Raw genomic sequence first — 281462 nt, forward strand, 5'->3', positions numbered from 1 at the left:
ACCCTATATCCTGCTCTTCCCCACACCCAACCCCTTACAGCCCACTCCTTCAGAGAAACAGCAGAACTTGGTGCCACAGCTGCCTGCTGTCGCATCACAGTCTCATTCACCTCTCACATCATCCACAGCAAAGACAGGCAGGATAAGAGGAAGTGGGGCAGATAAATGCCATCTACACCCAGGGCCATGCCTGCAGGGCCACTTCGTACCTGCTAAACAATTCCACTGCAACTTCCAGATCATGTCTCCAAAACACAGACATATATGGGCTTAGGCTTTGTACGTAAATCCAAATACCAAGAACCCAGGGTCATCAGCTCACACTTCCTCTAGCTATGCACACACTGTGTGATCTCTCCCTGCTTCACAGCTTTACACCCAATTTTGCTCCCTCAGCTCTGTCCCCTTCACCCTCCTGTGTAAAAGAGCCTCCACTTTTGCATGACCCCATCCTCAACCCTTCCACAGGTTTCAGACCCATGTGTTAGCTGCTCACAAGATGTTTCCACATGGTCTTTGTAACTGATAAAAGTGTAAACTAAAAGAACTTTTTGATATTCCCAAAGGGAATTAACCTACCTCCATCATCTCCAGCCCAGTTGATGGAACCTGTACTGCTTTACCTGCTAGGACCAAAAACATTGGGGTGCTTTGGAAACCTTTCCTTCTTCCTGTAACTGCAAAAACCGAAACTATGCTTGCCCTTCTTAAAAAATATAAAGCGGAAGAGGGTGGATGGAGGTGGAAGAAGATACAAGGAAGATAAGAGGTAATGGAAAAAATATTCAATAAAATAATAAAAGATGGACCAAGAATCCAACCTTTTCTCCTATCTCTGAGGCCCAGCTTGGTGCCATCACCTCGCCTATGGATAATAAGTCCCAGGATCCAGAGCTTCTGGCCTCTTCCATTAACCCCCATAATCTGTCTCCATAATCTGTAACAGGCAGCCAGATGGATCCTGTTACACCCAGGAGAGTCCAACTCCTTTCTTTTACGCAAACACCCCATTATCTCCCTAATAGATGCCCAAATTATCATTTGGCTACTTTGCAAGTCTGATTCTCCACCCCCTTGCACCTTGTTTTTAACACAAACAAAGGAGACTGAGGGACCTATTCCCAGCTCTGTGGCATCTCCAAGCATTTGGAGGTGCAGGTGTCCCTTCCCAGACAACCAGCCACCAATGCTTACACTGGCTGGCTCTGTGGACCAGCGTAAAAGAAAAAAAGGGACGAGAGCACGTACTAAACCTGACCAGTTTGCGGCGGGGGTGGGGGTGGGGGTGAGGGGTGGTGTTGGTGCAGGGGCAGGGGCGGGGATCTCTGAGATGGCCTTAGGAACTGAGAGACTGAAAAGACCCTTCCCTACGTGTGGTCTGAAATTAAAGCTTTCCAACTAAAAGAGAGTTATGGCAAGTAGTCGAGTCCTAGGTCTGTATCTTCCTGAGAAAAGTCAATTATTTTTTTTAAAGATTTTATTTATTTATTTTTAGAGAGAGGGAAAGGATGGAGAAAGAGAGGGAGAATTCACATCAATGTGTGGTAGCCACTTGCGCGCCCCCAAGTGGGGGCCTGGCCCACAACACAGGCGTGTGTCTGACTGGGAATTGAACCACGGACCCTTTGGTTCACAGGCTGGCACTCAATCCACTGAGCCACACCAGCCAGGGCAGGAAAGTCAATTTTTATCTTACCTGAGCCCATCTTTGTATTTAGCACATTTGTTAACACACCTTTGGAATGTCAGGAGAATTTCCTTTTTTCTCAGGGCACAAACACTGCATGAGGGCAGAGACTAAGAAACTATTCCGTGTTATTATTGTGTTAATTCATTAAATATTAATGATGTTATACCCAGTAATATAAAACAATTGTGTGTCCATTCATCTTTAATTTTTATTTAATATCAGGGATTTTCCTGCTTTGTTTTCTCCCACCTCCGTGACCTATCACCAGTGGATTTCAAGTTCCCAACTTATACGTCTTCCTTTTCGACTCTGATGTATAAAATAAGTGGTAAAAAAGTAATAATAAAATAAAATAAGTGGTAAAACTGCCATTTCCAAAGAATTTTCACACTCCGTAGAGATTTTGTGTCCTGAAATCGTCCTCACTTCGGCACAAATGAACATTTTAAAAAGTCTCTACGGTTTGAATATTTCTTACGCTGACACCAGAAATGCCAGCACCTTGATATTTCCTGAGACCTGCACTCAGGATTGGGGTACCCCCAGGGTCTCTGTATTTAAAAGCTGGAAAATTACCAAGGGAGGAGTCTTTAGACCCTATACGGTAGTGTCACCACCAGGTAGGGACAGCGACACCCTGTCCTTCTGTGTCTAGTTTGATAATGATTTTCAACTTCAAAACCTGTGGGAAGACGCAATCGACCACCCTCAGCCCCTGGTCAGCTGGTCTCAGCTGTACCCCCGCCCAGCCCTGGAGTCCGGTGACCTCTGGCCAAGTGTCTCCTCAGTGCTGCCTCTTATCAACTCTGTGACCTTGGACAAAGGCCCTTCTTCCCCGTCCTCACTGTCCACGTCACCACACTCCAGTCGGTTTTCTATCTCAGCAGGATCTTAAAGGCTTTCAAAACCACGACACAGCCTGTGTCTCTCTCGGTTCACGACCATCCCGGGCTCCCGGGACCCTCAGAGAAAAAGTGCAACCCCTCCGCCTCCCAGTCAGGACGTGATTCCGCCTCAGACTGTTTACAGCAGATGTGAGGCCGGGGCCAAGTGTGCGGGCCTTTCGGGGTCCACGACACCTGCACGTGTTTAGAAGGGGGCACCCCGGCCGGTCAGCCACGACAGCCGGTAACACCGTGTGTCACCCATGAGCGCCTAAGATTCCAGACGCCGCCGGGGCTGGGGCTGCTGGGCTCGGTGGGCTGAGGGCGGAGGCCCCGGTGTTGCACACTCACCTCAGCGCTGCGCCTCAGGGCGGTGGCCGCCATCGGACTCTGTGGCCGGAGGGTGTTCGGGACCCGCGGGCGAACAGGGTGTCCCTGGTGTTGGGGTTGCTGTCCCAACGCTGATGCCGGACACCCGGGCCTCGAACTCGGCCTCACGGCTTCTGTGCGGAGCGGCGCACTGGCGCCTTCTCCACCCAGACTGTGATCACCAGAGCCTGACCCGGGAATGTGGAAACTGAGAGGAGAGGAAATACCCGCACGAGACCGGCGGAAGTCCCGCCCTAGAGTGGGGGCCCCCAGGGAAACGCCTTTTCTGAGTATTGACTCGGTCTGGTGATATTCCACGCCTGCCTTCCAGACAGTGTAGGTTGTACAGTCTATGGCCGGGGTCCTGGATTTCCTTCCCCTCCTGACTCCAGGGGTGGATTTGGCGGTTTATACCTCAACGATACCGTGAGAGAACAGAATCTGCTCCATAGCCACCCGGGTGGACCTTATTTCTTGGGCGAGTTAGTGTCTGGATTGCCTGCCGGACCTTTGCTTCAGGCCGTGGGGCCTGTGCCTCCCTCAGGCCGAATGTGGTTGGCGGACGTTGCCCTAGTCTTCAATAATATCTATTCTGTATCAGTAGGCCGCACAATGCAAATTAAATGTAATAAATAATACACTAATACTCAAGTGCATCTGTAGCTAATGTAGCCAGAAGTCATAGCTCTGCCCGGGCCACATTGTGACTGGATTCCTCACTGATACGATCGGATGCCTCTTACTTAAATTCACATTTTTTCGCACACAATGGAGTGTATGTTGAAGACATCAAAGACGTGCAATTACATGAATTTAGCCCAGAAAGTTCATGTAAATTTCCAGACCAACCAAATGAATATGCTCGTAAGAATAATCACATTAATGTCTTTGTTCTGAAGTGCACATTGTTGTCTATTAAATGTGCAATAACAATAGGTGACCAATAACAATATATATACCTTAATTTGTTTTTAAAAGATTTTATTAATTTATTTTTAGAGATAGGAGCAGGGAGGGAGAAAGAGACGGAGAGAAACATCATTGTTTCTCTTGTATCACTGTGGTTGCCTCTTATGTGCCCCCTACTGGGGATCTGGCCGGCAACCTGGCTGTGCTGGAACTAGGAATTGATCCTGAGACCCTGTGGTTCCCAGGCCAGCACTGAATTACCTGAGAATTCTTTTACATTACATGAAATATTATAATGAACAAGGTAGTATGGGCCCTGGACAGGTAGTTCATTTCGTTAGAAGGTCGACCCTAACTCCAAGGTTCTAGGTTTGATCCCAGTTTAGGGCATGTACAAGAATTAACCAATGAATGCATAAGTGAGTGGAGCACAAATCTATGTTTCTCTATTCCTTTCTCTCCCTCTTTTTAAAAATAAATAAATTAAAATTTTAAATACTATGTGTATGCCTACATGCAATAAAAATTTAAAAACCAATAGATACTCTGTAGGAGGTCTTTTCCTATTTAAATATTTAAAGTACATTTTTTGCTTTTTAAAAAAAGATTTAATTTATTTATTTTTAGACCGAGGGGAAGGGAGGGAGAAAGAGAAGGAGAGAAATATCAATGTGTGGTTACTTCTGGCATGACCTGGCCCACAATCCTGGCATGTGCCCTGACTAGGAATCAAACCAGCTACGCTTTCGTTCGCAGGCCATCACTCAATCCACTGAGCTAGGGCCCAAAGTTGTTTTATGTGCTGCTTCCTTGGGGACTGTGGATCTGTCCCACCTTCCAGGCCTTGGGATGAATATACAGTTTCAAAGTCTTTCTTTCCCAGATAGTGGAAACAATGCATAGAATTTCGAGGACATCCCTCCTCCTGTGCTAATATAGTGTTTCTTGTGACGTTGGAACACCTGGCAGTATTACTAGACCAGGCTCAGGACTACTGAGTTAGCATGTGAGACATGTCTCCCTCCTCCTTCCTGTCTTGGTTTGCTATTCATTCTACCTAAGTGCTAAAAGGTGTTTCCTGGCAACCAGGATGCTAGACGCTGGCCAGTAACAGCAGCGATGTCTCAGGGCTCTTCCTATGCTGTCTCCTGCCTGATCTGCCCCTGAGAGACATGGTTATAAAAAATTGATTTTGAGGTTACTGAGGAGTGAAGGTCCATCTTCTGTAGCTGCTTCAGGCTTGGATGGGACAGCAGTCCCTGCCTCTTGAGAACCACGAAACTCACCCTTTTCTCTCTGGGAGTTGGTAAAGAATTTCTGAGTGCCGGTGATGCTGTATGTCGGCCAGAGGAGGCGGAGGGACGTGTCCTTTCATCGGGCCACAACAGATGCCTGGAGTCTCCAGTCCCTGAGGTTGATAGTTTTTCATGACAATTATCTGCAGCTATATAGCCTCTATTCTAGAAGAGATAAATGTAGTTAGTAAGTTGATTATCATGGGTCCAAATAATAGTGTCACTAGTATAATTAATTCTGGTGCTGCAAAAAGCAGAAGTAAAAACAGGGGCCATGAATTTGAATCCCAAAATAGGTTGAACTCTTGGTTCTAGATGGAGAGTCAAGGATGCTTTGGATGTTTTGCTGGACCTGCCCTGACTTGTTAACATAGAGGCAACATTCTTCCTTGAAGTACAAACATGTTCCTCCCGCTGAGGCTGGGAGGAGGTCTACTGCCCTTTGATTTTGGAGGGCGACTCCAGCTAATGAGTCCAGTTGCTCTTGGACTGCTGCAGGTGTTTCCCCTGTTTTGGTTAATGACTCAGCTGTTTTCTGTGACAGGTGGTGGTGGATTCCTAACAAAGTATCCCCTCCCACTGCTCCCATGACAGAGAGAATCCCAATAAGTGCTATTAAAGGAGTAAGGGGACCAGCCCTCTTGGAAAGATGTCCTTGTCCTCGTAATGGGAATGGGAGGGAGGCATTTTCACACCCTAAGGAAACGTCAGGAAGAACAAACCCTAGGGAGCAGATTCCCTTCCACTGTGGGGGGAGGGTCCAGTATGCCCGGGACCCACAAATCCAATAGACTCCTGTCAAAAGGGGTACTTCTGCCATCAGAGCAATTTCTGCCAGCTGAACTGGCTGGGTTTCTACAGAGACGTGTCTGCCTTTGACTAGCTGCTTGGTTCTTGGGTATTTAGTAGCCCACCATTGTAATCCTTGTGCTGCCCGTGAGGCTGTGACCAGGGATCTATTATAGGATTGCAGAAACTTGTGCTATTTATGAATTCAGTACATTAGAGCCCCTCTTTGTTCCAAAATGTATGGCAACCCAAGAGCTGTGGCACAGAGTGATACAGTCTTCTCTTTTTTGTGGGAGGAATTCATTAACTTTATAGGATGGCCTGCCTTGGCAGTAAGCTGTTTTTGGTGAGTTTTTGTCTACAGGCAGACTAGGAACAGCTGGCTTTGCAAAGCAGGTATACATGAAATTTGTCCCGTCCCCTGGGTTAGGAATTCCCCCAGAGATACAGGGTATTGAGGTGAGGAGAATTCTACAAGCAGTGTTTGTGGGAGGGGCTCTGAGATTAGAAACTTTTGTTGGCACTGGCTATTAGCGAGCCTTCTCACAGGCATGCCTCCTGGAGCTCTACCAGCAATGCAGAGGGGGTAGTCGACCAGTAGATGGTTTAGTAAATGAAAAAAATAGAGGCCCTCTAGGGGAGCGTTGACTGCTAGTGGGTAATAGTTATCAAGGTTTTGAGTAGCTATGATGCCCCATGGGCTGGAATGTAGTCTTTTTTTCCAGGGTAACAGAGACATTTCCCCATTGTTCTGACGCCAGTGGCTGAGCATACCCCTAGGTATGGGTGGAAAGACAAACAGGAAGAACTTAATTTTAAAGATTGGGCCATATGATTGGCTAATTCATAGGCAGTTTTAGGTGGAGATTTAGCATAAGTAAAAAGGGTTAAGGGGTAAAATAGAAAGCTACTTATCCGACTCAAGAGTAGTCCTGTGCAAAAGGAGCTTGAGGTCCTCCGTCGGCTCACAGGAGTATGTAGTATCATCCTGCTGTCTGAGTCCTCTTCTTCTTGAACAGGGATTTGAGGTCCTTTACCGGCTCACAGGTGTAAGTGGAGTCTGGATTCCTCTGCTGGTCTGGGGAGTGAACCGGATCAACAGGAGTCGGCTCTACCCTGGAAATACGAACCCAACTATCGACCCCCAGTGGCTTCACAGCCATGGGGGTACTCAGGACAACCTGGTAGGGTCCCTTCCATTTAGGGCTAAGTTGATCTACAGGGGATCCTTCTCTCCAAGTTTTGAGAAGTACTCAGTCTCCTGGAGAGAGAGTGACTAGGAGTTCTCCTTTGGGAGAAGGCAAGACTTCATTCTCATATTCCTGCTTTTTGTACCTGCCCCAAGTTTACTATATGCTTCACGGCTTGGTGGGTCGTGGTATCAAATATTAAATCCATAGTTAGGAATGGCCTGCCATATAGCATTTCAAAATGGCTGAGCCTAGAGTTAGCCTTAGGGGGCCCCTTGTTCCCATGGGAGCTATAGGCAGTAATTTACCCCAGTTCTCAGGAGTCTCTTGAAAGAACTTTGCTAATGTTCTTTTTAAAGTTTGGTTCACCCCCTCTACCTTCCCAGAGGACTGAGGTCTCCAAGCAGAGTGGAGGTAAGATTTTATGCCGAGGGCCTCAGAGACTGATCGAATGATCTTAGAGGTGAAGGAAGGCCTGTCATCACTTTGTGGGGAGTGTGGGGCACCAAGTCAGGGTATTGTTGTTTTTAGGAGCACCTTTGCTACTTCTGTGGCTTTCTCCACCTTGGTCGGAAAGGCTTCAATCCACCCAGTTTCTACATTGTCCAGCTTTCTAGAGAAATATACAACAGATTGGGGTTTACTTCCCAGTTGCTAGACTAAGACTCCTAATGCTATTCCCGGTTTCTCTGCTATGTGTAAAGAGAAAGGTTTAAGTCAGGGATGCCTAGGGCTGGCACCTTGACAAGTACCTGCCTGATTTTATTAAAAGCCTGATCATATTCCTTTCCTCATATAACGGGTTCGATGTTTGGCCTCTTAATAGCCTCACACAAAGGCTTTGCAAGTAGTCCAAAGCTTGGGATCCAAATCCTACAAAACCCAGCCATTCCCAGGAAAGAGCGGACCTGCCGTTTGGTAGCAGGTGGTGTTAGCTCAGCGATTGCCTTTATTGTCTCTGGTGACAGCTGCCTAGATCCTGGAGTTAGGATATAGCCTAAATAGTTTCCTATGGAAATGTGGGCCTTTTTCTTAGAGACTCGATATCCCCAGCCCCCAAGGAAGTTCAGAGTTAGGATAGTGTTGCAATCTGAGGCTTCCTTCGATGAGCTGCAGATTACGATATCACCTACATATTGTAAGACTGCTCCTTCTCATAGCTGTAAATCTCTTAGATCCTTTTCTAATAGGAATAGATGGGGGCTCACTCTCAAGAATAGACGGGGACTGTCTCTAAACCCTTGTGGTAGAAGCCTCCAGGTATACTGTTGATGGGTCATTGTTTTTGGGTCTGCCACTCAAATGTAAATAGGTATTGGGAATCTGGGTGGACAGGGATGCAAACGAAGGCATCTTTTAAGTCTAAGACAGTACACTATTGAGTATATTCTGGTACCTGGGTGAGGATAGTATAAGCTTTCACCACAAAGGGATGTAAGGGGACTACAGCCTCATTAATTAATCTTAAGTCTTGGACCAACTGGTCCTCACCTGTGGGCTTAGGAACAGGGAGTATTAGAGTATTGCAGGGGGACTGACAGGGCATCAGCTGCCCGTGTGTAATAAACTTCTCTGTGATGGGCTGCAGACCCTCTAGGGCCTCCTGCTTGATAGGATATTATTTCTTGTGGGGATAAGCTACCCCAGGCTTTAGGTGGATTTGGACTGGTTAGGCCGTGCTGGCCATGCCAGGAACTGCAGAGTCCCAAACTAGGGAGTCAACTCCTTATAAAATCTGCTCTGGGATGTTATTTTCCTTCTTGTCTTCACAGGCTAACATAATTATAAGGACCTTATTTGGTACCTCCTGAAACTTCAGAATAGCTCCTAATCTGGCTAAGAGGTCTCGTCCTAGCAATGGTATGGGGCATTGTGGAGTAATTAGGGAAGAATGCTTTAAAATTTGGCTTTCAAACTGACAAGTGATAGGGGGCGTGTAAAAACAAGTCCTAGATTATCCTTCAACCCCTATGATACTACTTGAGTTAGAGGAGAGGCCCAGTGTATGAACTGAGGACAAAGTGGCCCCAGTATCAACAAGAAAATTAATTTTCTTACCTGTCACATTAAGAGTCACCCGGGGTTCTTCGGTAGAGATTGACATGCTGGTATAGGCCGGGGCCACACTGCCCCACAGGCACCCTCAGTCCTCAAGCGCAGCCATGGCCATAGGAGATGACCCCTTTCTGCTCTGGGAACGGGGGCAGTCTGCCTTCCAGTGCCAGGCTAGGGTTTGTTCCTCTGCGCTTGGGACATGGCCCCGGCAGTGGCCTACTGCATTCCTTTGCCTAGTGTCAGGGCATTTGCACCTAACACACATTTGATCCCTGTGCCCTCCATGTTTTTGTGACTTTCCTGGGTCACCTTGAGGTGGCTGTCCATGGCCATTGTTGCCACTAAGAGCTAATGCAAGTAGCTTGGCCTGTCTTTCCTCTAAGTCTCAATTGATGAAGACAGAGAAGGCAATATCCATCAGTTGTGCCAAAGGGATTTGGGGCCCCCTTTGTAATTTCTGAAGCTTTTTACAGATATTAGGGGCTGACTGGGCAATAAGTTTTCCCTACTAACACTTGGCCCTCTGGAGAGGGTGGGTCTCTATGAGTGTACTTCTGAAAGGCCTCTGCCAGTCTGTGATGGAAGAGAGCAGTGTTCCCTTCCCTTCCTTCTGTTATTTCCTTAACCTTATCATAACTCACTGGCCTTTTGATACAGGCCCTAGTTCCAGCCAGCAAGCACTGTGTCATGACGGATTTACTTCTGTCCCTCCCGGTGTGTCACAGTCCCAGCCGGGCTCACAATCTGGGACAGCCTCTGCTGCAGGCCTCGCACTGCCGGGGTCTTCAGTGTGTAATTGATCTGCGTGTTTGCAGGCCCCTTCCCAAATTAGTTGCTTGTGTCCTGGAGAGCGACATGTAGTCATAACTATATAAAGGTCCCTCCAGGCCATATCAAAGGCAAGGGTTCAGGTATGGAAGTAATTAATGAAGTGTGAGGGATGCTCACAAAATTCCCAGCCTTTCCTCGCACTACTGTAGGTCAGCTATTGAGAAAGGCGCGTGTACCTGAGTAGGGCCTTCTGCGCCCGCTACTTCTCTCAGGGGTAGGAGGCCGGAAGGGGGAGGGAGATATGAGGCTCCACTCCTACTATGCCCCACTGGACTGGGTTTCTCCTCCTTTGGTAACTTTGGGTATATGGGTGAGTAGGATGGAGGAGAAGTTATAGTTGTCACTCAGGGGTTGAGGTCTCGGGGCTCTGAGGCCTGCTAGATTCCCCCTGAGAGGCAGATGTGCTAACGTCCTCTTCTTCCCCCTGGGAGGCGGGTGCGGAACTTACGAGTGGGTCATCTAAAATGTCATCAGTAAACCCCAAAGTAGATGTTTCCTTTGGCCCAGAACAAAGAGATGGAGTGTGAGGTAACACAAAACCCCTTGTACGTACGGGAGCTCCGACCACTCTCCTAGCCTACAGAACAGATGTCATCGGAGTACGGTGTTGTAATTGCTGCTCCCATTTTCGGGCCACATCTCCCTCTCTCCCAACTCATACTGAGGCCAAGCTGTGTTACACAAGAAAATGAGTCTCTTTGCCTTGAGACACTCAAGGTCAAACTTGTCCCAGTTTCTAAGGACACATCCTAATGGGGGTCCTGGGGGGATAGAGGGCGTATTTTCCTCTATTCCCCATTTGGTCCATGGTGCACCTAGGAAAAGAAAACAAAGAGTAGAACTCTTGGGTTGGGAGAGGCGTCCCCCGTCTTTTCTCCCAGAGCCAACTAGTGGGATGCATGGCGTCTCCTGCTTTTCCCACCGCAAAGCTACCAGGCATCTCTGGTGTCTCAAGAGAATGGAGACTGTAACTCCTTGGCTCCCAAAAGGCATCCGCCTTGAATACCCAAGGAGCCGACTAGTGGCTTACAGGGCGTTCCCCATCTCCCCACCACAAAGCTACCAGATGTCTCTGGCAACACGAAGGAAGCACGATGCACTGGCCAGCGAAAGACTGAGAGCTCAGCTTGCCAGACTGTTTGTATCCCCTTTGCTACTGGCGAAGTCAACAGCTCTGATTGAACTGGGCCCCTTCTGCACATCTCAAGGCTTTTGTAAGTTTGACTCCTTGCCAGCGAGGAGTCAGAGAGAGAGAATTGTCACAGGTGGGCACAGGTAACCAGGTGCTTGGTGATCGCAGACAAAGAATTGAACCAAACACACAGAGTTTATAGCAGAAAGAGACAGAGCAGATTTATTAAGCAATAGCACACTCCACAGAACATGGGAGCGGGCCAACTCCGAGCAGAGATTGACCTCAGGGGCTGGAGGGATTCTATTCTTGCAGGGCAGATATTTCCTGGCTGGTTTTGGCAGGCTTTTATTGCACATGCACAAGTAGTTATATTACTTTAAAGCTACTGTGCATGTGGTCTCCCATGATTTTTCTTGATTGCCCACTGGGGAAGGAGGTCCCACAGTGTTAACGTATTTCAGTGCTATTATATGAAGCAAGGGTCAGGTAGCATTTTCTGTGCAGGTACATTCATGATTCATCATAATTCAGCGTTTTTCCAGAAAGGGAAAGAACAGCCAGTCTCAGAACAGGAGCTGTCTTATATCAATATCCTTTATCTTAGTCCTGGGGAATCTCCGGAATTTCCTCCCTCCTGTTTAACTCCTGCCTCAGAACAGCACTAGTCATATGGTATATTTTCTGCAAGGACAGGAGGCCAATACAATACTGTTCAATCCAGTAACAGAGCCCCCTACTGTGGCAAAATATTTGCCACCTATGTGGCCCTGGGTCGCTCCCATCTCAGGGGTCTACTGGACTAAAACACAGAAGGTGCCTAAGAAGAAAAGGCAAGCCCATCTCTGTGAAAATCCCAGGGGATGGGGGGGTAGGGGGAGTGGGGATGTGGGGGGCTTGGGAGATAAAGGGGGGTGGGTTGGGAGGCAGTGAGCTGGCAAGTAGGCCGAGATCATAGGCTCAGGCCTCAGGCGCAGCTGAAAAAATGCCTGAATTTCAAATTGTCACTTTTTTCCCCTGGCTGGTGTGGCTCATGGGATTGAGTACAGGCCTGCGAACCAAAGGGTCGCCAGTTCAATTGCCAGTCAGGGCGCATGCCTGCATTGCAGGCCAGGACCCCACGAAGGGCCACTCAAGGATGGTTACCAAACATTGATGTTTCCCTCTCTCCCTCCCTTCCCCTCTCCAAAAATAAATAAATAAAATCATTAAAAGAAATAAAAGTGTCACTTTTTTCCTACAGTGTTGGAAAGGCAGGCACCCTGCTGTTTCTGAGTAGCGAGTTAATTACCCTATTGTTCTCAGGACCTAGGAACTCCTAGGTCTAGAATTTTATGGTGTTTTAAAGATGTATCTCCTTACTTTCCTTATTTCTTTTTCACTTCGACTATCCTTCCTTCCCATGCCACACATGGATGTGGCGTATGTCTCTTTCCTTTATTCCTTCTTACCCTTCTCCCTTCTTCACTTCCTTTGCCCTACGCCATCCTTCTTCCACTTGCACAGACCATCTACGACTTACTTGAACCTTCTGCAATATGCATACCTAACATTATAAAATAATTATAATAAGCCTCTTAAAACTTAAGCCTGGTTAAGTTGCCAAACGTTTGACCTAAGGAGTATATTATGAAATAAAGGGGAGGGGGGTAACTTATAAATGAAGCAAATTTGAGTGAAGAAAAGGCATCGTTAGGAGAAAAGAACCTGGGAAAGCCAGCACTTTCCACTGCGGGCTAAAATCTTGTGTTCTCCTCTAAAGGGCCAAACCTAAGTAGGAAATGTGCTGCAGGGATGGGGTCGTGATTGCTTTTATAACGTGCCTCTCCTTGTGTGAACTTTCCTGTGTGGCTGGCGGGAAACCTACTGTTCTGTCCCGGTCCTGTCCCAGCTTGTCCTCTCACGTGAGTATCTGTTGTAGCGAATGCCCTTGTGGCTTTTAAATGCTGGACCTGCGCCCACTGGGTGTGGCAACTTCTTGAGTAGGGGAGAAAGCAAGACTTTTACCCAGGACACCTAACATTGCCCCTCCTTACCCTTCCTGCAAGGGGCATTCAAATGCAAATTGAGTTGCTAGAAGTCACACGGCCTGGAGAGAGCTGCTGCAGCTCACAGCAGGCCAACGATTTAAGTTGACTTTTCTCCTGGCCAGGTTTGGAGATGGAAAAGGCTAAGGAATCCGAAGTGGGCTGTCTATGAATAGGGCTCCCAAAGGCCGTTACCCCTTTGGTCACTCCTCACGCTCTTATGTGCCTCATTTTCTCCCATAATTGTCTAAAACAGCCAGGGGGGCTCAGAGTGCTGGGTGACCAGCCCTTATTTTGCACACCCCCAGAGGAGCCAAAGTTACATTAAAGTGATAGGAGTTCTCTGTGAGGCCCCTGGATGTCTTAGGTATTGACCCCAGACATCTCTGCAAGGCTCCCCTCACCTAGGGACGCCCAAGAACATGGGCTGGAGAAAGGACGTGCCTCTATATTCTTCAGAGCCTGTGCAGAACCCGAGCACTCATTTCAGATTTCCTTGTTTCTACCTCCAAACGTAGGCCTGGCATGTTTTACACCCCACACCCACAGCGCAGCGTCTCCTTTATCCCAAAGGTGAGAAAGGCAGGACAACCTTGCTGGTGGGACCCTACTCACTGCGTCCCAAATGACTGGGGACAAATGGTGGGATCCATGTCACCTTCCCGGGTTTTGTCACTTGAGAGAAAGATCTGGTTCTTCTTGCTGGCACCTATAAAGAATTATAGATCAGAGCTGCAGCCAAGATGGAGGCGTAGGTAGAAACCCTTCGCTTCCCCACACAACCGAAAGGAGAATAGCAACTGATCTAAAATCAATAAACAACCACAAGAGCCAGAAAATCAAACTGCATGGAACTCCGACAACCAAGGGATTAAAAAATCAACCAGAACAACCAGACCTGTAAGAACCAGCGGTGGACTGCACAGGCAGGGCTGGCTGAGAAAAACCTCAGCGAGGATGCAGACCACATGGGCCCGGCTTCCTAAACGTGAAACTGACACTCAGTGCTGACTGTGGACTATGGTGGATGCTGCGGCGGGAGAAACTCCCAGTCTCACATGAGAGTTCGTTTGGAAAGTGGGCTAGAGACCAGCAGGTGAACTGCATTGTTCCCGCTCTGGCCCCTCCCCCACAGGCAGCACCACAGCGCAGAAAGCAGGGTTGCTCTGCCGGGGTGAATACTTAAGGCCCCAACTTATCAGCTGCGCCAAGACAAAGAACTATGGCCCAAATGAAAGAACAGAGCAAAACTTCAGAAAAAGAGCTAAGCGATGAGCACATAGCCAACCTGTCTGATGGAGAACTCAAAGCCCTGGTGATCAAAATGCTCACAGAACTGATTGAGCTTGGTCAAAAAATGAAAGAACAAATGAAGGGTACCCAAAATGAAATAAAGCAAAATATTCAGGGAACCAACAGTGACAGGAAGGAAACCAGGACTCAAAGCAACGATTTGGAACAAAAGGAAGAAATAAACATCTAACCGGAACAAAAGGAAGAAACAACAAGAATTCAAAAAAGTGAAGAGAGACTTAACGAAGCTCTGGGACAACCTGCAACTTTCCAATATCCGAATCATAGGGGTGCCAGAAAGAGAAGAGGAAGACCAAGAAATTTAAAACTTATTTGCACAACTAATAAAGGAAAACTTCCCCAATCTGGCAAAGCAAACAGACTTCCAGGAAGCCCAGGAAGCCCAGAGAATCTTAAAGAAGTTGGGCCCAAAGAGGAACACACCAAGGCACATCATCATTAGGTTATTCAAGATTAAAGATAAGGAGAAAATCTTAAAAGCAGCAAGAGAAAAGGAGACAGTTACCTACAAGGGAGTGTCCATAAGACTATTAGTTGATTTCTCAAAAGAAACCTTACAGGCAAGAAGGGGCTGGAAAGAAGTGTTTAAAATCATGAAAGGCCAAGATTCCTCTATCCAGTAAAGCTATCATTGAGAATGAAAGGGCAGATAAAGTGCTTCCCAGATAAGGTCAAGTTAAAGGAGTTCACCATCACCAAGCCCTTATTATATGAAATGTTAAAGGGACTTATCTAAGAAAAAGAAGGTAAAAACTATGAACAGTAAAATGACAACAAACTCACAACTATCAACAAATGAATCTAAAAAAAGAAAAACAATGAAAACAAAAACTAAGCAAACAACTAGAACAGGAACAGAATCAGAGAAATGGACATCACATGGCAAGTTTTCAGTGGGGAGGGGGAAGGGAGGAAGGAAAGGGGGGGAAAGGTACAGGGAAAAAGAAGCATAATTGGCAGGCATAAAATAGATGGGGAGAGATAAAAAATGGTATAGGAAACAGAGAACTCAAAGAACTTATATGTACAACCCATGGACATGAACTGAGGAGGGGATAATGCTGGAGGGTTGGGGTGCAGGGAGGAGGGAGGATAAAGGGGGGAAATTGAGAAAACTGTAATAACATAATTGATAAAAATACTTTAAAAATTAAAAAAAAGGATAGTATAAGAAGTCTCGAAGACATCTCCAAATGTGCCAACATCTGAATAATATGGTGCCAGAAGGAGAAGAGGAAAAGCACAAAATTGAAAACCTATTTGAGCTCTTCCACAGGAGGTGTACAAACTGCTGCAGCTGTATCTCTAGTGATTCCTGAGAAATTCCAGTACAATTTGCGAGTATGCAACACCAGCACCGATGCGCGAAGGAACTTAGCCTTTGCCATCCCTGCAATTAAGGGTGTGGGGCGAGGACATGCTCATGTGGTGCTGAGGGAAGCACACACCGACCTCAACAAGACAGCAAGAGAGCTCGCAGAGGATGAGGTGGAGGGGCGATTACCATTATGCAGAAGCCACACCAATAAAGATTCCAGACTGTTTCTTCAACAGAAGGATGTGAAGAATGGAAAATGCAGCAAGATCCAGGCCAGTGTTCTGGACAACAACCCCTTCCTCTTGTCGATCCTATTTTCCCCAGAAATATAATAACAGTTACTAATTTCCAGGGTACTGTTAGGATTGACAAAGTAATAGTGGTCAAAAAGCAAGCCCAGGAAAATTTTCACTCAGGGATGAAAGCTGCTCTTTCTTAAATGTATTTTATTCTCTGATTTTTAGAGAGGATAAGGAAGGGAAAGAGAGGTACAGAAATATCGAAGTATAAAAACATTAATTGTTTGCCTCTCCCACTCCCCTAACTGGGGAACTGGACCAAAACACAGGTGTACGCCCACACTAGGAATTGAACATGCAGCCTTTTGGTTTATTGGACAACAATCAACCTAATGTGCCACTCAATCCAGGGCAAGGTTGGTTTTTATCCTTATTTTATACAGGAAAATACTGAGGCTTATAGGGCGAATCACTTTCCTGTAGCCTTATCTATGATTAGTAATCTAAGATTTACACCCAGTTGCATGGCCAAGATATGTGGGGTCTAATCACTGTTTTCCTGTCTTTGGCTTCCGGGAGGGCTTTCAGGCTCAACACACACGCATTTATCCTCACACCACCTGGTGCACGTTCAAGTCCTGCCCCAGCCCAGCAACCCCAGAGGAAAGACCACAGAAAGGGCTGAAAACTAAAAATCAAAATTATTATATTTCTTAATGTTTTAATTTATAAAAGTGATGCAGTGTGTTAATAATGCAGATTATTCTTTAAAGTGTATGATGAATACCTACTATATCCAGCACAGGGGAAAAAAAACCATCCAAAAAATTGGGATATGATTTCCACTACTAAAATCAATTTTTCCATAAAAACAAGTTCCATGAAACAGAAATTATTTATTATTCTAGGAGTGCAAATGGGTGACACCACAACATAGACCTTTGTTGTTTCATTCTCCTTTTATTTAAAGGAGACTAGCCCTAAACTATAAAACAATAGGTAAAGTATGAGAGCACATAATATACTAGAAACATATCCCCACTTCAAACACTCCGGAAAAACGCTCGGTATAAAGTCCTCACAGAAATGCAGCTAGAGCAGCAGAAGGAGCGTGACCCGTGTATGAATGCTAAAGGCACAAGTAGTTTAGATCATACTTTGTGAGTTACTTCAAAATTTAACACTGAACTTCTGAGACCTGTCCACACTGTGAGCATATAAAATTAAACTCAGACATTTTCAGTTTCCTACAATCTAACCTTTTACACAGTGAGACCTCGCCGACATCAAAGGGTAAGACGTATGGGTAAAGATTTCCCACGTTCACTTCACGCGTCAATCCTTTCACCAGTGTGAGCTGTGATTAAGGTGGCCGTGGAAACGAGGTGAAAGATTTTCCACATTTTATGTCATCAGAAAGCCTGTTCCCTGTGTAAACTCTCTGATAAGAAAGGAGAAACAATCAAAAACATTTGCCCACGTTCTTTGTACTCTTAAGGCCTTTCACCAGAGGGGAGTGTTTATCGGGAATATAATGGAGGACTGTCTAAAAAAAAAAAAAAAAAAAAATTCTCCCATTGCCTGTATATAAAAATGTTTCCCCCATGTCAATTCTCAGAAGATAACAAAGACAACGGATAGATAATAAAAGATTTCCCAAATTTCCTTAAGTTATAAGAACTTAGACATTGTGAATTCTCTAACGACAATGAAGGGAATGGCGACAGTTCAAACATTTCTCCTACTCACATCACTCAAATTGCATTTCTGCACCATAAACTCCATCATACTAGTGGAAGTCACTGATACAAGAAAAACACTTCCCAAATCACTGCAGGCGTGAGGCCACTCTCCAGGGTGACTCTGATGACAACCGAGGGAACCGCTACCGAAAAAGGACTCCCACTTTCACTGCACTCGTGAGGCTTTTCTCCTATGTGAAGTCTCAAGGATAAGGAAGGCTACTGATAAAACGGTATTTCTCACATTCCCTGCAGACATAAAACTTTGCTCATGTGTATAGCATTTGATAAAAATGATAGTTACTGCAACAGATAAAAGATATCCCTCATTCACCACACTATTAACAGTTTCTTTGGTATAAACTCTTTTTTGGTAATGGAGGTAACTGATACACAAAAAGGATTTCCCCATTTAGTGCACTCATAAGGCCTTTCCCCAGTGTGAACTCTCTGATGAACACGGACGGCAGAAATTCTGGTAAAAGACTTGCCACATTCACAACACACCCAACACTGACTTCCAGTAAGGAAGCTCTGGGCCTCAGCAAGGGTGTCATTACAGCCAATGGCTTTCTTGCATTCTCTTGGGATGTAATATTTTGTCGTTTGAAAAGTCATTCCAGACTTAGAGATTTCGTTTCCCCAGGCGTGGAATAAGCAGCCAATTGCTCCTGATCCGCAGAGCAGATGAGGAAGCATTTTCCAACCTGACTAGAGGGACGAGACTTCCATGATACATGGGAATTGCAGCTGTTTTCAAGTGAGACCCTGGCCACACTGCTGATGAAAGAGCTTTTTGTTGTGCCCCGCTGCTACTGGTGGTGACTCCGTGCACTGAAATATGGTTTTGCACGTGCCCCACACCTCAGCAGTGTTGCGTCCTGTTGGGTTCCCTGCTGGTCAACCAAGAAGAAAATGTGTCTCAAGACACACCCACACCTCTCACACAGTGGCCCTTCTGGGAAGACATGTCAGATGCACAGCCTTTGAGACTCTTACACTAACATTCTCTTCGATGGGTGCCTCCCCATGCTCTGCTCCACAGCAGCAACCTAAAGAAAAACAAACGCTGGTGAAGTCCATACTGACCTAGAGGGAGCAGGTTTCTCATCACTAATTTGCCTCTGTAACATGTGGCGTTATTCTGTGAGATGATTTCCAAAACAAAAGAGGGTAAAAAAAAAAACCCCAAAACCCCTCAGGGCTGTAATAATGGGCAACACATTCGTCAAAGGATACCAGGGCTCCACTGGACAAAAGGAAGAGAGGCTGGCTTTACAAGTTATTCCTGTATTAGGGGCTGCCTACGAACCCTCCCACTGGTGATGTCAGGCTGTGTACAGGATGTAAATGAGCCCCAAACCATGAAATTCAACCACAGCAGAGCAGACGCTGTGCTAAGTTTGTGTAGAAATATGAGCACACTTCGAGGTGCAACAGGCATTGATCACAATGGGAGAGCACACGAAAGACTCCTCAGAGAAAGGGTTGCGGTGTAGAGGCCAAAGAGGCAGAGATGACCCATGGCCGGATGTCAACAGTGTGAAGGAAATTTATTAAAAGAAACAAACTGACAAGGTGCCAACACTGGGAAAGGACAAGTATATTAAATTGTGGCCACTGGCAATGGTGACAAAATACAGTTGAAGAGAACAGGTTCCTCCACATGTTTTAACCAAGCCTTGGAATCAAATTCTCCCCACATGCCACTCACCAATGCCAGGCCCCATGTGAGCCCAACCTGTCGTGGCTGGATGCCTGTCCCTCTTGTGATACACAAAGAAGTGTTCCCGTCCCTTTCCTTAGAGCACTTATGTGGAACACTGATGAGGCAACCCCAAAGAGAAAGCAGAGGGGGTGAATAACCAACACTGTCGTAGACCGACTCTGCACAAAAAAGAAAACAAAAGAAAAGAAAAGGATTTACGTCAGTGACCACAGCAAGATGGCAGAAGAAAAATACAAATAACCGATCTCCTTCAAGAATAACTAGGCAATTATCCATACAAACAGCACCCTTCAGGATCCGGGAAGAGGCTAAAGACACCAGTTATTTCAAAGAGCTACAAGTGGGAGCACAATAGAAAGAGCGACACAGAGGGATGGCAGGAAAGACCGGCTCAGCAAACAGGGTCGGATTCAAAAGACAGAGGAAGAACTTCTTGGGACAATGAGCTTGTGCTACCATTGACTCTAGTGGCTGTTTCTGGCCACCAAAGACTGTAACATTCACTAAATATTTGGAAGACCGCAGCCCTGGCGTATGAAGACCCCTTCAATCTTCACTAGGCCACCTTGGTCATGGGGAGCAAGAAGGAGTGAAGCTTCTCATCAGCCCAAAACACAACACACCGCATAAGAAGCACCTCTGAATGCATATGCAGATTAAACTACTCCTCTAAAAGGAATTGGTTCCTGAATTACAAGAAAGAAACTGCTTCATCAAGTATCAGACATCGACAGTAAGACTAATGGAAATATGGGGAAAAAAATCACAAAAGGAACATCACGATGTTAAAGTGATATAACTAAAATATGGAGGTATATAAATTGCCAAAAAAAATTCAAATAATAATTTCTAGAAACCATGAGGTACAAGCTAATACACATGGAACTCAACAAATGAAAGAACAAATGTAAGAACACAACACGGGGATCAGAGACAGAGAAATCATAAAAAGGAATGAAGCAGAAATTTGAAGTTGAAGAATACAATGAAAAATGCAAAAGACTTTCAAAAGCAGACAAGATGAAGGACTAAAATGAACACATCACTCAGAGGCAGGGGATTTAAAATCCTGCATGTAAAATAGAATGTGAAGACAACCGATGTGAATTTTAGAGCATCATAGAGATACCCTATATTTGCATCACAGGAGTCCCAGAGGAGGGGGAAGGAGAGAAAATTAGAGCTAGATGAACGGGAGGGGAAGGAGAAGCATAAAAATTTTATTTTTTAAAAATGAGCTAAACATTGACTTAAATATGAAAAAGAAATGTAAATAGCCATGTTCAACATCTTCCCAGGTGCCTGTACACATTCCATGCAAACAGGATTGCAGCACAACATATTATGATGCAAATGTCAAACATCAAAAGCAATAAAATGTTTGAAGCACCGAAGACAATAGAAACCCCTCGTGGAAGGACAACCCTCCCAGGAGGCCAGCAACAGATCTCTCTGGAGAGACCTGGCAGGCTCGGCGAGTAGCAAGTGATGTATGCTGAACACTAAGGGAAAATACGGGCAAAGCACAATACTTCTTCCAAATTCCAAAACCTCCTCCTCAGAAACAACAGGAAAAGAACTTTCTCAGAGACGCAAAAATTGAAGAAGTTAATTTCCACTCATCCTGACTTACTACAAATGCCACCCCCCCCCCAAAAAAAACCAACGCAACCCAGATCTCTGAGCTGAAATGAAGGCATGCTACATAAAAAGAGGGAACTATGGGAAGGTGTAAGACTCTGTGGTAAGGCTGGGGTAGCATCAGGTTTACAACAGTAAGAGTTTATGGGTGGAGTATACTTTTTTTTACCTCTATTGTATAGGAGAAAAATAAAGTGTATTAAGACTAACACCCCTGGCTGGTGTGGCTCAGTGGATTGAGCAAGAGCGTGTGAACCAAAGGGTCTCCAGTTCAATTCCCAATTAGGGCTCGGGCCTGCGTTGTGGCCCAGGTCCCTAGCAGGGGTGTGAAAGAGGCAGCCACTCCACAGTTTCTCTCCCTCTGTCTCTCTCCTTCCCCCTCTGTCTAAAAATAAATAAATGAAATCTTTTGAAAAAATGATAAATGTGACAATTCTTGTGAATAGATACATAATATAGAAAGCTATGAATGGGACATCGATACAAATAAAGGGCTGGTGTGGCAGAGAGTCAAAGGGTAGCATTTTTGCACGCAGTGAAGCTGTTTCAGGTTACAACAAACTGGTAAGAGTATGAGTTTCATGTAAGTCTAATAAAAAACAAACCACAAGCACAGTAACGGATGCACAGAAGAGAAGGAATCAAATCACAGACACGCACACAAAGACAGCAAGAGGGGAAGACAAAAGGAACTACAAAAAAAAGGTGGAAAACACGACAAGGTGGCAACAGCAGGTTCTTCAAGCAATTCTCCAGTCAAAGACATAGGGTGGGGCAAGGGATAAAAAACACGAGACACAAAAGCATTCGAGATCTTGCGTCCTGGTTGTCATCAGTTTGGCTCAATAAACACTGATAAAAACTTTCATGATGGGTGAAAAAGGCGAAGGGATTAAACAGCACAAACTGGCAGTTACAGAATAGTCACGGGGATGTAAAGGACAGCTTAGGAAATAGAGTGAATAACATTCTACTGATTATAAATGGTGTCAACAAATACCATATGATCTCGCCTTTAACTGGAAAATAATCAACAGAAGAAAAAAGCAAACAAAATATAAGCAGAGACATTGAAGTTAAGAACAATCTAACAATAGCCAGGGGGGAGTGGGGAGGGGACAGTGGGGAGAGGGGATTATAGGAACTACTATAAAGGACACATGGACAAAATCAAGGGGGAGGGTGGAGCAGGGGGAGGGAGGGGGCTCGGGCTGGGGTGGGGTGGAGGGATGGGGAGAAAAGGCATACAACTGTAACTGAATAACAATAAAAATTTTAAAAAATGATGTCAGATGGTGTGATATTTATAGCGATGATCACTTAGTAAGTCACAAAATGTCTAATCATGAAACTAATGCCATGATATATGTCAACCGTATTTAAAAATAAAAAAATTTATACAAGTAAATAAAGAAAGAAATAGGCTTGGTTGGGCTTCACTTGTGTTCAAAAAAGAAAATCCCCAATACACAGCATACGCTGCTTCAAGAGACTCACTAAAACCTTACGGACACAAACACGCTGAATATAAAGAGATGTAAAAAACATCCTATGCAAATAATACCATAGAGAGCAGGAGGATAACAATCGCAATTACTGCATCCCCAAATACCGAGCACCTAAGTGAAAAGGCAAATAATATGAGATCCGAAAGTGGAAATCACAATGCAACACAACTAGACAACTTGAATATTCTCCTTGTGATATTTAGATGATCTATTTCAAAGCAGTAAGGAATTGTTGAAGTCTGAAAACACTACTAGAAAACAGAGCTGATAAGTCCATGTGCAGTGGCCAAGCGGTGCTCTTAGTTAGAGCAATGTCACATGACCCAAAAGGCTGCAGGTTTGATTCCTGGTCCGGACTCAAACCTAGATTATGGGTTCGATTCCCTGTTATAGACACGTGTGGGAGAAAACCAACTGATGCTTCTATCTCACAATATTTCTCCTTCTCCCTCCCTTCTGTCCCTAACAATCAAAAAATATTTTGCAGTAAGGACAAAAAATACAAATACTTGTAGAAATGTTGGAGAATATAAAAGATGCTTTTTCTCATTAGTCAATGTGCATTCTCTTTGGCTTCTAACAACACTACTGAGGTCAGACCCTTCCCTATGAGGGTTCTGTACAGCAGGTGTGGGGCAGCAGGGAGAGAAGGGGGCAGGGCAAGCAAACCAGCGCTGCCAAGTCCAGGATCCACCCGCAACACTGGGGAAGTACATAGTGCTTCACAGGCCACATGGGAGCACAGAGCAACCCCTGAGGAATGAAGGGCACAGGGGACATGCAAAACCTAGTCCAGGTCACAGGTAAGACACAGGATTTTTTTTGAAACTGTGAGTTAGTTTATTAAAATTGGGGGTAATGAAACAAACAAACAAAATGGATCCTTGCAGACATGATGAGGGGCAAGCCGGAGACCAGCGCTGCTGCCCATTTCCCTGGGAACAAGCCTGGTCAGGACCCATAGAGCTTACGGTAGAAGCAGCAAACTGCCACCCGGAGGAAGGGGGCTACAGGCGAGGCACAGAAGAGCGCTCAGGGAGAGTCGGTGTCGCACCCAGTGATGATATGAGAGCATAGTTCTCCAGCATGACATGGAGGTACATCTGAGCCTCATCACAGAGGAGCCATTCTTTCCTGGACAAATACTCGGCGACATCCTCAAAGGTCACAACAACCTGTCAGAATTAATGCAAATGAATTTGGAACAGTCAGTCTGAGACCCTGTACCCTACTCTTCCCCACGCCCAACCCCTTGCAGGGCCCCTGTTCAGAGAAGACACCAGCACTTGGTGCCACAGCTGCCTGCCATCTCTATACAGTCCCATTAATTACTCCCATCGCCCTCAGCAAAGGCAGAGAGAAGAGGAAGTGGGGCAGGTGAATGCCATCTAAACTCGGGGCCGTGCCTACAGCGCCCCATTCTTCCTACTAAACAATCCCACTGCAACTCCCAGATCACGTCTCCAACACACAGCCACATATGGGCTCAGGCTTCACCCTTAAATCCAAACACCAAGAACCCAGGGCCATCAGCTCACACTTCCTCTAGCTGCGCACACACCGAGTGATCTCTACCTGCTTCACAGGTTCACACCCCAGGTGCACTCCCTCAGCTCTGCCCCCTTCACCCTCCTGCATAAAAGAGCTGCCACTTTTGCGTGACCCCATCCTCCACTCTTCCACAGATTTCCAGACACATGTGTTAGCTGCTCACAAGATGTTTCTGTTACAAATGCACAAGAAATAGAGGCGGGAGGAACCAGATGATCTGATCCAAGTGCCTTTATTTGGTGCTGTGCTTAGGGTGGTCTGAGTTGGGATTGACTGCAGCCCTGGGGAAAGGCAAGAGTGGGGTTTGTAGAAGAAAAAGCACAGGCTTTGTGAGCTGATAGGGTAGGGTTTAGTTTCTTGTTCTTCCAAGCAGGTACCTCAGGGTTCCAGCATGTGAGCTGAGACAACAGGTTAGGTGAAGGGCCAGGCTGTTCCCAGGCACAGCAGGGCCAGTGTGAGCACCGGCCACTTTGCCTGGCACCAGATGCCTATTGATTGCACAAGTTGGGATGGTTTGATGGAGCCGCAGGCTGTCAGCTGAGTCGGGATAACTGCGTCATGAGCAGTCCAGCAGGTCGGAAAACTGGCCTGACCGGGTCATGAGCACTCTGGAGGGCTGGAACTGGCCTGGCCATATCAGTTTCTGCTTACTTCTCCTTGTGACAAATGAAAGTGCGAACCAAATGAACCTTTTGACATTTCCAAAGAGAATTAATCCACTACCATCTGCCCCAGCCCAGCTGATGGAGCCTCCACCTTCAGCTGCTAGGACCAAAAATGCTGGGGTGGTTTTGAACCCTTTCCTTTCTTCCTGTACCCGAAAACCTGAAACTATGCTTGCCCTTCTTAAAAAATATAAAAAGGAGGGGAGTGGATGGAAGTGGAAGAATGTATGAGGGAGATAAATGGTAAAAGGAAAAATTCAATAAAAAATAAATAAAAATGGACCAAGAATCCAAACTTTTCTCCTACCTCTGAGGCCCAGCTCGGGTCCATCAGCTCTCCTCTGGGTCATTGAGCTCGCCTGGTGCAAGGCTCCCTGCCTCCTCCATTAACCCCCACAATCTGTTTTCCACTATGCAGTCCGATGTAGGCTGTTAAACCCAGGAGACACCAACTCCTGTTTCTTATGCAAATGCCCTATTATCCCCCTAATACATACCCAAATTATCATTTGGCCTCTTTCAAGTCTGATTTTTGAATCCCTTGTGCCTTGTTTTTAACATAAGGAAAGAGACCTGAGGGACGCACTCCCAGCTCTGTGGCATCTCCAAGCAGATGCGGGTGTCCCTTCCCAGACAACCTGCCTTAACTGCTTACACTGGCTGCCAGTGGATCCCCCCAAAAATGGTAGGGTTCACATACTAACCCTGACTAGCCTAGGGGAGTCCTCCCAGATGGCCTTACAAACTAAGAGACTGAAAATACCCCTGTATATGGTCTCAAATGAAAAGTTCCTAACTTAAAGCAAGTCTTGGTAAATAGTCATGTCCTAGGCCTCTACCTTCCCTGAGGAAGGTCAATGTTAACCTTGACGGAGCCCATCTTTGTATTATGCACCTTTGTTAACACACCTTTGGAACCTCCGGATGATTTCCTTTGTTCTTATCCCTCTGGGCACAAACTCTGCATGAGAGCAGAGACCAAGGCACTGCTTCGTGTTATTACTGTGCTAATTAACTAAATATTAACTACTTTATGCCCAGTAATGTAAAAGAATTCTGTGTCCACTCATCTTTACCTTTTATTTAATATCAGGGATTTTCCTGCTTTGTTCTCTCCCACCTCTGTGACCCATCGCCAATGGATTTCAATTTCCCAACTTACACATCTTCCCTTTTGATTCTCAAGTATAAAATAAGTGGTAAAGCTGCCATTTTCCGAAGCATTTTTGTACTCCACTGAGATTTTATTTTCCTGGAAATCTTCCTCAGTTCAGCTCAAATAAACATTTAAAAAAGTCTCTACTGTTTGAATGTTTCTTAAGTTCACACCACAGATGGGAGCACCTTGATATCGCCTGTGACCTACACTCAGGATTGGGGTACCCCCAGGGTCTCCTCACTTGAAAGCTTGAAAATTACCAAGGGAAGAGTCTTTACACACTATAAGGTAATGTCACCACCAGGTAGGGTTGGGACACCCTGTCCTTCCTTGTCTAGTTTGATAATAATTTTCAACTTCAGAACCTGTGGGAAGACGCAATCAACCACCCTCAGCCCCTGGTCAGCAGGTCTCAGCTGTATCTCAGCTCAGCCCTGGAGTCCGGTGACCTCCGGCCAAGTTTCTCGTCAGTGAGGCCTCTTATCAACCCTGCGACCTTGGACAAGGACTCCTGTTCCTGTATCTCAATGTTTTCATCACCACACTTCAGTTGGTTTTCTATCTGAGAAGTATCTAAACAGCTTTGAAAACTATGACACAGCCTGTGTCTCCCTCGGTTCACAACCATCCTGGGACCCCAGTACCATGAAAATGAAGGTGCAGCCCCTCTGTCTCCCAGTCAGGACGTGACTCCCCCTCAGACTGTTTCGGGGCAGAGGCCAGGTGTGCGGGTTTATCCGGGTCAACGACCCCTTCACGTATTTTGAAGGCAGCATCTAGGCTGGTCATCCTCACCCACTCTGTCACACCCTGTGTCACCCATGAGCACCTACGATCCTGGATGTCAGGGCCTGGGCTGTAGGGCTCGGTGGGCTGAGGGTGGAGGGCCCAGGGCCGCTCACTCACCTCAGCTGGGGACCTCACTGCAGTCACTGCCATCTGACTCTGTGTCAGGAGAGGGGTGGGTGCAGTGGGCAAGGAGGCTGTTTCTGGTATTGGCATCACTGTCCCAACCCTGACGCCAGACACGCGGGCAGTGTTCTTGGCCTCACAGCTTCTGTGGGGAGCAGCACACTAGGGCCTTCTCCTTTCCTCCCTGACCACTACACCCCAGCCAGGTAATAAGGAAACAGAGAAGAGGAAATGCTGGCCAGGAGACGGAGGGACGTGCATTTTCTGAGTCTTTATTGACTCAGCCTTGTCATATTCCACACCTGCCTTCTGGGTAATGTAAGAGTGGGATCCTGTATTTCCCTAGCTGACTCCAGGAGTGGATTTGCGGGTGTACACCCAATGAATACCCTGAGAATACTAAATCTGCACTGTAGCTGTCCTGGTGGACATCACTTCTTGGGCAAGGAAGTATTTGGTATGCCTGCTAGGCCTTTCATTCAGGCCATGGGGCTTGTGCCTCCTTCAGGCCAAATGGGGTTGGGAACTTCGCTCCAGTCCCTAATGGTCTCTATCCTGCATCAGGAGGACCCACAAGGCGAATTAAATGTAATAAATAAACACTAACACTTAAGCATGTCTGTGCCTTAGTGCAGCCAGAAGCTAAGCTCTGCCTGGGCAGCACTGTGACTACATTCCTTGCTGATTCAATCTGCGGATGCCTCGAACTGAAATTACACATTCCTTTTTCAAACAGTGGAGTACGGGTTGAAGACATCAAAGACATGCCATTAAAGGAATTGGGCGCAGAATGTTCCTGTAAAGACTGCACTGGTTGTCAAGGTGGCGTCAAGGTGGCGGTCTCGAACCATCTTTCAAATCTGGACTGCCAATGTCACGGCAGGTTTTAAAGCATTTCAAAGTTTAAGACACCCTTTACCCAAGACGTCATTCCCTCAGGCTACTTGCAGTCCCTTTGTAAATGCTAACCAAGCAAGCACATTCCCAATACGCCCCACCTGCCATTCAACTAAGGAGACCTCCTCTAACAAAGGCTACAGGCTGGGTGGGTGCCACCTACCAAGTCATGCATCAGTACCCCTCTCAGTTTGGTGGTGAAGTCAGTGAGCTTATGTCCACGAGGAGGAGGAACTGTATCCAGGTAGTGGACACAGTGGGCACACAGAAGACGGCCTACCAATTGATTTAGATGAAATTTTCACATGAGAACCTCAGCCCAGACAAAGATACAAAAAACATAGTAGTTGAACCTTCAGGTGCTGCCTAAAAGCACCAAGGGTAGAGAGAGTGAACGCATGTGCTTGTGGAAAAAATTCCAGAGACAAGTTATTTTTCTTCATAGACCTTATTACTTCTTTTTAAATGTTTTATATTTTATTGATTATGCTATTACAGTTGTCCTAACTTTTCTCCTTCTGCCCTCCTCCACCTAGCGTCACTCACTCCCTCAGGCAGTCCCCCAACCATTGTTTATGTCCATGGGTCACACATATAAGTTCTTTGGCTACTTCATTTTCTGTACTGTACTTTATGTCCCCATGGCTATTCTGTAACTACCCATGTGTGCTTGTTAATCCCCTCACCTCTTCAGCCATTCCCCCACACCACCTCCCCCACGTGGCAACCATCAACATGCTCTCCATATCCATGACTGGTTCTTCTTGTTCCTTAGTTTGTTTTTTAGATTCAATTGTTTGTTTGTTTGGGGGGGGGTTGTATCCAAAATATGTTTTGGGGATGGTGCCACTCATCTTGACTCAGGTACTTTAGTGATGTGTCCTTCTGAAGGAGCATCCTTCTGTCAGCCTTGCTTTTCAAAACTACTGTAGGCTGACAGAGGGCAGTGGAGAAGACAGCGCACGAAACTACCGCTTGTGCACGGCTAACGACAGCGGTGATTTTACAGCATCCAGGGCATTTCACATCCATGAAGAAGGAACTGGGGCTCTGCACCAGGCACTTCTTGTGTTTCCTCTTCTCTTCTTCTGGAGAGGGATCAATGAGGTACTTTGTGAGTGGCATGTTGACTTGGGGAGCTCCTCACCTCCAGAAAGGCTACATTCAATGGTTGATAGATTGTCTTCTTTGCCATTTTATTGTTCTTTTTATTTGCCATAGTTTTGATGTTCTTCTTTTTCTTAAATAAATCCCTTTAATGTTTCACATAATAATGGTTTGGTCATGATGAACTCCTTTCCTATTTTTCTAGTCTGGGTAGCTCTTTATCTGCCCTTGGATTCTAAATGGTATCTTCGCTGGGTAGAGCAATCTTGGCTGTAGGTCCCTGCTTCTCATGACTTTCAATATTTCTTGCCAGTCCCTTCCAGCCTGCAAAGTTTCTTCTGAGAAACTGACAGCTGACAGTCTTACGGGAATTCTCCTGTAGATAACTAACTGCTTTTCTTATGCTGCTTTTAAGACTCTCTCTTTATCTTTCACCTTTGGCATTTAATTTTTTCTTCTTGACCTTCATGTGCCTCTTTTGTGAGGTGATCTGCATTCTTTTTTTTTTTACTTTATTTATTTATTTTTAGAGAGAGGGGAAGGGAAGGAGAAAGAGAGGGAGAGAAACATCAATGTGCGGTTACCTGTCATGTGCCCACAAATAGGGATCCAGCCTGCAGTCCAGGCATGCGCCCCGACCTGGAATCAAACCAGCGACCCTCTGGTTCACAGGCCTGCGCTCAACCCACTGAGCCACACCAACCAGGGCTGATCTGCATTCTTCACTGTGAAGTATGGAACATAATAAAAACTGAATGACCTAATACATTGTTGCCTGCATCTTAAATTTCCATTCCACCCCACCTTTTTTGAAATATTTTATTTATTTATTTTTAAAGAGAGGGTAAGGAAAAGAGAAAGAGAGGGAAAGAAACAACAGTGCGGGAAGTTGCCTCTTGCTGTCCCAAATTGGGGACCTGGCCCACAACCAAGGCATGTGCCCTGACTGGGAATTGAACTTGTGACCTTGCAGTTTGCAGGCTGGCACTCAATCTACTAAGCTATACTAGGCAGGGCTAACCTTTGGCATTTTAATTATGATGTTTTGCCCTCCCTGGTGTGGTTCAGTGGATTGAGTACCGGCCTGAGAACCAAAAAGTCACTGGTCCAATTCCAGGTCAGGGCAAATACCTGAGTTTCGGGTAGGTCCCCAGTGGGGTGACCTCGAGGGGTAACCACCCACTGATGTTTCTCTCCTCTTTCTTCCTCCCTTTCCCACTGTCTAAGAGTAAACAAATAAAGTCTTTTTAAAAAGTTATGATGTGCCGTGCAGTGGGCCTCTTTCCATCTGTCTTGAACGTCTGTGCTTCCTGGACCTGCATGTCTATTTACCTCACAAAATTAGTGAAGTTATCTTTTCACGCTTTTTAAAAATAGATTTCCAAATTCTGTTCTTTCTCTTTTCCTTTTGGCACCCCCATGATGCGAATGTTGGATCTCTTGAAGTTGTCCCATAGGCTGCTTATACTTTCCTCCATTTCTTGGATTCTGTTTTCTTCTGGTTGTTCTGATTGGCTGTTGTTTGCTTCCCTCTGATCCATATCATTGATTTGATTCTCAGCTTTATCAACACTACTGTTGTCTCCATGCAAAATTGCTCTCTGTTTATATTATGGCATCCTTCACTTCTTACTAGATTTTATTATGCTGTGGAGGTCCTCACTAACTTTGTAGAGCATCTGAATAAACAGACTTTTGAAGCCTGTATCTGATTGATTGCTAACCTCCATTTCGTTTTGCTCTTTTTCTGGAGACTTGATCTGTTCTTTTTGGGGCCATGTTTCTTTGTCCCCTCATTGTGGCAGCCTCCCTGTGTTTGTTGCTATGTATTAGGTAGAGCTGCTGTGACTCCATTTCTTGATAGTGTGGCCTAGTGTAGTAAGTGTCCTGTAGGGTCCAGGGGCACAACTTCTCCTATCACCCAAGCTGGGTACTCAAGGTGTGCCCTTCATATAGTCTGAGTAAACTCTTCTCTTACAGTTGAGCCTTGGTTGCTGTCAGCAGATTAATGGGAGGGATTTACCCAGGCCAGTCAGAAGCAAGGATTGCCTGTCATCACTGACCACCAACTTCTGCCATCCATGGTGGATCAACTATGCAGGGGCAGGGTGGTGGTGCTCTGACCTGGTCTGTAGCTGTCCACTGGGTGCTCTGTCCCTTGGGATTCCCAGGTGGTACAGATAAAGGTCAGCTCCCACCTGTCCTTTGCCCTCAACCACCCTGCCTGATCTATAAAACATCATGAGATGGCTGCTACTTGTACTGGGCTTGTAGATCCCCATGCAAAGACATGCTATGAGCCTAGGCAGGCTGCAGCAGCTGCTGGGTCTGAGGCTCACTGAAGCCAGCTATTTTTTGATGGAATTTAAGAAGTTGTGAAGCCTGAGGGAAGACCAGACATTCCTATGGAAAAGCAGTTTGGGTGGGCCCATAAGTTGGGTGGGGCAGAGTATCTAGGGATCTGTAAGGCAGGTCACCCACTGTTAACCAGGTGGATGGTGGCAGATACATCACCAGCTTGCCGTCTCTGGGATGTGGGTGGCAGATTTAGAAAAGGGATGATGGCCACTGCTCACCTTGATGCCAGACACATGGGGTTCTCCATGTATACCAACGGTGCTTTTCAAGCTGCTATGCTCTTCTGGAGCTCAGAGGGAGTGACTCTGTGTGGAGGACTTTAAAAGAAACTGCTTGGAACTGCAGAGAGTCTTCCACCAATGAAATCCCCACTTGTTTTTGCAGACAGATATTATGGGGACTTGTCTTCCAGGCACTAGAACCCTGGGGAGGGGCTGGGTGTGGGGCTGGACTCCTTGCTCCCCAGATATCCCTCCCAAATTTTATTCCACCACACATATGTGAGGGACAAGGCTATTCCTCATCTGTGCCCCTCCTATCAGTCTGGATGGATGAGGTTTCTTTAATTCCCTTGTTCTTAGACTTACATTCAACCCAGTATCTGATGGTCTGAGAGCTGGTTGTTCTATATTTTAGTTGTAATTTGGATGTAGTTGTGCAAAGAGGAGCCATGTCTGCCTATACCACAATGTTGACCAGAAGTCTAGAAACAATTTAGATATAGGCAAAAAAGGGAGCAATCAAAACAGAAACCATGAGCCTCTGAAATTCTTTGGGGCTGGGAAGAAAAACAAATGGACTCTCCTTAGTTAATGAAGTTTCTCTACTGGAAGTGTCGGAACCACAGGACATTGAGTGATGTGTGGCCCTAGAATATTATGATACAGTCTTGAGGTCATCCTCAGAAAAGCGACAAGCTCCTGTGGAGCTCCAAGAGTATCTTCCACACACTCAACACAACAGATGACCCTGTTATCTGAAAGCTGGTGAACATCTAGAGCAATATGTTGGTCATCAACAGCAATCTGGCCCCACTGATGAGCTGCATGCACACTGAGTATTCCTGGAACATTGCCATCCAGAGGCAAGTCTGCCCTATTCTTTGAGAAAAGGCACAATTATGACATGCACCTCCGGACACTGAGTTGGAGGACAATGAGTCCTACTGGATGAAGGTAATTTCTGCAATTTGTCCTGCAACCTGGCCACGGAGTCAAACTACATCAGGCAGAGCTTCCCTGAGACCTGGGCCTCTGAAACAGGTCAGATAATTACTTCATGATTATTGAGCAAGTGAAACATGATGTCATGGCTTTCGTTTAACTCTTCTAAATGTCTCGGCTCACACCTTACCCTATCTTTCCACCTCACTATTTTTCTTCAAGTTTTCCAGAATGAAAAAGACCCAAGATGGTAGAGAAAAGATATTCAGGGTGGCCACATTTCCAGCAGAGCCATAGTTCAATTTAGCTCTTTCATTCTCAGAACAAAGTTCCTGTAACGTCCAACCCTTTAGGACTTACCTGTTCTTGGGCTTTGTAGAGTGTTTTCTCATATTTCTATTTAGGAATTGATCACTGTATATCCATTCATCAACATTCATAACTTTCCATAGTTTGCTCACTCCATAACTTTTTATAAATTTAACTTAATTTCATTTTTTAAAACATTATTTTATTTATTTTTAGAGAGAAGGGAAGGGAAGGAAAAAGGGAGACAAACATGAATGTGTGGTTGCCTCATAAATACCCCTTCCTGGGGACCTGGCCCACAAGGCCGGCCTGTGACCTGACGGGGAATCCAACCAGCAACCTTTTGGTTTGCACGCCAGCACTCAGTCCACTGAGCCACACCAGTCACGGCTCTATAACTCTTTAACAGAAATAATCTCCAGTCCCCATACAGAAAATGTCACAGCATTGACAAGTGAAATGATGATCATTTCCCTGCAAGGTGGAGAAATACAATCCAAAACGTCTTTCTCACGTTCACACGCCCACTTTACAAACCTTCACAGATGGCGGTATCACAGCCGTTCTGGTACAAAATATAATATTTGTACATACCAACTATTTCCAGGTACATGTTAAATTTCACAGAAATTAAAAATACTTCCTATCTCAGAAAATTCAGTGAGACAGTTCATGTGCAGAAACAATTATTTTTGGCCCTGACCAGTACCAGGCTATGAGATGAAAGGTCACCAGTTTGATTCCCAGTCAGGGAGTACACCTGGGTCGCAGGCCAGGTCCCCAGTTGTAAGGGTACAAGAGTCAATTGATAGATGTTTCTCTCCAACATGGATGTCTCCCTTCTTCCCTTTCTTCCTCCCTTCCAATCTCTCTAAAGTAAAAAATAAATAAAATTTTAAATCACATAATTGTTTTCAACAGTTAAAAGACCAGCATTCTTTGTGCCAGTGGACGCTGCAGAGTAGCATTGTTGAATTCTCCCTCCTGCAGTTGTCACCTGTCAGAGTCTCCTAAAGAGCCTAAAAGGCTAAAGAAGCTGTTTATTGGAGGTTTGAAATTTGAAGCATGTGATGAGGGTCTCAGCAGCCATGTTGAGCAATGGGGACACTCACAGATGGTGTCATGAGAGATTCAAATCCAAAGTGCTCCAGAGGCTGGGGGGTTGTTACCCGTGCCACTGTGGAGGTAGATGCAGCCATGAACTAATGGCCTTAGGAAGTGGGTGGAAGAGCTGCGGCACCAAAGAGACTTTGTGAAGACGGAATTCCCTAGGCAGCTTAGGTGTGTCTCAGTGGATTGAGCTGAGGCCCGGGAATCCAAATGTTGCTGGTTTGGCCCTGGCTGTTGTTGCTCAGTAGATTGAGCACCAGGACTGGAAAGCAAGAGGTCGCTGGTTGGATTCCCAGTCTAGGGCACATGCCTGGGTTTCAGGCTGGGTCCCCAGTTGGGGGCATGTGAGAGGCAAGCACATATAGATGTTTCTCTCCTTCTCTGTCTCCCTGCCTTCCCCCTCTCTAGAGGTAAATAAGTAAATAAATAAATAATCTTAAAAAAAAAAAAGACTGGCCCTGGCTGGTGTGGCTCAGTGGATTGAGTGCAGCCTGTGAACCAAAGGGTCTCCGGTTCATTCCCAGTCAGGGCACATGCCTGGATTGTGGGTCAGGTCCCCAGTGGGAGCCATGTGAGAGGTAAGCACACATTGATGTTTCTTTCCCTTTCTTTCTCCCTCCCTTCCCCTCTCTTGAAAAATAGGTGAACAAAATCTTTTTTAAAAATTGTGCAAAAAAAAAAAAGTGTTTATAGGAAAGATGTTTAAAAAAATGTTGCTGGTTTGATTCCTGTCAGGACACATCTGGCTGTGGGCCAGGTCCCCAGCTGGGGGCATGTTGGGGCAACAGATCCATGTTTGTCTCCCTCTCTCCATACCTGACCCTCTCTCCAAAAACAAATAAGTGAAACCCTTTTAAAAAATGATTTTCACAGACTTAGTGCCCCCTAAATTGTGAAGACATTTGTCAATAGTGTAAAAGAAGACACTGAAAAACTTCACCCAACAGATTACTTTTGAAGAACGTGGAAAAATTGAAGTGATTGAAGTTGTGACTGTCCGAGGTGGTGGCAATGAGAGGATTTGCTTTTGTAACCTTTGATGACCATACCTGTGTAGACAAGGTTGTCATTTAGAAGTCCCATATCGTGAATTGTCACAACTGCGAACTGATAAAAGCCCTATCTAAGCAAGAGATGGCTACTGCTTTCTCCAGCCCCAGATGTAGAAGTGGTTCTAGAACCTTCAGAGGTGGTCATGGAGGTGGTTTATGTGTAAATGACAACATTGGTCATGGAGGAAATTTTAGTGGTCGAGGTGGCTTTGGTGGCTGCTGTGGTGGTGATGGTGAATTGGTGGCAGTGGGGATGGCTATAATGGATTTGGTAATGATGGAAGGAAGTTGGGAGGTGGTGGAAGATACAATGATTTTGGCAATTACAACAATCAGTCTTTGAATTTTGGACCCATGAAAGGAGGAACCTTTGGAGGCAGAAGCTCTTGCTCCTCTGGTGATGGAGGCCAACATTTGGCCAATCCAGGAATCCAAGGAGGCTGTGGTGGTTCCAGCAGCAGCAGCAGCAGCGAAGGCCGTGGCAGAGGTTGTAAACACTGCCTGGAAACAAAGCTTAGCAGGATGGGAGAGCCAGGGAAGCTACAGGTCCCAGGAGATGTGTGACCTCAGCCACGCACAGTGGTGGCAGAGTCAGGCTGCTACAAGAAGACATGTTTTAGACAAATGTCATGTGAATGGGCAAGAAACCTGAGGGGCAGATTTGTGAGAATTTTCATTCCTCTTCTGTGGAAAGTGTTGAGCACTCCACGCAAGTGTGTTATTGTCATTGTTGGTGTGCGCGTGCTATTGAATGCCAAATGAAATGATCTGACACTGACACTGATAAATGTGTTTTTAAAAATTATTTATTTTTTATTTGCTTATTTACTTCTAGAGAGAAGGGAAAGGGAGGGAGGAAGAGAGGGAGAGAGCCTTGGCCAGTGTGGATCAGTGAGAGGAGCATCATCCAGTAACCAAAGGGACGCGAATTTGATTCCGGGTCAGGGCACATACCTAGGTTACAGGTCACCCCAGTCCAGGTGGAGGTGCATGGAACAAATGATTTCCCAAATATTCTCAACTTGTAAGAAATTAATCCTTGTGAATTGTCTCATAAAATGAAAATTGTAGTTACCGATAAGAGATTTCCCATACGCACAGCACTCAAAAGACATTTCTACACTTTGAACTCTCTCATAATAATGGAAATTATTGACGCAGGAAAAAAGACTTCCCATACTCACTGCAGGTATAAGGGCATTCTCTTTGGGTGAACTCTATGATGACAAAGGAGGTGACTGCAATGGAAAAGAGACTTCCAACATTAACTACACTCACAAAGCTTATCTCTTGGTGAACTCTCTGATAATAACAGAGAGCAGAGCTCATTGTAAAAAATTTCCCAATATCACTGCACTCAAAAGGCCTACATCCATCGTGGCCCTTCTGGGAGGACAAGGCCAAGTCGGGAGTCTTACTCTGTGAGACTCTTACAGAAACGCACTGCTCAGCGGGTCCCACCACATCCTTGCTCCACAGCAGCAACCTGAGTGAAAACAAGTGCTGGTGAAATGCACAGTGACTCAGGGTGAGTTTTTAAAACAGGATTTTATTTATTTATTTTTAGAGAGAGGGATAGGTCGGGACAGAAACATCAGTGTGCAAGAGAAACATCAATCAGATGTCTCTCCGACACCCCCAGCTGGAAAGTCAGACCACAACACAGGCATGTGCCCCGACAGGGAAGTGAACCTGTGGTGTTTTGGTTCCCAGGCCTCCATTCAGCCCACTGAGTTGCACCAGCCAGTGCAGGGGTTTTCTCATCACGTACCTTGCTGTGATGATCTGTCACATCAAGGTATGATTCTAGGTTACGATTTTCAAGAAACTGAGATAGACTCTGAAAAAGTGGAGGTTGTATATTGCTAGACCACTAAAAACTGTAAAAAATGGGCCCCTCATTAAACAAAGTCCACTAGGATAGGACAGGACAGAAGGAAGACAGGCAGGGTTCTGAAGCTGTCCCTCTGCTGATGGCTGCCTGCAAAAGCCTTCCTGCTGGTTATGTCATCCCGTGTGGACGAATGTGAACGTGCCCCAAATCATGGAAATCAACTGCAGCAGATCAGATGTGGTGCAAGGTTCATATAGAAACATGAGCACACTTCAAGGTGAAACAGGCCAAAACAGGTCAATAAAATTGACCAAAGTTGGAGAGCACAGCAAAGAGACTCCTCAGAGAAATGGTTGTGGTGTAGAGGTCAGAGAGGCAGAGTTCAGCCCTGGCTGCATGTCAGCTTAGATATGATACCTATTAAAACTAATAATTGGCAAAGGGCCTACACTGGGAAGGGACCAACACATTAAGGTGTGGTCAATGGCAATGGTGACAAAAAATAAAAGTTAAAGAGAATATGGTCCTCATTATGCTTTAAAAAGCCTTGACATCAAATGCCCCCTGATGCCATTCAGAAACGCCAGACCTTCTGTGAGCCCATCCTGTCACGGCTGGACTCAGGTCTCTCTTTGATACACACAGGACTGTTCTGCTTCCTTCCCAGTTAAGCAATGACATGAAATTTTGATGATTCCACTCCTAAGAGAAAACAGAAGGGATAAAAAAGCAGCACTGTTGTAGAATAGCTCAGCACAGAGAGACGAAAGGAAAACAATCTATATGAGTGATGATAGAGTGCTGGCAGAATAAAAAAAATTGAATTTTCCACCCCCTTCCAAAATAATTGGACAATTATCCATGATAAAAACCATCCCTTGAGGAAGGGGGGAAATGCTTAGGAGACCAGTGTTTCGGAAGAGCCGTAAGCGCCGTGTAAGAGAACTACACGGAAAGCACGGCAGGAGGGACTGGCGTAGCAAAGATGGCTAGATTCAAAAAGATGAGAGTTTCCACACCAAGCCACTGCGCATGTGCTACCCTGGACTCTAGCAGCCTGTTTTGTGAATGACCATGGTGGCCATTGTCTCTGAGACCTTCAGGATTCTCAGTAATGTCTGCAACTTCCCACAAGTTGCAACTCAAAGGAACCTGTAGAGTTTGTCAGCATGCTTATCAAGAGGAATTCCCTTGGCCATAACATCACTTAGGAATAACATCAGTATATCCCCAGCAATATTTGCCATCAAAGACTCCAAAGAGATCACTAAATATTTGGACATCAGCTGCCTTGCCTGCTGAGGAACCTACAATCTTCAGCACTCTTACCTCAGTTCATAGGGGAGCAAGAAGAATGGTAATTGAAACTTCTTTTCACCTCAAAACAATTTACCTAACAAGCACTCTTCTATCCACAATGAAATAAAACTAGTTCTCACCATAACTTGTGTGGATCAGTTCGCTGAGCACCAAAACTCAGTCCTGGCACACGCTTTGGTTGCGGGCCACATCACCAGGTGGGGGTGTGCAAGAGGCAACCGATCGATAATTGTCTTGCACATCAGTGTTTCTCTCCTTCTGATTCTCCCTCCCTTACCCTCTCTGTAAAATATCTATAAAAAAGTTTATGGACACAAATAGGTTGAAAATAAAGAGATGTAAACAATATTTCATATGGATAAAAACAAAGAGAGCAGGACTAGCTAAAATTGTGTTAGACAAAAAGAAACCTCATGCACTGTCTCAAGAGAAAAAGGTGATCATAAAATGAAAAAGGAGTCAATTCAGCAAGAGGATGACAAATTTAATTACTATGCATCCAACCACAGACACCTAAGTATTTTTAGCAAACCATATAAGATCTGAAGCCAGAAAATGCAACACAACAATAGTAAAGAACTTAAACATTCCCCTTTCACCAATGGGTAGATGCAACCGATTGAAAGCAGTGAAGAATTAATGAGACATCTGGTCAAGATGGAGGCAAAAGTAGACATGATTCGCTTCTCAGGCAAACACAAAAATAATTACAACTATATCTCAAAAACAAATAAAAACCTCAACTGTCAGAAAATCAAGCTGTAATGAAGTACGACAAGCAAGGATTTAAAGAAGCCACGGTCTTCCTAACAGGTGCCTTTTGCAGGGACTCAAAGCAGTTCCAGCTGATACACAGAAACACACACAGGGAGGCTGCCAAATGGAGGAGACAAAGAAACATGGCCCAAGTGAAAGAACAGAACAAAACCCCAGAAAAAGAACTAAATGAAATGGACATAGTGAATCTGTCAGATGCAGAGTTCAATGCGTTGGCAATCAGGATGCTAAAGAACTCCCTGAGTACAGCAACGACATACAGGAAGAGATGATGGCGACACTAAGTGAAATAAAGAAAAGTCAACAGGGAACCAACAGTGCAGGGAACCAAGCCTGGATTCAAATCAAAGGTTTGGAACACAAGGAAGAGATAAATACCAGAACATGAAGAAGAAACAAGAATTCAAAAAAACAAGGATAGTATTAGAAGTCTCTAAGACATCACCAAATGTGCCAACATCCAAATAATAGGGATGACCTAAGGAGAACAGGAAGAATAAGAATTTGAAAACTTATTTGAGCTTTAGTCCTACAGGAGGCCTATGCAGCACTGCATCCATATCTCTAGGGTTTCCTGAAAAGTTCCAGCACATGTTATGAGTCCTCAACACTAGTATCGATACGTGGTGGAAACAAGCCTTTGCCATCACTGCAATTAAGGGTGTGGGGTTAAGATATGCTCATGTGATGCTGAGGAAAGCAGACATCAACCTCACCAAGAGGGCAGGAGAGCTCACAGAGGACAAGGTGGAATGAGTGGTTATCATTATGCAGATCCCACTCCACTATGTGATTCCTGACTGGTTCTTGAACAGACAGAAGGATGTGAAGGATGGAAAATACAGCCAGGTCCTGGCCAATGGTCTGGACAATAAGGTTTGTAAAGACCTGGAGCTCCTGAGAAAGTTCAGGCCCACGGAGGGTTGTGCTACTTCTGGGGTCTTTGTGTCGAGGCCAGCACACCAAGACCACAGGCCGCTGGGGTCAAACTGTGAGTGTGTCCAGGAAGCAATAAATCTGTAGGCTTTGTCTGTTAATAAATAGTTTATATTCACATATACACATACAAATGAAAATTTATTTGAAATAATAATGAAATAAAACTTCCTTACTTTGGTGAAGGAAATATCTATATACAAATCCAGGAAGCACATAGTGTCCCAAAAATGTTGGACCCACAGAAGACCACACCAAGACAGAGCATAATTAAAATGCCAAAAGCTAAAGAGAGAAATTTAAAAGTAGCAGTACAAAAGCATAGATTACCTACAAAGGAGTACCCATAATACAATCAGCTGATTTCTTAAAACAAACGTTGCAGGCAAGAAGAGACTGGTAAGATGCATTCAACGTGATGAAAAGCAAGGACCTACAACCTAGATTACTCTATCCAGCAAAGCTGTTCCTTAGAATAGAAAGACCAATGAAGTGCTTCCCAGACAGTGTAAAGCTAAAGGAGTTCATCATCACTAAGCCCATATTACATAAAGTGTTAAAGGGACTTATTTAAGAAAAAGAAGATCAAAACTATGAACATTAAAAAGGCAACGAATTCAGAACTATCAACAACTGATTCTAAAACAAAACAAAGCAAAACCAAAAAACCTAAGCAAACAGGAACGGGAATAGAATCATAGGTATGGAGATATTTTGGAGGTTTAGCAGACAGGAAGGGGGAAAATGGACAGAAAGATGCAGGGACTAAAAAGCATAATTGTAGGTAGAAAATAGACAGGGGGAAGTTAAGAATAGTATAGAAAATGGAGAAGCCAAAGAACTTATATGCATGACCCATGGACATGAACTAAGGTGGTGGGCGTTGCTGGATGGGAGGGGTCCTGGATGCAGTGTGTTAAAGTGGAATAATTGGAACACCTGTAATGAAATAATTAATAAAATATATGTAAAAAAAATAAAAACTTGCTGTAGGATTTGGTGACACACCAGGACACACTTGAAAAACATGTCGATAAGAGGCTGTAAAATACAAGCAGCATTATAAACAAGCATGTGAATGAATTTAAGCTGAGGGGCAGGGCTGATCTGAGTTCAGTAGGAGGAGACTCAACTGCACCTGCAGATGACCTGACACCTGAGCTCTGCTTAGGGGATGTAGCTGTGCCCATGGTTACTGTTCCCTTGAACACGACCTACACAATTTTTCTTGTACACAGTACACCCTAAAAAGTGCACCTGTATATCTTCAATAACTAGGAAAATCAATTTTACTTATGACAAGTGATAGGTTACCATGGAAATGCAATGACAGCAAATTAATTCTCAAGTCCTAGGTAACTTACAAGGGCTGCTGCTCCATGTGGAAAATGGATAATTGGTAGCACTTAGAGGGGCTTTAGAGATTCAGCACTAATCCAAGGCATTCTACTGACAGCAGGGAGGGCGAAATAAGGAGAAAGAGGTCAATTTTCAGTGTCCACGCATGCCACCAGGTCACTTCAGATGGATTGTGTTGTTAGGAGCATATCATAAGATCAGATTGCAAACATCACCAAGGATGCTGCACACTCATCCTGTTCTCAGTAAAAGCAATCAGCCATAACAATGCTAATACGGCCATGCAGACAGACCCAACCTGATTTGGCTGACTGGCCTGTCTTGAGCAACCAGGAAAGGAATCTCACTTTGTCCAGGACTTGTGCCTAAATAAATATCTCTGGTGCAGACACGGGGAGGGTGGAAAGGGGAATGTGGTGGCTGAACACGGTCAGGGCTGCGGGGAACACATGCAGAGCCTCAATTCCTCATCCAGTCAGTACTTAACAGAGTAGCTGGGGCGTCAAACTTTTTGGTGGCCCTGGTCTAAACTAGAAGAAGAGTTGTCTTGGGCCACATATTAAAAACATTGTGACATGTAATCACAAAAAATTCTCGTTTTAAGTAAATCTATGATTTTGTGTTGGCCCGCATTCATAGCCATCCTGGGCTGCATGCGGCCTGCGGGCCACAAGCTGGACACCCACGGAGTACAGGATCAACAGGAACATTTGCTGTGTGAAGAAGTGAACACTCCACTAAGTAGATAACAATACAGTAGGTCTCCAGTATCACTTCTGAATAGATGCCAGGTATCATATCCAGCTGTTCCCAATACTGCAGGGAGGATGTCAGTGATAAGTAAAAATATACTTGAAGTGTCAAAAGGAGTGGATAATATTCACCACAGTGCATAATATTCTAGCCTTTCATGCAAAAGTTCAATGAATGTGCAGAAAAAAACAGCCGTGAGTCACTGGGGTCTCATTAGTCTGAGGTGTGTGCTCAGCTCAAAAAGGAAGTAGGCAAAATGCAGCTAAGGCTGAAAGTAGTTTCCCCTGAGGAGACAACTGGAAACTACAGATAGGGTTCCCATGAAGAGTGTGAGGCAGATGCTAAGCATCCTAAGACATCAGAAAAATGTAGGAAAGTCATGTTAATTAAAACCATGAAAACAGCAGCTAGCTTAGTTTCTCATGTCTCTGGCCTTCGCTGTCCTCCTGCCTTGTGCTGAGGGCCTCGTGTGCTATGGTGGAGATTGTCCCCAGCTCTGGAGCCAGACTCACATGCTTGAATCCGGCCACTTCAATCTGACAACTGTCTGCCCTGTGACCTTGGAAAAACCCCTTCCCCCTCTTCATCTTATTTTCCCCAGAAATATACCAGTTACTAATTCCTGGTGCTGTTAGGATTGAAAAAATAATAATGGTCAAAAACAGGCCCTGGAAAACTTACATTCAGGTATAAAGGCTTCTCTTTCTTAAAAACGTTTTATTCTCTGTTTTTTAGAGAGGGTACAGAAGGGAAAAAGAGAGGGAGAGAAATACTGAAGTGCAAAACCATTAATTGTTTGCGTCTCCCACTCCCCTAACTTGGAGACTGGACCAAAACACAGGCTTGTGCCCTGACCAGGAATTGAACACATGACCTTTCAGTTTGCAGGACCACATTCCATCCACTGTGCCACACAACCCAGGAAAGGTGGCTTTGTAACTTCATTTACATATGAAAATACTGAGGTTTATATGGTGATTCAATTTCCTGTAACAATATCTATGGTCAATAATCTAAGATTTAAACTCAGGTTGCATGGCCAAGATATGGGGAGGCTAATCACTGTTTTCTTGCCTTTGGCTTCCGGGAGGGCTTTCGGACTCAACAAACACCCATTGACCCTCATACCACCTGGTGCACCTTCAGGTCTGGCTGCAGCCCAGCAACCCCACATGCTAGGCACAGAAAGAGCTAAAAACTAAAAAGCAAAAATTATTATATTATTTAATGTTTGAATTTACAGAATTATCAAGTGTATTAATAATGCAGATTATTCTTTAAAGTGTATATGTTCCTATTACATTGTATACAGCAAAAGAAAAAAAAATCCAAATGATTTGGATATGATTTCCACTACTAAAAACAATGTTTCATCATTCAATGAAACAAAACTTACTTGTTATTCAAGGAGTGAAAGTGGGTGACACGACAACACAGATCTTTCTTGTTTCACTCTCCTTTTCTTTAAAGGCCAGTAGCCCAAAATTATAAAAAATACGTAAAGTATGTGAGCACAGAATACACTAAAAACAAATCCTCATAACATACCCTTCTGAAAATGCTCTTCATAAATCTTTACAGAAAATGCAATGAGAGCAAAAAGAACATGAAATGTATATGAAAAAAGCTAAAATTATAAAAATTAAACCAGTCAAGATTTTGTTAGAGTGGGAGGATGCAACCCTCGTACACTATAACTATGAATGCGTAAAGGCACGATTAGTTTAGATCATAATTTGTTAGTTACTTCAAAATGTAAATATTAAACTTATGAGACATCTTCACACTGTGAACATATAAAATTAAACCCAGACATTTTCAGAAAGTTTCCTTCAGTGTCATTGCACTGAAAAAGAAAAAAAACACATTTCCTACAGTCTAACATTTTATAAAGAGAACCATCCAACGTCAGAAGGGTAAAGTCTCATGGCTAAAGATGTCCCATGTTCACTTCATGCTGGAAGCCTTTCCCCAGTGTGACTACGATGAACACGCCTAAGGAAATGAGGTGAAAGATCTCTCACGTTTCTTGTCATCATACAACCTATCTCCTGTGTAAATTCTCTGATAAGAAAGGAAAAACAATCAAAACACATTTTCCCACACTCCCTGTACTGAGTGAAACTGGGAATATAATGGGGGATTGTGCCATAAAAAAAATTCTCACATTGCCTGTATATAAAAACATTTCTCCTGTGTGACTTCTCAGAAGATAACAAAGGCAACAGATAGATAATAAAACATTTCCCAATTTTCCTTAAGTTATAAGAACTTGGACATTGTGAATTCTCTAATGACAATGAAGGGAATGGCGACAGTTCAAATATGTCTCATGTTCACATCACCCAAATTGCATTTCTGCACCATAAACTCTATCATACTAATGGAAATCAGTGATACAAGAAAAACATTTCCCAAATCACTGCAGGCATGAGGCTATTCTCCAGGGTGACTCTCTGATGACAACCGAGGGGACAGCTACAGAAAAAGGACTCCCACTTTCACTGCACTCATGAGGCCTTTCTCCAACGTGAAGTCTCCAAGGAAAAGGAAGGCTACTGGTAAAACATTTCTCACATTCCCTGCAGCCATAAAACTTTGCTCCTGTACATAGTCCCTGATAACATGTTAGTTAATGCAACAGATAAGAGATTTCCCACATTCACCACACCATTAAGTGCTTCTAGGTGTGAACAACTTGATGGGAATTGAGGTGAGCGGTACACAAAAAGGATTTCCCATTCAGTGCGCTCATGAGTACTTTATCCAGTGCGAACACTTTGATGAAAGCGGAGGGCAGAGCTTCACGTACAGGATGGTCCGTGTTCACTGCACTCACGTGGCCTTTCTCCAGTGCGGACTCTGCGATGCAGACGAAGTTCAGAGCTGCTGATAAAAGATTTCTGCATTCATCACATTTTAAGGGTTTACTTGAGTATGAACTTTCTGATGACGACGGAGGCAAAAGCTAAGGGTAAAAGATTTCCCACATTCACCACACTTATAAGGCCTTTCTCCAGTGTGAACTCTCTGATGACGATGGAAGGCAGAGCTATAGCTAAAAGATTTTCCGCACTGACTGCACTCATAAGGCCTTTCTCCAGTGTGGACTCTGTGGTGTAGACGAAGGTCAGAGCTACGAATAAAGGATTTTCCACATTCGCTGCACTTATAAGGCCTTTCTTCTATGTGGACTCTGTGATGGTGATGAAGGGACGAGCTGCGGGTAAAGGATTTCCCACATTCACGGCACCTATAGGGCCTTTCTCCGGTGTGAGCTCTGTGATGTTCACGAAGCTGAAAGCTATTGGTAAAACATTTGCTACAATCGCCACATTTAAAAGGCCTTTCTGTTGAGTGAACTCTCTGATGACGACGGAGGGTTATGGTCTGCATAAAACATTTCCCACATTCATCACACTTAAAAGGCCTTTCTCCTGTGTGAACTCTGTGATGATTCCGGAGGCCCCAGCCACTGGGATAAGACTTCCCACATTCACCACACTTGTAAGGCTTTTTTCCGGTGTGTATTCTCTGATGAGAATTAAAGTTATCTTTAAGCTTGAAAGATTTCCTACATTCATTGCGCTGATAAGGCCTTTCTCCGGGGTGAACTCTCTCATGTATACGCAGGTCAGAACTACTGGTGAAAGATTTCCCACATTCACCACACTTATAAGGCCTTTCTCCAGTGTGAACTCTCTGATGACCATGGAGGGCAGAAATCCTGGTAAAAGATTTCCCACATTCACAACACACAAAACACTGACTTCCAGTAAGGAAGCTCTGGCCCTCAACAAGTGTGTCATCGCAGCCAACGGCTTTCTTGCATTCTCTTGGGATGTAATCTTTTTTAGTTTGAAGAGTCATTCTAGACTTAGAGATTTCATTTTCCCTAGGCATGGAGTAAGCAGCCAGTTGCTCACAATGTCTGGAACTGTTGAGGAAGCATTTTCCAGCCTGACGAGAATTACAAGGATCCCTGGACACATGGAAATTGCAGCTGTTTTCAAGTGAGAACCTGTCCACACTGTTTATGGAGCCATTCTGCGTTGTGTCCTGCTCCTGGAGCTGGTGACTCCGTGCACTAAAATAAAATGGTTTTGCACATGCCCCACACCTCAGCAGTGTTGCGTCCTGTTGGGTTCCCTGCTGGCCAAGCAAGAGGAATATATCTCTCAAGACGTACCCACAACTCTCACACGGGTGGCTCTTCTGGGAAGACACTGCTGACTTCAGATTCTTATCCTCTGAGACTCTTTCAGAAACATTCCATTCAGTGGGTGCCTCCCCATCCTCTGCTCCACAGCAGCAACCTGAGGAAAAACAAAAGCTAGTGAAATCCATACCGACCTACAGGGAGGGGGTTTTCTCCTCACTAATACACACTGGTAACCTCTGGCATGATACTATGGGATGATTTCCAAGAGAAATGAGAGACTCAAAAAAGGCCCCTCAGATCTGTAATAATGGGCAACTCATAAATCGAAGGGTACTAGGATGTGGGGGAACTTAAGGAAGAGAGGCTGGCTTTACAAGTTATTCCTTTCTTAGGAGCTGCCCACAAAACCCTTCCTGCTTGTGTTGGAAGGCTGTGTAGAGGACATGAATGTGCCCCAAAGAAACTACAGCAGAACAGATGCTGTGACAGTTTGTATAGAAATACGTGCACACTCCGAGGTGCAACAGGCACTGATCACAATGGGAGAGCACACCAAAATCACTCCTCAGAGAATGTGCTGTGCTGCAGAGGTTAGAGAGGCAGAGATTACCCATGTCTAGAAGTGGAGAATGTGAAGGAAAATTATTTAAAGTAACACACTGGTAAGGTGCCAACACTGGGAAAGGACAAGTGCATCAAAGTGTGGTCACTGACAATGGTGATAAAACACATTTAAGAGCACATGTTCCTCATTACGTTTCTTTTTTTAAAGATTTTACTTATTTATCTCTAGAGATGGGGGAAGGGAAGGAGAAAGAGAGGGAGAGAAACACTAATGTGTGGTTGCCTCTCCCACGTCCCCCACTGGGGACCCGGAGCAACACAGGCAGGTGCCCTGACTGGGAATAGAACCAGGGACCCCTTGGTTCAAAGGTGGCACTCAATTCACTGAATGAGTTCCTCATTCTGTTTTAACCAAGCCTTGGAGTCAAATACACCCCACCTGCCAGAAGCCCTGTGAGCCCATCCTGTCATGGCTTGGTGCCTGTTCCTCTTGTGACACACAAAGGAGTCTTCCGCGTCCCTCACCACTGAGCAATTACGTGGAGTACTGATGATACAACTCCACAGAGAAAGCAGAAGAGGCGGATAACCACACTGTCATAGAACAACTCTGCACCAAAAAAGCAAAAGTTAAAGATCTACATGAGTGACCATAGCAAGATGGCAGAATAAAAAATACAAGTATTCAAACCCCTTCAAGAATTTAGACATTTATCCATGTTAAACAGCATTCGTTCAGGAAAGGGGAAGAGGCTTAAGAGACCTGTTATTTCAAAGAGCTACAAGTAGGAACATAATACATCGGGCTGTGCAAAAGAATAGCAGGAATGACCGGCTCTGCAAACAGGGATGGATTCAAAACACAAGAGTAAGAATTTCTCGGACAAACTGCGTCTGTGCTACCGTTGACTCTAGTGGCCTGTTTTGTGCCACAAAAAAAGTACAAGAGATCACTAAATATTTGGAAGGCTGCAGCCTTGGCTTACGAAGAGCCCTTCAATCTCCACAATGCTGACCTTGGTCATAGGGAAGCAAGAAGAATGGGAAGGGAAGCTTCTCACCAGCCCAAAACACAACACACCACCTAGCAAGCACCCTTGTGTGCATATGCAGATAAAACTACTCCTCTAAATGGAATTGGTTCCAGAAGTCCAAAAAAGTAACTCTTTTATCAAATATCAGACATCGACACTAACTTAAAGGGAAATATGAAAAAAAAATCACAAAAGGAACATCACAATGTTAAAGTGAATTAAACCAAAATATGGAGGTATATAAATTGCAAAAAAATAATCCAAATAATCATTTATAAAAAAAATCAGTGAAGTACAAGCAAATACACATGGAAGTCAACATAATGAACAAACAAATATGGGAACAAAACATGAGGATTAGAGAGACAGAGTCATAGAAAAGAGTGAAGCAGAGATTTGAAGTTGAAGAATGTAATAAATAAAATGAAAAATGCAAAAGTGTTTCAGAAGCACACATGGTCAAGGAGTGAAATGAATGCATCACCTCAGAGGCAGGTGATTTAAAATCCTCCATGTAAACAAAAATAAATGTGAGGACAGCCTTTGTGCACTTTGGAAAACCACAGAGAATCCACGGGGTCCCAGAGAAGGGAAAAGAGAGAAAATGAGAGAGAGAAAAATGGGCCCTGGCTGGTATGGCTCAATGGATCGAGCACCAGCCTGCGAAAAAGGGGTCGTTGGTTCCATTCCTGGTTAGGGAACGTGCCTGGGTTGCAGGCCAGTCCCCCAGTAGGGGACATGCTAGAGGCAACCACACATTGATGTTTCTCTTCCTCTCTTTCTCTTCCCTTTCCCCATTCTCTAACAATGAATAAATAAAATCTTTTTAAAAATGTAAGCTAAAGATTGATTTCAAAATATGAAAAAAATGTAAATAGCCATGTTCTAGATCCTCCCACATCCCTGTACATATTCAATGCAAATAGGATTTCAGCATGACCATATTATAATAAGAGCGTCGGAAATCAAAAGCAAAAAAATGTTTGAAATACCAAAGACATTAGAAACTCCCCATGAAAGGACTGTACTCCCATAAGGCCAGCAATAGATTTCTCTGAAGAAACCTTGCAGCCTTGGAGATACTCAAATGGTGTCTTCAAGTCACTAAAAGGAAACATCTGCAAAGCATAATACTTTATCCCAAAACCTCTTCCTCAGAAATAACAAGAAAAAACTTTCCCAGAAACAGAAAACGTGAAGAAGTTAATTTCCACTCATCATGACTTCTAGATATGCCAAAAAAAAAAAAAAAAAAAAAAAAAAAAGATCTTGCAGCTGAAATAAAGACAAACTACACAGAAGCAGGAAACCGTGGGAAAGTGTAAAACTCTCCGGTAAGGCCGGGATGCCATCGGTTCACAATACTAAGACAGTTCGTTGGCGGACTGTAGTTTATTTAACTCTACTGTATAGGATAAAAGTAAAGTGTATTAAGAATAACAATGGTGACAATATCTGTGCATGGATACACAATATAAAATGCTGTGAGGTGTGACATCAATACATATAAAGGAGTGGTGGGGCAGAGAGTCAAAGTGTAACATTTTTGCACGCAGTAAAGCTGTTTTCAGGTTACAATGAACTGTTGAGAGCATGAGTTTTATGTAAGTCCAATAAAAAACAAACCACAAGCACAATCTTGTGTAATGGGTACACAAACAAAAAAGGAATCAAATCACACCCCCCCCAAAAAAGACAGTGATATAAGAAGCCAAAAAGGGGGAGTTCCAGCCAAGATGGAAGCATAGGTAGATGTACTTTGCCTCCTCACACAACCGAAAGAAGGACAACAAACTTAACAAAAAACAACCAGAACTGCCAGAAAATCGAACTATATGTAAGTCTGACAACCAAGAAGTTAAAGAAGAAACACTCATCCAGACTGGTAGGAGGGGCAGAGACGGGCAGCTGGGGTGGAGAGGACCTGCAACAAAGCAGGAGGAACCCAGGAGGAACAACTGAGGAGCAAAACATATCATGCAAACCCAGGGTTCCATTGTGGGGAAATAAACCTCAAACCTCTTACTGTAAAAACCTGTGGGAGTTACCACAGCAGGAGAAACTGCCAGCCTCACAGGAGACTTCTTTGGAGAGACCCACGGGGTCCTAGAATGTACACAAACCCACCACCCACCCAGAAATCAGCACCAAAAGGGCCTGATTAGCCTGTGGAAAGTGGGGTAAGTGACTGAAAGCCTCTGAGCTGAGCAAGAGGCATTGTTCCCTCTCTGGCCCCTCCCCAACATGCAGCACCACAAGGCATGGATGTGGGTTGACCCACCCTGGTGAATTCCTAAGACTCCATCCCTTACAATGTAACAAGTGCGTCAAGACAAAGAAATGTGGCCCAGATGAGACAATAGATCAAAAGTCCCAAAATAGAAGTAGAGGATGAAGACACAGCCTGCCTATCAGATGCACGGTTCAAAACACTGGTGATCAGGATGCTCACAGAAATGTTTTGAGTATGGTCACAAAATAGAGGAAGAAGTGAAGGCTATACAAAGTGAAACAAAGAAAAATATACATGGAAGGAACAGTGAAGGGAAGGAACCAGGAATCAAATAAATGATTTGGAGCAGAAGGAAGATATAAACATTCACCCAGAACAGAATAAAGAAGCAAGAATTCAAAAAAATGATAAGAGGCACTTCAAAAAAATGAGGAACTCCAGGACAACTTTAAATGTTCCAAAATCTGAATCATAGGTCTACCAAAAGGGGAAGAGGAACAGCAAGAAACTGAAAACTTATTTGAACAAATAATGAAGGAGAACTTCCCCAATCTGGCAAAGGAAATAGACTTCCAGGAAGTCCAGGAAACTCAGAGAGTCCCAAAGAAGCTAGACCCAAGGAGGCACACACTAAGGCACATCATAATTACATTATCCAAGATCAAAGATAAGGAGAGAATCTTAGAAGCAGTAAGAGAAAAGGAGACAGTTACCTACAAGGGAGTTCCCATAAGACTATCAGTTGATTTCTCAAAAGAAACCTTATAGGTAAGAAGGAGCTGGAAAGAAGTATTCCAAGTCACGAAAGGCAAGGACCTACATCCCAGATTACTCTATCCAGCAAAGCCATCATTTAGAATGGAAGGGCAAATAAAGTGCTTCTCAGATAAGGTCAAGGTAAAGGAATTCATCATCACCAAGTCCTTATTATATGAATTTTTAAAGGGACTTATCTATGAAAAAGAAGAAGATAAAAAATAGGAACAGTAAAATGACAACAAACTCACAACTATCAACAATAGAACCTAAGAAAACAAAAACAAACTAAGCAAACAACTAGAACAGGGACAGAACCACAGAAATGGAGATCATGTGGAGGGTTACATGTGGGGAGAGGGAGGGGGAAGAAGGAGGGAAAGGCACAGGGAATAAGAAGCATAAATGGTAGGTACACAATAGGAAGAGGTTAAGAATAGTACTGGAAATGGAGAAGCCAAAGAACTTATATGTATGGCCCATGGACATGAGCTAAAGTGGGGGAATGCTGGTGGGGCAGGGTTCAGGGCAAAGGGGAATAAAGGGGGGGAAAATGGGACCACTGTGATAGCATAATCAATAAATTTTTTTTTAAAAAATGGAAATACATTCCCACCCACACCCATATAAACACATACCTTGCAATAATGTGGGTTGGGGTGTTACACAACTGACTCCTATCCTCTGTCTGAACCCCATTTTCTGAAACAGGGGTGGGAGCGGTGGGCTGTCTGCCTCACAGGTTAGGGAGGGGTCACCTGGCGATCAGTCTCAGCTCAGTATAAGGTGGGCTGCGCCAGGAAACATTTCGCTATCTTCCTGTTGGTACTTTTTATAGAATTAGACCATATTTTGTTTTTTATTACCCTTGTAACAACATGACTCAATGTTTTATAAGATTGAATTTTATGGACCCCACTTACTGAATTATGGTGGATACACAAGAAATTGCCAATAATGGGACCAGTGAGAATGACCCGGGCATATGGGAGCAAATTTCTTATTCTACAACTTTTTACAATGCTTGAACTTTTTATTACCAGGATTTTGTATTTTTTGTTGTTGTTTTTAATTTTGTAGAGTATATGTGGATGGCACAATAAATGGTTTTTTAAATAGTAAAAAAAAGAAGACGACAAAAAGGAAACTACAAAAGAGGCAGAAAACATGACAAGGCAGCAACAGCAGGTTCTTCGAGAAATTCTCCGATCAAAGATACAAGTAGGTGAAGCGATAAAAAACACAAGACCCAGAAGCATACAAGATCGTGTGTCCTGGCCAAAGGCACCAGTTTGTTTCGAGGGAAAACTTATAAAAATTCAGTCCTGGCTGGTGTGGCTCAGTGGATTGAGCGCGGGCCTACAAATCAAAGAGTTGCCAGCTGGATTCCCAGTCAGGGCACATGTCTTGGTTGCCAGTCAGGTCCCCAGGAGGGGCCGTGTGAGAGGCAACGACACTTTGATGTTTCTCTCCCTCTCTTTCTCCCTCCCTTCCCCTCTCTCTAAAAATAAATAAATAAAAGCTTTAAAAAAATAAAAATAAAAAAGTTCATAGAAATAAATAAATAAAGAACTGCTTGGGCTTATCTTGTGTTCCAAAAATGAAGTCGCAAAGACAAAAAATATGCTGACTCCAAGGGACTCACTAAATCTTTATGGACACAAATATGCTGAAAATAAAGAGACGTAAAAAATATTCCAGGCAAATAACACCAAAGAGAGCAGGACAATAACAACTATAATTACTATGTAACCAGCCACAGAGCACCTAAGTACGTAACCAAACAATGTAAGATCTGAAAGCAGAAAACACAAGGCAACCACTAGAGACCTTGAATATTCACCTTCCAACAAGAATTAAGGTCATCCATTTTGAAAGCAAAAGGAATTACTGAAGTTTGAAAACGCTCTTGAGAAAACAGAACTAATAAATACATGCACAGTATTCTAGCCAGTGCTGGCCGAGGGGCTCCGTTAGTTAGAGCCATGTCCTGTGCACCAAAAGGTTGTGGGTCTGACTCCTGGGCAGGGCACAAGTGCAGGTTGCGGGTTCGATCCCCTCCTACAAACACGTACAGGAGGAGTCTGATCAATGCTCCTCTCTCACATTGGTATTTGTCCTTCTCCTCCCTTCTTTCTCTCACAAACAATAAGAACATTTTGCAGTGAGGATAAAAATTATATACACTTGTAGAAATGTTCGAGAATATAAAAAATGCTTTTTCCCACTAATCGATGCACAATTTAATAGGCTTCTGGCAACACTACTGAGGTCAGATTCTTCCCTGTGAGGGTTCTGTACAGCAGGTGTGGGGGCAGCGGGGAGAGTAGGGGGCAGTGCAAGCAAACCAGCCCTGCCAAGTCCAGGGTCGACCCAGAACACTGGGGAAGTGAAGAGTGCCCGCAGTCCACATGGGAGGATGGAGCATCCCCTGAGGAAAGAAGGGACAGGGCACATGCAAAGCCTTGTCCAGGTTACTGGAGAGATGGATGGTCTATTTTTTTGAAACTGTGAGTTAGCTTATTAAAATTTGGGGCAATGAGCCAAAAAAAAAAAAAAAGTCACCCCTGCAGATATGTTCAGTGGTAAGTCTAAGACCAGCTGCTGCTGTCCATCTCTCCCTGAACACAAGCTGGTCAGGACCCTTAGAGCTTCGGATAGAAGAAGCAAACTGCAACCCTGAGGAAAGACTGGTACAGGCAGGAGAAAGAAGAGTGTGTAGGAGAGTTGGTGTCTTACCCAGCGATGATATGAGAGCATAGTTCTCCAGCATCACACTGAGGTACAGGCGTCTCTGAGCTTCATCCAGGAGAAGCCATTCTGTCCTGGACAGGTACACGGCGACATCCTCAAAGGTCACAATAACCTGTCAGAATTAATACAAATGGATCTAGAACAGTCTGTCTGAGACCCCATACTCTAGTCATCCCCATGCCCAACCCCACGCATGGACCCTACCCATAAGCCCGTACAGAGAAGACACGGCACTTGGTGACAGAGCTGCCTGCTGTCTCGTCACAGTCTCATTCATCTCTCACATCTTCCTCAGCAAAGGCAGGCAGGATGAGAGGAAGTGGGGCAGTTGAATGACATCTAAACTCAGGGCCATAGTCTCTCAGATCATGCCTCAAAAACATAGCCATACATGGGCTTAGGTTTCACCCTTAAATCCAAACACCAAGAACCCAGGCCCATCAGCTCATACTTCCTCTAGCTGTGCACACACCGTGTGATCTCTCCCTGTTTCATAGCTTCCAACCCAGTTCACTCCCTCAGCTCTGCCCCCCCCACCCTCCTGCACAAAAGATCCACCACTTTTGCATGACTCCATCCTCCACCCTTCCACAGATTTCCAGCTGCATGTGTTACCTGCTCAAAAGATGTTTCTACTCACTGCTGTTTGTAACTGATAAAAATGTGAACCAAAAGCACCTTCTGATATTCCCAAAGAATATTAACCTACCACCATCTTCCCCAGCCCAGTGGATGGAGCCTCCACTGCTTCAGCTGCTGGGACCAAAATCACTGAGGTGGTTTTGAACCCTTTCCTTTCTTCCTGCAACTGCAAAATCTGAAACTATACTTGCACTTCTTAAAAAATGTAAAGGGTGGCATATGGATGGAGGTGGAAGATGAGGGAGATAAACGGTAATGGGAAAAAATAAAAAATAAAAAAAAAGATGGACCAAAAATCCAACTTTTTTTCCTACCTCTGAGGCCTAACGCGGGTCCATCAGCTCTCCTCTGGGTCATAGAACTCACCTGGTCCAGGGCCCCCTGCCTCCTCCATTAACCCCCATACTGTTCTCCACTAGGCAACTGGATGGAGACTGTTTAAACCCAGGAGAGACCAACTCTTGTCTCTTATGCAAATGCCTCATTATCTCCCTAATACATACCCAAATTATCATTTGGCCTCTTTCAAGTCTGACTTTTGAATCCCTTGTGCCATGTTTTTAACATAAGGAAAGAGACCTGAGGGACGCACTCCCGGCTCTGTGGCATCTCCAAGCAGATGCAGGTGTCCCTTCCCAGACAACCTGCCTTAAATGCTTGCTTTGGCTGCCTGTGTGGACTAAAAAAACCCCCAAAACAGAAAAATGGCAGGGGGCACAAAATAAATCTGACCTTTATGCTTGGTGGAGTCCTTCCTTATGGCCCTACAAATTAAGACACTGATATTACCCCTATATGCAGTTTGAAATTAAAACGTTCTAACTGAAAGTCAGTCATGATACGGAGTCATGTCCTAGGTCTGTATCTTCCCTGAGGAAGGTCAATTACCACCTTAACTGAAACGACATTTGTACTTTTGCACTATGTGAACACACCTTTGCTACGTCAGGATAATTTCCTTCTTTCCTACCCCCCAGGGCACAAACACTGCATCTGAGCAGAGACCAAAAAAAACCCCTCAGTGCTGTTATTGTGTTAATTAATTAAATATTAACTATCTTATATCCAGTAACATAAAAGAATTCTGTCCACGCATTTTCATCTTTTATTTACTATCAGGAATTTTCCTGCTTTGTTTTCTCTCATCTCCCCACCTTGTCGCCAATGGATATGCAGTTCCGACCTATGAGCCTTCCTTTTGTATTCTGATGTATAAACAAGTGGTAAAACTGCCATCTTCCAAAGCATTTTCGCACTCTGTTGAGATTTTGTTTCCTGGAAATCATCCTCAGTTTGGCTTAAATAAACATTTAAAAATGTCTCTACAGTTTGAATATTTCTTACGCTGACACCAGAAACAGGAGCACCTTGATATTCCCTGGGACCTGCACTCAGGATTGGGGTACCCCCAGGGTCTCCTCATTTGAAAGCTGAAAAATTAACAAGGGATGAGTCTTTGGGCACTGTAAGGTAATGCCACCACCAAGAAGGGACAGGTACATCCTGTCCTTCTTTGTCCAGTATGATAATGATTTTCAACTTCAGCACCTATGGGAAGAAGCAATCCACCACCCTTCAGCTCCTGGTCAGCAGGTCTCAGCTGTATCTCGGCCCAGCCTGGTGACCTTCTCCTCAGTGCGGCCACTTTCTGTTAGAACGTACTGGGACAGGGACCTAAGCAGTCACTTATGCTGAAACAAAGAAGGTATAAGTCACCAGCTCAATACCTGACCTCGAGATTCCCCACATCAGAAGCAACTGAGGCAAAGCCGCTGGCTTCCTGCTGGAAACCGGTTGAATCCTCACTGCCCCTCCCCTTTCCCTCCAATTTTCTACAGAATCAGCCCTGCCTGATCAGATACCCAGGACACCTGGAGCAGATCAGCCGGGTGACTGACCCTCCCCTGGGGAGGTCTGCTACAACTTTAAAAGCCCTTCAACCCTGTCCCTTATGGCTGCGCTCAGTTCAGACCCAGCCTGCCAGATCTGTCTCCCACCTTGAATAAAAGCCCTTAATTGGACTTTTTTGGCTCCAGGTCCTTTCTTAGCCACCTCAGTTACCTAACATTTTGGTGTTGAAACCTGGGACATCACCTCCAGCCTCCTGAGGCTTGGGACTAGAGCAGCAGCAGGGAGCAGAATCTCTTCCCTGGGTAACCTCCTAGCCCCGTCTTGGTGAGGTTTGCAGACCTGGGAGCCAGGTCAATAACTCGGGGAGACCCACTTGTCCGGCCATCACATCAACACCGTGAATATCTCACGGGAAGGAAATAAAACTCTGTTCCTTTCTGGCTCACCCTTTTCTGCACTGTCGTCTGGGAAAGCATTCCAGAAAATCTTGGAGCCAAGTAGGGAGTTGCCTGCGGGTCCGAGCTCAATGTGGGTCTGAGCTCAATGCAGGTCTGGGGCCTGCAAGGAGAATGAGTCAGAGGGACGCCCCCTCAGTGGTCCGTGGTGCAAGGACCACTCATCTTCCTTACCTTTATCTCCAGCATGGGGGCTTCTCTATCCCGCCCTCCACAAGATACTCCCCTAGGATGTCTGCTTCACAACTTTAAGAAATAAAACCTAAAATCCAAAATCTGACCGAAGAGGCTCATTTTCTATTGTAATATTGCCTGGCCTCAATATAAATTAGACAACAGGTCCATTTGGCCTTAAAATGAGTCCTTTGACCCTCAAATTCTTACTTATCTTGACAATCCTGTCATCGCATGGGCAAGGGGAGGGGCAAACCCTATATTCAGGTGTTTTTTGACCTGCGCAGGCGCCCCACCCTTTGTCAACCCTGTTCCACTCACCCAGTCCTACTTCTCCAGCTCCAGACGTCTACCCGAGTCTCACACTCGGACCCTACTGACCCTCCTTTCCATCCTGCTGATCACCCTTACCCTCTGCTCCTGTTGCACCCCCTCCCTGTGGCTCCCCCAGGCCCCTAAACCCGACCCTCTGCCACCTTCCCCCCGTTCCTCTACTCATCTAGGTCCCAGTTATTCCCTTCCTTCACCCCACCAAACACGGTCCCAGGGTGAGCCTCCACCCCCTGGGACGTGCTTCATGTGCCCCCTTGGGGAAGTCGCTAGGCCCCAGGGTCCAATTCGAGTCCATGTCCCTTTCTCCCTCTCCGATCTCTCTCAGGTCGAACAAAAATTAGGATCCTGCTCCTCTGAGCCTACGTGCTTTATTAAGGAATCTGAATACCTTCCTGGTTCTTATGACCTTACTTGGAGGGATCTCTACATTGTTCTCTGCACTTGCCTGTCCCCGGAGGAAAAGGAGGAGAAGGAATGAGCTCAGTTAGTGGCTCAGGCCCATGCAGACACTTTGAACAGACAAAACCATCATAGAGCAGTGCACGCTACTGCCATCCCGCATGAAGCAGCTGACCGGGGGGGAGGGGGGGTGGTATCAGGAGGGGAGACCAGGCAGACGGACTCGGACTTGTAGTCATATGATCACCTGCCTGATCGCTGGAATCCTCGGCACATAAGGCAGTCGATTACGACAAACTGAAGGAAATTACGCAAGGATTGGATGGAAACCCTGCAGCCTTTCTGTTCAGTCTCTGGGACACCATCCAACGGTTCACTGACTTAAACCCAGACTCCCCGGAAGGCAGCCTACTTCTCCGTACGCACTTTGTCTCGCAGTCAGCCCTAGACATAAGGAGAAAGCTTCAAAAGCTTGATGCTAGCCCCCAGACTGGACGAACTGAACTAACGATCCTGGCCTTTAAGGTCTTTAACAAAAGAGACGAGGAACAAGCACAGAAAGAGAGGGGAAAAGAGGAGGCAAAGGCCAAGTCCCACCATCAGGCTCATCAGCTCCTAGCCTGGACACTGAAAGACCCCCGATGGCCGCCCAACAGAAAATGCAAAGGGAAAGGAAAACCTCCCCGGGGGTTTGCTTTAAATTTAGCAAGCCAGGGCCCTGGGCAAGGTGCCACCCACAGCCTTGGCCTCCACCAGGGCCTTGTCCTCTCTGTAAACTAGAGGGCTATTGGAGTCCGACTCTCCCCAGGCTTCTCAAGGCCAGGGGATGTAGGTTACTCACTTGGATCGGACCTCTGGTTTTGAAGGTCTTCTGCTGCTAACTCCAGACCTTCTAGAGTTACCAGCAGAAGACTGAGGGTGCCTGGGAGCTGCCATAGGCCCCACAACCATCTCTGCCACAAAGCAGGTAAGCTAGTATCCTTTCTAATAGACACAGAGGCCAGGTACTCTGCTCTTCCAGAATATTCTGGAAGACCTGTTCGTTCCTCAGTTTCTATTGTTGGGGTCAGTGGTATAATTTCTCACCCCCTGGCCACTTCCCCTCAGACATGTTCTTGGACATTCCTTCACACACTCCTTCTTAATACTCCCTCGCTGCCTGACACCAATTCTAGGGAGAGAATCCTAGCCACATTTAAAGCTCAAATACTCATTCCTTCTTCTCCCAATCCTCAGGGGCTCTTTTTGCTCTCTCTAGCTACTTCCAAATCTCACAAGTCACTACCCCTCTCAGCCACAGAAGTACATCCTATAATTTGGAACACTGATCTGCCCATTATAGCTAAACACCAACCTCTGGTTTGGATCTCCCTCCAAGATCATTCCACTTTCCAGTGTGGCCTCAGTAACCCCTAGCATGAGAGGCCCTACAAGGAATATAGCTCATCACAAGCCACCTCCTTTATGTAGGATGACTGGGACCTACAAACTCCCCATATGACACCCCCATTCTCCCAGTCCAAAAGCCTAATGGAGCTTATCATTTAGTCCAGGACTTACACACCATCATCCAGGCTGTTACTCCCCTCCACGCAGTAGTCCCTAACCTGTACTATTCTTTCTCTTCGTCCTCCAAACTACCTATTACTCTGTCCTCAGCCTCAAAGATGCATTTCCCCCATTCCTTTATACCCTAACTCTCAAAGTCTCTTAGCATTCACTTGAACTGACCCTGATAGCCACATCTCCCAACAACTTATTTAGACAGTGTTACCCCAAGGAGTTTGAGACAGTCCCCACCTTTTTGGGTAAGCCTTGGCTAGGGACCTTAAAGCCACTGATCTCTCCCCATGAACCCTCCTACGACATGTCGATGATCTCCTACTCTGCAGCCCGACCCTGAAAGACTCGCAGACACATGGCCCAACTCCTGAATCACTTAGGACAGTTAGGTTACCGAGTTTCCCCCAATAAGGCCCAACTATCCAAATCATCAGTAATAGATCTAGGATTTACTGTAGTATCCCCTGAACACAGAGCGAGCACCCCTGACTGTAAGACCCTCATTGCCTCCATGCCAATTCCTACAATTAAACAAGACCTCCTTTCCTTCCTTGGATTGGCTGGCTATTTTAGAATCTGGATCCTCAACTTTGGCCTCATAGGTAAAGCACTGTATGATGCTGCCAAGGGCCCACTAAATGAGCCCCTGCCACCAAACAGGTCAGTCCGCTGGACCGGGTTGAGGAGCTGAAGAAAGCCCTAATGGAAGCTCTGGCTCTCACCCTCCGTAACCTAGAAAAGCCTTTTATCCTGTATACAGACGAAAGGCCAGGAGTAGCCTTAGGGTTGTTTGGGACAAAAATCAGGACCTGACCTTAAAGTAATTGCTTACTTATCTCAACAGCTGGACCCTACAGCTCAAGGTCGGCCTACGAGCCTGAGGGCCCCAGCTGCGGCAGCAATACTTGTGACAGGGGCCCAAGAACTTACCTAATCTCAACCTATAATTGCCCACTTCCCCCACACAATAGCAGCTTCATTGCCAAACAGGCAGAAAAATTTCTGCATCCCTCAGGGCTACAGCAATTATTCCTAACTTTACTCCAGGCATCCCAAGTAAAAGGAGCTAGATGCACCACCATAAACCCTGCTACACTTCCCTGCCTTCCAGAAAACACGGGAGAGGAACATTCCTGCACTGAGTTCCTGTCAACCTTCATTTCGACTTTTCCACATATTTCTGAATTGCCTCTCTCTTCCCCAGAAGATACCTGGTTCATACATGGGAGCTCATTCATGAACGTGAGTCAGCACAGGGCTGGATATGCTCTTGTACCCTCCACCCAAGTCGTTGAGACTAGCCTCGATCCACCAGGGATGTCCTCACAAGCTGAGCTCATAGCCTTAATTTGAGCCCTCAGCCTAGCAAAGGACAGAAAAATCAACATATACACTGACTCCAGATATGCCTACCATATCTTACACTCACATGCCTCCATGTGGGCAGAGAGGGGTGTCCTCACATCCAAAGAATCCCTGTCATCTCATCTCTAAATTCCCCTTAGCAGCACAGCAAACTTCTGAAATAGCAAAGTCATTCATTGCAAAGGACACCAGGGTGACACATCTGCCATCTCACTCGGAATGAGTGAGCAGACAAAAATGCTAAATAAGCAGCCACCCTTCTGGCCCCTAAATACCAACTCTTAGCTCTCTCTACTCTAACACCAAGACACACCCTCGAAGAAATTAAACTTGTACACCAAGGGGCAGCCCGGGAAGATGAGTGGCTCACCAATGTGGGGGAGGGCGATTAATACTTCCTCTAAACCAAAGAGAAGAATTCCTCTCTCATTTCCACAAGGCCCTCCATGTAGGATTCCAGCCTCTCTGCATGCCATCAACTTTCCTCCCTTCTCCAAACCTCACTCAGCAATGCCTGATATGCACACAAACTCCTACACGAGGGAGACTTAAACCTCCCCCATCCTTTCCCACCCACTAAGCCGCAGGCCATGTCCGAGGACAGGACTGGCAAATTGACTTTACCCAAATGCCCCCTATTAAAAAATACAAATATCTGCTGACAATGGTAGACACCTTTTTGGGGTGGGTCAAGGCCTACCCCACCACCTTAGAAAAGGCAGCTGAAGTTAGCTGTCCTCGAATCCATCATTTCCCGCTTCACTTTGCCAACTTTACAGTCAGGTGAGGGCCCTGCCTTTATATCTCGAATTGCTCAGGAGACAGCCAGAGCCCTGAACATCCCATGGAAACTCCACATTCCCCACAGCAAGGTTGAAAAGACCAACTCTAGTCTTGAAACACACTTAAACAAACTAGTTCTAGAGCTCTGTATGGACTGGATCTCTCTCCTCCCACAGGCACAAGCCAGAATGAGGGCTATCCTGAGAGCCCTACGTTCCTCAGCCCTTTTGAGTTCATTTTCGGCAGACCTTCCCTACTAGGAAACTTCCCTAGCTCTCCATCTCCCTTGGGAGATTACCTCCCCACCCTTGACCTGACAAGACAGCTTCTGTGGCAGCATGTGTACAGGGTATTACTACCCAAACCAACTAACAACACATTGGCTCTTACTCCCCTAGAGCCTGCGGATTGGGTACTTTTAAAAACTCCCTTGGAATCAATGGAGCCCCTTTCCCCTCCTTGGGAAGGGCTCTATCAGGTCCTCCTCACCACACCCTCGGCTGCCAAATTACAGGGACTATGTCAATGGATTCATTCTTCTAGGCTCAAAAAGTCTTCACCACCTGCTGTGAGTCCAGATACCAGCATCTCTTCAAAGTCCAATCTCCCCCAGTCCCGATCCAGCATCCTAACCCCCATACGCCTTTAATTCACTCAAGGACCAGAGGAAGACCAAAGTGATTAAATACCTATGCACCCCCTGATATTAGAATGTGTTCTTCACTTCCTCCTGACTTGTCATTGTCATAATCCTACAATTTCTAGAAGACTTACATATCCTCTAAAGATTAATGAACCCCACTCCTTCTCTCTCTCCACCGAATTCCCCAACATCTCCATTAAACCCCCAGACACTCTTCTCCCTTGTCCTCGATCTCCTTGCTCAACTCCCCACTCCCATCACGACAGAAGAGGACCTCCTTACCTTTCTGTGGGATGCTTTTCTCCAGGGGGATTTCCAGGATTATTCCCCAAAACAGATTAAAACATGGCTTGAGCTCAATTAGCCCTAATTGACATCTTCCTACTATCCTTTCCCCCATCCTTCTGCCTAGATTTGTCTAAACCCCCCTTGACCTGGTGCCTCACTTTGCCCAATCCCTGAAACTAACTACTCCTGCTGGCTTTGCCTCTCTGCCCACAGTTGGGGGTATGTCCAACACCTATCCGCATCCCACTGGGGAAATATTTCTTGTAACCTCAGAGTCAGCAACAATCACACACACATTTGGGGCCCCTGGATTCTTAATAGATATAAGACCATGTTAGAGCCAGGGCGCCCTGCCCCCAAATGGCATCCTCCCCATGGCCCGGTGTTTTCTTATATCGTTAATTATCTGGGAGCTACCTATCCCTACTGCACCAAGAGTCAAAGGAGCACAGGAACCCCAGTTGGCTTCATCGACCCAAAACAGTGTCAGTATAACTTCTCTGTTCCTTCAGATGTCCCTCTCATAAAATATGGCCCATTCCTACTAGATGATGAGCACACCCAGGCCTACCTCTACATCTGACACCCACTACCTGCTGTTCTCACTGGCACACCCCCAACGCTAGCACTGCTTACTGTATAGGTAGGCCCACCAAAACTACTTCAGAAATGAGTCCCCTCCTCGGCAGAGCAGAATCCCCAAAATGCCCACACTCTACTGAGACCAAAACATAGCTCTTCACTTTGGAAAATATTGGAGATCCATTTTCGCTGAATACATAAAAAAAAAAAATGGTCGTAGGAGATCCTACCCCCATCCTAGACACTTCGCTTATAGTATCTTTAGTGGCTCAAGGGCTAGAATAGTGGGGAATTAGGGTTGCATACAGAGTCAACTCCGAACCCAACACATTTGCAGAGTTATACCCACCCTCAGGAATATTCTGGATTTGCAGATCACATGCCTACTGGACCCTACTACCAAACAGGATAGGGCCATGCTCCCTAGGATACCTACTTCCAGAAGTAAGCCTTGCTTAGGAAAACATTTCACTTCCTTTCCCCCTCAGGGGAAATGGTCTCCTTTTTAAAAGGGGGGGACCTCTATTAACCCCCATAATAGCTTTAATCGGTGCCACTGCCGGGGCTGCAACAGGGGGCACCTCACTAGGCACACAGCCCCAAATTTCCCAAGGCACGGCTGAGTCGCTAACGAAGATGGGGGAAACCCTAGCTGCTCTCCAGGAACAGCTGGACTCCCCAGCAGGGGTAGCTCTACAAAACCAAAGGGCCCTCGAACTCCTCGCTGACTTGGCAGGAGGAACATGCCTGTACCTTAAAGAAGAGTGTGGTTTTTATATAAACAAATCAGAGCAAGTCCAGCAGAACATTCGAAGTATTCTTGAATCTGCATCTAAGATCAGGACCTCCACCCTGTCTTGGGACCCCACCTCATGGCTTCCCAATATGACCCGGTTATTGCCCTTCTTGGGCTCCCTATTCATGATGCTTCTTCCACTCCTACTTGGCCCGTGCCTACTTAGCCCGCTTATGAAGTCTACATCATCCAGTTTAGAGCAGCTCAAAAAACCAGTCAGAACCATCTTCTACTTGCAAGATCAGAACCCTGTACTAGCCCAGGCTCGACTCCTAGATAGGATCTAAAGATGACTCTTCCACCCTTATCAGCGTTGAAGTAGTTACTGAAGAAATTCGGCGACTCCTTTCCCCAAATAATGTAGAAAAAGTCTGGGACGTTAGATCGTACTGGGACAGGGACCTAAGCCACTGTCTTTGCTGGAACAAAGAAGATACTCGTCACCAACTAAATACCTCACCACGAGATTCCCCACAGCAGAAGCAACCGAGGCATAGCCTCTGGCATCCAGCTGGAAACCTGTTGAATCTTCACTGCCCCTCCCCTCTCCCCCCAGCTTTCTACAGAATCAGCCCCCCCCTGTTCAGATACCCAGGCCTCCTGACTCACCCTCTGCACGGAGGTCTGATAGAACCTTAAAAGCCCTTCTACCCTTTCCCTTGTGGCCGCCCTCCGTTTAGACCCAGCCAGCCTGAACTCAGTGTCCGGGCTTGAATAAAACCCCTTAATTGGACTTTTCTGGCTCTGAGTCCTTTCTTAGCCATCTCGGCTACTTAACACTTACCAGTTCTGTGACCTTGGACAGGGGCTTCTCTTCCTGTGCCTCAGAGTCCTCATCACCCCACTCCAGTCCGTTTTCTATTTCAGAAGGATCTAACAGACTTTCAAAACCGTGACACAGCCGGTGTCTCTCTTGGTTCACGACCATCCCGAGCTCCCAGGACCATCAGAAAGAAGGTGCACCCCCTCCGCCTCAGACTGTTTATAGCAGATGGAAGGCCGAGGGCAAGTGTGTGGGCCTTTCGGGGTCCACAAAACCTGCACGTGTTTAAAAGGCGGCACCTCGACCCGTCACCCTTGCTAATCCCCTCACACCACGTGTCACCGACGAACAGACGCAGGGGCCTAAGCTGCGGGCTGTGACAGGCGCCCTGCACTCAGACTGGAAGGCCTGGGGACCTCACACTCACCTCATCCGCGTGCCTCAGCACGGTCGTGGCCATCGGACTCCGTGGCCAGAGAGGGGCGGGAGCGGTGGGCAAACAGGGTGTTGGGGGGTTACTGTCCCAACCCTGACGCCGGACACCGGGGCGGCGCACTTGGTCTCACAGCTTCTGTGGGGAGCAGCACACTAGCGCCTTCTCCTTTCCATCCTGTGACCACGAGACCCTGAGCGGGTAATAAGGGAAATGAGAGGAGAGGAAATGCCCGCTGCGAGACGGATGGAAGTCCCGCCCTACAGTAGGGCCCCAGGGAAACGCCTTTTCTGAGTCTGAATTGACTCAGCCCTGTGATACTCCATGCCTGCCTTCTGGGTAGCGTACGTTGCACACTCCAAGGCCGGGGTCCTGTATTTCCCGAGCTGACTCCAGGTGTGGATTTGCGGGTTTACACCCAAAGAATACCCTGAGAATACTAAATCCGCTCCATAGCCACCTGGGTAGACATCATTTCTTGGGCGAGGAAGGGTCTGATGTGCCTGTTGGACCTTCGATTCAGGCCGTGGAGCCCGTGCCTCCCTCAGGCCAGTTGTGGTTAGGGACCTTGCCCTAGTCCCTAATGCTCTCTATCCTGTATCAGGTGGACCCACGATGCAAATTACATGTAATAAATAATACACTGATACTTAAGTGCACCTGTGCCTAGTGCAGCCAGAAGTCTTATCTCTGCCTGGGCTGCAGTGTGACTGGATTCCTCACTGATGTGATCAGAAGCCTCCAACTCAAATTGCAGCCTAGAAAGGAATTCAGCCCGGAAAGTGCATGTAAAGTTCGAGACCAACCGAGTGAATATGCTAATAAAGCTAGTGACACTAATTAGTTTCTTCTGAACTGTATTTTGTAGTCCTATTAAATATGTAATAACATTAGGTGAAAAATAACAATATACATACCTTAACTTAAAAATATTTAATTGATTAAAAAATGTACACGATTATCTGAGGCTTCGTTGAGTTGCATGCAATCTTTTGCTTGTGGGAGGTCTTGCCTTTCTGTTGATGAAAATATATATTCTCTGAGCTCAATAAAGCACACTGCAATAAATGGGTGTGTGCCCAAGGTAGCGAATCTGGGAAACAGACTAATAACTTGGTTTCCCCATCACACATATGACAAAAGTGTCGCAGGAATATAGGACAAACCTTTGAAAATGAAAAATGATGAGTAATATTTTTCAAATGATGAATAATGGGAATCTACTTGTAATTTCAATATCAATTAAGATAAATTAATTGTTAAGAAACTGGCAGAAGTAAATACAAAGTTGTCGGTATTTTGTTTGGGTGAAAATGGTATTGTAGTTATCATGAAAGAGAGCTGGTGAGTTACAGACATAGATGGGATGATGATTAGTATGGCATTGTCGATTCAGTAAGATTAGGAAATATTCAAGAATTATATTTAGAGTAAATAAAGAAATACATGTTTATGATGAAAGTTGACCTATATTTAGCTGAGAATTCTTTTTCATCACATGAAATATTATAATGAACAGGAAAGTACTGGCCCTGGCCTGGTACTTCTGAAATTGGAAAAGCCAGTATTCAGGCTGCCTGACACCCACCAGACCCAACAGGCAGAGACAGGGGGTGAACCTGTCTTTATTCAGACGGCCAGTGATCTGAGAAGATGGCGGGTTTGTCCCTTAACAAACCATCTTCCCTTTCCTTTCAAGCCAACCTTTTTTATAAGGGGGCAAAATGTAGGTAAGGGATTTGGAATTCAGGAAAGACGTTAGTTAATCAGATAAAATCTGGAGTCTGGCAGTTTCTCCAACATTCTTTCTTCAGCTGACCAGTGATTTTCTTTATCTGTGTCCTGGGCAGTGGGCTGTCTCTCCCTGGAACACAATGGCTTGGATGCCACCTTCATTGCATATGGTGTCTTCTGGAGCACAGAGGCCAATGTCTTGTCTCTGGAGTCAGTTTGGACTGTACCTGCTGTTCCTGAAACAATAGCTTTTTACATGCATCAACGACCAGGCCTATTAACTATTACCTTCAACTAAAATTGTCCGACTCTTGAGTCCCTCATCATTCCCCACTGTTAGTTTTAAACTATCTGATTTCTATGAGATCAGTTTCATATAGAAGTATTCATTTTGCTGTTGAGCATGTATTTTAGCATTAGACTGCATGGTAGGGAGTTTAGGAATACACTTAATTGCAGATCCACATAAGGGGGCACGTTGTATGCAGCAACAATCTATGACAAAGGACATAACAGTTTTTAGCACTGTTGACAAAAGGTGCACACTCTCCAGCTGGGGCTACACTAGGGACTTTCAAGAGTAACATTTCCCTGTCCTTTAAAGTTACCAAAGGTTCCCAATTATAAATATCAGGGTAGGTTATTCCCTTACTGATATGTTTAAACAAAGTATAGTTTCCAAGGCTTCTCGGGGAAGTAAAACACGTAGAAGACACGTAGTGAATGTTTGTTCAACCAAAGTTCCTCCTGCAAGACAAAAGTCAGAAATATTTACAACATTTTTTGCTAAGTATAGCCAAATATTTTCATCTCATTTGAAAGGAATAAGTTGTCTATAACAGGTGGTTAAACAAGAAGTAATGAAAAGAACGTAAGTCATTATTTTAGAAAGATGGCTTTCAGGTCTTCTTGAGATTCGGTGGTCCATGGTTCCTCCAGTGCTTTCCTTACTCTGATGTGATGAATCCAAGATTGTATTCCTGCCAACTTCACTGAGGGGTGGGGGGTGAGGAGTGTGTCCCAAGATCCAGTCCACTTTTCTTCTCGTTGGCTCTCGGGAGACCCTGTCTGACAGGTCTTGAGTAGCAGCAAGTCTCCAGGCTCAAAGGGATGTAGTGAATGACTAGGGGCGAGGTCTCTAATACAACCAAGGTCATTAATTACAGCTAAGGTCTGACTTAAATGTTGTACATATTTATCTCCACTTCTTGATCTGTATACATATCTCCCACCCCAATCATCACCTGAAATGGCCACCTGCACACTATTCCATGAGACCTCAACTGAATCCCACTCTGAGGACCTACCCTTCCTCTGAGCGGGGCAATAGCAGAGCTTGATCCCAGTGGAGATGAGTTTCTTGACACAGCTTGGCTACATGTTTCTTCAAGGTGTGATTCATCTTCCCTACCTTCCCAGAAGCCTGAGCTCTCCATGCCGTGTGGAGTCTCCATTTGATTCCTAAAAACTTACTAACCTCCTGTGTAATTTCTGATATGAAAGCAGGTATGTTATCACTCTGGGTGCTGCCACAGAGGCCAAAGCGAGGGAATATTTCCTTCAGTAAAGCTTTCACTGCCCTTGAGGATTTCTACGTTCTAGTAGGATAGGCTTCTATCCATCCTGAAAAGGTGTCAACAAAGACTAGCAAATATTTCCACTCTTGGACCCTTGGCATCTGGGTAAAGTGTATTTGCCAGTCCTCAAATGTGCTCTGTCCTTGGTATTGTTTCCCTTCTTTCTTTTGATGGGCATCTGTCTTTGGGTTGTTCTTTTGGCACACAACATACCTAGCAATTACTTTTCTTATGGCTTTAGAAATTCCAGGACCTGTGAGCCACGGTCTGACATAGGTGGTTAACATAGGCATCTCTTCCATAGTGTGTGGCCTCATGCAAATGCTTCATGGCTGGCTCTACTAAATGTTCAGGAAGCAGCATAACTCCTTTGTTATTCTTTCTCCACCCACTATCAGTTACTTCTTGATCAAACCTCAGCTCTCAGCTTTCTCTAAGTCTGCAGTCAAATATTCAGGATCAAATTGTGACAAGTCTAGAAGAGGTACCACAGGCATTACTAACACGCCTTTACCAGCTTCTTCCACTGCTCAACCAGCCAGATTTCTTTTTCTCTGGCCACTTCAGTGTCCTCTATCTGACACCCCAGGCAGTGCATAACTGCCACCTGCAAACGTACCTGAACAGCACCTAATAATTTTAAAATTTCTGCTGCATGCTTAATCTCCTGTTTATTGGAGGTTAACGATTCTTTTTCCTTTCATATGGAACCATGTGATTGCAAAATTAGGAAAGCTTACCTTGAGTCAGTGCACACGTTCACTCTCTTTTCGTGCGACAATTCCAGCGCCCTCGTCAATGCAATCGGTTCAGCTTTCTGAGCAGAGGTTCCTGGTGGCAGGGCCTCGCTACTCCTTCAAGAGTCACAACTGCATGCCCAGCCTTTCTGCTTCCTTTCTCCATAAACTGCTTCCCTCTGCATAGAGAGTCCAGTCTGCCTCTTCTAGAGGATGGTCCTGTAAATCAATTCTGCTAGAATACACTTCATCAGTTATCTCAGCCCTATCATGTATTAGTGCAGCCGATCAGGCTCTGGGAGAAGAGAGGCAGGATTTAACTTACTTACAGTTTTGAAGGAGACATTGGGATTGTGGAGAAGAATGGCTTGGTACCTGCCCATTCTTCCAGCAGGGAGCCACGAATTTCCTTTTTGCTCCAGGAGGCTCAACACTTGGTGGGGCGCATGAATGGTGATAGGCTGTCCAAAGGAAAATTTTCAGCTTCCTGTAAGAGCTCACAGGTGGCTGTCACAGCTCTCAAGCAGGCTGGCCACCCCTGGACACTGTGATCTAGTTTCCTTGACAAGCATGTGATGGGCTGCAATATGTCACTAGGCATTAGGGTGAGGAATCCTAGGGCGATTCCCTGCCTTTCTTGACCACGTAACTGAGAGGGCTTGAGTAGGTTTGGAAGCCCCAAGGCTGGTGTAGAAGCCAGGTGCAGCTTCAGGGACTCAAAAAGCCTGAGTGCACTCCTTCATCTGCTCTGCACTCCTTCACCTAGTCCTTTCAGAGTTTTTCCCAGTTTAATAGATCTGATGTAGAAAATGGAGCATGTGCCTAATAATATCCAGCAGGCTGGCCCTGTAGCCCTACTTCCACTGGGAGTTTTCACACGGGGTATTGCCCTGCTCTAGTAGGGGCTTCTCCACCCAGTCTGGTTCCCTGATGGGTTCCCGATGACGACGAGACCAGCTAAGGATCACTTTCCTGGTTCCCTCAGCCAATGAAGGAGGATCTCCCAGGGCTGGAGGGGCCGTGGAAACACTGACTTTACTCACAGGAGCCCTAATATCTAGATCTTCCTGGGCCCTCTCCTCTGAGTTTCTGCCGTCTTTCACAGGCAAATTCCCTTTTCTCTGGACCATTAATCCATTTCCTTTTAATCCTGCATCCTCATTATGTAAACTCACGAAAGTTTCTAGGTAAGGCATTTTGTCCCACTTCCCTGATCTTTGACAAAACAATTCTAGTTACAGTATAATACAATAATTTAAAGACTCACTCAGCCCTGGCTGGTGTGGCTCAGTGGATTGAACGCTGCCCTGAGAACGAAAGGGCCGCTGTTTGGATTTCCAGTCAGAGCACAGGCCTGGGCTACGCGGGCTGGGTCCCCAGTAAGGGGCACACAAGAGGCAACCATACATGGATGTTTCTCTCCTCCCTTCCCCTCTGTCTAAAAATAAGCAAATAAATAATCTTTAAAAAATAAAATAAAATGCTATTAAAAAACAAACAAACAAACCCGGGGAGCGTTGCTGCCTGTGGAGATCCACGGAGGCTGACAGATTTGTTGGCTACTGGCCCCTGTTGCCCGTGCTCTGCGTTAAAAACAACAAGTAACTCCAACCATGAGCGATCAAGTCGCAGCAGTACTAGCCCAAGCGCCCAAGCATCTTCAACGAAGATGTGATTATTAATGGTCATTCTCATGAAGATGACAATCCATTTGCAGAGTACACGTGGATGGAAAGGCAGAGGAATTTAACAGACAAGTCAAGAGCAATCTGAATCCAGATGCAAAGGAGTTTGTTCCTGGGGTGAAGTACTAAATATTTGAGTGGACGGGGCCCTCTGTTGGTGGATGTAGCACAGCTGCCACACTGTGAAGGCAGTATTAGAGGAGACTTCATTGCAAAAGCTCTCTCGTCACTGTGTTACACTTATGCATTGCCAAAATTCTGTTAGTCTTGCATGCTTAATAAAAGTGCTGAGACTGTTAAGTAAAAAGCTGTCAAACATTTACTGAAAAACAGAATTGGCCCAATGGCTTGATGTGAAGACAGCAAGGAAAGAAGCGCCAGTCAAGCTGAGACAAAGCACCAGATTAAATGACCTTTAACTTAGTGAATTCTTTTTTTTTTGAGACTAAACTGGTCCCTTAGGATTAACTAACATTTGTTACTGTCTAAGCTTTTTTTAAGTGAGTAAATTTAAATTAAGTTCTAGTTGCTAAGCAAATTTCTCAGTTCAGACTTAAATTTGTATTTGTCCCAATCAAGAAGAATCTTCTGAGGAAGGCTGTTAATTTGAAATAATTCATTGTAGACACAACTGTCTTTGGTTACTGAGGTAGTGATCAGGTTAGAACTAGTATTGGCTTTGGTGGTATGTTATCCCGTCAGAAATACATCTGAGGAAGTGTGTCATTTGAGAGCTGCGTCTCCTGCAATTCTCATTGTAGCTATGCCTTTGTAAAGTCTCACATTTGACCAAGCCTTAGTGCAATTGAACAAAGAAATTGTAACATAGGATTTCAGTGGTGCTTGTCCTTGCTTTGTTAACCATCACTACAATAGTCTGCAGCACAACTTTTCTTTTAACTAAGCTGGAACGGTTCTGGCTTCTTAAACTTCATATTCGGGTAGGTTAAGCTGCCATACGTGTTCAGTGTGAATAGTGTTTAAGTTGAAAATATCATTAAAAAATTATATTTTTTCAAAAATATTTAAAAAATAATAATAGTAGAACAACAACTACAAAAAGACCCATTCAGTGGCCAGCGCTGACCTGAGTCTAGGTTATGTAATGCATAACCCGAACAGTATTACAATAAAAACCACTTTCTTTTCAGCCATACCTTTATAAGCATAGGTCGACCAATTAGCTAAAAGTTGCCCCAAAGGGCTGCTTCCTGGAACGGAGTCTTTTTCCCCCATTCTGCGAAGAGCTCTATAATGTCACAAAAATCAGAAGGTACCTTAATTAAACCAGAAGGCATCTTTTTACCAGACAGAGCTCTGTAAACCAGAATGTATCTTAATTATGGACAATCTAAGTTGTGACCCGGGATTGTACACTGAACCAGAAAGCGTAGTGATTCGATCAAATGAGAAAATGACAGGAAGTGCTGAGAATCAGAGGAGAGTTCCCAGGTGAAATCACTTGGCAGGTGCTAGTGATATGCACCCTGGGGGCCCCCAGTCCAGGCAGGCAACGGGACTCCCCACCAAATACACAGAGTTATCGGAAAGTCCAAAAGTCTGTCCAAAAGGAGTCCCCAAAATATGAAACCAGAAAAGCCAGTGTTTGGGCTTCCTGTCACCTACAGCACACAGAAGCAGCGACAGGGAGTGAACCTCTAAGGGCGTTTTATTCACAACCAGTGATCTGAGATGATGGTATCCTCATACTGTGACAGAAAGTCTTTCCTTTCCTTTCAAGCCAACCTTTTTTATAAGGGGGCAAAATGTAGGTAAGGGATTTGGAATTCAGGAAAGACATTAATCAGATAAAAGCTGGAGTCTGGCAGTTTCCCTGGCAGTTTCCCTAACATTCTTTCATCAGCTGAGCGGTGATTTTCTTTATCTGTGTCCTGGGCAGTGGGCTGTCTCTCCCTGGAACACAATGGCTTGGACGCCACCTTCATTGCATATGGTGTCTCCTGGAGTCAGTTTGGACTGTACCTGCTGTTCCTGAAACAATAGCTTTTTACATGCATTAACTACCAGGCCTATTAACTATTACCTTCAATTAAAATTGTCCAACCCTTGAGGACCCCATCAGTTCAGCTGGTTAGAGGGTCGACCCTAACGCCAAGGTTTTCAGTTTCATCCCCGATGAGGACACATGTAAGAATTAACCAATGAATGCATACATAAGTAGAACAACAAATGAATGTTTCTGTCTTTCTCCCCTTCTCTCTCTCTTTCTTAAAATAAATTAAATTTTAAAAAATTATAGGTATGCATACATGTCATAAAAATTTTTAAATCAATAGAAATTCTGTAAGAGGTCTTTTCCTTTTTAAAAATGTAATGTGCCTTTTTTCCTGTTTCTCATTGCACTACATGTTGAAGTCTCTGTCTCAAATCATTTTTCAAATCTGGACTGGCTGGTCACTGCAGGTTTTGAAACATTCCAAAGTTTATCACACCCTCGATCCAAGACATCATTCCCTCAGGTTTCGCGGAGTCTCTTTCAAAATGCTGAACACATTCCAGATACGCCCTACCTGCCATTTAACTAAGGTGATCTCAGCTAACAAAGGCTACAGACTGGATGGATGCCACATGTCAACACACACTTATATCCCATGAAGGATGAAACTGTATCCAGGTAGTGGACACAGTGGACTTAGGAAGATGGCCCACCAACAGATATAGATGAAATTTTTACATCAGAATCTCAACCCAGACAAAGAACTAAAAAACTGGTAATAGTTGAACCTGCAGATGCTGCCCAAAAGCACCAAGGATAGAGAGAGTGAATGCAAGTGCCTGTGGAAAAAATTCTAGAGACAAGTTATTTTTCTTCATAGACCTTATTACTTTTTCCTTTTTCTTTTTTATATTTTATTGATCATGCTGTTACAGTTGTCCTAATTTTTCCCCTTTTGCCCCCCTCCACCCAGCACCCACACTTCCCTCAGGCAGTCCCCCAGTCATTTTTCATGTCCATGGGTCATGCATGTAAGCTCTATGGCTACTTCATTCCCTATACTGTACTTTATATTCCCATGGCTATTCTGTAACTACCCATGTGTGCTTGTTAATCCCCTCACCTCTTCAGCCATTCCCGCTCACCCCGCCTTCAACATGACAGCCATCAACACACTCTCCTTATCCATGACTCGGTCTCTATTCTTCCTGTCGCTGAGTTTGTTTTTTAGATTCAATTGTTGATAGACTGTCTTTTTTTTGCCATTTATTGTTCATATTTTTATCTTATTATTTTTCTTAAATAAGTCCCTTTAACATTTTATATAATAATGGTTTGGTCATGATGAACTCCTTTCCTATTTTTCTAGTCTGGGTAGCTCTTTATCTGCCCTTGGATTCTAAATGGTATCTTCGCTGGGTAGAGCAATCTTGGCAGTAGGTCCCTGCTTCTCATGACTTTCAATATTTCTTGCCAATCCCTTCCAGCCTGCAAAGTTTCTTCTGAGAAACTGACAGCTGACAGTCTTACGGGAATTCTCCTGTAGATAACTAACTGCTTTTCTTATGCTGCTTTTAAGACTCTCTCTTTATCTTTCACCTTTGGCATTTTATTTTTTTCTTCTTGACCTTAACATTCCTCTTTTGTGAAGTGATCTGCATTCTTCACTCTGGATTATGGAACATAATAGAAACTGAACAACATAATATATTATTGCCTGCATCTTAAATTTCCATTTCCATCCCCCCCCTTTTTGAAAGATTGTGTTTATTTAAGAGAGGGTAAGGGAAGGAGAAAGAGAGGGAAAGAAACAACAATGTGCAACAGATACACTGATAGGTTGCCTCTTGCTGCCCCAAACTGGGGACCTGGCCCACAACCCAGGCATGTATCCTGACTGGGAATCAAACTCACAACCTTCCAGTTTACAGGCCGGTACTCAATACACTCAGCCATACCAGGCAGGGCTAACCGTTGGCGTTTTAATTATGATGTGTCTTGGAATGGGCCTCTTTGCACCCATCTTGTTTAGGGCTATCTGTGCTCCCTGGACTTGCATGTCTACTTACTTCACAAAATTAGGGAAGTTTTCTTTCACTATGTTTTAACAGATTCCGAACTTCTTGTTCTTTCTATTTTCCTATGATGCGAATGTGGGATCTCCTGAAGTTGTCCCATAGGCTACTCATACTATACTTACTTTCCTGGATTCTTTTTTCTTCTGGTTGTTCTGATTGGTTGTTGTTTGCTTCCTTCTGTTCTGTATCATTGATTTGATTCTCAGCTTTATCAACACTACTGTTGTCTCCATGCGATATTGTTCTCTATTTCAATTACTGTATCCTTCACTTCTGACTGGATCCTTTTTATACTGTGCAGGTCCTCACTAACTTTCTAGACCATCTGAATAAACAAAGTATTGAAATCTGCACATGATTGATTGCTAATCTCCATTTCATTTTGCTTTTTCTTGAGTTTTGATCTGTCTCTCTTTTGGGCCATGTTTCTTTGTCTCCTCATTGTGGCAGCCTCCCTGCGTTTGTTTCTATGTATTAGGTAGAGCTGCTTTGATTCTGTGTCTTGGTAGTGTGGCCCAATGTAGCATTAGTCCTCTAGGGCCCAGGAGCACAATTTCCGCTATCACCCAAGCTGGGATCTCAGGTGAGCCCTTCATATAGGCTGAGTACACCCTCCTCTTGTAGTTGAGTCTTGGTTGCTGTTGGCAGATTGATGGGGGGCATTTACCCAGGCCAGATGGAAGCAAAGATCGCCTGTGAACACTGACCACCACCTTCTGTCATCCGTGGCAGATCAGCTGTGCAGGGGCAGGGTGGTGGTACTCTGATGTGCTCTGTCCCTGTGGTTTCCCAGGTGGTGGAGGCCACAGTCAGCTCCCACATGAGTTTTGCCCTCAGCCTACTTGCCTGAGCTATGAAGCCATCTGAGACGGCTGCTATTTGTGCTGGGTTTGGAGATTCCCAGGCAAAGCCACGCTATAAATCTAGGCAGGCTGCTGCTCCTGCTAGGCGGGGGCTCACTGAAGCCACCTGTTGTTTGTTTGGTACAATTTAGGAATTTGTGGGAAATGAGCTAAGACCAGACCTTTATATGGAAAAGCTGCTTGGGTGGGCCCGTAAATTCGGTGGGACAGTGTCTTTAGGGATCTCCAATGCAGGTCCAACACTGTTAGGTGAATGGAATCTCAGGTATGTCACCATTTTCTGGCTCTGGACGGCAGGAGAAGGGTTTAGAAAAGGGATAATGGCGTCTGCTTGCCTTGAGGCGAGACACCAGTGTCTCCTTGTATTTCAACAGCGCCTTTCAAGTTGCTAGGCCAGTGCAGGAGCTCAGAGGGAATGAGTCTGAGCGTGAGCCTGTGTGGGGGACTTTCAGAGAAACTGCTTGGGACAGCAGGGTTTCTTGCACCTGTGAAAGCCCACTTGTTTTTGCAGACAGAAGTTATGGGAACTTATCCTCCTGCCACTGGAATACTGGGCTGGGGACTGGTGGGGGCTGGACTCCTTGCTCCCCAGATATCCCTCCCAAATGTCCATCCACCACACAGGGGTGAGGGACAAGACTATTCCTCATCTGTGCCCCTCCTATCAGTCTGGATGGATGTGGTTTCTTTAATTCCCTTATTCTCAGACTTCCATTCAACTCCGTATTTGATGGTCAGAGTGCTGTTTGCTCTGTATGTTAGTTGTAATTTGGATGTGCTTGTGCAAAGAGGAGCCATGTCTCCCTCTGCTGCCACCTTGACTAGAAGCCCAGAAACAATTTAGAGTGAGGCCAAAAGGGACCAAACATAACAGAAACTATGAGCCTCTGAAATTCTTAGGGCCTGGGAAGAAAAACAGAAATGAGCTCTCCTCAGTTAATGAAGTCTCTCTATTGGAAGTGTCAGAGACACAGGACAGCGAGTGATGTGTGGCTCTAGAATATTATAAGACCTTTGAGGTCACCCTCAGAAAAGCAACAAACCCTTGTGGAGCTACAAGAGTATCTCAACACACTCAACACAACAGATGACCCTGTCATCTGAAAGCTGGTGAACATCCAGAGCAATAGGTTGGCCATCGACGGCAATCTGGCCCCAAAGATGAGCTGCACATACTCCCTGTATTCCTGAGACGCTTCCATCCAGAATCAGGTTTCACCTCTTCTTTACAAAAGGCACAATTATGACACGGACCTCATGACAGTGAGTGGGAGGACAATGAGCCCTAGTGGACCAAGGTAATTTCTTCAACTTGCCCTGCAACCTGGCCATGGAGTCAAACTACATCAGCCAAAGCTTCCCTGAGACCTAGATGAGCCTCTGAAACAGGCGACATAATTAATAAATTATTGTTGAAGATTGAAACATGAAGTCATGGCCTTCCCTCACTCTTCTAAATTTCTCGGCTTACACCTTCCTATATGTTTCTCACCTCACTGTTTTTCTTCAAGTTCTTAGGAATGAAAATTACTCATACATTGTAGAAAGAAGATATTCAGGGTGGCCACATTTCCAGCAGAGCAATAGCTCAAGTTAGCTCTGTCATTCTTAGAACTAAGTTCCCTTACTGTAAAGCCCATTGGGACTTACCTGTTCTCTGGCTGCACAGAGCATTTTCTCATATTGCTCTTTAAGTAATGAACATTGTATATCCATTGGATTCCATTTAAAATTTTTTCATTTTTTTAAAGATTTTATTTATTTAAAAAAATATTTTAAAGATTTTATTCATGCCCTGGCTAGTGTAGCTCAGTGGATTGAGCACCGGCCTGTGAACCAAAGGGTTGCTGGATTGATTCCAAGTTGGGGCACATGCCTGGGTTGCGGGCCAGGTCCCCAGTAGTGGGGTACACTAGGGGCAGCCACACATTGATGTTTCTCTCCCTCTCTTTAAAAAAAAAAAAAAAAAGCAAACAAATTTGCAAAGTGCCAACACTGGGAAGGGACCAAAAGACTAATATGTGGCCACTGACAATGGTGACAAAATTAAAAGTTAAAGAAAACATGTTCCTTATTATGTTTTAAAAAGCCATTGCATCTAATGCTCCCCAAGCACCATTCACAAACACCAGACCTTCTGTGAGCCCAACCTGTGATGACTGGACAGAAGTCCCTCTCGTCATACACACAGGACTCTTAAAATTTCCTCCCAGTTAAGCAATTACATGAAATACTGATGATTCTACTCCAAAGAGAAATCAGAACAGATGAAAATCCAGCACTGTTGTAGCACAACTTAGCAGAAATAAACCAAAGCAAAAAAATCTATATTCGTGATGAATAATGTTGGCAGAATAAAACATACAAATTTTCAATCACCTTCCAAAATAATTAGAAAATTATCCATCATAAGGAACATCCCTGGAGGAATGGGGAAAATGCTTAGGAAGCCAGTTTTTTCAAACAGCCATAAGTGCAGTATAAAAGAACTACACAGAAGGAATTGCAGAGGAGACCGTCTTAGCAAAGATCGTTTGATTCAAAATCAAGGACGAGTTTCCATTATGACCCACTGCACATGTGTTACCGTGGACTCTAGCGCCTGGTCTGTGAATCACTGTGGAAACCATTCTCTGAGAACTTCAGGATTTTCAGTAATGTCTGCAACTTCCCACAAATTTCATCTCAAAAGAACTTGTAGAGTTTCTCAGCATGGATATCAAGAGAAATCCCCGTGGCTACAACATCATGAATGAAGGGATAACATCAGTATATCCCCAGCAATCTTTGCCATCAAAAACTTCTAAACAGATCTCTAAATACTTGGACATCCGCTGCCCTGCCCACTGAGGACCCTAAAATCTTCAGTAATATGACCTCACCTCATGGAGAGCAAGAAGAATGACAATTAAAATTTGTTTTCAGCTCAAAACACATCACCTACCAGGAACTCTTCTATCCACAATGAGATAAAAGTACTTCTTGTCCTGGCTGGTGTGGATCAGTGCATTGAGCATAAAATCTGAGTCCTGGCACATGCCTGGGTTGTGGGCCAGACTACCAGGTGAGGGTGTGCAAAAGGCAACCAATCGATAATTGTCTTGCACATCATGTTTCTCCCTCCCTTCAACTCTCTCTATAAATATATAAAATATCTTAAAAAACCCTTATAGAAATAGGCTGCAAATAGAAAGATATAAAAATTTTCCATACAGATAAAAACAAAGAGAGCAGGAGTAGCTAAAATTCTATATGACAAAAAGAAACCTCATACACTGTTACAAGAGGAAAATGTGATCATAAAATGAAAAAGGAGTGAATTCAGCAAGGGGATGACAATTTTAATTACTATGCACCCAACCACAGACACCTAAGTATTTTTTAGCAAACCACATAAGATCTGAAGCCAGAAAATGCAACACAACAATATTAAACAACTTAAACATTCCCCTTTCACCAATGGGTAGATGTAACCCAATGAAAGCAATACAGAACTAATGAGACATCTGGGCAAGATGGAGTCATAGGTAGACATGCCTCACTTCTCAGCCAACCACAAAAAGAACCACAGCTATATCTAAAAACAAATAAAAACCTCAACTGTCAGGAAATCGAGCTGTAATGAAGTACGACAAGCAAGGATTTAAAGAAGCCACATTCATCCCGACAGGTGCCTCTTAAAGGGATTCAAAACAGCGCCACCTGATACACAGAAACACACACAGGGAAGCTCCAAAATTGAGGAGACAAAGAATTATGGCCCAAGTGAAAGAACAGAAGAAAACCCCAGAAAAAGAACTAAATGAAACGGAAATAATCAACCTGTCAGATGCAGAGTTCAATGCGTTGGCAATCAGGATGCTAAAGGACTCACTGAGTACAGCAACGACATACAGGAAGAGATGATGGCGACACTAAGTAAAATAAAGAAAAGTCAACAGGGAACCAACAGTGCAGGGAAGAAAGCTCAGATTCAAATTAAGGATTTGGAATGTAAGGAAGAAACAAATATCCAACCAGAACATGGACAAGAAACAAGAATTCAAAAAAACAAGGATACTATAAGAAATCTCTAAGACATTTCCAAACATACCAACATCCAAATAATAGGGATGCCCTAAGAGGAAGAGCAGGAAATGGAAAACTTATTTGAGCTCTTCCACAGGAAGTGTATACACTGCTGCTGCCATGTGTCTAGTGATTCCTGAGAAGTTCCTGCACAATTTGCAAGTACTCAACCCCGTAGCGACACGTGACAGAAATAGCCTTTGCCGTCACTGCAGTTAAGGGTGTGGGGTGAGGATATGCTCATGTGATGTTGAGGGAAGCAGACATCAACCTCACCAAGAGGGCAAGAGATCATAGAGGATGAGGTGGAACCAGTGATTACCATTAGGCAGAAACCACTCCTGTCCAAGATTCTAGACTAGTTCTTGAACAGACAGAAGGATGTGAAGGGTGGAAAATACAGCCAGGTCCTGGTCAATGGTCTGGACAATAAGCTTCATGAAGACGCGGAGCAGCTGAGAAAATTCATACCCACAGAGGGCTGCACCACTTCTGGGGTCTTTGTGTTTGAGACCAGCACACCAAGACCACCAGGGTTGACTGTGGGTGTGTCCAAGAAGAAATAAATCTGTAGGCCTTGTCTGTTAATAAATAATGCACACACACACACACACAATGAAAACTTACTTGAAAAAATGAGAGAAAACTTCCTTAGTTTGGTGAAAGAAATAAACATACAAGCCCAGGAAGCACACAGAGTCCCAGACAAGTTTGACCCACAGAAGACCACACCAAGATATATTATAATTAAAATGCCAAAAGTTAAAGATAAAGAGAGACACTTAAAGGCAACAGAGAAAAGCAAAGCATTACCTACAAAGGAGTACCCAAAAGACAGACAATCAGCTGATTTCTTTGCAGGCAAGAAAAGACTGGCAAGGAGTAGCATTCAAAGTGATAAAAAGCAAGGACCTACAACCTAGATGAGTCTATCTAGCAAAGCTATCATTTAAATAGAAGGACTGATAAAGTGCTTCCCAGACAGAGTAAAGCTAAAGTTCATCATCATTAAGCCCTTATTACATGAAGTGTTAAAGGGACTTATTTAAGAAAAAAGATCAAAACTATGAACATTAAAAGGGCAACAAAATCAGAACTATTAACAACTCAATTGGAAACAACACAAATTAAAAAAAAAACAAAGGAAACAACCAGAGCAGGAACAAAATCACAGGTATGGAAATAATTTGGAGGGTTATCAGATGGGAGGGAGAAGGGGGAAAATATGCAGTGTTTAAGAAGCATAATGGTAGGTACAAAATAGACAGGGAGAGTTTAAGGATAGTATGGAAAATGGGGAAGCCAAAGAACTTATATGCATGACCCATGGACATGAAATGATTGGGTGGGGGAATTGCTGGATGGAAGGGGTACTGGATGCAATGGGGCAAAGGTGGAATAATTGGAACAACTATAATGAAATAATCAATAAAATATATGTAAAAATTTTTTTTTAATTCAAACTTTCTGTAGGATTTAGTGACACACCAGTACACACTTGAAAAACATGTCGATAAAAGGTTGTAAAATACAAGCAGCATTATAAACAAGCATGTGAATAAACTTAAAGCTGAGGGCTGCAGATGATCTCAAGAGTTTAAAAGGAAGAGACTGAACTGTGCCTGCAAATGACCTGACACCTGATCTCTGCTTAGGGGACACAGCTGTGCCCATGGTTACTGTTCCCTTGAACACAACCTACACAATTTTTCTTGTACACAATACACCCTAAAAAGTGTACTTGTATCTCTTCAATAACTGGGAAATCAGTGTGACTTACAACTAGTGATAGGTTACCATGGAAATGCAATGACATCAAAATAATGCTCAAGTCCCAGATAACTTACAAGGGCTGCTGAGGGCTGCTCCATGTGGAAACTGGATAATCAGAAACACTTAGAAGGGCTTTAGAGATTCAGCACTAATCCAAGGCATTCTACTGACAGCAGGGAGGAGGAAACAAGGGGAAAGAGATCAATTTTCAGACACTGTCCATGCATGCCACCTGGCGACTTCAGATGGATTGTGTTGTTAGGAGCATATAAGATCAGATTGCAAACATCACCAAGGATACTGCACACTCATCCTGTTCTCAGTAAAAGCAATCAGCCATAACAATGCTAATATGGCCGTGCAGACAGACCCAACCTGATTTGGCTGACTGGCCTGTCTTGAGCAACCAGGAGAGGAATCTCACTCTGTTCAGAAAGACTTGTGTCTAAATAAATATCTCTGGTGCAGACAAGGGGAGGGTGGAAAGGGGGATGTGGTGGCTGAACACAGTCAGGGCTGCAGGGAACACATGCAGAGCCTCAATTCTTCATCCAGCCAGTACTTAACAGAGTAGCAGGGGCGTCCAACCTTTTGGCGTCTCAGATCCACACTGAAAGAAGAGTTGTCTTGGGCTACATATTAAGTACATTGCAACAGGTAATCACAAAAAATAATCTCATAATTTTTAAGTAAATTTACTATTCTGTGTCGGCCCGCATTCATAGCCATCCTGGGCTACATGTGGCCTGTGGGCCACAAGCTGGACACCCACGGAGTACAGGATCAAGAGGACAGTTTCCTGTAGGAAAAGTAAGTGAACACTCCACTAAGAGGATAAAAACACAACAGGGTCTCCAGCATCACTTCTGAGTATATCCCAGGTATCACATCAACCTGTCCTCAATATTGCACAGTGCCTATCAGCAACACGTACAAAAAATACTTGGAAGTGTCAGAGTGGATAATATTCACCACAGTATATAATATCCTAGCCTGTTATGCAAAAGATAAGTAAATGTGCTGAAAGACCCAGCCGAGAATCACTTGGGTCTCATTAGTGCTGAGCTGTGTGCACTAAGCTCAGAAAGGAGGGAGACAAAATGCAGCTAAGGCTCAAGTAGTTTCCCCTGGAGAGACCACTGGAAACGGTCCACAGGGTTCCCATGAAGACTGTGACACAGATGTTAAGCACACTAAGACATCAGTAAAATGCAGAAAACGTATAATTAAAACAATGACCACAGCAACTAGCTGCGTTTCTCATGTCCCTGACCTTTGTTGTCCTCCTGCCTTGTGCTGAGAGCCTCATGTGCTATGGCAGAGATTGTCCCCAGCTCTGGAGCCAGAGGCACTTGTTTGAATCCGGCCACTTCAATCTGACAACTGTCTGCACTGTGACCTTGGAAAAACCCCTTCCTCTTCTCAATCCTATTTTTCCCAGAAGTACAATAACAGCTACTAATTCCCAGGGTGCTGTAAGGATTTAAAAAACAATAATGATCAACGCAAGGCCTGAAAAATGTCCATTCAGGGATGAAGGCGGCTCTTTCTTACAAATATTTTATTCTCTGGTTTTTATAGAGGGTAAGGAAGGGAGAAAGAGAGGGAGAGAAATATCCATGTGAAAAACATTGTTTGCCTCTCCCAATCAACTGACTTGGGTTCTGGACCAAAACACAGATGTACGTCCACACCAGGAATTGAACACACAACCTTTTGGTTGGTGGGACAACTTTCAAACCCTTGTGCCACTCAACCCAGGGCAAGGGTGCTTTTTATCCCTATTTACACAGGAAAATACTGAGGCCTATAGGGCGAATCACTTTCCTGTAGCCTTATCTATGGTCAGTAATCTAAGATTTAAACTCAGGTTGCATGGCCAAGATACGTGGAGTCTAATCACTGTTTTCCTGTCTTTGGCTTCCGGGAGGGCTTTCAGGCTCAACACACACCCATTGATCCTTACACCACCTGGTGCACCTTCAAGTCCTGCCCCAGCCCAGCAACCCCCAGATGAAAGACCATAGAAAGGGCTGAAAACTAAAAAGCAAAGCATTACCTAAAAAGCAAAAGTTATTATGTTAGTTAATGACTGAATTTACAAAAGTGAAGAAGTGTGTTAATAATGCAGATTATTCTAAAATATATATATGTACCTACACATTCTGTACAGCAAAAAATTCAAATAATCTGATATGTTTTCCACTAAAAATAATTTTTCCATAAAAGTAATTATTCCATGAAACAAAAATTATTTGTTATTCAAGGAGTGAAAATGCGTGACATTACAACATAGATCTTTGTTGTTTCACTGTCCTATTTTCTAAGGAGAGTAGCCCTAAATTATAAAACAATAAGTGAAGTATGTGAGTACAGAATACACTAAAAACAAATCCCCATAACACACACTCCCGAACAGTGCTTATCAATCATTAGAAAACTACAACTAGAATATAAAGAACATGACAAATATATGCAAAGAGCTATAATTATAAAAATTAAACAAATCAACATTTTTTTATAGTGGGGGAACGCAACCCTCATACATATAACTATGAATGCATAAATGCAACATAGGCTTAGATCATATCTTGTTAATTACTTCAAAATTTAAATATTAAATTTCTGAGAATCAACACTGTGAGCATATAAAATTAAACTCAGATATTTTCAGAAAGTTTATTTCAGTATCATTACACTGAAAAAAAAATACATTTCCTACAATCTAACCTTCTACAAAGTGAGACCTCTTCAACTTCAAAAGGTTAAAGACTTATGGCTAAAGATTTCCCATGTTCACTTCATGCTGGAAGCCTTTACCAATATGAATTATGATTAACATGCTTATGGAAATGAGCTGAAAGATCTCCCACATTTCATGTCATCATAAGGCCTATCTCCTCTGTAAACTCTCTGATAAGAAAGGAGTTACAATCAAAAAACATTTTCCCACATTCGCTGTACTTACAAGGACATTCAGCAGAGTGAAACTGGGAATGTAATCGAGGCTTGTGTTACAGAAAAAATTCTCATATTTCTTGTATATAAAAATGTTTCTCTTTACAGGAACTACTATAAAGGACACATGGACAAAATCAAGGGAGAGGGTGGAGGTGGGGGAGGGAGGTGGGTTCAGCTGGGGTGGGGTGGAGGGATGGGGAGAAAAGGCATACAACTGTAATTGAATAACAATAAAAATTAAAAAAAAATGTTTCTCCTGTGTGACTTCTCAGAAGATAACAAAGGCAACGGATAGATAATAAAAGATTTCCCAATTTTCCTTAACTTATAAGAACTTAAGACATTGTGAATTCTCTAATGACAAACGAAGGGAATGGCTACAGTACAAACACGTTTCACACTGACATCACTCAAATTGCATTTCGGCAGTATAAACTCCATCATATTAGTGAAAGTCACTGATACAAGAAAAACACTTCCCAAATTCACTGCAGGCATGAGGCCACTCTCCAGGGTGACTCTGATGACAACCGAGGGAACCGCTACAGAAGAAGTGTTTCCCACTTTCGCTGCACTCATGAGGCCTTTCTCCAATGTGAAGTCTTTCAGGAAAATAAAGGTTACTGATAAAACAATTCCCACATTCCCTGTAGCCATTAAACTTTGATCATGTGTGTCGTTTCTGGTAACATGATAGTTAATGCAACAGATGAAAGATTTCCCACACTCTAATTTAGAGATTCTTTGGTGTGAACTCTGATGACAATTGAGGTAACTGGTACACATACAGGATTTCTCCATTTAGTGCGCTCATAAGTACTTTATCCAGTGTGAACACTTTGATGAAAATGGAGGGCAGACTTACAGGTACAAGATTCCCCATGTTCACTGCACTCATGAGGCCTTTCTCTAGTGTGTACTTTCTGATGATTACGGAGGATACAGCTATGGGTAAAAGATTTCCCACATTCCCCACACACATAAGGCCTTTGTCCAGTGTGAACTATGTAATGATACCGGAGGCCACAGCTACTTATAAAAGATTTCCCACATTCACCACACACATAAGGCCTTTCTCCAGTGTGAACTCTCTGATGTTTACGGAGGTCAGAGCTCCTGGCATGAGATTTCCCACATTCACCACACTTATAAGGCCTTTCTCCAGTGTGAACTCTCTGGTGACCACGGAGGGCAGAGCTAGTGATATAAGATTTCCTACATTCACCACATTTATAAGGCCTTTCTCCAGTGTGAACTCTCTGATGAACACGGAGGGCAGAGCTACTGGTATAAGACCTCCCACATTCACCACACTTATAAGGAAATTCTCCAGTGTGAACTCTCTTATGAACACAGAGGGCAGAGCTACTGGTGTAAGATTTCCCACATTCACCACATTTATAATGTTTTTCTCCAGTGTGAACTCTGTGATGAGAATTAAGTTTATGTTTTTGCTTAAAAGATTTCCCACATTCAGTACACTCATAAGGCCTTTCTCCAGTGTGAACTCTCTGGTGTTCACGGAGGTCAGAGCTACTGGTACAAGATTTCCCACATTCACCACACTTGTAAGTCCTTTCTACACTGTGAAGTTTCTGATGACGACGAAGGATGTTGTTTTGTGTAAAAGATTTTCCACATTCACCACACCTATAAGGTCTTTCTCCAGTATGAACTTTCTGATGATGACGGAGAACAGAGTGACCAGTGAAAGATTTCCCACATTCACTACACTTATAAGGTCTTTCTCCAGTGTGAACTTTTTCGTGATAAAGAAGACCCGACCTACTGTTAAAAGATTTTCCGCATTCACCACACTTATAAAGGCTTTCTTCAGCGTGAACTTTGTGATGACGATGGAGGATAAAGCTATTGGTTAAAGATTTGCCATATTCACGGTGACTATGAGGCCTTTCCCCTGTGTGAACTCTGTGGTGTTTACGAAGGTCAGAGCTACGGGTAAAGGCTTTACTACATTCATCGCATTTATAAGGCCTTTCTCCAGTGTGAACTTTCTGATGACGATGGAGGGTAGAGCTCTGAGTAAAAGATTTCCCACATTCGACACACTCATAAGGCCTTTCTCCAGTGTGAACTTTCTGATGACGACGGAGGGTAGAGCTCTGTGTAAAAGATTTCCCACATTCAACACACTCATAAGGCCTTTCTCCACTGTGAACTCTGTGATGATGTAGGAGACCAGTGCAAGTGGTGAAAGATTTCTCACATTCACCACATTTATAAGGCCTTTCTCCAGTGTGAACTCTCTGATGAACACGGAGGGCAGAAATTTTGGTAAAGGACTTCCCACATTCACAACACAAAACACACTTTCTTCCAGTAAGGAATCTCTGGTCCTCAACAAGTATGTCATTACAGCCAATGGCTTTCTTGCATTCTCTTGGCATGTAATCTTTTGTAGTGCGACAAGTCATTCCAGACTTAGAGATTTTTCCCCCCCTGTTTTTGGTGTAAGCAGCCAGTTGCACAGGATATCTGGAGCTGATGAGGAAGTATTTTCTATCCTGACTAGAGGTATAAAAATTCCACGACATATGGAAATTGCAGCTCTTTGGTAATGAGACCCTGTCCACACTGCTGATGAAACAGTTCTGTGTTGTGTCCTTCTCCTGGTGCTGGTGACGCTGTGCACTGAAATAAAATGCTTTTGCACATGCCCCACACCGCAGCAGTGTTGGGCCCTGTTGTGTTCCCTGCTGGTCAACCGAGAAGAAAATGTGTCTCAAGACACACCCACAACTCTCACATGGGTGGTTTTTCTGGGAAGACAGTGCTGACTTCAGATTCATAGCCCTTGAGACTCTTACAGTCATATTCTGTTCTGTCGGTGCCTCCACGTCGTCTACTCCACAGCAGCAACCTAAACAAAAGCAAACCTAGTGAAGTACATACTGACCTATGGGGAGGTTTTCTTATCACTAATTTGCATGTGTAACATCTGGCATGATCCTATGGGATGATTTCCAAAACAAATGAGACACTCAAAAAAAGCCCCTCCCATCTATAATAATGGGCAACTCCTTAATTGAAGGATATTAGGGTAAGACTGCATACAAGGAAGAGAGACTGGCTTACAAGTTTTTCCTCTCTTAAGGGCTGCCTGCAAAACCCTTCCTGCTTGTCCTGTAAGGCTGTGTAGAGGATATGAATGTGCCCAAACAATGAAAATCAACAACAGGAGAGCAGAGGCTGTGCTAGGATTGTATAGAAATATGTGCACACTTCAAGGTGCAACATACATTGATCAAAATGGTATAGCACACCATCCTGGCTGGTGTGACTCAGTGGATTGAGTGCTGGCCTGAGAACCAAAGGCTCGCTGGTTCTATTTCCAGTCAGGGCACATTTCTGGGTGCAGGTACATCCCCAGTTCTGAGTACACAAAAGGCAACCACACATTGCTGGTTTTCACCCTCTTTTTCTCCCTCCTTTCCCCTCTCTCTAAAAAGAAATAAATAAAATATTAACAAAAAATATAGTAGAGCACACCAAAAGGATTCCTCAGAGAAATGGCTGTGGTGTAGAGGTAAGAGAGGCAGAGATTTTCCCTGGGTGGAAGTTAGGATAGAAACGGAAACCATTCAAAGAAAAAACGGGTAGTGCGACAAGAAAAAGAAAGGGCAAGTTAATTAACATGTGGTCACTAGCAATCGTGACAAAATACAGTTAAAGATAACAGAGCCTTGGAGTGAAATTCTCCTCCTCGGCCAGACCTCCTGTGAGCCCAGTCTGTCACGATTGGACTACTGTCCTTCCCGTGATACACAAACGACTCTTCCAGTTTCCAACCCATTGAGCGAGTATGTGAAATATTGATGATGCACCTCCGAAGAGAATGCAGAAGAGGTGAATAACCAACACCGTCTTAGAATAACTCTGCAACAAAAAATCAAAAGAAAAAGTTTTGTGTGACCACAGCAAGATGGCAGAATAAAAAATACAAGTATTTGACACCCTACAAGGAAATTAGAAAATTATCCACCATAAAAAACATCCCTCAGGAAAGGGGAAGAGGCTTAGACACCAGTTATTTCAAAGAGCTACAAGGTGGAGCATAATACAAAGGGCTATGCAAAACAATAGCAGGAAAGACTGGCTCGGAAAACAGGGTTCCATTAAACACACAAAGGTAAGAACTTCTGGGGGACCCTGAGCTTGTGTCAACATTGACTCTAGTGCCTGTTTTGTGCCACCAAAGCATCCAGAGATCGCTAAGTATTTGGAAAACCGTAGCCCTAGCCACTGAGGACCACTTGAATCTCTACAATGCTGACCTTGGTCATGGGGCAGCAAGAAGAATGGGAAGTGAAGCTTCTCATCAGCCTAAAGTACATCACACCACCTAGCAAGCACCCTTGTGTGCATATGCAGATAAAATGACTCCTCTAAACACAATTTGTTCATGAGGTGCAAAAAAGTAACTTTTTCATCAAATATCAGACATCAAACTAAGACAAAGGGAAATATGGAAAAAATAATCACAAAAGGAACATCACAATGTTAAAGTGAATTAAGCCAACATATAGAGGTATAAAAATTGCTGGAAAATAACTTGAAAAATCAATACTAAAAACTTCAGTGAGGTACAAGTGAATACACAAGTACCCATAACAAACAAACAAATATGAAAACAAAACATGGGGAAAAGAGAAAAAGATATCATAAAAAGAATTAAACAGAAATTTGAAGTTGAAGAATACAATGAATAAAATGAAAAATGCTAGAGTTTCAAAACCAGACAAAATCAAGGAGTAAAATGAATACATCACCTCTGAGGCAGGTGGTTTAAAATACTGTATGTAAAAAAAAAAAAATGTGAGGACACCCTCTGTCAATTTTGGAACACCATAGAGATAATGTACATATGCATTACAGGAGTCTTAGAGGAGGGGAAAAAGAGAGAAAATGAGAGATAGATAAACAAGAGAGTAAGCAGAAGCATAAAAAATTTATTTAAAAAATAAGCTTAAAGATTGACTTCAAAATATGAAAAAGAAATGTAATAGCCATGTTTAAGACCCCGCAGGTCCCTGTACACATTCAATGCAAACAGGATTTTAGTATGACATATTATAATAAAAGGTCAAAAATCAAAAGCAAAAAAATGTTTCAAAGACCGAAGACAATAGAAACTCCCCATGAAAGGACAGCACTCCCATAAGCCAGCAATAGATTTCTCTGAAGGAACCTTGCAGCCTTGGAGAATGTCAAATGATATATGCAAAACACTACAAGAAAACATCTGCAAAGCATAATACTTTATCCCAAAAACCTCCTCCTCAGAAATAACAAGAAAAATAACTTTCCAGAAACATAAAAGGTGAAGAAGTTAATTTCCACTCATCCTGACTTACTAGAAATGCCCCCCCAAAAAAGATCTTTGAGCTGAAATAAAGGCAAACTACATAGAAACAGGAAACTGTGGGAAAGTGAAAAACTCTCTGGTAAGGCCAGGAGGTCATCAGTTCACAATACTAAGACAGGTCATTGGTGGAGTGTACTTTATTTAAACGTACTGTATAGGATAAAAATATAGTGCATTAAGAATAAGAATGGTGGCGATATTTGTGAATAGGTACACAATATAGGAAGATGTGAACTGTGACGTCATATATATAACAGGGTGGTGTGGCAGAGAGTCCGGTAGCATTGTGGCATGCAGTGAAGCTGTTTTCAGGTTACAATGAACTGTTAAGAGTATGAGTTTTATGTAAGTCTAACAAAATTTCTCCTGATGGGTGAGAAAGGTGAAGGGGTTACACAGTACAAACTGGCAGTTACAGAATAGTCACGGGGATGTGAAGTGCAGCCTGTGAGAATCAATAACATTCTACTGGTTGTGAATGGTGTCAGGGGTGTGACACATATGGAGATGACCACTTAGTAAGTTATACAATTTCAAATCATGAAATGAATACCACGATGTATGTGAACTGTATTTAAAAATAAAAATATTTATAGAAGTATATAAATAAGTGAATAAATAAATAAATTGAAGCCTGCTTGGGCTTAATTTGTGTTCCCCAAAAAAAATCTCCAATACACAACATATGCCACTTCCATGAGACTCACTAAATCTTCATGGAAACAAATAAGCTGAAAATAAAGAGATGTAAAAAATATTCTATACAAATAACAACAAAGTACTTGGGAATATAACAGTTTTAATTACTATGTCCCTAAACGCAGAACACCTAAGTACATAAGCAAACAATATGAGATCTGAAAGCGGAAATCGCAACACAACAGTACCAGACAACTTGGATATTCCCCTTCCAACAATGGGTAGATCACTCATTTCCAAGCAATGAGGAATCAATGAAGTTTGAAAACAAGGTTGAGAAAACAAAGCTAATAAATATATGCATAGTATTGTATCCAGCTCTGCCCAAGTGGCTCCGTTAGTTAGAGCATTGTCTCATACACCAAAACATTTCAGGTTTGATTCTTGGTCAGGGAACAAACTGAGGTTATAGGTTCAATTCCCTGTTATGGGCACATATGGGAGAAAACCGATCAATGCTTCTATCTCACAAAGATATTTCTCCTTTTCCCTCCCTTCTATCTCCAACAATCAGAAAATATTTTGCGCTGCGGATAAAAAATATATATAGCTGCAGAAATGTTCAAGAATATAAAAAATGCTTTTTCACACTAATAAATGTGAAATATACTAGGATTCTGGCAATACTACTGGTCAAATTCTTCCCTATGACAGTTCAGTACAGCAGGTATTGGGGCAGCAGGGAGAGTAGGGGGCAATGAAAACACTCCAGCCCTGCCAAGTCCAGAATCTATCCAGAAAATTGGGGAAGCATATATTGTCCACAGTCCACATGGGAGGACAGAGCAATCCCTGAGGAATGAAGTGCACTGGGGAAATGCATAGCCTTGTCCAGATCACTGATAAGCCACAGGGTGTTTTGGGTTTTTTTTTGACACTGTGAGGTAATTTATTAAAATTTGGGGAAATGAACCAAAAAAATGGACCCCAGTAGATATGATGAGGGGCAAGCCTGAGACCAGTTGCTGCTGTCCATGTCTCCCTGGGAACAAGTCTGGTAGGACCCGTAGAGCTTAGGATAGAAAGAAGCAAACTGCAACCCTGAGGAAGGGGTGTGCAGGCAAGGCAAAGAAGAGTAGGCAGAGAGTCAGGGTCTTACCCAACGATGATATAAGAGCATAGTTCTCCAGCATGACATCAAAGTACAGGCATCTCTGAGCCTCATCAAGGAGGAGCCATTCTGTCCTGGACAGGTACACGGCAACATCCTCAAAGGTTGTAACAACCTGTCAGAATTAATACAAATAAATCTGGAACAGTCTGTTTGACACTCCTTTTCCTAGTTTTAGCCACACTGAATCCCTTGCAGCCCCCCTACCGCCCCCAACACCTTCAAAGACACCAGCGCTTGGTGCCAGAGCCGCCTGCTGTCTCATCACAGTCTCATTCATCTCTCACATCACCCTCAGCAAAGGCAGGCAGGATGAGAGAAACTGGGGCAGTTGAATGCCATCTAAATTCAGGGCCACGCCTGCAGGGCCCCTTTCTACCTGCTAAACAATTCCACTGAGTCTCCCAGATAAGGCCTCCAAAACAGCCATATGTGGGCTCAGGCTTCACCCTTAAATCCAAACACCAAAAACCCAGTCCCATCAGCTCAGACTTCCTCTAGTTGTGCACATTGTGTGATCTCTCCCTGCTTCACGGGTTCACACCCAGGTTCACTCCCTCAGCTCTGCCCCCTTCACCCTCCTGCACAAAAGAGCCACCACTTTTGCATGACTCCATCCTCCACCCTTCCACAGATTCAGACCCATGTGAGCTGCTCACAAGGTGTTTCTACTTACTGCTCTTTTTAACTTACAAAAGTTGAACCAAAAGAACCTTCCAATATTCACAAAGAGAATTAACCCACTACTATCTTCCCCAGCCCAGTAGATGGAGCTTCCACTGCTTCAGCTGCTAGGACCAGAAACGCTGGGGTGGTTTTGAACCCTTTTCTTTCTTCCTGCAGTGGAAGAACTTGAAACTATGCTTGCTCTTCTTAAAAAATGTAGAGGGGACAGGTGGAGGGGATGAAGGTGGAAGAAGATATAAGGGAGATAAATGGTAATAGGAAAAAATAGAATAAAAAAAATAAAAGATGGACCAAGAATCCAACTTTTTCTCCTACCTCTGAGGCCCAACTCAGGTCCATAGACTCTCCTCTGAATCATAGAGCTCACCTGGTGATGGGATCCCCACCTTCTCCATTAACCCATGGTCTGTTCTCCACTATGCAGCCAGATGGAGCCAGTTACACCCAAGCGAGACCAACTCCTTTCTCTAATGCAAATGCCCTATTATCTCCCTAAATTATCAATTGGACACTTTAGAAGTCTGATTCTTGACCCCCTTTATGACTTGTTTTTAACACAAAGGGGACTTGGGGTACCTATTCCCAGCTCCGTGGCATCTTCAAGCAGTATTAACTACAGGTGTGCCCTCCCAGGAAACCTGACGTCAATGCTTATACTGGCTGTGTACATGGACCGAAAACAAAAGGGCAGGGGGCAGTTTACATACTAAACCTGACCAGCTTAGGAGATTCCTCCCAGATGGTCTTACAAACTGAGAGACTGAAAATACCCCTATATGCTGTCTGAAATTAAGGCTTTCTAACCAAAAGTGAGTCACAGCAAGTAGCCTTGTCCTGGGCCTCTATCTTCCCTAAAGAAACTCAATTTTTACCCTGAGTCCATCTTAGTATTTTGGCAACTTTGTTAACATACCTTTGGAATGGCAGCATAATTTCCTTTTTTTCTTACCCCTCAGGGCACAAAAACTGCATCAGAGCAGAGACCAAGGTACTCCTCTGTGTTGTTACTGTGTTACTTAATTAAATATCAACTATCTTATACCCAGTAATGTAAGGGAATTGTGTTCATTCATCTTTACCATTTATCTAATACCATGGATTTTCCTGCTTTGTTTTCTCCCATCTCGCTAACTCATTACCAATGGATTTCCAGTTCCCATCTTATACATCTTCCTTTTTTATTCTGATGTATAAAATAAGTAGTAAAACTGCCATTTTCCAGAGCATTTTCACACTCTGGATATTTTTGATATTTTGTTTCCTGAAATCATCCTCAGTTCAGCTCAAATAAACATTTTTTAAAATGTCTACAGATTGAATGTTTCTTAAGTTGACACCAGAAATGGGAGCACCTTATATCACCTGTGACCTGCACTCAGAATTGGGGTATCCCCAGGGTCCCCTCACTTGAAAGCTTGAAAATTACCAAGGGATGAGTCTTTGGACACCATAAGGTAATGTCACCACCAGGTAGGGACGGGGATACCCTGTCCTTCCTTGTCTAGTTTGATAATGATTTTCAACTTCAGAACTTGTGGGAAGACGCAATCAACCACCCTTCAGCTCCAGGTAAGCCGGTCTCAGCTGTATCCCCGCCCAGCCCTGGAGTCCGGTGACCTCCGGCCAAGTGTCTCCTCAGTGTGGCCTCTTACCAGCCCTGTGACCTTGGACAAGGGCTCCTCTTCCTGGGCCTCACTGTCCCCATCACCACACTCCAGTCCGTTTTCTATCTCAGAAGGATCTGAAAGGCTTTTAAAACCACAACACAGCCAATGTCTCTCGGTTCACGACCATCCCGGGCTCCCAGGATCCTCAGAATGAAGGTGCAACCCCTCCGCCTCCCAGTCAGGACGTGACTCCGCCTCAGATGTTGAAACCAGAAGTCACGCCCAGGCCAGGTGTGCGGGTCTTTCAGGGTCAACGACACCGGCACCTGTTTAGGGGGCGGCACCTCCGCCGGTCACCCTCGCCCACCCGTCACACCGTGGGTCACCCACGAGCGCCTCACCGCCCCGGACGCCGGGGTCGGGGCTGCAGGACGTGACTGGAGCCCCGCACCCGCACCCGGGCTGCAGGGCTCGGCGGGCTGAAGGGCGAGGGCCCCGGACGCGCACTCACCTCGGCCGCGCGCCTCAGCGTGGTTGCCGCCATGGGACCCCGAGACACCCGGGCAGCGCACTGGGCCTCACAGCCTCTGCGCGGAGTAGCACCCTGGCGCCTACTCCTTTCGAACGAGTGACCACCAGACCCAGACCGAGTAACAGAAACTGAGAGAAGAGGAAATGCCCGCCACGAAACCGACGGAAGTCCCGCCCTACAGAATGGCCCCAACGGAAACGCCCTTTCGGAGTCTGTATTGACTCAGCCCTGTGATGCTCCACGCCTGCCTTCTGGGTAGTGTAGGTTGCACACTCCAAGGCGGGGGTCTTGTATTTCCCGAGCTGACTCCCGGTGTGGATTTGCGGGTTTACACCCCAAGAATACCCTGAGAATACTCTGTGCTCCATAGCCGCCCGGTGGACATCATTTCTTGGGCGAGGAAGGGCCTGGTTTCTCGCTAGGCCTTTAGTTCAGGCCATGCGGCAAGTAGAATGTTCAGGTGGAATGTGGTTGAGGACCTTGCTCTAGTCCCTAATGCCCTCTATATTCTGCATTAGTACAACCCACAATGCAAATTAAATTTGCTAAATAATACATAAACTATTAAGTGCATATGTGTCTGGTGCAGCCAGAATCTTAGCTCTGCCTGGGCAGCAGTGTGACTGGATTCCTCACTAATTTGACCTGATGAGGCATCTAACTTACATTACACATTTTTTTTCAAACAATGGAGTACATGTTGAAGACATCAAAGACATGCTATTGAGGAATTCGGCCCAGAAAGTCCATATAAAGTTCCAGACCAACCAACTGAATATACTAATAAAGCTAGTCACACTGATTTGTTCTTTCCATTGTACAGATTGTAGTCTATTAAAAATGCAATAATACTAGCTGAAAAATAAAAATATACATAACCTAATTTAAAACTTTTACTGATTAAAAAATGTAAACCATTATATGAGCCTTTGTTGAGTTGCATGCAATATTTTGCTGGTGGGGTTCTTGCCTTCCTGTTGATGAAAATGCATATTCTCTGAAGCTCAATAAAGCACATTGCAGTAAAGGGGGTGTGCCCATGTTAGCAAATCTGGGAAATAGAGTAATAACTTTGTTTCCCCAGCACACATATGAAAAAATGTCACAGGAATATAGGACAAACCACTGAAAATGAAAAAAAATGAATAATATAAATATAAATTACATAAACATTAACCAATGAATGCATAAATAAGTGGAAAAACAAGTAGTTCTCTCTCCCTCTTTCTTAAAATGAATAAATAAAATGTTTAAAAACTATGGGTATGCATACATACTATAAAAATTTAAAAATCAATAGAAATTCTGTAAAAGGCTTTTTCCTTTTAAAAAAATTGACGTACACTTTCTCCTGTTTCTGATTGCAGGAAGTGTTGAGGTTGCTGTATCAAATCATCTTTCAAATCTGGACTGCCTGAGGTCGCTGCAGGTTTTTAAACATTGCAAAGTTAATGACACCCTTGATGCCAGACATCATTCCCTCAGGCTACATGGAGCCCCTTTGGAAATGCTAAGCACATTCCAGATACACTTTACCAGCCATTCAACTAAGGAGACCTCTGCTAACAAAGCATACCGCCTGGATGGGTGCCATCTACCAAGAGATGCATCAGTACCCCTCTCAGATTGGTTGCAAAGTCAGCAAGCTTATGTCCATGAGAAGGATGAACTGTATCCATACAGTGGACACACAGAAAACAGCCTACCAACCGATTTAGATGAAATTTCCACGGCAGAACCTTAGCACAAAGATCCAAAGAACAGATAGTACTTGACCCTGCAGTCCCTGCCTAGAAGCACAAAGATAGAGCAAGTGAATACATGTGACCATAGAAAAATTTCGAGAGACACATTATTTTTCTTCATGGACCTTATTACGTCTTTTTTACTTTTTTATATTTTATTGGTTATGCTGTTACACTTATCCTAATTTTTCTCCTTTCCCCCCCCTCCACCCAGCAACTCCCGTAACAATCCCCCAACCTGTTCATGTCCATGGGTCATACATGTAAGTTCTTTGGCTACTTCATTTCCTATACTGTAATTTACATCCCCATGGCTGTTCTGTAACTACCTATTTGTACTTCTTAATCCACTCACCTCTTCAGCAATTGCCCCTCACCACCCTTCCTATTTGGCAACCATCAACATGCTCTCCATATCCAGGACTTGGGTCTCTGTTCTTGTTGCTTAGTTTGTTTTTTAGATTCATTCGTTTCTCTCTCCCTCTGTCTCTCTGTCTCTCTCTCTCTTATATCCAAAATGTGTTTATTGGGATGGTTCCCCACTCATCTTGATTCAGGTAATTTTAGCGATGTGTCCTTCTGAAGGAGCATCCTTCTGTAAACCTTGCTTTTCCTCCTATAGGCTGACAGAGGACAGTGGAGCAGCCAACACACAAGACTACCATTTGTGCACGGCTAAAGACGGTGGTGGTTTTACAGCATCCTGGCACTTCACAGGATTTCGGGCTCTGCATAAGGTGCTTCTTCTTGTCTTTCCTCCTCTCCTCTTCTGGAGATGGATGAAGGAGATCCTTTGCAAGAGGCATGTTGAAGTGGAGAGTTCCTCACCCTCAGAAAAGCTATATTCAATTACTGATAGATTGTCTTGTTTGCTATTTTATTGTTCATAATTTTGATCTTCCTTTTTATTTAATAATTCCCCTTAATATTACATGAATAATGGTTTGATCATGATGAATCCCTTTCCTGTTTTTTGGTGTGGGTTAGGGCCCTTGGATTTTAAATGATATCTTTGCTGGGTAGAGCAATCTTGGCATAGGTCCCTGCTTTTCATGACCTTCAATATTTCTTGCCAGTCCCTTCCAGCCTGCAAAGTTTCTTTTGAAAAACCAGCTGACAGTCTAATGGGAATTCTCCTGTACATAACTAACTTCATTTCTTATGCTGCTTTTAAGACTCTCTTTATCTTTCACCTTTGGTATTATATTTTTTTTCTTCTTGACTTTAAGGTCCCTCTTTTGTGAGGTGATCTGCATTCTTCACTCTGGATTATGGAATATAATAGAAACTGAATGACAAACTACATTGTTCCTTGCATCTTAAACATTCATTTTCATACCTCTTTTTTTAAAAGATTTTATTTATTTATTTTTAGACAGAGGGTAAGGGAAGGAGAAAGAGAGGGAGAGAAACATCAGTATGTTAGGTTGGAGTCGCTCAAGAAACCAGACGGATGCAATGAGCTAAGGATCAGGGTTTGTTAGCAGGAATAAGAGGGAAAGTGGAGCCAACCTAGGGAGGTTGGGGAGCCAACCGAGAGAGATTAAGACCTGCTCGGTTGTTCTTAGGGCAGGGTTTTTAAGCACAAAACCCCGCGAAGAGTAACTGGTTGGGGTGTCAGAGTCTGACTGGCTAGAGCTGGTTGCTGGGTGCCATTTCTGCTGACCACTGTTCTTGATACAACTTGTCGGGCTCAAGTTAAAGCTGCATCCTGTTATGCTGGATTGGCCGACCCCAGACCCCAGTCTTAGCTGGGCATCTGTTTGTCCTGGGTAGGGTCGGCGGGCATTTTCCCAGGGTACAGTTTCTCACAGTACAGTTTTCCCACCTGGTGATTTTCCATTCCAGCTAGGTCTACCTACGTCTGTCACAGTGTGCCAGAGATATATCTATCGATTGGTTGCCTCTCGCTTCCCCAAACTGGGGACCTGGCCCGCAACACAGGTTTGTGCCCTGACTGGGAATCATACTCATGACCTTCCAGTTCCCAGGCCAGTACTCAATACACTGAGCCATACCACCTAGGGCTAACCTTCGGTGTTTCAATTATGATGTGTCTTGGAATGGGCCTCTTTGTACCCATCTTGTTTGGGACTCTCTGTGCTTCCTGGACTTGCATGTCTATTTACTTCACAAACTTAGGGATGTTTTCTTTCACTATTTTTTAAATAAATTTCGAACTTCTTGTTCTTTCTCTTGTCCTTCTAGCACCCCTATGATGCGAATGTGGGATCTCTTGAAGTTGTCCCATAGGCTGCTTATACTATCCTCAGTTTCTTGGATTCTGTTTTCTTCTGGTTGTTCTGATTGGTTGTGGTTTGCATCCCTGTTCTGTATCATTAATTTCTCAGCTTTATCAACACTACAGTTGTCTGTATGCAAAATTGTTCTCTATTTCAATTATTGTATCCTTCACTTCTGACTGGATTTTTTTATACTGTGGAGGTCCTCCCTAACTTTCTAGACCGTACAAATAAACAGATTGAAATCTGTACATGATTGATTGCTAATTTCCTTTGTTTTGCTCTTTTTTCTTGAGTTTTTATCTCTTTCTTTTGGGCCATGTTTGTCTCCTCATTGTGGCAGCCTCCCTGTGTTTGTTTCTATGTGTGCGTTTGGCAGCCACCCTGTGTTAGGTAGAGCTGTTTTTACTCTATGTCTTGGTAGTGTGGCCTAATGTGGTGTCTGTAGGGTCCAGGGGCACAACTTCTATCACCCAAGCTGGGTACTTGAGGTGTGCCCTTCATATAGGCTAAGTACGCCCTACTCTTGCAGTTGAGACTTTGTGGCTGTTGGCAGATCAATGGAAAGGATTTACCCAGGCCATTCAGAAGCAAGGATTGGCTGTGACCACTGACCACCAACTGCTGCCATCCATGGATGATCAGCTGTGCAGGGGCAGGGTGGTGGTGCTCTGACGTGGTCTGCAGCTGTCTAATGGGTGGTGTCCCTGGGGTTCTCTAGGTATTTCAGGCCAAGGTCAGCCCTCACCTGTCATTTGCTCTCAGCCACCCTGCCTGAGCTACAAAGCAATCTGAGATGGCTGCTACTTGTGCTGGGCTTGGAGATTCCCAAGCAAAGCCTTGCTATGCATCTAGGCAGGCTGCTGTCAGTGCCAGTCTTGGGGCTCACTGAAGACAGCTGTAGTTTTCTTGACAGAACTTAGGAGGTTGTGAAGCATGAGCCAAGACCAGCCATTCACATAAAAATGCAGCATGGGTGGGCCCATAAATTGGGTGGTATAGAGTCTCTAGGGATCTGTAAGGCAGGTCAGTTAGCCTGGTGGATGGTTCCAGATATGGCACCAGCTTGCCAGCTCTGGGGTGGTGGATTTAGAAAAGGGATGATGGCCTCTGCTTACCTTGAAGCCAGACACATCAGGATCTCCGTGTATACCAGTGGTGCCTTTCAAGCTGCTATACAGGTGCTAGAGGTCAGAAGGAATGAGTTTTGAGTATGTGAGTCTGTGTGGGGGACTTTCAGAGAAACTGCTTGGGACTCCAGAGTGTCTTCCACCAATTAAATCCCCACTTGTTTTTGCAGACAGAAGTTATGGGGACTTATCTTCCAGGCACTGGAACCCTGGGGAGGGGCCTGGACTCCTTGCTCCCCAGATATCCCTCCCAAATTTTCTTTCACCACACATGCGTGAGGGACAAGGCTGTTCTTCATCTGTGCCCCTCCTATCAGTCTGGATGGATGAGGTTTCTTTAATTCCCTTGTTCTCAGACTTACATTCAACTCTGTATGATGGTTCTGAGCAATGGTGGTTGTATATTTTAGTTTTAACTTGGATGTGGTTGTGTAGACGTGAACCATGTCTGCCTATACCACAACCTTGACCACAAGTCCAGAAACAATTTGGATATAGGCAAAAAAGGGACCAAACAAAACAGAAACTATGAGCCTCTGAAGTTCTTTGGGGCTGGGAAGAAAAGCAAATGGACTCTCCTTAGTTAATGAGGTTTCTCTATTGGAAGTGTCAGAGCCACAGGACATCGAGTGACGTGTGGCCCTAGAATATTATGATAAAGTCTTGAAGGCATTCTCAGAAAAGAGAAGCCCCCGTGGAGCTTCAAGAGTATCTTCCACACACTCAACACAACAGATGACCCTGTTATCTGACAGCTGGTGAACATCTAGAGCAATATGTTGGCCATCGACGGCAATCTGGTCCCAAATATGAGCTACATGCACACCGAGTATTCCTGAGACGCTTCCATCCAGAATCAGGTCTCACCTCTTCTTTACAAAAGGCACAATTATGACACGGACCTCATGACAATGAGCCCTATTGAATGAAAGTAATTTCTGCAATTTGTCCTGCAACCTGGCCATGTAGTCAAATTACATCAGCCAAAGCTTCCCTGAGACCTGGGTGAGCCTCTGAAACAGGTAATTTATTATTGAAGAATGAAACATGATGGCCTTCATGGCCTTCCCTTACTCTTCTATATTTCTCATCTTAATACCTTCCTATATGTTTGTCACCTCGCTGTTTTTCTTCAGGTTCTTAGGAATGAAAATTACCCATACATTGTAGAAAGAAGATATTCAGGGTGGCCACATTTCCAGCAGAGCAATAGCTCAAGTTAGCTCTGTCATTCTTAGAACTTAGTTCCCTTAATGTAAAGCCCATTGGGACTTACCTGTTCTCTGGCTGCACAGAGCATTTTCTCATATTGCTCTTAAAGTAATGAACATTGTATATCTACTCATCATTAATAACATTCTCTAGTTTGCTCACTCCATAACTTTTTATAAATTTAACTTAATTTCATTTTTTAAAATACTTTGTTTTTCTAGAGAGAGAGGAAGGGAGGAGAGAGAGAGAGAAACATCAATGTGTGGTTGCCTCATAGTGCCCCTTACTGGGGACCTAGCCTGCAAAGCAGGCCTGTGACCTGACTGGGAATCCAACAAGCAACGTTTTGGTTTACATGCCAGCACTCAATCCACTGAGCCACACCAGTCATGGCTCCATAACTCTTTAACAGAAATAATCTTCAGTCCCCATGCAGAAAATGTCACTGCATTAACAAATGAAATTATGATCATTTCCATGCAAGGTGGAGAAATATAATAATCCAAACATCTTTCTCACCTTCAGATGCCCACGTTCCAAAACTTCATGGGTGGTAATCACAGCCATTTTCGTACAAGATGTAAATTTTGTACATAACCACTATTTCCAGGAACATGTTAATATTCACAGAAGTTAAAATACATCTTACTTCAGAAAGTTCAGTCAGAGATTTCATATGAAAAACAATTATTTTTAGCCCTGGCTGATGTGACTCAGTGGATTGAGTGCTAGCCTCCAAACTGAATGGTCACCAGTTCGATTCCCAGTTAGGGAATATGCCTGGGTTACAGGGCCGTTCCCCAGTTGAAAGGTTGTCAGAGGCAATTGATATGTTTCTCTGACACATGGGTGTTCCTCTCCCTCTTTCTGCCTCCCTTCCACTCTCTCTAAAAAAATAAATAAAAATTTAAATAATATAATCGTTTTCAGGCGTTAGAACACAAATACTGACTGCTTCTGCCTGTGGACACTGATGAGTAACCATCCTTGAAGTCTCCTTCCTGCAGTTGCTACGTCTAAGTCCGAGTCTCCCTGAGAGCCCGAACAGCTAAAGAAGCTCTTTATTGCAGGTTTGAGGTTTGAAACGTGTGATGAGGCTCTGAGGAGCCACGTGGAGCAATGGCAAATGCTCACAAGCTGTGCGATGAAAGATCCAAACACCAAGTGCCCCAGAGGCTTGGGGGTTGTGACACGTGCCACACTGGAGGAGGTGGATGTAGTCAAGAACACACAGCCACATGAGGTGGGTGGAAGAGTTGTGGAACCAAAGAGCCTTTGTCAGGAGAAACTTCCCTAGCCCTGCTGGGCTTTGGCTCAGTGGATTGAGCTCTGGCCTGGGAATCGAAATGTTGCTGGTTTGATTCCTGTCAGAACACATCTGGATTGTGGACTAGATCTGCAGTTGGGGGCACGGTCAAGACAACAGATCCATGTTTCTCTCCGTCTCTCCCTACCTTATGCTCCCTCTAAAAATAAATAACTGAAACCTTTTTAAAAAATGATTTTCACAGACCTGGTGCCCCTTAACTGTAAATTCTTTAGTTGATGGTATCAAAAAAGACAGTGAAAAACATCACCGAACAGATTATTTGAATGACGTGGAGAAACTGAAGTGACTGAAGTCATTACTGACCCAGGCAGTGGCAAAAAGAGAGGCTCTGCTTTTGTAACCTTTGATGACCATGCCCGTGTAGACGAGGTTGTCATTTAGAAGTCCCATACTCTGAGTGGATAATATTCACCACAGTGCATAATATCCCAGCCTGTCATGCAAAAGATAAGTGAATGTGCAGAGAGACCAGCCATGAATCACTGGGGTCTCATCAGTCCTGAGCTGTGTGCACTAAGCTCAGAAAAGAAGTAGGCAAAATGCAGCTAAGGCTCAACGTAGTTTCCCCTGGAGAGAACAATGCAAATGACAGATAGGGTTCCCATGAAGACTGTGAGGCAGATGTTAAACACTACAAGGTATCGGAAAAACACAGAAAATTCACGGTAATTAAAATAATGAAAACAGCAGATAGCTGAGTTTCTCATGTCTCTGGCCCTGCTGTCCTCCTGCCTTGTGCTGAGGGCCTAATGTGCTATGGTGGAGATTGTCCCCAGCTCTGGAGCCAGACTCACATTCTTGAATCCGGCCACTTCAATCTGACAACTGTCTGCACTGTGATGTTGGAAAAACCCCTTCCTCCTCTAGATCCTCTTTTCCCCAGAAATACACTAAGGGTTACTAATTCCCAGGGTGTAGTTAGGATTAAGATAACAATTTTGATCAAAATGCAAGCCTTGGATAATTTTTATTCAAGGATGAAGGCTGTTCTTTCTTAAAACTATTATTCTCTGGATTTTAGAGAGGGTAAGGAGGGGAGAAAGAGATGCAGAGAAATATCCAAGTGCAAAACCATTAATTGTTTGCCTCTCCCATTCTCCTAACTGGGGAACTGGACCAAAACACAGGCTTGTGCCCTGACCAGGAATTGAACACGCGATCTTTTGGGTTGTGGGACAACTTTCAACCCAATGTGCCACTCAATCCAGGGAAAGGGTATTTGTATCTCTATTTACACAGGAAAACACTGAGGCCTATACAGTGAATCACTTTCCTGTAACCATAACTATGGTCAATAACCTAAGATTTAAACCCAGGTTGCATGACCAAGATCTGTGGAGTCTAATCACTGTTTTCCTGTCTTTGGCTTCTGGGAGGGCTTTCAGGCTCAACAAACACCCACTGACCCTCATACCACCTGGTGCACCTTCAGGTCCCGCTGCAGCCCAGCAACCCAGGTGAAAGACCACAGAAAGGGCTGAAAAGTTAGAAGCAAAATTATTATATTACTTAATGACTGAATTTACAAAAGCAAAGAAGTGTGTTAATAATGCAGATTATTTTATAAAGTACATGATAACTACCTACACATTCTTTACAGCAAAAAATCCAAAAATTTGGATATGTTTTCCACTACTAAAACCAATTTTTCCATAAGAACTATTATTCCATGAAACAAAAATTATTTGTTATTCAAGGAGTGAAAAATTATTTGTTATTCAAGGAGTGAAAATGGGTGACATTACAACATAGATCTTTGTTGTTTCACTCTCCTATTTTCTATGAGTAGCCTAAAATTACAAAACAATAGGTAAAGTATGTGAGCATAGAATATATTAAAAACATACCCGTTTTACATACACTCCAGAAAAATGCTCATCATAAATCCTTAGAAAAGTACCACTAGAACAATAAAAAGAAAATGACAAATATATGAAAAGAGCTAAAATTATAAAAAATAAACAAATCAACATTATTGTTAGAGTGGGGGAATGCAACCCTCATACACTATAAGTATGAATGCATAAAGGCACAAGGAGTTTAGATCATAACTTGTTAGGTACTTCAACATTTAAATATTAAATTTCTGAGACATACATTTCCACACTCTGAGCATATAAAATTAAACTCATTTTCAGAAAGTTTTTTTCAGTATCATTACACTGAACAAAAAAAAAACATTTCCTACAATCTAACCTTTTACAAAGTGAGACCTCGCCAACATCAAAACGCTAAAGACTCACGGCTAAAGATTTCCCATGTTCACTTCATGCTGGAATCCTTTCACCAGTGTGAACTACGATTAACACGCCCATGGAAATGAGTTGAAAGATCTCCCACATTTCATGTCATCATAAAGGCCTATCTCCTCTGCAAACTCTCTGATAAGAAAGGATTTAGAATCAAAAAATATTTTCCCACATTCCCTGTACTCATAAGGCTGTTTACCACAGGAAACTGGGAATGGAAGATTGTGGTATTAAAAAAATTCTCATATTGCATATATAAAAAACCTTGTGTCAGTGGAAATCACTGATACTAGAAAAACATTTCCCAAATTCAGTGCAGGCATAAGGCCATTCTCCAGGGTGACTCTCTGATGACAACCGAGGGGACAGCTACAGAAAAAGGATTTCCACTTTCACTGCTCTCATATGGCCTTTCTCCAATGTGAAGACTCCAAGGAAAACAAAGATTACTGATAAAACAATTCCCACATTCCCTGCAGATATAAAACTTCGCTACTGTGGGCAGTCTGGTAACAATGATAGTTAATAGATAAAAGATTTCCCACTTTCACCACATTCATAAGTGTTTCTTTGGTGTGAACTCTTTGAGGGTAATGGAGGTGCCTGGTACACATAAAGGATCTCCCCATTTAGTGCGCTCATCAGTGCTTTATCCAGTGTGAACACTCTGATGAAAATGGAGGGCAGAGCTACTGGTACAAGATTCCCCATGTTCACTGCACTCATAAGGCCTTTCTCCAGTATGAACTTTTTCATGGTGACGGAGACCAGAGCGACTGGTGTAAGATTTTTCACATTTACCACATTTATAAGGCCTTACTCCAGTGTGAACTCTGTGATGATGACGGAGGGAAGAGCTATGGGCAAAAGATTTTTTGCATTCACTGCACTCATAAGGCCTTTCTCCAGTGTGAACTCTGTGATGTTTACGAAGCTCAGAATTTTGGGTAAAAGATTTTCCGCATTCACTGCACTTATAAGGCTTTTCTTCTATATGAACTCTCTGATGATGACGGAGGGAAGAGCTACAGGTAAAAGATTTTCCGCATTCACTGCACTCATAAGGCCTTTCTCCAGTGTGATCTCTGTGATGTTTTCGAAGGTAACAGATACGAGTAAAAGATTTACCACATTCACCACACTTATAAGGCCTTTCTCCCGTGTGAAAATTCTGATGATGACGGAGGTTAGAGCTTTGGGTAAAAGATTTCCCACATTCACCGCACACATAAGGCCTTTTCCCAGTGTGAACTCTGTGATGATACCGGAGGCCACAGCTACTGGTGAAAGATTTTCCACAGTCACCACACTTATAAGGCCTTTCTCCAGTGTGAACTCTCTGATGAGAATTAAAGTTAGCTTTTTGCTTAAACAATTTCCCACATTCACCACACCCATAAGGCCTTTCTCCAGTGTGAAGTTTCTGATGATGGCTCAGACCAGAGTGACTGGTATAAGACTTCCCACATTCACCACACTTATAAGGCCTTTCGCCAGTGTGAACTCTCTGATGTACACGGAGGGCAGGGCTACTGGTGAAAGACTTCCCACACTCACCACACTTAAAAGGCCTTTCTCCAGTGTGAACTCTCTGATGAACCTGGAGGGCAGAAATTCGGCTAAAAGCCTTCACACATTCAGTGCACTCATAAGGCCTTTCTCCAGTGTGAACTCTATGATGAATACGGAGGGCAGAAATTGTGGTGAAAGACTTCCCACATTCACAACACAAAAAAAACTGTTTTCTAGTAAGGAATCTCTGGTCAACAAGTGTGTCATCACAGCCACTGGCTTTCTTGTGTTCTCTTGGGGTGTAATATTTTGTAGTTTGTAAAGTCATTCCACACTTAGAGATTTCATTTTCCCTGTGCATGGTGTAAGCAGACAGTTGCTCAAGATGTCCACAGCTGATGAGCAAGCATTTTCCATCCTGACTAGAGCTACAAGGCTTCCACAACACCTGGGAATTGCAGTTCTTTGCAAGCGAGACCCTGTCCTCACTGCTGATGAAACAGTTATGTGTTGTGTCCTGCTCCTGGTGCTGGTGACGCTGTGCACTGAAATAAAATGGTTTTGCACATGCCCCACACCTCAGCAGTGCTGGGCCCTGTTGGGTTCCCTGCTGGTCAACAGAGAAGAAAATGTGTCTCAAGACACACCCACAACTCTCACATGGGTGGTTCTTCTGGGAAGACAGTGCTGACTTCAGATTCATAGCCCTTGAGACTCTTACATTAACATTCTCTTCGATGGGTGCCTCCCCATGCTCTGCTCCACAGCAGCAACCTGAAGAAAAACAAACGCTAGTGAAGTCCATACTGACCTATAGGGAATGGGTTTTCTCCTCATGGATTTACATCAGTTACATCTGACATGATTTTATATGATGATTTCCAAGACAAAAGAGAGTCTCAAAAAATGCCCCTCAGGGCTGTAATACGGGGAACTCATTAACTGAAGGATACCAGGAAATGGGGGAATCTAAGGAAGAGCAGCTGGCTTTAGAAGTTAGTCCTGTCATAGGGGCTGCCTGCAAACCCTTCCTGCTTGTGTTGGGAGACTGTAGAGAATATGACTGTGTACCAAACCATTAAAATCAACCACAGGAGAGCAGATGCTGTCTTAGTTTTCTATAGAAATATGTGCACACTTCAAGGTGCAAAATGCATTGATCAAAATGGGAGAGCACACGACAAAGACTCCTCAAAGAAAGGGTTTTGGTGTACAAGTTAGACAGGCAGAGATGACCCTTGGCTGGAAGTCAAGTGTATGAAGGAAAATTATTAAAAGTAACAAACAGCCCCGGCTGGTGTAGCTCAGTGGATTGTGTGCGGGCCTGCGCCAAAGGGTCACCAGTTCTATCCCAGTCAGGGCATGTGCCTGGGTTACAGGCCAAGTCCCCAGTCATAGGCACATGATAAGAAACCTCCCATTGATGTTTCTCTCGCTCTTTCTCCTTCCCTTCCCCTCTCTCTAAAATAAATAAATAAGTAAATAAAATGGTTTTTAAAAAATATAACACACAGATAAGGTGCCCACATGGGAAAGGACAAGTTTAATTAAGTGTGGCCACTAGCAATGGTGAGGAATAAACTCAAAGAGAACATGTTCCTCACTATGCTTTAGCCAAGCCTTCGAATCAAATACTCCCTACCTCCCATACCCACTGTGAGCCCATACTGTCATGGCTGGATGCCTGATCCTCTGTGATACACAAAGGAGTCTTCCAGTTCCCTTCCCGATGGCCAATTATGTGGAATACAGATGGTGCAACTTCACAGAGAAAGCAGAAGAGGTGAATAACCACACTATCATAGAACAACTCTGCACCAAAAAACAAAAGTTAAAGATCTATGTGAGTGACCACAGAAAGATGGCAGAATAAAAAATACAAGATTCAATCCCCTTCAAGAATAATTAGACCTTTATCCATGATGAACAGTGTCCCTACAGGAAAGGGGAAGAAGCTTAAGAGACAAGTTATTTCAAAGAGCTCCAAGTTGGAGCATAATACAAAGAGCTCCGTGAAAGAATAGCAGGAAAGACTGGCTCAACAAACAGGGTTAGATTCAAAAGACAAAGGTAAGAACTTCTGGGAGACACTGCGCTTGTGCTACTATTGACTCTACTGGCCACCAAAGACTCTAAGAGGTCACTAAATATTTGGAATACTGCAGCCCTGGCCACTGATGACCCCTTCAATGTTTATAACATTGACCATGGTCATGGGGCAGCAGTAAGAATAGGAAGTGAAGCTTCTCATCAGCCCAAAACACAACACACCACCCACCAAGCACCCTTGTGTGCATATGCAGATAAAACTCTCCTCTAAACAGAATTGGTTCCAGAAATCCAAAAAAGTGACTGCTTCATCAAATATCTGACATCAACACTCAGACAAAAAGAAATATGAAAAAAATTACAAAAGAAACATCACAATGTTGAAGTGAATTAAGTCAAATTATGGAGGTATATACATTGACAAAAAATAATTCTAAAAATCATTTCTAAAAATTTCAGTCAGGTACAAGCAAATACACATGCAACTCAACATAATGAACAGAAAAACATGGGAATAAAACACAGGTATCAGTGAGAAAGAAATCATAAAAACAATGAAAAAGAAATTTGCAGTTGGAGAATACAATGAATAAAATGAACAATGCAAAAGAGTTTCAAAAGCAGGCAAGATCAAGGACTAAAAAAATACATCACCTCAGAGGCAGGTGATTTAAAATCCTCTATGTAAAACAACATGTGAGGGCAGCGCTGGTGAACTGTGCAACGCCACAGCGATAACCTGGATCTGCGCCATGGGAGCCCCACAGGAGGGGCCAAAAGGAGAAAATGAGGGAGAGACAAACATGAGGGGAAAGAGAAGCATACAAAATTGGTTTTAAAAAATGAACTACAGATTGACTTCAAAATATGAAAAAGAAAGTTGAGAGTTCCGGTCAAGATGGAGGTATAGGTGGAAACCTTTTGCTTCCTCGCACAACCAAAAGGAGGATAACAACCAATCTAAAATCAATAAAAAAACAAAAATGCCAGAAAATCAAACTGAATGGAACTCCAATGACCAAGGAATTAGAGAAAAAATCAGCTAGAACAACCAGACTGGTAAGGCTGCAGACTGGGGCAACTCCACAGACGTTGGGGGCGGGGCTGGCTGCCTAGCACCTGAGGCTGTGCAGGAGGGGCTGACTTAAGGGGAAAACTGAGGATCAGAGGTGGCTGTGGACTACTTAAGAGGTGGAAGAAACTCCCAGTCTCACAGGAGAGTGCCTTGGAAAGTGAACTAGAGAGGAGCAGTCTGGAGAGCTGCATTGTTCCCTCTCTGGCTCCTCCCCCACAGGCAGCAACACAGCACAGCAAGGAGGGTTGCCCTGAAAGGAGGGAATACCTAAGGCCCCACCCTCTTACAACTTAGTTGCGCCAAGACAAAGAAATAGGGCCCAAATAAAAGAACAGAGCAAAACTTCAGAAAGAGAGCTAAGCGATGAGGAGATTGCCAACCTACATGATGGAGAATTTAAAGCCCTGATAATCAAAATGCTCACAGAAATGATTGAGCTTGGATGAAAAATGAAAAAACAAATGAAGGATACCCAAAGTGAAATAAAGCAAAATATTCAGGGAATCAACAGTGACAGGAAGGAAACCAGGAGTAAAAGCAATGATTTGGAACAAAAGGAAAAAATAAACATCCAACTGAAACAAAATGAAGAAACAAGAATTCAAAAAAGTGAAGAGATTCTTACAAACCTGTGGGACAACCTGAAACATTCCAATATCCAAATTATAGGGGTGCCAGAAGGAGAAGAGCAAGACCAAGAAATTGAAAACTTATTTGAACAACTAATGAAGGAAAACTTCCCCAATCTGGTGAAGGAAATAGACTTCCAGGAAGTCCAGGAAGCCCAGAGAGTCCCAAAGAAGTTGGACCCAAAGAGGAACACACCAAGGCACAACATCATTAAGTTACCCAAGATTAAATATAGAGAATCCTAAAAGAAGCAAGACGAAAGGAGAGAGTTACCTACAAAGGAATTCCCATTAGACTATCAGCAGATTTCTCAAAAGAAACCTTGCAGGCAAGAAGGGGCTGGAAAGAAGTATCTGAAGTCATGAAAGGCAAGGACCTACATCCAAGATGATTCTATCCAGGAAAGCTTTCATTTAGAATGGAAGGGCAGATAAAGTGCTTCCCGGATAAGGTCAAGTTAAAAAAGTTCATCATCATCAAGCCATTATTATATGAAATGTTAAAGGAACTTATCTAAGAAAAAGAAGACCAAAAATATGAAAAGTAAAATGAAAAGAAACTCCCAACTGTCAACAAATGAACCTAAAAGAAAAGAAAAACAATGAAAACAAAAACTAAGCAAACAACCAGAACAGAAACAAAATCAGAGAAATAGACATCACATGGAGGGATTTCTTTGGGGAGGGGAAAGAGAGAAAGAGGGGGTAAAAGGCACAGGGAAGAAGAAGCATAATTAGTAGGCATAATATAGACAGGGAGAGATAACAGGTTTGGGGGGGCACAGTGGATGGGGAATAAAAGGGGGAAAATTGGGAAAACTATAATAGCATAATCAATAAAAAATACTTAAAAAAAAAAAAGGAAATTTGAACAGCCATGTTTAACATCCTCCCAGGTCCCTGTACACATTCAATGCAAACAGGATTTCAGCAGGACATTTCATAGTAAAATGACAAAATCAAAAACAAAAAAATTTGAAACAACAGAGACAATGGAAGCTCCTCTCGTAAGGACAGCACTCCCATAAGGCCAGCAATATTTTCCTCTGAAGGCACCTTGCAGACTGGGAGAATGTCAAATGATATATTCAAAACGCTAAAAGAAAACATCTGCAAAGCACAATGCTTTATTCCAAAAACCTCATCCTCACTTTAACAAGCAAAAAACCTTCCCCAGACACAAAAGAGGAAGACATTCATTTCCACTCATCCTGACTTACTGCAAATGTGGAAAAAAAAAAAAAAAAAAAAGACCTGTGAGCTGAAATAAATGTGTACTACATAGAAGCAGGAAACCGTGGGAAAGTGTAAAATTCTCTGGTAAAGCCAGGATGCCATCAGGGTCACAAACTAAGACAGTTCACTGGTGGATGTACTTTATGGAACTCTATTGTATAGGACAATAAAGTAGATTAAGAATAACAATGGTGACAATATTTGTGAATAGACACACAATATAGAAAGAGGTGAACTATGAAATCAAAACATGTAAAGGGCTGGTGTGGCAGAGAGTCACAGGGTAGAATTTTTGAATGCAGTGAAGCTGTTTTCAGGTTACAACAAACTGTTAAAAAAATGAGTTCCGTGAAAGTCTAATAAAAGCAAACCACAAGCACAATCCTGTGCAATGGATGCACAAAAGAGAAGGGAATGAAATCTCAAAAAAAAAAAAAAAAAAATCCAAAAAAGAACTGGCTGGTGTGGCTCAGTGGATTGAGTGCTGACCTGCAAACCATGGGTCACCAGTTTGATTCCCAGTCAGGGCATGTACCCGGGTTGTGGGCCAGGTCCCCAGCTGGGAGTGCGTGAGAGGCCACCACACATTGAAGTTTCCCCCTCTCTTACGTCCTCCATTCCCCTCCCTAAAAATAAATGAATAAAATCTTTAAAAAAAGAAAAGGAAAGGAAAAAAATACAGCAAAATGGGAAGACAAAAGGAACTACAAAAGAGGCGGAAAACACGACAACGTGGCAACACCTTTCAAAGACAGGAGTGGGTGAAGGGATAAAAAACACAAGACACAAAAGCATTTGACATCTTGTGTCCTGTTGGTTGTCGCCAGTTTGGCTCAAATAAACACTTAAAAAATTCTCATGATGGGTGAAACAGGTAAAGGGATTAAAAAGTAGAAACTGGCAGTTACAGAATAGTCACGGGGATATAAAGTACAGGCTAGGAAATAGGGTCAATAACATTCTACTGATTATGTGCGGTGTCTCAGGGAATCGGACTCAGGGAGATGACACTCAGTAAGTCATACAATGTGTAATCACAAAACTAATATCATAATGTATGTCAACTGTATTTAAAAGTAAAAAAATATATAGAATAAATAAATAAATTGAAGCCTGGTTGGGCTTATCTGTGCTCCAAAAAGAAAAAGTAAGTCCCCAAGACACAACATATGCTGCTTCCATGAGAATCACTAAATCTTTATGCACACAAATAAGCTGAAAATAAAGAGATGTAAAAAATATTCCATTCAAATAACACCAAAGAGAGTGGGGAGGATAACAACTGTAACTACTATGTGCCCAACAATAGAGCACCTAAGTACAGGAGCAAACAATATGAGATCTGAAAGCAGAAAACTCAAGGCAGCACTACTAGAGACCTTGAATATTCGCCTTCCAACAATGGGTAGATCATCCATTTCCAAAGCAGTAAGGAATTGTTGAAGTTTGAAACACTGTTGAGAAAACAGAGTTGATAAATATATGCATAGTATTTTATCCACCCCTGGCCAAGGGGCTCAGTTAGTTACAGTAATGTCCCATTCTCCAAAAGGTTGCGGGTTTGATTCTTGGGCAGGGCACAAACGTAGGTTGTGGGTTCAATCCCCTCCTACAGGCACTTCCAGGAGGAAATCCATCAATGCTCCTCTCTCACATTGATATTTCTCCTTCTTCCTCCCTTCTTTCTCTAACAATCCATACAAATATTTTGCAGAGAGTACAAAAAATATATACACCTGTAGAAATGTTCGAGAATATAAAAAATGCTTTTTCTCAATGTGAAATCTATTTGGCTTCTGGCAATACCACTGAGGTCAGATCCTTCCCTATGAGGGTTCTGTACAGCAGGTGTGGGGGCAGCAGGGAGAGAAGGGGGCAGTGCAAGCAAACCAGCGCTGCCAAGTCCAGGATCGACCCAGAACACCGGGGAAGTGAAGAGTGCCCGCAGTCCACATGGGAGGACGGAGCCACCCCTGAGGAATGAAGGGAAAGGGGGACATGCAAAGCCTTGTCCAGGTTACTGGTGAGATGGAGAGTGTTTTTTTTTTTTTTTTTAAAAACTGTGAGTTAGTTTATTAAAATGTGGAGCAATGAACAACAACTAAAACAAAACACCCCTGCAGACACGGTCAGGGGCCAGCCTAAGACCAGATGCTGCTGTCCATCTCTCCCTGGGTATGTGACTGGTCAGGATAATTACAGCTTAGGATAGAAAAAGTGCAACCCTGAGGAAGGGGTGTGCAGACAAGGCAAAGAAAAGTGCACGGGGAGAGTCGGTGTCTTACCCAGCGATGATATGAGAGCATAGTTCTCCAGCATCACATCAAAGTATAGGCGTCTCTGAGCCTCATCCAGAAGGAGCCATTCTGTCCTGGAGAGATACACGGCAACATCCTCAAAGGTCACAACAACCTATCAAAATTAATACAAATGAATCTGGAATAATCTCTCTGATGCCCTTTTTCCTACTCTTCCCCACGCCCAACCCCTTCGATGGGTCCTCATTTCAGAGAAGACACCAGTGCTTGGTGCCAGAACTGCCTGCTGTCACTCTCATTTATCACTCATATCACCCTCAGCAAAGTCAGGCAGGATAAGAGAAAGTGGGGCAGATGAAACCATCTAATCTAAGGTCCATACCTGCAGGGCCACATTCTTCCTGCTAAACAATTGCGCTGACTCTCCAGGATCATGCCTCTAAAACACAGCCATAAACGGGCTTACGCTTCACCCTTAATTCCAAACACCAACAATCCTGAGCCGTTAGCTCACACTTCTTCTAGCTGTGCACACACTGTGTGATCTCTCCCTGCTTCACAGCTTCACACCCAGGTTCACTCCCTCAGCTCTGCCCCCTTCACCCTCCTGCATAAAAGAGCCGCCACTTTTGCATGACTCCATCCTCCACCCTTCCACAGATTCAGACCCATGTGAGCTGCTCACAACATGTTTCCATATGGTCTTTGTAACTGATAAAAGTGTTAAACAAAAAGAACCTTCTGATATTCCCAAAGGGAATTAACCTACCTCCACCATCTCCAGCCCAGTGGATGGAGCCTCCAACTGCTTCAGCTATTAGGACCAAAAAAACGCTGGGGTGGTTTTGAACCCTTTCCTTTCTTCCTACAACTGCAAAATCTTAAACTATACTTCTTTAAAAATGTAAAAGGGAGAGGGGTGTTGGAGGTGGAAGAAGGTATGAGATAAATGGTAATGAGAAAAAATATGATAAAAATATTAAAGGATGGATCAAGAATCCAACCTTTTCCCCTACCCTTGAGGCCCAACGCGGGTCCATCAGCTCTCCTCAGGGTCATAGAACTCCCCAGGGTCAGGGCCCCCTGCATCCTCCATTAACCCCCAAACTCTGTTTCCCACTAGGCAGTCAGATAGAGACTGTTTAACCCAGGAGAGACCAACTCCTTTCTCTTATGCAAATGCCCCATTATCCCCCTAATAGATACCCTAATTATCATTTGGCCACTTTACAAGTCTGATCTTTGAATCCCTTGTGCCTTCTGTTTACCACAAACAAAGGAGACTTGAGGGACCTATTCCCAGCTCTGTGGCATCTCCAATCATTGGCAGGTGCAAATGTTCCTTCCTGGATAACCTGCCTTCAGTGCTTACAGTGGCTGCCTGTGTGGGAAAAAAAATGATGCAGCGACATACTAAACCTTACCAGCTTAGAGGAGTCCTCCCAGATGGCCTTACAAACTAAGAGACTGAAAAGACCCCTATATGTGGCCTGAAATTAAAACTTTCTAACTAAAGCAAATCATAGCAAGTAGTCATGTCCTAGGCCTCTATGTCCCCTAAGGAAAGTTAACTTTGACCTTAACTGAGCCCATCTTTGTATTTTTGCACCTTTGGAATGTCAGGAAATTTCCTTTTTTCTTACCCCTCGTGGCACAAGCACTGCATGAGAGCAGAGACCAAAAAACTACACAGTGTTATTATTATGTTCATTCATTAAATGTTAAATATCTTACACCCAGTAATGTAAAAGAATTGCATCCATTCATTTTTATCTTTTATACAATATCAAGGATTTTCCTGCTTTGTTCTCTCCCACCTCCCTAAGCCATCACCGATGGAATTCAAGTTCCCAACTTACACATTTTCCTTTTTGATTCTGATGTATAAAATAAGTGGTAAAACTGCCATTTTCCAAAGTATTTTCACACTCCACTGAGATTTTTTTCCTGGAAATCATCCCTAGTATGGCTCAAATAAACAATTTTAAAAGTCTCTACTGTTTGAATGTTTCTCACGGTTCAGACCAGAAATGGGAGCCCAGCCCCCAGGTACTTGATAGTGCCCGGGACCTGCACTCAGGACTGGGGTACCCCCAGGTTCTCCTCATTTGAAAGTTGGAAAATTACCAAGGGAAGTCTCTTTACACACTACACAGTAATGTCACCACGAGGAAGGGACTGGGACACCCTGTCCGTCTTATTCTAGTTTGATAATGATCTTCAACTTGAGAACCTGTGGGAAGACGCAATCAACCACCCTCAGTCCCTGGCCAGCAGGTCTGTATCTCAGCCCAGCCCCAGGTCCGGGGAAGTCCCAAGTTTCTCCCAAGTGCGGTGGCTTATCAGCTGTCACCTTGGACAAGGGCTCCCTTTCCTGTGCCTCACTGTCCTCATCACCCACTCCAGTCGGTTTTCTATCTCGGTTGGATCTAAACGGCTTTCAAGACCACGACACAGCCCATGTCTCTCTCTATCCACGACCATCCCTGGCTCCCAGGACCCTCAGAATGAAGGTGCAACTCCTCCACCTCCCAGTCAGGACGTGATTCCGCCTCCGGCTGTTAACAGCAGATGTCATGCCCAGGCCAGGTGTGCGGGTCTTTCGGGGTCCACGACACCTGCACACGTTTGGAAGGCGGCACCTCGGCGGGTCAGCCACGCCAACCCCGTCACAGCGGGGGTCACCCACGAGCGCCTCTCGGTCCCGGGCGCCGGGGCTGCAGGACGTGACCGGCAACCCGCAGCCAGGCTGCAGGGCTGAGGGAGGAGGGCCCGGGGTCGCGCACTCACCTCAGCCGAGCGCCTCAGCGCGCTCGCCGCCATCGGACTCTGTGGCCGGAAAGTGGCGGGAGCCGCGGGCGAAGAGGGTGTCCCTGGTGTTGGGGTTACTGTCCCAACACCGACGCCGGACACCCGGGCGGCGCACTCGGTCTCACAGCTTCTGTGGGGAGCGGCACACTGGCGCCTTCTCCATTGGATCGTGGGACCACGAGACCCGGACCGAGCAATAAGGAAACTGAGACAAGAGGAAATGTCCGCCAGGAGACCGACGGAAGTCCCGCCCTACGGCCGTGACAAACGGAAGTGCCTCTTGGAGACTTCCTGGACTCAGCCTCGCCTGCCTTCTGGGTAATGTAGGTTTTAACGTCTACGGCTGGAGTCTGCACTCCAAGGCCCGGGTCCTGTATTTCCCGAGCCGACGCCAGGAGTGGCTTTGCCGGTTCACAGCCCAAGGATACCAAGAATACTAAATCCGCTCTATAGCCACCCGAATGGACTTCATTTCTTGGGAGGTGTCTGCTATGCCTGCTGGACCTCTGATTCCGGCCATGGGTCAGGTGCCTCCTTCTGGGGTAATGCTGTTGGCGGACGTTGCCCTAGTTCCTAATGCTCTCTATCCTGCATCAGGAGGTCCCACAATGCAAATTAAATGTAATAAATAATACACTGATACTTAAGTGCATCTGTGCCTGGTACAGCCAGAAGTCTTATCTCTGCCTGCGCTGCAGTGTGACTGGATTCCTCACTGATGTGATCGGATGCCTCTAACTTGAATTACACACTTTTTTCAAACAATGGAATACATGCTGAGCTCATCAAAGACATGCAATTACAGGAATTCAGCCCAGAAAGTGGATGTAAAGTTCCACACCAACCAACTGAATATACTAATAAAGCTAGGGACACTGATTTGTTTGTTCCTAAGTGCAAATTTTAGTCTATTAAATATACAATAACTCTAGGTGAAAAATAATAAATACATAATTTTATTTTTTTTAGATTTTTATTTTATAAACATTTTATTTATTTATTTATTTATTTATTTATTTATAGAGTTAGGGGGAGGGAAATAGGGCAACATCAATGTGTGGTTGCCTCTCACATGTCATGTACTGGGGACGAGCCAGGGATCCCAGGCATGCGCCCTAACTTGGAATCCAACCCATGACTGTTTGTTTCGCAGGCCAGCGCTTAAGCCATTGAGCCACACCAGCCAGAGCTATCTATTTATTTTCAGAAAGTGGGGAAGGGGAGGGAGAGTTGGCCTGAAACCCAGGCATGTCCAGGACAGGCAAGTGAACCAACAACCTTTTGGTCCACAGGCCTGCACTTAATCCACTGAGCCACACCAGCCAGGACAGGGGGTTTCTCATCACAGATCTGCATCTGTAACATCAGTGCATAATTCCATGGACAAATTTTAAGAAACTGAGACAGACTCTGAAAAACACCACTCTGAGTGGCAGTTCTGTATAACTTGGCCACTAATGACTGTAAGTAAGGGCCCCTCATTAAACAAAGGCCACTAGGATTGGATGTGACACAAGGAAGAGAGGAGGGTTCAGAAGTCTCTCTGCAGATGGCTGCCTACAAAAGCCTTCCTGCCATTGATGTCAGGCTGTGTAGAGGATATGAATGTGTCCCAAACCATGAAAGTCAACCGCCACACAGCAGATGCTGTGCAAGGTTCATATAGAAACATGAGCACGCTTCAAGGCATTGACCAAAGTTGGAGAGCACAGCCAAAAGACTCCTCAAAGTAATGGTTGTGGTATAGAGGTTAGAGAGGCAGAGTTTAGCCCTGGCTGCATATCAGATTAGAAATTATACCTATTAAAACTAACAAATAGGACCTGGATGGTGCGGCTTTAGTGGATTGAGTACAGGCCTGTGAACCAAAGGGTGGCAGGCTCAATTCCCACTCTAGAGCACATGCCTGGGTTGCTGGCCAGGTCCCCAGTGGGGGCACACAAAAGGCAACAACACACTGATGTTTCCCTCTCTTTCTCCCTCCCATCCCCTCATTCTAAAAATAAATAAATGCAATCTTTAAAAAAAAGAAAAACCTAATGAATTGGCTAAGTGCCGACACTGGGAAGGGACCAATTCACTAGGGTGTGGCTTTTAACAAAATTAAAAGTCAAAAAGAACAGGCTCCTCATTATGTTTTAAAAAGCCCTGGCATCAAATGCGCCCCAATGCCATTCACAAACACCAGACCTTCTGTGAACCCAACCTGTCATGACTGGATTCATGTCCCTCTTGTGCTACACACAGGACTCTTCCACTTCCCTCCCAGTTAAGCAATTACATGAAATACTGATGACTCAACTCTTAAGAGAAAACAAGAGATGAAAAACAAACAGTATCATAGTACTACTTAGCACAAACAGACCAGAGGAAAACCTATGTGATGACAGAATGTAATGCTAAGTAAAAACAAATATTCAACCCCTTTCCAAAATAATTAGACAATTATCCATGATAAAAAGCATCCGTAGAACCCTGGCTGGTGTGGCTCAATGGACTGTGCACTGGGCTGCAAAGCCAAGAGTTGCTGATGTGATTCCCAGTCAGGGCACATGCCTGGTTTGTGGGCCAGGTCCCCAGGAGGGGGTGCACAAGGGGCAACAACACACTGATGTTTCTTTACCTTTCTTTCTCCCTCCCTTCCCCTCTCTCTAAAAATAAGTAAATAAATCTTTTAAGAAAAGCATCCCTAGAGGAATGGCAGAAATGCTTAACAGACCAGTTTTTCCAAAGAGCCATAAGTGGATTATAAAAGAACTAAACAGAAAGAATTGCAGGAGGGACTGACTTAGCAAAGATGTTTCAATTCAAAAGACAAGGATGAGAGTTTCCACACCAAGCCACTGTGCATGTGCTACCCTGGACTCTAGAGACCTGTTGTGTGAATGACCATGGCAACCATTGTGTCTGAGAATTTCAGGATTCTCAGTAATATCTGCAACTTCCCACAAGTTTCATCTCAAAGGAACCTACAGAAGTTGTCAGCAAGGATATGAAAAGGAATACCCTTGGCCACAACGTCATTTATGAAGGGTATCCCCAGCAGTATTTGCCATCAAAGATGCCAAAACAGGTCACTAAATATTTGAACACAGGCTGCCCTCCCCACTAGGACCCTACAGTCTTCAGATCTCTGACCTCAGCTCCTGAGATAGCAAGAAGAATGAGAATTGAAACTTATATTCAGCTCAAAACACATCACCTAACAAGCACTCTTCTATGCACATGGAGATAAAACTACTTCTCGCCACGGCTGGTGCAGATCAGTGTGTCGAGCACCATATCTGAATCCTGACACATGCCTGGTTTGTGGGCCAGATCACCAGGTGGGGTGTGCGAGAAGCAACCAATCAATAATTCTTTTGCTCATCAATGTTTCTCTCCCTATTTCTCCCTGCCATCCCCTCTCTATAAAAAGAAATAAAATAACTTAAAAAAAGTTTATGGACAAAAATAGCTGGAAAATAAAGCGATGAAAAAATATTCCATACAGATAAAAACAAAGAGAGCAAAACAAGCTAAAATTGTATCACACAAGAAGACATCCTCATACACTGTCACAAGAGAAAAAGGTGATCATAAAATGAAAAAGGAGTCAATTCATCAAGAGGATAAAAATTTTAATTACTATGCATCCAACCACAGACATCTAAATGTATTAAGAAAACAATATAAGATCTGAAGTCAGAAAATACAACACAACAATAGCAAACAACTCAAATATTCACCTATCAAAAACAGGTAGATGTAATGGATTGAAACCAATAAAGAACTAATGAGACTTCTGCTCAAGATGGAGTCGTAGGTATACATGTCTTGCCTCTCAGGCAACCACAACTATATCTCAAAACAAATAAAAACCTCAACTGTCAGAAAATCAAGCTGTATGGATGTCCCACAACCAAGGATTTAAAGAAGCCACATTCATCCTGACAGGTGCCTTTTACAGGGATTCAAAGCAGTGCTACCTAATACACAGAAACACACACAGGGAAGCTGCAAAATTGAGGAGACAAAGAATTATGGCCCAAGTGAAAGAACAGAAGAAAACCCCAGAAAAAGAACTAAATGAAATGGAAATAACCAACCTGTCAGATGCAGAGTTCAATACATTGCTAATCAGGATGCTAAAGAGCCCTGATTACCCCTGGCTGGTATAGCTCAGTGGATTGAGCGTGGGCTATGAACCAAAGGGTCACCAGTTCAATTTCCAGTCAGGGTACATGCCTGGCTTGCAAGCCAGGTCCCCCCACAGTGGGGGCTATGTGAGAGGAAACCAGACATTGACATTTCTCTCCCTCTCTTTCTCCTCCCTTCCCCCCTCTCTAAAAATAAAAAAATTAAAACCTTAAAAAAAATAAGAACTCATCAGTACAGCAACAACGTAAAGGAAGAGATGATGGCTACACTAAGTGAAATAAAGAAAAATCAACAGGGCAGGAAAGAGAGCCGGGATTCAAGTCAAGGATTTGGACACGAGAAAGAAATAAATATCCAACTAGAACATGAAGAAGAAACAAGAATTCAAAAGAACAAAGGTAGTACAAGAAGTCTCTAAGACATCTCCAAATGTCCAACAGCCGAATAACAGGGATGCCGAAAGAAGAGAAAGAGCAAGAAAGTGAAAAATTATTTGAGATCTGCCACAGGAGGCCTACACACCGCTGCAGCCACGTCTCTAGTGATTCCTGAGAAGTTCCTGCACTATTTGCGAGTGTTCAACACCTATGCACGACGGAAAATAGCCTTTGCCATCACTGCAGTTAAGGGTGTGGGGTGAAGATATGCTCACGTGGGGTTGAGGAAAGCAGACATCAACCTCACCAAGAGGGTAGGAGAGCTCATAGAGGATCAGGTGGAACTGGTGATTACCATGATGCAGAATTCACTTTATTACAAGATTCCAGACTGGTTCTTGAACAGACAGAAGGATGTGAAGGATGGAAAAATACAGCCAGGTCATGGCCAATGGTCTGGACAATAAGCTTCATGAAGACGCGGAGCAGCTGAGAAAATTCGGGCCTACAGAGGGCTGCGCCACTTCTGGGGTCTTTGTGTTTGAGACCAGCACGCCAAGACCACAGGCTGGTGGGGTCATACTTTGGGTGTGTCCAGGAAGCAATAAATCTGTAGGCTTTGTCTGTTAATAAATGGTTCCCACACACGCACACACAAATGAAAATTTATTTGAAAGATAATGAAAGAAAACTTCCTTAGCTTGGTGAAGCTAATAGACATAGAAGTCCAGGAAGCACACAGAGTCCCAAACAAGTTGGATACACAGAAGACCACACTAAGACACATCATAATTAAAATGCCAAATATTAAAGATAAAGAGAGACATTTAAAAGCAGCAGAGAAAAGCAAAGAGTACCCAAAAGACAATCAGTTGATTTCTGAGAACAAGATTTGCAGGCAAGAAGAGACTGGCAAGAAGTATTCAAAGTGATGAAAAGCAAGGACCTACAACCTAGATGAGTCTATCTAGCAAAGCTATCATTTAAATAGAAGGACCGATAAAGTGGTTCCCACACACAGTAAAGCTATAGGAGTTCATCACTGCAAATCCCTTATTACATGAAATGTTAAAGGGATTTATTGAAGAAAATCAAAACTATGAATATTAAAAATACAACAAATTCAGAACTAGCAACAACTGAATCTGAATCAAAACAAAAATTAAAAAAAAAAAAAAAACTAAAGAAACAACCAGAACAGGAACAGAATCATAGATATGGAGATAATTTGGAGGGTTATCAGATGGCAGGAGGAAGAAGCAAAATGGGGGAAACCACATAGGGATTCAAAAGCATAACTTGTAGGTACAATATAGACAGGGAGAGGTTAAGAACAGTATAGAAAATGGAGAAGCAAAAGAACTTACAAGCACGACCCACGGACATGCAACAAGGTGTGAGGATTGATGGATGGAAGGGGTACTGGACACAGTGGGTCAAAGGAGAATAATTGTAACACCTGTAAAAAAATAATTGATAAAATATATGTAAAAATACAAACTTACTGTAGAATTTAGAGAGACACTAGCACACACTTGAAAAACATGTCAATAAAAGGTTGTAAAATACAGGCAGCAATATAAACAAGCTTGTGAATAACGTTAAAGCTAAGGGCTATGGATGAGCATAGAGTTCAACAGGAGGAGACTGAACTGTACGTACAAATGTGCTGACAATCTCTACTTGGGGGAACATAGCTGCACCCATGGTTATTATCCTCTGGAACACGACCTATTCCATTTTTCTTGTATACACTGAATCCTAAAAAGTGTACTTGTATCTCTTCAATAACTGCGAAAATCAGTGTGACTTAGAACTAGTGATAGGTTACCATGGAAATGCAATAACATCAAAATAATGCTGAAGTCCCAGGTAACTTACAAGAGCTGCTGAGGGCTGCTCCATGTGGAAACTGGATAATCAGAAACACTTAGAAGGACTTTAGAGATTCAGCACTAATCCAAGGCATTCTACTGACAGCAGTGAGGAGGAAACACCAAGGGGAAACAGGTCGATTTTCAGACACTGTCCACGCATGCCACCTGGTGCCTTTAAACGCATTGTGTTATGGCTTGGCTGGAGTAGCTAAGTGGACTGAGAGTGGGTCTGGGAACCCAAAGGTCACCGGTTTTATTCCCAGTCAGGGCATATGTCTGGGTTGCAGGCCAGGTCCCCATTTAGGGGTACAGGAGAGGTAACCAGACATTGATATTTATCTCCAACTCTTTCTCCTTCACTTCCCTTCTCTCTAAAAATAAACAAGTAAGATATTTTTTAAAAAATGGATTGTGTTGTTAGGAGCATATCATAAGATCAGATTGCAAACATCCCCAAGGATGCTGTACACTCATCCTGTTCTCTGAAAAAGCAATCAGCCATAACAATGCTAACACAGCCGTGCAGACACAGACCCAACATGATTTGGCCAATTGGCCTGTCTTGAGGAATCAGGAAAAGAATCTCACTCTGTTCAGAAGGACTTGTGTCTAAAGAAATATCTCTGGTGCAGACACGGAGAGGTTGGAAAGGGGGATGTGGTTGCTGAACACAGTCAGGGCTGCAGGGAAAACATGGTGAGCCCCGCTTCTTCATCCAGCCAGTACTTGCAGGGGTGTCCAACCTTTTGGCATCTCAGATCCACACTGAAAGAAGAAGAGTCGACTTGGGCCACACATTAAATACATTGCAACACATAATCACAAAAACATTCTCATAATGTTTTAAGTGAATTTACAATTCTGTGTCGTCCACTTTCACAGCCATCCTGAGCTACATGCGGCTCACAGGCCACAGACTGGACACACGTGGGTTACAGGATCAGAGGACAGATTCCTGTACGAAGAAGAGAACACTCCACTAAGTAGATAACATAACTATAGGTCTCCAGCATCTCTTGTGAATATATCCCAGTATCCTGTCCAGCTGTTCTCAACGCTGGAAGGAGCATGTCAGCGGCACATATAAAAACCAGCTGAAGGATCAAACGCAGTGCATAATATTCACCACAGTGGATAATATGCTAGCCTGTCACTCAAAAAATAAGACAATGTGCAGAAAGATGCAGCCATGAATCACTGGGGTCTCATTAGTGTGAGCTGTGCACTAAGCTCAAAAAGGAGGTAGGCAAAACGCAGCTAAGGCTCAAGTAGTTTCCCCTGGAGAGACCACTGGAAATGACAGCTAAGGTCCCCATGAAATCTATGAGGGAGATGTTAAGCACTCTAAGACATCAGAAAATATGGATATTTTATGATAAAACAAAGAAAAGAGTAGCTAGCTGAGTTTCTAATGTCCTCCTGCCTCGTGCTGAGGTCCTAATGTGCTGTGGTGGAGACTGCCGCCAGCTCCGCAGCCAGACTCCCGTGTTTGAATCCGGCCACTGCAATCCGACAGTTGTCTACCCTGTGACCTTGGAAAAACCCCTTCCTTCTCTCCATCCTATTTTCCCCAGAAATACACTAACAGTTACTAATTCCCAGGGTACAGTTAGGATTAAAAAAATAAAATTGATCAAAATGTAAGCCCTGGAAAATTTTCATTCAGGGATGAAGGCTGCTCTTTCTTAAAACTATTTTATGCTCTGGATTTTAGAGAGGGTAAGGAAAGGAGAAAGACAAGGAGAGAAATATCCAAGTGCAAAAACATGCATTGTTTGCCTCTCCCACTCCCCTAACTTGGGAACTGGACCAAAATACAGGCTTGTGCCCTGACCAGGAATTGACACATGACCGTTTGGTTTGTGGGACAGACAACATTCAACCCACTGTGCCACTCAATCCAGGGAAAGGGTATTTGTATCTCTATTTACACAGGAAAATACTGAGGCCTATACAGTGAATCACTTTCCTGTAACCATAACTATGGTCAATAACCTAAGATTTAAACCCAGGTTGCATGACCAAGATCTGTGGAGTCTAATCACTGTTTTCCTGTCTTTGGCTTCCAGGGGGCTTTCAGGCTCAACAAACACCCATTGACCCTCATACCACCTGGTGTACCTTCAGGTCCCGCTGCAGCCCAGCAACCCCCAGATGAAAGAAAACAGAAAGGACTAAACACTTAGAAGCAAAATTATTATATTACTTAATCACTGAATTTACAAAAGCAATGAAGTGTGTAAATAATACAGATTATTTTTTAAAGTATATGTATGTACCTACACATTCTGTAGAGCAAAAAAAAATACATATAATTTGAATATGATTTTCACTACTAAAAACAATTTTTCCATAAAAACTATTATTCCATGAAACAAAAATTATTTATTATTCAAGGAGTGAAAATGGGTGACATTACAACATAGATCTTTGTTGTTTCATTCTCCTATTTTCTAAGGAGAATAGCCCTAAATTATAAAATAATAGGTAAAGTATGTGAGCACAGAATATACTAAAAACAAATCCAATTTACATACACTCCTGGAAAATGCACATCATAAATCCTTACAGAAATGCAACTAGAACAACAAAAACAGCATGACAAGTATATGAAAAGATCTAAAATTATAAAAATAAACAAGTCAAAACTTTGTTAGAGGGGACGAATGCAAGCCTCATATACTACAAGGAAGAATGCATCAAGGCACAATTAGTTTAGAACGTACTTTGTTAGTTACTTCAAAATGTAAACATTAAACTCCAGAGACATCTCCACAGTGTGAATATATAAAATTAAACTCAGACATTTTCAGAAAGTTTTCCTCAGTGTCATTAATATGAAGATAACAAATAAACGTTTCCTAAAAAATACACTTTTACAGAGTGAGAACTGTCTTATGGCTAAAGATTTCCCTAGTTCGTTTCATGCTGGAAGCCTTTCACCAGTGTGAACTATGACTAACACGCCTATGGAAACGTGGTGAAAGATCTCCCACATTTCTTGTCATCATACAACCTGTCTCCTGTGTAAACTCTGATAAGAAAGGAGAAACAATGAAAAAACATTTTCCCACACTCCCTATACTCATAAGGACATTCTCCAGAGTGAAACTGGGAATATAATGGAGGATTGTGCTACAGAAAAAATTCTCATATGGATTGTATATGAAAAGATTTTACCTTCTCAGAAGATAACAAAGGCAATAGATAGATAATAAGAGATATCCCAAATTTCCTTAACTTGTAAGAACTTAAACATTGTGAATTCTATAATGACAACAAAGGGAATGGCTACAGTTCAAACATTTCTCCTACTCACATCACTCAAACTGCATTTTGACAGAATAAACTCAATTTTGTCGACAAACTGCATACTCAAAAGTATGAATAAATACAGTTTATTCATACTAGTGGAAGTCACAAGAAAAACACTTCCCAAATTCACTGCACTCATGAGGCCTTTCTCCAATGTGAAGTCTCCAAGGAAAAGGAAGGCTACTGATAAAAACATGTCCCACATTCCCTGCAGACACAAAACTTTGCTACTGTGTGTGGTCCCTGATAACATGATAGTTAATGCAATGGATAAAAGATTTCCCATTTTCACCACATTCATAAGTGTTTCTTTGGTGAGAACTCTGTGATGGTAATTGAAGTAAATGCTACACATAAAGGATCTCCCCATTTAGTGCGCTCATCAGTGCTTTATCCAGTGTGAACACTCTGATGAAAATGGAGGGCAGAGCTACTGATACAAGATTTCGCATGTTCACTGCACTCATGTGGCCTTTACTCAGTGTGTACTCTGTGATGTACACAAAGGTCAGAGCCACTGCTAAAAGATTTTCCACATTCACCACACTTATAAGGGCTTTCTTCTGTGTGAACTTTCTGATGACGACGAAGGAGAAAGCTATGGGTGAAAGATTTCCCACATTCACTGCAACTATATGGTCTTTCTCCTGTGTGGACTCTGTGATGAATACGGAGGGAAGAGCTACGGGTAAAAGATTTCCCACATTCACCGCACTCATAAGGCCTTTCACCAGTGTGAACTCTGTGATGTTTACGGAGGTCACAGCTACGGCTAAAAGATCTATTACAATCATCGCACTTATAAGGCCTTTCTCCAGTGTGAATTCTCTGATGAGAATTAAGGGAATCTTTTTGCTTAAACGATTTCCCACATTCAGCGCACTCATAAGGCCTTTCTCCAGTGTGAACTTTCTGATGATGACCAAGGCCTGAGCTACTGCTGAAAGATTTGCCACATTCACCACACTTGTAAGGCCTTTCTCCAGTGTGAACTCTCTGATGAGAATTAAAGGAATCTTTTCGTTTAAACGATTTCCCACATTCAGCGCACTCATAAGGCCTTTCTCCAGTGTGAACTTTCTGATGATGACCAAGGCCTGAGCTACTGCTGAAAGATTTGCCACATTCACCGCATTTATATGGCCTTTCCCCAGTGTGAACTTTCTTATGATAACCAAGACCAGAGCTACCGCTGAAAGATTTCCCACATTCACCACACTTATATGGCCTTTCTCCAGTGTGAACTCTCTGATGAACATGGAGGGCAGAAATCCTGGTAAAAGACTTCCCACATTCACAACACAAAAAACACTGTCTTCCAGTAAGGAAGCTCTGGTCCTCAACGAGTATGTCATCACAGCCAATTGCTTTCCTGCATTCTCCTGCTGGGAAATATTTTGTAGTTTGAAAAGTTATCCCAGACTTAGAGATTTCCTTTGTCCTGTGCTTGGTGTAAGTAGCCAGTTGCTCAAGATGTCCACAGCTGATGAGCAAGCATTTTCCATCCTGACTAGAGCTACAAGGCTTCCGCAACACCTGGGAATTGCAGTTCTTTGCAAGCGAGACCCTGTCCTCACTGCCGATGAAACAGTTCTGTGTTGTGTCCTGCTCCTGGTGCTGGTGACGCTGTGCACTGAAATAAAATGGTTTTGCACATGCCCCACACCTCAGCAGTGCTGGGCCCTGTTGGGTTCCCTGCTGGTCAACAGAGAAGAAAATGTGTCTCAAAACACACCCACAACTCTCACATGGGTGGTTCTTCTGGGAAGACAGTGCTGACTTCAGATTCATAGCCCTTGAGACTCTTACATTAACATTCTCTTCGATGGGTGCCTCCCCATGCTCTGCTCCACAGCAGCAACCTGAAGAAAAACAAATGCTAGTGAAGTCCATACTGACCTATAGGGAGTAGGTTTTCTCCTCACGGATTTACATCAGTAACATCTGGCATGATTTTATATGATGATTTCCAAGACAAAAGAGAGTCTCAAAATGCCCCTCAGGGCTGTAATACGGGGAACTCATTAACTGAAGGATACCAGGAAATGGGGGAATCTAAGGAAGAGCAGCTGGCTTTAGAAGTTAGTCCTGTCATAGGGGCTGCCTGCAAAACCCTTCCTAGTTCTGTTTTAAGGCTGTGTAGAGAATATGACTGTGTCCCAAACCATTAAAATCAACCACAGGAGAGCAGATGCTGTCTTAGTTTTGTATAGAAATATGAGCACACTTCAAGGTGCAACAGGCATTGATCAAAATGGGAGAGCACACGAAAAAGACTCCTCAGAGAAAGGGTTGCAGTGTAGCAGTTAGAGAGGCAGAGATTACCCAGGTTGGAAATCAAGAGTGTGAAGGAAAATTATTAAAAGTAACAAACTGGAAACATGCCAACACTGGGAAAAGACAAGTGCATTAAAGTGTGGCCACTGGCAATAGTGAGCAACTTCAGTTAAAGAGAAATATATTCCTCATTATGTTTTAACCAAGCCTTGGAATCAAATTTTCCCCAACTGCCATTCACCAAGTGAGATCCCCTGAGACACCATCCTGTCCAGGCTGGATGCCTGTCCCCCTTGTGATACACAAAGGGCTGTTCGCATCCCTCCACTTGGAGCTGTCAGGTGGAAAATTGATGATGCAACTCCAGAGAGAAAGCAGAGGAGGTGAATAACCAACACTGTTATAGACTAACTCTGCACCCAAAAAAAACAAAATAAAAATATCTATGTCAGTGGCCACAGCAAGTGGCAGAATAAAAAATACAAATATACAACCCCCTTCAAGAATAATTATACAATTATCCATGTTAAACAGCCTTCCTTCAGGAAAGGGGAAGAGGCTTAAGAGACCAGTTATTTCAAGGAGCTACAAGGTGGAACCTAATACAAGGAGCAGTACAAAACGATAGCAGGAAAGACTAGCTCAGCAAACAGGGTTAGATTCACAAGAGAAGGTAAGAGCTTCTCAGACACACTGCACCTGTGCTAGCATTGACTCTACTGGCCTGTTGTGTGTTACAAAACTCCAAGAGGTTGCGAAATATTTGGAATGACACAGCCCTGGCCACTGAGGACCCCTTCAATCCTTATAACACGGACCATGGTCATGGGGCAGCAAGATGAATGGGAAGTGAAACTTCTCATCAGCCCAAACACAACACACCACCTAGCAAGCACCCTTGTGTGTATATGCAGATAAAACTACTCCTCTAAACAGAACTGGGTCCAGAAATCCAAAACAGTGACTGCTTCATCAAATATCTGACATCAACGCTTGGACAAAGGGAAATACGAAAAAAATCACAAAAGAAACATTACAATGTTAAAGTGAATTAAGCCAAATTATGGAAGTATATACATTGACATAAATAATTCTAATAATCATTTCTAAACTTTCAGTCAGGTACAAGCAAATACACATGCAACTCAACATAATGAACAAACAAACATGGGAACAAAACATGGGATCAGTGACACAGAAATCATAAAAAGGATGAAAAAGAAATTTGAAATTTGAGAATACAAAGAATAAAATGAAAAATGCAAAAGAGTTTCAAAAGCAGGCAAGATCAAGGACTAAACAAAATATATCACCTCAGAGGCAGGTGATTTAAAATCCTCCGTGTAAAAAAATATGTAGGGCAGCGCTGGTGAACTGTGCAACGCCACAGCGATAACCTGGATCTGCACCATGGGAGCCCCACAGGAGGGGCCAAAAGGAGAAAATGAGAGAGATATACACATGAGGGGAAAGAGAAGCATACAAAATTGGTTTTAAAAAATGATTTACAGATTTACCTCAAAATATGAAAAAGAAATGTGAACAGCCATGTGTAACATCCTCCCAGGTCCCTGTACACATTAGATGCAAACAGGATTTCAGCAGGACATTTCGTAAAGTAAGTGTTAAAAATCAAAAGTGAAAAAATATTTGAAACAACAGAGACAATGGAAGCTCCTCTCGTAAGGACAGCACTCCCATAAGGCCAGCAATATTTTCCTCTGAAGGCACCTTGCAGACTGGGAGAAGGTCAAATGATATATTCAAAACACTAAAAGAAAACATCTGCAAAGCACAATGCTTTATTCCAAAAACCTCATCCTCACTTTAACAAGCAAAAAACCTTTCCCAGACACAAAAGAGGAAGACGTTCATTTCCACTCATCCTGACTTACTGCAAATGTGGAAAAAAAAAAAAAAAAAAAAAGACCTGTGAGCTGAAATAAATGTGTACTACATAGAAGCAGGAAACCGTGGGAAAGTGTAAAATTCTCTGGTAAAGCCAGGATGCCATCAGGGTCACAAACTAAGACAGTTCACTGGTGGATGTACTTTATGGAACTCTATTGTATAGGACAATAAAGTAGATTAAGAATAACAATGGTGACAATATTTGTGAATAGATACACAATAGAGAAAGAGGTGAACTATGAAATCAAAACATGTAAAGGGCTGGTGTGGCAGAGAGTCACAGGGTAGAATTTTTGAATGCAGTGAAGCTGTTTTCAGGTTACAACAAACTGTTAAGAAAATGAGTTCCGTGAAAGTCTAATAAAAGCAAACCACAAGCACAATCCTGTGCAATGGATGCACAAAAGAGAAGGGAATGAAATCTCAAAAAAAAAAAAAAAATCCAAAAAAGAACTGGCTAGCGTGGCTCAGTGGATTGAGTGCTGACCTGCAAACCATGGGTCACCAGTTTGATTCCCAGTCAGGGCATGTGCCCAGGTTGTGGGCCAGGTCCCGAGCTGGGAGAGCGTGACAGGCCAACACACATTGAAGTTTCCCCCTCTCTTACGTCCTCCATTCCCCTCCCTAAAAATAAATGAATAAAATCTTTAAAAAAAGAAAAGGAAAGGAAAAAAATACAGCAAAATGGGAAGACAAAAGGAACTACAAAAGAGGCGGAAAACACGACAAAGTGGCAACACCTTTCGAAGACAGGAGTGGGTGAAGGGATAAAAAACACAAGACACAAAAGCATTTGACATCTTGTGTCCTGTTGGTTGTCACCAGTTTGGCTCAAATAAACACTTAAAAAATTCTCATGATGGGTGAAACAGGTAAAGGGATTAAAAAGTAGAAACTGGCAGTTACAGAATAGTCACGGGGATATAAAGTACAGGCTAGGAAATAGGGCCAATAACATTCTACTGATTATGTGCGGTGTCTCAGGGAATCGGACTCAGGGAGATGACACTCAGTAAGTCATACAATGTGTAATCACAAAACTAATATCATAATGTATGTCAACTGTATTTAAAAGTAAAAAAATATATAGAATAAATAAATAAATTGAAGCCTGGTTGGGCTTATCTGTGCTCCAAAAAGAAAAAATAAGTCCCCAAGACACAACATATGCTGCTTCCATGAGAATCACTAAATCTTTATGCACACAAAATATAAGCTGAAAATAAAGAGATGTAAAAAATATTCCATTCAAATAACACCAAAGAGAGTGGGGAGGATAACAACTGTCACTACTATGTGCCCAACAATAGAGCACCTAAGTACAGGAGCAAACAATATGAGATCTGAAAGCAGAAAACTCAAGGCAGCACTACTAGAGACCTTGAATATTCGCCTTCCAACAATGGGTAGATCATCCATTTCCAAAGCAGTAAGGAATTGTTGAAGTTTGAAAACACTGTTGAGAAAACAGAGTTGATAAATATATGCATAGTATTTTATCCACCCCTGGCCAAGGGGCTCAGTTAGTTACAGCAATGTCCCATTCTCCAAAAGGTTGCGGGTTTGATTCTTGGGCAGGGCACAAACGTAGGTTGTGGGTTCGATCCCCTCCTACAGGCACGTCCAGGTGGAAACTCATCAATGCTCCTCTCTCACATTGATATTTCTCCTTCTTCCTCCCTTCTTTCTCTAACAATCCATACAAATATTTTGCAGAGAGCACAAAAAAAAATATACACCCGTAGAAATGTTCGAGAATATAAGAAATGCCTTTTCTCACTAATCAATGTGAAATCTATTTGGCTTCTGGCAATACCACTGAGGTCAGATCCTTCCCTATGAGGGTTCTGTACAGCAGGTGTGGGGGCAGCAGGGAGAGAAGGGGGCAGTGCAAGCAAACCAGCGCTGCCAAGTCCAAGATTGACCCAGAACACGGAGTAAGTGAATAGTTCCCGCAGTCCACATGGGAGAACAGAGCAACCCCTGAGGAATGAAGCGACGGGGGACATGTAAAGCCTAGATAGACCAGGTCACTGGTGAGATGGAGGGTCTTTTTTTTAAAACTGTGAGTTAGTTTATTAATATTTGGGACAATGAACAACAACAAAAAAACACCCCTGCAGACACGGTCAGGGGCCAGCCGAAGACCAGATGCTGCTGTCCATCTCTCCCTGGGTACGTGACTGGTCAGGACCCTTAGAGCTTAGGATACAAGAAGCAAACTACAACCCTGAGGAAGGGGTGTGCAGGCAAGGCAAAGAAGAGTAGGCAGAGTCAGGGTCTTACCCAGCGATGATATAAGAGCATAGTTCTCCAGCATGACATTGAGGAACATGTGTCTCTGAGCCTCATCCAGAAGGAGCCATTCTGTACTGGATAGATACATGGCGATGTCCTCAAAGGTCACAAAAACCTATCCGAATTAATACAAATTAATCTGGAACAGTCTAAGACCCCAAATCCTACTCTTCCCCACAGTGAACCCCTTACAGCCCCCACACCCCCTTCAAGGAAGACAGCAGCCTGCTATCTCATCACAGTCTCATTCATCTCTGACGTTGTCCTCACCAAAGGCAGGCAGGATGGGAGGAAGTGGGGCAGATGCATGCCATGTAAACTCAAGGCCATGCCTTCAGGGCCACATTCTTCCCGCTAAACAATTCCACTGAGACTCCCAGATCATAAATGGGCTTAGTCTTCACCCTTAATTCCAAACACCAAGAACACAGACTATCAACTCAGACTTCCTCTAGCTGTGCACACACTGTGTGATCTCTCCCTGCTTCACAGCTTCACACCCAGGTTCACTCCCTCAGCTCTACCCCCTTCACCCTCCTGCACAAAAGAGCTGCCACTTTTGCATGACTCCATCCTCCACCCTTCCACAGATTCAGACCCATATTGCCCACAAGATGTTTCCACTCACTGCTCTTTGTAACTGATAAAAGTGTGAACTGAAAGAACCTTCCGACATCCCCAAAGAGAATTAACCTACCTCCATCCTCCCCAGCCCAGTGGATGGAGCCTCCACTGCTTCAGCTGCTAGGACCAAAAAATGCTGGGGCGGTTTTGAACCCTTTCCTTTCTTCCTGCAACTGCAAAATCTTAAACTATACTTCTTAAAAAATGTAAAGTGGAGGGGGATGATGGAGGTGGAAGAAGGTATGAGTGAGATAAATGGTAATGAGAAAAAAATACAATAAAAATAACGGATGAATGAATAATCCCACCTTCTCTCCTACCTCTGAGGCCCAGCTTGGATCCATCAGCTCTCCTCGGGGTTGTAGAACTCCCCAGGACCAGGGCCCCCACCTCCTCCATTAACCCCCAAACTCTGTTCTCCACTATGCAGCCAGTTGGAGCCTTTTAAACCCAGGAGAGACCAACTCCTTTCCCTTATGCAAATACCCCCTTATCTCCCTAATAGATACCCAAATTATCAATTGGCCACTTTACAAGTCTGATTCCCCCTTGTGCCTTCTGTTGAACACAAAGTCGACCTGAGGGACCTATCCCCAGCTCTGTGGCATCTCCAACATTTGCAGGTCAGGTGTCCCTTCCCGGATAACTTCCCTCAAATGCTTACACTGGCTGCCTCTGTGGACAAAAAAAAAATAGGGTAGGGGGACATAAATCCCTGACCAGTCTAGGGGAGTCCTCTGTAATGTCCTTACAAACTGCGAGACAGAAAAGACCACTAAATATGGTGTGAAATTAAAACTTTGTAAGTAAAAGTGAGTCATGACAAGTAGTCATGACCTAGACCTCTACCTTCCCTGAGGAAGTTGAATTTTTGCCTTAACTGAGCCCATCTTTGCATTTGGGCACCTTTGTTAACATACCTTTGGAATGTCAGGATAATTTCCTTTCTTCTTACCCCTCAGGGCACAAATACTGCATGACAGTAGAGGCCAAAAACCCTTCAATGTTATTGTTATGTTAATTCATTAAATAACTATCTTATACCCAGTGATGTGAAGCAATTTGTGTCCATTCATCTTTACCTTTTATTTAATAACAAGGATTTTCCTGCTTTGTTTCCTTGCACTTCGCTAACTCATGACCAAATGATTTCAACTTCCAAACTTATATATCTACCTTTCTGATTTTGATGTATAAAATAAGTAGTAAAACTGCTATTTTCCGAAGCATTTTCACACTCTGCTGAGACTTTTTCCCCTGGAAACTGTCATTAGTTCGGCTCAGATAAAATTTCAAAAAGTCTCTATAGTTTGAATGTCTCTTACGTTGACACCAGAAATGGGAGCACCTTATATTACCCGTGACCTGCTCTCAGGATTGGGGTATCCCCAGGGTCTCCTCATTTGAAAGCTGGAAAATTACCAAGGGAAGTGTCTTTAGACACTATATGGTAATGTCACCACCAGGTAAGGACTGGGACACCCTGCCCTTCTTTGTCTGGTTTGACACTGATTTTCAACTTCTGCACCTGTGGGAAGAAGCAATCAACCACCCTCAGCTCCAGGTAAGCCGGTCTCAGCTGTATCCCCGCCCAGCCCTGGAGTCCGGTGACCTCTGGCCAAGTGTCTCCTCAGTGTGGCCTCTTACCAGCTCTGTGACCTTGGACCAGGGCTCCTCTTCCTGTGCCTCACTGCCCTCATCACCACAGTCCAGTCGGTTTTCTATCTCAGAAGGATCTAAATGGCTTTGAAAACCATGATACAGCCTGTGTCTGTCTCTGTTCACAACCACCCCACACTCCCAGGACTCTCAGAATGAAGGTGCAAACCCTATGCTTCCCATTTATGATGTGACTCTGCCTCAGACTGTTGAAACCAGATGTAAGGCCCAGACCAGATTTGCGGGTTTATCCAGGTCAAGGACACTTGCAGGTGTTTAGAAGGCGACACCACCTTCGGTCACCCTTGCAAACCCCCTAACACCGTGTGTCACCCATGAGCGCCTAAGATCCCAGACGCTGGGACCAGGGCTGCAGGATGTAATGGGTGCCCTGCAACCGGGCTGCAGGGCTCGGTGGGCTGAGGGCGGAGGGCCCGGGTTAGCACACTCACCTCAGCCAGGAGCCTCAGCTTGTTCGCTGTCATTGGACTCTGTGACAGGAAAGTGGCAGGAGCGGCAGGCAAAGAGGGTGTCCCTGATATTGGGGTTACTGTCCCAACCCTGACTCCGGACACCCAGGCCGCATACTTGGCCTCACAGCTTCTGTGGGGAGCAGCACACTGGCGCCTTCTCCTTTCCATCCTGTGACCAGGAGACCCTGATCCTGTAATAACAAAACTTAGAGTACAGGAATTCCCACCACGAGACAGATGGAAGAACGCCCTACAGTATGTATAGCCCCAGTGGAAATGCCTTTCGTAAGTCGCTATTAACTCAGCCTTGTGATATTCCATGCCTGCCTTCTGGGTAATGTAATAAGGTGTATATTCCAAGAATGGGATCTTGTTATTTCCCCAGCTGACTTGAGGAGTGGATGGGCGGATTTACACCCCAAGAATACTCCAAGAACACTAAATCTGCTCTATACCCACCCCAGTGAACATTATTTTGGGGGCAAGGAAGTGCCTGCTTGCTATGCCTGGTAGGTCTTTGATTCAGGCCACGGGGCATGTGCTCCCTGAGGTGAATGTGGTTGGGGGATGTTGCTCTAGTCCCTTATGCTCTCTATCCTGCATCGGGAGGACCCACATGGCAAATTAAATGTAATAAATAATACACTGATACTCAAGTGAATCCGTGCCTGCCTGGTGTAGCCAGAAGTCTTAGCTCTGCCTGGGCAGCAGTGTGACTGGAATCCTCACTGATTTGATCTGATGCCTCCTACTTACATTATACATTTTTACAAACAATGGAGTACAAGTCGAAGACATCAAAGACATACAATTATAAGAAATCAGCCCAGAAAGTGCCTATAAAGTTCCAGATCTACCGACCCAATATGCCAATAAAGCTAGTGACACTAATGTGTTTGGTCCGAAGTACATCCTGTGGTATATTAAATATGCAATAACACTAGGTTAAAAATAACAATATACATACGATACCTGCTGGGGATCTGGCCAAAAAGCTTGTCATGTGCCCTGACTAGAAAACGAACCAGGGACCCTTTGGTTCCCAACCTTCACTCAATCCACAGAGCCACACCAGACAGGACTCTTTGAATATTTCTTGCCAATCCCTTCTAACCTGCAATTTCTTTAGAGAAGTCACCTGACAGTCTTATGGGAATTCTCTGTAGGTAACTAACTTCTTTTCTTCTTCTGCTTTTAAGATTCTCTCTTTACCTTTAAACGATGGCATTTTATTGTTTTTTTCCTGACTTTAAGCTTCCTCTTCTGTGAGGTAATCTGCGTTCTTTACTTTGGATGATGGAACATAATAGAAACTCAATGACATAACATATTGTTGCCAGCATCTTAAAATTCCATTTCCAAACCCCTCCTTTTTTCAAAGACTTTATTTCTTTCTTTTTAGAGAGTGGGGAAGGGGAAGAAAGAGAGGAAGAGAAACATCGATGTGTAAGAGATACACTGATCGATTGCCTCTTGCTGCCCTAAACAGGAGACCTGGCCCACAACCCAGGCATGTTCCCTGACTGGGAATAGAACTCTCTGCCTTCCAGTTTGCAGGCTGGCACTCAGTCCACTGAGCCGTAACAGCCAGGGTTAATCTTCAGCATTTTGATTATGATGTACCTTGAAGTGGGCCTCTTTTCATCCATGTTGCTTGAGACTTACTGTGCTTCCTGGAATTGCATGTGTATTTACTTCACAGAATTACAGGGATTTTCTTTCACTATTTTTTAAAATGATTTCCAGCTTCTTGTTCTTTCTCTTTTCCTTCTGGCACCCCTGTGATGCTGATGGTGGATCTCTTGAAGTTATCCCAGAGACTGCTTACAGTACCCTCATTTTCTCTGGATTCTTTTTTCTTGTTATTCTGATTGGTTGGTTTTTGTTCCTTCCCATCCATATTGATTTGGTTCTGAGCTTTATCACCTCAACTGTTGTTTCCCTGTAAAGTGCTTTTTTATTTCAATTAGTGAATCCTTCATTTCTGACTAGATCCTTTTTATAGTGCTGAGGTCCTAAGATTTTAGAGCATCCAAATGAAGAGTTTTGAGGTCTGCATCTGACTGATTACTAATCTCCATTTCATTTGGCTTTTTCTGGAGTTTTGATCTGTTCTTTTATTTGGGGCATGTTTCTTCGCCTCCTTATTTTGGCAGCCTCCCTGTGTTTGTATGTATGTATTAGGTAGAGCTGGTTTGACTCCGTGTCTTGGTAGTGTGGCCTAATGTAGTAGGTGTCCTGTAGGGTCCAGAGGCACAACTTCCCCTATCACCAAAGCTGGGTACTTGAAGTGACCCCTTCACGTGGGCTGAGTATACTCTCCTCTTGTAGTTGAGGCTTGGTTGCTGTTGGCAGATTAATAGGAGGCATTTACCCAGGCCAGTAAGAAGGAAGGATTGGCTGTGACCACTGACTACCAACTTCTGCCATCTGTGGATGATCAGCTATACATGGGCAGGGTGGTGGTGCTCTAATGTGGTCTGCAGCTGTCCACTGGGTGCTCTGTCCCTGGGGTTCCCCAGGTGGTTCAGGCTAAGGTCAGCTCCCACCTGTGTTCTGCCCTCAGCCACCCTGCCTGAGCTATAAAGCAATCTGAGATGGCTGCTACTTGTGCTGGGCTTGGAGATTCCCAGGGAGAGCCATGCTACGCATCCAGGCAGGCTGCTGCTAGTTCCAGGTCTGGGGCTCACTGTGGCCAGGTGTTGTTTGATAGAATTCTGGAAGTTATGAAGCATGAGCCAAGACCAGCCATTCATGTGGAATAGTATAGGAAGGCCCATAAGTTGGGTGGGGTGGAGTCTCTAGGAATTGCTAAGGCAGGTCAAAAACTGCTAGACATGTTGATGGAGTCTCAGATATGGCACCACCTTGCCTGCTCTGGGGTGTGGGGGGCAGGTTTAGAAAAGGGACCATTACCTTGCTGACCTTAATGCCAGACACTTCAGTGTCTCCCTGTATATCAACAGTGCCTTTCAAGCTGCTAAGCCAGTGCTGGAGAGCAGAGAGAATGAGTAGGTGAGTCTGTGTCTGGGGTCTTTTTGTTTTTTTAATTGAAAATGTGTTTATGAAGATGGTTCCCCACTCACCTTGATTCAGGGTACTTTGAGAGCTGCTTCCTTCTGAAGGAGCATCCTTTTAAGCCTTGCTCTTCCTCCTGTAGGCTGACAGAGGACAGTGGAGCAGCCAACACACAAAACTACCATTTGTGCACAGCTAAAGACGGTGGTGATTTTATACCATCCTTGTCATTTCACATCGTTGAAGTAGGAATTGGGGCTCTACACCAGGCATTTCTTCTGTTTCTTCTCCTCCTCTTCTGGAGAGGGATGAAGGTGATCTTTTGTGAGAGGCATGTTGTCATGGGGAGGTCGTCATGGCCAGAAAGCTGTGTCTGGGGTCTTTAAGAGAAACTGCTTGCAACTTCAATTTTCTTGCACTAACAAAATCCCCACTTGTTTCTGCAGACAGAAGTTATGGGGACTTATCTTCCTGGCACTGGAACCCTGGGGTGGGGCCCTGGGGTGGGGCTGGATCCCTAACTCCTGAGATATCTCTCCAGAATTTTTATCCAGTACACATGGGTGGTGGTTCAGCCCATTTCTCATCTGTTCCCCTACTACCAGTCTGGATGAATGTGGCTTCCTTAATTCCCTTGTTCCCAGACTTCCACTCAACTCAGTATCTGATGGTTCTGAGTGATGGTTGTCCTATATTTTTGTAATTTTGATGTCATTGTGCCAAGAGTTAAGCCATATCTACCTATGCTGCCACCTTGACCAGAAGTCGAGACAATTCAGAGTAAGGCACAAAAAGGACCAAACATAACAGAACAATGAGACTCTGAAATTCTTAGGGGCTGGTAGGAAAAATAGAAACGGATTCTGCTCAGTTATTGAAGTTGTTCAACTTGGAAGTGTCAGAGCCACAGGATATCAAATGATGTGTGGCCCTAGAATATACAGATAAAGCCTTGAGGTCATTCTCAGAAAAGTGACAAGCCCCTGTGGAGCATGAAGAGTATCATCCATGCACTCAACAGATGACCCTGTCATCTGAAAGCTGGTGGACATCCAGAGCATGATGTTGGCCACCAATGCACTCTATCCACGCTGATGAGCTGCGTCCACTCCCTGTATTCCTGGGACATTGCCATCCAGAGTTAGGTCTTACCTCTTCTTTGACAAAAGGCAAAATCCTGACAGTACCTCCTGACAGTGATTTGGAAGCCCTATTAGCCCTACTGGATTAAGGTATTTTATTTAATTTGTCCTGCAACCTGGCCATGGAGTCAAAGTACATCAGCCAAAGCTTCCTTGAGACCTAGATGAGCCTCTGAAACAGGTGACATAATTAGTAAATGATTACTGAAGAAATGAAACATGATGTCATGGTTTTCCTTTAACTCTTCTAAATTTCTCGGCTCACATGTCACTATATCTTTCTCACCTCACTATTTTTCTTCAAGTTCTCAGGAGTCAAAAGGACCCAAACTTTGTAGAAAGAAGATATTCAGCCACCCTTCCAGCAGAGCCATAGCTCAAGTTAGTTCTATCATTCTTAGAACCAAGTGTCCTTTATGTAAAGCCCATTGGGACTTACCTGTCTTAGGGCTTCATAGACCATTTTCTCATATAGCTATTTTAGTAATTCTCTTGTATAACTCCATTAATCAACATTATTACCTTTCTTTAGAAATTATGAATCCACCATGGCTGGTGTGTCTCAGTGGATTGAGTGCTGGCCTGAGAACCAAAGGGTTGCTGGTTCAATTCCCAGTCAGGCACATGCCTGGATAGCGGGCCAGGTCCCCGGTGGTAGGTGCATGAGAGGCAACCACACATTGATGTTTCTCTTCCTCTCTTTCTGCCTCCCTTCCCCTCTGTCTAAAAATAAAGAAATAAAATCTTTAAAAAAACAGAAATTCTCAATACATAACTCTTTTACAGAAATAAGCCACAGTCCCAATGCAGAAACTGTCACTGAATTTACAGGTAAAATGATGACCATTTCCCTGCCAGGTGCAGAAATACAAGAATCCAAAATGTATCTATCATGTTTACATGCCCACTTTCCAAACCTTCACAGATGGAAGTATCATAGCCATTCTTGTACAAAAATGTAAATTTTGTACAAAGCCACTATTTCCAGACACATGTTAATATTCACAGAAGTTAAAAATACATCTTAGAAAATTCAGTGAGAAATTTCATGTGCAAAAACAATTATTTTTGGCCCTGGTTGCTGTCTCAGTGGATTGAATGCCAGCATGTGAACCGAAAGGTCACTGGTTTGATTCCCAGTCAGGGTACATGCACAGGCTGTGACCCATGTCCCAGTAGTGGGCATTCGAGAGGAAATTGATAGGTGTTCCTCTCACACGTGGATGTATCTATGCCTCTCATTCTCCCTCCCTTCCCTTCCTTCAGATGAAAATGGAAAATCACTAACATTTTACGCGAAGGGCTTTAAAGATTCAGCACTAATCCAAGACACTCTGACAGCAGTGAGGAGGAAACAAGGGAAAAGGAGATTTTCAGAGTGTCCACACATGCCACCTGGTTCCTTTAAATGGACTGTTTAGTAAAATGTCATGGATGCAGATTGCAAATATCACCAAAGATGCGCCAGACTCACCTTCCTATCTGAAAAAGCTCATGAACCATAATTCTGCTAACCAGAACACAGAGACATTGATTCACCCTAATTTGGCCAAAGTGCCCCTATCTAGCTAGAGCAATCAGGATAAAGAATCCCAGTTGTGACCAGTGTACTGGGCACTGTAGTGAGGGCTTTTGTTCAGGACTACATTCCCACCCAAAGATCTCTGGTGCAGACACAGGGACACAGGAAAGGAGGATGTGGTTACTGAACAAGGTCGGGGCTGCAGGGAATAGATGGCGAGCACCATTGTCTCCTCCTGCCAGTCCTGACAGAGTACAGGGTCAAGTGGGCACTGAGTTTCCTGTATGAAGAAGACGTGAACTCTCCACCAAGGAGATAACAATACTATAGGTCTCCAGCATCACTTCTGAATATGCCCCAGGTATCACTGTCCTCAACAGTGCAGAGTGCATGTCAGTGACATGTACTAAAAACACTTGACGGGTCAAACTGAGGCATTAGTCACGGCAGTGGATAAAATTAAAGCCTGTCATGCAAAATGTAAGTGAACGTGCACAAAGACTCCTCAGTGCCCAACTGTGTGTTAAATTTTAAAAGGAGGTAGAAAAAAATGCAGCTAAGGCTTAAAGTAGTTTCACCTGGAAAAACGCCTGGAACTGACAGACAGTGTCCCAAGAATACTGTGAGGTAGGTGTTAAGCATTCTAAGACATCAGAAAAATGCAGAAATTTCATTATAATTGCAACAGCTGAGTTTCCTGTTTTGCTGGTCTTTACTGTCTTCCTGCCCTGTACTGAGGCCTTAATATGCCACAATAGGGAATGTCTTCAGCTCTGCAACCTCACTAATGACTAAATCAAGCCTCTTGAACTTGACGTTTGCAATGTGAACTTAGAAAAACTCCTTTAACCTTTCTGATATTTGATTTCCTGAGAAATACACTAACAGTTATTGACCTACTACTGATGGATGAATTAAAAAAAGAATAATCATCAAAAACCAAATCCCGGAATATTAAGACCAGTAAGTGTTTACTAAATTTTTTGTTACTTCTATTGACCTCATGAGGGCATGGTTAGTCCCTTCATTAATTTCCTACCAGTCAGTGAAGTGAGTTTTGGGGAGTTTTGTTGACACCCAGAGATGCCCATGTGGAGAATCCATACAGGTACTTAGAAGCCCTGAAGCCACCTCCTCCCTGTGGTGGAGGCTGTGTGGAGAGCAGCAGCTATGGGAGATCTATGAAGCTTCATTCATTTTTCCCAACTTGGGGCAGAGGTTCCATGGAGTTTTAGCCTGTGGGTGGTACACAAAGTTGATAATTAAATGTAAGGCAACTACTTTCTGAACAAGCACCAAGGCAGGGGGATCAAGGCTGCTCTTTATCACTATATTACAAGGGGAAATACCGAGGCCCATACAGAGCATCGATTTCCTATAATCATAACAATTATAGGAAAACCTAAGCTTTAAACCTGGGCTGCATGGCCAAGGTATGGGAGTGAATCTAATCACTGATCTCTTCTCTTTGGCTTCCGAGAGGGCTCAAGAAATACTTGTTCATCCTCATACCACCAGTTTCACCTTCAAGTCCTACTCCAGCCCAGCAAACCCCAGATGACAGACCATAAAAATGGGTGAGCACTAAAAACCGAGGCTTTTTATTATATCCCTAACTGTCTGCACTTACAAAAGTAATAAAGAGTGTTAATAATGCAGAGTACTCCTTAAAAGTATGTATGTACCTAGTATGTATTGTACAGCAAAAAACCTAAAGAGTGAGGAAATATTCTCCACTAATGAGAACAATTATTCCAAAGACAAAAAAACAAACAAACAAATTTCCGTAAGGCGAAAATTACTTGTTTTTCAAGGAGCGAAAGTGGTGACATTGCAATACATATCTTTGCTATTTTATCACCTATTATTTACAGGAGATTATCTGAAGTTAATAAAACAACAGGTAAATTATGGGAGTACACAATAGACTAAAAACATATCAGCAGTGCATATACACCTGCAAAAATGCTCATTATAAATCCGTAGGGAAATGCAACTAAAACAACAGAGATCATGATGAACATATAAAAAGAGCCAGAACTGATAAAAATAAAACACTCAAGATTTTGTTAGATGGGGAGAAACAACCTCCATACACTGTGAGTAAGAACGTGTAAAGTCACAACTAGTTTAGTTCGTACTTTGTTAGGTTCTTTAGAATTTAAACATGAAATTCTGAGACATGGCTGCTCCGTGAACACATAAAATTAAATTCAGAGGTTTCCTTAGAAAGTTTGCTTCAGTGTCATTTCACTGGAAAAAAATACATTTCCCAAAATATAACCATTTACACAGTGAGAACACTCCAATGATAAAAGGGTATAAACTTACGGCTAGAGATTTCACATGATCACTTCACACTTGAAGCATTTAACCAGTTTGAACTGTGATTAAGGTGAGTATGACTCTGAGATAAATATTTCCTAAATTAGCCCTGGCTGGTGTGGCTCAGTTAATTGAGTACCGGCCTGCAAACCAAAGAATCGCTGGTTTGATTCCCAGTCAGGGCAGATGCCTGGGTTGCAGGCCAGTTTCCCACTAGGGGGCACGCAAGAAGCAACCACACATTGATGTTTCCCTCCCTCTCTTTCTCTTTCCCTTCCTATCTCTCTATATGATAAATAAAATTTAAAAAAAAAAAAAAGAAAACTGGAAAAAAAACACTTCCCACATTCACTGCACTCATAAGGCTTTTCTTTTTTACATGCTAATATGGGTGACTGCTAGAGCTATAGGATATCCTACATTGAGAGCACTCATAAAGCCTATTCCCTTTGTGAACTCTGATAATACCAACAGAATTACTGGTGCAAGACTTCCGAACTTCACTGTACTCAAAAAGCCTTTATTCAGTGTAAACACTTCAATGATGACAAAAGGCAGAACTACTCATATGGTTTTACTCCGCTATGAACTCTATAGTGTTGAATAAGGGAGGAGCTTTGTCTAAAACATTTTTTACATTCACTACACTCATAGGGTCTTTCACCGGTGTGAACGCGCTGATGACAACGATAACCATTCCTAGTGGAAAAAGATTTCCCACATTCACTGCACTCATAAGGCCTTTCTCCAGTGTGTACTCTCTGATGAATACGGAGAACAGAGTTACTAGTAAAGGACTTCCCACATTCAGCACACTCATAAGGCCTTTCTCCAGTGTGAACTCTCAGATGACACCGAAGGTCCGAGCTATAGGCAAAACATTTCCCACATTCACCACACTCATAAGGCCTTTTGCCAGTGTGAACTCTGTGATGCTTACGAAGGGCAGAGCTCATGGTAAAAGATTTCCCACATTCACTACATTCAAAAGGTCTTTCACCAGTGTGAAGTTTCTGATGAGAATTAAAGTTTTCTTTCCTCTTAAAAGATTTCCCACATTCACTGCACTCATAAGGCTTCTCTCCAGCGTGAACTCTCTGATGACAAATAAGATAAGAACTACAGGTAAAAGATTTCCCACATTCTGTGCACTCGTAAGGCCTTTCTCCAGTGTGAACTCTCTGATGACAAATAAGATAAGAACTACAGGTAAAAGATTTCCCACATTCTGTGCACTCATAAGGCCTTTCTCCAGTGTGAACTCTCTGATGACAATTAAAGTGATATTTCCTTCTAAAAGATTTCCCACATTCACCACACTCATAAGGCTTTTCTGTAGTGTGTACTCTCTGATGATCATGGAGGGCAGAGCTCCTGGTAAAAGATTTCCCACATTCACTGCACTTATAAGGCCTTTCTCCAGTATGAACTCTGCGATGACAATGAAAGTAATATATTCTCCTAAAAGATTTTCCACATTCACCACACTCATAAGGCTTTTCTCCAGTGTGAACTCTCTGATGATCATGGAGGGAAGCACTACTAATAAAAGATTTCCCACATTCCAGGCACTCATAAGGCCTTTCTCCAGTGTGAACTCTCAGATGGTCATGGAGGGCAGAGCTACTGGTAAAAGATTTCCCACATTCTCTGCACTCATAAGGCTTTTCCCCAGTATGAACTCGCTGATGGTAACGGAAAGCAGAGCTACTGGTAAAATGTTTCCCACATTCACTGCACTCATAAGGCCTTTCTCCAGTGTGAACTCGCTGATGATATCGGAGGGCAGAGCTACTGGTAAAAGATTTCCCACATTCACTGCACTCATAAGGCCTTTCTCCAGTGTGAAGTCTCTGATGATAACAGAGGGCAGAGCTACTTGTAAAAAATTTTCCACATTCTCTGCATTTATAAGGCCTTTCTCCAGTGTGTACTCTTTGATGACATTTAAAGTCATATTTCCTCTTAAAAGATTTCCCACATTCACCACACTTATAATACTCTTCTCTAGTGAGAAGTCTCTGATGATCATGGAGAGCAGAGTTACTGGTGAAAGATTTCCCATATTCAACAAACTCATAAGGTTTTTCTCCCGTGAAAAGTCTATGAGGAGCAGAGAGGGCCGAACTATTAGTAAAAAATTTTCCACATTCACAACACACAAAACACTGTCTTCCTGTAAGGAAATCATGGTCCTCAACAAGTGTGTGGTCACAGCCAATGACTTTCTTGCATTCTTCTGGGTTGTAATAATGTTGTGTACTTTGAAAAATCTTTCCAGAATCAGAGATTTCCTTTGCCCTGTGCATGGTGTGAGTAGCCAGTTTCTCAAGATGTCCTGAGCTGATGAGCAAGCATTTTTCAACCTGACTAGAGGTACAAGGCTTCCATGACACATGGAAATTGCAGCTCTTTGCAAGTGACACCCTGTCCACACTGCTTATGAAACCATTCTCTGTTGTGTCCTGCTTCTGGTGTTGGTGACTCTTTGTACTGAAATAAAATGGTTTTGCACATGCCCCACACCTCAGCAGAGTGGGACTCAGTTGTGTTCCCTGCTGGTCAACCAAGAGGAAAATGTCTCTCAAGACACACCCACAACTCTGACAGGGGTGGCTCTTCTGGGAAGTCAAAGCTGCCTTGGTATTCTTAGCCTGTGAGACTCTTACAGATAAGTTTTGTTCAGTGGGTGCCTCCACATCCTCTGCTCCACAGCAGCAACCTGAACAAAAAGAAATGCTGGTGAAATACATAGTGACATATTGTGAGGGAAGGGCTTTTCTCATCACTAATTTCCATCTGTCACATCAAGGCATGATTCCATGCAACGATTGTGAAGACAAGTGAAACAGACTCTGAAAAAGCGGTAGCTGTGCATTACTAGATAGGTAAGGTCAATAAATAATGGGCACCTCATTAAACAAAGTACAGTGGGATGTGACGGGACACAAGGAAGAGAGGCAGGGTTTAGAAATTGTCTCACTACTGATGGCTGCCTACAAAAGCCTTCCTGCTGGTGATGTCAGGCTGTGTAGAGGATATAAATGTGCCCCAAACTACAAAAATCAACCACAGTAGAGCAGACGTAGTGCAAGTTTCATACAGAAACATGGACACCTCAAGGTGCAACAGACATTGACTAAGGTTGGAGAGCACAGCAAAAAGACTCCCCAGAAAAATGGCTATGGTGTAGAGGATACAGACACAGATATTAGCCCTGGCTGGAAATCAAGAGTAGAAATGATAATTATGTGAACTAACAGGCAAAGTGCCAACACTGTGAAAGGACAAGTAGATTAGGGTGTAGCCAGTGGCAATGGTGACAAAATACAGTTAAACAGAACAGTATCCTCATTATGTTTTTAACAAAACCCTGACATCAATCCCTTCCCAAGTACCATTCACCAACACCAGACCCCTATGAGCCCATCCTGTGTTGGCTGGATTCATGTCCCTCTTGTGATACACAAAGGACTCCTCCACTTCCCTCCCAGTTGAACAGTTACATGGAGCACTGATGATGAAACTCAAGGTAAAACTAAAGAGATGAGTAACCAGCACTGTCATAGAACAACTCAGCACAAACGGACCAAAGGAAAAAGATCTATGTGAGCGACAACAGAAAATTGGCAGAATAAAAAACACAAATATTCAACCCACTTTCAAAATAACTTGTCAAATACCCATGATAAAAAGCATCCCTTGATGGAAGGGGGAAATGTTTAGGAGACTAGTTTCTCCAAAGAGCCATAAGTGAAGAATCAAACAAAGAACTGCACGGAAAGAACTGCAGGGAAACTGGCTTAGCAAACAGATTCAAAATATAAGAAGTGAGAGCTTCATCTCAAAGCTACTGCACCTGTGCTACTGTGGATTTTAGTGGCCAGTTTTGTAAATCACGATGGCAACTATTGTTGCTGAGAACTTCAGGATTCCCTATAACATCTGCATACTCCCCACAAATTTCTCCTCAAAGGAACCTGTAGAGTTTCTGAGCATAGTTATCAAAACGAATCCTCTTGGCCACAACATCACTTATGAAAGAATAACATCAGTATGTCCCCAGCAATCTTTATCCCCAAAACACCCAAAACAGATACCTATGTATGTGGAAAACTGCTGCCCTGGCCTGTGAGGGCCCCTGTGATTTGTACTACTCAGACCTCAGCTCAAGCGGCAAGAAGAATGGTAATTGAAACTTGTCTTCAGCTCAAAACACAACACATCACATACCAAGCGCTCTTGTATCCACATGCAGATAAAACTGCTTGTTGCCCTGGATGGTGTGGATCAGTAGGTTAAGCACCGAATCCCAGTCCAGGCACATGCCTAGCACGCAGGCCCAGTAGCCAGATGGGAGCATCCAAGATGCAAGCAATCAATGATTCCCTCGCACATCAATGTTTCTCTCCCTTACTCTCTTCCCCAGTGCCCCTCTCTCTAAAAGGAAATAAAATATCTTTAAAAACAGTTTATACACACAAATAGGTTTAAAAATTAAAAGATACAAAAAACATTCTATACAAATAAAAACTAAGAGAGCGGAAGTAGATAAAACTCTATCACACAAAATAGACAACCTCAATCACTATCACAAGGAAAAATGACATCCTAAAACGATAAAGGAGTCAGTTCATCATAAAGAAAACAATTTTAGGTACTATTTACCCAACCACAGAGCACCTAAGTACATAAGCAAATACTGTAAGATCTGAAGGCAGAAAATACGACCCAAAAATACTAGACAACTTAAATATTATATCTACCCATTGTTGAAAGGGTAGATATAACCGATTAAAAGCAATAAAGAATTACTGAAATTTGACTACATTTTAGAGAAAACAGAACTAATAAATACATAGAAAATATTTTATCCACCCTTGGCCCAGTGGCTCACTTGTTTGGAGAGTTGTCCAGTGCACCAAAAGGTTATGGGTTTGAATCCCAGTGGGGGTGCCTCCAAGAGGCAACCAAGAGGTACTTTTCTCTCACATTCATGTTTCTCTTTCTCAATCCCTTCTGCCTGCTCTAGCAGTCAATAAACATACACACAATATTTAAAAAATACATATGTAAAAATTACAAACAAGAACATAAAAAGTACCCTGGCTGGTGTGGCTCAGTGGATTGAGCGCCAGCCTGTGAAACAAAGGGTCGCTGGTTCGATTCCCAGTCAGGGAACATGCCTGGGTTGTGGGCCAAGTCCCCAGTTGGGGTGCACGAGAGGCAACCATACACTGATGTTTCGCTCCCTCTCTTCCTCCCAACCTTTCTCTAAAAATAAATAAAATCTCTTTAAAAAAGAAAAAAGAATATAAAAAGTGCTTTTCCTCACTAATCAATGAGAAATCCACTAAGCTTCTGCAAACACTATTGACCTCAAACCCTTCCCTATGAAGGTTCAGTACAGCAGGTGTTGGGGCTTCAGGGAGAGATGAGGCATGGAAAAAAAACATGCCTTATAAGGTACAAGGACTACAAAGAAAACTAGGCAAGCAAACATTGTACACACAGTCCACATGTGAGGACAGAGCAACCACTGAAGAATGAAGGGCACTGGGAAAATGCAGAGTCTACTTGAGGTCACTGGTGAGTGTGAGGGTTTTTCTTGTTTTTTGAAGGTGAGAGTTAAGTTTATTATGTTTCAGACAATGCAGCAAAAAGAAGGACCCCTGGAGACAGGATCAGGGATGACCCAAGACCTGCTACTGTTGTCCTTTGCTCCCCGGGTTCAACTCTGGTCAACGCCCTTAGACTTTAAGATAGAAGAAATTGTAACCCTGAGGAAATGGGGGCACAGGTGTGCTGAAGGCAACCGTTCAGGGAGAATCGGTGTCTTACCCAGCGAAGATATAAGAGCAAAGTTCTCCAGCATCACATCAAGGTACAGGTGTCTCTGAGCCTCATCAAGGAGGAGCCACTCAGTCTTCGAGAAATATACAGCGACATCCTCAAAGGTCACAACAACCTGTCAGAATTAATACAAATGAATCCAGAACAGTTTGCCTGAAATCCTACAATCCAAATATTCCCCACACGGAACCCCTTGCAGGGCCCCCAGGTCAGAGAAGACACCAGCGATTGGTCCCAGAGCTGACTGCTATCTCATCACAGTCTCATTAATCACTCTCATCACCCTCACCACAAGTAGGCAGGATAAGAGGAAGTGGGGCAGATAAATTTCATCTAAACTTGTGGCCATGCCTGCAAGGCCCCATTCTTCCTGCTAAGCAGTTCCATTAAGTCTCCCATATAATGCCTCCAAAAAACAGCCAAATATGGTCTTATGCTTCACCTTTAAGTCCCAGGTAACTAGGGCAATCATCTCATACTTCCTCTAGCTGTGCACACCACTGTGTGATCTCTACCTACTTCACACCTTCATACCCAGCTTCACTCCCTCAGCTCTGTCACCTTTACCCTCACGCACAAAAGAGCCACCACTTTTGCTTGATTCCATTCTCGACCCTTCCACAGATTTCCAGACCCATGTATTCAGCTGTTCACTGGAAGTTTGCACTCACTGCTCTTTGAAACTTTAAAAAATGTTAACCAAAAGAACATTCTGATATTCCTAAAGAGAACTGACCTACCTACCAAAATCTCCCTCAGCCCAGCTGAATGGAGTCTGCACCATTGAACACTTTTCCTTTCCTTCAGCTGCATAATCTGAAACTCTCTTTGCCCTCCTTAAAAAATAGAGGGGAAAAGGTGGAAAAGTGTTTGAAGGGGATGAATGATAATGGAAAAAAAAAAAGAATTCAAAAACTGGAACAACAATCCAACCTTTTCTCCTACCTCTGAGGTTCAATTCTTCCTTCTTCCATTTTTAACTTCCATAATCTGTTTTCCACTATGAAAGCAGATTGAGCCCAGGAGAGACCAACTACTTCCTCCTATACAAATGACCCATTATCTCCATAACAGATTCCCAGATTATCATTTGGCCACATAATAGGTCTGATTATTGAACTCCACCCTCCCATGCTTTTTTTTTTTTTTTAACATAAAGAAAGGAGACCTGAGGTACCTATTCCTATTCCCAGCTCTGCTTCTATGGGCAAGTGTCTCTCCCTGGATAACCATCCATAAATGCTTACACTTGCTGCCAGTGTGTACAAAAAAAGGGGGGCAGGGTGGACCACTTGCCTAACCTGATAAGCTTAGGGAGTCCTTCATGATGGCCTTACAAACTGAGAGACTAAAAATGCCACTATACGTGGTCTGAAATTAAAACTTTTTAACTAAAAGTGAGTCATGGCAAGGAGTCATGTCCTTTGCCCATATCTTTCCAGAAGAAGGCCAATTTCTACCTTAACTGAGTCCATCTTGGCATTTTTGCACCTATGTTAACATACCTTTGGAACATCAGCGTAATTTCCTTTTTTATTACCCCTAGGGCACAAACACTACATCAGAGCAGACACCAAAAACGTCCCCATTGTTCTTATTATTGTGTTAATTAAATATTAACTATCCTATACCCACAATTGTAAAAGATACATGTGTCTAATAATTTTTTTTTTATCTAACATCAGGATTTTCCTTCTTTGTTTTCTCCTGACTCCCACACCTATAACCAATGGATTTAAAGTTCCCCAATTATGTCTTCCCTTTTGATGCTGATGTATAAAATGAGTGACGAACCTGTCATTTTCCAAATTATTTTTCTCAACCCATTGAGATTGTTTTCAGTCAATCGTCATCGGTTTGGTTAAATAACGTTAAAAATGTCTCTACAGGTTTGCATGTTTCTCACGTTAACACCAGAAATGGGAGCACCTTGCTTGATATTACCTGACATGCACTCAGGACTGGGGTATCTCCAGGGTCCCCGCATCCAAGAGCAGGGAAAAAAACAAGGGAAGAGTCTTTAGACACTATCCAGTAGTGTCACCCACCAGAGAGGGACTGCCCCACCCTGTCCTTCCTGGTCTAGATTACAAGATGGTTTTCAACTTCAGAATCTGTGGGAAGAAGCAATCAACCACCCTCAGCACCTGGTCAGCAGGTCTCAGCTGTGTCCCCGCCCAGCCCTGGAATCTGGTGACCTCGGGCCAAGAATCTCCTCAGTGCGGCCTCTTCCCAGCTCCGTGACCTTGAACAAGGGCTCCTCTTCCTGTGCTCACTGTCCTCGTCACCCCACTCGAGTCGGTTTTCTCTCTAGAAGGATCTAAAAGGCTTTCAAAACCATGACTAGCCTTTGCCCCCTCTCGGTTCACGACCATCCCGGGCTCCAGGACCCTCAGAATGAAGGTACACCCCCCCTGCCTCCCAGTAGGGACGTGACTCCGCCTCTGTTGAAAGCAGATGTGCGGCCGGGGTCAGTGTGGGGGTAACCCGGGTCCGGTACCTGCGCTTACTTACACGAAGGCCTCTCAGCCCGTCGCCCTCTCTCTCCCACCCCGTCACACCCTGTGTCACCCACGAGCCCCTACGATAGCCGTCACCCGGGCTGCAGGACGCGGAGGGTGCCCGCACCCAGGCTGCAGGGCTCGGTGGGCTGAGGGGCAAGGACTCGGGGTCGCGCACTCACCTCAGCCGCGAAATTCCGCGCGGAGTCCCCCGAAGGACTCTGTGGGCGGGGTGAGGCCGGCAAGGCCGGCAAGGAGGGGCAGCTGGGCACCGCAGTCCCCATCCCGGAGCAAGCGCGGGTCGCCTGGGCAGAGTCACAGAGCCTCACAATCGCTTTTGAGACGCAGAGACCAAGTTTCTCCAACCTCCCGTCACCGCGTGGCCACCGGGGCCCAACGCTCCGCGAGTCCGACCCGCTCAGGAGGGCGGAGAAAACGCCCGCCAGCAGGGCGGCGGAAGTGCCGCCCTCCCGCCTTTGGCCCAATGGAAAGGCCGTTTCCGAGCCTCCGTAAGCTCAGCCCTCCGATGGCCTTCTGGGTACTGTGGTTCCCAGAGTCCACGGAGGTGGACAGGGCTTCCCCGATTCCAACAGACAACACCCCGACTCGTCGGGAAGGGGAGGGGAAAGGACGCGTCCTGGTCCCAGAAATCTCTAACAATATACAAGATGTCATCTATTCCTGCTGCAGGGCCTCGCGAGCATAATAATGGACATGCATTACCTCTGCAACTCCACAGAGCCAGTTGCGTAATAAAAGGAGGAACTCCTGCGTTACAGGGTCTGGAAATTTTGACAAATGACCTGCTTACACCATCTCATATATGGGAAATATAACACAAGACTGTAAGACAAACCTTTGAAATTAAAAAAAACCTAAAAACCATAAAACTTAAATAGAAGTTGCCGTGGCTGGTGTGGCTAAGTGGATTGAGTCCTGGCCCACAACTGATAGGTCTCTGGTTCAATTCCCAGTCAGGGCACATGACTGGGTTGCAGACCAGGTCCCCAGTTGGAGGCATGTGAGAGGCAACCACACATTGATGTTTCTCTCCCTCTTTTTCCCTCCCCCTTTCTCTAAAAATAATATCTTTAAAAATAAAATCTTTTCAAAATAGAAGTCGATTGTTTCTTATAGATAAATTATGATAATGTTTTTTAAATGGGAGAATTGAATTCTGACAAAGTTATTGGTGTTTTTCTTATTTCGAAATGATATTGTGACTACTCTAACAAAAGAAATTTTGGGCTCCCCAGACATATTTAAGATCAGAGGTCCAATGATATTTCTTGCATTCCTAATGGAATAAGATAAAGACCATATTTATAAATTATATTTACAGTAAATAAACAACATATTCCTACTGAATGCTAACCTATGTATACCTCCAAATGAGAAAAGTGCAAAAAATATTGGAATTAAAAAATATAGAAGTACATATATGCAATAAATATTAAAAAATCAATAATTCTATAGGAAGCCTGTGTTATTTAAAAATTTAGAGAAAATATCACAGTAAAACAGAAACCAAAACTTGAAAAACATTAAAACTAAGTAACATGAGAGGAGTTGAAAAAAATATAAAATCTTACCAGATATTACTTAAAAATCACTTCTAAAAAATAAGAAATATAGTATTTCCGGCATTCTGCTACTGGGATAGTGATCATAGAAATGGTCTGACACTATCCAATTCACTAACATGAAAAATTGTACTGCATTTTAATTGTCCACGGAACAGCGATCCGATCTCATGAAATGTTTCTCCCCTTTTTCAGCGAGAGCTCTTAAAGCCTTGAGGATCCGCACACTTGTCCTTTTGGTGTGCTGCTTTTTTCATGTTGCAACGGCACCTATCCCTTTACAATTTACTATGATATTAAGTATGTTCTCTTTGACTTCTTGGCTAGCCTTCAATAAAGGCTTTGAGGAAGCCAGGTTGCAAACACCTTTATTTACTCACTGATAAGTAACACAGACCTAGAACAGCCTAAAAACAGATGAAATAATAAGTGATTGTTAAAGAAATGAAACTTGATGCCATGTCTTTCCTTACACTCTTCTAAATTTTTCTGCTTACAACTATCTTTGTCACCTATTTTTTCCTCAGGTTCTCATGAATGAAATGCACTCACACTTTGGAGAAACAATTTCAGGGTAGCCAAATTTCCAGTTAAATCTCTTGTTCTTAGAAGTCAGTGTCCTTTATTTACCACCCATTGTGTCTTACCTGTTTTCTCAGGCTTAATAGAGTCTTTTCTTCTCTAGCTATGTAAGTAATTCTTATTGTATAACTTCATTAATCAACAGGAATACCTTTCTGTAGTTTGATCTAATTCTCCTCTGGAAATAATCTGCAGTCCCCATGCAGACACTGTCAATGCATTTTCAGCAGAAATGATCATCATGTTCAGGATAAGTGGTAAAACCTCAAATTCAAAACCTTTACCTCAGATTCAGGTGCCCAGTTTCCACACAATCATGGACGCCAACATCGCACCCCTTCTGGCAGGAAATATAAAATTGGTGCATAACCAATATTCCCAGATATGTCTTATTCTTAGAAGATTGGAATACCTCTATTGATTGATGCTCACAAGCATCGTGGTTAGTGCCATCATTAATTTCACGTCAGTGAAGTGAGTTTTGGTGAGTTTTCCTGTCACCCAAAGATTCCCAAGTGCAGAACCCATACAGAGATATAGGAGCCCTGAAGGTATCTATCTCCTCCATCTATCTCTGTGTGGACTAAAGCAGATATCGGGTATCTGAGAATCTCCATTTATTTTTCACAAGCACGTGGGGCAGAGGGTCGCAGGGCTGACTAGCCAGATGATGATTCCCTCAGGTGATAACTAAGGGTATAGCCACTACTTTTTGAATAAGAACCAAGGCCAGGATCAAGGTTTCTCTTTACCCCTCTTTTACACAGGCGGAAACTGAGGTCCATAGAGTGCATCGCTTTCCTGTAATCATAACAATGGTCACTAATCCAAGCGTTAAACTCAGGTTGCATGGCCCAAGGTATGGGGAGTCTAACCACTGAACTCTTCCCTTGGGCTTCTAGGAGGGCCTTGAGCTCAAGAAATACTTATTCATCCTAATCCACCCAGTTCACCTTCAAATCCTGCTCCAGCCCAGCAAACCACAGATGATGGACCATAAAAATGGGTGAACACTAAAAAGCAAGGCTTTTTATTACATTACTAAATGTGTGAACTTATAAAAGTGATTATGTAAATAATGCAGATTATTCCTTCAAATATATGATATATACCTACTGCATTGTGTACATCAAGAAATCCAAATAATTTGGAAATATTTTCCACTATTAAAAACAATTATTCCTAAAAATTTTCCATAAATCAAAAAATACTTGTTATTCAAGGAGTGAAAACAGGTGACATTGCAACATGTCTTTGCTGTTTTCCTTTCCTATTTGTTAGAGAATAGCCAAAATTAATAAAAGAATTGGTAAGTTATGTGAGCACACACATTACTAAAAACATATCAGTAGTATATACACACCTGTAAAAATGCTCAGAATAAATCCTTAGGGAAATGCAACTAAAGGAACAGAGAGAGCATGATGAACATATGAAAAGAGCTAACATTTATAATTGTTAAAAGAAGATTCTGTTAGAGTGGGGAAATGCAGCCCTCATACACTATGGGTAAGAATGCATAAAGTCACAATTAGTTTAGATGTACTTTGTTAGGTTCTTCAAAAGTTAAACAAACTTCTGAGACATGTCTGCACTGTGAACCTATAAAATTAAATACACAGGTTTCCTCAGAAAGTTTTCTTCAGTGTCATTGCACAGGAAATAAAATACATTTCCCAAAATATAAGCATTGACACAGTGAGAACTCTCCAATGCCAAAAGGGTATTGACTTATGACCAGAGATTTCCCATGTTTACGTCACACCTGAAGCCTTTAATCAGTGAACTGTGATTAAGGTGACCATGACTCTGACATAAAATATTTCTTAAATTTGATGGCCCCATTAGGCCTATCTTCTGTGTAAACTCTCTGATGACAGGAAAAGAGAAAACATAGAAAAAAAATTTCCCACAGTCACTATACTCATAAGGCCTTTCCCCAAAGTGAAATCTCTGAACATAAGGGGTCTTAGTGCTACAGGAAAAAAATTTCATATTGCATGTATATATAAAACCTACCACCCGTGGGACTTCTCAGAAGATAATAAAGGAAATGGCTAGACATAAGAGATTTCCCAAATTTTCTTAACTTTAAGAACTTAGTGATTGTGAATTCTCTGATGGCAATGAAAACCATGGTTACTGGTAAAAGATTTCCAATATTGACAGCACTCAAAAGGCATTTCTGAAGTGTAAAATCTCTCATCATAATGGAAACTACTGATACAAGAAAAAGACTTCCCGCATTCACTGCAAGCACAAGGCCATTCCCTACAGTGAACTCTCTGATAACACCAGAGGGGACTGCTACAGATACAGGTTTGACCACATTCACTGCATTCATGAGGCTTTCGCCAGTGGGAAGTTTTTTAGAACAATGAAGATTTCTGATTTAGAAAACTTCCCACTACCTGGGCTGGTGTAGCTCAGTGGATTGAGTGCCAGCCTGTGAAAAAAAGGTTTGCTGGTTTGATTCACAGTCAGGGCACATGCCTGGTTGGGGGCCAGGTACCCAGTTGGGGCAGCACAACAAGCAACACAGATGATGTTGCTCTCCCTCTCTTGGCCCTCTCTAGAAATAAGTAAAATCTTTAAAAGCAAGATTAAAAAAAAAAACACTAAAAAACTAAAAATTTCCCATATTCACTGCAGCCATAAGGCCAAAATTCTGTGTGAACTAGGTGATGACAATGAAATTTACTGTGAAAGATAAAACATTTCTCACACTCACTGCACTCATAAGGCCTTACTTTTCTGTGAACTATTTGATGCTAATAAAAGTGACTGCTAGCACTAACGGATGTACTACATTCATGCACGGATAAAGACTATCTCCTTTGTGAACTCACTGAAAATAACAGAAAGCAGAGCTACTGGTAACGGATTTCCCAACTTTACTGCACTCAGAAAGCCTTTATCCAGTGTGAATACTTCAATGACGACAAAAGGCAGAGCTACTCATGTAAGTTTCTCCACATTAACTGCACTCATACAGCTTTTCTCCAGAATGAACTCGATAGTGTTGAATAAGGGCAGATCTTTGTCTAAAGCATTTCTTACATTCACTGCACTCATAAGGTTTTTCTCCAGTATGAACTCTCTGATGAATATGAAGAATAGAGCTACTGGTAAAAGATTTCCCACATTCAGCACACTCATAAGGCCTTTCTCCAGTGTGAACTCTCAGATGACACCGAAGGTCAGAGCTATAGGTAAAACATTTCCCACATTCACTGCACTCATAAGGCCTTTCACCAGTGTGAACTCTGTGATGCTTAAGAAGGGCAGAGCTCATGGTAAAAGATTTCCCACATTCCCTGCACTCATAAGGTCTTTCACCAGTGTGAAGCCTCTGATGAGAATTAAAGTTTTCTTTCCTCTTAAAAGATTTCCCACATTCACTGCACTCATAAGGCTTTTCTCCAGTGTGAACTCTCTGATGACAATTAAAGTAATATTTCCTTTTAAAAGATTTCCCACATTCCCCACACTCATAAGGCTTTTCTCCAGTGTGAACTCTCTGATGATTATGAAGGACAGAGCTCCTGGTAAAAGATTTTCCACATTCAGTGCACTCATAAGGCCTTTCTCCAGTGTGAACTCTCCGATGACAATTAAAGTAATATATCCTCCTAAAAGATTTCCCACATTCACCGCACTCATAAGGCTTTTCTCCGGTGTGAACTCTCTGATGATCATGGAGGGAAGGTCTACTGGTAAAAGATTTCCCACATTCACTGCACTCATAAGGTTTTTCTCCAGTGTGAACTCGCTGATGGTATCGGAGGGCAGAGCTACTGGTAAAATGTTTCCCGCATTCACTGCACTCATGAGGCCTTTCTCCAGTGTGAACTCGCTGATGGTATCGGAGGGCAGAGCTACTGGTAAAATGTTTCCCGCATTCACTGCACTCATAAGGCCTTTCTCCAGTGTGAACTCTCTGATGATAACAAAGAGCGGAGCTACTGGTAAAAGATTTCCCACATTCACTGCACTCATAAGGCCTTTCTCCAGTGTGAACTCTCTGATGACATTTAAAGTCATATTTCCTCTTAAAAAATTTTCCACATTCATCACATTTATAAGGCTTTTTCCCAGTGTGAATTCTATGATGATCATGGAGTGCAGAGCCATTGGTAAAAGATTTTCCACATTGACAACACAGAAAACACTGTCTTCCAGTAAGGAATCCCTGGTCCTCAACAACTGTGTGGTTACAGCCAACGGCATTCTGGCATTCTCTGGCAGTATAATAATTTTCTGTACTCCCAAAAGTCACTACAGACTTAGAGATTTTGTTTTCACTGAACTGGGTGTGAGTAGCCAGTTGCTTGAGAGGTTCTGAGCTGATGAGGAGGTTTTTTCCAACCTGACTGGAGGTACAAGGCTTCCATGATATATGGAAATTGTGGCTCTCTGTAAGTGAGACTCTGTCCACATTGCTTAAGAAACAATTTTTTGTCATATCCCACTGCTCCTGGTGCTGGTGACGCTGTGCACTGAAATAAAGTGGTTTTGCACATGCCCCACACCTCACCAGTGTCGAGCTGTGTTGTGTTCCCTGCTGGTCAACTAAGAGGAAAATGTCTCTCAAGACTGGTCCACATCTCTCACAGGGGTGGCTCTTCTGGGAAGACAAAGCTGTCTTGGGATTCTTCGCTTTCGAGACTCTTAGAGAAACGCTCTGTTCAGTGGGTGCCTCCACATCCTCTGCTCCACAGCAGCAACCTGAACAAAAAGATAACACTGGTGACGTACTTAGTGATCTATAGGGAGGGGTGTTTCTCACCACAGATTTGCATCTGTCACATGCAAGGCATGATTCTATGCCATCATTTTCATGACAACTGAGATAGACTCTGAAAAAGTGGTGGTTGTATATTATTAGGCCAGTTAGGGGAGTAAATAATGGGCACCTCATTATACGAAGGACACTAGGATAGAGTGGGTCATAAGAAATAGAGGCAGGGTTTACAAGTGTTCATGACTGTCTGCAAAAGCCTTTTTGCTGCTGACATAAGGCTATGTAGAGGAATGTGAATATGCCCAATATCATGAATCGGCATCTGCAGACCAGATGGTTTGCAAGGCTCCTCTGGAAATATGTGCACACGTCGGTCTTGGCTGGGGTTGCTCAGTGGATTGAGCGTTGGCCCACAAACCAAAAGGTTTGATTCCTAGTCAGCGCACATTTCTGAGTTGTCAGCCAGTTCCCCGGTTGTGATTGTATGAGAGGCAACAAATTGACGAATCTCACACACATCAACTTTTCTCTCCCTTCCTTATCCTGTCTCTGCAAAATAAATAAAACCTTTAACAAAAAAAATAGAAAGAAAGAAAAATGTGCACACTTTAAGGCTCAACAGAAATTGACCAAAATTGGAGAGCACACCAAAAAGACTCCTTAGAGAAATGGTTGTGGTGTGGAGGTTAGAGAAGCAGATACTAGCTATAGCTGGAGTAGAAATGATACCTATTAAAACTATCAAATAGGCAAAGTGCCAACACTGCATAAGAACATGTAGATTAAGGTGTGGCCACTGGCATAGGTGACAAAATGCAGACAAAAACAGAACAGGTTGCTTGTTATGTTTTAACAAAGCCCTGGCATCACACCCTCCCTAAGTGCCATTCACTAATGCCAGACCCCCTGTGAGCCCATCCTGTTGTGGCTGGACTCATGTCCCTCCTGTGATACACAAAAGACTCTTCCACTTCCCTCCCAGTTGAGCAATAACATGGATTACTGATGATGTAACTCCAAAGAGAAAGCCAAAGAGATAAATAACCAGCACTGTCGCAGAACAACTCAGCACAAACAAGCCAAAGGAAAAAGGTCTATGTGAGTGACGACAGAAAGTTGGCATGATAAAAAATACAAATATACCACCCTCTTCAAAAATAATTAGACAATTTTGCCCTGGCTGGTATGGCTCAGTGGACTGAGTGCCGACCTGTGAACCAGAGGGTCACTCGTTCGATTCCCAGTCAGGGCACATGCCTGGGCACAGGCCAGATTCCCAGTGGGGGGTGTATGAGAGGCAACCATGCATTGATGGTTCTCTCCCTCCCTTCCTACCCCTTTCTAAAAATAAACAAATAAAATCTTTAATAATAATAATTAGACAATTTTCCATGTTAAAAAGCATCCTTGAGGAAAGGGGTAAATGCTTAGGAGACCAGTTTTTCCAAAGAGCCATGAGTGGAGTATAAACAAAGAACTCACAGAAAGTTACCTAAGAAACTGTCTTAGTAAAGATGGTTAGATTCAAAAGACAAGAGTGAGAACTTCCATTCCAAGCCACTGCTCATGGGCTACCGTGGACTCTAGCGGCCTGGTTTCTGAAGACCATGGCAACTGTTTTCACTGAGAACTTTAGGATTTTCTGTAATATCTGCAAATTCCCCACAAACTTCAACTCAAAGAAACCTGTAGCGTTTGTTAGCATGGATATCAAGAGGAATCCCCTTGGGCACAACATTTCTCATGAAGGAACAACACCAGTTCATACCCAACAAAGACTCTAAAACACACTGATAAGTATTTGGAAAACGCCCTGGTCACTGAGGACCCTACATTCTTCAGTACTCTGACCTCAGCTCATGGGACAGAAAGAAGAACAGTTATTGAAACTTGTCTTCAGTACAAAACACAGCACATCACTTACCAAGCACTCTTGTATACACATGCAGATAAAACTACTTCTCATCCTGGCTGGTGTGGACCAGTGCATTGAACAGCAAATCCCAGTCCAGGCACATGCCTGGGCCACAGGCCAGGTCCCCAGTTAGGGGTGTGGAAGAGGCAACCAATTGATGTTTCCCTTGCACATCTATGTTCTTTCCTTCTTGGTCTCCCTCCCTTCTCCCTCTCTAAAAATAAATAAAATATCTTTTAAAAAAGTTTATGGCTCTCGCTGGTGTGGCTCAGTGCACTGAGCGCCAGCCTGAGAACCAAAGGGTCGCTAGTTCAATTTCCAGTCAGGGCACATGCCTGGACTGTGGACCAGTCCCCAGTAGGGGGCATGTGAGAGTCAACCACACAATAATGTTTCTCTCCCTCTCTTTCTCCCTCCCTACCTCTCTATCTAAAAATAAATAAATAAAACCTTTTTTTAAAAAAAGGTTATGGACACAAATATGTTGAAAAGAAACAGATGTAAAAAATATTCCACACAAATAAAACCAAAGAGAGCAGGACTAGTTACAATTCTCAGACAAAATAGACAACATCAAACACACTTGGACCAGTGGCTTAGTTAGTTGGAAAGTTGCACCAAAAGTTTGTGAGCTCGATTCCCAGGCTGGGCACCTACAGGAGGCAACCAGTCAATGTTTTTCTTTCGCATTGATGTTTCTGTCTCTCAATCTCTTCCATTTTAACAGTCAACAAACATATACTCAGGTGAACAGGTCCCCAGTTGGGGGTGTGAGAGAGGCAACCTATCACTTATTCTCTCACACACCATGTTTCTCTCCCTCTCTTTCTACCTCCCTTCCTCTTTCTCTAATAAATAAATAGATAAATAAATAAATAAAATGTTTTTCCTCACTAATAAACGTGAAATCTATTAGGCTTCTGGCAACATTAGTAACCTCAAATCCTTCCCTATGCAAGTTGACTACAGCAGCTTTTGGGGCTGTAGGGAGAGAGGCAATGCAAACAAACTGGCTCTGCCAAGTACAAGGTCTACCCAGAAACTCTGGGAAGCAAACAGTATACGCACAGTCCACGTGTGAGGACAGAGAAACCCCTAAGGAATGAAAGGCATGGGAACTGCAAAGCATAGAACAGATCACCAGTGAATGTGAGGGTGTGTTTTTATTTTATGAACGTGAGAGTTAGTTTAAAACTTTGCAGCACCCTGCCTGGTGTGGCTCAATGGATTAAGTGGAGCCTGAGACCAAAAAGTCACCGGTTCGATTCCCAGTCAGGGCACATGCCTGGGTTGCAGGCCAGTTCCCAACAAGGGGCAGCACAAGAGGCAACCACACACTGATGTTTCTTTCCCTCTCTCCTTCCCTTCCCTTCTAAAGGTAAATAAATTAAATCTTTAAAAAAAGAGAGAAACTTTAAAAAAAAAGTTTGAGACAATGAGCCAAAAAGAAAGACACCTGGGAACAGGATCAGGGGTGACCACATGACTGCCCAGCGCTTCCTGGGTGCAAGTCTGGTCAGGATCCTTAGAGCTTAGGATAGAAGAAGAAGAGTGCAACCCTGAGGAAATGGGGGTGCAGGTAAGCCAAAGAAAACTGCACAGGAGAGTCAATGTCTTACCAAGCGAAGATATAAGACCAAAGTTCTCCAGCATCACATCGAGGTATAGGCGTCTCTGAGCCTCATCAAGGAGGCGCCATTCTGTCCTGGAGAAATACACTGCGACATCCTCAAAGGTCACAGAAACCTGTCAGAATTAATACAAATGAATCTGAAACAGTGTGTCTGAGACCCTGTATTCCTACTTCTCCCCACACCTGATCCCTCCTAAGGCCCCCAGTTCAGAGAGGACACCAGCCCTTGGTAAAACAGCTGCCTGCTCTATCATAACAACCTCATGAAACACTTACTTCGCCCTCAGCAAAGGCAGGCAGGATAACAGGAAGTGGGGCAAATAAATGCCATCTAAGCTTCAGGTCATGCCTGCAGGGCCCCATTCTTCCAGCTAAGAAATTCCACGGAGTCCCAGATCATGCCTCTGAAACACAGCCAAACATGGTCTTATGCTCCACCCTTAAATCCCAACACCAAAAACCCAGGGCCATTGGCTCACACTTCCTCTGGCTGTGCACACCACTGTGGGATCTCTACCTGCTTCACATGTTCACACCCCAAGTTGACTCCCTCGGTTCAGCCACCTTCACCCTCATGCAAAAAAGAGCCAGACTTTTGCATGTCTCCATCTTCTAAACTTACCTAGGTTTCCAGACTAATGTGTTCAGCTGCTCGTTGGATGCTTCCACTCACTGCTCTTTGAAACTTTTAAAAATGTTAACCACGAGAACATTCTGGTATTCCCAAAGAGAATTAACCTTCCACCATCTTCCTCAGCCCAGCTGATTGAACCTGCACCACTTCAGCTGGTATGAGCAAAACACTAGGGTCATTTTGAACACTTTCCTTTCTCTCGTATAGCTGTAAAATCTGAAATTCTACATGCCCTTCTTTAAAAAGGAGGGAAGAAGTTGGTGAGTGGAGGTGTAAGAGGGTATAAGGAGGATAAATGGTAATGGGAAAAAATAGAATTAAAAAAGTGGACCAACAAGCCAACCTTTCCTTCTACCTTTCCTTCTACCCATCTCTGGTCTATCAGCAATCCTCCAGATCATAGAACTTGCCTGGTCCTGATCTTCCTGCCTGCTCCCTTAATTCCTATAACCACTTTTCCACTATGCAGCCAGATGTAGCCTGTTAAATCCAGGAGAGACCAATACATTCCTCTTATGCAAATACCCCCTTATCTCCATGATAGATTCCCAAATTATCATTTGGCCACTTTACAGGTATGACTCTGATCCCTGCCACCCAGCCCACTCCTTGAGGTGCCTATTCCTATTCCCAGCTCTGTGTCACCTCCATGCATTTGCACGTGTACCTGTCTCTCCCTGGATAACTTTCCATAACTGCTTACACAGGCTTCCAGTGTAGACCAAAAAAAAAAAAAAAAAAAAAAAGGGTGGCCACATGCTAAACCTGGCCAGCACAGGGGAGTCTTCCATGATGGCATTATAAATAGAGAGACCGAAAATACCTATATAGATGGTATGAAATTAAAACTTTCTAACTAAAAATGAGTCATGGCAAGGAGTCATGTCCCAGGCCTGGATCTTCCCTAAGGAAGGTCAACTTTTACTTTAACTGAGCTCATCTTTTTATTTTTGCACCAATGTTAACAAACCTTTGGAATGACAGGATAATTTTCTTTCTCCTTACCCTTCAGGACACAAATACTGTCCCACAGCAGAGAACAAAAACCCTTCATTGTTGTTAACTATCCTATTACCGCCAATGTAGAAGTGTGTGTCTATTCAACTTTACTTTTTATTTAATGTCAGAGTTTCCTTCCTTGTTTTCTCCCACACCTATCACCAATGGATGTCAAGTAGCCAACTTATGTCTTCCCTTTTGATTCTGATGTATAAAATAAGTGCTAAAACTGCCATTTTTTGAAGCATGTTCTCACTCCGTTGAGATTTTGTTTTCAGTCAATTGTACTCAGTTTAGCTCAAATAAACATTTTTAAAAGTACAGGTTTGAATGTTTCTTACATTGACACCAGAAATGGGAGCACCTTGACATTATCTGTGACCTGCACTCAGAATTGGGGTTCCCCAGGGTCCCCTTATTGGAGAGCTGGGAAATTATGAAGGGAAGAGTCTTTAGGTACTATACAGTAATGTCACCATCAGGGAGGGACTGCGACACCCTGTCCTTCCTTGTCTAGTTACATAATGGTTTTCAACTTCAGAACCTGTGGGAAGATGCAGTCAACCTCCCTTCAGCTCCAGGTAAGCAGGGTCAGCCTTATCTGGGTCCAGCCTTGGAGTCTGGTGGCCTCTGGCCAAGTGTCTGACCTCAGTGCCACCTGTTACCAGCACTGTGACCTGAACAAGGGATCCTCTTCCTGTGCCTCACCATATTCATTAGTCAATTCCAGTTGGTTTTCTATCTGAGCAAAATTCTAAAATCTTTGAAAACCATGACACAGCCTGTGTCTCTCTAGGTTCACGACCTCCCCAGGCTCGCAGGACTCCCAGAATGTCAGTGCAATCCCTCTGCCTCCCAGTTAGGTCGTGACTCCGCCTCAGGCTGTTTAAAGCAGATGTAAGGCCGAAGCCAGGGTCCTGGATCCTTCTGGTACAGCAGCACCTGCGCGTCTTTACAGGGCGGCCCTCAGCCAGTCACCCTCTCCCATTTCCTCATATCTTTATCCCCAAGAGCGCCCCACAATCCCAGACGCCGGGGCCTGGGCTGCAGGGCCTGACAGGCACCATGCGCCCGGAATGCAAGGTTCGTTGGGACCAGGTAGGGAGGGCCAGGGGGACGCGCACTCACCTTAGTCAGGCGCCTCAACGTGCCCTCAACCAGCGGACTCTGTGGGTGGACTGAGGCAGGAGCAGCGGGCGAGGAGGGGGAGCCGGGCACCAGGGTCCCCATCCTGGAGGAGGTGCATTCACCTGGGCGGAGTCACGGAGCCTCACAATTGCGTTTGTGCCGCTGCGACCAGGACTCTCCCAATTTTTATCAAGGGCATCTCTTTCGAGAACCAAAGCTGAGCCGCCTCTGACAGGTGTGGGGATCCTGAGAGCAGACAAAGTGCCCACCAGCAGGGCGACGGAAGTCCCGCCCACATGCATGCCGTCCCAACAGAAAAATCCTTTTCTGAGCCCTCCAACAGGCTTCTGGGTAATGTGGTTCCTGGGGTCCACGGAGGTGAAAAGGGTTTTCCACCTGATTCCAAGACAAAAGGCCCAGCTTCACCCGGAAAGGTACAGGTAAATGACTCGTCCTGGTCCAAAAAGAAATTTTGAAAATGATAAAGGAAAGATGTTATCTGCTCCTGGTGAAGGGTCTCGCGTGCATGTTTTCTCTCTGCAACTCTACACAGCCAGATATAGCAAAAGGAGGTACTCCAGTACAGGGTCTGGAAAATTTTATCAGACAAATGACCTGCAAATACCATCACATATATGACCAATATAACCCAAGAATATGACAAACTTTTGAAATAAAAAAGATCTCAGATACAAAATTTAAATTTTAAATTCAATTGCTTAGTTACAAACAAATCAAAAATATATATATTTTTTAAAGAAACTTCTTTTAAAAAGATTTTTAGACAGAGGGGAATGGTGGGAGAAAGAGAGGGAAACATCAGTGTGTGGTTGCCTGTCACAGATGCCCTCCTAGGGACTTGGCCCACAATCCAGGAATGTGCCAACTGGGAATCAAACCAGTAACCCTTTGGTTCACAGGCCAGCGCTCAATCCACTGAGCCACACCGGCCAGGGCAAGAAAAATAAACTTTTAAAAATGTGATAGAATTGAGCCCTGGCCAATGTGGATCAGTGGACTGAGTGCTGGTCTGCAAACCAAAAGGTCACCAGTTCAATTCCCAGTTAGGGCACATTGCCAAGTCCCCAGTTGGGGGAGCTAGAGGCAACCACATATTGATGTTTTTCTCTCTCTTTCCACCCCTCCCTTCCCCTCTAAAAATAAATAAAATATTTTTTAAAAAACTAAAGTCAATTGTTTACTTATAAACAAATCAATCATGCAAAATATTTTTTTAATGGGAGAATTGAATTCTAACGAAGTTATTGGTGTTTATTTTTTCATTTCAAAATGATCCTGGCTGGTGTAGCTCAGTGGATTGAGTGTGGGCCTATGAACCAGAGATTCATAAGTTCAATTCCCAGTCAGAGCATATGCCTGAGTTGTGGGGTAGGTCCCCAGCAGGAGACATGTGAGAGGCAACCACACAATTGATGTTTCTCTCCTCTCTTTCTCCTTCAATTCCCCTCTCTCTAAAAATAAATAAATAAAAATATTTAAAAATATATAAAAATAAAATTAAAAAAGAAATGATATTGTGACTATTGTAACAAAAGAAATTTGGACTCCCCAGAGATATTTAAGATCAGAGGTCACATGATTATTTCTTGCATTCCTAATGGAATAAGACTATAATTGTAAATTATATTTAAATAAACAACATATTCATACTGAAAGTTAACATGTTTACATCAGAAATTAAAAAGCTCATAAAATATTAGAATTAAGAAAAATGTTGGCATATATATGTACAATAGCAAAAATCAATAATACTGTAAATTATTATTTACTTAATAATTTATAGCAAACATCAAACTAAAATATAACTTGAAACCAAACTTGAAAAACAATAAACTAAGTAATATAAGAGTTAAAAAAAATCTAAAAACTTACCAGATATTATTCAAAGATCACTTCTCAAAAACCAAAATATACAGTATTTCCAGCACCCTGCTACCAGCTCAATGGTCATAAAGTGGTCTGACAATGTATCCAACTCACTAACATAGGAAAATTGTACCGCATTTTTATTGTCCATGGAACAGCAACCTGATCTAATCAAATTTTTCTCCCTTCTTTCAATGACAGCTCTTAAAATCCTGAGGATCCACATGCTTGTCCTTTGGTGTGCTGTTTTTTTCACATTTCAACTCACCTATCTCTTCAAAATTTACTATATGAATTTTTTTCCACTTCTTGGATAGCCTTCAATAAAGACTTTGAGGAAACCAGGTTGCAAACACCTTTATTTACTCATTGATATGTAACACAGATCTAGAAGAGCCTCTGAAGCAAATGAAATCATCAGTAAATTATTGAAATGAAACATGATGACATGTCTTTCCTTCCACTCTTCCAAATTTCTCTGCTCACAACTTACTATCTTTGTCACCTGTTTTTCCCTCAGGTTCTTGTAAATAAAATGGACTCACACTTTGTAGAAACAACAATTTCAGGGTAGCCAAGTTTCCAGCAGAGTCATACCTCAGGATAAATCTCTTGTTGTTAGAAGTCAGTGTCCTGCCCTGGCTACTGTGGCACAGTGCATTGAATGCCAGCCTATGAACCAAAGGTCACCAGTTCGATTCCCAGTCTAGGGCAAATGCCTGGGTTGTAGGCCAGATCCCCAGTAGGGGGTACACAAGAGGCAACCACAAATTGACCTTTCTCTCCCTCTTTTTCCCTCCCTTCTTCTCTCTAAAAATAAATGAATAATAAACTGAAAAAGCAACTGTTAAAAAATATTTTATTAACTTATATTTACTTATTTTTAGAGAGAGGGTAAAGAGAGGGAGAGAAATATTGATGTGCAAAAGAATCATCAATTCTTTCCCTCTCTCATGCCCCTAACCGGGAAACTGGTATGAAACCCAGGCATGTACCCTGACTGTGAATTGAACATGCGACATTTCAGTTTGTGAGATGACGCTCAACCCACTGAGCCAAACCAGCTAAGGCAAGGTTGCTTATTACCCCATTTTACACAGGAAAATACTGAGGCCCATAGAGTGCATTGTTTTCCTGTAATCATAATTGCAGTCAATAATCTAAGATTTAAACCCAGGTTGCGTGGCCCAAGGTATGGGGAGTCTACTCACTGAACTCCTCTTGGAGTTCCAGGAGTACTTTGAGGTTCAACAAGTATCCATTCATATTCATACCACCCAGTGCACCTTCAAGTCCTCCTCCAGACCAGCGAACTCCAAACAATAGACCATAAAAATGGGTGAAGTATAAAAAGCAAGGCTGTTTATTATATTAGTAATATTTTGAATTTAAAAAAGTGATGAAATGTGTTAATAATGTAGATTATTCCTTAAAGTACGTATCATGTACCTACTACATTGTGTACAGCAAAAACTCCAAATAATTTGGAAATGGTTTCCAGTATTTCAAATAATTATTCCAAAAAAATTAATCCATAAAATAAAAATTTTCAAGGAGTGAAAATGGGTGACATTACAACATGCATCTGTGTTGTTTCACTCTGTGCTATTAATTTGTGCTAAATCTCCTTCACAAATAGTGCTACTACACCGGTGCTACTACTATTCGTGAAGAAGATTAGCACAAATTAATAGCACAGATTAATAAAATAGCACAAATTAATAAAATAGGTAAATTACATGAGTACACATTTTACTAAAAACATATCAATAATACATACACGCCTGAAAAATGTTCATCATAAATCCTTAGGGAAATGCAACTAAAATAACAGAGAGCATGATGAACATATGGAAAGAGCTAACATTTATTATTAAACTAAGATTTTGTTACAGTGGGGAAATGCAACCAACATATACTATGAGTAAGCACAAAAGCACATTTAGTAGAGATTGTCCTCTGTTAGGTTCTTCAAAATTTACACATTAAACTTCCAAGAATGTCTGCACTGTGAACATATAAAACTAAACTTAGATGTGTCCTCAGAAAGTTTTCTTCAGTGTCATTATACTGAAAAAAAAAATACATTTCCTAAAATCTAACCATTAACACAGTGACACTTCACAATGTCAAAAGGGTATGTACTTATAGCTAAAGATTTTTGATGTTCACTTCATCACTGAAGCCTTTAACCACTGTGAACTGTGCTAAGGCTGGCCATGACCATGAGAAAAATGATTTCTAACATTTGATGTCACCATAAGGCTTATCTCCTATGTAAACTCTCTGATAAGAAAGGATAGAAAAAAAATTTCTCACATTCACTGTATTCATAAGGCCTTTCACCAGAGTGAAATCTCTGAATATCACAGAGGCTAGAGCTACAAGAAAAAAAATTTCTCATATTGCATGCATATATGAAACCTTTCTCCTGTGTGACTTTTCAGAAGACAACAAAAGGAATAGATAAAAAATTAAGATTTCCCGAATTTTTGTAGAAGAACTTCAATTTGTAAATTCTCTAATGATGACCAAGGCAATGGTGACTGGTAAAATATACCCCATATTCACACAACTCAAAATGCATTTCTACGGTGTAACGTCTCTCAAAATAGTATAAATCACTGATGGAAGAAAAACATTTCCCACATTCACTGCAAACGTAAAGCCATTCTCTAGTGTGAACTCTGTTATGACAATGAAAGTTAATGCTACAAATAAAAAGACTTCCCATATTCGCCACATTCATAAAGCCTTTTTGTGTGAACTCTGATGCTATTAAAGGTGATTGATACAGGTAACAGATTCCCCCCATTCAGTGCACTCATAAAGCATTTATCCAGTGTGAACTATTGACAACAGATATCAGAGTAGTGGTACAGATTTCCTACACTCAGTACATTTCTAAGGCCTTTATCCAGTGTGAATGCGTTGATGGCAATGGAAGGCAGAGCTACAAATATATTCATTTCCCATATTCACTGCACTATTATGGTCTTCCTCGAGTGTGACTTCTGATGTTTATAGAGGGCAGAGCTTCTGGTATAAGATTTCCCACACTCATTGCACTCATAAGGCCTTTCTCCTGTATGAACCCGCTGATGGTAACGGAGGGCAGAGCTAATGAAAAAAGATTTCCCACAATCACTGCACTCATAAGGCCTGTTTCCAGTGTGAACTCTCTGATGATAACGGAGGGCAGAGCTACATGTTAAAGATTTTCCACATTCACCACACACATATGGTCTTTCTCCAGTGTGAATTCTCTGATGATTACGAATGGCATAGCTACGATTAAAAGATTTTCCACACTCAGCGCACTCATAAGGCCTTTCTCCAGTGTGAACTCTGTCATGTTTACGGAGCTCAGAGCGACTGGTGAAAGATTTTCCACATTCACCACACTCATGAGGCCTATCTCCAATATGAATTCTCTGATGTTTATAGAGGGCAGAGCTACTGGAAAAAGATTTCCCACATTCACTGCACTCATAAGGCCTTTCACCAGTGTGAACTCTATGATGACATCGAAGGTCCCAGCTAATGTGAAAAGTTTTTCCACATTCACCGCACTCATAAGGCCTTTCTCCAGTGTGAAATCTGTAATGACGTCTAAGTGCCCAGCTACTGTTAAAACATTTTCCACATTCACCACACTCATAAGGCCTTTCTCCAGTGTGAACTCTGTGATGACGCTGAAGTGCCCAGATACCATTAAAAGATTTTCCACATTCACCACAGTCATAAGGCCTTTCTCCAGTGTGAACTCTCTGATGATAACGAAGGGCAGAACTACGAGTAAAAGATTTTCCACATTCATCACACTTATAAGGTCTTTCTCCAGTGTCAACTCTGTGATGCTTACGTAGGTCAGACCTACTGGTAGAAGATATTCCACGTTGATCACATTCATAAGGCCCTTCTCCAGTGTGAACTCTGTGATGTTCACAGACATCAGAGCTACTGGTAAAAGGTTTTCCACATTCACCGCACTCATACGGTCTCCCTCCATTGTGAACGCTCTGATGATCGTGGAGGGCAGAACTATGGGTAAAAGATTCCCCACATTCACAACACAAAAAACAATGTCTTCCAGGAAGGGACCTGTGGTCCTCAACAAGTGTGTGATCATGGTCGATGGCTTTCTTGCATTCTCTTTGGCTGTAATAATGTTTTCTGCTTTGAAAAGTCATTCCAGATTTAGAGATTTTGTTTGCCCTGTGCATGGTGTGAGCAGCCATTCGCTTAAGATGTCCTGAGCTGATGAGGAAGGACTTTCCAACCTGACTGGAGGTACAAGGCTTCCATGATATATGGAAATTGTGGCTCTCTGTAAGTGGGACTCTGTCCACATTGCTTAAGAAACAATTGTTTGTCATGTCCCTCTGCTCCTGGTGCTGGTGACACTGTGCACTGAAATAAAATGGTTTTGCACATGCCCCACACCTCAGCAGTGTCGAGCTGTGTTGTGTTCCCTGCTGGCCAACCAAGAGGAAAATGTCTCTCAAGACTGGTCCACATCTCTCACAGGGGTGGCTCTTCTGGGTAGCCAAAACTGACTTGGGTTTCTTACACTGCGAGATTCTTAGAGAAATGTTCTGTTCAGTGGGTGCCTTCACATCCTCTGGTCCACAGCAACAACCTGAACAAAAAGAAACTCTGGTGAAATACATAGTGACCTACAGGGAGGCAGTTTTCTCACCAAAAATTTGCGTTTGTCCTATCTAGGCATGATTCTATGTGAAAGTTTTCTAGACAAGTGAGACAGCTTCTGACACGGGGTGGTTGTACATTACTAGGCCACTAACATCTATAAATAATGGCCACCTCTATAACAAAAACACTAGTTTAGGACACAACACAAGGATGAGAGGAGGGTATATAAGTTGTACCACTGTAGACGGCTGCCTGCAAAACCCTTTCTGCTAGTGATGTCAGGCTGTGTAGAGGAAAGCGAATGTGCCTAAAATCATGAAAATCAACCATAGCGGAGCAGATGCTGTGCAAGGTTTGTATAGAAACATGTGCACACTTCAAGGTGCAACAGGTATTGACCAAGGTTGAAAAGCATACCAAAAAGACTCCTGAGGGAAATGGCAGTGGTGCAGTGGTTAGAGAGGTACAGTTTATCCATGGCTATAAATCAGAGTAGAAATAACTATTAGAACTAACAGATAGGCCAAGTACCAACACTTGAAAAGGACAAGTACATTAAGGTATGTTCACTGGAAATGGTGACAAAATACAGTTAAAGAGAACAGGTTCCTCATTAAGTGTTAACAAACCCCTGGCATCAAATGTTCCCCAAGTGCCATTCAGAAATGCCAGAAACCCTCTCAGTCCATCCTGTCATGGCTGCACTCCTGTCTCTCTTGTGATAAACAAGAACCCTTGTTTCCCTCCCTCCTGGTTGCCTCCCTCCCAGTTAAGCAATTACATGGAATACTGATGACGCAAATGCAAGAGAAAACAGAAGAAATACATAACCAGCACTGTCATAGTACAACTCAGCACACTGTCATGCAAGAAAAAGGACATCCTAAAATGATAACAAAGTGAAGTCATCAACAGGATAACAATCTTAATCACTGTGCACCCAACCACAGAGCACCTAAGTACATCAAGCCAACGATATGAGATCTGAGAGCAGAAAACACGATGCAACAGTACTAGACAACTTGAATATCCCCCTTTCAACAATGGGTAGATCATCCCATTCAAAAGTAATAAGGAATTATTGAAGTTGACTATACTTTAAAAAAAACAGAACTAATAAACATATACATAATATTTTATCCAGCCTTGGCCGAGTGGCTCAGTTAGAGCGTTGGCAAATGCACAAAAAGGTTGAGGGTTTGATTCCTGGTAAGGACACAAACCTAGGTTGTAGATCAATTCCTGGTTAAGGGCAAGTACTGGAGGTAACTGATCCATGCTTCTCTCTCACATTGATGTTTCTCTCTCTCCCTCCCTTCTTCTCTCAATCAAGAAAAATATTTTCCAGTGAGGATAAAAAGTATAGACAGATGTAGAAATAATCAACAGGAATATAAAAAATGCTTTTCCTCCCTATTCAATGAGAAATCCATTAGGCTTCCAGAAACATTACTGACCTCAAATCCTCCCCTGTAAGGGCTGGAAATGGAGTTTAGACTGAGAGGCCCCCAAATTACCCATAGCCTTTGGTTGGGGATGAAGGAGCAGACAGTAAGGCTTAAGATAATTTTCATGCCCGGCTGGTGTGGCTCAGTGGATTGAGAGACAGCCTGGGAACTGTAAGTTCCCTGGATCGTTTCCCAATCAGGGCACATGCCTACATTGTGGGCCAGGTCCCCAGTTGGGGGCGAGAAAGAGGCAACCTATTGATGTATCTCTGGCACATCCATGTTTCTCTCCCTAACTTTCTCCCTCCCTTACCCTATCTCTAAAAATAAATAAATAAAATCTTTTAAAAAAATACTCAAAAGAAAGATACTTTTTATAACAAAGGCAAGATAATTGCTGTGCTACTGACTCAGGGCAAGGTGGGTGAAACTTTCACGATATATCCTGACTCCTGATACAGCCAGAGGGACACTCCCATGGAGTCACTCCTGCCCTGACTGGGGATGGCAACAGAAAAAGTGTAAACAATAAGAAGAACTGGTAAATGTAGCTCAGAGTGGGAGGAGTCAGTAACGAGGTCATAGAGGAGGCTCCTGGGTCAGGATTTAAAACTAACGGTGGGCAGCCATGAGAGAATTTGGTCATAAGTCTTGGAAGGTAGTAGAAGAACCATGAGGGAGGAATGATGTAACAGCCAGGTGATACAGAGAAATAAGCAAGCAGCTAGCTATGTAGTTTGTAGTCAGGATTTGGCCATGCGGCCTGGTGTAGTAGGAAGGAGACATGTTGCTCTTCTGATCTTGCAGGCTCTAGCTGACTCCAAAGACTCTCCTTTGCAAGATGCTGACCTACTGCCTTGCAAACCCAGACTCTACCTGGACTCTCGGGACTTATGTCTTTCCCTGACTTCACTGTGATCCAGTGTAACGTGGCACATGCTTTCCTGGACTGTTACACAAAAGCTGATGACAACATACCCCAGATCCTGGAGGACAGAATCGCTTGCACAGGTGACTTAAGATAAAGACATAAGGAACTTTGGGGGCTTTTGGCTTACAGCCTTTTAGGGAACAAGGGAAATGCTGCATCTCGTGGGAAAGGAGGGCTCTGAGAATAAGTGCTCTGAGCCCCACCCCCACCAGGGTTGGAATGTTGTAAATAAAAACATGTTCCTTCCAATACAGATTGTTGGGTCATTCATCAAGGCGTCACATGGAAGAGCCCATGTCTGCTCAGTTACAGGCTCAGGACACCAGGAACTGGGGCTGAAAGAAGAGGAGGGAGCAGTGCAAATAAATGAGCCTTGACAAGTGCAGGATCTACACAGAAATCTGGAAAAGCAAACTGTGTACACAGTCCACATGAGAGGACAGGGCAACCCTGGAAAACCTTAGGGCATGGGGAAATGCAAAGCTTAGTCCAGGTCACTGGTGAGTAAAGGGTCTTCTTCTTCTTCTTCTTTTTTTTTTAAAGTGAGAATTAGTTTATTGAAGTTTGAGGCAATGGGACAAAAAGAAAAAACCCTGGAGACCACAAGACCAGCTGCTGCTGTACATTGCTTCCTGGGTGCAAGTCTGGTCAAGACCTTTATACCTTAGAAGAAGGAAACCGCAACCCTGGGAAAAGAGAGGCACACACATGCCAAAGAAAAGTGCGCAGGGACAGTAAATGTCTTACCCAGTGAAGATATAAGGGCAAAGTTCTCCAGCATCACATCCAGATACAGGCGTTGCTGAGCCTCACTAAGAAGATGCCACTCTGTCCTTGAGAAATACACGGCAACATCCTCAAATGTCACAACAATCTGTCAGAATGAATACAAATGAATTGAAACAGTCTGTCTGAGACCTCGCAATCCTACTGCTCCCCATGCCCAACCCACTCACGAGCCACCAGTTCAGAGAAGACACTAACCCTTGGTGACAGAGCTGCCTGCAGTCTCATCTAGTCTCATTAATCACTCACATCCCCTGCAACAAAGGCAGGCAGGATGAGAGTAAGTGGGGCAAATAAATGCCATCTATGCTTGGGACCATGCCTGAGGGCCCCATCCTTCCTGCTAAGTAACTTCACTGATCCTCCCAGATCATGCCTCCAAGGCACAGCCAAACATTGACTTATGCTTCACCATTAAATCACAACACCAAGTATCCAGGACCATCAGCTTACACTTCCTCTAGCTATGCACATCACTGTGTGATCGCTACCACCTTCACATCTTCACACCCCAAGTTGACTCCCTCGGCTCTACCCCTTCACTCTTATGCACAAAAGAGCCACGACTTTTGCACGTCTCCATCCTATTGCCCAGATTTCCACACCATGTGTTCAGCTGCTCACTTGATGTTTCTACACACTGCTCTTGGAAACTTTTAAAAACGTGAACCAAAAAATCTTCTGATATTCCTAAAAAGAACCCACCACCATCTTCCCCTGCCCAGTTGATGGAGCCTCCACTGTTTCAGCTGCTAGGACCAGAAACGCTGGGGTGGTTGAACCATTTCCTTTCTCTTCCACAACTGTGAAATGTTAAATTCTACTTGCCTTTCTTAAAAAACTGAGGTAGGGAGGAGGGACAGTGGAGGTGGAAGACCATATAAGGGAGATAAATGGTAATGGAAAAAAGCACAATAAAAAGTGGACCAACAAGCCAACCTTTCCTTCTACCTCTGAGGCCCAGCTCTGGTCCATCAACTCTCCTCTGGATCATAGAACCCACCTGGTCCTGTGCTCCCTGTCTCCTCCCTTAACTCCCACTGGTCCATCAACTCTCCTCTGGATCATAGAACCCACCTGGTCCTGTGCTCCCTGTCTCCTCCCTTAACTCCCATAATCTTTTTGCACTATGCAGGCAGATGGAGACTGTTAAACCCAGGAGAGACCAACTCCTTTCTCTGATGCAAATACCCCATTTTCTTCCTAAGAGAGACTCAAATTATCATTTGGACATTTTACAGGTCTGATTATTGACTCTCCCAGCTCCTTGTTTTTAATACAAAGGAAGCACATCAGAGGTACCTATTCCCAGCTCTGTGACACATCCAAGAATTTCCATGTGCAGGTGTCTCTCCCTCAAAAATCTTCCATCACTGCTTACACTGGCTGCCTGCATGAACCTAAAAAGGGTTGGATGGACCACATAGTAAACCTGACTAGCTTAGGGGAATTTGCCATGATAGCCTTAAAAACTGAGAGACTGAAAATACCCCCATAGGCGGTAAAACTGTCAACTAAGGGCAAGTCATGGCAAGAAGTCATGTCTTAGGCTGGTATTTTCCCTTGGAAAGGTCAATTTTTACCTTAAGTGAGCCCATCTTTGTATTTTTCCATCTATATTAACATACCCTTCAAATGTCAGGATAATTTCCTTTTTATTTTTACCCCTAAGGGCACAAACCCTGCACCAGAGCCCAGAAATCCTGCATTGTTCTTATTATTGTGTTAATTAACTATCTATAACCACCAATGTAAAAGAACCATGTGTCTATTCACTTTTACTTTTTATCTAATATCAGACTTTCCTTCCTTGTTTTCTCCTGCCTCCCACACCTATCACCAATGGATTTCAAGTTCCGCATTTATGTCTTCCCTTTTGATTCTTATGTATAAAATAAGTGCTAAAGCTGCCATTTTCCGAAGCATGTTCTCACTCAGTTGAGATCTCAGTTTCCTGGCAATCGTACTCAGTTTGGCTCAAAAACATATTTTTAAAAGTCTACAGGTTTAATGTTTCCAACGTCGACACGAGAAATGGGAGCACCTTGATATTACCGGTGAATTACTCTCAGGACTGGGGTAAGGATCCCCAGGGTCCTCACATCCGGAGAGCTGAGAAATGACCATGGGAGGAGTCTTTAGACACTACACGGTAGTGTCACCACCAGGTAGGGACGGGGACACCCTGTCCTTCCTTGTCTAGTTTCATAACAGTTTTCAACTTCGGGAACTGTGGGAAGACGCAATCAATCATCCTTTCAGCCCCTGGTCAACAGGTCTCAGCTGTATCCCCGCCCAGCCCTGGAGTCCGGTGACCTCGGGCCAAGTGTCTCCCCCGCGCGCCCTCTTACCAGCCCTGTGACCTTGGACAAGGGCTCCTCTTCCTGTGCCTCCCTGTCCCTGTCCCCATCACCTCACTACAGTCCGCTTTCTATCTCAGCAGGATCTGAAAGACTTTGTAAACCACGACACAGCCCGTGTCCCCTCTCGGTTCACGACCATCCCGGGCTCCCAGGACGCTCAGAATGAAGGTGCAACCCCCTCGCCACCCAGTCTGGACGTGACTCCGCCTCAGATGTTGAAAGCAGATGTAAGGCCTGGGCCAGGTGTGCGGGTCCTTCAGAGACAGCGGCATTCGCGCACCGTTACAGGGAGGCCCCTCAGCCAGTCACCCTCGCCCACCCCGTCACGCCGTTTGTGCCCACGAGCGCTCCCAGTCCCGAACGCCGCGGCCTGGGCAGCAGGACGAGACGGGCGCCCGCTCTCGGACTGCAGGGCTCGGTGGGCTGAAGCGGACGAAGAAGGAGGGCCCGGGGACTCGCACTCACCTCAGCCAGGAGGTTCAGCGACGCCGCCGCAGCCGGACTCCGTGCGCGGAGCGAGGCAGAAACGCCGAGCGTGGAGGGGGCGCCGGGCGCCGCGGTCCCCATCCCGGACCTGGCGCGAGTCACCCCGGGCTGGGTCGCGGAGCCTCACAATCGCGTTTGTGACGCGGCGACCAGGTCTCCCCAACTTCTCGTGACCGCGCCGCTTCCGCGGCCCAGCGCTAGGCTCCCTCTGACAGATGAAGCGACGCTGACAGAAGACAAAATGCCCGCCAGCAGGGCGGCGGAAGTCCCGCCCCCATGCGTTTGGCCCCAACAGAAAAGCCTTTTCTGAGCGTTCATTGGCTCAGCCCTCGAACTGCCTTCTGGGTATTGTGGTTCCTAGACTCAATGGCAATGGAAAGAGGTTTCTCCTGCAAGAGAGGAGAAAGGACATGGACTCCCGAGGAAGGTACTGGAAAATGACGAGTCCTGTTGGAAAAGAGATCTTGAACATGATAAGAGGTGTCATCTCTTCCTGGTGAAGGGTCACGCACTTAAAATCCTGAAAACCTCATACTTGTCATTTGGTGTGCCGCCTTTTTCACTTTTCGACAGCACCTCTCCCTTAAAACTTACTATAACATGAAGTAGTATTTTTGACTGCCTGGCTAGCCATCAGTAAAGGCTTTGAGGAAACCAGTTTGCAAACACCTTTATTTACTCGCTGATAGGTACCACAGACCTAGAAGAGCCCAGGAAGCAGATGAAATAATCAGTAAATGATGCCATGTCATTCCTTACATTCTTCTAAATTTTTCTGCTTGCAACTTACTGTCTTTGTCACCTATTGTTTCCTCAGGTTCTCATGAATGAAATGGATTCACACTTCATACAATTTTATGGTAGGCAAGTTTCCAGCGGAGACATAGCTCAGGTTAAATCTCTCATTCTGAGTAGTGCCCTTTGTTTACCATCCATTGTGTCTTACTTGTTCTCAGGCTTAATAGTCTTTTCTTTCCTAGCCATATAAGTAATTATTATTGTATAACTTCATTAATGAACAGGAATACCGTTCTGTAGTTTGACCTACATCATTTTGGTAATATTCTGCAGTCCCCATGCAGACATTGTCAGTGCATTTTCAGCAGGAATGATCATCATGTCCAGGATAAATGATAAAATCTCAAATTCAAAACCTTTGCCTCAGGTTCAGGTGTCCAGTTTCCACACAATCATGGATGCCAACATCGCACCCTTTCTGGCAGTAAATATAAAATTGGTGCATAACCAGTATTCCCAGATACATGTCATATTCTTACAAGTTTGGAATAGACCATATCTGAGAAAATTCAGTAAAAAATGTCATGTGGGAAAGAACGTGTGAATTCATCATTGTTCCCTGACAAGAAGATCCACTCTCTGAATCCAAAACCTTTTTCTCAGGTTCAGATGCCCATTTTCCACACCTTCTTGGATGCCAGTAACTGTAAACTGGCTAATTACATTCCCAGATATACTTACAAAATAATAAACTATGCCTAGGTAAGTTTCATAAGAGTTGTTAATGGAGAAAAACTAATAATTTCTGTGATTGGAACACAAATAAAGAGATAGCAGATAAATTCTGAGGAGGTAAAAGGTAGGGTGTCACACCATTCACTTGTTTTAGGGCTGCCCAATATCTCCCCTCCATGATTCCTCCACCCGTCTCAAGTATGTTTGCTCTCATCTATGAGTGAACACACCTAGCCTCCTGATATTCACTCAAAGAGCTTTACTCCCCATGAAGTGAACAATAAGAAGACTTTATTCAGTTTTTGAGTGAACCTTAGTGTCTTTATAGCAATTGTTCCATGTACATTTCTGACATTTTCAGTGCATGAATTACAAATAGATTCCATAACAATATTTTACTTACATGTCTATGATGAACTTGGGTGTTAAAACCTTTTACTGGATTTAGTCACAGCAAGACACACTTAAAAAACCAGGCCAATAAAACTTCGTAGAATATGAATAGCAAGATAATCAATCGGGTCGAAATTCTCAAGAAATAAAAAATGGAGGCGATGTTAGACTTCGGGTGAAGTTTAAACAGTGCCTAAAACTGACCTGACAGCAGTTCTGTGCTGGGAAACCTTAACTGATATTGTGCTTATTGTTCTCTTTAATATAGCCTCAATTTAACTTTCCTTATTTTTTGAAATATTTATTGATTAGAGTGAGGGAGAGACTTTGATCAGCTGACTCCTGCATGCACCCTGACACAAGTATGCCTTACTGCAAATCAAACCTGTGACACTCTGGGGCACAAAATAATACTCCAAACAACTAAGCCACCCCAGCCAGAGCTAATTTTTATGTACATCGTTTTCTTAAAAATGTACTTGTATCTCGGTGTTAACTGGAATCTGGAGTAAGGGTGTCCGTGGCCAGAGTGTGCTGGAACCTGGGATTCAAGAAAATCTATGTTCCAAACAAACGGCTGTGGCACAGGCAGAGAGAGGCTGCAAAGAATGATGTGGGTTTAGAATATAGTCAGGGCTGCAGGGAAGACGTGGTGAGCACCATTGTCCATAAATCCACTCTAAACCTAGAGAACAGAATAAGGCAGAGGCTGGGGTCATCTCATGGAGAGCAGCGACTACTCATCCAGTGAGATCATGATACCGAAGTCTACAGCATCACTTTTGAATATGAGGTCCCCAAATTCATATCCAGCCGTGCCCTATCCTGCAGGGAGACTGTCAAGACCATGACCCAAAAACACTCTAAGAGACAAAGTGAGGTATCAAATTCACAACTCAGTGGATGGTATCTTAGCCTGTCATCAGAAAGGTGGGTGAAGGAGCAGAGACCCAGCCCAAATCACCAGTCTCCTAAGGATCACAGTTCATGCTGGGCTCAGAGAGCAAGCAGGCAAATTGCAGTTCAGATGCTAACATTCCCCTTGAATATCCATCATAGATGACAGCTGATGGCATTCCCATTAAGACTGGGGGGCCTATGATAAGTGCTCTGCAATACTAGAGAAATGGCAGGGCGGGGGGGAGTGGATCATAATTGCAACAATGCACACGGCACTTTTAGCGGAGCCTCCGTTTCTTAGTGTGGCTGCTTCAGTGAGGGCTTCACGAACAGTGCTGGGGATTATCCCTGGCTCAGGATCCAGAATCCCAGGTTGGAGTCCAGCCCCTTCAAAGCTGATGCCAGGAGAAAGGGCAGTACCAGGGCCAATAGTGCTAGGAAGTTGAGTCTCTGCCCAAGAGAGGTTTTGAAAGACCTGAAAAAAGTGTGTTTATCAGGCTCTTCCACCCTTTGATGTACAGAGCACACTTTAGGGTAAACAAATATAACTTAAAACTTTTCTTCTTTATAAATGATTGCTGTGTAATAAATTCAGGTGTCCTGATAAAATTAAATAGATGGACATGTCTCAATAGTACATAGAATAGATTTTACCAATGATCACCAACCAATTACTTCAACCAAACACCTTCAAGGGCAACTGGCGCAATAAAGTCCAATAGATAAACATATGGATGAAAAATTCCTCCCTGGCTGGTGTGGCTCAGTGGACTGAATGCCTGCCTGAGAACCAAAGGGTGGCTGGTCTGATTCCCAGTCAGGGAACAGGCCTGGGTTGTGGGCCAGGTCCCCGGGGCGGCTGGGGGGGGGGGGTGCTCAAGGCAACCACACATTGATGTTTTTCTTCCTCCTTTCCCCTCTCTAAAAATAAATACAATCTTAAAAAAAAAAAAATCCCGGTAACAGTTGTAGTGGTGGTTGGCTTGGGTCAGTGGATTTGTACAAATGGATCACACTGCTAGGCCTCCAGTGTGTCTGCTTCAAGAGAAAGAACCCACAGACAAGACAATTATGTAGAAGCAAGCAGAGCAAGTTTATTGAAAATACAGTACACGTTGGACAAAATACAGGCTCTACCAGGAATGAGTGGTTGGGATGGAGTAAGGAGTTGGGAGATTTACCTGGGTTTGTTTCTGTTAACAATGAGTTTCAGTTCTTGTCTCCTGATGTCAAACAATTTAATCCAGGGACATTGATAAAAGCTAACACAAGGAGCTCATACCCTTTGCGACAGCATGGATGGAACTAGAGAGCATTATGCTAAGTGAAATAAGCCAGGCAGTGAGGGACAAATACCATATGATCTCACCTTTAACTGGAACATAATTAAGAAAAGAAAAAAGCAAACAAAATATAACCAGAGTCACTAAGTTAAGAACAATCTAACAATAGCCAGAGGGGAAGGGGACAGCGGGGAGAAGGGTTTTCAGGAACTAGGTTAAAGGACACATGGACAAAACCAAGAGGGAGGGTGGAAGCAAGGGAGGAATGTGGGTTTGGGTGGGGTGGGGAGAAAATGCAGACAACTGTAATTGCACAATAATAAAATAATTTTTAAAAATAAAAGCAAAGACAGATTTTTGAGGCTCTGCATTGCGGAAGAACACTGATAGTGCCTAAGGTTCTGTGCCCCAACTATGAGGCTTAGGGAACAAAAGAAGGTGCTGGAGTTTGTGGCATGACTTTAGATCTGAGAAACAAAATTGAATAGTCAGGGTAGTTCCTAGACCATTGTTTTTTAGCTACCTATTCATAACTGCCATAGTTGTGGCAGGGCTTGACTTGATGGGGCAATTTGGGGGAACACTTCATTCTGTTTCATTTTCCCCCCGAGAAATTCTGTACTCATAATTTATTAGTTAGTCGATGGAGGTCTCTTCCTCTGTAGCTTAAACCTTTAGATGAGGGACATTGGCCTAAGTGAAAAAAAAACTTTTAAATACACCTAGTTTTATTGTAACAAAGCAACTTGTACATTTTAAGGTTTAAAACTGAGTATCAGCTCTGGCCAGAGTGATTCAGTGGGTTGGAGCCTCTTCCTTCAGCTGAAGGGTTGTGGGTTTGAATCCAGATCCAGGGGTGGGTGCATGCAACCAACCCTGGGTCTGGACACATATGATCCCCAGTCTGGCGCTGATGTGAGGCACCCAGTTGATGCTTCTCTCTTACATCAGTTTCTCTCTCCATTCCTCTCTAAAAGCAATGAAAAAAAATATCATCAGATGAGGATAAAAGTAAATAAATAAACTGAGGGTCACCTTTCCTTCATAGTGAAACAAAAAGATATGTAAAAAAAAAACAGGAAAATTACAGTAGAGAAATGTCAATTCTGAGTAAAATCCTACAGATTTCTGACTCTCTCATCCAGTGGCAGGGCTCATTACTGTGTTATTTAGGAAGATGCCTGGGGAGCACTGATGACAAATGTCTTCTCAGACATGTGACCTGACTCACCCTGTTGTTTTAGAACAGTGTGAATACGAAGGGGCCACATACTAAACCTGCCAAGCTCAGGGGATGCCTGCATGGTGGCCTTAACAACTCAAGAGTCCTAAAGTAACCACAAAGGATGGTCTGAAATTGATACATATTAACTAAAAGCAGTTTATGGCAGGTAGTCATGTCTTAGGCTACAATCTTCCCTGACAAAAATCAATCTTCACTGTAAGATATGCACTGTCTTTTTTGAAAGAGATTTTATCTTTAGACAAAGGAGAAGGGAGAAAGAGGAGAGAAACATCAATGTGTGGTTCCCTCACACACACCTCCTAGTGGGGACCTTGCCAGGAACTCAGGCTTGTACCCTGACCAGGAATCAAACCAGCAACCCTTTGGTTTGCAGGGTGGCGCTCAATTCATTGAGCCACACCAGGCAGGGCGTGTATTGTCTCCATCTATGATAACATACCTTTGGAAGGCCAGAACAACTTCCTTTTTCCAGACTGTTCAAAGTGCAGATAGTGGAGACCACATATCTCATTAATTGTTGACTGCTAATTATCCTGTACCCACCCGCTTTAAAAAAGTGTTTCTTTCATTTTACTTTTTATCCAATTACAGGAGTTCCTCCCACCTGGCTATTCTATCACCAGTGGGTATCAGGTAACCTCTCTTTTGATGGCAATGTATAAAGCAGCGTACAGAACTGCCATTCTCTGGAGCATTTTCTCAATCTGTTGAGGTTTTACTTCCCAGCAGTTGTCATCATTTGACTCAAATAAACTCGTAATAAATTCTTACAGGTTTGGACATTTCTTACGTTGACACATCCATCACCCACTACTGCTAACTGTGCTGTGGTCACATCGACCCAACAGTCTGCCCAACTGGCTCCCATCTTGGGGAATCTGGCATGAGGATTTCAGCGGTGGTCAGAGTGTAGCAAGCACAGGGAGACTGGAAAGGAGAATGTGAGTCCAGAACATGGTCAAGCCTGTAGTAAACACATGGCGGGTGCCACTGTCTCATCCAGCCACAAAGAACACAGACTACAGGACACAAGACCAGGATCTTACAGGTCTCAAATATCATTTCTGAATACTGGGTGCCAGGGTTCATGTCCAGCTGACCACACTCCTGCAGGGTCAATGTCAGTATCATGTACCAGAACATCTCAAAGAGTCAAACTGAGGTACCACAGTCACCAGTGGATGGGATCCAAGCCTGTCACCAAAAAGTGAGGGGAAGAGAGATGCAGGCTCTAATCACTGAGGTCTCCAGAGGGCAGAACTCTGTGTTGGTCTCAAAACGGAGGCAAATTGCAACTCAGACTCAAAGAAGACTCCCCTGAAGAGACCACTGGAGATAACACAAACAATGACATTCCTGAGAGGACTTCAGATCAGATGGTAATGCACTGGGATGTCAGAGGAATGGTGGAAAAATCATGATAATAGGAACAATGCAAACGGTGGAGGCAGCAGCAGTGTACCTGTCCCACAGAAGGCTTCACAAGCAGTGGTAGAGATTGTGCCTAGTTCTGGAGCCAGAATCCCAGGTAGGAACTGACACTTGTCTGCTGTGTAAACTTAGAGGACCTTCTATATTTCTCTAATGCTGAATTTTCTCAGCAATTCAGTATTAGTTTCACTTTTCAGGTGGTTCCAAAAATTAAAAGAGAAACTGCCCAATAAGCTAACCCTGGAATCCTGGCAATGACAAGTACTGAATTTGTTACTTCTACTGATCTTCAAAAACCAAAGTAAGAGTTATCATCACCTGCATGTCACATTAAGCCAATTGTGACTGAAGGAGCTCTAGCAAGTCACCTGGAGTTTCCTGGGGAAAGACCCCACAGTGATACCTCTGTGCCCAGCAGCACCTGACTCCCTAGAGGTGAATCAGCAAGTTGTGAAAAGCCGTTTCTTTCTCAAAGGCACCCAAAACAACAGGGCCTTGTAGGCACTGGAGGGAATGAGGGGTGCCTGGCCTGGGAATATGTCTGCAGTCAGAGGCTGGAGTTGCCAAGCCCAGGCAGGCTGCAGGCGCAGCTTCTGCACTGCAAATGGAAACTTTAGCTCTTGACCTCCTCTAATAACTCAGGTATGGAGACATACCCATTTTATACTGAAGAAAAAACAGGCTGGGAGTAGAGGGGGAATCACTTCCCTGTGACTCCCAATGATATTTGAGGCTCTGGGATTCAAACCCAGGCTCCTGACCAGGGCATATGGGGACAGATCACCACCCTCCTATTTCCCCGTGCAGTGGGCTTTGGGACTCCATCTGCATGTCATCTGGTCCCCCTGAGCATCCTGTTCCAACTTATAAACCACCATGAAAGCAGACCAGAAAAATGGGAGAACACTACAAAGCAAGGGCTTATTGTATTATTAAATGTCTCAACTTCTGTAAATAACAGAAAAATTGTTATCAGAGCACGTTAAAAGTGTTCATTAATTTGTGCAGAGGACAAAATTTTTTTAAATATTAGAATACATTATTCCAATATAAAAACAATTATTCTATATAGAAAAAGGCACAAAACGAATGAAATTCCAACATGCATCTTTCTTGTTTCACTGTCCTTTTGCTAAAGAAAATTGCCAAAATTCATAGCAGATTAGGTTGAACATATAATCAGACATTTTACCAAACATACACAGATAGCAAATATACATCTGAAACACGGCTCACCATAAATCCTTAGGGAAATGTAACCAGTGAGGTAGCATGACAAAGTTTTAAAAGGGTTGACGACATAAAGAACAATTGGCCAAACCAAATATTCTCTAGGACGTGAAGGTATTGGACCCTTCATACACTGCTGGGAGAATGCAAAAAGGTAAAATCAGTTTAGATCACAACTTGCTAACTTAAGTTAAACATTTATCTACCCCCTATGACTCAAACTGACTGTGCACTGAGTTATTGACAAAGGTAAAGGAAACATATATCTATGTAAGGAATTCTACAGAAATGTCTGTCCCAGCTTGATTTTCAATAGTCAAAAACGAGAAATAACCTAAAGTCCATAAACAAATGGATAAACTAATGGTAATACATTCAAAGAATATTTCTCAGCAAAAGAAAAGATGTGCTACTAATACATCATTAAATACATCTCCAAGTATTTATGCAACACAAATTAAAGCAGAAAAAATACTGTGATCCACATCATATAAATTCTAGATGATGTAAAGTTACCCATTAAAATAAAAAGTAAACTAAAGGTTACTTGGAGAGCTGTGAAGGGCAGGGAGAGAGATTTTTAAAAGATATGAAGTGGTCCTGGCTTGTGTGGCTCAGTGGATTGAGCGCAGACCTGGGAACTGAAAGGTCGCCAGTTCGATTCCCAATCAGGGCACATGCCTGGGTTTCAGGCCAGATCCCCACATGGAGGTGTGTGTGAAAGACAACCAATGGATGTTTCTCTCCTTCTTTAGTTCCCTCCCTCCCCCCTCTCTAAAAATAAATAAGTAAAGTCTTAAAAAAAAAAGGTATGAAGTAAATACACAGTGACAGATATGGTCAGTATTATGACTGTGGTGATGGTTTCATTTTAATACATAGGTCAAACTTCATCAGATACTATACTGGAAATATATCATTTAGTACATGTGTATTATACCATACTAAAGCTTTTAAAAAACTGCTCAAGATAAAAAAGAAAATTGTGTATCCAACTCTTTTTAAAAAATAGGTTTGGCAACTATATTCATGTGCTCGTGCCCTCTAGTGGTCAGTCTTGACTTAGAGACAGTACACAGAGCAATGACAGAATATAGCAAACCAGGAATGCTGACTGGGTCACGAAAGCCAGATTCCTGGACTACATATACCCCTTTTCTTTACCTTTGATTTCCTGCCTGGGCACCAACTGTATTGAGGTGAACATCTGAGGCCCTACAGAAATTCACAACATCTTTTGATTATTTTCAATGAAAATGACTTCGGCCACAGAAGATAAACAAGTTGGGAGATCCTCAGATTTGTAAGGATCCTGCTCTTTTTCACAAACACATTTCTCAATACATGTTTACAAGAGGCACATTCCATCTAGTTGGCTGCAGTCTCCTCCAATCCCTATTAGAATAGTGATTCTCTAGCAACCATAACTTCCCATAACTTCTACTGTCCTACAATCAAGTGACTACCACCTATGGTATTGTAGACAACAGGGCACATGGCTCCTTTTAAGACCTTTGAAAGTGATTCCTTTCAAAAGTACTGACACACCCTGTGAACCAGGTATAAATTCATGCTACTCAAAGAACTTGAGTTTGTCACACATGCCCTTCCTCAGGTGATTTCTGAGTCTCCCCAAACTTATAGCATCCTGGCTTCATGTGACCAGGAAGCCCTGCAGTCTTTCCTAGGAGGATGCGGGCAGTAATACAAATTTGGTAAAAAATGGTGACCTAATTGCTGCCACCGTATCACCCAGTCTGAGGCAGAGAAATTTTGAGACCCCCATAAAGGTTGTTCACCTCTTCATGCTTGTAGAGCCCACATCTGCTTATAAACCCCACACAAAAATACAACACCCAAGATTAAAGGGCACTTAAAAAATAAGACACTCGTTATTTTACAAACCAGAGACATGGACCTGGTAGTTCATGCATTGGTGACTTCCAACACTAAACATATTCATCACAGTTATCTAGGGAAACCAGGTCCCCTAGGAAAAGTTCTTCTCAAGCTGCCAGTTGAACTCAGATGTTTTCTGTGGTCAGCAGTAGGTCAGGTCCATGCCCTACCTAGTCAGAGTAAAGGAAATGCAGATATCCTAAGGGCTGAGGCTACTCCTAATTTCCTCCAACAAATGAGAAAACAGAGTTAGCTTCCCTGAGGACATTAGGACAGTGACTGATGAAAACTGTGGGGACCTGCAAGGTGATACAGGTAAAATACCTTCAACCAGAGAAGTTTTGAGTGACATAAATCTGCAAGAGATCTGTTTCAATTAGAAAGTGCAACACAGATACACGTGGTTCCCACATAACAACTTATGGGGAATCTTCCTTCTGTTGATGTTTGGATGCATGAGTATAATTCAGACAAACAGGGCCTCAGAGTTTCCTCCCATGTAGTTAACACTGAACAACAACAAAAAATCCCTGTACATTTTATACATATCTAAGGCCTTCCTCCATTGTGAACTCTCATGTGCTGAGAAAGGTTAGATTTTCTGCTAAAAGATTTGCCACATTCACTGCAATCATAAGGCCTTTCTCCCGTGTGAACTCTCTGATGATAATGGAGTGTGGAACGAGAAGTAAAAGATTTCCCACATTCATTGCATTCATACGGCCTTTCTCCTGTGTGAACTCTCTGGTGAATAATGAGGTGAATTCTTTGGGTAAAGGATTTCCCACATTCACTGCACTCATGGGGCCTTTCCCCTGTGTGAACTCTCCGGTGTCTAATAAGTATCGAGCTATTTGTAAAAGATTTCTCACATTCACTGCACTTGTAAGGCCTTTCTCCTGTGTGAACTCTCTGATGATAACCAAGGGCAGAGACAGAAGTAAAAGATTTTCCACATTCATTACACTCATAAGGTCTTTCTCCTGTGTGAACTCTCCTGTGTTTAGAGAGGTATGAATTCTGGCTAAAGGATCTCCCACAATCAGCACATTCATAAGGTTTTTCTCCAGTGTGAACTCTCTGATGTTGATTCAGTTGGGAACTATCCCTAAAAGATTTTCCACATTCACTGCAGTCAAAAGGCCTTTCTCCTGTGTGAACTCTCTGATGACAACGGAGGGCAGAACTAGAGGTAAAAGATTTCTCACATTCACTGCACTCATAAGGCCTTTCTCCAATATGAACTTTCTGATGATAACGAAGGGCAGAGCCAGAAGTAAAACATTTTCCACATTCACGACATTCATAAGGCCTCTCTCCTGTGTGAACTCTCTGATGTATATTGAGGTGATTTCTTTGGGTAAACGATTTCCCACATTCGCTGCATTCATAAGGCCTTTCTCCTGTGTGAACTCTACGATGTCGAATGAGTATTGGTCCATTGGTAAAAGATTTCCCACATTCGGTGCATTCATAGGGTTTTTCTCCAGAGTGAACTCTCTGATGGTAACAGAGGGCAGAGCCAGAGGTAAAAGATTTCCCACATTCACTACACTCAAAAGGCCTTTCTCCAGTGTGAACTCTCTGGTGTTGCGAGAGGTAAGATTTATGGCTAAAGGATTTCCCACATTCACTGCACTCATAAGGTCTTTCTCCTGTGTGAACTCTTCGGTGTATAATGAGGTGATTTATTTGAGTAAAAGATTTTCCACAATCACTACACTCATATGGCCTTTCTCCTGTATGAACTCTCTGATGGTAACGGAGGCCAGAGCTAGAGGTAAAGGATTTCCCACATTCACTACATTTATAGGGTTTTTCTCCAGTGTGAACTCTCTCATGATAACGGAGAGCAGAGCTAGAAGTAAAAGATTTCCCACATTCACCACACTCATAAGGCCTTTCTCCTGTGTGAACTCTGCCATGTTCAATGAGGTCAGATTTTCGTTTAAAGAATTTCCCACATTCGGTGCACTCAAAACTCATTTCTCCAGTATAAACTGTCTGTTGTTGAATATGAATAGAGCTATGCCTGAAAGATGGCGCACACTCACAACACACATAACAACTTTCTCCAGTGTGACTTCTCTGAGGATAAATGAGGACAAATTTTTGGTTAAAGGATTTCCCACATTTGCCACACTTGTGCTGCCTTGCCCCAGCATGAATTCTTCGGTGTTGATTGAAGGTTAAACTTCCCCTAAAGGATTTTCCACAGTCTTCACAAACACGAATTTTGTCATCGGTGTGGACTCTCTGGTGAATAACAAATGAAGATTTGTACCTAAATGTTTTTCCACATTCATGGCATGTAAAACACTGTCTTTTAGTGTGCACACCGGAATCCTGAACAAGTGTGTTTTTGGGACTAAAGGCTTTCTTGCGTTCTTCCCAAGTACGACTACTTTTTATGCATTGAAAAGACACTCTATTTTTGGAGATTTTGTTGGGCTTCTCCCTGGTGTGAGTCGCCTGTTGCTGGAGTTGTCCTGAGGTGGTCATGCAGTCCTTCCCAACCTCCTCACAGGTAATGGGCTTCTGTGACGTAGGGAAATTGCAGCTCTTTGCAGATGAGGCTCTGTTCACATCACTTATAAAGAGTTTTTCTCCTGTGCGATGCTCCTGGTACTGCTGACAGTTTGCACTGAAATCAAATTGTTTTGCACATGACCCACATCTCAACAGTTTCAGGCTATGTAGTGTTTCCTGGTTTTCAGTCAAGTGGAAGATATCTCTTAAGACTGAACCACACATCTCACAGGGATGGGTCTTCTGGGAAGATGGAGATTCCTTTGGAGTCCTGGTCTGTGACACTCCCACAGAAATGGTCTGTTCAGATGGTGCCTCCACATCCTTTGCTCCACAACAGCAACCTGAGTGCAAAGAAATGCTGGTGAAGTACACATTGACTTTATTAGCAAGGAGCAACCCAATCACAAATGTTCAAATGAAAACCAAAAAAGAACTGAGGTAACTATGCATATGTCAGACAAATTAAGACTTTAAGTCAAAAACTGTCACAAAAGGCAAAGAACCTCCTAATATAATAATAAAGCAGCCAAATAATCAAGAGGATATAACTGTTGTAGTACATATGTACCCATAATTGGAGCACCTAAATATACTAAGTAAGAACTAACTAATGCAAAGACAGAAATAGACAGCAGTATGAAAAATGTAAGGGACTTCAATATTCTAATTTCTAGAACAGACAGATCACTGAAACAAAAATATCAGTAAAAGAATATCAAACTTAAACTTCACGTAAGAGCAAATGAGCTCTTCCCAAAAGCAATGAGAGGTGACTTCTGAAAATGGTTCACTACTCACCTGACCCAGAAAACCCCACAAAATCATCCAAATCAAGAGGTTCAAATGTTTGTGTTCACTTGAAGAACATTCACAAAACTGCCAGACCAAGAAGGGTATGCATATTCAAAAAGCCACCAAATATCTGAAGGATGTCACTTTGCAAAAGCAACGTGCACCCTTCCAGCATTACAGTGTGGAATAGGTAGGCATGTCCAGGCTAAACAGTGGTGCTGGATACAGGGTTAGTGGGTCAAAAAGAAGGCTGTAGTTTTGCTGCACAGGCTTAAAAATGCATGGGATAATGATGAACTTAAAGGTTTAGAGGTACATTCTCTGGTCATTGAGCACAGTCAGGTGAACAAAGCTCCCAAGATGTGGTGTAGAATTTACAGAGCTCATGGGCAGATTAACCTACACATACCTACCACACTGAGATGATCCTCACTGAAAAATAACAGACTGTTCCAAAACCAGAAGAGAAGTTTCACAAAAGAAAAAGATATTACAGAACAAAACCGAAGAAATAAAAGCTTATGGTCAAGGAGTATATTCAACATAAAATAAATACTGCCCTGGCTGGTGTGGCTTAGTAGATTGAGTAATGGCCTGGGAACCAAAGGGTCCCTTGGTTTGATTCCCAGTCAGGACACATGTCTGGGTTGCAGGCCAGGTTCCCATTAGGGGGTATGTGAGAGATAACCACACATTGATGTTTCCCTCTCTCCCTCACTTCCCCTCTTTCTAAAAATAAAGAAATAAAACCTTAAAAAGTAAAATAAAAACTAATAAAAGTTAAAAAAAAAATAGCCCTGGCTGGTGTGGCTTGGTGGATTGAGACCAGACTGAGAAGCAAGGGGTCACCAGTTCGATTCCCAGTCAGGGCACATGCTTAGGTTGCAGGCCAGGTCCCCAGTTGGGGGTTGCATGAGAGACAACCCTCTCTTTCTCTCTTTCTTCCCCCCTCTCTAAAAGTAAGTAAATAAATCTTTTTTTTTTAAGTTAAAAAAAAAATAGAGAGCGCAAATGAACCAAACCCTGACGGGGTAACTCTGAGGGTTGTCCTGATACACCAAGGTTGCAGGTGCAATCCCCAGTTCAGACACATACAAGAAGCAACCAATGGCCCTGGCTGGTGTGGCTCAATGGATTGAGTGCCAGCCTGCGAACCAAAGGGTCGCTGGTTTGATTCTTAGTCAAAGAACATGCCTGGGTTGTGGGCTAGGTCCCCAGTTGTGGACTTGCAAGAAGCAACCTATTGATGTATCTCTCACACATCAATGTTTCCCTCTCTCTTTCTCCCTCCCTTCCCCACTCTCTAAAAATAAATAAATAAAATCTTTTTTTTTAAAGAAGCAACCAATGAATGCATAAATAAGTTGAACAAATTGATACCTGTCTCTGTCTGCCCCCTCTCTAAAATCAATAAATAAAAATTTGTAAAAAACCCCCAAATGTACCTAACAAACACATATAGAAGACGCAGCAGAGTACACATTCTTCACAAGTGCACAAGGAATATATGGTATAACAAATCACCTATCAGATCACAAAACAAGTCTTAACAGACTTAAGAAGACTGAAATTATATCAAGTATCTTTTCCAACTAAAATGGAATGAAAGTAAAAATCATTAGGAGGAATAATGATGGAAAAACCACAAATATGTAAAATTTAAACAACACACTCTTGAATGATCAATGAATCAAAGACATCAAAAATATGTATTCTGACAAATGAAAATGGAAACATAGCTTACAGAATGCTGCAAAAGTGGAAGAAGAAAATTTATAGTGATAAAATTATACATTAATATAAAAGAAACATCTCAAACAACTTACCTTTATACTTTAAGATATGAGGGAAAAACAAACTAAGGTCAAAGTTAGGAAAAGAAAGTAAATAACAAAAATCAAAGCAGAAATAAGTGAAAGAGAGACAGGAAAAACAATAGAAAAGACCAATGAAACTAAGAGATGGTATTTTAAGAAGATAATCAAATTGACAAACCTTTAGATAACCTAAGAGAAAGAACTCAAATAAAATCAGAAATGAAAGCAGATATTACAACTGATAGTACAGGAATATAATCTATCAGAAAAGACTACGAAAAACAGTAATATGTTAGCAAGTTGGATAACCTGGAAGAAATTAAAAATTTCCTGGAAACTGAGTTCTGGCCAAGATAGAGGCATAGGCAGAAACCCTTGGCTTCCTCGCACAACCAAAAGGAGGGTAACAACCAATCTAAAATCAGTAACAAAACAGAAGCACCAGAAAATCAAACTGCATGGAACTCCGACAACGAAAGAATTAAAGAAAAAAATCAACCAGAACAACCAGACTGGTGCACCAAGACAAAAAATATGGCCCAAATGAAAGAACACAGCAAAACTTCAAAAAGAGAGCTAAGTGATGAGGAGATGGCCAACCTATCTGATGGAGAATGTGAAGCCCTGGTAATCAAAATGTTCACAGAAATGACTGAGCTTGGTTGAAAAATGAAAAAACAAATGAAAGATACCCAAAATGAGATAAAGCAAAATATCCAGGGAACCAATATTCAGGAAGGAAACCAGGAATCAAATTAACAATTTGGAACAAAAGGGAAAAATAAACATCCAACCAAAACAGAATGAAGAAACAAGAATTCAAAAAAGTGAAGAGACTTACCTCTGGGACAACCTGAAACGTTCTAATATCCAAATTATAGGGATGCCAGAAGGAGAAGAACAAGAGCAAGAAACTGAAAACTTATTTGAACAAATAAGGAAGGAAAACTTCCCCAATCTGGTGAGGAAATAGACTTCCAGGAAGTCCAGGAAGCCCAGAGAGTCCCAAAGAAGTTGGACCCAAAGAGGAACACACCAAGGCACAACATCATTAACTTACCCAAGATTAAAGATAAAGAGAAAATCTTAAAAGCAGCAAGAGAGAGTTACCTACAAAGAAGGGTCCATAGGCTATCACAGCAGATTTCTCAAAAGAAACCTTGCAGCCAAGAAGGGGCTGGAAAGAAGTATTTGAAGTCATGAAAGGCAAGGACCTACATCCAAAATGACTCTATCCAGCAAAGTTTTCATTTAGAATGGAAGGGCAGATAAAGTGCTTCCCCGATAAGGTCAAGTTAAAGGAGTTCATCATCACCAAGCCATTATTATATGAAGGGACTTATCTAAGAAAAGGAAGATCAAAAATATGAACAATAAAATGACAACAAACTCACAACTATCAACAAATGAATTTAAAAAATAAAAAAGAAAGAAAAACAATGAAAACAAAAACTAAGCAAACAACTAGAACAGAATCAGAGAAATGGACATCACATGGAGGGATTTCAGTGGGGAGGGGGAAGAGAGGTATAGGGGGGCAAAGGTACAGGGAAGAAGCAGCATAATTAGTAGACATAAAATAGACAGGGAGAGATAAAAAATGGTATAGGAAATAGAGAACTCAAAGAACTCATATGTACAACCCATGGATGTGAACTAAGGGGCGGGGAATGCTGGAGGGTTGGGGGGCAGGGCATAGGGGGGATAAGGGGGAAAAAACTGGGAAAACTGTAATAGCATAATTCTTAATTAAAAATACTTTAAAAAATTAAAAAATTAAAATTTCCTGTTAACATATAAACCATCAAAATGGAATCATGTAGAAACAGGAAATCTAAATAGATCTATAATGGTAAGAAAATTGAATCAGCAATAAAAAAATCTCCCAACAAACAAAAACCCAGCACTAAGAAGAATCACTGGCAATGCTACTAAGTATTTAAAAAGAGTTAATATCAATGCTCCTGCAAATATCCTAAAAAGTTGAAGAGGTGACACTTCTAAACTCATTTTATGAGATGCATCACTCTGGTATCAAAGCCATTTAAGGAAAATATAAGGGAAGAAGTTTACAGGCCAATATCTTTGATGAATACAGATGCAAAAATCCTCAACAAAATATCTGCAAACTACATCTAACTGCACATTAAAGGGTCATACACCACAATCAAGTAGAATTTATCCATGGGATGTAGTTCAACATGTGTAAATGAATAAATGTATACACCAGATTAACAGAATGAAGGATCAAAAGCATAATCATATAAACACATTCAGGAGACACAGTTGACAAAACTCAATATCCTTTCATGATAAACAACCCTCAACAAATTAGGTATAGAAGCTAACCCAAAGCTAGCATCATACTCAACAATCAAAGGCTAAAAGGTTTTCTTCTAATATCAGGAACTAGAGAAGGATGCCCATGCTCTCCACTTTTGTTCAACATAGTACTGAAAGTCCTAGCCAAAATAAAGATAACAAGAAATAAAGAGCACCCAAATTAGAAAGAAAGAAGCAAAACTGTTTGCAGATGAAATCATCTCATGTATAGAAAACCGTAAAGACTCTACCAAAACATCTTTAGAACTAATCAACGAATTCAGTAAAGTTGTAGGATAAAAAAAATCAATAGACAAAACTCAGTTGCGTCGGCTGGGTAGTTCAGTTGGTTAGAGTGTTGCCCCAACATACCAAGGTTGCAGGTTCAATGCCCAGTCAGGACACATAAAAGAAGCAACCAATGAATGCATAAAAGCGGATCAACAAATTGATGTTTCTCTGTCTCTGTCTCTCTCTCTCTACCCACCCCTTCCTCTCTGTCTCTAAAAAAAAAATCAATTAAATATATGCCCTGGCTGGCGTGGCTCAGTGGATTGAATGTTGGCCTGTGAACCAAAAAGTCACCGGTTCAATTCCTGGTCAGGGCACATGCCTGGGTTGTAGGTCGGGTCCCCAGTTAGGGGCATATGAGAGGCAAACAATCAATGCTTCTCACACGTCATTGTTTCTCTCCCTTTCTTTATCCCTCCCTTCCTCTGCTCTCTAAATAAATAAATAAAATAAAATCTTAAAGAAAAAAACTGTTTCATACACACTAATAATAAGCTATCTGAAAGAAAATTAAGAAAACAATCCCATTTAAAATAGCATCAAACAGAATAAAACATAGGAATAAAATTAACCTAGGAGGTGAAAGATCTGTATTCCAAAAATTATAACATACTGATGAAAGAAACTAAGACACAAATAAACAGAAAAATATACAGTGTTCTTGTATTGAAAGAATAAATACTGTTATAATGTCCATTTTACCCAGAGTAGTCTACCCAAAGTGACATATAGATTCTGTGCAATTCATATAAAAATTCCAATGAAATTTTTCACAGATACAGAAAAAACAATCCTGTTTACTTGGGGTGGTGGACATATAATACAGTGTACACACAGATACTGTGTTGTATAATTGTGCACCTTAAACCTACATAATTTTGTTAACCAGTTAAGCCAATTAATTCAATAAAAAGGAGGAAAAAGTCCTAAAATCGTTATGGAACCAACAACAACAACAACAACAACAACAACAACAACAAAACCCAAATAGCCAAAGTAATCTTAAAAAAAAAAAAAAAAAAAAAGCTGTAAGCACACTTCCTATTTCAAAATATTACAAATCTATACACAAACAAGACACTATGATACTGGCATAAAAATAGACAAGTGGAACAGAACAGAAAGCCTAGAAAGAAACCCACAATATATGGTCAAATAATCTTTGATTAGGGACTCACGAACACAAAATGGGGAAACAACAGTCTCTTCAAAATGATGATAAGCCCTGGCCGGGTGGCTCAGTTGGTTGAAGCATAGTCCCATACACCAAAAGGTTGTGGGTTCAGTCCTGACTGATATGCTTCAGTTGGCTGGGCATCATCCAGCAAAGCAAAGGGCTGCCGACTTGATTCCAGCCAGGGCGCGTGCCTGGGCTGCAGGTTCAGCTCCTCTCAGGGTACATACCAGAGGCAGTCAACAGATGTTTCTCTCTCACAATGATGTTTTTCTTTCTCCCTCCTTACCCCTCTCTCTAAAATAAATAAATAAAATCTTAAAAAAAAAAAAAAAAAAGGTTGTATATTTGACTCTGGGTCAGGGTACATACCTAGACCGTGGGTTCAGTACCCAGTCAGACTGCATACAAGAGGCAACTAACTGATGTTTTTATCTCACATCATTGCTTCTGTTTCTCTCTTTCTTTCTCTCTGCCTCTCTTTCTCCCTTTCTAAATTAATAAACCTATCAAGTGAAGATTAAAAAATAAAATAAATAATAAATGGTGATGAGCCCTGGCCAGGTAGCTCAGTTGGTTAGAGCAATGTCCTGATACACCAAGGCTGGGGGATTGATCCCGGCTCACAGCACATACAACAAGGTTCAACCGATGAATGCATAAATAGAACAACAAATTGATGTCTCCCTCTCTCAAATCAATAAAAATTAAAAAAATAACTAAACAGTGAGAAAAATGGATACTCATATGACAAAAAAAAAGAGAAACTAAACCCCTATCTTACCTTACAAAAATTAAAAGTAACTTGGATGTAAAAAAAAAATTTAAAACCTGAAATTTTTAAAATTTCAGAAGAAAACATAAGAAAAAAGCTCCCTGACATTGGTGTTGGCCATGATTTCTTAGATATGAAACCAACAGCACAGACAACAAAAGCAAAAATAAACCAGTGGGCTGTATCAAACCAAAAATTTTGTGCACAGCAAGAGGCACAATCAATGAAATAAAAAGGCAACCTAAGAAATAGCATAGCCTGGCCAGTGTGGCTCAGTAGATTGAGCGTCTCCTATAAACCAAAGCGTTGCCAGTTCCATTCCCAGTTAGGACACATGCCTGCCTGGGTTGCCAGGCAGGTCCCCAGTAGGTAACGCATAAGAAGCAACCACACAGATGTTTCTCTCCCTCTTTCTCTTCCTCCCTTCCCCTCTGTCTAAAAATAAATAAAAAAAATCCTTTACAAAAATATGATAAAATATTTGCAAGATATTCAAGGAGGGATCCAAAAAACCCCATAATTTATAAAAAATTGTTTACTCCTACATGTTTAAACTTCAGTCACCTTCAAAGTACCCTCCATTTGATGCAATACACCTATCAAGACTTTTTTCCACTGCTGAAGACAGGTTTTGAATTTGTCCATTTTGATGTGTTTTAGTGCCTCTGCCATTTTTTGTTTCACCTCTTCCACATCAGTAAAACGTCGCCCTTTGAAGACTTTTTTCATCCAGGACAACAAAAAAAGAGTTGCTAGGGGTAAGACTGCTGAATAGGGAGAGTGGGGCAAAGGGGGGGGGGGGGATGTCATGCCATTTTGGGTAAAAAATTGCTGAAAACTGAGCACAATGTGGGCAGGTGCACTTGTAAATTACCATCATGAAATAGGCAAACCAAATGTGTTGAAAGAAATCTTCAAAAAAAAATTCACTGAAGCCAAACACTGCCTCTCACAACAATGCCAGCTGGTACACTGATACAGATGGGTTCCTAGAACACTCACTTAGCGGAATAAGCATATACTACAAGGGGCCCACCCACCAGAAGAAAGTAACGGTTCTGGGGGGTCCCTCCCACCATATCTGATAAGGGGTTCATATCCAGAATATATAAAGAATTCATATACCTTGACAACAAAAAAACAATTCAATTAAAAATGGGCAAAGGATATAAATACACATTTATCCAAAGACATACAAATAGCCAAGAGATATATGAAAAGGTGCTTAACATCACTAATAATCATGTAAATGCAAAATCAAACCACAGTGACACACCACCTCATACCCCTTAGGATGGCTATTATTAAAAAGACAAGAGATAACCAGTGTTAACCAGGATGTGAAGGAAGGGAAGCTGCCCTACCTGGTGTGGCTCAGCAGACTGAGTGCCAGCCTGCAAACCAAAGGGTTACCGGTTCGATTCCCAGTCTAGAGTACATGCCTGGGTTGTGGGCCAGGTCCCCAATGGGGGTCATGCCAGAGGCAATCATGCAATGATGTTTTTCTCCCTCTCTTTCTCCCTCACTTCCCCTCTCTAAATGTAAATAAATCAAATCTTTAAAAAAAGGAAGTCTTTGTACACTGTTGTTAAAATGTAACTCAATACACCACTAAGGACAAAAGTATGGAAGTTGAATTTCAAAACATTAAAAAATAAAACTACAATATGGTCCAACAATCCCACTTCTCTGTATACTATATCCAAAAGAAACAAAATCAGTATCTCAGAGATATTTGCACTCCCGTGTTTATTGAACCATTATTCACAACAGCCATAATACAAAAATTACCTAAAATATCTTATCCACAGAAGAATGGATAAAGAAATTCTGGTATGTGTACACACACAATGGAGTATTATTCAAAGAAAATCATGAATCTGTGACATCAGTGAACCTGGAAGGCATAATGCAAAGTGAAATAAGCCAGACTGAGAAAGACAAATATTATATAAAATGAGTTACATGGGGAACCTTAAAAAAAAGAAAGAAAAAAAGAGTCAACCAAAGAAAGAAAAAGAATGCCAGGGGCTAGGGTTTAGGGAAAATGGGGCAATGGTCTTGCATTACAAGATTATGTTCTGAGCCCTGGCTGGTGTGGCTCAGTAGGTTGAGCTCCAGCCTGAGAACCGAAAGGTGGCTGGGCCTGGGTTTGTAGGCCAGCTCTGTTTTACTCCCTCTCTTTCTCCCTTCCTCCTCCTCTCTCTAAAAATAAATAAATTAAAAAAAATTAAGTTCTGTGGCCTCATTTTCCTTTTTCGCCATCCTGAATCCTGTGGAGCCTGCTGGGAACAGGACTTCTAGAACGACAAATGTATCTGGAAGGCTATGGTCCAAGGCCATTTTTGCCACATATAAACAGGGTCTCCAGAACCAGAAGGAGCACACAGCTCTTCTTAAAATTGAAGGTGTTTGTTTATTTTTTTTAATTGAAGGTGTTTATGCTCTAGATGAAACTGAATTCTGTCTAGGCAAAAAATGTGCTTATGTGTACAAAGCAAAGAACAACACAGTGACTCCTGGTGGTAAAAACAAACAAAACCAGAGTAATCTGGGGAAAGGGTAACTCGTGCTCATGGAAACTATGGCATAGTTCATGCTAAATTCTGAAGCAACTTTCCTGCTAAGGCCATTGGACCCAGAATCCATGCTGTACCCATCAAGGATTTAAACTTATTGAAAAGTAAATAACAGCCCTGACTGGCTCAGGCTGCAGTTGGGGGTCCAACTGTGGCTCAGTTGGTTGGGGATCCTCTGGCAAAGTGAAGAATTCCTGGTTAGGGCACATGGTTGGGTTGCAGGTTCAGTCCCTGGTCAAGATGCAAAGGGGAGCCAACTGATGAATGTTTCTCTCACATGTCAATGGCTCTCACCTTTTTGTCTCCCTCCCTTCCCTCTCTCTAAAATAGGTAAATAAAATCTATTTTAAAGAGTAAAAAAGAAAAATAAGTTCTGAGAATCTAATGCAAAGCATGATGTTACTTAATAATGCTGTATTATATACTTGAAACTTGCTAAGAGACCAAATATTAAGTGTTATCTCACACATGAAAAAGGTGAATACAACAGTCCCGTTATTCATGGGGGAGTATATTCCAAGAAACCATGAATACTATCCAGCCCTATATAGGTGATAGATGTGTTCATTTGATTGTACTAATCATTTCAAAATGTGTATGTACAGTAAATCATAACATTATACATTTAAAATATGTACGATATTATTTGTCAATTATACCTCCTCAAAGCTGAAAAAGGAAAAAAGATCTAAATACCACAAATAGAACCGTATAGGACAGTCTTGAAAAGTAGTCCATGATAATCGTAATAGCTATGACAATGCCTGTAATAGCTGGCACACGCAAGCACAAGGAAATGTCAAATAAAATGGAGGAAAAATCTGAGACACCTAAGTGCCATCTACCAGGACACATGAACCCAACCAGGGAGAGGGCAAACAAGGTGAAATCATTAGGCTCCCTGCAAGACTACTGGCCTCAAATCCTTCCCTGCGAGGGTTCCAAGAACAGGTATTTGGGCCGCAGGGAGAACAGGAGGCAGTGCAAACAAACCAGCCCTGCCAAGTCCAGGATCTACCCAGAATACTGGAAAAGCAAATAGTGCCCACAGTCCACATGTGAGGATTGAGCACACTCTAGGGAACAGAGGGCACAGGGAAATGCAAACCCTAGTCAAGGTCACCAGGAGAGAGTGAGGGTCTTACCCAGTGAGGATACAAGGGCAAAGTTCTCCAGCATCACATCGAGGTACAGGCGTCTCTGAGCCTCATTAAGGAGGCGCCATTCTGTCCTGGAGAAATACACGGCAACATCCTCAAGGGTCACACAAACCTGTCAGGATTAATACAAATAAAACCATGAACAGTCTCTGAAAACCCACTACCCAACTCCTCACACATTTTCCCATTGCTTACCCTCCTCCAGGGTTCCACACCTCAGAGGAGATACGAGGCCCTGGTGCCAGTGATGCTCTCTGCTTGCAGTCCCATTAATCACTGTTCTCACACTGTGCAACAACAGCCAATGGGGCAGATAAATGCCACCTACTCTCTGAACTTGGCCTTCATCCCTCCTGACAAGCAACTTACCTGGGGTTTCCCATATTGTACCTCCAAGACACAGCCAAACATGGGGCACTCGGGTCACGCTTTTCTCAATATACACATCATACAGTAAGCTAAACTGCTCTCACATTTTCAGACTGCAGGTTCACTCCCTCAGCTCTGCCACATTCCTGCTCCACATCAAGGGCATCTCTCCAGACTCACCCATGTACATGGCCCATGGCATCAAAGGGTATATGACATAGTCAAACAGGATCCAGCACAACCCCAGTACTCTGCTGGATCCCACAGCCAAGAAAAGTCCCAAATGAGGTTTTGCAGTCCTTCCTGCCTGTCTCTGATCTTTACTTCAATTAGTAGCCACCCAGAACCATGTGTGAATTTCAGATAACAATAATCCCCTTCCACTTCTGCACTGCACTTAATGTCACTGCAGCAGTCACAAGCCTATTTCCATCCAACCTTCCCTAAAGTCTAGTCCCACTGGTCTCTTTTATAGGCACAGTGACACACTGACCACATTTTTGCCCCAGATCTTATCAACCAACAAGACAGAAACTCCCCAGATCCCACCAAAATTTACCATAAAATTGTGGTAAATCCTGCAGTAGTGGATAAGCAGGTGCACTATCCTCTAATGTCATCTCTCAGTTACTCCTCTGCCTCCCCAGTCAACTCATGTCCATTCATCCCATGGAAGCCTTGGCCTCCTGCCCAACCTTCTGGCACACCCTTCCCACAATCACTTCTCTCCTTCGGCATGCACACTCTTCCTCCTGACACACTAATCAGCATTACCACCATGAATCGCATTCCCCTCTTACATTCGGATCCACAGCTCCACCATGGTCCACACCACTTCTGCATGTCTCCATCCTGGACCCCTCCCCAGACTTCTAGACTTGTGTGTCCATTTGCCCACTTGATGTCTCCCCTCACTGTCCTCTGAAACTTCTCAGACTTTTCACAGGGCTCAAACAAAACTTCTCACATTTGCAAGGAAAAATTAACTTACCACCATCTTCCCCAGCCCAGTTGATGGAGCTCCCATCACTTACTGGGGTTGTTCCTAACTCTTCCTTTTTTCCCCCTCACCTTCTTTAAAAATGGACCCAGAATCCAACCTCTTCTTCTACCTCCACAGCCACCACTCCTGGCCATCAATTTTCATCTGGATTAGAGCTGTTGCCTCCACTTGGGTTCCCTGCAGCCCTCCTTTAACCCTATAATCTGCTTTCCATATGCAGCCAGATGGAGCCTGTTAGATCCAGGAGAAATGAACTCTTTCCTCTTGTCCAAACTTCCCTTGATGTCCATAACAGACGCCCAACTTCTTAGGCAGCTACATTATAGACGAGCTAACAGCCCCCCTGCTCTTTGTTCTTAACAAAAAGAATGGAGTCCTGCTGTACCTATTCCCGGCTCAGTGGCATCTCCAAGCATTTGTACATGCTGCTCTCTGGTCCTGGGTTACTTTTCCACACCTATTTACATTGGTTATAAAGAAATGGCAGCACCTTCATGTTACCTGTACCCTATATTCAGGACATAGGCATTAGGGGTATCCCAAGGTTCCCCACATCCAAGAGCTGGTAAAATACCAAGAGAAGAGTCTGGAGACACCACAATCGCAGGCAGGTTTGAGGGTCTCTCTAAAGGTCTCAGACCCCACAGCTGGGGAAACAGGTGAAGGTTTCTGAGCATCACAATCCCAGACACCATTTGGGTGGTGTAAGGACTACAGAGGGATACGGATACCCTGCCCTCCTCTAGTTTACATTACTGGTTTTTCAACCTTTAGAACCTGTGAAAAAACTGGTCAACCACCCTTACAGCTCCTGGTAAGCAGGTCTCAGCTGCATCCAGGCCCAGCCCTGGAGTCTGGTGGACCTCCAGCCAAATGTCTGTCCTCAGTGCTGCCTCTTACCAGCTCTGTGACCTTGGACAAGGGCTCAACTCTCAGTGTCTCATCATCCCCATTCTAGTCTCGTTCTCTCTGGGCAGCTTATGGGAGAAATTAAAAGTCCTAATACAGCTCTATGTCCCTCTTCTGTCCTCAACCTTTCACAATCCGCAGGACCCTTAGAATGGAGGCACAAACCCTGCCAGTCCAGGTGTCACTCCTCACTCTCTGCTCCCCAAGGGCGTTCAGGAGGACCCCAGGGTCCCGGATCCTCCCGGCTCAGCCGCCCCTGCACGTCTTCACTCGGAGGCTCCTCAGCCCATCACCCTCTCCCACCCTCGTCACATTATGTCACCCACGAGCGCCTCACGGTCCGGGGCCTAGGCTGCAGGACGTGACGGGCGCCCCGCACCCGGGCTGCTGGGATAGATGGGCTGAGGAGGAGGGCCCGGTACACGCGCACTCACTTCAGCTTGGCGCCTCAGCTCGGCCGCCGCCATCACTCTGTGAGCGAGGCGAGCGGCGGGAGCGGCAAGAGGACCGGGCCCCGGACACCGCAGTCCTTCTCCCAGCCCTGGCAGGGGTCACCCGGGCGGACTTGCTGAGCCTCACACCCACGTCTATTCGGCCCGGGATCACGACTCTCACGCCTTCTAGGTTCCAGCAGGTCGTCCTGGACCCACCGCACTCAAGTCTCTGACGGAATGAAAAGACCCTTGCGGAGCCAAAATGACCGCCACCCAGAAGAGGCCGGAAGTCCCGCCTTGGCGGGATGCGCACGCACAGGAATGCCTCATTCTGATCCTCCATTGGCTCATCACTTGGGTCTCTGCGCAAGGCTTTCTGGGTAATGTAGTCCCCAGAGATCCAGGCGCCGCAAGGAAGGGTGTCCACACTTTGGCCAGACCGTGAGGGTTGCTGAATAATGGTGAGAGGAAGAGAGCAGGTGGGGAGAGAACGTGAATAAAGTGCATATAGTTTTTTTTTTAATATGTATTACAAAAACCTATTCTTTTTGTTTAGAAAATTTGGGTTTTTGTGCGTGTACGTACAATAAAGGCTATATCCTCATTCTCATATTCCATTACCCATTCTCTGTAATACAGTTGTCATCAATTATTGTGTATCCTTCCAGAAATACTTGTTTGTATACGTTTATGGTAACTGGCCTGTACTTTTTCAAGTCTGATGGTCCCTAACCTCTAATCCCAAGCACTCGTTTACTGTTATTTAATAATTTATTGACTATTACTGGAAACAAGTGAAATAATATTACAGATTTTAAGTAAGTGATACTGTGATAAATCCTAATTTGACTTCTGTGGGAGCATACAAAGTTTACATGTTCTAAAAAATTGCTGTGGTTGCCCTTGCTGGTGTGGCTTAGTTGGCTGGAGCATCGTCCTGCAAATCAAAATGTTACAAGTTCGATCCCCTTCACGACACATACCTAGATTGCAGGTTTGATCCCGGTCGGGGAGCATACAAAGGCAACCAATGACGTTCCTCTTTTTCTCTCCCTCTCCCTCTCTCTCTAAAATCAATGAAAAGATGTCCTCCGGTAAGGATAAAAATTCCTAAATTTGCTTAGATTAACCTGTAAACCCAGATAGATCATCCTAGATTTTACAAGGTTTTTATAACCATATAATATGCTAAGAGTTTAATCTAAAGGCTTGAGACTTGATTAAACTTCCTTCCATACGTATGCCATCCCTGCCACTGACCGTTGCCAGAGCTGTTTTGCAGGCAGTCCAGCATGTTTTGCAGGGCCAAGGGGGTGATCCTGCAGAAACCCCATCAGACTGGCCAATGGTGCTTGGAGGACCCTCTAGTAATCTCCTCATGATTTATTTTTCTTTATTATACCTTCGTTATAATACTGAAATCTCCTTCCAAGGGTGGAGATATTCCACTATTTTTGAACATTCCATGATAGGTATGTTGTCTAACTATGCATGTGCAGGAATGTCTTCACCTATATGTGTGATGACAAAGCTCAACTTGATGTTTATGCACGATTTCCCTGGAAAAAGACTAATCTTGCCCTGGATGGTGTGGCTTAGTGGATTGAGCACCAGACCATGAAGCAAAGGGTCGACACTTCGGTTTCTAGTCAGGGCACATGCCTGGTTGCTAGCCAGGTCCCCAGTAGGGGGCACGTGAGAAGCAACCACACATTGATGTTTCTCTCCCTTTCTCCTCCCTTTCCCTTCTTTCTAAAAATACAATTTTTTTAAAAAGACTAATCTGATCCTTTGTTCGGAGACACACTGCTTTGGGCAGTGACTGCCCGTGTGTCCTTACTTGTCTACTTGCAGTGAAGTTCCTTCTGAAACACATCTTCCCAGAATTGTCTTTTGGCTGTCACCTACAGACTAACTGGACCTGGTTTGGTGCAGTAACAATAAGTAAAATAAACATATATGAAGACCTGGTTTCAAATATCTGTAACAATTTTATTTGGAATGGTCAAAAACTGGAAATAACTCAAGTATATATAAACAAACAAAGGAATAAACAAATAATGCTCGATCTACAGAACATCATACTTCTCAGCAACATAAAAAAATGATATACGTAAAGGGATCATTGATGAATCTCTAAACAACTAAGCCACATGAGGCTACTCAGAAGCATAGAAATGTAAACACTCTGTGAAAATCATTTTAAAAGTCTATAAAATGGGCCACATGTGGACATACAGTGAGGGCCTTCTGCAAATGAGGAAGAAGGCTTTCACCAGGAACTGAATTGAACTCCACCTTGATCTTAAGACTACCAGCCTCCAGAACTAAGTTTATCGAGGGCATGCTATATTCAACACTGTTCCAGTACTAGGAGCCCGATCAAAGGCCTCCCTCTCTTCACTTGCCAATAATGCAGAGAGCCACACCTCTCCTACATGAAACATTCAATTACCATAAACCCAGGGAGGAAGAACTAAGGAGACTCTCAACTGTAACTGACTAAAAAGGAGAGTGAAAGAAGCGCAGAGATACCCAAAACCTTTGCTCATAGGAAAAAAAAAAATCAATCACTACAGAAAAATAAGAAGAAGCAAAAAGAAAAAAATTCCTAATTCTCCCACCCAGAAGCTGACATTAACTGGGCATTCCGAGTGTGTGAATGTGAGTATGAGTATGTATGTGTATGTGTAAAGTCTTTGGAGTGTCTCCAATAAAGAGTTTTGCTTCTGCCCTGGCTGGAGTGGCTCAGTAGGTTGAATGCTGCCCTGCAAACCTCAAGGTCACAGATTCTTTCCCAGTCAGGGCACATGCCTGGGGTGCAAACCAGGTCCCCAGTTGAGGGCGTAAGAGAGGTTAAATGACTGATGTTTCTCTTGCACATGAAAGTTTTTCTTTCTCTCTTTCTCCTCCCCTTCCCTTTTCTCTAAAAAATAAAAAAGAATCTTAAAAAAAAGTTTTGCTATCTCTTACTGACGAAAATAAAGCAATACATAGTACATGAAAAAATAGAAAATAAAAGTCTAGAAAATGGATTGTAAACCAATGGTTGCCTACATAGCCAAGAATAGAGAGAGAGAGATCATTAGAAAGAACACGGTAAAAAAGAGGACAATGGTGTGGTGGGTTGGGGGATGCGGCTCTTCTCTCCCTTGAGCAGAATCCAGCCTTTCCCCCTCTTTAAATCCTAAGTGTGTTCTCTCTGCCTTTCTTTCTCCTAAGCTCCAAGGCCCCTTCTTTTGTCTCTGTAACTTGTCTCCTGAGCCCATGCAGCTCAGCTGGCTCTCTTCTACTTCAGTGATTTTGTAGATAAACTTTTACCTGTACTTGAGCAAGGGCAGGGAAAGAGGGCAATGGGGAAGTTCATTATCATGACTGTGATGGTGGTTTTATGGGTTTATACGAATGCTAACACTTAGGAAATTGCACGTTTTAAATATAAGCAACATATTGGAAGTTGTTTATACCTTATTAAAGCTCTGAAATATGATTCAAAATAAAATTCTGGATTTCCTGCTCTTTATGGAAAGTCAGTTTAGCAAATCTATATTGACCCTATCTCTTTCCTCACACCCTTAAAGGGGTCACTTGCCTAAATGATAGCAAATATTGATGAGCAATGAATTAGTCTGCACCTGATTCAACAGGAATGTAGCTTGCTCACAATGCCACAGAGCTGGCCTCTTTTTTTTTTTTTTTTTTTTTAATATATTTATTGATATGCTATTACAGTTGTCCCATTCCCTCCCACTCCACTCCATCCTGCCCACCCCCCTCCCTCCCACATTCCCCCCCCCCCATAGTTCATGTCCAGGGGTCATACTCATAAGTTCTTTGGCTTCTACATTTCCTACACTATTTTTACCCTCCCCTTGTCTATTTTCCACCTATCATCTATGCTACTTATTCTCTATACCTTTACCCCCCTCTCCCCCTCCCACTCCCTTATTGACAACCCTCATGTTCTAGTTGTTTGCCTAGTTTAGAGCTGGCCTCTTTATCCTCAAGTTCCCTGCACTGCAATAGCCTTGAAGTGAACAGCCCAGATATCCACAACACATTTAGAATTTTCCTCTCACAGTGACCTCACTACACAAGATATACAGTTCTGGAGGTGCTGAGAACTTTTGTCCCCTGCTCATCCTTCACAGCCATTGTGACTGGAACACTGTGGATGCCCCTTTACATGAGGCACATGCCAACAAGTTTGTGTCAGTCCTGTCCCCTTCCCCCCTACCCCCCACGGTAAACCTCATGTTTCTGTAACAAGTATGACTCCCCTGCCCAGATAATCACAACAGCTGTGATACTACTCTGTGGAGCTGTGGACATCAGGGCCCAGGGCTCCGCTGCAGGACCTGGGGAGCAGATTTCCCTCACCAGTGCTGAGTTCGATGTAATATCCCTAGTAACAAGGGAACATTGCACATTGTTCTGAGAAGCACCTAAGGTTATCACAACTGCCCCCCTCCACCTACTGACTCTGGAGCCGCAAGGTACCATACCATTCGGGCTGCAAATAAACCACAAAACGCTGCACTTTCCTTGGAGGCCCTGGGCAGCCACGCAAACTAAGGGAAAACTGGAGGGAGAGCTGTATTCTGCCATCATATTGTCCACTCTGAGGCATGCTAAGTTTGAGACCCCAAAAGAAAGCTCTTCACCAGTTCCTGTCATCTTTTCGATGGAAGGGCGTTTGTGGGGATAGATGAGAAAGGTGAAGGGATTAAGAACTACAAATTGTGCTGTGACTGTTGTGCCTTAGTTGGATGGCTGTGGTCCTGCAAAGCAGGAGGTGGCCAGTTCAATTCCTGGTTGGGGAACATGCCTGGGTTGTGGGTTCCATCCCAGGTTAGGGTGTGTACCAGAGGCAACCAATCAATGTTTCTCTCTCACATCCATGTTTCTCTCCCTCTCTTTCTCCCCCTTCTTCCCTCTCTCTAAAAATCAACCAATCAATCAAATCTTCTTTTTTTTTAAGTACAAATGGGTAGTTACAAAATAGTCACAGAGTGTAAAGTACAGCTGAGGGAATATAGTCAACAATGTTGTAATAACTATGTATGGTGCCAGAAGAGTACAAGACTGATCAGGGTGATAACTGAGTAAGTTACATAAATGTCTAATCACTGGGATGTACACCTAAAACTAATTTAATATTCTATGTCAACTATAACTGAAAAATAAAAAATTACTTATAGTAAAAAAAAAACCTTTCTCCAGTGTGAAAACTCTAATGTCGCATGAGGCTGCGGCCTTTGCTAAAAGATTTCCCACGTCCATTGGACATAACCTAACTTCCTCTAGTGAGGACTCTCTGGTGCCGAACAAACGTGTTTGTGGCTGAAAGTGTTTGTGCGTCCTCCCCAGTATGGTAAGATTTTCCCCTGTGCAAGGCTGGCCCACTCTCAAAGCCCGCTGTTTGCCTTCCCCCTGGTATGAGCTGCCAGTTGCTGGAAGAACTCAGAGCTGGCTAAGAAGTTCTTCCCAACCACTCTGAAGATAGATGGCTTCCCTGACACATGGCACACGCAGTTCGTCACAAGCAAGGCTCTGTCCACATGGCTTCTAAAGGTTTCTCCCCAGTGCACTGTTTCTGATATTGATGACGGTCGGTCTGCACTTACATGCAATCATGAAATGTGTGGCTCGATCTCGAGTGTCATTTGGCACTTGGTTGAGCACCAGGAAACACATAACAAACAGAAGTCATACAGATGTGGGTCACGTGGGAAACAACTGTGGTGAGACCCGCGTGGCCTTGATTGGGACAGACCGGCAAACAAAGAGGGACACACGCCTACAATCCACACTGAATCTGCCAGCAGCCCCGGAGTGAACTCACATCCTTAGTCAAGCAGATCCTGCCACAGCTGAAACTGCAGAAACAGGGGGTGGCCATTGGCATTAGCACTAAATACTAGTTAAACAGAATAGGTTTCTGATGTCATTTGAATATAGGACTGATGTCATGCCCTTCCCCAACGTTCCACTGTTCAGGACCATGCTCCCTTGGAGCCCCTTTTACTGAACCTGAGCTTATATTCATCCTATGAAAAACCAAGGGCTCTCCTCAACACTCCCAAGATGTGTAAGTATATGGGACTTGGATGATGCAAATAACGAAGGAAAGATAGAACACAGGAGCAGGTAGTCCTGACCCATAACAACTCGGCACATCACAGCACAGAGGAAGGAAACCAAGTTGTTCTTTTTAAAAGATCTTATTTATTTTTAGAGATAGAGAAAGGGCGGGAGAGAGAGAGGGAGAGAAACATCAATGTGTGGTTGCCTCTCATGTGCCCCTACTGGGGACCTGGCCTGCAACCCAGGCATGTGCCCTGACTGGAAATCAAACTAATGACCCTTTGGTTCACAGTCTGGCGCTCAATCCACTGAGCCCCACCCGCCAGGGCTGCACTTTCTTTTTTTAATATTTTTTTAATTGTTGTTCAAGTACAGTTTTCTCCATTTTCACCCCACCATGCACCCTGCCCCTACTTTCTTTCTTTTTTAAAAAATATTTTATTTATTTTTTTTAGAGAGAGGGGAAGGGAGGGAGAAAGAGGAAACATCAATGTGTGGTTGCCTCTCGTGTGCTTCCCACTGGGAAACTGGCCCACAACCCAGGCATGTGCCCTGACTAGGAATTGAACCGGCAACCCTTTGGTTCACAGGCCAGCACTGAATCCACTGAGCCACACCAGCCAGGGCATCTTTAAAAAAAAAAAAAAAATTATTGATTGATTTTAGAGAGTGAAAGGGGAAGAGAAAGAGAGAAAACTTTGATTTGTTGTTCCACTTATTTATGTATTCATTGGTTGCTCCTTGTATGTGCCCTGACTGGGGATCCAACCCGCAACCTGGTTACATCAGATCCACATTCTAGCCAACTGGGCCAAAAAATGAATAATTATATACTGTGTTTGGCCAATTCCTGGTCATATATATCAATACCCTTGACAACAGTAAGCTCTGTCGAAATCATGACGCAGAACTACTAGTTGTTAACATTAGACAAGATTCCTCAACCCGTTGGTTTCAGTGACAATTATTACTTGCTCTGTTTACCAATAATTAGAATTTTCTGTATCTTGCAGATGTTGCCTTGAGGTGATTCTGGCCATTCAAGTGGCAGGAGATGGAGAAGATTGACTGTGGATAAAGAACCCACTCTTACCTTGGCTGGGTGGTTCAGTTGGTTGGAGCATCGTCTTGTACACTAAAATGTTGTGGGTTCCTTTCCCATTCAGCGCACAAACCTAGATTGTGGGTTCAATCTCTAGTCAGGGCATATACAGGAGGCAACGGATCAATGTTTCTCTCTCACACTGATGTTTCTTTTACTCTCCCTTAAATCAATAATAAAATATCCTTGGGTGAAGATTAAAAAACAAAATACACGTTCAAGACAGCATGCTCACTTGACTGGCATGTTGGTGCTAACGTTCTGCAGGACGGACCAGTGGGGTAGGCAGCTTCTACGATACAATGCCTGTCAGCTGAAAGACTAGAGGACAGCAGTCTAAGTAATACCCTATGACCCAAGGACAGGCAGGTGTAGGCACAATCATGTTATTCCTATTCCGTTCACAACATAAATCTCATGACCAAGCCACAAGGAAAACAGGAATGAGTGGGCAGGCATAGACCCAGGAAGGGTAGAAGACAATGTTAATAGAAAATTTGCAATCTCCACCACACAAACATTTTGTTAATTTTATCCCCAGTGTCAATAAAAAAAAAAATGTTTGGTTATAAGGCAAACAATAGTTGTTTTTTTTAATTTCCTTTTTGCCCTGTGATTCTCACTGGTGGAAATGTAACCTATTTTTGAATACTAATCTTAAGTGTGGTTAACTTGAACTGTCATAAATACTCCAGATATTCATGATGTTATTTTTTGAAAATTTTCTAGGTGGATAATCATAATTTTAGAGAAATTATACATCTGTAAATGGTATTCTAATTAATTCTCCTTTGTCTATGTATAGCACCAGCTAGAATGCCAGGTGTGACAGTTAAGCATTTAATGACAGCCATGTTCAGTTGCTAAGTGGGTCTGTGGCTCCTCACATGGAAAGCCAAGATTTCTGATATTACTAAAATTCAGGCTCATTTTAGTTTTTATTGATAAATTTCAAGTTCAGGATGTATATTTCTACACAGTGTAGTAGTTTTTTCTAATGTGAGTGGATTTATATTTTTTTCTTCATTGAAGAGAATCGTATTTTTTTTAAGATTTTTTGATATTTATTTTAGAGAGGGGAAGGGAAAAACATCAATGTGTGGCTGCCTCTCGCACGCCCCCTACTGGGGACCTGGCCGCGCAACTCAGGTATGTGACAGACTGAGAAACAAACCAGAGACCCTTTGGTTCACTGGCCAGCACTCAATCCACTGAATCACACCAGCCAAGTTGAGAATCGTATTTTTTAAAAAGATAATCATGTTTTATAACCCACTTATAATGCTTCTAATGTATTTTCTAATAATTCTTGACATGCTTTCATCTGGTATTACCTTCTGTAAGCTAGCTGAATTTTGAGTTGGGTTTTATGTAGGGTGTAAAATAGGGTCCAGTCTTCCCAACCCCGTTTATTGAAGACTATCTGGTTGCACATGTGGCATTGGGCCGGGAGCTGCTGGGCAGGTCATGGATCCTGGGGACTGAGTGCACTAAGCTGCATCCCTCAGGGCCTCCCAGGGCAAAAGCAACAGGGAACTCTGGGCAGGGCTTTGCCTTGGGAACAAGCACTGAGAGATGAGCCTCCAGAGGGACAAGTGGGACTCACCAAGGAGGGTCCCTCCTAAATCAATTCAGCAGGTGAGTGACTCCCACTAGGTGTGCCCTTCAGCCCCCAGGGTGCCCCGGCTCTCCCATCACAGGCACAGTGGGTCTGTGGCTCCTCACTGTAGTCTCCCTGCATCCTGTACCCTGCACTCCACCTGATTCGCCCCATTCCTTGCTGTTTCCTCCAAGATTTGGCCACAGATCATACTCAGCACCGTGACCTGAAGTACTTGCATCCACAGAGAAAAAGGACTCCCCAGATCCTCCCCTGGGGGATGCAGGAGCAGGGAGAGCCTGGTGTGGACCCCACCCCTCATAGGGTGCCTACAGGACCACCCACAAGGTTGTGCCCGGGCCTATCCTTCTCAGAGGCCCCGCCAGGACCAGAAAAGACCAGCAGCAACCCCAGTGCCCAGTGCATCTTCCTGGGATCAGGGCGGGAAAAGTGACCCAGAGTAGTGGTGAAATGCATGGAAGGTAAATACCTGTGGAAGACCAACAATTACAGAAAGAAAAAGTTAAAAATCACTTGAAGGAGACAACAGTTGAGAGGCTGAGAACTTACCTGGCAAGATCGAAGGCAACTTGGAAATGTCTGTTCTGACACCTTGTTGCTACAATGACAAGGCTACTTGGGGTCTCCTCTGTCACCCCCATGGTGTTCAGGAGGGACCCTCACATCTAGCATATCTCAATGCTCATGTCTGCAGCCTGTGGAGTCTCCGCGATCTCCAGCCAGCTGGCAGCCCCCCCTGTTCTCTGCCTGGCTTTGCAAAGTCTCCTCTTGCACAAGTAGAGTTTAGCTTTCCACCAAACACCAGGGGTCCCCAGGAGAGTTTTTCAGCTCCTTTTCTGAGCACGTCCCTTTCTTGGTGGGAGAATTTACACTTTGGGAAAATACTACAAACTGAGGCTAAACTTATGTTACTGGACGCCTCAACTTTGTATTAATACAGACAAAAATTTAAACATGTATGGTTTTTTGTGGGTGAGACATTATGCGTGACACAAAAAGTTTTAAGGAAAATCTGAGAAAATGCCCTTCTAGTATTTAGAAACAATGACTGCACACAGCAAAATGTCCCTCAGTACCGCCACCCATATGGTCAGGGCACATGCCTAGGTCCTTTGTCAATCCCCAGTGTGGGTGTGAATGGAGGCAATCGGTTGATATCTCTCTCTCGCATCACTGTTTCTTTCTGTCCCTTCCTCTCTCTCTAAAAGCAATGAAAAATATTCTCAGGTGAGGATTTTTTTTAAAAAAGGTAAATAGCCAGAACTCACATAGATTATATATGAAAAGTGCTCAAATGAAAAGACTGACCATATCAAGTGTTGGCAGGGATGTGGGGGAACAGAAGTTTCACATACTGCAGGTGGGAATGCAAAAAGGAACAATCATTTTAAATCAGAGTCTTGCAGTTTCTTTGAGTTAAACATTTACCTGCCCTGAGACTCAGATATTGCACCCTTAAGTTTTTGCCAAAAAGAAAATATACACCCATATTAAGGAACTCAGACAAATGTTTATAACAGCTTTATTTTCAACAGTCAAAATCTGGAAATAACCTAAACACCCATAAAAGATGAATGGATAAACTAAAAATGGTATATCCCAAAATAAGAATACTACATAGGGAAAAAAATGAGCTACTGTATAATATCATTGATGAATCTTAATTAGTCAATTATGAAGCATATGGGAAATCAGAAAAAAACAATATAATAAAGAGTTTATGATTGCAATCATATAAATTCAAGAAAATGCATAGAAGGTATGGTAAGGTAAAGTAAATCAATGGTCACTGGGAGAGGTGGAAAGGGCAAGATAATAATTGAAAATGAGGTAAATATAACGTGACAGTTAGGGACATTATCAGGACTACGATGATGGCTTTGGAGGTTCACACTGTGTCAAAACTTATCAAACTGTACACTTAAAAATATATACAGCCCTGGCTGGTGTGGCTCAGGGGATTGAGCGCCAGCCTGTAAACCAACGGGTTGCTGGTTTGATTCCCAGTCAGGGCACATGCCTGGATTGCGGGCCAAGTCCCCAGGAGGGAGTGTGTGAGAGGCAACCACACATTGATGTTTCTCTCCCTCTCCTTGTCCCTCTCTCTAAAAATAACAAAATCTTAAACATATATGCAGTTTTGTATATGTAAGTTATACCTCAACGAAACTTTAAAAATTGGCTCAAAATAAAAAAAAAGTATGACCCACTCTTTTTGGAAAACAGGTTAGGAAACCCTGTATTGATTCCACATCTCTGTCCTCATATGCTCTGGGGAAGTCAGTCTTCCTTCGGTGGCAGCAAGCACAGGGATAAATGCACACAAATCAGCAGGAATGCTGCCTGCGTCACAGGAGCCACAACTCCGGACTACAAATCCCCTTTTCTTCTTTTTATCCAGCCTGTGAAATATGCCCTCTTATCATTGAGAGGCTACAGGAATCCACAAAAACGTTAGATTGTTTTCTCTGTCCACAACTTCAGACACACGAGATTAACACACCTGGAGGTACTAAAATTAGTGTACAAATTGATTCTGTTAGTCACTGTCACAAATATTCCAGATATAATTCCAAAAAGGCAGCAATACAAATCTGTTCAAATTGACAAGCTTTTTCTGCCTTAATACTATACCTGTGAAGGGACAGAGACCCACAAAAAAGTGGTTCTCCCCTACATGTTTGCAGAACCTACTATCAGTTTACACACTAGCCCACACAGTAACAGAACACCCAAGATTAAAGAGGTCTTAAATAGCAAGGCCTTCATTTTTGTACAAGCCAAAGCAATGTGCAACAGGCAGTTCTCATGTTTGTGACGTCCAAGCTAGAAAAACTCATCGCAAGTATCACATGAGACCCACATGACCCTGGAAATGTTAGTCTATGTTGAAAGCTGCCCACCAAACTCACATGATTCTCCGTGCCAATGTCAACGCAGGTCCTGGTCCAAGGTAGTGAAGGAGAAGAAAACGATGACCCCTGCCCCCGCCCCCAAGTTCAGGTTACTTCACATTTGCTCTAGTACATGGCAGAATGGAGTTAACTTCACTGAGCTCACTGGGATGATGACCGATGACTGATGCAGAACTGCCAGGTAATAGAAGTCAAATGCCTTTGGCCACAGAAAATGGCAGGGATATAAACCTGGAAAGAACCCTGGGCAGGTTAGAAAATGCAACATAGCCACACCTTCCCCAAAACTAAAGCTTATGGGGAATCTCGCCACTGTGAATGTTCACATGTGAGAATCAGTTCAGAGAGATGGCTCCCACAGCTATTACCAGTGTCCTTAAATGAAACAATAAAATTCCACATTCCTCACACATCTGTGCCCTTTTCTACAGTGAACTCTCCGATATAAAGTGAATGTTCATTTTACCGTTAAAAATTTCCCACTTTTAGCCCTGGCTGGTGTGGCTTAGTGGATTGAGCACAGGCCTGCAAACCAAAGGGTCAATGGTTTGATTCCCAGTCAGGGCACATGCCCGCATTGCAGGTCAAGTGCCCAGTAGGGGGTACATGGGAGGCAAGCACACGATAATGTTTCCCTCTCCCCATCCCTTCCCCTTTGTCTAAAAAGTTATTAATTTTTTAAAAATCCCCCACATTCACTGTACTTGTAAGGCCTTTCTCCTGTTTGGATTCTCTGACAATAATAAACACCAAAACTAAAACTAAAAGATTCCCCTTTTTTGCTACATTCTATGGACATTCTTTATTATGAAATCTCTGGTGTCTGGAGAGGTGAGACTTCTGCTTAAAGAATTTCCCACATCACTACACTCATAAGGCCCTTCTCCTGTGTAAACTCACTGATGAGAATGAGGTTTGGAGTTAAGGTAAATATATTGAACATTCATGGTACTCATAAGGCCCACCTACACTGTGAATGCTCTTGTGATAGTAGAAGGCAGAGCTATTGGTAAAAGATTTCACACACTCACTACACCTATATGGCCTTTCTCCTGTATGAATTCTCCAGTGTCGATTTAATTAGAATCTATCCTTAAAAAATTTCCCACATTCACTACAGTCATAAGGTCTTTCTCCTGTGTGAACTCTCTAGTGTTGATTTAATTGGGACCTACCCTTAAAAACTGTCCCACATTCACTGAATCCAAAGGGCGTCTCTCCTGTTTAAGACCTTTGATGATCACAAAGAGCAGAGTTAGAGGTAAAAGTTTTCACAGTCACTACACGTGTAAAGACTTTGTACAGTTTGAACTCTCCAAAGTTGAATGCATACTGAACTATGGCTAAAACATTTCGCACATTCATGGCACACAAAGCTGTTTCTTTTGGACCTTCTCTGGGAATAAATGAAAATTGATTTATGGTTTAAGGATTTCCCACATGTGCTGCATTTATACTGTTTCCCAAGTGTGAATTCTTCGATGTTCCTTGAGAGTTGAGCTTCTTGCAGAGTTGTCCAACCTTTTGGAGTCTCTGGACCACATTGGAAGAAGAGGAATTATCTTGGGCCACAGATTAAATACATTGTTACACATAATCACAAAAAAAGTCTCATAATGTTTTAAATAAATTTACTATTTTGTGTTGGGCAGCATTCACAGTCATCCTAGGCTGCATGTGGCCCACAGGCCACAGGCTGGACACCTCAGTTGGATTTTCTGCATTCACCATACACATGACGTCTTTCTCGACTGTGGACTCTCAGGTGCGTAACAAATAAAAGTATACCTGAATGCTTTCCTATATTCACTGCACACGAAACACTGTTGTTCAGTGTGAACACTCTGGTCCTGAACAAGCTGGAGCATGGATCTGAAAGCTTTCTTACATTCTTCTGAAGTATAATCACTTTTTCTGCTGTGTGATATTGTAAACTGGGTACCTTTTTTGGCTCCTCCTTGATTTGAGTGTCCTGTTGCTGCTGATGTCCCAAGCTGGCTAGGAAGTCCTTTTCAATCTCCCCACAGGTAAAGGGCTTGCCTGACACATGGATTCTGCAGCTCTTCACAAAAAAGGCCTTGCCCACACTACTTGTGAAGAGTTCCTGTCCCATATTCTGCTCCTGGTACTGGTGATACTTTGCACTGAAATGAAATCATTTTGCACATGCTCCACACCTCAGCAGTGTTGTGCTGTGTTGTTTTTCTTGCTGCTCAACCAAGTTGAAAATGTCTTTCAAGACTGGCTAACAACTCTCACAGGGGTGGCTCTCCTGGGAAGACAAAGCTGTCTTGGGATTCTTTGCCTGTGACACTTGTACAGAAAGGTTCTGTTCAGTGGGTGCCTCCACATCCTCTGTTCCACAGCAGCAACATGAAAGCAGAGAAATGCTAGAGAAGTACATGTCGACCTTATAGGAAGGGGAAATTCCAACACAATGTCCACCTGCCACAAATAGGAATGAATCTTTTTTTTTTTAATATATTTGATTATGCCATTACAGTTGTCCCATTTCCCCCCCCACTCCACTCCATCCTGCCCACCCCCCTCCCTCCCACATTCCCCCCCCATAGTTCATGTCCATGGGTCATACTTATAAGTTCTTTGGCTTCTACATTTCTACACTATTTTTACCCTCCCCCTGTCTATTTTCCACCTATCATCTATGCTACTTATTCTCTGTACCTTTACCTCCCTCTCCCCCTCCCACTCCCTTATTGACAACCCTCATGTTCTAGTTGTTTGCCTAGTTTGCTCTCATTTTTGTTTTATGTGTGGCCGTTAATAACTGTGAATTTGCTGTCACTTTTACTGTTCCTATTTTTGATCTTCTTTTTCCTAGGTAACTCCTTTTAACATTTCATATAATAAGGGCTTGGTGATGATGAGCTTCTTTAACTTGACCTTATCTGAGAAGCACTTTATCTTCCCTTCCATTCTAAATGATAGCTTTGCTGGATACAGTAATCTTGGATGTAGGTCCTTGCGTTTAATCTTAGGTAATGTAATTATGATGTGCCTTGTTGTGTTCCTCCTTGGGTCCTGCTTCTTTGGGACTCTCTGAGCTTCCTGGACTTCCCGGAAGTCTATTTCCTTTGCCAGATTGGGGAAGTTCTCCATTATTTGTTCAAATAAGTTTTCAATTTTTTGTTCTTCCTCTTCTCCTTCTGGCACCCCTATAATTCGGATGTTGGAACGTTTCAAGGTGTCCTGGAGGTTCCTAAGCCTCTCCTCATTTGTCCAAGTTCTTGTTTCTTCATTCTTTTCTGGTTGGATGTTTGTTTCTTCCTTCTGGTCCACACCATTGATTTGAGTCCCAGTTTCCTTCTCATCACTATTGGTTCCCTGTACATTTTCCTTTGTTTCTCTTGGCATAGCCTTCGTTTTTTCATCTGTTTTTCGAACAGATTCAACCAAGTCTGTGAGCATATTGATGACCAGTGCTTTGAACTGTGCATCCGATAGGTTGGCTATCTCTTCCTCGCTTAGTTGTATTTTTTCTGGAGCTTTGAAGTGTTCTGTCATTTGGGCCATTTTTGTTTGTTTGTTTGTTTGTCTTGGCGCGTCTGTTACTTTAAGGGGTGGAGCCTTAGGTGTTCACCCGGGCGGGGTAATGCTGGTCTCTGCGCTGTGATGCTGTACATGGGGGAGGGGCCGAGTGGGAGCAATGGCGCCCACCTCACTCTCCTCCAGATTTCAATCTTTCACTCCTATACCCACAATCAAACTGGGCCACTCTGGTGCTGGTTCCCGAGTGGGTGGGCCTGTGCACACTCTAGGCCCCTGTGGGTCTCTCCAGCAACCTCTCCTGTGAGGCTGGGGGTCTCTCCTGCTGCCGCCCCAACCCCCAGGGGCGCTTTCAATCAGAGGTTTGAGGCTTTATTTCCCCGACCTGGAGCCCTGGGTTGCGCAGTCTGCTTCGCTGCCCGCCGTTCGTCCGGTTTATTTGTGGGCGAATGTGGTGCCGCAGGGTGCTACCCGCCACTCTGCCTGCCCCACTCTCCGCCACTCTGAGTCCGGCCCTCTGGGTTTATCTGTGCAAATGTGGGGCCGCAGGGTCTGCTAGTGCTCGGACTGCCTGCGCCATTTGTCCCACACTCCGCCAGTCTCAGTCCCGCCACAGCCACTCGAATCCTCTCCACCCCGGTGCCCGTCTCCGCCCCTCCTACCAGTCTGGATGAATGTTTATTTTCTATTTCCTTGGTGTCGGTCCCCCTTGCTGTTTGATTCTCTGTCAGTTCTGGTTGTGCGAGGAGGCGCAGTGTGTCTACCTATGTCGCCATCTTGGTTCCTCCCTAGGAATGAATCTTTAAGATGCTTTTTCACTTGAAGTGACTGCTGTGTATTACTGGGCCCTTAAGTTTGAAGAACAGTGGAAACCTCAGCAGGGAAAGGATACAGAGAATAAAAAGGTGTGATAAGAGGAAGAGTGGCAGTGTGTACAAAACAGAAATGGACAGCAACACAACAGACGTCAATATTCCCTTTTTAACAAAGGGCAAATCGTCCAGGAAATCGATAAGGAAAATTTGGACCTTCAAGAAACATCGAAGTGTGAAGGAAACATTAATCAGTTGCCTCTTGCAACTGGGGACCAAACCTGCAACCCAGGCATTTGCCCTGACCAGGAATCAAATCTGTGGGTTAGCAGGACAACACCCAACTGAGCCATACAAGCCAGGGCTGTAGTTATTTTCTAATCCTCACTTGAGGATATGTTTATTGATCCTAGAAATGAAGGGGGTGGGGGGAGAGAGAGGGGGAATAAGAGAGGGAGAGGGAGACAGGGAGAGGGGAAGGGAGGGAGGGAGAGAGAGAGAAAGAGAGAGAGAGAAACATCTATAGGCTGCCTGCCATCCATGCCCTGACCAAGGATCCAACCTGCAACCTTTTGGTGTATGGGACTATACACTCCAACCAACTGAGCCACTCAGCCAGGACAGTAACTATTTATTGACTCTACAAACTCTTCTCTCATCCTAGCCAGGACCTCAGTGTCAGATGGTTAGCAATAAAGGCTATTTCTTGTGTCAATAGGAACACAGGCTGGGCTGGATCACAAAAGCCACATCCCTGGACCATGAGATCTCCCTTCTCTTTATCCTTGCTTTTCTGCCTGCACAGCAATGGCATTGATAAGATGGACAGCCCAGGAAGAGAACGAACTCCAAAAACCTTAGATTGTTTTACCTGACAATGACCTGTTGCAAAAGATATATGGGTGAGAAGGCTGGAGAATTCCTGCCATCCCTGGAATATATGTGGATGAACTTTTAGAAGCAGCACATCCCATCTATTTGGCTGAGTCTCCTCCACTCCCTATCAATCCAGTCTTCTGGATTACCAATTATGGTCCCCCAGCCTCTGCAGTATTACAAGTGAATTCTGTACAGCATGGAACACAGCTCTTTTGCATGATCTGGGGAAAGACTCCATTCAACTTTACCTGGCATTGAGTAAAGTGTGAACAAACAAAACATCCATGGTGTTTCCAGAAGCCCTAGAGGTTGTTACAACTGCTTCCTCTTCAGGATGATCTGACCCCACAAAAAAATAAATAAATAAAAAATAAATCTTGGCATACAGACCACAAAGCCAAGATATGTATCCCAAGAGGCTGTGTTAGTCATCTAGAACAGGCATAACAAAGTATCACTAACTGGATGGCTTAGACGACAGAAATTAATTTTCCCACCCATATGGAGTCTAGAAATCTGAGGTGTCAACAGGGTTGGTTTCCTCTGAGGCCTCTCTCCTTGGCTTGCAGAGGGCGGTCTTCCTTCCGTGGGTATGTGTGTCCTCACCCCTTTTATTAAGGACATCATTCACACTGCGTAAGTCTACCCTAATGATTTCATTCTAATGTAATACAGTGGAGCCTATGTTCTTGAACTTAATTCATTCCAGAAGGCAGTTCGAAAAGCGATTTGCTCAAAAACCGAATCATATTCAAACTCGTGCATTCTCTCCTTTGCCTGTTGCCTGAGAAACACGTGATTGATTATACATGATCAGCATGAAAGGGCTGTCAGGACAAGAATCGAAGTTTTGCTTGACAACTGAGACATTTTTTCCCATGAACTTGGTGAAGAATCAAACTGTTCAAGATGGAAGACTTTGGAGAACCGAGGTTTGACTGGTGTCTCTTTTAAAATGCTATGTCCAAACACAGTCACATTTTGAAGTGCTGAGGGTGAGGACTTTAACATAGGAATATTGGAATACAAAACTCAGCCATAACAAAGGCTTTGGATCATAACACAAGAGGAAATTGGACAGCTTTATTCACGCATTCATTTGTAATTATACTGACTTCTTTAAAACAAAAAGCTTGGACAGGAACTACTATAATGGACACATGGACAAAATCAAGTGGGAGGGTGGAGGCGGGGGAGGGAGGTGGGTTTGGCTGCCGTGGAGTGGAGGGATAGGGAGAAAAGGCATACAACTGTAATTGAGTAACAATAAAAATTTAAAAAAACCCACAAAGCTTGGGATCCAATGAAATCTGTTCACCCCTTCATGCTGGCAGACCTTGTTTCTGCTTTGAAATCACCCCACAAAGTAAAAGAACACCAAATTTAAAAGTAATTAAACCAACAGGTCTGTTTATTATTGCATAAACCAAAGAAAGTGTGGCACACAACTCCTGGGTTGGTGAGTTTGAAACTGCAAAGACTTATTGCAAGCCTCATGTGACACCAATATTCCTAAGACATGTAGTCATTATTTGCAAGACACCACCAGAACTCAGATCAGGTACTCTGGGCCAACACTGGGTCACACCCATGCCCTAAGTTAGGAGGAAATGAGCATCCCTGGGGATTCCATTTACCCATCACTTTCAAGCAATGTGAGAACACAAAGCAGCTTCCCTAAGCATGTGGGGTGTTGACTGATGTACATTGTGGGGACTGGCCAGGTGACAGAGGTGAAATTACTTCTGCCAGAGAAATTGGCAGTGACTTAAATCCAGCCAGGAGTCCGGGGACGTTAGAAAGCACAATGCAGCTTCCAAACATTTTCCAAGTAGCTGGGACATATGGGAAATCACCCCACTGTGGACATTCAGATGAACGAAGTTCAGTCCACGTAAACGACTGCCTCACAAAGGTTCTCCTCCAGTGTAATTATCCTAAGCCAAGAAATATCACATTCTCTGCTATTTTAGAGCTTTTTGGCAGTGCAAACTCTGAAGTGTGGAATGAAGACAGATGACTGGCTAAAGGGATTGTGACATTCACTGAACCCCAAAAGGCCTTACTCCACTGTGAATTCTCTGATTTTTATGAGACTGTGTCTTTCCCTAAAGGATTACCCATATTCTGCACAGTTGTCTTAGCTTGGGCTGCTATAAAATATAATAAACTGGGGTGCTTATAAACAATGGAAATTTACTTCTCACAATTCCGAAGGCTGGACATCTGACATCATGGTCCCCATGTGGTCAGGTCCAGTGTCCAGTAACGACCAGCATCCTCATTCATGGACCATCTTCTCAAAGGGTCCTCCCATAGCAGATAGAGGAAGCAAGCTTTCTCCCAACTCTTACAAGGACATTAATCCTAAATTCATTACGGTTGTACCCTAATGACCAATTTTCATCATAAGTACCTCCCAAAACCTTACCTCCTAACACTATCACATTAGGGGATAGGATTTCAAAAAACGAATTGTGGGGCACATAAACATTTGATTCATAACATCACTCATAAGGCCATTATCTAGTATGTACCTTCTGGTGTTGAATGAGACTAGAGCTTTGGCTAAAAGATTTCCCACATTCACAGCACTCATAAGGCCTTTCTCCAGTGTGAACTCTCCAATGTTTATTGAGGTTGGACTTGTTACTAAATAATTTTCCACATTCTCCACATTCATAAGGCCTGACTCCAGTGTGAACTCTCTGGTGTTGAATGAGGCCAGAATTTTGGTAAAAGGATTTTCCACATTCTCCACACTCATACGGCCTTTCTCCACTGTGAACTATCTGGTGTTTAATGAGGCTAGAGCTATGGCTAAAGGATTTCCCACAATCACAGCATTCATATGGCCTTTCCCCAGTGTGAATTCTCCCATGGTTATTGAGGTGGGATCTTTGGCTAAATGACTTTCCACATTCACTGCATTCATAAGGCCTTTCTCCAGTGTGAACTCTTTGGTGTTCTAAGAGAATGGACCTGTAGATAAAGAATTTCCCACATTCCTTGCACTCATAAGGCCTTTCTGCAGTGTGAACTCTCTGGTGTTTCATGAGATTAGAGCTATGGGTAAAGGTTTTCCCACATTCTCTACATAAATAAGGCCTTTCTCCAGTGTGAACTCTCTGATGGTTACTGAGAGTACAGCTTTTGCTAAAGGATTTCCCACATTCCCTGCACTCATAGGGCCTTTCTTCTGTGTGAACTCTCCAATGTCTAATGAGACTGTAGCTTTGGCTAAAGGATTTCCCACATTCACTGCATATGTAACATCTTTCTCTACTGAGAACTCTCTGGTGATGAATAACTTTGTATTTGCACCTCAAAGCTTTCATACATTCTTGAGGGTAAGTTTTTTGCTTGGGAAAGGCTGCCACAGAGTTGGTTCCAGTGTTTGAATTTTCTTCAGTATTAGTGGTTTGTACCTGGAGAAATCCTGAAGTGGCCAAGAAGTCCTTCCCAATCTCCCCACAGGTAAAGAGCTTCCCAGACACGTGAAATTTGCAGTCATTCCCAATGGAGGTTCTGTTCACATTGATTGTGAAGGGTTTCTCTCCAATGTTTTGCATCTGGTGCTGAGGGAGGTTTGCACTGAAATATAATTGTTTCCCACACGGGCCCAGCCTGCACAGCTTCTGTCCATGATGCATTCCCTGATGTTCGGCTGACAGCAAAATGTCTTTCAACACCGGGGTACACTTGTCACATGGGTGGGCCCTCTGGGAAGACAGACCTGCCTTGGGAATCCTGACCTGTGACACTCTTTCTACAGAAACACTCTGCTCAGGTGCCTCATCCTCTGCCCCATACCAACAACCTAAAAGAAAAGAAACACTGGTAAAGCGCATGTTGACTGTGGCGGGAGGGGCAGCCTGGACACAAGTGAGTGTTTGAAACAATCAGGAGAGTCCATGCAATGTGTGCAGGAGCTTGGACCTGGGTTCAGGGGAGGATTACTTAGCAGTAAATCAGATTACTGGGCTATAAATCAGACTATGGGAAGCCTCGTGAAGTGAAGGACACCACCAAGTACAGAGCACAGGGAGGAGAGACAGGATCTACAACTCATTGCTCTGTAAACAAATTTTAGCAGGACCTATCTGCTGGTGGGTAACACCTAAATGCTGAGTAGAAAAGTACTAGGCTATGAAGAGCACAAATGGGGAAGCAGACATCACAAGGTGAAGGCAGGGGCTACTATTTATTTGTTTGAAAACATTAAGCAGGATCTTATCTATAGCTGGCCCATGAGTGCTGTGCAGAAGGGTGTGTCCAGGGTAAAGAATATCCATGCCCTGGCCAATGTGGCTCAGTTGGTTGAAGCATCATCCTGAACACCAAACAGTCATGGGCTCCATTCCTGTCTGGGAACATGCTTAGGCTGTGGGTTCAATCCCCAGTCGGGGAGCCTACGAGAGGCAACCAATCATTATTTCTCTTTTTCTCTCTCTCCCCACCCTGCCCCCCATCTAAAAGTAATGAAAAAATGTCCTCAGGTATGGATAAAAAATTAAAAAATATCCAACTGCACCAGAGCAGCAGGTGTTCAATGACTGCCTAAGAGTATGTGTGCACATCACGACATAATATGCAAAAAGGCAATGTTGGAGAACACTGCCAATGGAGCAGCATGAAAAAAGAGTGAGATGTGGAGTCAGACGAGTGAGGATGAGCCCACAGGCTGTAAGAGGAGAAGTGACATGTGGAAGAATTATTAGTGCGCAAAGTGTCAAGAATGGAAATGGAAAGGCTGAAATAAAATGTAGCCACCGGCTTGGGAACTAAGATAAGAGTCCAACAGAATAGGGGACGGTATGGTTTCAACACAACCCTGACATCATGTCCTCTCGCCAGGAAGCCATTCCCCAGGACCAGGCTCCCTCTGAGCCCATCTTTCTATAGGTAGACTCATACCCACCCTGAGAACAACCAAGGGCTCACCATTCTACTCCCAAGATGAGCAACTACATGGCACCCACATGATGCAAGTACTCAGGGAAGTAAAAGAAGTGAGCAGAAACGAAGAACTCAGCACATGACAGCCACAGGAGAGAAAACTAAATACTACAAAGACAATTTCTGAGGAAGGTCTTACAAGAACACTGCATGAACCACACAAGCAGTGACAATGTAACTGACGATAATTCCTAGCACAGGTAGGTATCAAAAAATGTTAGCAAGAGGAAAGAAGTCAACCTTTGGGTAGAGAGTTGATCTGCATCTGAACAAATCTGCTTGGCTAAGGCGACGGCAAGCAAGGTGGAATCTATATAGTGACTGCAAGATGACTGACCCCGGAACCTTCCATGGTAAACTTTTGGGGAGGCAGATGTTGGGAATATTCAAGAAAAGGGCAGTGTACACACCTTAGTCCAATCAATCACAGTACCTACCCAGGAAACTGTGAAAGAAAGCAGTGCTCATGGTCCTATGTGAGACAGACAGAACTCTCTGGGGAAAACAAAAGGGCAGAGACTAGCTCAGAAGACAGAGGTGGGTGTGAGGATCTTACCCGGGGAGGTTATAAGTGCCAAGTTCTCCAGCATCACATCCTGGTACAGGCGTCTCTGAGCCTCATCAAGGAGATCCCATTCCTCCCAGGAGAAGTACACAGCCACGTCATCAAAGGTCACACTGCCCTATCATAATGGGGACAGATGAAACCAAAAATAGCCCCTTTCTAAGGACCTACAATCTCTTCCCACTTCTATTTGACCCATGCCCATTCTCATCCCAAGCTCCTTAACTCAGTGGAAAAACCAGGCCCTGGTGGCAAGGACACTTTTGGAACTCATTGGTCTTGAAGTCCAGCCATCAGTAACAACAGGCAGGTGAACCAATAGATATCTGTGAGCCTGGTATAGAGGATTCCACCAGCTCCCACCAGGCAATTCCTCTGAGATGGCCAAGGTCATGCAAGTGTCAATACAAGGGCCCTGGGGCAATCAAACATACTTCTGCTCCAAGAGCACACAAGTCTTTAGACTGCACATCTATCACACCTCTGGACAGCACAGCCACAGGCCCACTGACACCACCATCTCACTGACCCATACCATAGCCATTTCCCTAGTCTCCCCACGTGTTACTATAATTTAATGACCTCTCCCCTCCACCACACTGCTGAGGATAGGATCCTGCCCTAGGGTTATGGGAAAAACCAAACATATGATACCTGACACTGGAGAGATGAGATGGTCAGCAGTTTAATCGATCACATACATTCACAGCCTGGGAGGGGAGGACACCACACAGGGCTACATGGGGTTGTACTATGGCTTTTTTTGTTGTTGTTGTTTTTAACCCTCACTTGAGGATATTCTTTCATTGCTTTTTAGAGAGAGAAAGAGAGAGAGAAACATCCATGCAAGAGAGATGCATCAATTGGTTGCTTCCCATAAGCAGCCATCTGAGGACTGTATGTGCACTGGGATGGGGGATGGAACATCGCAACCTAGGTATGTGCCCTTACTGGGAATTGAACCTGCAACTTTTTAGTTATGGGATGACACTCCAACCAACTTTGCCACACTGGCTAGGGTCATGGGGTTGTACTATGGAAAACAGTGAACAACCAGGGATGTAGAATGCAAGCTTTGTAGTATTGAGATGGTGAGGTGCCCCTGGGTTCCAGCAGGATGATGCCACTGGTTGGTATGAATAACTCCATGGGCTGGTAGAGAACTAAAACCTAATACAAAGGGAAAAGAAGGAACTGGGTCTGGTATCCTCACTAAAAAGAATTGCTTGGCTAGACTGGGGAAAGGAACTTGCACGCAGGCCATTTGAGGCCCTCCAGGTTTCACCAGATGTCAAGGCAACACGTAACATTGGGACTTCATGTTAGGTCTTACACTACAATTTAAAGTCAACATCCAGGGTAAGATCAGCAAATTCAAACAGGATCCAATACTACTACAGACCTCCCATTGCTCCCATGAGTGGTGGCAACTCCAAATGCTTCCAAAGGCTTCATTGTTTGCCTTGGTTCCTTGCCCTCAGACTCAGCCACAGAGAATCATGTGTGGATCTCACACACACACCCATGACCCTCTTCCACTTCTGTGCTGCACTTGCTGTCTGTTAGTAGTAAAAATTTCCTCTGCTCACCTAACCTCATTCTAAGGCCACTTCATGCCTAGTGACTCTCACAGATGACCCTATGTGCCCCTGGCTTTATCCTTCAGGATGAACAAAACACCCTGCCCCATCAAAACTGCCACAAAATCTTGCCTGGTGAAGAGCATGGAGAAAAAACACTAGCTCTGGCCTAAATGTCATCTTGATTCAATCACTCCTAGGCCTCTGTATCCATCTCATGTCCATTATTCCCTTGAAAGGCCCTGGTCACCTGCCAGACTATACAGACCTCAATATGTCCTCCTTTCATGGCCACTTCACTGCCTCACCTGAAATTTACCACCCGGTACTCAAGCAAGAGACCTAGTTCACAGACTCCACCCTCCTCAACCTGCCCCCCCTAAAAACTTTGACTTCATAACCTGAAGATTATTCCTTTTAAGTGTGAACACAGCTTACTCACCTGAGTCCACAAAGTATCCACATTGTGGATGTTTCCATTGAGAACCCTCCCCAGATTTCCAGACTAGCTGGAAAGTCATGTCTCCACTTGGTCTCAGAAACACCTCAGCCTCTTAACATGGCCAAAGCAGAGCTCTTGATACCTTCAGTGAATTCCTCTCCTATTATAATCTCCCCCAACTTGGATGATGGAGCATCTATTCCTACAAGTCCTGAACACAGCGGTCACAACTGAATCCTATGTTTCACCACCTCTCCCTCTACATTAGAAAATCTAGTTGACCCTTTTTCAAATATGCATCCAGAGTCCAGCCACTTTCGCTAAGCTAGCATTCTGGTCCATTAATATTCACCCGGAGTCAGTAGTAGCCTCTAGCCTGACCTTATTTTCTCCTGCCTCACCCCCACAGTTTGCTGCCACCGTACAGCCAGATGGAGGCTGGGAAGATCTTTAAAGACCACCTCCTGCCTCTAATCCAAAACTCCAGTTACTTCCAGAATATACATCCAACTCTCACGCAGCCATTCTAGTACCAACTCCTGCAACCCTGCTGTTTGTTCCCACATAAAAAAAATAAGACAGAGCTGTGGTTTCCTGAGCACTCCCAGGTGAGTTACACCTGTGAGCACCTGCACATCCTGGTACTAGTGCCTGATATAACCCTCCACACTTTTTACATTGGTGCCACTTACAGGAACATGTCTGTATAAAGCCTGACAAGGACTTACAACTCTAGGACTGAGGTTTCTCCAAGATCTCCAGACCAAAGTACAGGAGGAATGGCACTTAACACTCTATGCAGTGCTCTGGCAGGGTGACTCAGTCGGTGGCATACAGTACAGTATGCCAAAAGGTTGTGGTTTCAATCTGCAGTCAGGGCACATACCTAAATTGTGGGTTTGATCCCTAGCTGGGGCACATTTGGGAAGCGACCAATTCATGTTCTCTCTAAAATCAATAAACATATCCTTGGGTGAGGATTAAAACAAAAGGCTCCAGGTAGATATTGAGTCATTATGTTGTACACACCTGAAACTAACAAAATCTTTTATGTGAACTATAATTTTAAAGAAAAGACTCTTAAGAAAAAACCATCCAGAGAAAAATGTAAGTAGGTAGAGCTCAAGGCCACTGAGGGTCTGGAACATCCTTTACTTCCTGTGCTTCCGAAAGCACTTCCGCAGGCACGGGAATCTGTACTAGAGGGATGCCTCAGAGAGATCGGTCCTTGGTGGGTTCACAGAGCTCCCTTCCTGGGTCCCCCTTCCTGACCCCGAAGCCCAGTGACCTCGCGCTGGCTGTCTCACCTCCGTACTCGGCGCTCAGTGTCCTGTTAACCGGCACTGAGATCTTAGAACAGGGATTCAACCTCCCAGTGCCTCAATGTGCCCATCACCTGATCCGGTCTCTTCTTGCTTTGAATGGCCTTTGGGGTCGTTTGAACCCCCGCCCCAACCCCCGTCTATTGTGAGGCTTCTATTGCCTCACAATAAAGTACAGGCCCAGCCTGCTACTCCAGCTGTCACTCCGCCACGCACTCTCGGCTACCCGCGGGCAGGAGGATCCCAGGGTCCCGGATCCTCCCGGCTCAACCGCCCCTGCGCGTCTTTACCCGGCGGACCCTCAGCCCGTCACCCTCTCCCACTCCCGTCACATCGTGTGTCACTCCGGAGCGCCTCACGGTCCGTACCGCCGGGGCCTGGGCTGCAAGGCGTGACCGACGTCCCGCACCCAGGCTGCAGGGCTCGATGGGGTGAGGGGTGAAGGCCCGGGGGCCGCGCACTCACCTCAGCCGGGCGCCCAAGCCCAGCCGCCGCCATCGGATTCTGAGGGCGGGGCGGGAGCGGCGAGTGAGGAGGCTGCCCCGCGCACCGTGGTCCTCGTCCAGGTTCGAGGCGAGGGTCACCCAGACGGTATCACCGAGATTGAGACCCGCGTCTAAGCTGAGGGAACCGCGACTCTCGCGCCTTCTCGGTGCTGTCACCTCAGGATCAACCCAGCGGTCAGGCGCCGTCAGTGAGTGCGGCGGGAATAGCCGCCTGACTGAATAAGCCGGAAGTCCCGCCTGGACGCGTTAGGCCCGCCCCCCAGAAATGCCTCACTTAGCCCCTCATTGGCTGCTAACGCGGCCTCTCTACGCGGATTCTTCCGGGTAATGTAGTTCTCTACGCACTGCAGGCCGCCTAGTGTGGTGTTCTCCGTTCGGAACAAACTTAGACGGTCGGCGTTGTTACCAAATACTTGTCTTCCCGCAATCTGCCGCCCCTACAAACTCAAAGTTCTCACGGGGATGTAAAGTGCAGTTTGGGAAATACAATCAATAATATTGTGATAACTATGACGGTGTCTGGTGGATGCTAGACTTATGGGGTAGTAACTTTGTAAGTTATATGAATGTCCAGGCATTACACTGCACATTTGAAACTAATATGAAATAATAAATTTCAACTGTAATTGAAAAAAATAAAATAAAAAAGCTCAAGGTACTTTTCCTTTGTCTTGTTATTTCTTAAAAAAATATATTATTGTTGAAAATTTTCTACAAGACTGAATGCTAAGCCACCTTTGTACGTTAATAATGTTGGGTTTTGTTTAAAAAATACTTATTTTTAGAGGGGAAGGGACAGAGAAAAAGGAGAGACACATCAATGTATGGTTGCTTCCCATGCGCACTCACGCCCACCCCACTACCTGGCAGGCAACCCAAGCATGTGCCCTAACTGGAAATCAAACATGGACCCTTCGGTTCACAGGCGGGCACTCAATCCACTGAGCCACACAGGCCAGGGCTGAAGTTCTGTTTTTATCATTTTTATTCTTACTGCTTGTGGAATTTACGGAGTCATTTTTTCATTAGAATTTGGCACATGCTAGAGTGGCTTATTAAGTCTCTAAGACTGTTGAACTGATCACCCTTCCCTATAATCCTGTACACTAGATATTGATGAAATGGGTGATTGAAGTTTGTTTCTGGCAGTGTTTGACAGTGAATGCTGGGTAAATAAAATTTTGGAACCCAGAAACCCTCTCATCAGAGGTAGTAGTGATAGAAAACACTTTTTAATTTTTTTCAATTACAGTTGACATTCAATAGGGTATTTCATATTAGTTTAAGGTATATAACATAGTGACTAGACATTTAGGTAATTTCCGAAGTGATAACTGTGATATTTCCAGTACCCACCTGGCACCGTACACAGTTATCACATTATTATTGACCATATTCCCTATGCTGTACTTTACATTGTGGTGTCTATTTCAAAACTCGCAACCTGTACTTCTTAATCCCTTCACTTTTTTCACCCAGCTACCCTAAACACCCCTCCCATCTGGTAACCATGTTTCATCTATGACTGTTTATATTTTACTTGTTTGTTCTTTAAATTCCACATATAACTGAAATCATGTGGTATTTGTCTTCATGTCTGATCCATTTCACTAAGCATGATAGAAAACTTTAGTTAATGAACAAGCATTAAACCAGAATTTAATGCATATCACAGGCAATGTGTTAAGAAATTGCAAAGGCAGCCCTGACTGGTGTGGTCCCTGTAAACCAAAGGGTCACCAATTCCATTCCCAGTCAGGGCACATGCCTGGGTTGCAGGCCAGGTCCCTGGTTGGGGGCCTGGGAGAGGCAATGGATTTTGTTTCTTTCTCCCTCCCCTCCCCTCTCTCTGAAGGTAAATAAAATCTTTTAAAAAAAGAAATTGTAAAGGCAGAAAAGAAAATCCTCTTATATAGCTAAAAAGAGACAACCCATTACATATATGTTTTGGAAATATAAACTATGACTAGTTATCCAGCTCTGGTACCAAACCATGCTCAGCCACTGGCTGAGAGCAAGGTGCCCAGGGTGGTTTCTTTCAGTAGGCTACAGTGCATCCTCAAGGCAGCAGAGCTCAGGGGCTGTGGGCCACCTGACCTCCTCACACCAAGATCCTTCTTAGGTCAGCACCTAGAAGGGTACTCCCATGACTACCCAGGACTGAAACTACATCAGTAATATTTGAATACTTTTACATATGGTTTCCGCAGAGTAAGGAGGCAGTGGAATCGTTCTTTGACAGATTTATCTCTTGCAGAAACTTCCATTCTCTTCCTTTAAAAAAAAAAGATTTTATTTATTTTTAGAGAGAGGGGATGGAAGGAGAACAAGAGGGAGAGAAATATCAACGTGTGGTTGCCTCTTGCACAACCCCTACTGGGGACCTGGCCCGCAACTGAGGTATGTGCCCTGAATGGTAATCAAACCGGTGATCCTTTAGTTTGCAGGCTGGCACTCAATCCACTGAGCCACACTAGCCAGGGCAGAACTCACTTGTTTTTAAACCACCACAGAGTAAACAATTCCAAACTTGAATGAGTCTGAACAATAAAGCCTTCCTTCATTGTCACACAAACCAGCACACTAAAGGTAGGCTGTTCTCAGGTTCATGACAAGAGGATAAAAAGTTCCACCATAATAGCCACGTGAGACTAATGGTACTCCAGTAAAGGGTCATCCCTCTTTTCAAGTCACCAGCAGAGTGTCTGACCCAAAAATAAACCAGTTCCATGGCCCAACTTACCAGAAAGGAAGAAATGAGCGCTCAGGCTTCTAAAAAATCGCTCCACTGTGTGGGAGAATGCTAAGGTTTCCTTCCCTGGATGCACTGAGGTGGGTGAGTGATGAGAGCACCAGCCAAGTGGCAGAGGTGAAAAGGCTTTTGCACAGAACTGGCAGTGACATAAATCTGGCCATGGCACTGTGCATTTAAAGTGCAATGCAGCCCTGGCTAGTGTGGCTCAATGAATTTAGCACGGGCCTGTGAACCAACGGGTCACTGGTTCAATTCCAGTCAGGGCACATGCCTGGGTTGTGGGCCAGAGGCAGCCAGTCAGTGTTTCTTTCACACATCGATGTTTCTCTCCCTCTTCCTCCCTTCCTCTCTCTCTGAAAAATAAAATCTTTTTTTTTTTAAAGTGCAATGCAGTTCCCATATACCTATTTATGCAGGTGTTCAAATGTATGAGGTTTAATATAGGCAGGTGGCACCTTCAAAACGGATCTCCCTTAGCATTATACTGAAAAAGAATTAACACATTCCCTATCTAAACTGCTTTTCTTATGTAAACTTTGTGATTTCCAATGAGATAAAGCTGAAGGCTTTCTCACAGTCACTGCACTCATAAGGTTTTTTCCAGTGTGAACTCTGATGTGTACTTAGACTTGAGTTTTGACTAAAGGATTTCTCACATTCCCCACACTCATAAGGCCACTAACAAGTGTGACCTAATGATGATGAAGGAACAAAGAGGTTTAGCCTCAAGAATTTCCCACATTTGCTTCACTTACAAAGCCTTTCTCTAGTGTGAACTCTCCTATGGTTAGTGAAGCTGAGGTATGCAGCAAAGGATTTCTCACAATCAATGCACTTATAAGGTCTTTCTCCAGTGTGCACTCTCTGATGATAATGGAAGGCAGAGATTTGGCAAAACAGTTTTCCACATTCACTGCACACATAAGGCCTTTCACTAGTGTGAATTCTCCTGTGTTTAATATAATTGGAGTTTGCAGCAAAGGTTTTCCCACATTCACTGCACTCATAAGGCCTTTTTCTGGTGTGAACTCTCTGGTGTTGAATGAGACTTGAACTTTGGCTAAAGGATTTTCCACATTTCCTACATTCATAAGGCTTTTCTCCAGTGTGAACTCTGAGGTGTTTAATGAGGTTAGATTTGCAGCTAAAAGATTTGCTACATTCACTGCACTCAATAGGCCTTTGTGCAGTATGAACTTTCCGATGGAAACTGATACTTGAGCTTTGTTTGAAGGATTTTCCACATTCATTGTACTGATGAGGGCTTTCTTCAGTGTGAACTCTTTGGTGGAAAGTGAGCCTGGATTTTTGGTTAAAGGATTTCCCACATTCACTATACCCATAAGGCCTTACTCTGGTGTGAATTCTTTGGTGTACAGTGAGGTTGGACTTGTACCTAAATGATTTCCCACATTCACCACACTCATAAGGTCTTTCTCCAGTGTGAACTCTCCTATGTGCAATGAGGTGGGAGTTTCTGGTAAATTGATTTCCTGCACTCTGTACATGCATAAGGACTTTCTCTGGTTTTTCCTCTCCAGGGTTCAATGTCATGGACTTGTTAAATAATGTTCCACATTCCCCAGACTCAAAAGCTTTTTCTCCGGTGGGAAAATTCTGATGTCTAATGAGGCTACCACTTTTGCTAAACAATTTCCCACATCCATGGGACATAAAACAACTTTCTCTAGTGAGGACTCTCTGGTGCTGAACAAGCATGTGATAGTGGCTGAAGGATTTCATGTGTTCTTCCCAGTTGTTGAGAGTTGAGAATTGAGCCTTTTTCTTCTGAAAAACTGCCACACACTTGGCTCCATTGTTTGACTTCTCCTTGGTGTAAAAGATCTGTTGCTGAAGAAATTCAGAGCTGGCCATGAAGTCCTTCCCAGTCTCTCTGAAGATAAGTGTCTTCCCTGACACATTCAGTTTGCAGCTCTTCACAAACAAAGCTCTGTTCACATGGCTTCTGAAGGGTTTCTCTCCAACGTGGTGCTTCTGATAAAGATATGCACTGACATGTAATTTTCTCCCATACACATCACACCTGTACAGTTGCTGCTTGTCATGAGTTCCTTGGTGCTCAGCCAAATGCAAAATGTCACTTAAGATCAAGCCAAACTTTTCACAGGGCTGGCTTTTCTTGGGAGACAGATCAGCATTGGGAGTCCTGATCTGTGACACTCTTTGTGCAGAAACACTGTGCTCAAAAGGAGCCTCCAGATACTCCACTTCAGGGCGACAACCTGAAAGCAAGAAATGCTGGTGAAATGCACGCTGACTTTGGTGGGAGGGGGCAGCTAATATGCACGTGTGTGTCTACCAAACCCAGGAACAAGTCCATGGGATTACCTGGAACAAGAGTTGGTTTCAGGTTGATGATGGGGCTGTTCAGAAGTACTGGTCTATACAGATCATAGGACGGAGGAGGCCTCACGTGACAAAGGACATACAATTTGTTCCAAGGCAAACAACCTTCAACAGGACCTTGTTTGCTAGAGACATGAGTGCTATAGAAAAGGTTGTGTCCTGGTTCTCCAAAGAGAATTATAAAACAGCTGCCGTTGGTCAGACACTGTTTAAGAATGAGTACACTCTTCATAAAACAAATCATGTAAGCCAATATTGAAGACAACTGCAGAAGAAGCAGTGAGAAAAATGGGTGTGATGTAGGGTCCAGATAGGTAACAGTTAGCCATGGGCTGGATGTAGGTGTAGAAGTCACAAGGTATATATATAGCATTGACAGGTTAGCAAGTGTCAAGAATAGCAAGGAAAGTGCAGAAATAGTGTGTGGCCACAGGCCCTGGCACTAAAACACTAGTCCAACAAAACAGGTATCTGGTATGATATGAACACAGCACTTACATCATGCCCTCCCCCAGGTGCCACTCCTCAGGGCCAGGCTTCCTGTGAGCCCATCTTGCTGAGCCTGGACTCTTATTCAGCCAGGGGATAACTGAAGACTTTCTAACACACTCCCTAGATGACCAAGGATATGAGACCTGGATAATGCAATAGTTAGGAAAAGACAGACAGCACTAGCCAAGAACAAGCCAGCACATGATAGCCCATAGGAAAGAAAACTAAATACTACACAGAGCATTTGAAAGGAGAGTCTTGCAAGAACAGCCTGTGGCCCACATAGGCAATGGCATTTTCTGGCACAGGCAGGCCTGAGGAAACGTTAGCTAGAGGAAGGGAGCAGAACCTGGGTAATCAGGTGCTTGGCCAGGGTGAGGGCAAGCAAAGTGGGATCTGTTAGGGTGACTGTAAAACCTCTGCCCCTGACACCCTCCATATAAGACTGTAGGGGAGGTGTCTTGAGCAGCTGCTCAAGAAGAGGGCGGTGCACAAACCTCAGCCCCACTAATCATAATACCTACCCAGCGAAACGGGGAAAAAGTAGAGTCCATGGTCCTATGTGGGAAAAACAGACTTGTCTCTAGGTCAAAGGAAAGGGCAGAGAGTAGCTAAGGTAATGAGAAAAAGTCTGAGAATCTTACCCAGTGAGGTTATAAGTGCCAAGTTCTCCAGCATCACATCACAGTATAAGTGTCTCTGAGCCTCATCAAGTAGCCTCCATTCCTCCCAGGAGAAGCACATGAACACATCTTCAAAGGTCACATGGCCCTGCTATGATGGTGACAGATGAAATCACAAACAGCCCCTCTGCTGAGAAGCCAAATATATCCCTCCCACCCCAACATCTACTGTAGACCTTCTCCTAAGTAATCCAATGCAGAGAAGCCAGGCCATGGTATTACTGGTGCTGCTGTCTCTTCATGGGCCCATTGATAACTGGGTAAAGCCATCAGCAGCAAAAAGCAGATTGACAAATAATGTATTTAAGCTGTGGGACTAGCACAGAAGGATGTACCCCATCCACAGGTAATCCCCCTGGTATGGCCAATGCCATGGTATTCTCAATGCAGTGCCCTAGACAACCAGACTTGCTACCTGTGCAACCACACATCACTCTTTATAATGCATACCTCTCATATCTGCAGACCCCATAGCTACATGCCCATGACACTATAATCAATGCCCACCCCCCCACATTTGTATTTCAATTAGCTCCTCATGCTGGTAAGAGTGTGATTCCCACACTAGGTGTGTGGTCACACTCAGAGCATCTGATGCTGGACAGATACAATCAACATCTTTATTAATCTCACATACTTGCAGCCTGGGAGAGGAGGGCACCACACAGCACACAAGGCCACATGAAGGCTGCACTCCAGAAAAGACTGAACAACCAGAGGCAGTCTTTGTGAGACTGAGAGGGTAACATGTCCCAATTCCTGTAGGAGGACGTGACCAACTTATTTAAGTATTTCTGTAGGTTGGTAGGGAACTAAAACCCACCACAAAGGCATCAGCAGGAACTGTGCCTGCTCCCGTTAACAAGAGTTGTGAGGCTACAAGATTATATCTGTGAGAGCAGAGGGTGGAGAGAAACTTGCAAAAGGGCCGATTGAGGGTATCCTGGTTTTACCAGATATCAGGATAGCACATCTATTTGCCTTTAGTTTAGGACTTAATCACAAAACTTGGAAGAGAACATCCACCTCTAAGAGTATACTTAGCAATCAAACAGGATCCAGTATTACCAGAAATTTTCCATGGTTCCCATTAGCAATGGCAGCCCCAAACCATTCTATGATGGTCTTGCTATATACCTTGCATCAGACTTAACTACATGGAGCCACATGTGTGTGAGGGTTCAGAATGAGCCACCCCAAGATATGTCTCCATTATATGCAAATTCTGAGCTAAAGTAACTGACACCCTGTGGGCTCAGGAGAAACTTCCGTCCCCATCCCCTTAACCTATCTAGCAATGATTTTTGATTGGTATGCTGCAAGAATTTTTAAAACATGCAATAACTGACCTCTTTTCCCTTAGATTGTCAAAATAAAAAAAGGACAACAGCCAACACAACACAACAATAGCTGTCCATGAATGAATCAAAATTATACCCTTTCTTTTTTTTCAAATTGGGAAAAATTATATTTTTTGGTATGCTGCAGAATTTTAGTAATTAGTTTATGTGTGCCAAGACACACAAAAAAGGTAAAAGTCGCTGATCTAGAAGAATCTGAGCCCTGGCTGGATAGCTGAGTTGGTTAACACATCCACCCGATGTGCCAAGGTTGTGGGTTCAATCTCTGTTCAGGATACATACAACCAGTGAATACACATATAAGTGGAACAACAAAGCAATGTTTCTCTCTCTCTCTCTCTGTAAAATCAATTAACAACAAACTTACCCCCCTGCTGGGAACCGTCCTGCCTGGTTTCAGGAGCTGTGACCTCACTAACAGGCAAAAAGGCCCCACAGGAAGGGGCCCTTGGGACCATAAGCCACCGAGGAGACAAAACTTATCCTCCCGGCAGGGGGCACCGCCTCTGCCCCCTTTACTTCACCCTGCTTGGCTGGATAATCAATGATGGGTAAGATTCCTCAAGGAAGAAACAACCTAAGACAGGCACAGTCATGAAGGGGCAATCAGGGAAGGATTTAGGGGATTATGGAGGAAGGACAAAAGACCCACACCCCTCAGCTTTGTCATAGCCTGAGTCCTCATTTGATCTGTAAAAAGTCTCCTAATCTCTTGGCTGCCTTGCTTCCCCCACCTGATTCAGGCCTGAAACAATGCCAAAGAGGGGTGCAGTCCTGTGCAGGAATGGGAGGTTCCGGGGCAGGGTGCAATCAGGCCTGAGAAAGAATACATAAAATCCTGTGAAACCTGCTTTGCTAAGAATGCCCTCAATTTAAATATTAAGGGTCTGAACACAAAATGAGTTTGTTTCCCAAGGTTTTATGGCCAATTGGCATCACCCTGTTTACCAGACCCCAACTCAAAAGGACCCCCGTGATCCCAGAAATGTTATCTGTAAACTTTACATGCATGCTATGTATATCTATGCAAACTTAACTCAATAAAAGCTCATTGAGAAAGAGGCTCAAGGTCCTTCTCCTCTGAGAGATTGGTCAGCCTTTTCTCCCCAAGCAGATCATGTCTTGGTAGATTTATTCTCACCCGTGGCAGCCAGGAGAGCTCTGCTGGATGGAGCTCCCCCTGCCCCCGCCGCCCTCCCCCCGCACAGAGCCACGTCTCTGGCCCACCTGGATGATGGTAGTAGACTCATCATAATATTCCTTCCTTCTCCCTCAAGCCCACAATGTGTTCTCCACCGTGCACCCAGTAGAATCCTGTTAAGGTCGGGATAATATCACTTCCTCCCTCTGAGCAGTTTTTTCTCGAAGCATATACATATCCTGGCTAATTTTCCACACCTGTTACATTGGTCATCCATAATGGAAACACCTCAGTATACACTCCACACAAATAGACTCAACACACTGGGCTTGGGGTTTCTCCATGGTCCTCAAACTCAAGGACTGGAAAAATGGCACTAAGAGTCCCAGGAAACTGTCCTGGCATGGTAGTTCTGTTGGTTAGAGTATTGTCCTGATATGCCAAGGTTGCAGGTTCGATCCCCAGTTAGGTTCACATGGTGGTCCAGTTAGGGCACATGCAAGAATCAACCAATGAATGCACAAATAAGTGGAACTACAAATCAATGTCTGTCTCTCTTTTCCTTCCTCTCTCTCAAATCTACAAATAAATAAATAAATAAATTTAAAAATCAAAATAAATAAAGATTAAAGAGCTCTGATGCCATCACAGGAAAAACTGTATTTAAAAAAAAAAAAAAAAGCAGCCCTGACCAGTGTGGCTCAGTTACTTGGGTGTCCGCCCACAAAGCAAAAGGTCGCAGGTTCAATTTGTGGTCAGGGCACATGCCTGGGTTGCAGGCTTACTCCCTGGTTGGGCTACAAGTGAGAGGCAACCAATGATGTTTCTCTCCCTCTTTCTCTCTCCCTTCCCCTCTCTAAAAATAAGTAAATAAAATCTCAGGAAACCACAATCCGGGGAACACAGAGGGGGGCTGGGGTAGTGAGGGTCTGTGACACTCTGCACTTCCTGTGGTTCCATAAGCACGAAGGGAACCTGTACTGAAGAGGCCTTAGAGGAATGCGGGTCCCTGGAGGGGTTCCACCTACTCACACCTCCCTGTACCCTCCCTGCCCTGGCCCTGGAGCCGGTGACCTGTCAGGCAGGCTGGCCGTCTAACTTCTGTGGTCTCTTACCATCCAGTGTGAACTGAACAGAGAACAACCTCCCAGCGCCTGGTGGAACTCAGCAGTCCCTCCAGTCTGTTTTTCCTCTGAACGGCCTCTGGGGACATTAGAAAACCCTAACCAAGATGGTGTCTCTTTTTGTTCAAATCCCCGTCCCCTGGCTTCTAGAGTCCTCACAATAAGGGACAAGCCCAGCCTGGCACCCCAGCTGTCATTCCGCCTCTCACTCTCTGCTCCCCGCGCGGGCTGGAGGATCCCAGGGTCCCGGATCCTCCCAGATCAGCCGCCCCTTCGCGTATTCACAGGGCGGCCCCCTCAGCCCGTCACTCTCTCCCACCCCGGTCACGCTACCCACGAGAGCCTCACGGTCCAGACACCGGCCTGGGCTGCGGGGCTTGGAGAGATTGTGGGGGAGGGCCCGGGGGAAGCGCATTCACCTCAGCAGGGCGCCGCTGTGCAGCCGCCCGCCAACCGACTCCGTGAGGAACGGAGCAGGAGCGGCGGGCGAGGGGGCACCGTGGTCCTCCTTCCTGAGATGGCGCGTAACGGCGTCGCCCAGCCTTCACACCCCAGTCAGTGCGGCGGGGACCACAACGACCCTGGCGCCCTCTTGGTCCCGGCAAGTTTCCTCCGACCCAGGGCTGAACAGCTTCCGACGCTGTGAGTCGACCCTGAGAGAAGACAAATTGCCCACCACGGAGAGGAGGCCGGAAGTGCTGCCCGCCCGCCCGCTGGAGGTCATTAGGCTCAGGCGGATTTTTCTGAATTTTCATTGGTCGGCGTCGCTGCCAACGTCTGGCAGCGATCTGGGTACTCCAATTCCCACATCCACAGGCCACGCTAACCGGCCTTCCACGAACCTCCAGTGGAAAAGGCCCCGCACCGCCAAGAGGGACGCTGGGAACCCGAAAGTCTGGGTCCCAGGATAGAGGAGGGGCTTAGCTCCTTCTTAAAGGTGCCGCACTCAGATTTCTGGGGTGTACTGTCTGCAACCAAACGACTCAGGTGTTTGGAGACATGTTATTTCAGAGTCCGTGAAGTTGTGAGGCTAAATAGATTCTGTCAGATGCTCCCGAAGATTTTCAGATCCACATGCACCTATTCTGTATTCAGTCACAAAATGTGTCCACTCGTGGAGGAATACGTTAGTATCAAAACGGTGACTGCATCTCATTGCTGGGAAGGGACTATAGTGCATGAGGAATTGAAATGATCTCACAATAACACTTGTAAAATGCAAATTATAGAAACCTTTTAATTTTTGTAACTATGTAAGGTGCGAGATGCTAACTAGACTTATGATCATTTCACAATACATACAAATAATCATTATACACCTAAAACTAATACAATGTTATATGTCAATTATACCTCACTTTTTTTTAAGGATTTTATTTGTTTATTTTTAGATAGAGGGGAAGGGAGGGAGGAAGAGGGAGAGAAACATCAATGTGTGGTTGCCAATGTGTGGTTGAGTGTGCCCCCTATGGGGGGCCTGGCCTGCAATCCAGGCACCTGCGCCAGCTGGGAATCAAACTGTGGTTCGTCCGAGGGCACTCAGTCCACTGAGCCACCAGCCAGGGCTACACCTCACTTTTGAAAATTGTTTTAGAAAACTATTAGTAACAACTATGTAGTGATTCAAAGATGGTGGAAGAATTGCCTCTGGGTATCATTGGATGGTGAAAAAAGGAATATCTCACTTAGTGACATCTGTGAAAAGACACAATCACATAATTTAGGGATAATTTGGGGATTCTTGAATTGGCAAATTTTTATTATTATTTTTTACCTTCATCCCAGGACATTTTTTCATTCCTTTTAGGAAGAAAGGAAATTAGAGAGAGAAACATTGCCCAGGTAGAGGCTCAAACCCGCAAACCCAGGCATGCTCCCTGATGGGGAATCCAACTGACCAAGGCCCAACCAACTGAGCCACACCAGCCAGGGCTTGAATTGGCAAGTTTTTAAAGGTCATCATTTCATTTTGCCATTTGCAATACTTACAACTATTGTTTTGTACCCCCTCAGTAAAATCAAGCTATTTAGCACAGACACTTTGTATATACTGCAGAATTGGAGAAAACACACACACACTTCTGCCAGGGACTATGCACTCCCAGAAAAGATCTGACCAGGCCTTCAGTCTTCACACTGGGTTGGTTAATGAAGGCCTTTTCCTGCAGGAAGCCAGCCCCTAAACACTCAGTGAGATGGCTCTCCAGTTTGTAACAATTAAGAGAGCAACTAACCTATCACCTTTGCCTAATCAAGGGAGTGACATGTCATATTTGCAAGGGGAGGGGATTATACAACTTTTAACACAAAGGAGTGGAAATCTTGGGGATCATCTTAGAATTCTGCCTACCACAGTGATTTTGCTAAGGTTCATCTGCACGGAAGACTGTGAACCCTGGAGAGGGGAGGGAAGACACCTACTAAGATGGGCTCCTGGTTGATAACTGGACTCAAATTTTTTTTAAAAAGAGCTCAGCAGCCATTTTTTCACAGGGTCCTCTCACGTAAACTGCAAAGAGAAGCCTGTGCTGAACTGCCTGCCTCCACTGTGTTCCTGCCATCTAAGACAGCCCTTATAGTGGAGTTCCAGAAACCTATTTCAACCAATAGTACTGAAGCTTTCCCCATCAGAGCTGTACAGCTCTCTGGCCATGCAGAGCAGCTCTAGTCTGATGAAATAGCACAGTGACTTTGGGGCCAAACTGCGAGGATCTGGAATCCTCCATTGGAGGACAGACCAATCAGGGACCAGGGCAGGGACTCCTGTCCACATAAGCCAGCTCCCCTCTGGCTCCTCAGTACACGCTGCCTGGCTGAGCTACAGAGCAGCTGGTTGGCCCCAGAGCTGTTCTACAGCTGTGCTATTTTGACAGCTGTTCTGTATCACATTTGGAATGTTTTGTAGTGAATAAAGTTCCTTCTTCACTGCACCCCAAATTGGAAATTCCTGATGGCATTGAATTCATGCCAACAATCATTGGATGACAAGATTCATGTTTTTCCTCTCCTTGTTTACTTGATACTTGATTAAAAGGCTACCCAGTGTCTTCATGCTGGCACCCATATACAGTGTGTAGTGTATTTCCACCATACCAACCCTGGAGTATGTACAATGCTGCCTTCCAATGACTGGATGGATTTGCCTTAGACTTTGATGGATTCCAAAGGCACAGAGGTGTGGTGGAGCCGGGCTTCTCCACTTTCTGGGCCTTCACCTGATTTGGAACCCTGAGATATAATTGTTCTGAGAATTATCAGCAATGGAATGGTGAGGTGGGCCCCTTTACTCTGGTACTGAGTTGGCATTCTTAGTCTTTTCATGTAAGTGGAGACAAGCTATGAGAATTGGCAGATAGTGGGAAAGTTATGGCTCCCCAGTATAGTCTGGGATATTGCCCAAAGAAATTATTTGTATTTCTGGTTAGGATCAAGATCAAGGAAAGAAACATTGACAATTCTCTTTCACACTTACAAAGTTGGATTTTTCTCTACCCAATTACAATTATTCATGAACTATGAGAGCTAAGATGCAAGAATTGCTATATCATATGAATTTATTTTGTCTTATTCTAGTATTCCTTTCTCAGGGTTTGCACATCCTCAGTCTGACATCCCTGCCATTGTTTTCTCCACACTGGGAAGCACGTCCTCCAGCTCTTTCATTTCTTTCACAGATTTCCCACTTTTGCAAGGTGCACAGCATTCAGTATTTCATTACATTTACTAACTGTTGTTCACTCTTCAATCTTGTCCTTTCAAAGTATTGTCTGCTTTTCGATCTAATAACTAAAATGTAGACACAATGTTATTTAGATACAAATAAATGAGAAATAGAAATGGAGAAAAAGAGCTGAGGGAAAAAGTATGGAAAAATACAGATGCAAATAGTGGAATTTTCAGGACATAATGAGTGTTACTGGTCTGATAAGAATGGTGAAAATTTGAATTTTTAAATTATTGTCTCATTTTCTGTATTGAAGCTTTTTTTTAGTTGAACTTATTGGGGTGACATTGGTTAATAAATATGATATAGGTTTCAGGTGTACGGTTCTATAATACATCATCTGTATATGGTATTATGTGTTTACCAGTCCAAGTCAACTCTCCTTCCATCACCATTTATCCCCTTATACCCTTTTCTACCTGACCCCAACCCTTCCCCTCTGGTAATCACCATACTGTTGTCTGTGTCTATGAATTTGTATTTAAGCTTTATAAATGCCCACAAAAAAAAAAAAAAAGAAAGAAAATGTAGCCCTGGCTGGTGTGGCTCAGTGGATTGAGCACCTGCCTGAAAACCAAAGGGTCACCAGCTCAATTCCCAGTCAGGGCACATGCCTGGGTTGCAGACAAGGTCGCCAGTAGGGGACGTGCAAGAGGCAACCATACACTGATGTTTCCCTCTCTTTCTCCCTGCCTTCCACTTTGTCTAAAAACAAGTAAAAAAAATCTGTAAAAAAAAAAAAAGTAGAAAAGTTGTAATTCGATCATGAAAAGATACTGAAAAAATTCTTTTCTAAGGTCTAACAAGGGCTGTCTGCCTCAGAAAGTATCAGTTATTTCTCTTCTTGGCCCACCAGCCTCTCTCTGACGTTTGTGTCTGGGGCTGTTAGGGAGGAGCTTCATGCAGGGTATGGTTAATAAGATTGAATTAGACACTGCATGCTCTACAGATTTTTAAAGCAAGTATCCAAGAATGTCAGAACTTCTACAAAATCAGGCTTATATGAGCATGTTTGTGTCCCTCTCCTCACAATGATTTGCAGGCATGGCAGGCATATCTCAGACAGGAGTCTTTGAACCTGGGATAGTGACCTCTGTTTTGTGGGCTTGGACCAGTTTTCACATCAGATTGAGGCACAAGGTACCGGTGGGACACCTACTTGTCTGTGTTCTAAACTTGGAAATAATATCACTTTAATAAGTATGTTTAAGGAAAATGTCTTGTTTGGGGAAAAGTTTGTTCCTGAACTCTGTTGTCAACCTTTGGAACATTGCTGCAAAAGGAACCAAGCAACCATACAGTTGTTTACCACTCTGCACAATGTAATGAGAACAGGTCATTTCTGTAGGTGTGGCTGAAATATTTATCTTTCTTTCCTCAAGTTCTATTAACTCCCACTTAACTTTGCTTTTGCAAACCAAACCATCATTGCCAGCTCAATTACATGTGACTTTGGATCTGACAAGATAAACTGGTCGAGTCTCTACCTGAATTAATGAACTTTGCCAGGTTCTTTTCATTCTTTGCAAGTAGGTAACTGGACTCTTCTTGTCCACTGTCCTTTTCTTCATCTCCTAATAATGGTACCTTGATATTTTTATAAAGCAATGCAAGTTGTTGCCTTTCCTCAGTCTGTACCAGTCGACTAGAGAATAATACAGATGAATTTAGGAACACAATTTTCATCACATATCATATCTTAATCATGTGACCTTTTGACTGAAAGAGTCACTAGTAGGCCTTGGCCAATTAGTTCAGTTGGCCAGATCCTGATACACCAAGGTTGCAGGTTCTATGTCTGGTTAGGATACATACAAAAAGCAACCAATAAATGCATAAATAAGTAGAACAACAAATTGATGTCTCTCTCTATGAAATCAATTCTTTTTCTTTTTTCAAGATTTTATTTTTATTTTTAGACAGAGGGGAAGGGAGGGAGAGAAACATCAGTGTGTCGTTGCCTCTTGCAACCACACCAGGGAACCTGGCCTGCAACCCAGGCATGTGCCCTGACTGGGAATCAAACCAATGACCCTTTCTTTGATTTGCAGGCTCAATCCACTGAGCCACCCCAGTCAGAGCTCAAATCAATTTTTTCACAAGAGTAGGGGGAGCCTAAAAAATCAATAAATAAAAATTTTAAGTTTACTTTTAAGAAAAATCAAGTGAGGAGAACCAAGAGGGAGGCGTAGGTAGACACACTGAGCCTCCTCGCACAACCAGAACTGACAGAAAATTGAATGGCGAGGAAGTCCGACACCAAGGAGATAAAAAATAAACATTCATCCAGACTGGTAGGAGGGGCAGAGACAGGCAGCAGGTGTGGAGAGGACTCGAGTTGAGGTGGCGGTGGCGGGACCGAGACTGGCGGAGTGTGGGACAAACGGGGCAGGCAGTCTGACCACTAGCAGACCCTGCGGCTCTACATTCGCACACAGATAAACCGAGAGGGCTGGACTCCGAGTGGCGGAGAATGGGGCAGGCAGAGCTGCGGGTAGCAGTCCCCTCCCGTGGCCCCACATTCGTACATAGATAAACCAGGACGAACAGCGGGGGAGTGAAGCAGACCATGCAACCCAGATCTCCACCGCTGGGGGTGGGGTGGGGGGGTGGAAATAAAGCCTCAAACCTCTGATTGAAAACACCGTGGGGGTTGGGGCAGCAGCAGGAGGAACTCCCAGCCTCACAGGAGAGGTCGTTGGAGAGACCCACAGGGGCCTAGAGTGTGCACAAGCCCACCCACTCGGGAACCAGCAGCAGAGGGGCCCAGTTTGATTGTGGATAGCAGAGGGAGTGACTGAAATCTGGTGGAGAATGGAGCAAGCACCATTGCTCCCTCTCGGCCCCTCCCCCATGTACAGCATCACAGCGCAGAGACCAGCATTACCCTGCCCCGGGGAACACCTAAGGCTCCGCCCCTTTAAGTAACAGGCGGGCCAAGACCAAAAAAAAAAAAAAAAAAAGGCCCAAATGACAGAACACTTCAAAGCTCCAGAAATAATTCAATTAAGCAGCGAATAGATAGCCAACCTATCAGATGCACAGTCAAAACGCTGGTAATAAGGACACTCACAGAATTGGTTGAATTTGGTCAAAAACTAGATGAAAAAATGAAGGCTATGCCAAGAGAAACAAAGGAAAATGTACAGGGAACCAATAGTGATGCGAAGGAAACTGGGACTCAAATCAATGGTGTGGACCAGAAGGAAGAAACAAACATCCAACCAGAAAAGAATGAAGAAACAAGAACTTGGACAAATGAGGAGAGGCTTAGGAACCTCCAGGACACCTTGAAACGTTCCAACATCCGAATTATAGGGGTGCCAGAAGGAGAAGAGGAAGAACAAAAAATTGAAAACTTATTTGAACAAATAATGGAGAACTTCCCCAATCTGGCAAAGGAAATAGACTTCCGGGAAGTCCAGGAAGCTCAGAGAGTCCCAAAGAAGCAGGACCCAAGGAGGAACACAACAAGGCACATCATAATTACATTACCTAAGATTAAACGCAAGGACCTACATCCAAGATTACTGTATCCAGCAAAGCTATCATTTAGAATGGAAGGGAAGATAAAGTGCTTCTCAGATAAGGTCAAGTTAAAGAAGTTCATCATCACCAAGCCATTATTATATGAAATGTTAAAGGGAGTTATTTAAGAAAAAGAAGATAAATAATATGAACAGTAAAAATGACAGCAAACTCACAGTTAGTAACAACCACACCTAAAACAAAAACAAAAGCAAACTAAGCAAACAACTAGAACAGGAACAGAACCACAGAAATGGAGATCACATGGAGGGTTATCAATAGGGGAGCAGGAGGGGGAGGGTGGGGGGAAAGGTATAGAGAATAAGTAGCATAAATGGTAGATGGAAAATAAACAGGTGGAGGGTAAGAATAGTATAGGAAATGTAGAAGCCAAAGAACTTATAAATATGACCCATGGACATAAACTATAGGGGGGGAATGTGGGAGGGCGGGGGTGAGCAGGATGGAGTGGAGTGGGGGGGGAATGGGACAACTGTAATAGCATAATCAATAAATATATTTAAAAAAAGAAAAATCAACCACTAAAAATTCCATGAAAACATGTACTTTGGGGCTTATGTTTTCATTTTGCCTCAGGCTCTAAAATAGCATGTGGTACTGGGTGTAACTCAAATGTATTAGCTCAGTAACTTAATTGGCTATTGAAACTCCAGGAGGATATGTTTTAGTGAGTTATCTTAGAAAACTTTATATCTGTTAATATCTTTGTCTATATCAATAAAAGAAACTGAAATTACAGTTATATAAACTGAGTCACAGGAGATCACCACATTAGACAACCCAGAACCAAGCATGATGGTTACACTCTCTCATCAGCAAAATGTCTTCAATTACCTTTAACTGCAGTTTGCCTTCATTTGACGTACTTCGCAGTGGTGCTAAAATGGCTACCTTAAAAAATATCCCCTCATGGCAATATACTGAATTCTAATAGAGCAAGTAACGGGGTACATCTTCCCCAAACTGCTATTACCCCAGCCTTCGTTGATAATAACAAGTTTCCAGTGAAAAAAACAATGGTCGGTCACTCTTTTCTGCTTTGCATTGTTAGGATTCCTTCCAGATATCAAGTTCAGTCTAGACCACCTGAAAAGTTCTGGGAAAATACTAGCATTTCATACAATGGCTTTCAAAGATTTTTGACCACAATCCTCAATAAGAAGTATGTTTTACTTCACAACCACGTATCTGACAACTTTAAAAATCATCATTTCCGTCCTGATTGGTATGTCTCAGTGGATTGAATGTTGGCCTGAAAACCAAAGGGTTGCCAATTTGATTCCCAGTCGGGGCACATGCCTGGGTTGTGGGCCGGGTCCCCAGTGGGGGGCGTGTGAGAGGCAACCACACATTGATGTTTCTCTCCCTCTCTTTCTCCTTCCCTTCTTCTCTCCCTAAAAATAAATAAATATCTTTAAAAATTTTTTTAAACATTTCCTTTAATACATGTAATACTTTCTAATATATTGTATTTCTCTAAATTATAGTTATTTCTTTTTCTTTTCTTTTAAAAAAATTTATATCATGTCCCAATATGAGTACAGTCCATATTCTGAAAAACACTGATCTGAGAATGTATAAAGGTTATTATAATTTAGTGATCATAAGAACTATAATCACGCCCTGGCCAGGTGCCTCAGTTGTTTGGAACATCATCCTGTACACCAAAAGGTTGGGGGTTCGATTCCTGGTCAGGGCACATGTCTAGGTTCTGGGTTCAATCCCTGGTCAGGGAGCATATGGGAGGCAACTAATCAATGCTTCTCTCTTACATTAATGTTTCTCTCTTTCTCACTCTCTAAAATTCATAAACATTTTTAAAAACAATTATGATCATCATTATCACCATCATCACTAAATAACAGCCTAGTTAATTTATGTCTTATTTAAGGATGACAATGTTACTTAGCATAGACTTACTATATTATATAGGAAACAGCAGTCCCACACACCAGGGCAATGCTTAAGGCAATACATGCAACTGTAATTACTTGAACAAGAGCGGGTCTATGTGGAATCATCACTAAAAAGAAAAGAAAAAAATTCTCACCAAATTTTGTTTGAGAGGTGTCTGTCAGTTAAGATATTAGTTAATCATATTGTTATTCCAAAGGGGAATCAGAGATAAGATCAGAAATTCCATGAAAAAAATAGCATTCTTGCCCTGGCCAGATTGTTCAGTTGGTAGGAGCATCGTCCCATACACCAAAAGGTTGAGAGTTTGATTCCAGGTCAGGGCAAGTACAGGAGGCAACTGATCAACGTTTCTCTCTCATATTGATGTTTCTCTCTCTCTCTTTCTCTCTCAAATTAATAAAAAAACTAACATTCCTAATTTTTAAAATCAGCAGGGGGAGCTTGCAAAGCCTGTGTGAACAAACATAATCTGAATTCCCACATCTTGCGGACTCCCCTTTTTCATCTGCCTCCTGTCCAGGGTGGAAGCTCTTTCTTTTGCTCCCTGACTCAGTGTAGCAGTGCCTGCCAACTACATAGCCCAACGGGGAAGTCGTCTTAGTTTCATAACTCAAGTGCTGCTGCCCTGTTGGGCTCAGGCTGTGCAGTGCTATGATGAAAGACTATTATTACAGGGCAGCCTGGGATGCAATTCCACCAACCTGCATCCCAGGTGTTGGTGTTCGGGGCCATGGAATGTGCTCTAAAGTTGTTCTTTGTAGGCTCAGGTGTATCATCCTTCCTATCACCTGAAACAAAAAAAAAAAGAAAAAGAAAAACTAGAGAGTTACTGTTTGTACAAACTGTAAAAAAAAAAAAGTGCAATAGGCAACTGTACTAAAAAGGACCTTGAGGCTCAGCCCTCAGGGAAGTCAGCCTGGCAGGATGAAAAGAACCCGGGCTGTGGAAATGATAACAGTGCAAAATGTTTCACTGCAGATGTGAGGGATATGGATATGCGCTTTATAATTTTTTCAACTTTCCTGTGTTTTTGGATTTTCATAATGAAATGGGGGAGAAAAAAAGAATATGGGTCACACATGGTTTCAAATGAACAAGTACTGAAAGTCAGTCAGCCTTTGGATTTGGCAATGGGAAGGTCATTGGGAACCCAGATGAAGGTGACATCAGCGTTGATGTGGAGGGGATGCAAGCTTGACTAAAAGAGGTTCAAGAGAGAATGGGAGGAAAGGAATTAAAGATGTGAGTTTAGGAAACTTTTGAAAAACTCTGCTGTAAAGGTGGGCACAGAAACAGGGCAGCTTCTGGAGCGGCCTAAGCAATGAAGAGGCTGGTTTTGTTTCTTAAGATGGGAAAATTGAGCTGTGGCTAGCTTACTCCGTTGGTTTGAGTGTTGTCCCCATATGCCAAGATTGAGGGTTCAATCCCTGGTCAGGGTACATATAAGAATCAACCAATGAATGTATAAATAAGTGTAGCAACAAATTGATGTTTCTTTCTCTCAAATCAATAAATTTTTTAAAAGATGGGAAAATTGAAAAGCATGTTCACATGAGAATGGGACTGATATTTTAAATTGTGATATGACAGAAAAAGTCACCAAGCAGAATGGAGAGTAAGTGGACTAAGGAAATGGATTAGAGTATTTTTAATAAAATTTCCTACAAATGATATTGCTGGTTATTTTGATTGTATTTTCTTATTTGCTGTTCTCTTGATGCTCTGGCATTTGGGGCCTTGATCCTAGACTCTCTCTCCCAGGGCTAGTATTTCCTACAGAGAGCAAAGGACCCCCTGCAAGCATGCCTTTGATATATAAACCAAGCAATCCTGATCAAACTCTCATACTACAGGCCAATATTCCCTCTGCCCTAAGTCACCCCAGGGCCAGGTACTGGACAAGTAGAACCACTCCAATTGCCCAGAGCCTGCCAAAATTATTCAAATTGTCCAACTCTTAAGCTGACTCCGTGTACCTCTCCTCGCCCATTCCTTCCAGGGAAAACTCTGGTAAAGACTCTGGGCCTCAATCTCCCCTCCTCCTCCAGCTTCCTGACCAACTCTGGTCCTTCCCCACACGGCTCTAAAAGGTGTGCCATGCCTGCTGTTCCTAGGAATCTGTGTGTACACTTCTTCCTTCCTAACAATCATTTCCATGTCTGCACGTTTTACCCGAGTGAAACAAATCTCAGGTATGTTTCAACTCTCTAGATCACTAGAGGACATTCACATAGCAGAGGAGAGGACCCCAAACTAGTTTTCATTTCACTGAATTAACAGTGCAAGGACTTACAGCCAGGTCTTGGGGTAGGGGCTATTGAATTTGAGGTAACTTACTTTTCTTAGGGGACACTTTGGGCTGTCTAGTGACTTTCACACATTCTCGTGACTACTGATGGCCTTGAGAAGAAAACGTATAGCAGTGAAATGTAATTATCCCTTCTTATTCAATACTTCTGAAACAAGTAAACAGAATGGTTGGCATTCCCCATTAAACTGAGGTCTGAACTCACCTGCGTAAGGAAAACATACAAGAAGTGGCCATTCCATTAAAAACAAAAATAAAAAGGTGAAAGAAGTTCGAACCTTTTCCGTCATTCCACTATTGTTAGTCTTTAATCCTATGGATGAAAGAACTATTTAGCTAGAGACCAGCATCTGCTCTATACATTCATCCAAGGAACTGAGGTGCTTTGCTCCCTCCAGAGTTTGGGTTCTGCCTTGGAGCTTCCAGTGTGAGGTCAGCCCAGGTTGCCACGTGGATTTCCTTCACAGAATCACGTCAGCCAATAGGGACATTGATGGGATAAGGGGCTGTGCAAAGGGAGGTTAGGCTGGCGGGGGCAGGTATGAGGAAGACCAGGTCCCTGCCTTCAAGAAGTAGACAGTTAACAAGGAGGCAGGGCTTGCTCCCTGTCCCAGTCATTCCTCTTCTGTTTGTTTTTGGTCCCAGGCCTGCCTCCCCCTTCTGTCTCCCCAACTTTCCCCAGGTTCTCCTGCCTGGGCCCACCCCACACTTTGATGCTTCCGTAGTAGTGTCCACAATGCACAAGTGTGTCCACCTGCTTTTGTCGAACAAAACCCTGAGTCCTATGTTCTGCCCTGAAAGGCAAGTGAATGTTTTCTTTTCCTCTCTCTAAAAACTCCCCAGAACAGAAACAGCTGTTGGTTTCCTAGCCATGCACCAAAATACATAGTGGCGTCACCTTCCGGGAAAGCCTGCCTGGTCTGAGTGTGGTGCTCCCACCACACCTGATCCTGCCTATTATGGCCCCGACTCCAAGACATGTTCTCACTAATGTCCCCAGTATCTCACCTGTGACCGTGGTTCCTGAGGTGCCCCCAGACTAGCACAGGTTTCATGTACAGAAGCCCCTCCCGTGAACAAATGAATGAACAAGCAAGCATACCAGCCGTTTCCCAGACACTCAGCCCCTCTCAGGGTGAACCAAGTGTAGTTATTCCCACGTCAGCATCCATCTGTTCCCATTCTGCATTTGTACCTTTCCCCAAGTCACTGCCCAGCAGCAGCCTCACCTGTGGGTCATTAATGTCCTCACCAGATTTCTGAACAAGCAAGGAGTCCACTGCCGTCCCACCCCCCACACCCTCTTCTCTTCACTGTTTCCAGTACTGGCAAGTTGTAACCTCAGTGGCTAATACACATTCAACTCATATCTGAGTGCTTCGGTCCCACAAGCATACTGGAACTTAGGACGTCCAGAATTAGGATAATTCTAAATGGGCCACTTAGATTATCACCTTAAAGACTTGCACCCTGGCTGGTGTGGTTCAGTGGATTGAGTGACAGCCTACGAACCAATGGGTCGCTGGTTCAATTCCCAGTCAGGGCCTGATTGGGGGAGTGTGAGGCAACCAGTTGATGTCTCTCTCACACATTGATGTTTCTATCCCTTTCTCCCACCCTTCCTATCTCTCTAAAAATAATTAAATAAAATCTTAAAAAGAAAACTTGCTTATGCACACTTACATGTGATGTTAGTTGTGGAAGACTGCCTTTCCACCCTTCACATGGGGTGTTGCACCCACCCGTCGGGGCCCTGGAGGAGCCCCTGAGACAGTACTGCCCACATGGTGGGCCCCGTCCCGTTTGCACCAAGCTCCAAAAGAGTGAGCTCACCATCTCCCAGGCCAGCCAGTTTATTCATTGGACAAAAGTAACATCCAGTTAATAAACTGGGGCGAGCAAAATCCTCAGAAAGTTCTTAAGCGGAGAGGCTTGCTTTCCTAACAGTCGTGTGCTAGATGACATCATTTTGGTCAAGGACAGACCATGTATATGTATGATTACCCCTTAGGTTTACATACTGCTACCTCTATTCTCTTCATGGGTCTTGGCACAAAGCACGTGAGAAAGCTATTCAATGACTTGAGTCCACTCCTGTAACACTGGGTGACCACTATGCAGTAAGCCCTGAAAGGGAGGGAATCAGATCCCACATGCCTGTGGAAACTCCAGTGACAGGGCGCTCAGATGAACATCCCACGACACCAGGAGACCACTGTTGCACAACCACTGGAGAGTCATGGACCTACATGTTACATGTTTCGCCCCTGGATTTCTAACCAATACCCTTGAAACATCTCCTGGAAGGATAGCTGGCCCCTAACTAAAGCCCTATGGGGAAATACAGGAAATATGTGTAAACTGGAGAGAAGTCACCCAAGACCTCCTGTTCATCTCACCCCCTCTTTCTCATGTGAGCAGTCAGGCTTCCTCACTCTATGGGGACTGGTTAGCACCCTTCCCATCTGAGCCCTCTCTGCAATCAAGCAATCTTTTCATCTAGAGAAGATAAAGAAAATATAAATGTGAAATTAGGAGAGACCTTGAGGAACGAGTGTGCCCATGTGCAGTGCTATATCCTGCCCTCCACCGTATAAGCAACATTCTGAACCCATCGGGGAGCATTCCTCTGTCTTGCCTGAATTTCCAGTTAAGTCCTCCAGCCCCTGCTCTGCTGTAATCCTCAGGGTTGTGGTTGGTGTGATTCCAGGGAACCCAGGTCTCAGAAAGTGAGGTGATTCTCAATGTCCAAACCAGACTTCATATTCCAAACGGAACTTAGTGCTCATGTTACCAGAAATCCTTCAGGACAGAGAGCCAGGTAACTTTATTTCTCATTATTTAGGAATTTCTTGATTTTTATTATCAAATATGTACTATAGAAACACTGAACAATAACAACAACAACAACGAAAAGAATACTAGGGGGAAAAAAAATCACTGGAGAGTCAGCATAATATAGTGGTTAAAAACATGAAATCTGGAGCCAAACAACTGCAGCACCACTCTTTACTAGCTGTGTCCTTAATTAGGTTTGTCAACATCTCTGCCTCAGTTTCTCCATTTGTAAAACTGGGATGATAATAACAGCACCTACCTCATGTAACTAAGGGGACTGAGCAAGTTAATCATTGAAAAGCATTTAAAACAAAGCCTAACACATGGTTAAGTGCTGTATGTTTGTAAAACTCTAAAGAAATGTTTTTAAATTAACTGGGTTAATTTATTCATGGGTCTTACCAGTCCTTATCCATATACATTTTTCAGATGTTAGATATGTATGTACAGCCCAGTGTCCTTTTTATTCCTTCAGGCTATGTATGCTAATGCAGTGTCCATAAATGTACTTACAGTGATTACCTAAAACAATTAGAAACTAATGTCCAACAATGCAGTAGTAAGTAAACTGTGGACACCAACACATTGGGTTTTTAAATATCGCTTTTTGTCCCAAGAACATCAGTCTCCTACTTCTAGGCAAAAACATTTCCACCATTAGTAACCTCATTTACTAATCTTTTCTAAGGTTAATCTTGATCAACAGTAAATATCACACTCAATACTATTTTTTTCTCAAAATTCAAATTAGTATTCCACATTCTATTTCTTAAAGGGCACCCACACCCTCCCCCTTATAATAGCAAAATCTGTATTTCCATAGTTATGCACAAAATGTTACTGTAAAGCTTCCTGTCCAATACTCCAGCTCAAAACAAAACAGTGTATTTCCAGCTGAAACACTTTTCCTAGCATAAGGTTTTTACCTCAACAATGCACTCTGACCCACATTTGAGATCTCTTACTAAAAGACGTCTCATTCCCTACATTCAAATTCCTCAAGTGGGATTCCTAGTGGACCATGAGAGGACTCCTTCAGAGTATTCTTCACTCTAATTATCTGAAGTTAAATAAGGGCTACATAACTGCTAAGCTTTCCTCTATTCTTTTCATTCACTGGCTTCTTCTAAGAAGATATTTCCTATTGAGTAGTAAGGGGAAGAGTCTTAACTCTTACTTAAAAAAGAACAGCTCTTTGTGACTATAAGGGTTTTTTCAATATGTCAGCAAATGTACAATGAATCTCTCTCATCAGTTCAATTCACAGACTTTCCCTTCACTATGACTCCTCTGGTGTTGCAGCAGAGCTGAGTGACCACTATAGGACTTTCCACAGTCGCTGCATATGAAGCGTTTCTCTCCGCTGTGCATTCTCTGATGAATAATAAGAGAAGAATTCTTACAGAAAGCCTTCTCACAGTGATTACATTTGTAGGGCTTTTCTCCAGTGTGGTTTCTCAGATGCACAATGAGGGAAGAACTCTCATTAAATGCTTTCCCACATTCATTACACCTATATGGTTTCTCTCCGGTGTGAGTTCTCCGGTGTGCAATCAGGTGAGAGCTACAGTTAAAGGATCTTTCACACTGATTACACTTATAGGGCTTCTCACCTGTGTGAATTCTCCGATGAGCAACAAGGTGACAGCTCTGGCTAAAGGATTTCCCACATTTATTGCATTCATAGGGCTTTTCTCCAGTGTGAGTCCTCTGGTGTCTAACAAGGTGAGCCATCTGGCTACAGGATTTTCCACATTTATTACATTCATAGGGCTTAATACCAGAATGAATTATTTCATGTTTTGTGAGAGCTGAGCGTTCCCTGAATGCTTTGCCACATTCCTGACAGTTATAGGGTTTCTCTCCTGTGTGAGTTCTCTGATGGGCAATAAGATGGGAGCTCCAGCTGAAGGATTTTCCACATTCAGTACATTTATACGGTTTTGCTCCAGAGTGAGTTCTTTCATGCTTACTAAGAGCTGAGTAATCCCTAAAAGCTTTTTCACATTCATCACATTTAAAGGGCTTTTCTCCAGTATGCATTCTCATGTGGGCAATAAGATGGGAGCTCCAGCTGAAAGACTTCCCACATTCAGTACATTCAAAAGGTTTCTCTCCAGTATGAGTTCTCTGATGTCCAATAAGATGGGAGTTCCAGTTGAAAGACTTCCCACATTCATTACATACATAAGGTTTCTCTCCCGTATGAATTCTCGTATGCACAATAAGATGAGAATTCCAGCTGAAGGCTTTTCCACACTTATTACACTCGTAGGGTTTTATTCCAGTATGAGTCCGTTCATGTTTAGTAAGGGCTGAACGATTCCTAAAAACTTTTCCACATTTATCACATTCGTAGGGTTTCTCTCCAGTATGAGTTTTCTTATGTTGGATAAGGTAAGAGCTCCAGATGAAAGATGTCCCACATTCATTGTATTCATAGGGTTTCTCCGCAGTGTAAGTGCTTGTATGTTGAGTGAGGAATGAGTCATACCCAAAGACTTTCTCCCATTCATTGTATTTATATGATTTCTCTACAGTACTGATCTTTTGATGCTCCATAAAGGACGAGAAGTAAAAGATATTCTCGTATTCTTTGTAACCATACTGGTTTTCTCCAACGTGAGGTCTCGGGTGGTCAATAAATGGTGGGCTCTGGTTAAAGATTTGATGGCATTCCTTATACTCATAGAGCTTTCCCCCTGTATGTATTCCTTTATGATCACCAAAATGTAATACATGATTGAAAGATTTAACAGCATCAGAACATGTGAAAAGATTATCTCCAGTTTGCATCCTTACAGGGTGAACAGGTTGCATGGACTGGTAGAAGGCTTTGTCATAATTATTATTTTCACAGGTAATCTTATCTGTATACATTATGGCTGAATTATACCTCCAACTTTCAGCATTTATATCAGGCTTATAGAAATGTTCTATTTGAGAAATTCTCTGAGAAGGAATAAAGTTTAAGCTCTGGCTACACTCTGCCCCAAGTTCACAGAATGCAGAACCTCTTGGAGACAGTACTTGCTTTTGCATGAATACCATCTGCCTCATAGCTGTACTCTGGTTCACGTGGTACATCTGTAATTGGTCTTCACACCCCAAAATTTCTAACCTGGAGAACCAAGGGTTATGCCACACATATCGTTCCAACTTCATGCTGTGGGATTGTTCTTCCTCAAAAATGCTACGTGTTGGGATCAATGCTTTGCTTTCAGGATTTCTCGCCATTTCTGAAATAAACCAGAAAAAAAAAAAAAAGCTGTGAGAACACAGAGGAAGAACTTCTAAGAATAGAATGGAAAAGGTGGGATGTTTTTCAGTCCATATTATTGAAAAAACAAGTGTGAACTGTTTTCAAATAGACTTGTAACTTAAAGGAAGGTCACAACAGAAAAAAGGAAAATAGTGAATGAAGTAGTTAATCACAAGATGAAGCACATACTGAATATAAAATACAGTCAGGGGCATTTTCTCAGGAAAAGTAGAACCAGATAAGGGTGTACAGGAAAGAGGAAACTCTACATCTCTTCAGTTGCTCAAACTGCACATTTTCAAGAGGGCCATGACTGGCCCTCAGCCAACTTCTAGGAATTGAGGTCTCAGAATGCTTTAAGTGATAAGAGTATTTTCCACACTTATGGTGTTGAGGCACACATACAATTTCTCTAGATAGTTTGTACAATGTCCTTTACAGTGAACATCTGCTTTGCTTCTGGGGTCCAGAACTTCCATGGTTACAACCAGTCATGTGTGCCTGAATGACTGGCCCCCAATAAATACCCTGGGCTCCCGGGATCAGGCAAGCTTTGCCTAGTAGATGACAATTCACACATGTTGTCACGACTCGCTGCTGAAGGAATTAAGTGTGTCCTTTGCAACTCCACTGGGAAAGGACTCCAGAAAGCTTGTACTTGGTTTCCTCCTCTGGATTTTGTTCAAGAGCCTTTCCCTCTGCTGTTACTTCGTATCTTTTCACCATAATAAAGCAGTACCCTAAGTATTGAGTCCTGGGAGTCCTTCTAAGTCAGCCACTGAACCTGGGGGTTCTCCTGGGGATGTCCCTGACAAAAGGACATAGTAAATACTATTAAGGTGAAAAAAAAAACAAACTGGCTTAATAAAAAGACAGTTGAAAGCCCTAGCCAGGTGGCTCAGTTGGCTAGAGCATCGTCCCCATATACCAACATTGCGGGTTTGATCAGGGCACATACAAGAATCGACCAATGAATGCATAAATAGGTAGAAAACCAAATCAATGTTTCTCTGTCTCTCCCTTTTCCTCTATCTCTCTCTAGAAATCAATTTTAAAAAAAGACAGATGAGCAACCAAGCTCTTAGGAACTAACATTTAAATTATTAAGGTACCCTAATTCCTTTATGTGTTATAACATCCTTACTGTTCCCGTTTTGACACCTGCCAAAATAGGAGAGGCTGGAGTTAAGTATCACCAACAGAAGCTTCAAGCCAAGATACTGTCTATGATAATATGCTATTACATTACTTCCTACTCATAGAGTTCCATCAGTAACACAAAATGTATCACCCCAAAGGACAAAAATCACATGGTTTAAGGATATTCCTAAAGTTACAATTCCTCTAATGACTACTGAATCATTTGTGGAGCAATGACATAAGACATGGACTTGAAAGGCAGCATACTGGGATGAGACACGTACACAGTTATAGTCTGATCACCTGTATTTAAATATTGGCTCTGTCGCTCTCCTTGGAGAACTTCTCTGATGATTAAATGAGATTGTGAATTCAGCGAAATGTCTGGCTAATTCCATATGTGAAACTAACTGTTATCAGTGCTAAGGTATCAGTCCCCCAACAACTGAAGGGGCATTAGCTTCCTACTGCTGCTGCAACAAACTGCCACACACGTGTCATGTAGTGTCTTAAAATAACATCAACTACTAGTCTGGAAGTCAGACATCCAAAATGGCTTTCACTGGGTTAAAATCAAAGTAGCTTTTCTTCAGAAACTCTAGGGGAGTATCCCTATCCTTGCCTTTTCCTGCTTTTATTTTTATTTATTGATTGCTTTTAGAAAGAGAGAGAAAGGAATAGAGAGAGAAACATTGATTTGTTGTTCCACTCACTCATGCATTCATTGGTTGATTCTTATACATTCTGACTGGAAATCAAACCCACAACCTTGGTGTATTGGGATGATGCTCCAACTGAACCACCCAGCCAGGGCCCCTTTCCCCACTTTTAGAAGCTGCCTGCATTCTTTGGCTTGTGGCTCTTTTCTCCATCTTCAAGGCACATAATTCCAACCTCTGATTCTATCACATCTCTCTGTGCTGCTGACACACCTGCTTCACTCTTGGAAGGACCTTGTGACTACAATGGGACCACCCAGATAATCCATGTTCACAGGTTTAGGACAGGACTCTTTCTCTAGGTTTTTCTCCTTCTCTAGTCACCATACACCATCTTCCCCCTTTTTCTACCTGAGTCCATTACAACAGAAGCCCTGCTCTGCTCCAGAACTTGCATTTATTACCAATTTCAAGCTTAGATCCTAGACATTAGAAAATGATCTTCATATACTTTTGAAAACTTCTAGTAGAAACTCCTAAAAATGGTAACTGACCAAATAAACAATTCTTGTTCAACTTTATACCCAGTACTTGTGGCCTGAGTGTCAGAACCAAAGACAAGAAAGTGTAGTCTCTTCTCCCTGGAAGTTAGAACCATGTGATGAGAGGACAGAGTGACCAGTTATGAACAGTGCACACAATGTACCCCTGACAGACTGTGGGGTTGTGGGTGCTGAGAGGGTGGGAGGCAAGAAAATCAGCATGAACAGAGGCAATTAGGGAAGGTTTCACACAGAGAAACACGTGAGCTCAACCTTCAGGCACGGCTCCAGTACAGACTGATGCTAGCATGCACTGCATGGGCAAAGGCTTTCATGACCAGACTGCCACGTGAGGAGGACACTGAGGGAGCCCACTGAGTAAACTGCAGGAACTAGTCAGGAAATGAGAGACACAATAGAAAAAATTGCAAGGTCTTGGTCTGGTGAGTGTTATTAAAAAGGCAACGCAAGTCACTGTAGTTGTACTAAGCTCATAATGGAAGATTTCAGGGACACAACTTAGAAATAAGGCCTGAGGTAGTCAATAACAAGGAAGAATTTACTCCTCAACTTCAGCTTCCCTTATGAGAAGGGACCTGTGGGGCCAATGGTGGACACTGAGCGACACTTCTAATAGAGGAAGAAAATCTCAGGAGTTGGAAGAGGGATTACTTCTCAGAGAGGGAAAAGCAGGAAGTCGGATGACTTCAATGTTTAGGACAGGACTCTTTCTCTAGGTTTTTCTCCTTCTCTAGTCACCATACACAATTTTCCCCCTTTTTCTACCTGTGTCCATTACAACAGAGGCCCTACTCTGCTCCAGAACTTGCAAAGCTTCAATGTGCAGCTTAAGGGGCTCACTGAAAGAAGGCTGGTACCAGGGACAGACACCAGGAAGATGAGGAGACAGTCTAAAAGAGAGAGATGAGATTCCTGGTTGTATCAAGATGAAGACAGCTGAGATGGTAACAGAATGGTCAGCATTGAGGGTGGGATAGTTAAAGCCACCAGAATTCATGAAGGTTTCTGATCTGAATGGAGGGCAAATGGTGAGGCTGCACAAAAACCCACTTGATTAGAGTGGATAGAAGATGTCCACCTTCAGGACTCACAGAGGGCATGGTACATGCTTGAATTAAAACCAGCAAGATAGGTCTGGCTGGGTGGCCCAATTGGCTGGAGCACCGACCTGTACATTAAAAGGTTGCAGGTTCGATCCCCAGTTGGGCATGTGGGGAGACAACCAATCAGAGTCTCTGTCTTTCTCTCTTTCATTCCACCTCCCCTTCTTCTCTCTTTAAAATCAATAATAAAAAATATCCTTGGTTGAGAATTAAAAATAAAAAAATAAAAATAAAAACAACAAGGTACACAACAGTGTGTCATATTCTACCCTTGGAAAGGTTAAAAATAAGTATTTATCCCTACATGCCTGCAGTTGCATAAAGAAACTGTGGAAACATACAACAGGAATACTGACAGTGATTACCTGGGACAGGAAATCAGGGCAAACAGCAAATTGAGGACCTTTGAAATTTCACCCCTCCACTGAAAAAACTGGCAGAATCTATTTCTTCAGAATTCTATAAATGAAACTAAAGCCTTGGAGCAGCCCAGGGAGAGTTTATTCCAGAAAAGCAGCTGCATTTTGATAACAACAGTAAGCGGTGTGACACTGTAACTGAGTGCCATCGCTGGCTCCCCAACTCAGCAGTAGCCTTGGAAACTAACTGCCCATATTCCTGGTACTGCACAGAGCAGTACAGGCTGGACTTGTCAAAGCCTCACTCCCACAGAATAGTCATTATCTGACCTGTATGAGGAACCGTTCCAAGAATGGGAAATGTGGCCCAGCCCCCACTCGGAAAAGCCAGTGGGGAGAGAGGTTCAGCGGGCAGGACCCACACCCATGGATAGGTTCTCCCGTGGGGAATCAGGCCTGCATTGTACATAGGCTGCTATGAGACTTGCTTTTGCTAAAACTCCCTCACCCTGAATTGAGGCAGCAAATGTTTACCGAGTATCTTTACCTTCCCAAAATCTATGCTGAACCTTCCAAGGACCAGTGTAACCAGCTTAACCACTTTCCCCTTTACATTTGCAAATATCCTCCCTCTTTTATGTAATTAGCAACACCCTCTCTTTTGTTTTCTGTAAGCACCTAAAGCGAACCTGTGCCTAGTAAATAAGGATAATCCAAAATGTAATGTACCCAGAAAAACAATAAAAGCCTGTCAAGGCAAGGGTCAGGGCGCTCTCCTCTGGAGAGTGGGCGCGCCATCCCTTTTCCTTCACAGGACTCGGTAGTCCGTGTGTATTTGTCTATTGCAGCCACAACACCAGATCCTGCGGGCCAGGATCCGCGTCAGACCTGTGAGGTGGTTCCCTGGCAGCCCTCATGCAGAGGCTTGTGGGGAACTTGCACAGCACTGGAAGCTTCTAGGGAGCAGCTGTCTGTCAAACTCAGGCCCAGTTGTGAAGTCATTACTATCTGAGACCACTGGTGCCGACAATACACAAGTCAAAAAGATGAAAGGAAACTGAGGCGTGAACTGTCCGTAGGGGCTTTGAAGAGTTTACTCCTGGGAATCTAGAAGACCATATGCACACAGATCATTATTAAACTGCCAGAGCCACAGCAAGAGCCCTGAAGGCAGCAAGGGGAAGCAGCTTATGGCAGACCAGGGGTGCTCCTCAGTTGGACGGTATCGTTCTCATCTGAAACCATGAAGGCCAGAAAGAAAAACTGTCAACCACAAGTTGTGTATCTGGCATAACAATCCAACAATGGAGAAATAAAGACTTTCCCAAATAAACCAAACCTGGGAGTTTGCTGCTAGCAAACCTGCCCCATGAGAAATGCAAAGCAGAGTCCTCTAGGTTGAAATGAAAGGACAGTACCTTGAAATAAACACCAGAAAAAGGTAACTACATACATAGGTCAACAAGGCAAGACTGTGTAAATGCATTTTTGGCTTGTAACTCCTTTTTATCTACCTGATTTAAAATACATTACATTAAGCAACAATTATAAATCTATGGTGGGTGACTCACAATGTATAGATGTGACAACAACTGCATAAAGGGGGAAAGACAGGTATACGAAACCAAAGTTTTCACATACTATCATCGTTAAACTGTATTAATCTAAACTAGATTATTATAAATTAAGATGTTAATTAATTTTTTTAAAAGTACTTTATTTACTTATTTTTGGAGAGAGAGTAAAGGAGGGAGAAAAGGAGGGAAAGAAACATCAATGTGCAAGAGAAACATCAAGTGGTTGCCTTTCACATGCCCCAACTAGGAACCCAGCCAGCAACCCAGGCCTGTGCCCTAACTGGGAATCAAACCAGCAACCTTTTGGTCCACAGGCATTCAATCCACTGACCCACACCAGCCAGGGCTAAAATGTTAATTTTAAATTGCAGGAAAACCACTAATAAAATAACTCAAATATGCATAATAAAGCCCTGGCTGGTGTGGCTTAGTTGGTTGAAGCACCCTCTTATAACCAAAAACTCACTGGTTCAATTCCAGTCAGGACCCATGTCTAGTTGTGGGCTTGATCCCCAGTTGGGGCATATGCAGGAGGCAGCTGATTGGTGTTTCTCTCTCTCCTTTCTCCTCTCCCTTGAACAAAAATAAAACAAACCTTTAAAAAATAATTTTAGTCTGGCTAGTGTGGCTCAGTGGATTGAGCGCTGGCTGGCCTGAGAACTGAAATATTGCCAGTTTGATTCCCAGTTTGAGCAAATACCTGGATTGTAGGACAGGTCCCCAGTAGGGGGTGCCCAAGAGGCAATCAATCAATGTATCTCTTGCACACTGATATTTCTCTCCCTCTCTTACTTTCTACCTCTCTAAAAATATGTAAAATCTTTAAAAAACAGTAATTTTTTAAAAAGAGTAATTTTAAAAAGATTTTACATATTTTTAGACAGGAGAAAGGAGGGAGAAAGAGAAGGAGAGAAACATCAATGTGTGGTTGCCTCTTGCGTGCCCCCTACTGGAGACCTGGGCTGCAATCCAGGCCTGTGCCCTGACTGGGAATCAAACCAGTGACCCTTTGGTTCACAGGTCAGCACTCAATCCACTGAGCCACACCAGCTCAGTTTTTTAAAAATGCATAGTAAAAAAAAAAGTGGTTACCTGTGTGTACCTCTGTGTGTGTCTGTCTGTGTTTGGGGGTAAGAATAAGTGCAGAAGAAGAAAGTGTATGAATGAGATTTTTTTCATCTGATGCATTTCATATAGCTTTGAGTTTTTCAACCATGTAAATACATTATTTACATTTAAAAAAAAACTATTTTTATCCTGGCTGATGTGGCTTAGTGGATTGAGCACTGGCCTGTGCACCAAGGGGTTGCATGTTTGATCCCCAGTCAGGGCATGTGCCTGGGTTGCAGGCCAGATCCACGGTTGGGGGTGTGCGAGATGCAACTGATCCATGTTTCTCTCACACATTAATGTTTCTCTCCCTCTCTTTCCCCTCTTTAAAAAATAAAAAAAAATTTTTTTTAAATAAAACTATTTTCTCATTAGTTTTTTTAAAGAAAACTCTGTGGATATAGGCTACAAGTCTGGCAATAAATGAAGAATTAAGCAGGTTAGAGAATGAGAAGTCATCTAAGAGAAAGGCACAGAAGAGAATAGGAGAGACATTCAGAAGAGTGGATGGCAAGGTGGGGAAAGTACAGTTTACAAAAAAACTCACTTTGTTAAAAAGATGGGCATACTGGCTCTGATTTAATAGCAGCAAAAAGTCAACATGAGGGACAGGGCTCCCAGGAGGGAACTGTGAGTGTGTCTGAGGAAGGTGACTCATTGAGGCCTCAGCCGGTCTCTCAAACAAGGCGGGCTTGGGGGCAGGTTCCTTGCTCCCACCTGGGGCCTGCTCTTACCTGCACAGGTGCCCTGAGGATCCGTTTGCTCCACCAGCCACGGCTCTCCTCCTTGCTCCAGAAGGGAGATGACCTCAGGCTTGGCGATCTGATTACCTGCATGGGAAGAAACACAGGACTTGTGTCACCTGGACAGCCTCCTTTGCCTCTTCCTCCCGGACTCTCACTGGGCAGAGTAAGCAGGGGCCCTCTTTCTTCCTGCTCCAGAAGCACTACGTGCTTGAGCCTCAGAACTCAAGATCCCCTCTGCCCTCTGAGGCCCAACGTGAGCCTCAAACACAAGGTATCAACATGAAAACAGCCTTATTTATGGGGCAGCACTAGCCTTACCCACAGAGAGCAGGTGCCCAAAGGTCTCCAGCATCACATCCCGGTACAGTGTCCTCTGAACAGGGTCCAGCTGCCCCCACTCTTCCTGGGTGAAGTCCACAGCCACGTCTTTGAAGGTCACTGGTTCCTACAAGAGCACACAGGTTCCTCCTCAGCCTGGGGCCACCCTCTCCAGGGTTTTCTGAGGATGGAATGAGACTGACAGTCCTGGGAGGACACAGGATGGAAACAAAGAACCCTCGGTATCACCAATACTCTGATGGGGGTCAGGGTCACACTGTGAACACCTCAGGCCTTGCGTCTGAGATGTACTCAGGGAACTGGATATATGGGCCACAGTAACTACAACAAAGAGGTTGTGCTGTATACACTTCTCTACCCAAGGTCCCATTTATGTAATATGTTGGCATTACCCAGAACGTAGAAGCAGCAGCAATCAAGGAAACAGGCCTGAGCAAGTCTGTGAGAAGAAACCCAAGAAATTGGCATTGATGTGTCCAGGGTTGGGGCCGGTTTCATCAAAGCAGGTTTGTGGCCAGCAGTTTCCCATGGGTGTGTGGAGTTAGGGAATCAACCACCGGGCCAACGGCCCTTCTCTGGAGGTACAGGCGCTCAGCAAAGCCAGGACCAGGCTGATGCAGGCTTCAAGCGTGGGCCAGACCACAGACCCCGGGGCTGGGCCCTGGAAGGGGGATCTGACCATTCGCAGATCACGCTGCTGGCCACAGGAGGAATTCTCCTTTCCCAGATCACCTCTGTCCCAAGGATTGGAGCCAGGGTGGGATAGGATTCAGCCAAGGAGAGTAAGTCACAGTTGCTGTCAAAAGTGCTCTGAGTTTTAAAAACTCCAAACTGATGCTTTTAGAAAAACAGAACCAGGAACACTCACTAGAAAACGAGTGAAAAGATGAATTGTAAGTCTGATTTTTGCAATGAATGCATAACTCATAGTCCTTTTTAAAAAAAGATTTTAGTTATTTATTTCAGAAGGGAAGGGAGAGAGAAAGGGAGAGAAACATCAATGTGTGGTTGCCTCTTGTGCACCCCCTACTAGGGACCTGGCTTGCAACCCAGGATGTGCCCTAGAGTGGGAATCGAGTCAGAGACCCTTTGGTTCGCAGGCTAGTGCTCAATCCACTGAGCCACACTAGCCAGGGTTCATAGTTCTAAGAAATCACTGTGATCCTTAGGGGTGCAGGCATTTCTGGGGGTAAGGGCAGGCCTCCTCTTGCGGTGGTGGCAGGGAGTCAGCTGGGTGGCAGCGGGGATGTGATATACATCCTGCAGCCCCATTCACATCTAATACCCCTCTTGGCCTGTCTGTGCACAATGGTCCTCCCATCCACCTGGAAACTGGTGTTCTGGTCTCCATGTGTAAGTGCAATTCCACTCAGACAGCCCTGTGACCCTCCACCCGCCCCTCACAACGGCATCATCACCTCCCTTCTACCCTATCACCACCCTTTCTGCCCCTGTAAGCAATCTCTGATCAGGGCCGGCTCTCCATGCTGCTCTTTCTCTGCCCTGAACAGATTCCCCTCCACCTTCACATAGCAACTAGCTGAAAGCACAGGGCTGTTCTGCTCCTATGATGCCAACTCCACACATGCACAGGAAAAGTGCTGACCACAAACCTCCTTTGGGGAAACAGGCCCCAACCCTGGACACATCAATGCCAATTTCTTGGGTTTCCTCTCACAGACCTGCATGGACCTCAGTTTTCTTGATTGCTGCTGCTTCTATGTTCTGGATAATGCCAACATTTCATGCAAATGTGATCTCAGGTAGAGAGATGCAGACAGCACAACCTCAATGCATGTTCACAGAGTGATCGTACCTAGGGGACCCGCCAGGAGGCTGTTCTCATCTCACGTTACTTCATCTCCTTACGTGGCTTCAAAGTCCAACTCCCAACCCTCCTGAGACCCCAAGTGGAAATCCTACGCACACACTTTAAAAGAAACAGAAAAGCCCTGGCCAGGTGGCTCAGTTGGTTGGAGCATTGTGCCATACACCAAAAGGCTGTGGGGTTTGACCCCAGGTTGAGCACGTATGGGAGGCAACCAATTGATATTCTCTCTCTCTCCCCGCACTTCCTCTCTCTAAAATAAATAAACATACCCTTGGGTGAGGATTAAAAAGAAATAAATTTTGCCCTGGCTGGTGTTGCTCAGTGGATTGAGTGCCAGCCTGAGAACCCAAAGGTCACCAGTTCAATTCCCAGTCAGGCGACATGCCTGGGTTGCGGGCCAGGTTCCCAGGTGGGGGCATGCAAGAAGCAACAATTATTTCTCTCCTTTTTCTCCCTCCCTTCCCCTCTCTCTAAATAAATATTTTAAGAATAAAGTAGACAGGGAACTTGACAACAACAGGAGTCGGGCTGACGACACCAGCATCCACTAACCTATCCATCATTTGTAGATGAGACAACTGAATACCCTGGACCCACTGACGCCTCCACTAGGAGGACCCAGCACCGCCTACAAAGTACTCTTGCCAAAACACGAAACCTGAATCTACTTGGGCCTCCAGCCCAGCACGTTTATAGCAGATAAACGGACAGGGAACTTATCAATGACAGCACGAGGGCCAAACAAGGCAAACCATAGGGCTGGAGACCCAGTGTCTTCAGCAGACAATGAACATGCAATGTGTGACCCTCGTTTGGTCCCAGATTCAAACCAACCAACAGCAAAAAGACATTTTCAGGACATGTGGGGGGAAACTGAACATAGATTGGATATTAGGTCATACTTAGAAATCATCGTTAATTTTATTGGGTATTTTGGCTATTTTATAAAAGGTAGCTATCTCTGAGGTAAATAACCAAAACCATTTATAGGTAAAACAACATATCTGAGATATGCTCTAAAATAGTCTAGTTTTTTTTTTTTTTAAGGCTGTGTGTCAAAATTGATAGATAGGCAGAAAGCTGAATGCTGACGGTGGCTGAAGCTGGTGAATGTGGGTGTCTGTGATTGGCTACAGTCTCCTCAATTTGCCCTCCACGTCCTCATCTCCAGAACCTGACTAAAGGGACTTTGCAGAGATATGATTAAGGAGACTGAGGTGGGGCCCTGGCTGGGTAGCTCAGTTGGTTAGATCATCATCCCAATATTCCAAGGTTGAGGGTTCAATCCCCGGTCAGGGAAAATACAAGCAAACAGTGAATGCATTAATAAGTGGAACAACACATCAGTGTTTCTCTCTCTGTAAAAACTCAATTAAATAAAAGGAGACTGAGCAGTGGAGATGAGCCGGGTGGGCTCAATGTCATCACAGGAGTCCTTATAAGTAAAAGAGGCAGACTGCAGGGTCAGAGCCCTAAAATGACACTGGAAGCAGAAGTTAGGTGATGCACTGTGACAATGAAGGAGCCAGGAGCCAAAAATGTGGGGGGCCCCTTGAAGGTAGAAAAAGCGAGGCAGCTGCAGAAGGAACACAGCCCTGCCAGAGCAGGAGAGGGAATTCATGTTGTTTTGAGCCATTAAATTTGTGGTGATCTGTTAAAGTGGCAACAGGAAATGAATACATGCTTCATGGTCCACCTCTGGGTTTAAAAACCACCTAAATTTAAGAAAAGGTTTTAGTTTTAGTTTTTAATCCTCACCTGAGGACTTATTTTTATTTTTTTAAATCCCTTTTCTTTCTTTTTCTAAGATTTTATTTATTTTTAGAGAGAGGGAAAGAAACATCAAAGGGTAGTTGCCTCTCACACGCCCCTACTAGGGAACTGGTCTGCAACCCAGGCATTCAATTCCCTGACTGGGAATTGAATCAGTGACCCTTTGGTTCACAGGCTGGTACTCAATCTACTGAGCCACAGCAGCCAGGGCTTGTTTTTATTGATTTTTAGAGATAGGAAGACAGAGAGAAACACTGATGTGAGAGAGAGACATTGGTCAGTTGCCTCCCATAGGTGCCCCAACCAGGGATTGAACCTGAAACCTAGGTATATGCCCTGAGCATCATCCCACACACTGAAAGGTTGCAGGTTCCATCCCCGGTAGGGGGCATGTAGGCAACTGATCAATCTCTCTCTCTCTTTCTGAAATCAAGACACATATCCTCAGGTAAAAGTAAAAGAAATGTAGCAGCCAGTGAAGAGAAGAGCCATGGATATATGGTTGTTCACACCCTTCTGGAAGTTGAGGAACAGATGAAAGTGGCGCCCCCAAGGAAATGGGACCCAGGAGAGGCCCTGGCCTCTGAGCTTATGGGTACAGTGAAGGCAGGAGTAAGTCAGGCTGCACAGAGATGAGGGAAAGGTATGTGTTTGTGAGAGCTTTGCCAATTGCCCCTACCCCCAGCCACTCTACCTGCGGGCAGCACCACCAGCAGCCCTGGCCTTTCAGACTAGAGTGTGGGCAGCAACACCTAAGGAGCAGAGACCTCTTCACTGGAAGAGGGGAGGGCATCGTGGCCTGACAGGCCAGCTGCATCCAGGAAGTGGAAGCACAACAGCCTTATGATCCTGGACCACTCAGGCCCACGGAAATTAGAATGAGATTTGTCAGGAGATAGACAGGAATGGAGTGAGGCAGGGAGGCCGATTAGGAACCAGACCTAACTCTGAAACACAGCCTCACAGATCTTTACTGGTAAACACGGAATGACCACAGAAGCCCTCAAGACATGACCAAACTTGGCGCCAAGAGGACCAAGAATCTAGGCAGGTGCCGCACAAAACATCAATGAGCTATAATTCCAAGTCTCAGACTGGGGAGATTCCGGTTTAAAACACCTGAAAAACATCCTGAAAAGCAGGATAACAGAAGAGAGAGGCTGAGAGAATAGGCAACAATTTATAGAACACAAAGAAGAGATAGAAGACATAGCGATTGCTTTAGGAAGCCCCAGGAAGAAGTCATGGTGGTGAAAATGCTGGCCAGGCTCCCCAACTCCCCATCACCATCAAGAAAAGGACATGAAATATAGAGAGATCAGAGACAAGGCAGTTCATTCAGGATGCACTCCATCTAACGGAAGTCCCCAGAAAGAGAATATAAAGGAAAAAGACAGAGGAAAATTTTAAAATAGAGAACTTCTTTTAAAAAAGACACAAAAACACTACACATGCAGACAGATGTTTGACATATAATGAAAAACATTTAAGTGATAAAAGACATCACAAAGCTAGGACAAGCTACAGACTGGAAGAGGACCATTTCCATCTGGACCAAGACCAGAATGCACATAAAATGCCCACAGTTCTGCAAGTCACAGCTTGCAGAAATCTAGGAATGGAATAGAGCCAGAAAGGAAATACAGATGGTCAATGATGACATGAAAGGATATTCAACTTCACTAGTAATCAAGGAAATGCAAATTAAGGTAATGTGGTACACCATTTTGATGGGGAGGTAAGCAAAAACTAAGTATTGTCAAGCAGCTGCAAAGATGCAGGGAGTGAGCACTTGAGGAGCCGTGAGAACTGACTTTCTTCGGAACCACATGGCACTGCTAGTCGTATGGAAAACACACCCTAAAATTCAGAAAACTCCTCAGTAAACACTTGTATGTGTGCACAAAGTGAAACTACAGGGACGTCCACACGGCTTGGGGTAGAAGAGCAAACATGATGGGGAAAGGGTGGGCTTAGAAGCCCAATTATAGAATGAATAGAGTCCTTGTCGCTGATGGGGCAAAAAGTACGAACCTGAACTCTTATCTAGCACATGGATGGACCTCAACACTGAGTGTGCAAAGAATGCTGCAGAAAAGCTACGTATATGAAAAGCACTAAAAAAAAAAAAGAATAGTCTTATTATCTGTTATGTCTATGGTTTGTCTGAATGAGCATGCGAATGGGTTAGCTGCATACATACCACGAGTAGTTCTGAGGGTGGGAAGGGAATGATCAGGAACTACATTAAAAAAGAAAATCAAAGCAAGTATGATCAAACATTAAAAACTGCCAATTTAGAGTGATGAGGGTCATGTTTTGTTCACTTTTTATTTTTCAGTAATTATGTAATTTGTCAAAATACTTTAAGGTTGTCCAGAATTGAAGATGTTATCAAACTGGAAGGGCTATAGACTAGCAGAGGGAAAAAAGACCCCCAGATGAACATGCCCCGATGTCAGGGTCCACAGTTCATGGAGGCCTCAGTGATGTAACCAAAAAGGCAAACCCGAGGCTGGAAACAGCAGGGAAATGACAGAATAGTGGAGACAAGAAAGACCCTCCTGGGATAGGAGAGGAGCTACAGGTTTCACTGCTACCTGAAACCTTGGGGTAAGAGGACAGGACAGAGAAGGGTCGTGCCCCAGAAAGGGGGAGCCTTTCTCTCAGGTCCACAGGTAACACTTATCTAATACCTCACACTTTCCAACATCACCTGTTACTTTACGATGACTTGCAAAGATGTTTCACCCAGTCTTGAAAACACTCCCTGTCTTGCAAACACGTGTTTATCTAGGTATTCTAAAATTTTATGGACCCTAACACACGAGCTACATGTTTAAACCATGGGGAGGGTCTGGGGGAGGCTGCAGAGGGTGCTGAGGTGGGTCTCAGCCGTTTGCCTGACAGGATCTCCTGGGACTACTTCTACATTACTTGAATTCTCTGACAGTGGCCCCTACACAGAACCTGGGAAATTCAGATGGCCTCTTTGGAAGTTTCAGGATTTGATTATTTACTAATATTTTTTAAAAAGATTTTATTTATTTATTTTGAGAGAGAGAAGGGAGGGAAACATCAATGTGTGGTTGCCTCTTGCATGCCCCCTACTGGGGACCTGGTCAGCAACCCAGGCATGTACACTGACTGGAAATCAAGTGGTGACCCCTTGGTTCACAGGCCAGCACTCAATCTACTGAGACAACCCAGCCAGGGCTCCTTATTTACTAATATTTTAGTACAGGATCTTTGCAAAGAGGAAAAATAGCACTAGATTGTACACATTCTTGACACAACCAAGGATGGGTGTAGAGTATCAGATTGACATTTTATGTGCATATTAATTACACAGAAATTGTTGATGGAGTGTTATAGAGGGTTTCCATATTTGGGGAGGCTGGCTGCAGTTTTTAGATAGGCTGGGACATTATTTTCCCTCTCCCTCAAGGTAACAGGATCTGGCTGAAACATATTTCGCAGAACAGACTCTTCAGATAACAAGGGAGGACATCATTTGATGTTTTCACCAAGTGAATGCTTTATTTCAGGAAATATTTAATTTGGAGGAAACAATAGAGGGATATGGGACTCTTGTTGCTTAATATAAAACTCATAATTCAAGTCTTGAGTTTCCCAAAGGAAAAATCCAAAGTGAGTGTGGGGAGGGGGCAGGAGCACATTCTCAGAATTCACAACTCTTCAGACAATGGACTGTTGTTATTTTAATTCTCCATTTCATTTTCTCATCATTAACTCTAATAGTTGTCAGAAACCCTCACCTATATTAACACCAGAGTGCAGCACAGTGGTTATTGGGGCTTCTTCATAGCACTTTACTACAACTAACTTCTGTTCCCGAGACACTGATTCAGGGCCCAGCTTTCAGCCCAGCCTAGCTTCTCTGCTGTTACAGGATCTAAAAATGACTGTACATTGTAACAGCAGCAAATATCACAGCCACTGAGTCCTGACACCAGACAACCACCACCCAGCTCCACTCAGATCAGGGCTCTGAATTCCTGGACAGCAGTGCTGCTGGCACATGGGGTGGCAACTTACCGTGCAATTCACCAGTCACCTTAGAAACAGTGGGAGGGTTCCTTAATTTTTTTAATTTGGGAGAGGGTATGAAGTAGAGTCATTTTAATATTTTTGTATCACAATATCTCACATTTGCTTGATTTGTTATTTTAATTTAGAAATGAATAACCTAAATATAATAATGAATCCATTTTTCTTCATCTTTCACAGCCTGGGGTCAATAAACAGAAATTTGATGTATTAGAACAAAAATCCCTCATTTAAAAATACAGAAACTGAAAATAGTGAGTTAAAATGGCTGCCTGAATCATGAAAAGAAATACTAAAACATGTTACAACATAGATAACCCTTGAAAACATGTTAAGTGACAGAACTCAGACACAAAACACCATATATTATGTGATTCCCTTTATATAAAATGTCCAGAATCGACAAATACATGGAGAAGTTTAGTGGCTGCCAGGGGCTGAGGTGGGAGGAATGCGGAGGAACAACTAATGAGTATTAGGGTTTCTTTTAGGGATGATGAAAATATTCTAGAATTAGATATAGGTGATGGTTATGCAACTCTGTGAATACACTAAAAACCACTGACCTATACATTTTAAAAGGTTAAATTTCAAGGTATATGAGTAATATTTTAATAAAGCTGTTAACATTTTTTTTTTCCTTAAGTGGCTGCCTCTGGTGAGGAGGCTGGGCAGGAAGAAGGGAGGAAGGTGATACTTCTGCACATTATCAACTATATCCTTTTTCTCACCTTTGCGTCCTTTAGTTACAAAGTCCCCCTGCTTCGACTCCCTAATACACCTCACATCTTGCTCCCAGGCCCTGGTCACACTGAAGCCTGAAATGCCAGCCTGCTCCCCACACCTCTGCCAGAGATACCTATCCAGCTCTACAGGAAACCCTGGCATCTCCTGCTCCCAACACCTTGGAGGCATATTATCACCAGGATGGAACTGGGATGGATTCGTCACGGCCTCCCCAGCCCAAAGTCTAACTGGAGTCAGGGTTCACCGACACTGGCCATGCAGTCTCCCTCTCCCACTCTTACTGTGGTACTATAGGACAGACCCCAGCTCAACAGGCCATGCCCATTCAGCTGACCCTCCTGTCTCCTGGGCAGCCTCTCTCCCCACAGCAAAGGACACCAGCTGCTCTGTGCCCCATGACCTCAGTGCAGACACTGTCCCACCTCCCAAGGCAGGACATCAGCTGGACTCTGCTCCTCTAGGGCTCTGAGCCTCTCCAAGTGCCTCAGGCTTCTGTCCCGAACCACATGTGCAGCATCAGGCAGGCCATGAGGCCTCAGTAGGTGAGTGAAGCACACTGGGAGCTCCTTAGGACAAGGGCTCAGACTTGTCCTTGTTCCCCTCGCAGCAAGCACATCACTCATCAGACATCAGTCTGAATCCAGCACTGATTACATGAGGGCAGGTGGGAAGAGCAAAGCAGAGGGGGCTGCCAACCAAGGGGGTTGTCCCTCATTCATCAAAACAACCCACAGCATAGCTATGGCTCATGACCGCAAACAGCCTCATAGATAACAAGGCTTCCGAGTCATGGAAAACTGAATCCTGTCTGTCCTCAGAAAGTGATAAACTTCTGGCTGATTCCATCTCTACCCAAACTAGCTGTTGTAAACTGAGGAACCACAAGGATTGGGATGGCTGGGGACAACCTGGGCAACTTAGGGAACAGGGCAGCCCTTTAGGAGAAAGGGGAAGCCCCATCTCACCTGGACCTGGGCTGTTGGGAGCCCGGTGGCCCTCCTCCCCTCCTCAGGGGTCTCCTCCACATGCCAGGCAGAGTCCTGAGGATACAGAGCTGGGGGAGGAAAGCAGAGTCACAGAAGCAGCTCTCCCTGTTGGAAGTATGCCCACTTGAGTCCTTCCTCCTGGTAGGGCGCAGAGAGAGGGGGCCCCCGCCTTTCCCACAGAGCAAGGGGAGAGACCCACCTTCTCATTTTATAGATGAAGGAAAGGGGACTCCAAGAAGATAAGGAATGTGCCTAAATGCATGAATCCACACTGTCCCCCTTTCCTCTGAGGCACTGTCTCTGAGAAGCAGTGTGCATTCACAGCCGTACTTGGCCTGAATCACCATACATTCATTCTCATGCACCCTGTCCTGGAGATGTCAGCACCACTTCATGACTCTGGCAGAGTGTTCTGAGCCCTCCCTGTTCCAGCTCTGCACAGAGACAGATCTGGACCAGAAACCCCCTATCCTAAAGCCCCACTTGGCTCCCCTGTTCGGGTCCCCAGCCATGGCAGGTCACTGCTGGGAGAGGCCACACCATGGCAGCCGATGCAGTCGATGGGAACACAGGCTCTTGACTCACCCCAGGAGGCCCATGGGTCAACAGCTGCCATCCCCCAGGACTGGTTCGTAAGGACACCTGCACCAGAAGACCAGGTTAGAACAAGGAAAGGAGAGGCACCAATCCCAGCGACTAAAGGCAACGAAATGGGAAAGGAGGCCTCTCTCACTAATGGCATAACAAAGTTCCATAAATAATGCCCAAAGGCATGTGAAAAGATCCATCACAAGAAACTAGATCTATACCAGAAATGCACAGGTGGGTCACTGTCAGGAAATTTACCGATATAGCCACAGAACAATTAATAACAGAACCCCTTAAATGGGTAAAGAGGCTTTCTGATAAAATGTTTAACATAACCTAACTTTTTCAAAGATTTTATTTATTTCTTTTTAGAGACAGGGAAAAGGAGGGAGAAAGAGAGAGGGCAAAACATTGGTGTGAAGGAGAAACATAGATCGGTTGTTTCTTGTATGTGCCCCCACCGGAGACCGAACCTGCAACCCAGGCATGTGCCCTGACCAGGAATCAAACCCACAACCTTTTGCTTCACGGGATGATGCCCAACCAATTGAGCTACACGGGTCAGAGCAAAACACAACCTAATTTATTTAAAAAATATAAGTAATAGAAAGATACAATCTTGATGTCTTTGGTGACAAATACCTGAAACCTCACTTAAAGGGAAAACACACCACTGACATCACACTACTATTTAACATTACTCTTAAATTACAGGCCAATGCTATGCAAGTGGAAAACAAAAATAAAAATACATTAGTAGTAAAAAAATTTTGATTGTCTGTATGACTGTCTTCTAAGAAATCCCACGAATAACCAGAAAATCCCTTTGAACTAATAAAACATCTCAGGAGATGACTATAAAATGTGTAAAAATTAGATTGTCTTTTACACCAAGTTTCACCTGTCACCAATAACTAAGTTTTCTCATTCTGTACCAAATCAGACACCCAGCCGCCCTCAGATCCCACTCCCTCAGCTCTGACCATCGGCTACAGCAAGTCATTGCAGGGAAGGCCCAAAGTCAACAGGAGTTGGACTCACCCCAAGAGGCCCACGGGTTGACGGCAGACATCCCGCAGGGTGAGTGGACCAGGCGCCTGCACTGGATTCTGGTTCTGCACGGGGAGAACTTCAACCCCAACCTATGACAAAAGTGAAAAAGACAAAAGTGGTCCTTTCTCACAGAAAATGCAGTGGCAACAAATAAGAGAACTCAGCCACAGAAACAAGAAAAGTCCTAGGGAGAGGGATAAGAAAATAAGTTTAGCCCCGGCCGGGTGGCTTAGTTGATTAGAGCCTCTCCGGACGACGCTCCAATTAACAGAGCCACCCTGCCAGAGATAAAACGGTTCATTTTAACTTCTGTCTCCTCCTGGTATGACGCCCAGACCGCTCCCCGCTCGCAGGTTGCGGATCTTTGTGCCAGTCCTGCGACCTGTGAGGGCACCAGCGCCAACTGGCAGGGGCTCTGCGGATTCCTGGATCTGCGAATAACGCACCGGGAGCGGAGCCAACACCGGGAGCAGGCGGACCGCCTTCTGGACCTCTGTTTGCAACTTGACAAAGTCCCGTGGCCACTGCGTGTTCAAGGGAACCCGGCGCTGTTCCCCAGCCCACGTCTGACGTTCTTCAGCGCTTTTAGAGAACGGGCCCGAAAGCGAAATGCCCGCTGGCTGTGAAATGTGGGTGTTCCCCACCAGCGGCTCCGCAGGCGTCCCCTCGTCCGCTTGCTGGCCTTGCGTCCCATATTTCCACCCACAACGCAAATGCCACGTCCGGGAACGCGCAGCGGTGAGCGGTCCCTCACCTGGTCCACAGCTGCCGGCCGCCCCCTTCGGGCCGGGCCGCGTCAAGCCGCTTTCGGAGGCGGCTACGTGGGCGCTACGTGGGCCGCTAGGCTTTTGTTGAGCTGCAGGCTCGGCCGGGCGCGCGCGGCCTGAGGGACAAAGACGCGCTGCGCTGGGGCCGCGACCTGGCGCCAGGGGCCGTCCAGCCAGACGAGCGCGGACGCGAGCCGTGAGGCGGAGGGAACGGGGAAGTGAAGCCGGCGCGAAAGGTCGGGCGCAGGACCCGCCCGGGCGCCGCGCCGGCCCCGAAGGCGGGCGCCGCCTCTCTCCTTGAGTTCGGCCGACCCTCCGCGCCCCCTCCACCCTGGCGACCGCCTCACTTCGGCCGCGGACAATGGCGACCGCTCCCCCAGCGTCGACCAAAACGCGACGCGCGGGCTGCTGGGAGTTGTAGTTCCATACGGCGCACTTCCGGCTTGGACGACAGCTCCTCCAGGGCCGGTTTCCGTGGGATTCTCCGGCGGGAGTTTCTCCGTTCGTAGTCCTGCCTCCCCACGGGAAACTGGACTCCGGGGACTGCTCAGGTCCCAGGTGGGCGGTACTGTCCCTGCCCCGGACCGCCCTCTACCAACGCTGCCCTGTTTGGTAGTGGAGCGTAGGGGGTGTGTCTAAGTCAGGCCCCCAAAGCCCCTCAGTTTGCCCATCTGTAAAGTGGCAGCTCACGGTAGCCACACTGAGCAATAGGAACTTGGTGACGTTGCAAGTGTGGGTGAGAAAAGTGCTCTACGGAAAGTATCCTCACAGGGTGATTTGATCATAAATCCCTAACTGGGCAGGTGTTCTGGGTGGTCAGGCCCTAACATGTAACTTCTTTAGTAAAAGGCTTATCTTTGCCTTTAGAAAGCCCTCTCCATTGTTCTTGTGCATCTAGGTTAACTCACCTTTGAAATATGCGTGCCTATCCACAACAGAGCACATAATCTCCTTCACTGTCTTATAAAATAATCCTCACATTTTCTCCCACCTCCATGTAATCTTCATTACGTCTCTTCCTTAATTTCAAATGCACAAGAAAAACTGCAAAACTGTGCTTTGAAGCATTTGAGATCTTGTTTCCCAGCAATGTCATCAGTTTGGGCTCACATAAACTTTTTTCTTTTTTATCCTCACCTGAGGATGTGCTTATTGATTTTAGAGCGGGGAAGGGAAAGAGAGAGAGAGGAAGAGAAACACTGATGTGAGCAACATGGATGGGTTGCCTCTGGTTTGCCCCCCGACCACACCCCCACAGTGAGGTGAACCTGCAACTCAGGTACATGCCCTGACCTGGAATCGAACCGACGACCCTTCAGTTAATGGGACCACACTTCAACCGACTGAGCCACACTGGCCAGGGCACAAAGTATTATAAAAATTCTTTACAGGTTTGGATGTTCTACACTGACACAAGATTGTGAAGAAGAGGCTCTTATGATACCCTTTTCCACATGAGGAACCCAATTTTGAGCTTTTCCTTGAGGAACCCAATATGAAACTCTACTGCTGAGAGCATCGGAGCTTGTTCCCCAAACCCTCTAGATGACAAAGCTTTATGGGAATGTAAGTTATCGTCAACCTATTCTGTGTTTTTACCCCCTTGAGTTAACATTTACTGAGTGGTACTGAAGAACAGAGCAGAAAACTAAGCCAACAAAACCTGTCTTGGCAAGCTGACAATCAAGGCCACCATTCAAAAGCACTGGCAGGGAGGAAGAAAAGGTTCCTCACCCATCATAGAGGGGACCCCCTGGATGATGATCCCTAGCCTGCAGCCCTAACTGGCCCTGGGATCTTTGGTGGCAAAGACCACTGACAGCCCTTTGGGACCCTCAGATCCTCCTTCCCACCTGTATTGGGGCTGACCCTCTCCCAGCCCCTGGCTCCCAGACCCTTCCTTCTTGCTCTCTATTTGCCTTGCCTATTCCTTTGTCCACCTTCTTTTCAACAGCACGGTGGTCAGAGAGGCAGTGGGGACTGGAGGGCAGAGCCTCAGCGCCTTCATGATAGCTCTGGCTTTGAGTGAAATGGAGAGCCAGGGCAGGCTTCTGAGCAGAGAAGTGATAAGCCGGCCTCATCAAAGGATCAATCTTGCTTCTCTGTGGAGAAGCGACAGACGGGGAGGGAAGGACCAGTGACTAGTTATTCAAGAAACTAGCCCTGGCTGGTGTGGTTCAGTGGATTGAGTGCTGGCCTGCCAACCGAAAGGTCATTGGTTCAATTCCCAGTCAGGGCACATGCCTTGGTTGCGGGCCAGGTCCCTGGTGGGGGGTGCGCACCCACACACATTGATGTTTCTCTCCCTCCCTTCACCTCTCTCTAAAAATAAATAAGTAAAATCTTAAAAAACCAAAAAACTAGTGCAATGATGAGGGAATAAAACAAGTGCAGTGATGAGAGATGACAGATGATGGCAGCAGCTTGGATTAGAGTGGTAGTGATCAGTGGTCATATTGTGGACATTAGTACTTTAAAGGCAGAGACAGCAAGTGGTTGGTTCAAGATTTTGCATCATGAGCTGCAGTTCAGGTTGTAACACCCCAAACAGGGCAGGGCATAGAGGAGGTCTCTCAAGTTGGAGCTGTTCACACCAAAGGCCTTGTTGGGTGGGGAATGGGTTACAGGTGTGTGCAGATAACAGGGTTGGGTCTGGGTCTTCCCTCTGACCCAAACCCTCTCCCACTATAGTTACCCCAGTTGTGCAGAATAGTACCATTCTCTCTGTGCTATGATGTGGCAACGACTGGGCTACACAATCATCTTGAATGCCTCTCTTAGGGGTCTGAGCTGCCACTGAGGTTTCTGAGTGCGAAGACCCCAGAGCAGTAGGAGAATGCAGGTTTTTCCAGGACAAGCCCTCTGTTTTGAGAGATGCACAGAGCGGTCACCCCATGCCACATGAAGGGCTCCAGCTCAGTCCATTTCATCATAGCCAGATGAGAATAAAAGGTAAAGGGAGGGGAGTCCAGAGCACATAACTTGGAAGAAGTTAGCCATTTTATAAGCCCAGTCATAAAATAACTAACACAAGTAAGCTAGACTTAAAGTTACCTTGTGCTCTCAAACCCTAGGATTAACTCATGTTCACCCGCTAAGAGTTTAGGAGTCACTAAGTTCAACATTATGGGATTCAGAGTCTCTCCCCAACTGGCCCCCACCACACACACATGGAAATCAACATCCTTCTGCATTGATGGTGGCCAGGTGGAAGCTTCCACAGCCCTTCAGGGCGCCGCTGCCACCAGCTCCACATTCAGCCTGCAATTTTTCTCATCTCAAATTTCATGTTAGAGAGCTGATCATTTTTCTTTTAAGACAATGTGTAAAACATAATAAAGTGGTAAGGAAATCAGTGAAACCCTGTGAATGCACTCCTTGGCTGAAAAAAAAAAAAGAATATTACTCATGTGGTGGAAACCCCTGCCTTCCCATCTCTAGTAGAAACCTCTTTTTCTCCAGAGGCAGCCGCTATCCTGAATGACATGTGGGTCACTCCATGCTTCCTGAAACCTTACAATATGTGTGAATTCAAGAGCAATACAAAGCATTATTTACTTTGATGTTTTGCATTCATATAAATGCTATGGATACCATAAGATTTTATATGCAACTTGAATTTTTTGCTCCGTGTATTTATCATTGCAAGATTTGTCCTATTTGATACGTGAAGCTCTATTTCATTTATTTTCACTCCTGGATAGTTTTTAAATTTCTTTTTAATTCAAATGATACAATTCATTGTAAATAAATTAAAATCCTTTAGGAAAGGCCAGTGTGGCTCAGTTGATTGGAGCATCATCCCATAACTGAAAGGTTTTGGGTACAATCACTGGTCCAGGCACATATGGGAGGCAATGGATCAATGTTTCTATCTCACACTGATGTTTCTCTCTCTCCCTTGCTCTCTTTTTAAAAGCAATAAAAAAAAAAAGTCCTTGGGTAAGGATTTTAAAAATATCACTTAGGAAGAAAGGAACAAATATTGCTTAAAATCCCACCACCCATGGATAAGTGATGTTAACATGGGTGGCATTCTTCTGCAGTACCCCTAGGAGAAACTTATGGTTTCATAGAGTTGGGACCACTGATGTTGTTATTAATCTACTTTCGTTTCCCAAAAATATGCCATTTAATTTCTGCACTATCATTACTGAAACGTTCTCCTATTACTGAGCATGTTTACTTAGCATTTTGCTGTTACAGATCATACCATAACAATGGTCCTATGACCTCGTGCTTTCATACCTACTTGGGCAGTGACTTCCATGAGGAAATTGCAAAGGTGACATTGCTGAATCAGCTCATAAGCATATATTTGGACACTTCCAACCTGACCACCCTCCAAAAAGGGTGCACCTATATAATCATCCATGGGTGCTGAATAATAGGGTCCACTTCCCCATTATTTTTACCTACATCCAACATAAGTCTTTTTAAATCTTCGCCAATCTTTACCTGCCAATCGGCCTCTTTGGACTTCATTTTCTACATCTGTGAAATGGAAATTATAGAACTTCTCTCACTAGGATTTCCATATTAAATAAGGTTATACAGATTGAGTGCTTGGGATACTGCCTGCCTCATAAAAGGTGCCCAAGTCAACAAGCATACCTTTCTTATCTTTATTTGCATTGCTTTAATTATTGATGAGATGCAAATACACTTTTTTACGTTATTTACTGTCCATTTGTATTCCTTTTGTGAATTGCTTGCTCAGACATACAGACTAGTGAGCGACCTTGCCCTGGTCCTCCCTGAGTGGAATGGAGACGGCTCTAGGTCAAGGATTGGCAAAGCGTTTCTGGTAAAACTATTGGCTTTTCAGGACATCCACTCTCTAGCAACCACTCAACTCTTCCTTACTAAGTAGCTATAGACAACATAGAAGTGAATAAGTATGTGCTATTTTCCAATAATACTTAATTTACAGAAACATATAGGCTGGATTTGGCCAGTAGACCCTAGTTTGCCACCCTCAGCTGTACAGTCACCATTTAGCCCGGTATCTTCATACTGTAAAAATACCTTATTCCTGTTACCAGGTTCTGTCCTGAAATAATAACATTTTATCAACTTCTTTCTCATTAATCATTGAGATGATCAGCTTTTGTTCACTGCTGAATTACAATGGAAAATCAAGTTGTATATATACTAATAGGAAGAGCCGCACATGATTCCTGGAGTTCACGTTCCTAAATCCATGGGTGCTAGCTCTACGGTCTGTACATTATCTGATCTGAAACTTTTGCATTAATTTTCCTAAGAGATATTGACCTTTAATTTTTGAGTTTTGACAAATTGGTATCATAAAAGATGTAAATGCTCTGAAATAGCTGTATATTAAAGGGTTTCTATTTCTTTTCTTTCCAGTATTTTTTAATTGATTGGTCTTTAAGAGAGAGAGAGAGGGAGGGAGAGGGAGGAAGAGAAACACTGATTTGTTGTTCTACTTATTTATGCATTCATTGGTTGCTTCTTGTATGTGTCCTGGCCACAACCCTGGTGAACTGGGACGACACTCTAACCAATTGAACTACCTGGCCAGGACCAAAAGTTTGTATTTCTTAAAGTGAAAGTAATTCACTGGTAAAATGGTTTGGGCTTAGAATTTTATTGTAGAGTAATTCTTTGAGAACTTTTTCAATTTAATCCAAAATGTTTAGTCTATTTAGGTTTTCTGTATCTTCTTCAGTCAGGTT

General features: G+C 43.7%; 12 protein-coding genes and 5 pseudogenes across 24 annotated transcripts in view; 3 read left to right on the plus strand and 14 right to left on the minus strand.

Annotated features, from left to right (window-relative positions):
• Nucleotides 1–2958, minus strand: part of LOC112313918 (zinc finger protein 211) — an 11492-nt gene extending 8534 nt beyond the window's left edge. The window contains exon 1 of the mRNA XM_071220101.1: nucleotides 2836–2958. Coding sequence (XP_071076202.1) covers nucleotides 2836–2958 — 123 coding nt within the window. The remainder of the gene's footprint in view (nucleotides 1–2835) is intronic.
• A 25757-nt stretch (nucleotides 2959–28715) lies between these two features.
• Nucleotides 28716–28971, minus strand: LOC112313668 (small ribosomal subunit protein eS27-like; annotated as a pseudogene).
• A 6374-nt stretch (nucleotides 28972–35345) lies between these two features.
• LOC123477829 (small ribosomal subunit protein uS13-like) lies at nucleotides 35346–39891 on the plus strand (annotated as a pseudogene).
• A 2631-nt stretch (nucleotides 39892–42522) lies between these two features.
• On the minus strand, nucleotides 42523–64558 carry LOC112313920 (zinc finger protein 154-like). Of its 2 annotated transcripts, XM_045203607.2 has the most exons (4): nucleotides 64492–64558; nucleotides 53413–53539; nucleotides 46114–46240; nucleotides 42523–46011 (listed from the first exon to the last, which is right to left on the minus strand). In XM_045203607.2, the coding sequence occupies exons 1-4, from the start codon at nucleotides 64522–64524 to the stop codon at nucleotides 44844–44846; spliced, it is 1455 nt and encodes a 484-aa protein (XP_045059542.1). In that variant the 5' UTR covers nucleotides 64525–64558; the 3' UTR covers nucleotides 42523–44843. The 2 variants fall into 2 exon arrangements, with proteins under 2 accessions (XP_045059542.1, XP_045059541.1); XM_045203606.2 differs by having other exon boundaries at nucleotides 42523–46240.
• Nucleotides 64559–79316: 14758 nt separating this feature from the next.
• Nucleotides 79317–80819, plus strand: LOC112313632 (small ribosomal subunit protein uS13-like; annotated as a pseudogene).
• A 1880-nt stretch (nucleotides 80820–82699) lies between these two features.
• Nucleotides 82700–94094, minus strand: LOC112313921 (zinc finger protein 418). Of its 2 annotated transcripts, XM_045203568.3 has the most exons (4): nucleotides 93932–94093; nucleotides 93466–93562; nucleotides 91115–91241; nucleotides 82700–86811 (listed from the first exon to the last, which is right to left on the minus strand). In XM_045203568.3, the coding sequence occupies exons 3-4, from the start codon at nucleotides 91146–91148 to the stop codon at nucleotides 84752–84754; spliced, it is 2094 nt and encodes a 697-aa protein (XP_045059503.2). In that variant the 5' UTR covers nucleotides 91149–91241; nucleotides 93466–93562; nucleotides 93932–94093; the 3' UTR covers nucleotides 82700–84751. The 2 variants fall into 2 exon arrangements, with proteins under 2 accessions (XP_045059503.2, XP_045059502.2); XM_045203567.3 differs by lacking the exon at nucleotides 93466–93562 and having other exon boundaries at nucleotides 93932–94094.
• Nucleotides 94095–95824: 1730 nt separating this feature from the next.
• Nucleotides 95825–122583, minus strand: LOC112313585 (small ribosomal subunit protein eS27). 5 transcript variants are annotated; one of them, XM_071219872.1, is made up of 5 exons: nucleotides 122414–122583; nucleotides 121316–121407; nucleotides 112648–112774; nucleotides 99059–99124; nucleotides 95825–96961 (listed from the first exon to the last, which is right to left on the minus strand). In XM_071219872.1, exon 5 carries the CDS (start codon nucleotides 96501–96503, stop codon nucleotides 96261–96263), a length of 243 nt encoding a protein of 80 aa, XP_071075973.1. In that variant the 5' UTR covers nucleotides 96504–96961; nucleotides 99059–99124; nucleotides 112648–112774; nucleotides 121316–121407; nucleotides 122414–122583; the 3' UTR covers nucleotides 95825–96260. The 5 variants fall into 5 exon arrangements, 4 of the variants coding, with proteins under 4 accessions (XP_071075973.1, XP_071075971.1, XP_071075972.1 ...); XR_006656830.3 differs by lacking the exons at nucleotides 99059–99124; nucleotides 121316–121407; nucleotides 122414–122583 and adding exons at nucleotides 103460–106147; nucleotides 115411–115635 and having other exon boundaries at nucleotides 96512–96961; XM_071219870.1 differs by lacking the exons at nucleotides 95825–96961; nucleotides 99059–99124 and adding an exon at nucleotides 103098–106147.
• On the plus strand, nucleotides 119454–120646 carry LOC112313922 (small ribosomal subunit protein uS13-like; annotated as a pseudogene).
• A 783-nt stretch (nucleotides 122584–123366) lies between the features above and the next one.
• On the minus strand, nucleotides 123367–141300 carry LOC128779135 (zinc finger protein 154). Its single transcript, XM_071219873.1, is given in 4 exon segments — nucleotides 123367–127002; nucleotides 131615–131741; nucleotides 134362–134573; nucleotides 139065–141300. Coding segments are annotated over 3 exon segments (1788 nt in total). The 5' UTR covers nucleotides 134551–134573; nucleotides 139065–141300; the 3' UTR covers nucleotides 123367–125530.
• LOC123480727 (small ribosomal subunit protein eS27-like) lies at nucleotides 134583–139057 on the minus strand (annotated as a pseudogene).
• A 9-nt stretch (nucleotides 141301–141309) lies between the features above and the next one.
• On the minus strand, nucleotides 141310–152552 carry LOC112313572 (zinc finger protein 418). Of its 2 annotated transcripts, none has more exons than XM_024570162.3 (3): nucleotides 150926–152552; nucleotides 148231–148357; nucleotides 141310–145111 (listed from the first exon to the last, which is right to left on the minus strand). In XM_024570162.3, the coding sequence occupies exons 1-3, from the start codon at nucleotides 151025–151027 to the stop codon at nucleotides 142950–142952; spliced, it is 2391 nt and encodes a 796-aa protein (XP_024425930.2). In that variant the 5' UTR covers nucleotides 151028–152552; the 3' UTR covers nucleotides 141310–142949. The 2 variants fall into 2 exon arrangements, with proteins under 2 accessions (XP_024425930.2, XP_071075961.1); XM_071219860.1 differs by lacking the exon at nucleotides 150926–152552 and adding an exon at nucleotides 150187–150907.
• Nucleotides 152553–152677: 125 nt separating this feature from the next.
• LOC112313579 (zinc finger protein 256) lies at nucleotides 152678–164270 on the minus strand. Its single transcript, XM_024570173.3, has 3 exons — nucleotides 163962–164270; nucleotides 161187–161313; nucleotides 152678–157636 (listed from the first exon to the last, which is right to left on the minus strand). Exons 1-3 carry the CDS (start codon nucleotides 164061–164063, stop codon nucleotides 155886–155888), a joined length of 1980 nt encoding a protein of 659 aa, XP_024425941.2. The 5' UTR covers nucleotides 164064–164270; the 3' UTR covers nucleotides 152678–155885.
• A 2559-nt stretch (nucleotides 164271–166829) lies between these two features.
• Nucleotides 166830–176767, minus strand: LOC139440248 (zinc finger protein 256-like). Its single transcript, XM_045203556.3, has 3 exons — nucleotides 176498–176767; nucleotides 173631–173757; nucleotides 166830–170490 (listed from the first exon to the last, which is right to left on the minus strand). The coding sequence occupies exons 1-3, from the start codon at nucleotides 176597–176599 to the stop codon at nucleotides 168827–168829; spliced, it is 1893 nt and encodes a 630-aa protein (XP_045059491.2). The 5' UTR covers nucleotides 176600–176767; the 3' UTR covers nucleotides 166830–168826.
• Nucleotides 176768–180353: 3586 nt separating this feature from the next.
• Nucleotides 180354–202905, minus strand: LOC112313568 (zinc finger protein 256). Its single transcript, XM_024570154.4, is given in 4 exon segments — nucleotides 180354–189246; nucleotides 199801–199927; nucleotides 202531–202600; nucleotides 202602–202905. Coding segments are annotated over 4 exon segments (2793 nt in total). The 5' UTR covers nucleotides 202874–202905; the 3' UTR covers nucleotides 180354–186922.
• An 18539-nt stretch (nucleotides 202906–221444) lies between these two features.
• Nucleotides 221445–229072, minus strand: LOC112313923 (zinc finger protein 256). The gene is made up of 3 exons (XM_045203608.3): nucleotides 228787–229072; nucleotides 224969–225095; nucleotides 221445–223273 (listed from the first exon to the last, which is right to left on the minus strand). Exons 1-3 carry the CDS (start codon nucleotides 228817–228819, stop codon nucleotides 221976–221978), a joined length of 1458 nt encoding a protein of 485 aa, XP_045059543.2. The 5' UTR covers nucleotides 228820–229072; the 3' UTR covers nucleotides 221445–221975.
• Nucleotides 229073–230053: 981 nt separating this feature from the next.
• Nucleotides 230054–239914, minus strand: LOC128779715 (zinc finger protein 154). Of its 2 annotated transcripts, none has more exons than XM_053915663.1 (3): nucleotides 239170–239914; nucleotides 235086–235212; nucleotides 230054–233825 (listed from the first exon to the last, which is right to left on the minus strand). In XM_053915663.1, the coding sequence occupies exons 1-3, from the start codon at nucleotides 239503–239505 to the stop codon at nucleotides 232330–232332; spliced, it is 1959 nt and encodes a 652-aa protein (XP_053771638.1). In that variant the 5' UTR covers nucleotides 239506–239914; the 3' UTR covers nucleotides 230054–232329. The 2 variants fall into 2 exon arrangements, with proteins under 2 accessions (XP_053771638.1, XP_053771637.1); XM_053915662.1 differs by having other exon boundaries at nucleotides 235086–235215.
• Nucleotides 239915–253243: 13329 nt separating this feature from the next.
• ZNF606 (zinc finger protein 606) lies at nucleotides 253244–276153 on the minus strand. 5 transcript variants are annotated; one of them, XM_024570160.4, is made up of 7 exons: nucleotides 275748–276153; nucleotides 274982–275082; nucleotides 273938–273994; nucleotides 273332–273420; nucleotides 263924–264050; nucleotides 263594–263689; nucleotides 253244–256325 (listed from the first exon to the last, which is right to left on the minus strand). In XM_024570160.4, the coding sequence occupies exons 2-7, from the start codon at nucleotides 275010–275012 to the stop codon at nucleotides 254338–254340; spliced, it is 2388 nt and encodes a 795-aa protein (XP_024425928.2). In that variant the 5' UTR covers nucleotides 275013–275082; nucleotides 275748–276153; the 3' UTR covers nucleotides 253244–254337. The 5 variants fall into 5 exon arrangements, with proteins under 5 accessions (XP_024425928.2, XP_053771633.1, XP_053771634.1 ...); XM_053915658.2 differs by lacking the exon at nucleotides 275748–276153 and adding an exon at nucleotides 275440–275732; XM_053915659.2 differs by lacking the exon at nucleotides 275748–276153 and having other exon boundaries at nucleotides 273332–273457; nucleotides 274982–275070.
• Between the last annotated feature and the right edge of the window lie 5309 nt (nucleotides 276154–281462).

This window comes from Desmodus rotundus, chromosome 12 (assembly GCF_022682495.2).
Source record: "Desmodus rotundus isolate HL8 chromosome 12, HLdesRot8A.1, whole genome shotgun sequence".
NCBI classification, from domain to species: domain Eukaryota; kingdom Metazoa; phylum Chordata; class Mammalia; order Chiroptera; family Phyllostomidae; genus Desmodus; species Desmodus rotundus.

Bases quoted from the DNA above. Each gene is read 5' to 3' on its own strand.
- LOC112313920 (XM_045203606.2), bottom strand. From the start codon at position 64,524: ATGGCCACGACCGTGCTGAGGCACGCGGATGAG. The intron at 53,540-64,491 runs GTGAGTGTGAGG...TAATTCTGACAG, and splicing joins TGCTGAGGCACGCGGATGAG to GTTATTGTGACCTTTGAGGA. The intron at 46,241-53,412 runs GTAAGACACCAA...GTTTTTCCTCAG, and splicing joins TGCTCTCATATCATCGCTGG to GTTGCTGCTGTGGAGCAGAG.
- LOC112313579 (XM_024570173.3), bottom strand. From the start codon at position 164,063: ATGGGGACCCTGGTGCCCGGCTCCCCCTCCTCGCCCGCTGCTCCTGCC. The intron at 161,314-163,961 runs GTGAGTGCGCGT...TAATTCTGACAG, and splicing joins CGTTGAGGCGCCTGACTAAG to GTTTCTGTGACCTTTGAGGA. The intron at 157,637-161,186 runs GTAAGACATTGA...CTTTTTGTTCAG, and splicing joins TGGTCTTATATCTTCGCTTG to GTTGCTGCTGTGGAGCAGAG.
- LOC112313923 (XM_045203608.3), bottom strand. From the start codon at position 228,819: ATGGCGGCGGCTGGGCTTGGGCGCCCGGCTGAG. The intron at 225,096-228,786 runs GTGAGTGCGCGG...CCATTATGATAG, and splicing joins GGCTTGGGCGCCCGGCTGAG to GGCAGTGTGACCTTTGATGA. The intron at 223,274-224,968 runs GTAAGATCCTCA...CTTTTCTTTTAG, and splicing joins GGCACTTATAACCTCCCCGG to GTTGTTGGTATGGGGCAGAG.
- LOC112313572 (XM_024570162.3), bottom strand. From the start codon at position 151,027: ATGGGGACTGCGGTGCCCAGCTGCCCCTCCTTGCCGGCCTTGCCGGCC. The intron at 148,358-150,925 runs GTGAGTGCGCGA...TAATTCTGACAG, and splicing joins CGCGGAATTTCGCGGCTGAG to GTTGTTGTGACCTTTGAGGA. The intron at 145,112-148,230 runs GTAAGACACCGA...CTTTTTGTTCAG, and splicing joins TGCTCTTATATCTTCGCTGG to GTTGCTGCTGTGGAGCAGAG.
- LOC112313585 (XM_024570182.3), bottom strand. From the start codon at position 115,443: ATGGCGGCGAGCGCGCTGAGGCGCTCGGCTGAG. The intron at 112,775-115,410 runs GTGAGTGCGCGA...TAATTTTGATAG, and splicing joins CGCTGAGGCGCTCGGCTGAG to GTTGTTGTGACCTTTGAGGA. The intron at 106,148-112,647 runs GTAAGACACCGA...GTTTTTCTTCAG, and splicing joins TGCTCTCATATCATCGCTGG to GTTGCTGCTGTGGAGCAGAG.
- LOC112313921 (XM_045203567.3), bottom strand. From the start codon at position 93,964: ATGGCGGCAACCACGCTGAGGCGCGCGGCCGAG. The intron at 91,242-93,931 runs GTGAGTGCGCGT...TAATTCTGACAG, and splicing joins CGCTGAGGCGCGCGGCCGAG to GTTGTTACAACCTTTGAGGA. The intron at 86,812-91,114 runs GTAAGACCCTGA...GCTTTTGTTTAG, and splicing joins TGCTCTTATATCATCGTTGG to GTTGCTGCTGTGGAGTAGAC.
- ZNF606 (XM_024570160.4), bottom strand. From the start codon at position 275,012: ATGTCTGCCGTCAACCCGTGGGCCTCTTGGG. The intron at 273,995-274,981 runs GTGAGTCCAACT...CTTCTGGTGCAG, and splicing joins CAACCCGTGGGCCTCTTGGG to GTGTCCTTACGAACCAGTCC. The intron at 264,051-273,331 runs GTGAGATGGGGC...GTGCTCTTGTAG, and splicing joins TCCCAACAGCCCAGGTCCAG to GAACCAGTGACCTTCAAAGA.
- LOC128779715 (XM_053915662.1), bottom strand. From the start codon at position 239,505: ATGAAAATTCAGAAAAATCCGCCTGAGCCTAATGACCTCCAGCGGGCG. The intron at 235,216-239,169 runs GTGAATGCGCTT...TCACCATCATAG, and splicing joins CACAGCGGCGCCCTGCTGAG to CAGGGCCATGTGACCTTTGA. The intron at 233,826-235,085 runs GTAAGATTCTCA...TCTTGCTTTCAG, and splicing joins GGCACTTATAACCTCACTGG to GTTGTCGCCCTGAAGTGGAG.
- LOC139440248 (XM_045203556.3), bottom strand. From the start codon at position 176,599: ATGGGGACCGCGGCGCCCGGCGCCCCCTCCACGCTCGGCGTTTCTGCC. The intron at 173,758-176,497 runs GTGAGTGCGAGT...TCATTCTGACAG, and splicing joins CGCTGAACCTCCTGGCTGAG to ATTGTTGTGACATTTGAGGA. The intron at 170,491-173,630 runs GTAAGACATTTA...CTTTTTGTTCAG, and splicing joins TGCCCTTATATCTTCACTGG to GTTGTTGCTGTGGACCAGAG.